Source organism: Talpa occidentalis, unplaced genomic scaffold (assembly GCF_014898055.3).
Source record: "Talpa occidentalis isolate TD23 unplaced genomic scaffold, MPIMG_talOcc4v2.1 talOcc4.7, whole genome shotgun sequence".
In the NCBI taxonomy this organism is placed as follows: domain Eukaryota; kingdom Metazoa; phylum Chordata; class Mammalia; order Eulipotyphla; family Talpidae; genus Talpa; species Talpa occidentalis.
Genome location: NW_023605083.1, coordinates 123,205,411 through 123,454,078, shown reverse-complemented (window position 1 = coordinate 123,454,078; position 248,668 = coordinate 123,205,411). Strand labels below are relative to the sequence as shown.

Below are 248,668 nucleotides of genomic sequence, written 5' to 3'. Positions count from 1 at the left end.
TAAGAGCACTTTATAAATACAGTGATTAATAGAGAGGATATCACATTATGGAAAACTGGGTTGATCCCAAGGCATGTTTCCTGTGAGACAAACTCACTGTAAAACTGTCAACTTCTAATCTACAACATGAATTGTCCTGCAGGCCAAATCAGTTCATTGCTGGTTTCATTTCATTGGAACATGGTCACATCCATTTGTTTACATATTGTCTATGGCTGACTATGCCTAAAGTATATATACTATGCCCATAGTATAGATTATACTGTGCCTATAAGCTGACATCTTTTGCACCTTGAACTAGAACTTAACAGCTGTATTGGCACAACCATCTGTGAATCACCCAAATGATATGTCTGAAGTGTTAGGTTTTTCTCAGTACTCTGTTAGTTTATATATCATTGATGAAGGTACTACACAAGAAGAAAATTCATCCGTACTTAAAGTTTCTTAGTGGAAAGATTTGATTAGGGAAAGGCACCCCTTAAACTTATTAACAGTTTATTGTACTTAAGTCAGTCAGTGCTATATATGAGCCCATAATGATTTTCATATCTTGAATAGCACCGGCATTTAGCATTTCATTCAGCATTTATGGATCACTTTGATATGTGAATAGTCAAATTTTAAGTTCCTAAGGAAACTAAGACTTAGAGAAATCAAGCCATTTGCAGAAAGAGGAAAATCTTCCACCGGAACAACCTGAGAGATATTTGCTTACATATTGTTGGCCAGGATTGAGTCATATAATCATCCCTGACAGCAAGGGATACCGATAAATTTGCTATCTGGTAAAAGGCAATAGGTTTGCTATGACTGGTTTAGATAAATCGTGATTTATGTTTTTGGGATTACACCAACAGTTTGATAGCAATAAAGAAGAGGAAATGACTTGGTTTAGCAGTCAAGAGTAACTGCCACAGTGTAGAGCTTACTGCTTTTTGTAGGTTGATCTCGCATTCCATTTAGTGAACTTTCTATGCTAAGAAATTGGAGGATTTCTACTTAAAGTTATATTATTTGCAAATAGTTATCTCCTTTTTAATCCTAGTATACAATACCTTATTTCTTTTTAATTGTTATGACCAGGATCACCAGTATTTTATTGAGCAGCTGTAATGGCAAGCACTCAGCCATTGTCCTTCGTAAGGAAAATGCTTCTTAAAGCTATTGACTGGATGGTACAATCTAAAGACACTAAATATACATCATGTTCCCTTTGCCAATCTTGTTGCCGGTCTCAACATCAACTCCCAGTTTGAGTGCCTTTTGTCATCAGATAATTTTAAGATACCTCCTTTCTATTGCTAGTTTTCAACTTCATCATGACTAGGTGCTGAAATGTATCTATTAAGCACATTGCACCTTCTAGAAGGGGCTAGAAAACAATGGCAGTAGCTTGATTACAAATCTGTCCCTTATTCTCAAACAACCATAAAGTCAAATAAAAACTACACAGGTTTCATGAATTCATTGCTAAGAAAATCAAATAACTGGGCCTCCCCGGTGGCGCAGCAGTTGAGCGCTGGGTTGCGAAGCTGCCCGCTGCCTCTGCAGCGCCAGTTCGATCCCCGGCTGCTCCCCGGCCACCGGGGGAGGGTCCCACATGGCGTGCAGACCTCTCCTGCCGCCGGCTGCTCCCCTCAGCAGTGTATTTCAGTCCTTCTGCCTGATCTGCTCCCCGCACTGGCTCTGGTGGAGGACTTAGAGGAAACACACAATCTCCAGGGGAAAAAAAGGATGCAAAATACTTAATGTAGGTTAGGGCTTGGTAGATCATCCTCCTCACTTCAGGGAAAGATGTGACAATGTGTGAGACCAGGAGTAGCAGCCTCATAGAAGCAGCATTTATGTGGGACAATCAGATATGAAGAAATTGGGGAGTGGGGCAGGAGATGTGAGACTACCAGAATAGAGAAGACAAACTAACCTTTCTTCCCATCCCCACTAATAAAAATTTTTTTAAAGATTTATTTAATTATTTATTTATTTATTTATACAAGCACTGGGTACAGTCAGAAGCGCGGGAGGGTGAGAGAATTCACCAGAGAGAGAGCTGGGAGCAGAGCAGGCAGAAGGACCAAAGTATACTGCTGAGGGGAGCAGTGGGGGGCAGTAGAGGTCTGCGCGCCATGTGGGACCCTCGCTGGTGGCTGGTGGCCAGGGATCGAACCAGTGCTGCAAAGGCTGTGGGCAGCTTCGCAGCCCAGCGCTCAACTGCTGCGCCACTGGGGAAGCCCTAAAATCATTTTTTGAAGATTTATTTATTTATGCATATAAGAACTGGGGTACAGGCCAGAGGTGCGGGGGGTGAGAGGATCCATCAGAGACAGAGTGGGGAACAGAACAGGCAGACTGACTGAAATACACTACTGAGGGGAGCAGTGGCCTTTTCTCTGTGACCTCTCAAAATTGTTGTTCTTATTGAAGGTTCGACAGGGGAAGACAAGGAGGGAAAGACAAGGACGACAGAGTAAGTTTGAAAGGGGGTTTTATTTATTTTTTTTTTAAATAAAAGTTTATTGTCTACTCAATAACAAAAACAAAGAGAAACCCCACCAACTGGGAGAACATTTTTGCACCCAACACTAATGATAAAGGACTGATCACAAAAATCTGCAAAGAGCTGATGAGACTTAACAACAACAAAGAAAATAATCCAGTCAAAAAATGGGCAGAAGAGCTAAAAAGAAACTTCTCTGAAGAGGAAATGCGAATGGCCAACAGGCATATGAAAAAATGTTCAACATCACTTGTCATCAGGGAAATGCAAATCAAAACTACCATGAGATACCATCTCACACCAGTGAGAATGGCACATATTAAAAAAACTAGCAACAACAAATGCTGGCGAGGGTGTGGAGAAAAAGGAACTCTTCTGCACTGTTGGTGGGAGTGCAAACTGGTCCAACCACTGTGGAGAGCTGTGTGGAGATTTCTGGGCCTACTAAACATAGAGCTTCCATAGGATCCAGCAATTCCACTCCTAGGTATTTACCCAAAGGACACAGAAACATCAATTCCAAAGAACACCTGCACCCCTATGTTTATTGCAGCACTGTTTACAATAGCTAAGCTTTGGAAACAGCCCAAATGCCCAAAAATAGATGACTGGATCAAGAAGATGTGGTACATATATACCATGAAGCTTGATTTTGCCCATTCTGGATTAAGTGGCTGCTTTGAAAAGGGGCAGATAAGGGAGAGGAGGGGAAAAGGGAAAGGGAGCGTGAGAATGTGGATACTATGAGTTAAAAAAGTATAAAAATTATATCTAAAATATACATTAGATATAAATGTTCCAGAACTCATTAAATAAGCTCAAAAATACTGGAAAGTGGCGATTTGAACTACGTTTATTTTTAAATAAGTAGGGGGAATATTGAGTGTTTTGAATGTTGTGTGCAAAACTGATCCATGTCACCTTCTCACCATCATGACTGAACACGGCAAGGCTGGCGCATTGGTTTCCAGCATCACAGGTAACACTACAGGTACATTTTTTAAACGAATAATGTAAACTTTAGTTTTATTGCGTTCCCGGGCGGGCGAACTTCACGGACCCAAGGTGGGGGTCGGTGAAGCCGCGCCTATTGTCAGGGGAGGGCAGGTTTTTATAGGTTGGGAAGAGGGAAACTGGACTTGCAGGTAAGGAGGAACAGGGTGTCAGCAGGTCCTCATTCTCGCCCTTAGGTGGGCTTCCTCCCAGATGCCTTTTCCCTCTAGTAACTCTGGTTCCCGCCAGACCTTTCACTTACATGCCAAATAGGTTCCACTAGACAATCCAAAAAAGTTTTTTTTAAATACACCAATAAGGGAATTCAGTAACCTGGAATAACATAAGAACATGATTTCTTTTTCAGTTTTTTTCTCCCCAGTCCTTCTGAATGCATAAAGGCAGTATTTTGGAGTGAGTGCGTAATACTTCTCAGTATCTGACAAACTCCCTCTTTCATAGGGAAAGAAAGCTTTGGACTTGGAACCTTTCACAGCCAGTAAGACCTAGCTGGAATTTAATAACATTGTATTTATTTCTATATTGCCTTCTGTTTAGTGGCAAATGACATTGCTTTTCTATTTTTAATGGATTCCTTTTTAAAAATATTTGCCAAAGGGCCTCCCAGGTGGCGCAGCGGTTGAGCGCTGGGTTGCGAAGCTGCCCGCGGCCTCTGTAGCACCGGTTCGATCCCCGGCTGCTCCCCGGCCACCAGAGGAGGGTCCCGCATGGCGCGCAGACCTCTCCTGCCGCCCGCTGCTCCCCTCAGCAGTGTACTTCGGTCCTTCTGCCTGCTCTGCTCCCCGCTCTGGCTCTGGTGAATTCTCTCACCCTCCCGTGCTTCTGACTGTACCCAGTGCTTGTATAAACAAACAAGCAAACAAACAAATAAATAAATAAAAACATGCCTCTATTAAAAAAAAATATTTGCCAAAGTTATATCTTTGACTTAAATATAATTTTCTGTAATAAAAAAAGATAAACCTAGTCTAATCAGAAAATCAGAACTTGCCCTGAAGAGCACTGTGCCCAGATCTTTGTTGGTTGAGCTAGACCTTTCCAGCTGCCCAGAATATGTCCAGCTTAAGTTTGGTCCTCACTTATTGGCCTCACTGGGACCTTGGGATCTTAGAGTCCTCATATATTTGCCAAATTAATGTCGATTTCTAAAAGTGAAATCAGCTTCATGGAACTTGTAATCGTAGATGGCAACGGGAAGAAATAGACCTGTTCCTGCTTTGAGCTGCTTGGGACTTTCTTTTAAAAAAAAAAAGTTCAAATTTTTTTCAATCCCAAAGTCTTATCTTCTTCCAGTATCAACTCTAAAAGAATCCAAAGTCTCTTCTAAATCAGGTATGGGTGGACTTTGAGGAATTCCTCTCCAGGAACCTGTTACAGGAACCTGTGAAACCGAACGCAAACAAGTTATATGCTTCAAAGACAACGATAAGACTGACAAAGAGTAGGCATGCTTGTTGCAGAAGGGGAAAACAGGAAAAAAGAAAAGAATGATAGGAGCTAAGTCTAAAACTGAAGGAGAAAAATTCCATTTGATTTTAAAGCCTGAGAATAATCCTCTTAGGCTTCTTTCTGGCCTCACTGGGATGGCAATGTCACTCCCGCAGCTGAAGGCTGACTGGTAAATGTGGAGAGAGTGCTGACTCAACTCATTCCTCAACCATTAGTAAAAAATCGAATCCCGCAAGAATCATCAGAGAGTGCTAAGTCTACAGGGAGATTTTGACAAGAAACACTATATATATTTGCATGGCTTTTTCTTTAAAGATTTATTTTTATTTATACAAGAGCTGGGGTACAGGCCAGAGGTGCGGGAGGGTGAGAGGATTCACCAGAGACATAGCGGGGAGCAGAACAGGCAGACGACCAAAAACACTGCTGAGGGGAGCAGAGGGCACTTAATGGTCTCCTAACATACTCCATTGGGAAGCAAGCAGTGTTATTTAATTGCATATCCTTCCAGAAACTTGTCCTATGTCAATATAAGTACATATGTGAAGTTATTTTTTTCCCCTTTCCACAAATAGAAACATATAAACATTGTTTGATACCTTTTTTTAGTTTTTTGCATAACAATATGTTTTGGAGATTTCTCTTGAGCAGTATATGTAGGTAGGGTTTTCTCTTTCTTATTTTACGACTGGACACTATTTTGTTGTATGTTTAATAATGGTAACACAACAATAATGATTAATACTGTCACAGCTAACCGCTATTCAAAATCTAATTTTTTTCAAAGATTAGAGATGAGGGGCATAAGAGGATTCACCAGAGACAGAGTGGGGAACAGAACAGGCAGACTGACTGAAACACACTGCTGAGAGGAGCAGCGGACGAGACAGGAGAGGTCTGCTGCGCCATGTGGGTAGCTCCCTGGCCTGCCGGGGTTCGAGCTTATGGTGCAGAGGCTGCAGATTGCTTCATTGTGCGGTGCTTACCCCTTGCACCACCAGGGAGACCGCCAAAATGCTAATATTAGCTTAGTTCATCCTTTCAACAATACGATGACATTGGTATGATTATATTTTTTTAAGGATTTATATTTATGCATAGAAGAACTGGGGTGTAAGCCAAAGGTGCAGGAGGTAAGAGGATTCACCAGAGATAGGGTGGGGAGCAGAGCAGGCAGATTTGCTGAAATACATTGCTGAGGGGAGCAGCGGGTGAGGCAGGAGAGGTCTGCTGCGCCATATGTGGGTTAACTTCCTGGCCAGGGATGGAACTCAGGCTGTAGGGTGATAATGCTTAGACTTAATCTCTAGGCCACAAGGGAGGCCCCTTAAGAGCCATTCTTATCTCCCTTTCTGTGAAATGTGGTATAACTCTTGTGCATTTTTGTACAGAGATGCTGCTTTTAAAACTATTTTCATTGTGAACTATAACATGAATGAAGGGAAAAAAATACAACTTTTGGGGTAACTTTGAATAAGTAACTATAGAGCAAAGATTAACACCTGATTGAAAAATACAAGACTTGCTAGTCCTTAAGAAACCCCCTCATTGGGCCTTCCTGGTGGTACAGGAGTTAAAGACACAGCGCTATCAGGCCTTCCTGGTGGCGCAAGGGGTTGAGATGCAACTTACGAAGCTATCAGCAGCCACTGCAGCATGAGTTCAAGCCCTTACCAGGGAGCTACCCTCATGGTGCAGCAGACCTCTCCTGTCTTGCCTGCTACTCCCCTCAGCAGTGTATTTCACAATCTGCCTGTTCTGTTCCCCACTCTGTATCTGGTGACTCCTCTCACCCCCCATACTTCTGGCCTGTACCCCAGTTCTTGTATGCATAAATAAATAAATCTTTAAAAAAAAAAAAAAACAGCACTATCAAGCTATCACCAGCCACTGCAAGATGAATTCCATCCCTGGCAAAGGAGCTTACCGAATGGTGCTTGATCTCTCTTGTCTCACCAACTGCTCCCCTCAGCAGATCTGCCTGCTCTGCTCCCCACTTTGTCTCTAGTGAATCCTCTCACCCCCCCACACCTCTGGCCTATACCCCAATTCTTGTATGCATAAATAAATAAATCTTAAAAAAAAGAAACCCCCTCATTCCAAAGCACACAAAATTACAAAATGCCATGTTCGTCCTATTGGTTTTCTTTCTTTTCTTTTTTTTTAATAATAAATTTTATTTTTATATTCCCCCATACAATTGCAAACCCCCCATTCTGACCCCAATCCCTCCCCTCCCGCCCCCCACCCCCAAAAAGTTTCTCTGGTTCATAGTTTTTTGTTGATTTTGATTTTCACTTTCTTATAGTTATTCATTTTCCTGGTCCCTTATTTAAGTTTTCTAGATTCCTGCTATGAGTGAGACCATCCGGTATTTTTCTTTTTCTTTTTGGCTTATTTCACTGAGCATGATCCCTTCCAGCGCCATCCATGTTGCTGCAAATTGCATGTGTTTATCTTTTTTGAATGCTGAGTAATATTCCATGGTGTGTATGGACCACATCTTCTTGATCCAGTCATCTATTTTTGGGCATTTGGGCTGTTTCCAAAGCTTAGCTATTGTAAATAGTGTTGCTATAAACATAGGGGTGCAGGTGCTCTTTGGAATGGATGTTTCTGTGTCCTTTGGGTAAATACCTAGGAGTGGAATTGCTGGATCCTATGGAAGCTCTATGTTTAGTAGGTCCAGAAATCTCCACACAGCTCTCCATAGTGGTTGGACCAGTTTGCACTCCCACCAACAGTGTAGAAGAGTTCCTTTTTCTCCACAACCTCGCCAACATTTGCTGTTGCTAGTTTTTTTTGGTTTTCTTGACTTTCATTGTGTTCACTTTCCTTTTCCTTATATTTTTACCACCCGTCACTGCATCCTGAAAAAATGTAGCATAGTCTTGCCTGCTTTTGAACTTAATCATAAGTGGAATCATATTGTATATATATTTATATCTTGCTTCTGTGGTTGTGTTCAATATTACCTTTAGAAAATTGTATTTGTATTGTTGACTATAGTAATAGTTTATTAATTTTCATTATACAAACATATCACAATATAACCATTTAACACTTGGTAGACATTTGGGATGTCTCCAGTTTGGGGCAATGAGAAACAATGCTGCTATGCTTGCCTCTGTCCTGTAATTTTGATGCTTAAAATTCTGCATTTCCTGGGCCTCCCCTGGTGGCGCAGCGGTTGAGCGCTGGGCTGCGAAGCTTCCTGCGGCCTCTGCAGCGCCTGTTCGATCCCCGGCTGCTCCCCGGCCACCGGAGGAGGGTCCCACATGGCGCGCAGACCTCTCCTGCCGCCCGCTGCTTCCCTCAGCAGTGTACTTCGGTCCTTCTGCCTGCTCTGCTCCCCGCTCTGGCTCTGGTGAATTCTCTCACCCTCCCGCGCTTCTGACTGTACCCAGTGCTTGTATAAATAAATAAATAAATAAATCTTTAAAAAAAAAAAAAATTCTGCATTTCCTTATAATACGTATCTAGAAGTAGGAGTGCTTGGATAGAACATGCACATTTAAAATTTTATTAGATTATATCAAAGTATTTTCCAAAGTGGCTGTACCAGTTTACACCCCCACCAACAGTGTACAAAGACTGCTGGCCTTTATTGTTTTGTAGGAGGTCTTTATATACAGCATTAAGGAAATTAGCCCTTTGTAAAATGAGTAACAAATTTTTTTTTCTGAGTTTACAATCCTTTTAAAGAGGCATTGATGCCCGCCCCCCACCCCACCCCACCCCGGCCCCCGGCCCTGAGGAATGAAAATGTACCTGGAAGAATTGTAGTATTCTAGTTTTTTTTTTTTTTTTAAGAGTTCAAATTTTTATTGAATGTGTTATAAAAAGACCTTTAGTCAAAAAGACCAAACCCGGGCCTCCCCGGTGGCGCAGCGGTTGAGCGCCGGGTTGCGAAGCTGCCTGCAGCCTCTGCGGCGCCGGTTCGATCCCCGGCTGCTCCCCGGCCACTGGAGGAGGGTCCCACATGGCGCGCAGACCTCTCCTGCCACGCGCTGCTTCCCTCAGCAGTGTACTTTGTCAGTCTGCCTGCTCTGCTCCCCGCTCTGGCTCTTGTGAATTCTCTCACCCTCCCGTGCTTCTGACTGTACTCAGTGCTTGTGTAATAAATAAATAAAAATAAATCTTTAAAAAAAAAAAAAGACCAAACCCATGTCATCATTAGACTCCTCAGATTCTTCTTTCTTTGCCTGTACTTTCTTCTCCTCAGCTGGAGCAGCAGCAGTGGAAGGAGCAGGACCACCTGCAGGGGCAGCCCCTGCAGCTGGGGCAGGCCCGCCAGTCCCTACATTGCAGATGTGACTTCCAATATTGACATTGGCCAGGGCCTTTGCAAATAAGCCAGGCCAGAAAGGTTCAACATTTACACCCGCTGCTTTAATGAGAGCATTGATCTTATTCTCCGTGACCGTCCACCTCGTCGTCGTGCAAGATGAGAGCCGTGAAGATGCAGGCGAGCTCCGCGACCGAAGCCTTGGTGCCGGCGAGGGCTAGACAGACGCTGCCGGGCGTAGTGCTAGTCTCTGGATGAAGTGAGGGGCTCACCCCAACGCGGCCTTAGCTTCCTCGGAAGGACCGAGCACCTTAGCGACAGCTGATGTCAGAATACTAAGAGTATTCTAGTTTTGAAGCATTTGAATGAAAAACAAATGCTCTGGGTTAACCTTATCGTTCTTAATTCGCTATTATACATGTCATTAATACAAATAATCATGCCAGAAATGTTCATGGATCTGGAATACAACATGCCGAATACAATAATAATAATAGTTAAAAATTATATGTTCATAGCAAAAAAAACAAAAAAAATTAATTATGTGTTCAGCTTATGTTGAGCACTGCTTTAAATCCATTATATACAGTAACTGATTTATTTTTTTAAAGATTTATTTATTTATGCATACAGGAACTGGGGTTCAGGCCAGAAGTGTGGGGGGTGGAGGGTGAGAGAATTCACCAGAGACAGAGTGGGGAACAGAACAGGCAGACTGATAATATATGGAATTGATAAATATATACAAATAAATATATATAAATGTATAATTTGCTTTCCTTTTGGGGAATGAATGATACCCTATCCTGGGCTTCTTTCCCCATTTTCTCACATTGGTGATATACTTCATAATTTTCTCTTTTTTCTTTGAAGAAAGACATGGTGTATATATCTTCCTTCCAATCCTGATTCGTTCCCTGTTATTTGTGTCATGGGGACAGTTTACATCTGAGACAGGCCTGCAACCAGAGTGCTGGGAGGAGGTGGGAAGGGGAAGAGAAAGACAGAGATAAGGGGGGAAGGGCAGGGCCACAAAATAACCCTGGAGAATGGAGGGTGTAAAGGATCATTTCTTTGGGGTAAGATTTCTTTCTTTCTTTTTTTTAGAGATTTATTTTTATTTATTTATGCATACAAGAACTGGGGTGTAGGCCAGAGATATGGGTGAGAGGATTCACCAGAGACAGTGAGGAGCAGAACAGGCTGAGGGGAGCAGTGGGGAGACAGGAGAGGTCTGCCGTGCCATGTGGGTAGCTCCCTGGCTGGGGATCGAACTTGTGCTGCAGAGGCTGTGGATAGCTTCATAGTGCTGATGCTTAACCCCTTGTGCCACCAGGGAGGCCCCTATTAATGTCTTAAATAATAAGATCTAAGGGTAGGCCTAATGATCACCATAATTCTGAGGTAGTAAATGAGTGAAAATATTTCAAGGTATTTACACGTTAGGGCCTCCCTGGTGGCCCAGGTGTTAAAGACAAAGTGCTATCAAGCTTTGTCAACCCCCCTTCCCCCCAGCCAGGGAGCTACCCACATGGCACAGCAGATCTCTCCTGTCTTGCCTGCTGCTCTCCTCAGCAGTGTATCTCAGTCAGTCTACCTGTTCTGCTCTCCACTCTGTCTCTGGTGAATCCTCTTGCCCCCTGCACCTCTGGTCTACACCCCAGTTCTTGTATGCATACGTAAATTTAAAAATTAAAAAAAAAAACAAAACGATATTTACTTTAACAGTCACATATAGGAAAATACCTGGGATTTCTATTGGCCACAAGATAGCAAGCACTAATACTACTTGGTTTGTTGGCTCCACTCAAAATTGAAGGGAATGCTAATTTTCTGTTCAATTTTAGCCAAATTTAACATTTTACACTTACTAACCTAGTTCACGGATTTCCTAGTCTGTGGACTATAGGTTAAGAAATCCTACCATAGGGCCTCCCTGGTGGTGCAAGGGGTTAAGTCTCAGCTCTATGAAGCTATCCGCAGCCACTTCAGCAGCATGAGTTCAATGCCTGGCCGTGGGGCTGACCCACATGGGGCAGCAGACCTCCCCTGTCTCACACCATCGCTCCCCTCAGCAGTGTATTTCAGTCAGTCTGCCTGTTCTGCCCCCCACTCTGCCTCTGGTGAATCCTCTCACCTGTCCCTGCACGCACCTCTAGCTTATACCCCAGGTCTTGTATGCATAATTTTTTAAAAAGTTGTATCTTAATATAGTTGGTTTCCTTTGAATTCCTACATGTTTGTCATGCATTTAGAAACATTTAGAGAGGGGATCCACTGCAGAGAGGGTCCGGGGTGTGAAAAATTTTCGAATTCCGTTTTATGGTGTTTTCCTGGCTTTTATTTTTATTAAGTGAATTTAAAGGGGGTCTCTGAAAAGAGCCTCAAGACCTGGGGGTCATAGAAAGCCTTCTTATTCTCTTTGTGCCACAGACCCTTTATTTCTTAACTTTCATTCATGCCTCGTAAGTATTGTTTTTCCTTACCTCACTAACCCTCTTTGTTTCCTTTCATCCTCCTGACTTTAACTGTCTTTTTACATTTTATGCTGAATTTATCCTTTAGTATATCATCCATAACCACATATTTAGGTGGAGAACCCTAAATCTCCCCTCATCCAGACCATCCATCCTCTACCAAGTTCCAAAACCCCAGTTACCTCTGGGACACCTCCAGGTCGTGTCATCACTGGTATTTAGACATGAACATAATTAAAACCAAGCTTCCTCTTCAAATCTGCAGGTTGTCCAACTTTGCCTGAACAACGGCCTTGTCTGTCTCCCCCGGGTTTTGCCACCTTAGAATTCTTTTAAAATCTAAAACAAGGAAGTTTTAAGCTTTGGAATCTCTCTAAATGGCTCAAAAATCAAACGACACACACGATTAGGCAATGAAATGTGAATCTTCTCCCACCTGGTCTCTAGACACTCAGTCCTCAGGCCGGGAGGAACCTGGGGAGCAGCTCTCAGCGTGATTTGGGATCCCTCCTTATACTGCCTCTATTTCAGGTCCTTCCCTGCTAGCGGGGTGTGTGTCCTTTCCTCTCCAGGCCCTCTCCTCTTTTATCTGGCTGACTTTAAGTATTTACATGCGTATATTTTACACACATATAAAAAATATCCCCCCTGTGGCCTTCCGGCCTTGAGTTTCATCACGTTGCTTCCTGGATGCGAACCTCCAAGGGTGAGGGGCCCGGGGTGGGGGTGATGCGAGGAGGCTCTACAAGGGACTTAGGTAAATGGCTCGGAGTGGCAGATTGGTGGGGAGCTCTGCCAGGAATCCTATTTCTATTCCTCCCACTCCGGGCCCCCTTCCAGTCCTCGCTTCCAAAAGTCTCCTTTCCAGGAGCCCAGACAGAGACAGAGACAGCGAGACACTCAGAGACAGAGACTCTGAGGCACCAGCATCCCTGGCCCCCTCGGTCCCGCCCCGCCGCCCTGACGGACACCCGCTGCCAGCCAATGGCGCCCACGACGAGCCCCGGAAGGGCCAATGAGAGACAGAGGAGGCCGGCCGATTCCCCGCCCCCCACTTCTAGGCTTGGTTGAGCCGTGCAGGTAGGTCCGGGCCGGGGGAGCCGCCGTTGGCACGGGTGCCCGGGGGGTGGGGGCACGAGCCGCTCGGGGTGATGGTGGGGAGCGGGGGCGGCCCCGGCCGCGGGAGTCCGAGGGGGCGGCCGGCGGGGGGCGGCGGGCGGGAGGGCCCGGGAGCGGGCGCCGCCGCGGGCCCTGGCAGCGGCCGGGCTGGGGGAGCGGGGCCGCGCGTGTGGGGCGCGGAGACCCCCGCCCCGTGCCCGCCGCAGGCCTGGGCCGCGGGCTGCCGGCCGGGCGGCCCGGGGGCGGCCGCCCGGGGGCGGGCCGGGGCCGGGCCCGGGCCGGGGGCGCTGAGCAGAGCCCGGGGCGCCAGGCCGAGTCGAGGTGGGACGGACCGACGCGGAGAGGAAGGGAAGCTGCATCCCGGGCCGCCCCTCCTGACGGGAGCGGGGCCGCGGGCGCCCCGGCCCGGCCCCCGCCCCCCCGGGCCCCCCCAACAATGGGAGTGGGGCAGAAGGAGTCGCCCCTCTGCGGGAAGGTGGGGGGACTGGGCTAGGGACTAGGGTCCAGGGTGGGGGAGGGGTGGGAACTGGGGCTCCTCGCTGCCCCCCCCCCCGCCCCCCGGCCTCTGCGGTGGGGGTGGCGCGGGGGCTCCTCGGCGCTCCCGAGACTTGGGTCAAGAGTCAAACTCCGCCCCCACCCCCAGACCCCACCCCAAATCCGACGAGCGGTAAGGAAAGTGATGCCAGGTCTTCGAAGCCGAAGTGACCAACGCAGAGCGAGAACAAATCCACTCTCAAGGTTTTTATTTTTATTTTTTCTTAGACATGAAGGTCCTGTAGTCTGTGATTTTTTCGAAATTGATTGCAAGGAGGTGGGTGCTATTATTTTTGCCCCTACTCGGGCAAGCCTCCATTTTAAGGGAAGCAATAACTGGTTAAGCTGGAATTTCATTCAGGCCTAGGTCTTGAACAAGGATCCTGCGGGAAGTCAGTTAATCCATCCCTCCCCCGGCACCGGGCACGCTTGCCACACTCCCAGCCTCAACCTGAAGTTGTTTGATGTACTTTTAAAGATCTTTAGGGGAAGGAGGGTCTTTAATTTGCTTGTAGCACTTCAGTCAAGAATAGATTTTAGTTTTCATTCCGAATGGACTCTGAAACTTAATTTATGCTTAATAAAATTTAGGACAATGAGGATAAATAGGTTTTGATTTATTAAAAAAAGGAAATGTGGTAAGGTTCTTTTTTAGATGGTCAGGTAACAAATCACTTTGATGTAGTTTATGAGGTACCCTGGATAATCATTTTTCTGCCTGGAATTTTGGTTTTCTAATCATTTGAGAAACAATTTTATATTATCTAAAATATGTATTCTATTTTTGATGTAAAATGTGTTTCTGCTTGTGTATGGCGATACACATCCGTTTGCCTTTTGTCAAAGTGGACTGTGTTTTCTACTTCTTTTTAGGATGATGAGGCAAATAATACTTTAAATCTCTGCCCAGATAACTTAAACTGTTAGCTTATTCTTGATTATTTTTATGTCTAACTGAAAGTCTTTTTTTTTTTTTTTTTTCTTTTCCAGATACTTTCTTGACTTACCTGCTCATACTTGGTGACTAGGGGAGTTAGTAAGACTCTCTTCTTGCTCATTTCTGAGTTTTGTCTGAACTATTCCTGACACTATGAATGCTATTTGGATGCCTCTTAAGGTAAGAGGTGTTATTTTTTTTTATTAAAGACTTCATTGTATTTATTTATTTTTTCGGAATTGAGAATATTCTAATTCCTGTATTTACAATTCTCAACCCTTTTACCTGGCACTAATCTCTCCCCTTAGAGATAACTATTGAACTTCCTTCCTAGGACTGATTGGTTATTCCTTATTTTGTGTTGCTACTGTTCTTGATTACTGGTGTTAAAATATTAATGAAGTTCTCAAATTAACTTCCATTCTAATAACGTGTTTATCTTTCTGACTTTAAATTATGACAACCCACATACTTGTAAAATTCTGTTCCAGTCTCAGTAGGATGGATTGGCAAGTCACACATCCAGGTTCACTTTCGAACAGGTACTTAAGAGTCATAGGTACTTGGGTGTGTCCCACTCTTGCAAATCTGTAGCTGATTCATATGTTACAAAAGATGTGTCATTAACCATTTGTTTACTCTAAAACTTCATAGAGTATATTAGAACAGTCTAAGACCTGCTGGTGTATGTGCCTGACTTCTGCCAATTCCTAGTCTTTTGCATGTGATATTTTCACACAGTTTTTTTCAACAGGTAGCACTTTAAGTTTCACCTCACAGTTTAAATCTCTTTTGGTCAGTGTGGAGAGATGATCTTTTTTTTTTTTTTTTTTATAGAGGCATGCTTTATTTATTTGTTTGCTGGTTTGTTTGTTTCTTTTGTTTATACATGCACTGGGTTCAGTCAGAAGCGCAGGAGGGTGAGAGAATTCACCAGAGCCAGAGCGGGGAGCAGAGCAGGCAGAAGGACCGAAGTACACTGCTGAGGGGAGCAGCGGGCGGCAGGAGAGGTCTGCGCGCCATGCGGGACCCTCCTCCGGTGGCTGGGGAGCAGCCGGGGATCGAACCGGCGCCGCAGAGGCCGCGGGCAGCTTCACAACCTAGCGCTCAACCGCTGCACCACCGGGGAGGCCCTGGAGAGATGATCTTTATAGAAGAAAAGTTCTTCTTGATATGGTGGTTTTCCAGTTTCTTGTCTCCTTTCACTCTCTTGTGCATAGTTGGCCAAAGAACTCTCCACTAGGACTAAGCAGAGGGCAAAGCTACAGCCTTCTGTAGGGAAGAAAATGGGAAGGAGGATGAAGAAAGATAAGGAATGATGGAAGCCGCCCACCATCTTAACCAGGTGGCCCAAGTTGACTTCTTTTGGAGCTAGATACTAGTGTGGGTAAGATTTTTGCATGGTAATCTGCTCTGTGGAATTCCAAATTAACGTAGTGGATAAGTCAGGGAGTAATGCAGTCTGTGTAACCTAAATATTTGGACTGTGGGAAACCTCTAGGTAAATGTAGACCGAATTTTCATCTTCATTTATACTCCAACTGCTATTGTTGGGTAATGAATGCTTGTATTAATGTAAAGGAAACCATAACAACACTGTTTTCCCAGCCATTCTCCCTGTAAAGTTGGAGGGGTGCACTGGATCCCAGCCAGAAGTCCTAAACCTGTAGTTAGGTATTAGCAGACCTTAGACGAGAGTATTTCTCTTCAGTACTGAATGTTTGGTGTTGGTGGCCTCTGTTATGTTTCAGGCAGCAGGTAAAGGGACATCAGTAGGTACTAGTTCCCTAGAAACCCAAGGAAATTGGGATCAATATATTGGATTTTATTTTATTTTTTTAAAGATTTATTTATTTATACAAGAACTGGGGTACAGGCCAGATGTGTGGGAGGGTGAGAGGATTCACCAGAGACAGAGCGGGGTACAGAACAGGCAGACCAACTGAAATACACTGCTGAGGGGAGCAGCAGGCAAGACAGCAGAGGTCTGCCGCGCCATGTGGGTTGCTCCGCGGCTGGCGGGGATCGAACCAGCACTGCAGAGGCTGTGGACAGCTTCACAGTGCTGCTCTTAACCGCTTGCACCACCAGGGAGGCCCAATATATTGGATTTTACTTCATATATTGGATGTACTTTATAGTCACCTTGGTTGTAACAACTATTAAACTATTAGTACTAGGTACACAAATAACCTTAAAAAACATGACTTTTTTTTTTAAAGATTATTTATGCATACAAGAGCTGGGGTGTAGGTCATAGGTGTGTGGGGCGGGGGAGGTGAGAGGATTTACCAGAGACAGAATGGGGAACAGAACAGATGGATCTACTGAAATACGCTGCTGAGGGGAGCAGCAGGCATGACTGGAGAGGTCTGCTGTGCCATGTGGGTCTGCTCCCTGGCCATGGATCGAACTCATGTTGCTTTGGCTGGCAATAGCTTGATGGTGCTGTGTCTTTAACCCCTGCGCCATCAGGGAGGCCCCTAACTTTATTTTCTTTTTAAGTTGTGATTATCCTTAAAATGTTTCTGAGATGTGTTTTCACAGTACAACTGCTTATTTTAAGTAAAAAGCTAATTAAATATATACCTTGGAGCAAAAATTCATTTTTTTTTCCTTCTCTTTGTTCTGCCTATATTATTTCAGAATAAACTCCAGTACTATCAGTCATCACTTAAATGATAAACCTGAGCTTGTACGTATATCTTTCCTTACAGAAAATAGTGCCAGTACTCAGTCTTTTCACAAAGTACCAGAGGAAACATAAGTAACAGGAAAAAGAACTCCAAACAAAAACTCAATTTAAAATGCTCTTGTTAATTGGAACTTCCATGAAAATTATTAGTTATCCCTTTTTCTCTTTGTCAGGGGTCTATAGCTTTTTTCATTATTAGCCATGAGTAAACAGTATCAATGATGTTTGTTCTAGGGGTCTGTTGTCAGGGGTAGGGCACTGGTGAGGTGGGAGAGGGGCAGGGAGAAAGCAAGGGTGAGTTAAAGAAAATAGCAAAGTGGGCCTCCCCGGTGGCGCAGCGGTTGAGCGCTGGGTTGCGAAGCTGCCCACAGCCTCCGTGGCGCCGGTTCGATCCCCGGCTGCTCCCCGGCCCCGGAGGAGGATCCCACATGGTGCGCAGACCTCTCCTGCCGCCCGCTGCTCCCCTCAGCAGTGTACTTCGGTCCTTCTGCCTGCTCTGCTCCCCGCTCTGGCTCTGGTGAATTCTCTCACCCTCCCGCGCTTCTGACTGTGCCCAGTGCATGTATAAACAAAACAAACAAACAAATATAATAAATAAATAAATAAAAACATGCCTCTATAAAAAAAAAAAAAAAGAAAATAGCAAAGTGAAGATGAGGAACCTGGGAGAAGAGATGGGTAGTCTTTGGGGTGTGACATGGTTCTGTCATTTGCCTCAGATAGCTCTTAGGGCTGCTGATTTCCTTGTATTAGACTGAACTATGATAAAAGCAAGTAAATATTGAAAACTAAAAATTAAGATATAATTCAATGTGATATGGAGAGATCGCCAAGATACAAAGCAAGATCCAGAACAGAGTGTATATGGTAGGTTACCCTTTGTGTTTTTTGAAGAAGAAATAAAAGGGGGGGCCTCCCTAGTGTTGCAGGGGTTAAAGACACAGTGCTATCAAGCTGTCACCAGCCACTGCAGCACGAATTCAATCCCGGCCAGGGAGCTGACATACACCGCGCAGCACACCTCCCCATCTCGCCTGCTGCTCCCCTCAGCAGTGTATTTCAGTAGATTCACCTGTTCTGCTTCCCGCTACGCCTCTGGTGAATCCTCTTACTACTCACACTTCTGGCCTGTACCGCAGTTCTTATATGCATAAATAAATAAATCTTTAAAAAAAAAAGAACTGGGGTGTAGGCCAGAGGTATGAGTGGTGATTCACCAGAGACATAGTGGGGAGCAGAGCATGTGGGTTGACTGAAATACATTGCTGAGGGGAGCAGCAGGTGAGACAGGAGAGGTCTGCCATGCCATGTGAGTTTTTCCCTGGCAGGCCAGGGATTGACCTTGTGCTGCATAGGCTGTGGATAGCTTCATAGTGCTGTGCTTAACTCCTTGTGCCACCAGGGAGGCCCCCACCCCAGTTATCGTACGCATGAATAAATCTTTAAGAAAAAGTGGGAGGAGAATTTGTATTGACCTCTTACCTATGCATAAAAAAACCTTCAGAAGATCAAACAAGAAAATGGTGACATGGTTACCTATTAAGTCTAAAAACAGGCTGGGAAGATGTCTCAATGTATTATATTTATTATATTTTTTTATACTTTCTTTCATTTGTATTAAATTTATTTTTTAAAGATTTATTTATGCATACAAGAACTGGGGTACAGGCCAGAGATGGCGGCGGGTGAGAAGATTCACTGGAGACAGAGTGGGGAACAGAACAGGCAGACTGAAATACGCTGCTGAGGGGAGCAGCCGGCAAGACAGCGAGAGGTCTGCTGCGCCATGTGGGTAGCTCCCTGGCCAGGGAGCAAACTCGTCCTGAAGTGGCTGCGGATAGCTTCATAGGTTGCGTCTTAACCCCTTGCACCACAGGGAGGCCCTGCATCAAACTTAAAAAACTAAATACAAAAAACTTAAAAAAAAAAAAACTATCTTAATCTCTACATCTTGTCTCCTCCTGTGTATGGTAGTCTGAGCATGGCACGGTGCTGCAGCCATGAGAGCAGGGAGCCCTGGGGTGGAAGGAGTACACACACCTGACATTATTTATCTAGGACACATGTTCTTCTGGGATCATGGAGAATTTTGAATTTATAGATACAGAATTCTGTAGATATATGTAATGCAAGGTCAGCATTAAAATTTTTTACTTGCTGTTAAAGTTTTAGTAAAAAGGAATTTTCAGTGTTTATTCTCTAAAATTGGTGATTAGACGTACTGACCCGTTCCTGATTGTGTGGTCTTGGGTAATTTTCTTATTCTTTCTGAGGTTTAGGAGCCTCCTTTATACTGGAAATATGAACAGTTACTTCAGAAGATTGTTCTGTGTATTATATTTGTAAAGTACGCAGTTGACTTTGTGAACTATAACTGTTATTATAATAATCACTATTAAGCCTAGTGGTAAAAATGGGACCCTAGCGAATGTTGAACAAGTTCCTTTACATCTTAGAGCCTTGGTGTCCTCATCCGTGAAAAGGGTATAATTATGTAGCTAGATCCTAGGGTGGACTTGGTAAGGACTAAATGAGTTTGTTGATGCAAAGAGCTTAAAATAACACCTGCTGAGTACTCTGTAAAGGTGAGCTGCTAATTTTCTTGGTGACAATTATTTGCTAGGGCTGCCAGAACAAGTGCCACAAACTGAGTGGCTTAAAGACAGAAATTGATTATCTCTTCATTTTGGAGACCAGCAGGCTAAGGGCAGGAGCATGCTCCCTCTGAGTGCCAGTGGAATCTGTCCTAAGCTGCTCTTTCAGCTTTTTGTATTTTGGTTCGAGGCTGCCTCTTTTGTGTCACGTTCTCCTGTGGGCATGTCCTTGTGTTTAAAATTTCCCACCTTCCCCGGCTGCTCCCCGGCCACCGGGGGAGGGTCCCACATGGCGCGCAGACCTCTCCTGCCGCCCGCTGCTCCCCTCAGCAGTGTACTTCGGTCCTTCTGCCTGCTCTGCTCCCTGCTCTGGCTCTGGTGAATTCTCTCACCCTCCCGTGTTTCCGACTGTACCCAGTGCTTGTATAAATAAATAAATCTTTTTTAAAAAAATAAATAAATAAAATTTCCCCCCTTTAAAGGAACAGTTATACTGGATTAAGCTACAATCTATTTTTTTAAAAGAGTTATTTATTTATTTGTTTGTTTGTTTGTTTGTTTGTTTATTTATTTATACAAGCACTGGGTACAGTCAGAAGCGCGGGAGGGTGAGAGAATTCACCAGAGCCATAGTGGGGAGCAGAGCAGGCAGAAGGACCGAAGTACACTGCTGAGGGGAGCAGCGGGCGCTGCAAGAGAGGTCTGCGCGCCATGCGGGACCCTCCTCTGGTGGCCGGGGAGCAGCCGGGGATCGAACCGGTGCCGCAGAGGCTGCGGGCAGCTTTGCAACCCAGCGCTCAACCGCTGCGCCACAGGGGAGGCCCTTAAGCTACAATCTAATGACCTCATTTTAACTTATTACCTCTGTAAAGCTCCTGCCTCCAACTGAGGTCCTGGTGTTAGGAGTTCAGAGTATCTTTTGGGGGACATTCTGTCCCTAACAGCTGACTTCTCAGCCCCACAGACTTACATCATTCATCAAGGCTGGTGACCCTGCAATGCCTGTACATAAAAATTTTGTTGCAAATTTGTAATATGACTTGAAGTAGATTATATTTTCAGGTTTCTCATGAATTTATTGTTAATATGTATAGACTGTCATATCATTGAAACTTTCTACATATATATATATAAAATTGAAACTGTAGAGGGTAAGGTTTATTTCTTAAGCTACCAATGAAATATGATTTGAAAAATTAAGGTCAGGATTACTATATTGTTCTTCATGTTTCATCCTTTGTGGAAATTGGTGGAATTTGGGATGTCTGTCCCTAGGGGTTTGAGTGCTAAGGATACCTAGTAAAGTGGAATCAAAACCCTCTTCCTTCTTATATTTATGAATGTAAAATATAAAGCGATGTTTTATATTCAGATGCCATATTTGAAGAAGCCAGCATAGTTGTCCTCTAACATTTTCCTTCAGACTGTCATTTTCCGGGTAGACAGTATGGGCCACCCCAGAAATAGCAAGATCTTGGGGAAGTCCCTCTGGCCTGGCTGAAATGGCTAGCTTCTGTTTCCTCCTGTTTGCCTTTAGGGTAAAGTTCAGACTTTTCAACAGAACATATATTCTGAAACTTCTAGTGTTAACACTTAAAAAAGTTATTTAGGTGAAAATCTTTCTGAAAGATATGGCAGGCTTCTCATCCGCCTTAAATAAACACCTTGCAAAAAATTTTATTTTATTTTATTTTTTCATTTTTTAAAAAAGATTTATTTATTTATGCATACAAGAACTGGGGTACGGCCAGAGATGTGGGGGGGTGAGAGGATTCACCAGAGACAGAGTGGGGAACAGAACAGGCAGACTGACTGAAACACACTGTTGAGGGGAGCGGCGGGCAAGTCAGGAGAGGTCTGGTGCGCCATGTGATTGCTTCCTGGCAAGGGATCGATCTCGTGCTGTGGTGGGTGCAGTTCGCTTCATAGGTTGTGTCTTAACCCCTTGCGCCACCAGGGAGGCCCGCAAAATTTTATTTATTAGTAATGATTCAAAATTATTGACACTCCTCATACCCATTGGTTACTGTGCTGTGCTGACATTAATGTGCCTTTGAAGACAGTGAAGCACAGTGGAGTAGTATGTGTGTGCCACACACTCTAGGACTGTCCTCTGTGTTCTTTTGTTATCACCGCTCGTGACTTCCTACCTTCGTGTGTCAGGCTGTTTTTGTCATTGTGCTGGCTCCAGCCGCTCTCCCCACTACTTTAATGCTTTCTTTCTGTAGTAAGCTGGGGATCCCAGCAAGCTAAGCATCTATAAATTACTTGCCAAGAAAGAGTAAGTAGGTCTTTAGTGATGTCTGGGGGAATTTTTCTATGGAAAACATATGCGAAGAATAACATGTTTTGGCAGTTCAGTGAAAAACAATGTGGTTCTGTTTGCTTTAACGATTTGCTTTAAAGGTCTGGGACTGCACTAGATAAATAGGTATTATGAAATTGTTTTTTCAGTTGTTACCAGAGGCTGGTTTCCAATTTTCTTTTCCTATCTACCTATCCTGAAGTGAAGAAGATCTTAGTAGTAGGTAATTATTTGGACTGTGGGAGGAAGAGGGGCTGCTGAGGAGTTTGAGGCAGAGCACCAATGGGAGGGGTTGGAGTGGGGAAAGTTGGAGGTGGCATTGGGCGCAATACAGCATGGCTGGTTGGTTTGCTCTAGAGGACAGATGATCTGGAGGCCTGGAGAATATATTTATGCACTTGTTTTGAAGACATTGAAAACATTGCCTTTAAAATTCTTTAAAAAAAAATCTTTTTATTCTGAACAGTCTAGTCATTTTAGATTTTGCTAGAACTTTTTTTTTCTGATTAGAAATCATCTTGTGAAATGTTTGCAACTTAGATCATAGTTTTGTAAGTGAGATACCCAGTGAGAGTGACAATAATAACATTTAAAAATATAAAGTCTTTAAAATTCTAAAAGTATCATACTATAGGGCTTCCTCAGAAGTTAAACAGCTTCTTTGCTTTTAGAGGGAATTCCCCCGCTCCCACCCATGATTTTGCCTCTTAGGTCGCAGAGCACACAGAGCTTGTCAGGGAAGACTTTCTTCTTGGGCCTATCCTTGTCTTCGTCTTTTCACAAACGAGGCCTACTCCTCTGGTTTTTTGAGCTATTTTCTTCCTCCTTGTAGGGACCTCTGGCTGCCAGTTGTCTCCTTTCCTAACAGTTTTCACCCCTCTCTCCCCTCCCCCCACATATAAGCTTATCCCCTGGCTTATAAACACTTTTTTAGGAACACAGAACCTTCAAACTACAATCATTGGTCCCTGCCTTGCTTCTTCCTTTGTGTTCCACTAAATTCCCCTTATAGAGTCATCCCTATATATTTTTTAAAGATTTATTTATTTAAAGATTTTTATTTATTTATGCATACAAGAACTGGGGTGTAGGCCAGAGGTGCCGGGGGTGAGAGGATTCACCAGAGAGAGTGGGGAGTAGAACAGGCAATCTACTGAAATACACAGTGCTGAGGGGAGCAGCAGGTGAGGCTGGAGAAGTCTGTTGCGCCATGTGGGTCAGCTTCCTGGCTAGGAATTGAACTCAGGCCATCGTGGTAGACTGTCTCAGTGGTAGCATTGAGACTCAACCCCTAGGCCATGAGGGAGGCCCCTGAATAGTCTCCCAATCTCCATCCCCGTACACACAAGCTGCCTCCTGGACATCTCTGCTTAGATGTCCCATGTTCGTTTCAAAATTACCTCGTCATTGACTTCCCCAAGCCCAACTTCTTCCTGTCTTTGTATCCCAGCGAACAGTACTATCACTTACCCAGCTCAAGTCACATTTCCTTTTTATGGGACATTAAGCAGCACATTCTTGAGATTCTAGCTCATAATGTTTCTTAGTCAACCTTTCCTCTCCTTTCTGAGTTCAGACCTTCATCACTCTTTGCCTTCATGACCTATAATTACCTAATTGTTTTCCTTTGACTGCCTCAGTCTTCCAGGCTGCTGTCAAAGTCATCCTTGTAAAATGCAAATCTCGTCATATGATCTTATGCTTCCTCTTCATAGTTCACTTTTCAAGGTAAAGTTCAAACAATGTCCTCAGTGATCTGGCTTGTGCCACGTCATCTCCTTCTCTCCGGTCTTAGCGTTCTGTACTTGGCAGTGCTGAACTACTTGCCTTTCCTCTGTGTACCCTATTGCTCCTTTGCCTTTGGGCCTCACACAGTCAGTTGCCCTCTGTTTAAAATGACCTCCACCCTGTTCTTGAAACTTACTCCTCCTAGTTATTTAATAACAGTAGCAATAATAGATGACACAGAGCTTCCTGTAGATGCAGGCATTGATGTGTGTGCACACATGTGCGTACCTAGCACTTACATTGTCCAGTGATTACAGGTTTGCTTCTCTCACCCAGCTAGTCTCTAAGTAGCTGAGTGAGAGAAGGGGCTGTGTCTTGACTTTTGCCATCACTGTAATAGTGGCACTTAGTAAATGTGTGTTGATAAGTGGTCTAAGGGCTGCATGGCCCACCTTGTGAAGTGCATCTACTAGTGGAAAAGCTGAATCATTGCCTCCATTTACCAATGTTAGCCTTACCCGTTTGGACCCATTCTGTTACGTGTGAGCAGATTCATAGTTTTGAAATCAAGATTATAAATAGGTTTTTTATTAAATTACCATAGAATGATGAAGGGCCTAGGCATTTTTTGTTTTATTTTTGCTTTTGAAAAAGAGCTGGTCACATTTGCTTGTTACATTTTTAGAAGGATTGGACAACCCAATGTCAGCTGGTAACTAGAATGTTTTCCCATTATTAATGTATAGGGAGATGCATATTATTTAGGTTTGTGATGTTCCAGCTAGGCAGTATATTTGGCTATGAACTGACTTATAATTTTAGAATTCTTTGTGACATTGTTAGTTCTTACATGTTAGTGAGCAGGTGTGCCATCTCTCCCCCATCACAACTCTGTTAAGTGTGAATTTATTTATTTATTTTAAAAGATTTATTTATTTATACAAGAACCGGGGTACAGGCCAGATGCGCGGGAGGGTGAGAGGATTCACCAGAGACAGAGTGGGGAACAGAACAGGCAGACTGACTGAAATACACTGCTGAGGGGAGCAGCAGGTGAGACAGGAGAGGTCTGCTGCGCCATGTGGGTAGCTCCCTGACCAGGGATTGAACTCGTGCTGCAGTGGCTGTGGATAGCTTTGTGGGTTGTGTCTTAACCCCTTGTGCCACCAGGGATGCCTTAAGTGAGAATTTAAGTACATATCTTTTTGTCATGTATAAATTGTAGCAGTAGCCCAGAAAATGAGCAAACTTATAATTGTAGCCGTTTTATTTGTAAAACGGTCTTGATCGCAGTAGCAATTTTTGGCCAGCAGGGGGAGCTGACGTCACTGATTTGTGACTATCTTAACTGGTTTTCTAAGTTTGTCAAAGAAAAGACCTTATTGACAAAGAATATGATCAGAGTTCACAAAGAAGAAATACAAATGACAAAAAGGCAAAGAGGTATATGAAAAATACATTTATTCTTATAAATAATAAATTAATTGATATACTTTTTTTTAACCTATCAAATTGTCTATTGAACTATGCTATCAAAGAGAGTAAGGGTGCAGGGCAGACTTCAAAATTGCAGAGGAGGACCTCCCCAGTGGCGCAGCAGTTGAACGCTGGGCTGTAAAGCTGCCTGCAGCTTCTGCAGTGCCAGTTCGATCCCCGGCCACTGGCGAGGGTCCCACATGGCGCGCAGACCTCTCCTGCCGCACCCGCTGCTCCCCTCAGCGGTGTATTTCATCATTCTGCCTGCTCTGCTCCCCGCTCTGGCTCTGGTGAATTCTCTTACTCTCCTGTGCTTCTGACTGTACCCGGTGCTTGTATAAATAAATAAACAAACAAACAAACAAAAAAATTGCAGTGGAGGGGGCTCCCTGGTGGCACAGGGGGTTAAGACGCAACCTGTAAAGCTGTCCTCAGCCATTGCAGCATGAATTTGAACCCTGGCCAGGGAGCTACCCACATGGTGTAGCAGACCTCTCCTGACCTGCCTGCTGCTCCCCTCAGCATTGTTTTTCAGTCAATCTGCCTGTTCTGTCCCCCACTCTGTCTCTGGTGAATCCTCTTACCCCCACACCTCTGGCCTGTACCCCAGTTCTTATATACACAAATAAATAAATCTTTCAAAAAAATTGCAGTGGAAGTGTGCAGTGGGTCCACTTTTTCTGGAAGATATTTTGACAACTAAAATATATCAGAAAACCTAAAGAAGTTCCTCAGAAAACCTTCTAGGAATTTATCTTGAGATTTGTGAATCTCAAGTTATCTGTTGTAGCATTATATCCTAGTGAGAATTGAGCAAAAACCTAAATGAGCAGTGGGATTAATAGGTAAACTATGGCATTTTTAAGCACAAATGATTATACAGCTATGAAACTGTATATTGTAAAGAATGCTGAATGTCTAAAAAGTTGGGTATGTGATAAATGAAAAATTCAGGATACAGATCTATATAAGGAGATACTAAATGGATAAAAGATAATACACAATATAAGCACTTGACACACATACATGCCTATATTAAGGAACTAAGGTGACCCTACCAACTATAGTCACTGAGTCTACTGGACAGGGAGCCATAAGTCAGTTGTCCTTCCTAGTTGGTACCAAGGGATGTTTTGAGGCAAGGCATTCCTATCTTTTTTTTTTTTTTTAACAGTTTCTTTTTTTTTTAAAGATTTATTTATTTATTTATACAAGCACTGGGTATAGTCAGAAGCGCAGGAGGGTGAGAGAATTCACCAGAGCCAGAGCAGGGAGCAGAACAGGCAGAGGGATCGAAGTACACTGCTGAGGGGAGCAGCGGGCGGCAGGAGAGGTCTGTCGCGCCATGTGGGACCCTTGCCAGTGGCCGGGGATCGAGCTGGTGCTGCAGAGGCTGCGAGCAGCTTCGCAGCCCAGCGCTCAACCACTGCGCCACTGGGGAGGCCCAGCATTCCTATCTTAAGTTAACCGTGGAAACTGAAGGCCTTGCCTCATATATCAGACTTCTATCCTATAGGACGGACCCCAGGATGGAGTTAATATACTTAACTTCATGTACTTCTTAAATATTCTTCACTTTAAATACCTCTTGGTGATAATCCACAAATTTCTTATTTGATATGGACAAGAAGGCTATGTTTTCAAGTTTAAAAACTTAACACTGGGGGGCCTCCCCGGTGGCGCAGCGGTTGAGCGCTGGGTTGCGAAGCTGCCCGCAGCCTCTGCAGCGCCGGTTCGATCCCCGGCTGCTCCCCGGCCACCAGAGGAGGGTCTCACATGGCGCGCAGACCTCTCCTGCCGCCCGCTGCTCCCCTCAGCAGTGTACTTCGGTCCTTCTGCCTGCTCTGCTCCCCGCTCTGGCTCTGGTGAATTCCCTCACCCTCCCGTGCTTCTGACTGTACCCAGTGCATGTACAAACAAACAAACAAATAAATAAATAAATATACATGCCTCTTTAAAAAAAAAAAAACAAAACAAAACACTGGGCCTCCCTGTTGGCACAGACGGTTGTGCAGTGGCGCAGGCGTTTTAGCGCAGCACTGGGAAACTGTCCACAGCCTCTGCAGTACGGGTGGGTTCAATCTTGGCGGGCTCGGGAGATACCCACATGGCGTAGCAGCCCTCTCCTGTCTCTCCGGCTGCTCCCTTCAGCAGTGTATTTCAGTCGATCTGCTTGTTCTGTTCCCGGCTGTTTCTGGTGAATCCTCTCACCCTCCCACACATCTGGCCTGTACCCCTGTTCTTGTATGTGTGAATAAATAAATCTTAAAAAAAAATACTGAGATTTGGTGACCAACTATTTTACCATGTTGATACATTTTCTGATTGTAGTTATAGTGCCCCTTTTACATTTCTCAATTGAAGATGCTTAGTTAAAATTTAATCTTTAGCCTGAGTCGTTCATTTACACTTCTCTGGGTCTTTGTCAGCATTGCTTTGCTCTTGTGGACTTTTGGTAACTCTTCAGAACTGCATTTCAGATAGAACTTAAATATGACTTGAAGGATAGAAAAATATGTTCTATTTACAGTATTTGTTGCCAATAGAATTGGCTTTTTTTTTCTTTATTGCGTAGAACTTCACATTGTCTTTAAAGGAACATTATAATTATTTAAAAGGTCCTTTTTGGACTAGAGGCTGTGGATTCTTTAAGTATGACTTTTTTCCCTCCCTGTAATTCCTTACTTTTCATTTGTCTATATAGGACTTGCCTAGAGCAACTGTAGTTCCTCTTCTGCTGGACAGCCCTTCAGATATTTAGACAACTTGCATGCTTGCCAAAGTATTCTCTGAGCTAAAAATAAATCCTCATTTTTGCAAATGTTTCTCATTTGATACACTTAAAAATCCCCATCTCTCAATTCTCTTATTTTTCCAACTCAGTGTACTGTCTCACTGTTGGGATGCTTATCATTTCATCTGCAAAATGGGGGATACTCTGTATATCTTTAATTTATTAAAATGCTAAATAGAGCATTTCCAAAAGACTAGTCTTCTATTTATACTTCTTCATTTGGGGAAGTGTTTCAGTATCCACCCATGATTTTCTGTCTAAACTCCTCATCTATGATAAATATTCTCAGTTTTGTAGTCACTCAGGTTTTTCATAAAAACAGCTTTTTATTTAGAATCACATTAAGACTTTTATAAAAGCCCACATTATATTCACATACTTGCTTTCTCCTCAGAGAATCTGGATAGACTGGTATGATTTCCTCTTTTAGGAACCATGTTGTCTTTTCCTTAGAAAGTTATTCATGTTGAAGTGTCTTCTGATCTCATCCTCTATCAGGTGTTTGCCAGTTTGGCTAATATGACCCTAGCAGCTGTCAGAGGGACTGGGCAAATGTTGTTGATAAAGGAAACAGTTTTGGACTCTGTCTTCCTGGGACTTACAGGGCACTCTTTTCATATGACTGTAAGCCATTAGGTTCTTTCCTGAAATTTTATAACTTTTGAAATGCAGAGAATACTTTGGGACTCCATGATTGCTTAACATACATATATTAGTTTGGAAGCATTCTGTTTGTTTAGTGATAAATTTGACTCATAATCAGTTATTTGTATGCTTTAATTAGTAGTTTAGATTTTTCCTTCCTCAGTAAATTGGGAGCAAATTAAAGAGGTCTGTTGGCAGTCTTGCATTTACCACGTTTATACCCTATTAATCAAGTGGTCCATCCAGTTTTTATTTGGCATCTGACTTTCTGTATATTTAAACCACCTCTTTGTGGTTTGCATTTTCTTGCACGGTTTTACTGTTTTGTCTGCATAGGTCTTAGAGCTCCCAATCAGTTGCAATTTATGGTCTTTTATTGCTAGTCCCCATTTTTGTTAATCTGTTTTGAGAAATTTTCTTTCTCCTTACCCAATTCCCCCCACTCCCTCTTCCACCCATATACTACTTGGCAGTTAAAAATTTTTGGGTTTTACCTGGCTTTTTAAAATCTCTTGTATTTAAAGTATTTTAAAGCCTATATTTCATATTTACATATTTGATTTTTCAAAAGATTTATTTTTTTTTAATTTATTTTTTAATTTTTATTTTCCCCATATAAAGATTTATTCATACAAGCACTGGGTACAGTCAGAAGCGCGGGAGGGTGAGAGAATTCACCAGAGCCAGAGCGGGGAACAGAACAGGCAGACTGATGGAACACACTGCTGAGGGGAGCAGCAGGTGTGGCGGGAGAGGTCTGTGGTGCCATGTGGGACCCTCGCTGGCAGCTGGGGATCAGGCCGGGGATCAAACCGGCGCTGCAGAGGCTGCGGGCAGCTTCGCAGCCCAGTGCTCAACTGCTGCGCCACCAGGGGAGGCCCTACATATTTGATTTTTTAAATATAATTTTATCTAACTAAAATCTAGATTTTAAGAAATTGGGTAATTATACACTTCTTGCTTATTCTGACAATGTGAGATGTTGGTTGACTATGATTTATCTCTTTACTAGTAGGTCATACGTCATTTTTTAATTATAACTTAAAACCAAGCTCTGTTACATATGTCTGGTTTAGTAGGTTCTAGTTTTTTTTTGAGAAAAATTTTACTGTATTTAATTTTTTTAATCAATTTCCTTCCAAAGGAGTTTTGTGTCTCTAATCATATAGGTTATTATTATTATAGTTTTCAAGTTTCTGAATCATTGACTTTTAGAGTTGAATAGAAGTCTTGATTTAAGGTAGTCAAGCTCTCTTATCTTCTATGTGAAGAGACTGAGAGCCCAAAGTCACACAGCTATTTAGTGGTAGAACTAGAGTAAGAGTTCCAATCTAACATTAATCACTTCAGCCTAATGATTACTGGGGGATGAACTTGTGCCAGTCACATTTATGTTGGACCATATATAAACAAAAAAGAATCGTTGATTTATGAGGGAAATGATAAAATGATCAATCTGTCTTGGAATTGAGTTTACTGATCTGCATATTCTTTCCTATTCTCACATCGTATCCCTCTCAGATCCTGGATTTGTGGATCAGGGCGTCTTTGTACTCCAGATAGTGCCGGGCATGACAATGCCAAATTTTTTCTCCTTGAATTAATAGACTTGCCAGCCATCTGTAATACTATTTTTCAGGCCAAGTATATTGTTGCTTTTGTTTAAACTTTTTAAATAATAATATATTACAGCTCTCTCTCATTGAAGATAACCCTTCCAATAATAGGATTTTGTGTTCCTTAAACACTTTTCTTACTTTACTATGTCCTCGTTTGTATATTTCCTGTACATGACTGTATCAATAACATGATGGGTCATCTTCATTTCATTCTCACATGGAGTAATTTAGAGTAACCTGAGTTTGATGGGAATTTAAGTTTTGCTTTACTGCTGGCAGTGAATGTGCAAGTGTAGCACAAAGGCAAATTAGTAATCCGAGGTAATCTCTCAAGGGGGAATTAATGGCAGAATATGGCTTGCCTTCTGACATTTTTTCAAATTTTTTTTGTAAAGTGAAATCATTTAGAAATTAAACATTATTTTGGCTTCATCTTTTATTTCCCCATTTTTTTTTAAAGATTTATTTATTTATTTATACAAGCACTGGGTACAGTCAGAAGCGTGAGAGGGTGAGAGGATTCACCAGAGCCAGAACTAGGAACGGAACAGGCAGACTGACAAAGTACACTGCTGAGGGGAGCAGGGAGCACGGCAGGAGAGGTCTGCGCGTCATGTGGGACCCTTGCCGGCAGCTGGGGATCAGCCGGGGATCGAACTGGTGCTGCAGAGGCTGCGGGCAGCTTTGCAGCCCAGCGCTCAACCGCTGTGCCACCAGGGGAGGCCCAATTTCCCCATTTTTTGAGATACATTTCACATCATAAAATTTATTCATTTAGAATGTGGAAAAATTGTTTTTTTCAGTCTATTCAGAGTTGTGCATTCATCACCACAGTCTAATTTTAGAATATTTTCAATACTTCAAGAAACCCTGCATCTATTAGCAGTCATTTCCCTTTTGTCCCCCAGATCCTGGCAAACCCTATTGTCTTCTACTTTCTGTTTCCATGTTTTGCCTTCAGTGGATACTTCATCCACATGGAGTCATACAGTACACACTCTTTTGTGATGGAATAGCTTCTTTCGCTTAGCATGTTTTCAGGTTTCATCATATATCAGTACTTCATTTTTAGGGCTGAATAATATCCATTGTATGGATATGTTCCATTTGTTTGTTCATTAATCAGTTCATGGACATTTAGATCGTTTCCATCTTTTGGCTTTTATGAATTATGCTGCTATAAACATTTTTGTACAAATTTTTATTTGAACATATTTTTTTTCAATTTTCACATACTAGGAGTAGAACTGCCAGGTTATATGTAACTGTAACTTTTTGAGGACCTACCGAACTGTTCAAGCAGCAATACTATTACGTGTTTCCACCATCAGTGTGTGAATATTTCAGTTTCTCTATGTCCTTGACAACATTTATAATTGTTCATCAGTTTGATTATAGCCTTGTTGGTGGGTGAGAAGTGATATCTCATCATGGTTCTGAATTCATTTTCTGATGAGAACTTTTCATGTGCTTAACCATTTGTATCTCTTCTTTGGAGAAATATGTATTCAAAATTTGTGTCCATTTTTAAAGTGGATTCTTTTTTTATTGTGGAGTTCTTTATATACATTGGATACAAGTCCCATGTCAGATATGACTTACAAGTATTTTTCCCATTCTTACGGGTTATAGTTTTATGTTCTCTATGGGAGACCGTACTGTACAGAAATTTATAAGTTTGATGAAATCCAATTTACTTATATTTTTGTCACTTGTGCTTTTTGTGCTATATCTAAAAAACATTGCCAAACCCAAGATAATTAAGATATACTTGAGGAATTTTCTTCTTAGGAATTTCTTCTTGGAATTTTGTGGCTTTAGTTCTTATATTTAGGTCTATGATACATTTTGAATTAATTCTTGTGTATGGTATGAGATAAGGGCCTAAGCTTCTTCTTCTGCATGTATTCAGTTATTTTCACACGGTTCAACAAAGTATTCCCCAGCTTCCCTCCTGAAATATTTTGGCACCTTTGTACCACACTGTTTTGATGTCTATAGTTTTGGTGTAGTTTTTAAAACATGGACGTGTGAGTCTTGCAACTTTGCTGTTTCTTTTCAAGTTTGTTTTGGGTATTCTGGAATTGCATTGAATCTGCCTGTCAACTTAGGGAGTATTGCCATTTTAATGTTGTTACATCTTCTGATCCTTGGACATGGGATGTCTTTCTCCTTAATAAGAGCAATTTTCATAGTTTTCAGAGTATATGTTTATACTTTTGTTAAATTTATTTCTAAGTATTTTATTCTTCTTGATGCTATTGTAAATGTAATTTTTTTACCTTCATTTTCAGATTGTTCATTGCTCAGTATCAAAGTACAAATGATATTTGTATATTGATCTTGTGCCCTGTAACATTGATGGACTTTTTTATAAGCTCTAATAGTTGGTGTGCTTCTTAGGATTTTCTGTGTAGAAGATTATGTCATCTACAAGAAAAGGTAGGCTTAGTCTTTCTTTGTAACCTGAATGTTTTTGTCTTTTTCTTGCCTAATTGCCCTGGCAGAAGCTCCAGTAGTACAGTGTCGAATAGAAGTGGTGAGAGTGGACCATCGTACTTTTTGTTCCTGATTTTTGTCTTTCTCCATTAAGTCTGATGTTAGATGTGGGTTTTTCATGGATACATTTTTGTCAGGTTGAGGAAGTTTCCTTCAGTTTCTGATTTGTTGTATGTTTTTATCATGTAAGGGCAGCTATTGAGATGATCATGTGTTTTTTATCCTTTATTAATATGACATATTACATTAATTGATTTTTAGATGCTAAACCAGTCTTGAATTCCTAGAATTTAATCATACTTATCAAAGGTATACACTCTTTTTTTTTTATATGTTGCTGGAATTTTTAGTGTTTTGTTGACAGTTTTTCACTCTATATCCATAAAGGCATTTGGTCTCTAAATGTCTTTGGTTTAGGTATCAGGGTAATCAATAACCACCTTATTAAATGAGTTGAGGGCCTCCCCGGTGGCGCAGCGGTTGAGCGCTGGGTTGCGAAGCTGCCCGCGGCCTCTGCAGCACCGGTTCGATCCCCGGCTGCTCCCCGGCCACCGGAGGAGGGTCCCACATGGTGCGCAGACCTCTCCTGCCGCCCGCTGCTCCCCTCAGCAGTGTACTTCGGTCCTTCTGCCTGCTCTGCTCCCCGCTCTGGCTCTGGTGGATTCTCTCGCCCTCCCGCGCTTCTGACTGTACCCAGTGCTTGTATAAACAAACAAACAAATAAATGGATAAAACATGCCTCTATTAAAAAAAAAAAAAAAACTATATTAAATGAGTTGAGATATGTTCTTGATTTCATCTGAAATAATTTTTTGGCTTAATGTTGAATATTCACTAGCCAATAGTAAAAATTAATCGCTTAACTACTGACTAGAGATTACTAATTTTTTTAAGAAAAGAAGATTTATTTATTTATTTATACAAGCGCTGGGTACAGTCAGAAGTGCGGGAGGGTGAGAGAATTCACCAGAGCCAGAGCCGGGAACTGAACAGATGGACTGATGAAATACATTGCTGAGGGGAGCAGCGGGCGTGGCAGGAGAGGTCTGTCACGCCATGTGGGACCCTCGCCATCAGCTGGGGATCGAACAAGCACTGCAGACAGAGGCTGCGGGCAGCTTCGCAGCCCAGCGCTCAACTGCTGCACCACCAGGGGAGGCCCTACTGTAACTAATGTTTAGAACTGATGTATTATTACATTTTTGATAGTTGGAAGAGACCTAGAAGTTTCCCCCTAGCAAATACTTGAAAGTGAAAGCAGGAGCCAGAATTGAATACAATTGTATTAAGTCACATATTTTTTGTTTCTAGACCTTTTGCCTATCTTGAGACTTCAGGGTAGAAATACCAAGTCTAGCACTTTGGGTCTTTACTTCCTACTTGATTCTCTTAATCTTGTCTGTTATTTTTATTTAGAGGTGCTTGCTTTCTTACCTCATTCTGGTTTGCCGTAAATAATACCTAATTTTAACATCACTGGGATTCTTTACTTCAGAATAGGGGACGGAAGAGAGTAGAATTAGAAACATAAAGCATTAAAACTTTGCTAATTCTGTTCTTACACTTGTTTGCTTTGAATTTTTAGCCATTTAAAATATCAATGAATAGGGCCTCCCTGGTGGCCAAGGGGTTAAGCACAGCACTTTGAAGCTATCCAGGGCCTCTGCAGCACCAGTTCCATCCCTGGCTGGCCAGGGAGATACCCACATGGCTCAGTAGACCTCTCCTGTCTCACTTGCTGCTCCCCTCATTTCAGTACATCTGCCTGTTCTGCTCCTCACTCTGTCTCTGTTGAATCCTCTAACCCCCCACACCTCTGGCCTGTACCCCAGTTCTTGTATGCATATGTAAATAAATCTTTAAAAAAAAATCAATACAAGGGATTTTTCTTGACTGCCACATAAGTTATGATAGTGACCTTTTTTTTCCCACTAGACTCTCAATAAATAGTAATAAATAAATGAATCAGAATTAATAATAGATCTTAAAGGGAATAGCCAGTTTTGTTGAAAATCATTCAGTATAGGAATTAAAGTATTACTATTGTTATGTTATTAAAATTTAATGCCCTATCCTAAATATTACCAGCAAGATTTGATATTGCCACTTCAAATACTATTCAGATACTGAATTTTCCTTACACAGAAGAAACTTTTCATTTTGTTATTTTTTTTTCTTATTGTTCTACTAGTTGAAGATAGTTCATGTGGACAGAGTCTGCTAGATAAATTTGTATTTAAATTTGATTGTGGAAATTAACTTGGAATATGAAAATACTGAATATCCTTTATTTGTTGGTCTAATTTGGAAATGAGAAAAGATTGTTATAAGAAAATTATATATGATTTCCTAGTAAATGAGTGGGAGAGAAGATAGGGACAAGCAATTCCTGAATTGGGCATGTTCTCAGTAGCTTTCAGTCTGATTTACAATATAGTCCTGATGACAGTTTATACACTAAAGGACTCTGTTCAGGGTTTATGTGGCATGCACATTTATTCATAAATGATCTAAAGCAGTGCTTCTCCAACTTTTCCTTTATAGTATTCTTAGGGTCTGGAGTTGTTCAGAGTAGCTTGCCACAAAAAGGGTATTTTTCTGACAACTCCGTTCTCTTGAAAAGATGAGTATTTTGCAGTTTGCTTATTATATTGAAAGTATATCTGATTTTACCGTAATCTTGATTAAACTGACACTCCAGCAACAAATCTACTTCAGTTACTCCCTAGACCATAGCTATATGATCTAAAATGTATATGAGAATCCAGTTCAAAAATCCAGGAATTAGTGGATTAAAAAGTCCTGTTTCTTTGCAAGAATGGTGTGCTTCTGCATTGGAGATAACAGATATGCTATCTCCAAAATCCCTAGGTGTGCTGTGCTATCAGGGTAAGGTTTTAAAAGTTGCATCTTAGCTGAATTTCAGTTACTGACTTAGAAAAAGGTTTTTTTAATTGCCTTTTGCATTTGTGCCTTTTCTCTTTGAATAATTTTCAGCCCTCTAGCTCTTTACCAGGTCACCCACACTTGGCTGTTCCTAGCTGTCTTGAAGTTGTCCTGCACATTTACATTTCATTTGGGGAAGAAGCCAAGTAGTTTCTTGGTAAATTTTGGGCAAATTCTGATAGACAAGTTTACTAGATGATAGTGTTTAGGTGCTGGGCAGATTGCTTCTTTAGACATTGTCTGATCTGCAAAATCAGTATAATCTTGGAACATCCTTCTCTTGTTATATTTGGTCAATAAAATTTTTTTGTTTATTATTACTTGAGAATTTTAAAATGTTCTATAATAAATTCAAAGTATTAGAATTCACTGGAATCTCACCTAAAAAATCCTTGAGAAACTTTATTAAAATTTCATTTAAAGTATGCATTTGAAGTCAATACTACTAATACTGTAAGTACTGTAGCTACTTTGGAATCTAGAACTGCAAAAGAAAATACCATTAACCTTAGATGTTAGATCTTAATGTAAGTCATGATTTGTTTCTTTAAGAGATACAGTTGTATTTAGTTGGGTTTTAATGCTATTTTCTGAATTTTTCCCCAAATTATTTATAGATCTAGGAGTGCTTTTAGGATTAAACTGTAACATTAGTTATTGTCATTACAAACAGATCATGAGGCTGTAAGATTCGTTTTTCTTCTCAATGAGTTACTGGATCACTTCTGAGTTGAGAAAGTGGTAAGATAGTATCTTTATGTAAATCCTGAAGTCTGTGTCTATAGTATGAGGAAGGAAATTATCTTGTTTTTAGGTGGGATTGAAACTAAGAAATGCCATGCATTCTTATAATACTTTGCCATTTACAAGTTTTTCAAATGCCTTAAGCTGTTTAACTTTACGGATAGTTTGGTACTGTGAGATTTAGTACATAAGAATATATACTTTGAATCAGTTGTGACTTTCATTTAATGAGAAGATATCTTGATTTCTGAGCTTTATAGTCATTGTAACAAGTGGGAACATTTTCTTTTACTTTCATTTGTCCAAATCTGAAATAGTGTTGGTTTAGTATCTTTATCTTGTTTACAATTCTTCCAGGCCAGGTGAGTAAGTATGCCTCTGTCGGAAGGCAGGTGATGTAGTGGAAAAAGTGAGAACCAGAGGCTGGCACCCTGATCCCAGCATGTCCTTCCACTTTGTAGGTCCCATGCAGTCCAACTGTTTTCTCTTTGTCTGATTTTGCCACTAAATAAAATGTGGTGTTTGAACTTGATGGCCTTCCATATTCCTTCTACATTCAAAATCCATTGATTTAAATTCCTTAACTTTGGTTCAGCTTATTCTACCTTCTGTTTACTATTTAGCTGGTTAAATATTAACATTAGAACATAAATCAATTTCAGTTTAAGATGTTCCATGATATACTTATAATATTGTCTTAAGTAAATTGATGTGTTCATTTCTGTGATAATCTAGATCAGGGTTTTTTTTTTTTTTTTAAAGATTTTATTATTTTTTATTTATTTATTTATTTATTTATACAAGGACTGGGTACAGTCAGAAGCGCGGAGGGTGAGAGAATTCACCAGAGCCAGAGCGGGGAGCAGAGCAGGCAGAAGGACTGAAGTACACTGCTGAGGGGAGCAGCGGGCGGCAGGAGAGGTCTGCGCACCATGTGGGACCCTCCTCCGGTGGCCGGGGAGCAGCCGGGGATCGAACCGGCGCCGCAGAGGTGCGGGCAGCTTCGCAACCCAGCGCTCAACCGCTGCGCCACCGGGGAGGCCCTAGATCAGGGTTTTGATCTAAATAGGCACTCACTAAATTTTTGTTAGTTTTTTTTTTTTTTTTTTAAAGATTTATTTATTTATTTATACAAGCACTGGGTACAGTCAGAAGCGCGGGAGAAGGATAGAATTCACCAGAGCCAGAGCGGAGAGCCGAACAGGCAGACTGATGAAATACACTGCTGAGGGCAGCAGCGGGCACAGCAGATGGGACCCTCGAGGCGGATGGCGCTGCAGAGGCTGAGGGCAGCTTCGCAGCCCAGTGCTCAACCACTGTGCCACGGGGGAGGCCCTGTTAGGTGTTTTTTTAATGCAACTTTGGATTTATGATATCTTTTCAGAATTAGAATATGTTTCAGGGAGCTCAAAGGATTTTTACCTATAGCCTTATCTGGGCTTATAAATGAAAACATGATTGGAGTCTGTAGATAGGGATTTGAGGTTTGAGTTTAGGGGAGAGGTGTTTATTGACTTCTACTTATCTTGCATTTTAACCTTTCAGTTATTGAACTTTTTGAAAAACAGCTTAATTAATAGTAATAATAGCCAAACTCAAGAGGTAGGCATATTATCTCCCTTTACAGAACAGAAACTGAGACATAGGTTATATATTTTGCCCAAAATAACACAGCTTTAAGTGATGGGGGCAGGATAAAATCTAGGGCTACCCTGGATCCCATGGTGTTAATTACCATACAGTTCTTGTTTGTCTAGCAAATTCTTATGAAAGACCTCCTTTTGCAAGGCTCTGAACTAGGTCCCTGGGATGAATGAAATAACAAAAACTGGATCCCTGTCCTTTTAACACTAAATGGTTTAGGTTTTAGGACTTTGTCCTGAGTTAATATAATTAAGTGCAAAACAAAGATTATCCTTTGTTCTTTTGAGATTAGTTTGAATATATGAGGTATCGAATTTGTGATTGGTGGCGCAGGGATTAAAGTCTCAGCGCTATCAAGCTATTGTCAGGTACCGCTGCATGAGTTCGATTCCTGCGCAGCAGACCTCCTGCTCCCCTCAGCAGTGTATTTCAGTAGATGCACCTGTTCTGCTTCCCACTCTGTCTCTGGTGAATCCTCTCATGCCCCCACACCTCTGGCCTATATCCCAGTTACTTGTATGCATAAATGAAAAAATAAAAAATAAATTTAAAATATTTTGCTTAGGTATTTCTGTTACATATTGTTAGAAGAGATATGGTGGGGAAGTTAGAGAATATTGTTCTGGAATGTTTGTTGTATAGGTGAGAGTAATAACTTTGAAGCTGGGATAAACATGGTTCCCACCTTTAAGGGTTTTTGGGCTGGCTTCAGGAGTAAAGAATGGTATGTGAAAATGACCTCAGAGGAATTACAGGAGTACTTAACTAAAGACCAGGGCAATATAGTGCCAATTACCTTCCTTTTGTTGAAATAAGTCATTGAATAGTGTGGTGGAATATACCTTGAAGGAACAATAAGTTGGTAGTGAGCTGGGGGAGAAGAATGAACAAGGACAGATATTGAGAAATTGTCCTTTTTCTAGGCAGAAAGAACACATGTAGACATGGATGGGAACAGAACTGTGTATAGGAGGGAAGGGCTCTTCTGAGAATAATGTTATATGAAATAGAACAATATAAATAATCATATAATAAGTACTCTAAAATATGAGAAATTAATCAGTATTTTTTCTACTTTAGGTGTAGGAAACCTGATTCAGATTGGCTCAAACAATAATGAGATATATGTTGTGAAATTGTTCTCATGTACCTGAAAGTCCATAAGTCTTGTACATGTCAGGATTGTTTGATATAATGACTTATTGCTGTCACCAAGGACCAAGGTTCTACCCTGTTTGATGTTGGCGGCATATTTAGGTGGACTGTAAGGTAACTGTAGCAGTTTGAGTCAAGCACAACTATTCCAAAAGTGACTTGAAAAGTGAGTGTGTGTGTGTGTGTGTGTTTTTAGTCAGTCTTGACATTCACTGTGTTCTGAGGGAAACTTTAAGAAAATGTGTTTCCCTAAGTGGTTTACCTTTGAATGTCCTTATTTGTAAAAATTGTGCTGAGGCAAAAAAGACATCTGAGATAACAATGTAAAACAAGTTCACTGACTTAAGTACCATAAACCCTGCAAATTCCTGACTCTTGGGCTACCAGTGAGAGAAAGGGAAAGTTGGAATTTATTTTTCCTCAGAATCTTTTAAAATGAGCATTTATACCTTTCTCTTAACACAATAAAAAATGTATTTCATAATTTTGGCTACTTGGGGGCCTAATTAAAGCTGGCAGTTGAGTTTTAAGAGTTGAAGCAGTAATAAGATTAATTATTTTGTGGTGGGTGTCTTTGAACATAATATTTAAGTATACACTGCAGAGGGCTTTGCCTTATTTGGTGTTTTCATTCTCCTCATTTAGATTTCAGAATCCTCAGAATAGGGCTCTAGGTCGCCATCTATTGGTCCTGAACTGTGCCGTATTTTGTGGAATTACTGTTTATATGTGTGTACATTTTAAAATCAGTTGAATTTTCTTCTCCGACTTATAGATTAAAAAGGGAAGAGCAGGCTCTCTTTTGGATGTGTATACAAAAATGCATACATTTAGTGATTTATTCTTTGTGTTATTTGAACCTATGATTTTCTTAGCTGCCTCCTTTTGATATTTGAGAACCATGACTATGAGACTGTGATTTTAAGAGTACAAATGGAAACTCACAGATATATAGGTACAAGATGCTGTCGGAGATGAGTTAGTGTAGCTCTATGGGAAGACTAAAAACTGCGAGGTTGTGTTTTTGACTAGCAGAAGTGATGTCTACTACCGGATATTGGTTCTGGTGAGCCACAAAACAGTATTTCTCATCTTTTTTTCGTTAGTAGAGCACACCCTTTTCATCTATTGATTTTGATTGTTTAATCGTCGGAAGAAGTTCTCCTTATAGCCATATAAAGTAACATTTTGATGAATCCCAAATTTCCTCTTTTAAATTCTGATGCACTGAATCCATCTCTTGGCAACTTTTATTTTAGTTTTAAAGGATGCTGGGACTCTAACTTGTGTAAATGGGACACTGCTGAATTTTCTTAATCTGAGAAAGTTTCCGTTATTTTAACGCCCTGTTTTGGGGAAAGGTATAAAATACTGTACTGACAAACTGGTCATGAGAAATTATAAGTCAGCTCTGGTAGGAAAGAGAGAGGTTTGCTTTTGGTTGTGGGATTTGGTTTTCTGTGGAATTCTTTGTTAAACTTGTCGCGTAGCGGTGAACTTCCTTCTGGCGGCGACAGGAAGCATAAATACTCGTTGTGTAATGCCATTCGCCTGTTTCGGCGGATCTGCCAAACCATGACACCCAAAACAAGCCGCGCGCTTCCTGTGCGAACTACAGTTCCCAGCGGGCCAGGCGCGGGCGGCCGTCCCTTCCCCTTTCGCTCTGGGCTGCCCCTTCCCGGGCGGGCGCCGCGCGGGCCGCGCCTGCGCAGTGGCGGCGAGCGCCTCCCCTCCCCGCCCGCGGCTGCGGAGCGCGGCGCCGGGGCCAGTGCCCGGGCGTGCTGCAGTGTGCGGTGCGCGCTGCCAGGACAAAGGGCGCCGGGCGGCGCCTCGCGGGCCGGGGGTTTCCCGCCCGGGGCGCGCGCCCAGCGCCGGGGTAGTGTGGCGCCGGCGGCGTTGGCGCGCGTACGACACATGCACACAGCCCTCGCCCCGTCCTCTCGCCGCGCCCGCCGCCCGCCGCCCCTCACGGCCGGCGCGGCCGCAGCCCGCGCGGAGGGAGCGTGACGGCGCCAGCGCCTCAGGTCAGCCTCGCCTCGGCCGGAGCAGGCCCGCGCCCGCCTCGGCAGCGCCGGCGCCGCGGTCCGGGGGCGGCTGGGCTCGGGCCGCGGCCTCCGCGACGGAGGCGGAGGCGCCGCGGCCGCCGCGAGGAGCCATGACTGAGGCGGCGGCGGCCGCGCCTCCCGGCGGCTCGCGGGGGCGGCGCGGCGGGCGCCCCCTGGCGGCGCGCCGGGGCGGAGCGGCCCTCGCCGCCGCAGCCGCAGCCGGCGGAGGCGCTGCTGTCCCTCCTCCCCGTGTCCCCGGCGCTCGCCCGCTCGCTCGCTCGCTCCATTCTCCCTCCGCTTCAGATTAAAGGGGGGGAGGGAAAAGGAGCTCGGCCGCCATTTTCCCAGTGCCGCCGCCACCGCCGCCACCGCTCGCCGAGCCGGCGGGAGGACCGAGCGCCGTCGCGAAGCCGACTCGTCTCGCCGCGGCGGGGCGGGGGGCGGCCGGGGTGCGCTCCCCGGCCGGGAAGGGGCGCCGGGGCGGCGGCCGGGGCGCGGGCGCGGGTGCAGACGGCGGCGCTTGTTTGTGCGGGGCGGGGGGGCGGCTGCACCCTCGGCCCCCGCCCGCCGTCCTCGGGGCCGGGCTGCGCTCCCGGCCGTGCCCGGGCCCCGCCGGAGCCGAGGGGCCGCGGAAGGGCCCGCGCGAGCGGAGAAGCGGCCGCTCCCCGCCTCCCCTCCCCCTCCGCCTCGCCCCCCCGCCCGGAAAGTCGGGGCGGCTCCGGGCGCCGGGGGAGGAGAGCGGCGGGCCCGGCCCGAGCCGCCGCCGCGCGCCCCGCCGTCCCCGCCGCCCGCCGCCCGCGGCGCCCAGGCCGGGGGCTGTTTGCAAACTGCGCCCATTTTGTGGGGCCGAAGCCGCCCGGGCTGCGCTCCTCCATCACGTGGTAGGTGCCGTGCTCTTCCTCCTCGCTGCCCTTTCTCCGCGCCCGCGCCCGGCCCCGGCCTCCTCTCTTTGTTAGTCGGGACTGCGAGGGCCGGGCGCGGGCGCGGGCGCTGCCTCCGCAACTTTAAATGGCCTCTCCGGGCGGCCCCGCCGCGGCCGGGCTGGCGGCGCCGAGGGCGGGGGCCCGGCCCCGGCCCCGTCCGCACCCGCCCGCCCGCCCGCCCGCCGCCCGCCGCCCGCGGCCGGCCTCCGCGGCGCCGCTCCCGGCCTCGGACTGCGTCCGCCTCGCGCGGGGCCGGAGCAAACTCTCCCCGGGAAGTTCTCGGCGAGAGGCCGCTCCCCGCGCCCGGGCCGCGCGGTCCCGCGAGCAGCCCGCCCGCGGCCGCCACGGCCCCGCGCCGCCTTTATTTATCATTTCTCCTGCCTGTAAATCGGGGTCACTTACGTTTCAGATCTAGTCTCCTTCGGGCGGACGTGTTTTTTTGTAATTTTTTTTCAAAACTAAAGAGGAAGAGGCATTTATTTGCTTTTAAGTGAGTTTGGGGGCCTGTTTTCCGGCTGACGGTCTTTTGATTTTCAGCAAATAGTTTGATTGTTTTACGTGCGATAAGCAACGCTGCGCTCCTGTTTTACTTAAAAAATCCTTTTGTTTTCTATTGTCGAGATTACTGAGTTGTTTGTTTGTTTTTTTTTTTTTTTAGGAAACACGTTACTTAACTATTGCTTATTGATTGCCTTAGGGCAGAAGGGGTGACATGATGGCGCCACTTTAAATTGCTCTCTTTCCTCCACCTCCGTTTTTTCCCCCGTTTATTCTGGAGGTCACTGGGGCATTTTTAGTGACCTATTAATAAAATTGTACTTTTGAGCGTTAAAAATACAACTCGTAGGGCCGGAGTTTGGTACCTCAAGGGTGTATGGACCCGAATCCCGTGGTCCCCAAAGTTCGGAGAAATCTCCCGAGTCCTCCAGTCCGGCTTCCCTCTCTCCATTCACAATCCTGGTGTTGCCAGCGCCTTTGTCACGTGGCTAGCAATCATTGTTTTTTTTTTTGTTTGTTTTGGGGTGTGTGTTTATATTTTTAAATTGTAGCCCAGAGGAAATTCCCCCTCCCCATTGGAGATATCAAAACGTTTTAGTTTTATAGTCGGAGAACATTCATTATAAACGATAAAATTACATAATCTTAGCCTTGCATAATCGTGATATAGATTGTTACTGAACTTCGTCGCAAAAGCACTTTCAAGTATGGAAAGCAGTACCTTGGAATACGTTTTCCGTTTCACGGAATTGTATGTAATTTCTGTTACCTGCTTTTTGGGGTCATTTGAAGTACAGCTGTTTACGAAGACTTAAGTGGGTGTGTTCCCCCCTCCACCTGCCTTCCCCCAGTAGAGTAGCCTTGGTTCCTTTTCTAACATACTCTCTGTCCAATTTGCAGACGCCGTCAGTCAAAACTATTTTTTGAGTAATAACTGTTTTCTACCTCAAGGAATTTCATTAGTGTTTCTGATCCAGATTTTTGGTTTTAACCTTGTAGCTTAGGAAGACTGTTGCGCTAGTATCTTTCTTCATATCAATTTTCCCCATAATGGGTAAACTATTTTATAAAACACCAAGTACATTTTTTGGTTGTTTCTACAGAGGCTACTAGCTATTCCAATTAGAAAAAAATCTGTTGTGAGTTAGACCTTTTTTTTTTTTTTTTAAATAATGTGAAATGTAGTAATGCTTAAGTATACATTGATTTGTTTCTTCTTACCATGTATATTTTCAGTGGTTTGGGCCATTTTCTTTGCTAACAGTTACATCATGTCATGTGATGTGCAGTGTGATGTGTAGTTCTAAAAATAAGGAAAGGTAAAAATGCTCATCACTTGGGAATTTAAGAACTGTATTATAAATGTGAGATAACTACCCTCAGTCGTGGAATTCTGATTTGGATTTCCACTAGGTTTATCCAAAGTTCGGACTTCCTTTGACCTTTAACATATTTGATGTATTTTTCTTGATCTCATGATTCGGGGTGGTTAACTTTTTACTTCTCAAGTGTGTACTATTTGGAGGAGGAAACATTAGATGTCACAAAGATTTTCAACGTCTGTATTATGGTGAAGATGGCAGTCTTGCCTCTTTTAGTATGAACAAAATGAGTATTTGAGTGAGTAAATAGTTAAGAGTGATAAATTAAGTATGGATAGACGACTTGAGGTAGGTGGGATTTTTGGTCCTTTGATCTATATGAATCTATTGACGTATCTAGAAGTGTTTCTGCATCTTTTCTGAAGGACTTTTCAGAACATTATGTATTTGACTTTGTGCTTTACTAAAGTGAAATGTTAAATTTTTGTCTGATTTCTCTTTCTTCCTGCCTACACTTTTGTTGTTTTCTATGCTTAAACCTGCAGAGCACTGTTTGATTGTTAGGTGACTTGTCATTTTGTTCAGGAAAATTCTGGAAGCTAGAAAATGAGTAAGCCTTAGTTCACTTGTGCACTTTTATCAAGGTGAGAAGGAAAATAACTTTACTCCTTTTTTTTTTTTTTCCTTCAAACACTGCCAATACTCATTCATCTCCAGTAATGTTACACTGTAACCAGTGTCTCAATCTCTGGATTTTATTGGGTTGACCACAGATTTTAATTGTATTTTAAAGTGAATGACAAGTTTTAGATTTGTTATGTTTGATATAACCTGACTCATGTAATCTGTAAATCCCAAGCCATTATGGTTGGTGGTGCTGGTTTGAGAAGTATTTTACTGTTGAGTGGTTCTAGTTAGGAATTTTTGTGAGCAGAGCTTGTTATACTAAAAAAAGTAAACTTTAAATGTTACGAAAATATAGTAATCTATACTGGATTTTCTGAACAATAGTCATTGAAAATTTTGCATTTTAAAGAGCAATGATTACTTTTATATTTGGCTTGGGGGGGGGGCTTGGTGTAAGGGCTTCCTTCCTGGAGAGATTTTTTTAAAAATTAATTCCCCCCCCCAAGGGCTCTCTCCATTTCCTTGAAGTTGATAAGGAAGAGCAGTATAGACTAAGTATGTGGTCTTTGGTTGATTGCCCCAGAGCAAATCTCATTGAGTGGTTTATTTAGCTTTTCCTTGCCCTTTTTCTCTGTTTTAAGTAAGTTTCTCCCATGATGGGTTAGATTATTTTAGGCCTCAGGAAATATTTTATGTTAGAACTCTTACATGGTCACTTTTTAAAGAACTGTAGTGCAGGTGTCACAAATAAAATGGCCCCAAACACCTGGTCTGCTGGTCTGCCTTCTGTATCAAGAGCAGAGTACTTGGACCATGCCCTTGCCCTGAAATAGGACTTTTAACTCTTTCTTGTAAATCTCTGTTAAGACTGGTTTTTGAGTCTTTTTTTTTATATATACTTACTTATTACTAGTTTTTTTTTTTTAATAGCCTATTTCTCACATGATTTTAGTTTTGTTTAGTTTTGTTTTTTTTTAAAGATTTTTTTTATGTATATGAGAACTGGGGTGTTGGCCAGAAGGGTGGGGGTAAGAAGATTCACCAGAGACAGTGGGGAGCAGAACAGGCAGATCTACTGAAATACACTGCTGAGGGGTGCAGCAGGGTGAGACAGGAAAGGTATGCTGGCCAGGGATGGAACTCATGCTTGATGGTGCTGAGGCTTTAACCCCTGCACCACCAGGGAGGCCTCTTGGTTTTGAGTCTTCATGTTGCTTCAAAGGTGTACATTTAAATTATAGTTTCTCTTCTAAAAAATTGTAAATTAGCCTCTGGGCATACTAAAAGTTATGCAAAAAAATTCCTGCCGGAGTGTAAAAATTCTAAACACAAAATAAGGCACTTTCCTCAGTACTTATACTTCCCAATCCTTGAAATATGAGCTCAAAACTCAGTAAATTACGATAACGTTTAGAAAAGACAAATAGCCCACTGTACTGGAAGTCGCCAACATTTGAAGGCCACAAGAAGTAGGAGGTAAGTGGTCTCCTTGGGTTTCACTGCAGGTTGAGGGGAGAATAGGAAACCAGTCTCTTAGGTTGGAGAGGTTACTATTAGTTACAATTTTGCTATTATTTGTTCTTACCTGATGCTATGTGCCTGTTGTAGAATGTAGGGTAAAATGTGTATGAGAAAAGAAGCCAGTAGGTTTGAGTTACCAAAAAAGACTGAAATAAGATTTTTCATTTTTTTTTTTAAGATTTATTTATGCATACAAGAAATGGGGTACAGGCCAGAGGTGTAGAGTGAGAGGATTCACAAGAGACAAAGTGGGGAGCAGAACGGGAGGCTGAAATACATTGCTAAGGGAAGTGGTAGGTGAGTCAGGAGAGGTCTGCTGTGCCATGTGGATAGCTCCCTGGCCACGATCGATCGAACTCGTGCTGCAGTGGCTGTGGATAGCTTCATAGGTTGTGTCTTAACCCCTTGTGCCACCAGGGAGGCCCCAGGTTTTTCATGTTTTTGATAGGATAAAGGTAAAGTTAAAACTCAGCAGCGTATGGGGAAACCAACTTCAAAATAGAGTGCTCAACTCGTTAGTGAATATAAAATAAGTCTGAAAGGAAATATTAACGATTATGTATGAAGATTTTAATAAACCTTTATGTCAGGAAGTCTTTTATAGTGGAAACCTTTTAAATTCTTGTTTCTCCTTTGGGTAGTGGTATCTACCTAATGGAGAAATGCAGCATAAACTTTATCTTTGGCAAGCCTTCCTTTTCTGAGATTTTAGGCCAGCTCCATATAATTTTAACATTTGAATGCCCTAGTCTACCAGGGAATTATTTAGCTAGAAACTTTGTTGTTGTTGAATGCAAACGTGCCCCTTTTCCCACTTTAGTTCTGAGTTATTTTAGAATTACAATTTCTCCCCAAACTTTCTGAGAGTCAGAAAATGTAAGATGGAGGTAAATTCAGTGCAGTTTTTATCTAAATGTTATCAAAAACTCTGGTTCTTGTTACTTGAACCGGGACTCTCAAATGAGATCTCATACTGAATTTTAAGCACAGCAGATTCTGCCTTTGTTTGGAAAAAGTTGCTTGAGTGGCATCAAACTCAATGGCGTTCCTTACCTTTCATTTCTTTTTAAGAAGGGAGCAGCTTAAGGCCAAACCTGGTTAAATTCAGTGGGAGTGGGGGTGGGGTGTAGGGGGGATTAAAAAAAATGAATGTTAAACCAATTTGCTAAAAAACTGATAAAAGCTTTCTCTTGCTACTTACTATTTGGCCTTTGTGACTGCAGATTAACACTTCCACCAGAGAATACAGGCAAAAACCAAATTCATTTAGTTTCTTTAGATGCTGGTATAGAGGCTTTATAGAAATACTAGTTTGATAAGTTGAACTGTCAAGGAGTTTCATTAACTGTCCGCATAGTGCCATGGAGAGCTGAAAGTATTTGAAGACCTTAAGCATGTATCCAAAAAATTGGACTTTTTTTTCAAGTTACTGATTTACTGCTTATCTTTCACTTTTTGCTTTGGCCTCCCCAAGGGAATGAAAGAAAGGTGTTAGTATTAACTTTTTTTTTTTTTTTTTTAAGAGGCATGTATTTTTTTTTTTATTTATGATTTTTATTTGTTTGTTTGTTTTGTTTACACATGCACTGGGTACAGTCAGAAGCGCTGGAGGGTGAGAGAATTCACCAGAGCCAGAGCGGGGAGCAGAGCAGGCAGAAGGACCGAAGTACACTGCTGAGGGGAGCAGCGGGCGGCAGGAGAGGTCTGCGCGCCATGTGGGACCCTCCTCTGGTGGCCGGGGAGCAGCCGGGGATTGAACCGGCGCCGCAGAGGCCGCGGGCAGCTTCGCAGCCCAGTGCTCAACCGCTGCGCCACCAGGGAGGCCCTTCTCTGGCATTGGAAAAGTTAAATTTTTTAATCGCTAATTCAGTAAAGGAATAAGATAGATTTCAGTGAGATCCCTGGAATTTAACCAAGGCAATCCTACTCCGTACCCCCAAATAACCTACCTGCTTTTAGAATTGCTTGGACCCTTCAAGAAATTTCCAATTTAGGATTGTCCTGATATATTTTATTAATGGAGCTTCTTAGAAAAAGATAAAGATATATTTTTCCTTTCTTTGCCTTTTGTAGGCTAGGCTGGTAGGAAATTTGAATTCAGTGATAGTGTAGAAATACGATAAATACACATCAATTATTTGATACGTAGTCATCTTTCAGAATAACTTTCTGTTTGTGTATTTTTGAACAGAAATGGAGTTGTGTTTGTTATGTGGCTTCCCCCCCCCCCAACTTGGTTATATATCAGATGTTTTTCACATCAACGTACAATACAGTTCTCTCTCTCTCTTTAAGCTGCACAGTACCCTAGCATGTCTAAGTTTAGAGGTTTCTTTTTTCTTTTCTTCTTTTTTTTTTTTTTTTTTTTTTGGTCTTAAACAGTTCTTCAATGTAAGTAAGAATTGTGTGTCTGAGAATATTTCTGTTGGCTAGGTTCCTAGAAGTGAAGTTACTGGGTGTAAGTTTGGGTAATTGCATTTAACGTTTTGTTAGCTATTGCCTTCAAAAGACTTCTGTAACCAAATTTAGTAGTTTAAAAGTACAATTAAAAAGTACTGTCCTTGAGGCCAGGTGCTTGGAAATGTAAATAATTGGAACGTGAGGTAGGTGAACTCCGTCATAGACCCAGCTGATGTCTCCTTGTCAGGTTGTTGTCACTTTATGAACAGCCATTCCCATGAACATCATGCTTGATCTCCTTCAGATGCATTCAACTTAGAAGGCTCATGTTATGAGCCAAGCACATGGAAGGCAGGCGTGGAAAGAATAGAGACAAAACAAACCACCATCTATACTTCTATTTTAAAAAAAAAAAAAAAAGATTTATTTATGCATACAAGAGCTGGGGTATGGGCCAGCAGTGGGGGGGGGGGTAAGAGGATTCACTAGAGACAGAGAGGGGAACAGAACAGGCAGACTGAAGAGAAATACACTGTTGAGGGGAGAGCGGGCGTGCCATGTGGGATTCTAGCTGGCTGGCTGGGATCGAACCCGCGCTGCAGAGGCTGCAGACAGCTTCACAGCGTGGTGCTCAATCCACTGTGCCACCAGGGAGGCCCTCCACCACCCCTCTTAAGAGGTGTAGTTCAGGAGGGCCTCCCTGGTGGTGCGAGGGGTTAAGCACCACACTGTGAAGCAATCCGCAGCCTCTGCAGCACGAGTTTGATTCCCGGCCGGCCAGGGAACAACCCACATGGCACAGCACACCTCTCCTGTCTCACCCACTGCTCCACTCAGCAGTGTTTTTCGTCAGTCTGCCTGTTCTGTTCCCCACTCTGTCTCTGGTGAATCCTCTCACCCGCCCGCCCACCCCCGCCCCCGCCCTGCCCCTGCACCTCTGGCTTGTACCCCAGCTCTTGTATGCATAAATAAATAATTTTTTTTTTTTAAGTATAGTTCAGGAAAGGAAGGGACAAATAAAGCTGAAAGTTTATATTAAATCATGAACTGTTGTCTGGGGTGTCATGGGAGTGAGGATAAAACCCTAGTCCTTAACTCAACCTGAAATCAATGGAGACTACTCGAAAAAGCATGTAATCTTGATGATGAACATTTAAAAGGAAAGACCAGCATAAGAAATGGTGCAAGGGCATGGAAGAGCCTGGACCTGTAAATAAGATCCAGTGTCTGAAGTGTGGACAGATTAGAGAAGAGACTGCATTGGGGGGGGGAGGTGTAGATAAAGAGATTAAAAAACAGACAAAAGGGCAGGTGGCGTATACAAGCTGTGTGGAAAGTTGGATTCATTCTTACCCTGGAGACACAGGATTTTAAGCAAGAGCACAACATGGTCACTCACATGCGTGCTCCCTCTTCTCTTCCTTCCTCCTCCCTTTCTCATCATTTTGGTAGTGGAATCTAGATTGAAGGCTTGCTGAGACAGGAAGAAAGAACAGTTGGAAGATTATTACTGCTTGAATTACTGTGTGGTTCTGAACTGAGGATGGAATGAAAGTGCCTATCATTCTGCCTACTGACACCCCACCCTCAGCCTACAAAATTCAGCAGATGTCATCTCTTTCTGGAAGTCTTCCTTGATCCCTTCAAGCCAAAACTCAGTTCTCTATCAACTAGGCTTACCTTTCCACCTAGTTCTATCTTCTTATCTTTGGCATTAATGAAACGGCTATAATTCTTGGTGTCTCCAACATTAGACCACAAACTCCTGTTGTATGTTATTCGTGTCTTGCATCAGGTCATGTTTAAATGAGTGCTCTACCATAATTGAAATCAGTGTTCATGATTGGGATTAAGATTTGCTCACATGCGGAATATTCAAGGACAGGAATTGCTTTTGTAGTTGGTATTGAGGAGTAGGGAATGGGTTTTGGATATGGGATGCTTGAAGTAGCTGTGCGGGCTATATTGGATCCTACCCTTTCTTACTGTTCAACCTGGATGTTTGTTAATGGTTGCAAGCCTTTCCTGACTCCACCTATTTCTCAGCCTGTGTGAAGGTTCCCTGGAGTCCCCACGGATACTCAGATTATACAGTGATGTCTGTCTTTGCCCTTGTCATCCTTGTAGGCACTTAGTGCCTTTCTTAAATCCTCTTGGCATTTTATTTACTTTTTTAAAGATTTATTTATTTATGCATGCAAGAGCTGGAGTGTAGGCCAGAGATGTGGGGGAGGGGGTGAGAGGATTCACTTGAGACAGAGGGGGAGCAGAACAGGCAGACTGACTGAAATACACTGCTGAGGGGAGCAGCGGGCAGGACAGGAGAGGTCTGCTGCGCCATGTGGGTAGCTCCCTGACCGGGGATCCAACTCGTGCTGCAGTGGCTGCCTGTAGCTTCGTAGTGCTGAGACTTCACCCCCCTGTACCACTTGAGAGGCCCCTCTTGGCATTTTAATAAAACATTCATAGGAGATATCCAGGGAGCTGGTATCTCTTGTTGACTTTTTCTCTAAAGACACTAAAATTTGAATCTAGTGTCTAGCATTTAGGGTTCTTTCAATTAAGGGTAGCCATAAACTACCCGGTATAGTAGTTCAAAGTACGGACTTCAGAGTTAGATACTTGAATTGAAATCCTACCCCCTCAGCTTAGTAGTTGTGTAATCTTGGGCATATTAACTTCTGGGCATCAACTTTCCTCATCTATAAAATGAGAATAACAGTACTTGCCTTAATGTAACTGTGAATATTACGTGAGCATATGTGTAAAACAGCGCAGTGACTTAACATACAATTAATGTTAGTGAGCGGCAGTCATACCTATACTCATCTGAGTTATGATTCCCTTAGTAATTATAAAAAATTTTTTCAGTTGAGAAGCTCTGTGGGCATGGGAAAGTGTTAAGGACTTGGGGTGGTGAGGGCCACATTATTTTTGTGTTTTATAATCAAAATTTTATTTCCCATTCCCTAATGTATATTCCATAACAAATCTATATTTGTCTACATGTAAAAGAAACACTTTTCCAGTATAGCCCATAATGTAGCATCTAATACTTTATTACAAACCAGTACACAGTTGCTTTCTCCTTGAGAAGCTGTACTTGTACCTCTTGTTTTATCCAAGTTGTGTGGATCATCTCCTGAATCGTTCCTCAATATTTTCGTTGTGTCAATTTCTTATTTAGAATTTCCTCATCTTTTTCGTTGTTTAGCAAAATCTTACTTGGACTTGGAGGCCCACCTCACCCAGTCTTTTTTGACGACTGTAGCCCAGTCAGTCAGTGCTTATAGTGCTTACTATTAACCAAGCTCTTGATAAACCTAGTGAGCAAAAAGAATGATGCTAGGGAATTTTACTTGTGTTGGTAATAGAAATAATAATTTGACAATTAGGGAGTACTCGGATCATTTGAATTGAGTGATGGTGACTTTAAGTGCATTGTACAGTTTAAGAAGGAAGAAAATAATGTGAATAGTCTGGAAGAGTTTGGGGCCTAAAGATTATTAGTATGGCCTTGCAGGTAGAAGCAGCCTCTGTTTGCAAAGATTATAGAGTTAGGAATTGGGGGGGGAGTTATAGATCCATGCCCCTGATGTACTTGCTTTAATATTTTGCTTCATCTTGGGGAATTTGGGCTCGTTAAAAAAGCAAGAAGCTATTCTAGAGTAGGGAAGTAAGAGGATAAAAAGTATGTAGTGTGCTGAGGATTGAGCCATCCCACTGGTAACATTACGAAGAAGGATATACCAAACCTGATTATTGCGCTTATAAGAAAGAAATGGAAGGATTTCATCATAAAGATGGTGTTAGAAAGAAAAAGAGCGTTCTCTGTTTACATTTTCTGTCTGTTTTTCTTATTTGGCTCTTCTGCGGACTTCAGTGCTTTCCCATTTTTGGATTTAAGCTTAGAGGAAACTGTGACAGTTCTACTGTGATGACCACCTTGGTTCTTGTTACATCCTGCCTGGATGAATGCATTCGCTTCTTCATTGGCCTTTGCCTTTTTACTTTCTTATAATCCATCCTACCTAACTGGTCTCTCTAAAAAGTACAGTTCTGACGTGTCACTCCCCATTTGAAAAGCCTTTAATGACTTTCTGTTGCCTGTAAGGCTGACTGTTCACGATTGTCCATTAATGATCTGACTTCAAACTACCTTTCCACTGTTTTCTATACTTCCTTTATTAAAATAGCTTTGTATTTCGAGCAAATTGATAATTTCTTTCAACCTCCAGGATGTCCTATGTTTTCCCAGTCTTGTCTTTTCCCGTTCCATTTCCTCTTACATGAATACCACTTTGCCATTCTCTTAGCCTGGCTTTTCCCATAATGATATTTTCATGGTTCAGCTGAATTTTCAATAACTTCATGGGCACTTTCCTAACCACCCTTCCTCTTACTTCTTTTTGTAGAGTAATGAGGTTAGTGGTGGTGAAAAGGTTAGTAGGTGGCCGCATTATGGGCAAACTTTTCTTCCCTGTCTCATTTTTGCTTCTGTTTACAGTGAAAATGTGGTTCTTGACTGGCCAAATGGCCATATTCTTAATCTTGAGTTTCTGCAGCTTTTCAGTATTTTGCAAGGTGGATGCCAGATGATTCTTGTGTGCCGGAGTACTTACGGCAAGGTTTTCATTTGTAGGTACGGAGTTCTGATTGCAGTATTCGAAGCAACTAGATAGGTTTTGCTTTCTGGAAAGACTCTCATCTCTCACACTCAATAGTGGTTCTCAATTGGAAGGTGTGATTTTTGCCCCCTAGGGGACATTTGACACATTTGGAGGCAGTTTTAGTTGCCATAATTTGTAGTAGAATGCTACTGGCATCTAGTGGGTGGAAGCCAGGGATGCTGCTGTAAACATCCTATCATGCACGAAGGTAGATGCTCTTCCCTTTTAAGTATTCAGTTCAAGATGTCAGTAGTTCTGAGGTTGAGGGGAAAAAACTGCCCTGGTGTTAGATTTTTTTCTTCCCAAGTGCTACTTGTGTAGGTGTAAGTTTGTGAGCCTGTTTTGCAATTTAGAATAATGAAATCTAAACAGGTAGAGGAAGAGACCCTGGAAGTTATGTATTTATACAACTTGTATCCCTCAGTACAGTATTCTGCATGACATTACTAGATCTAATGGGTGGGAAGTTTCTTAAATAAATTTGATAAAGGCTAGCAGTTCAATATTCAGTGTGATGAAGTGCATTGTGAATCTCCCAGTCCCCAAAATGTTTTCCCTGGAATTGGAAGGGAATCTTTTTAATTACCTAGCCCAACCTTTTATAGTCTTTTAAAGGACCTTGATTAGATGGCCCTTTTCTCTTGTCTCTGCAAGTTTACTGCAAAATCTTTTTTCACTTAAAATCTTAATTTATGTCAGTGTCAGCAGGTATATTAACTTCATCTGTATTTGTCAGATTGTGATTTATTAGATCAACTAAAAATTGGGCTATTTTAGATTTCTTTATTCTGAACGTTAATAATGCTATTATCTGTCCCACCAGTAAATTGAAAGTTATGATCCCATCCTGAAATCTGCCCAATTTGTGATGGAGGATTAAGTTAATTATAGTTTTGAATGCTTTATATTTTTTGGAGAAAGGTGATTTATCATAAGCTCTTATGATGTTTTTGTAAAACTGCTCAACAGTCTTTAAATTGTCGAAGCATGAAGGTTTCGGGATTTAAGTGGGATGGGAATCATTGGTCTCATCAACCTTTTGCTCAGTATTTTAAATTTTAAGGAAGTTTCCGTGACACTTGACCTTACTCAGATTTCTTGGCTCTTTAGATTTGCAGTGTGTTTTTTTTTTTTTTTTTCTTTCTCCGCTTCCTTCCATTTTATTATACAAGCAATACCTGTTTACTCTGGTGACATTACATAAGCCAGAAAACAAAAGAATCTTACCACCTACCTTTTAGAACAAAAATGAGGTCACAGTATATTGTAATATACTTTTTGTATTACGATTTTTGTAATACGATTTTTCTTAGTTTACAGTGAAGCAAGCACTTTTTACAACTCTGCATCTTACTTTTTAAGGTTACATGCTACATTAATGAAATGACATAATTTAACTGATTTTCTTGGACATTTGATTTTCTTTTTGTTATGATCAATTAATGAAATAATAAATTAATAAAATAAAAACAAATTTGGACACATAGGCAGATTTTTAAAAGAGTGTTAAGCCTTACCTGGTTGTTTATGGCAATTAGAGCTAATATTGAGTGCTAATGAGACTTGGAGAGCCCAGTGATTTTGGTGTGTGCTTTTTTTCTGTCTACACAAGTCCTCAAGTACAGTGATGTTTTGGAGAATTTGCTTTCTGTTTTTTCTAGGCATTAAGAAGTTTTTCAGAAATTTATTTCTTTTATATTTGCCCATTTGTGTGTCGATTATTATAATGTCAGTGAGGGTGTGTATGTCACATACTTGGCTAAGAAGTTGCAAGTAATTTATTTAATCATCACAGCAGTTTTGTGAGGGATAGGTTCTTATTTGCCAATGAGGAAGTAAAAGGAACATGAATAGTTAAATAATTTAAATGACAGTGAATGCAAACCTGGACTTGTACCCCTTACCAGGAGTAATATTGAATCTCAGCATAACATTTCAAGTCAATTAAGGGAGAAGGGGTGTAGATTTCAGTCTTTTTTTTCCCTTATCAGTAGTATTGCTTCACATAGAAAGTCAAAAATACAGGCCTTCCGAAGGGGCATTCCTTCTGAAGACGTCTCTTTTTCCTCATCTCTCATTCCCCCCCCCTCCCTTCTTACTTAAATGATTGTTTTAGTAACTACTCTTTGCAGTGCAGTGTATACTATGGGGATATTGAAATTTAGGAGTGTATGTAAACAAAATAAACTCTTGCCTTTGGAGATGTATGTGATTAATGTTGAGTTCACAGATACACTTTCAGAGGGTCAGAGAAATCTTGAAAGAGACTGGGCTTGATACAGAGATTGTGAACTTTAAAGAATTAAGTAATTCCAAAATGACTTCAGAATGTTTACTGCTTAACTGCTTAACACGGTGGTGTGATGTTAGTTATGACCCTCCTTATGAGCCTCCTCAGTTTTGTGTAAGCTGTGCTACATCTGTGTCCTTGCCTTGGTCTTCAGAGGGAGGCTGTTTCCTGCCACTGCTAAGACTTGGGTAGTGGACTGCAACTACTCTGCTCATATGTTGTATTAATCATCTTGCACTGATAGCATGTCTCTTTGCACTGCTGGTATCAACTTTTTGTTGCTAGTAACTGTTTATACTAGGAATTACTATTAAATTTAAAATCAGAAATAGGAAAAGTGGATATAGAATAATTTGTGTTGCACAGAATGCCATGTACCAGAAAGTCCATAAAGATATAATTCTCAGCTCCAGATGGTCTAGTTTTTTCATGGGAAGTTCATTAAAATACAACCTTAGAATGAACTTTTAGCAGTTGTATAGAGCAATAGACTGATTTGATTTGTCTGTTAGTATTGGTGTTTATGTATGTAGATGATGTCTCAACCATTTAAATATTTTGATGTTAATGATTTGAATTGTACTATTATATATTGTCTAAAGATAAAAATATTTGGCCAAATTGAAAATTGCCTCATCCTTTTTTTTTTTTAAAGATTTATTTATTATTTATGCATATGAGAGCTGGGGTACAGGCCAGAGATGCAGTGGGTGAGAGGAGTCACCAGAGACAGAGCAGGGAACAGAACAGGCAGACTGACTGAACTACATTGCTGAGGGGAGCAGTGGGCAAGGCAGGAGAGGTCTGCCGCAGCATGTGGGTTTCTCCCTGGCGCTCTGGGACCGAACTTGTGTTGCAGAGGCTGTGGATTGCTTCATATTGCAGTGCTTAAGCCCTTGCGCAACCAGGGAGGCCCCCCCATCCTTTTTTTTTTTTTTTTTTTTTTTTTTTTTTGAGGGTGAGGAGGCGTATTGCTTTTGTTCAGTGATTCATGAGCTTTCTGGTTTCAAAACCCCTTTTCCTTTTAGAAATTGTTGAAAACCACAAAACACCATTATCAATGGGTTATCGATAGCAAATGTGTTAGAAACTGAGAAATTTTAAAAATATTTACTATACTATAAAATAACAAAACCTTTGCATATTATGAGAAACAATCTTTTGCCAAAACAGAAAAATTTAATGAATGACATTGTTTTACAGTTTCCACATTTTTCTAATGTGTAGCTTAGTAGAAAATGGCTGGGTTCTCATAGTTGCTTTTGCTTCCATTCTATTGTGATACGTTGTTTTGGATGAAGAATATTAAAGAAGATTTGGCCTCACACAGTAACGTACTTGGAAAGGAGAGTGTTTTAATATTTAATAGCCTTTTCAGATAAGTATGGATATTCTTTGATACCACACCCAAACTTGACAAGTAGTTTCATAAAAGTTAGTTTTAATGTGGAATCTAAAGCCATGTTAGTGTCCTTTTCATACTCTGTTACATTAAAATTCATTTACTCTCACTTGGACTGGCTTTGACCCATGCATGAGATCCTAACATTCATTGGTCATTAGGTCGTTCACTGAGTTCTGCAGCTTTTCCAAATGTTGACACATTTCACCAATTACATGGCATCAAAAATGCACATTCATTTATATAATCACTAATTACTTAATCAGAAATGACTTTTTAAAGTATGTGGAAATGTTGGGATTCCTGGTCATAGGTAACGAGTTTTCAAAATACTTTTGTTTGAAAACTCGGATTCTATCATTGGTAATAAAAGTGGTTTTTTCTTGAGTCACAGATTCACATTGTTCATTTTCAAGGAAATTTCTATTAACTACTCAAGTCTGAATAACCAGAGCTTTTTAGTCATTTCTGGCAAGTGAAAATAGTGTTTCATGGTGGGGGGGTGGGGGGGAGGATCTTCTAGTACAGTTTGCAACTTGGTTTATTTTTTTTTTTATTTAAACATTTATTTATTTATGCATATAAGAGCTGGGGCACAGGCCAGAGATGTGGGGGGTGAGAGGATTCACCAGAGACAGAATGGGGAACAGAACAGGCAGACTGACTGAAATACACCGCTGAGGGGAGCAGCGGGCAAGACAGGAGAGGTCTGCTGCACCATGTGGGTTGCTCCCTGGCCAGCCGGGGATTGAACTCGTGCTGCAGAGGCTGTGGATTGCTTCATAGTGCGGTGCTTAACCCTTTGTGCCACCAGGGAGGCCCTGCAACTCAGTTTATACCAGTGCTTTTCCCCCACAGAAATGCTGTGGGTCCTTTCCCTTTCATCACAGAATATTTTCCAAAATGTACATCCTCAACAGTTGGGATTTAATAAAGTTAATAATTTTTACTATTTTATCAAGGAAGTTGTAAATGGAATTGACCTTTATTTTATTTTATTTTTTAAAGATTTATTTATTTATACAAGCACTGGGTACAGTCAGAAGCACGGGAGGGTGAGAGAATTCACCAGAGCCAGAGCAGGGAACAGAACAGGCAGACAGACGAAATACATTGCTGAGGGGAGCAGCAGGCGCGGCAGGAGAGGTCTGCTCACCATGTGGGACTCTTGCTGGTGGCCGGGGATCAAACTGGTGCTGCAGAGGCTGCAGGACAGCTTTGCAGCCCAGCGCTTGACCGCTGCACCACCAGGGGAGGCCCTGACCTTTATTTTAAACTGTAAATGAATTGAGAATGCACAATGACTGTTAAGTATTTTTTTTTTTTTTTAAGATTTATTTGTTTATACACTGGGGCACAGTCAGAGGTGCGGGAGGGTGAGAGGATTCAGCAGAGATAGAGCAGGGAGCAGAACAGGCAGACAGACTGAAGACACTGCAGAGAGGAGCAGCAGGTGGGGCTGGAGAGGTCTGCCGCACCATGTGGGTTTCTCCCTGGCAGGCCGGGAATCAAACCCACGTTGCAGAGGCTGCGGGACAGCTTCACAGCGTGGCGCTTAACCTGCTGCGCCACCCGGGAGGCCCTGTGAAATATTTTGGTGCCTCTGCCTTGATTTGTGCTTTGAGGTACCAGCACTTTTGCTCATATTTTGTTTTGCACCCTCAATTGCATATGTCATCACTACAAAGAAAGGGGGCAGATAATATTGTAATATAACCATGAAAACAGCTTTGATCTTGTGGACCCTCAAAATATCTTCGAGATCCCCAGGAGTCCACAAATCACGTTTTAAGAACTGCTAGCTTAGTTCTTTACATAGATTTCATTTTGCTCATAGACCAAATAGATCAGAGTGGATGATGAAGAGGCAGATGATTGAGGTTGAGGTTTTTAGGTTGAGTTAGTAAATGAAGACAATTGCCATTACCTGAAAGAATGGATGTAGGTGAGGAGTAAGTGTGTTGGAAGGTGAAAGCGAATTTTGCATTTCAGGGCATTTGGGAAACACAAAGATGGGAATGTTGATTATTGTAGCTCAGCAAACGTTTTTCTGAGCTTTAAGAGACCTCCCTGTGCTAGTGGTTGTTGCCAAGAAAGTGAGTTGAGAGCAGGAGGGGACCTTGATATCAAGAATAGCAGCACTTCAAGAAGAATGGGTGGTGAGCATTACCTCAGTGTTTCAGAGAAATCAGGTAGACTGGAAACTGAGACATGACCATTGGATTTGATAATGAGATTGCTGGTGACCTTGGCCTCAGAGTACTGTGAGTACAAGCCCCACTATCGAAGAGCCAGGAGTGCAAGGGCGGCTATTTATCCTGTTCTTTGAAGAAGTTTTGGGGTAAAGAGAAAGACCCGACTCACTGGACAATGATTTGAGAGGTAGGCTGCACTTGGGGACAGGAGAAGAAAAGAGGGGAAAAAAGGCTGAAGCAAACTGTTGCTAACAGCTGTGATTCAATTAAGTTTGAAGTACAGTCTGTACTTAAGGAGAAGTGAGAAGTTGATCAAGACTGTGCTTCCTTGGCCAGAAAAATGCACAAATTGATGACATTTATTTAGCATGTAAACTTTTTGGTGAGGATGGGAAGTTCCTTCCTAACTGTTTTCTGTTTGATTGCTAGGTGTTTTCAAGTTTGCTTTATATTCAAATTTCAAGAAGTTTTTACAGAGGTTTTTTTTTTGTTGTTTGTTTTTTTTTTTAAATGCAGATGGTTGAACTTTAACAATCTGGGATTCTCTCAGAATGGGAACTTCTGTTTGGGCTACTTTTAGTCTGGTAACAAGTGACAAAAAGAAGGGTGCAATTCTTTCTCTTGTGCAGGGATTGTGCGCCCCTCCCATTCACCCTACTTGAAAGATAGACCCCGGATGGTTTGACGTTTTGACTGTTTTCTTTCTGAAGGCAGTTTGGAGTGCAGCCTCCAGTAGTGTTTGTATTAAAAACATGTGTGTTGTTTCTAATGTGCTTGTAGTTCTAACTTCCTTTTCTTCTTTCTCTTCTAGTCTGTTCTCTGGGGAGGCAGCAAGGGGCCGTGGAGCTGGCCTCGGCACTGGGAGAGGCTGGACTTCCTGTCTCTCTGTGCTGAATGGCTGCGATGGCGCCCGCTCTCACTGACGCAGCAGCTGAAGCACACCATATCCGGTTCAAACTGGCTCCCCCATCCTCCACTTTGTCCCCTGGCAGTGCCGAAAATAACGGCAACGCCAACATCCTTATTGCTGCCAACGGAACCAAAAGGAAAGCCATTGCTGCAGAGGATCCCAGTCTAGACTTCCGAAATAATCCTACCAAGGAAGACTTGGGAAAGCTGCAACCACTGGTGGCATCTTATCTCTGCTCTGATGTAACATCTGTTTCCTCAAAGGAGTCATTGAAATTGCAAGGTGTCTTCAGCAAACAGACAGTCCTTAAATCTCACCCTCTCTTATCTCAGTCCTATGAACTCCGAGCTGAGCTGTTGGGGAGACAGCCAGTTTTGGAGTTTTCCTTAGAAAATCTTAGAACCATGAATACGAGTGGTCAGACAGCTCTGCCACAAGCACCTGTAAATGGGTTGGCTAAGAAATTGACTAAAAGTTCAGCACATTCTGATCATGACAATTCCAGTTCCCTCAATGGGGGAAAACGAGCTCTCACTTCATCTTCTCTTCAGGGGGGTGAAGTGGTGGCATCAGAATCTGGGGACTTAAAGGGGGGTATGACCAATTGCACTCTTCCACATAGAAGCCTTGATGTAGAACACACAACTATATTTAGCAATAATAGCACTGCAAACAAATCTGTAAATTCCATGGAACAGCCAGCACTTCAAGGAAGCAGTAGGTTATCACCTGGCACAGACTCCAGTTCTAACTCGGGAGGCCTCAAGATAGAGGGTAAAAAGTCTCCCTTGTCTTCCATTCTTTTCAGTGCTTTAGATTCTGACACAAGGATAACAGCTTTACTGAGGCGGCAGGCTGATATTGAGAGCCGCGCCCGAAGGTTACAGAAGCGATTACAGGTTGTGCAAGCCAAGCAGGTGGAGAGGCATATACAGCATCAGCTGGGTGGATTTTTAGAGAAGACTTTGAGCAAACTGCCAAACTTGGAATCCTTGAGGCCCCGGAGCCAGTTGATGCTGACTCGAAAGGCTGAAGCTGCATTGAGAAAAGCTGCCAGTGAGACTGCCGCTTCCGAGGGACTTAGCAACTTCTTGAAAAGCGATTCAATTTCAGAAGAATTGGAGAGATTTACCGCTAGTGGTATAGCCAACTTGAGGTGCAGTGAACATGCGTTTGATTCAGATATCACTGACAGTAGCTCTGGAGGAGAGTCTGATATTGAAGAGGAAGAACTGACCAGAGCTGACCCTGAGCAGCGCCATGTACCCCTGTGAGTAGAACCCACGCATAATGTCATTCATGAAATGTTGGGATAAAGGAGAAAGACATGGTGAATCTCCATAATGGCAAGAAATGAAATTCTTTGTAAAAAGGTGTCTAAGTTCCATTTACCTTTTTCCTAATTTTAAGTGGGAGGGTGCATATACCTGCTAATCAAGAAATGGAAGATATTTCTCGGATAGTGTTGTGTTGCTATAGGCTAATAACTCCTAGTTTCCCATTGAAATTTTATTTATTAAGAAAAGTCTAGAAGGCATCCTAGTTTTGAAACATTTCAGACTGCATAGATACCTTTTGAAATTGTACATAGGATATTCTTTATATGACTTTAGATTTTGTTGTTTCTAGTAAGTGGGACACAGTTAACTTTGCTGGAATTGGTAGTTGCTTTTAATTGAGCTTTTTTATAGCAGAGAATGTACCCAGTCTGCAATTTTAGCACTTGAGATATTCTTAGATTTTTTAAGACTTAATAACCAGAAAATGCTTCAGAGTATTTTATAGGTTGCCTCCAAGCACAGCCTGCATCTACAACTTGATTCTCTTCCTGAAAGAGCTCCCCCCCCTTTTTTTTTTTAAAAAAAAGTCATAGTTCTCTTGGATAAAGTAAATGTATTGACATACTTGGGATACTTACTTGTTTTTCCAAATTTTATGGTTTGATGAACATTCCACAGTAAACTTTTCATGGGTGGCACTCCTGCAGCCAGAGGTGCTTCACCATGATGTTTGTTTGTTTGTTTAAATATTTATTTATTTATACAAGCACTGGGTACAGTCAGAAGCTCGGGAGCGTGAGAAGATTCACCAGAGCCAGAGCGGGGAACAGAACAGGCAGAGTGACCGAAATACACTGCTGAGGGGAGCACGGGTGTGGCAGGAGAGGTCTGTCGTGCCATGTGGGATCCTCGCCATAGGCCGGGGATTGAACCGGTGCTGCAGAGGCTGTGGGCAGCTTTGCATCCCAGCGCTCAACCGCTGTGCCACCAGGGGAGGCCCACCACCATGATGTTTTAAAAAAAATTTTTTTTTCATCATGGTCTTACCTCCTAATCCTGCTTCAGTGTCCTCAGGGATAAACAAGGAAGTAAAATATGTCTCCTTTAACATAAATCAGTCATTTATCTACTTACAATTGTTAGATTTATGAGAAAGGGAACCATGACAACTTGGAAAAAAGGACAGGAGAACTGACTAATAGATCCTTTTTCATTTTCTCTTTGGGTAAGGATGTTGTAAAGGTTGGATTACTAGAGAAGACTGAAAAAAATGGATGTCTTAGAAAAGTTGGCTTTTCCTTATCTGTAGTAAAAAGGTCACTAAGATTTTCACTGGACACTTTATTAAGATGGCCATGCTTCTGAGCCATTAGTAAATTTCCTTTTTTTTTTTTTTTTTTTTTTTTAATTTTGTCTATACTGTCCCCATAGATAACACTATATCTGAACATGAAATTTAGGTTTATGTTTCTATTTTGAGGGGGGAAATCTGGAAAATTTTGCTGAATTTCTTCCTGCTAGACCTAGTTCCATTGCTGTTTGTTAGTAACTGTTCTTAAGATCTAAAGCAGATGTATTTCAGGGGCTTGCTATTGCAGTAACAGTTACCTTTTCCTTAAATTGCATTAGTAGCTTAAATCAACTTGCCAGTATTTGTAACATTCCCTGTGACTTTGCTTTAAATAGTACTTTTAAAAGTTTTGGGTAATGTTAAATATTTTCTGCTTAAGCGTAATTTCATAAAATAATGTAGTTGAAACATTTTAAATTTATCTACTTATTTTGTGAAATTGAGGGAAAAAATCTAGTAACCATAAGCTTTTTGTTTTCAGAATACATTATATTAAAAACATTTCTAAGTTTTGGTAATATTGTGGGTAAGTGAAATCAAAATACCTTTAGGGAGAACTTCTCTTATTCATCTAATAATCTAGTGATTTGAAAAAACCTGTTAGTTCATTGATTCACTCTATTCATTCTGGGCTTTCTTGTCCCACATGATTTGTTGATTGGAAAGGTGTGAAGTATAAGGATAACTAAGGGATCATATTAGGAAACTTTCAAATCAGTTGAATCATCTTAGAATTAAGTTAACTAAGTAATGCTTTAAACAGTTGAATTTCCAGGCATCAGATCATATTAAATTCAGGAAGATTTGGACACCCAAGTGTACTGCCAAGTAAATATACCTTTTGCACATTATATATAATTAAATTTAAAACCACCAATAAAGCATACTTACTTAAAAGTTCTTGTTGAGCAAGGTTACCAAATTGACTCTGAAGGCTGGTATGTCATCCTGTGTTTGTTGACCTTCAGAGTATTTTAAAGATTTTCAGAGTTGGCCAGATGATTTGAGTGTGGAGGCGCAGGTTTAATTAAAAAAAAGAAAAGGGAAATTTTTTGGATGCTGAGAAGACTTTTCTTTGTGATTTAATACTCCCTCTCAGATCTCATAACCACATTTCTTGAGTTCTAATAAGAAATTAACTTTTTCAGGATTGACCCAATTTGGTGAATTTCAGCTCTTGTGGCCTGGCCTTCTAGTAGCATGCCTAATATTTCATGTCTTTGCTGAAGTATTTCTGCTAGACTTAAAGTCACTAGATTTAGTCTAGGTATCCATGATTAAAATATTTAGTGAGGAGACTGTTGAATTGTTTTTTAAATGATGCTGCTTAAATTTCAAGTGAATGGCTCTGTGAAAATTCCAAGCTCTTCACCAAGAATTCATTGTGTGATTCCCCCCTGCCCCCTCACCTTGTTCTAGGCATATGCTAGAAGTAGCAGAATGACTGATCTTTATATGTAGTTGAAATTTTTGGCAAATTGTATGTTACAGTTTATAATTTGTGAATTCTACATAAGACATGTTAGAGTTCTTTCCCTTGATTAATTTTTTAGTTTGATCTTATGTTTAGGTTAAAACTGTCATACCTTTTTGTTTTAAACTTTTTGGAAAATCTTCCTAAACTTTATATAGTTTCCTGTCTTGGCACATGGAACTGCTTTGAAAATTTTGTTTTATATTGGGTTTGACCTATATCATTGTTTAGTAACATTACTGTGGGTGGAGTAGGGATTTAAGTGTCATCTCCTTGAACTGGAACTGGTAGGAAACTGTTTCATTATATCTTAATGCTTATTTTTTTATTTAGAAGTAAAAGTGAAAGTGCTTAGTTACCGTAAAATGTGTAATAGTTGAGTGTGTGCTTGTGTGTTCTTTTTTCTTTCTTTTTATTTTTCTTTATAGTCCTTCCCTTTCCCCACCTAAAGAGTTTTCCCAGACCCATAATTCATTTTGTTAAATTTTTGGTTTACATTTACTTGGTTGTTGTGGTTATAAACTTAACATAGAAGGTATACTTTCCAGATATTTTCTTCACTGTATTCTTAGATCAGCAGCATTCTGAATACCTGGACCGTGTTATGTAGATCTCTCTCCCTCCCACCCCCAATATTTTTCCTCCCTCATCTGTTAGTATATTCTTATCTTGAGGGTTAGTAGACAAATAACCCAATGAAATGTTTCATTGCGCCTACTGAAATAGTGAGGATGTCAATCCTTATATGACCTGGGGAAGAAAAAGACACCACCAAGAAGGAATGTACATAGCTCTCCCAGGTGTTTAGTCTGTTTTTATTCCCCAGACACTGTCGTTTGTGTTGTTCACTGGGTTCCTCTTTTCCTGTTGACTGGAATTTTGACAACTCAGCTTTTAGGTCTTACTGTTGTACCTTTTTAAAAACCTTGTACCTGTCTTGCTCTCCCTGTTCTTGTTTTATTTTTATGCCATTATTTTTGGTTTAACTTATGCTAGCCTCTCTCGGGTGGTAGATACCTGAAGTCTATTCCACTTCAGGTGAAAATACAGTAGATGCTCAGTTGAGTGACACTGAGAAAGTTATTTGGATTTTGGATTGTCTTAATTGTAGTGACTTTACTTTGGGGGAATTTCACTTTTTTTTTTGCGTTATTAATGAAGACTTCAGTGCATAATGAATTACTGCTGTGCTTGTACATTTTACTTTTTAGGTACCGCAGAATGTTTTGTGATATAATTCTTACTTGGATTTATTATGTGTACATGGATGAAAATGTCTAAGGTGACTGTCACCTAGACTGGTTCTTATTTTCCTATTTACTAGAAGGCCAAAGGTCTAACTAACCCTTCTCTGCTGCAGACTAGCTGTAGGACTTACTTAACTGTTTTTCTAATAAAATTAGGAAATTGAACTTTATGATCACTAGGGCTCAAGCACTCTGACCTGTGATTGGTGACGCCGTTATCAGCACTATTTTTTGCATTGGGGGATACTGAAGCAAAATTCCCTGTAGGTCACTGTTAGAACTTGAAACAAAACAGCTTTCTTGGCTTAAGACTAAGAACTTTGATTCTTTTCTAATGGCTTAATTTTTTTCTTCATAATTAAGGTAATTTTTGCATTTCCTATTGTCTGTGCTGGATATGTGGGTATAGTCCCATTATGTTTTTTTTTTTTTTAATAGAGGCATGTTTTATTTGTTTGTTCGTTGTTTTTTTTTTTGTTTATACATGCACTGGGTACAGTCAGAAGCGTGGGAGGGTGAGAGAATTCACCAGAGCCAGTGGGGGGAGCAGAGCAGGCAAAAGGACCAAAGTACACTGCTGAGGGGAGCAGCGGGCGGCAGGAGAGGTCTGCGCGCCATGTGGGACCCTCCTCCGGTGGCCGGGGAGCAGCCGGGGATCGAACCGGCGTCGCAGAGGCCGCGGGCAGCTTCACAACCCAGCGCTCAACCGCTGCGCCACCGGGGAGGCCCTAGTCCCATTATGTTTTTAATGGAAGTTACTTCAGAGCTGGGTAAATTTTGTTGAACACCTTTTGACTTAATGGCCCTTGTTGTTGTTGTTTTTTGCTAGCATGCATATGACATCCAGTGGCAGAAATAGGAACTTCTGCATTTTTTCTTTCTATTCCCTATCTTTTTTTTTTTTTTTTTCCCCTGAGAAGATAGATAGATATTGAGAATTATTCTTGGTGTGATCCTGAGGGAAGAAGTTAGGCAACAGCAATGTGGCAGATGCAGTTGCTACAAGTGTTTTATGTTGCTTTGTGGATGTTGTTTTCATTTTCTGTAATGATAGTGAAAGTACTTTTCTGATAGTATTGAATCAAGCATATAAGTCCTTATTGAATGAACACATGTTTAAGACACAAGTGATGCCATAGGTGAGTGAATATGCTCAAGAGTTTATGGTTTTGATGAGGAATGGAGACACTGTAAGGCAAAGATGAGCAGTGTCTGAGGGCACAAAGTAGTAGAAGTAAATACTAGGTGATGGAAGTGAAATAAGGTGAGCTCACAGCTGAGTGATGTTAGAAAGAAAAAAATATTAGAAGTGAACCTTGAAGAATGGTTGGGATTTTGATCGTTTTCTTTTTGGGTCTACTGAGGTAGATCAGTATAGGTAGACTGCACAGCATACAAGAAGGTTGGCATGTGGCTTCGAAGAGGTAGAAGTAATGGCATGTGACTATGGTGGACTAGAGTGGGGATATTTTAGAGACTTAGTAATACAGGTAAGCATGATAAATACAGTATAAAAAGGAAAAGAGAAAATCGCAGAGAAGATGCAGAAATAGATTTAATGGGGGAACAGTAGATGTATGGGAGTAGTGAAAGAGGGATTGTTACTTATATTGAAGTTTCAAGCATGGGTGACTATAAGAATATAGTTTGCAAAATAGCCCTAGTAGCTCATTGAGGTCCCAATTCTTTGCTAGTGTATTAAAAATGGTTTCTGTATTATATCTTTCACAAATTCCGGTAGATGTTCAAAAGTCAGAAAATAAACTTCCAAGTAATCCTCTATAAACAGAGAATGCAGAGTTGACCCGAACAGATCTCAGAGCCTTAAATTGGAGTATTTGGAATTGTTTAATACATTTATCAGATACATTGAATTAACTACCTTGTGATGAGGTTACTAGGCGTTTAGAATATAGTGGTAAAAAAAGATGCAATCTAATCTCTGCCCTGCCCTCAAGGAAAATACAGATCAGAAAGAGATTAATCAAGGGGTTAAAGGCACAGCACTACCAAGCTGTTGCCAGCCACTGCAACATGAGTTCAATCCCCAGCCAGGTTGCTAACCCACATGGCAGCAGACCTGTGCTCCCATCAGCAGTGTATTTCAGTAGATCTGCTTCTTCTGCTCTGCTCTGTCTCTGGTGAATCCTCTCACCCCCTGAGTATCTGGCCTACACCCCAGTTCTTGTAGGCATAAAAATAAATATTTAAAGAAGAAAGAGATTAATCATTTGAGCAAGTAAGTCACACAGTGGTTACAGTGTCACAAATAAAACTCCGGTGCTTTGAGTTTTCATATGGGAATATCTAATTGAAGATGGGCAGGGATGTCAAAGCAAATATCTTGAAGAGGGTAACGTAAGCTGAGAATTTAATGATGAGAAGGGATTGGTGGTGAAGAAGGAAACCGTGTATGTTAAGGCATTAGGAAGGGGGGCTATGGGGTGCTTGAGACCTTAAAGAACTGAGCAAAGTATAAGGAGAGAGTGATGAGTAATGAGACCAGAGAAAGTGACTGCAGGCAAGGTCACATCAGCAGTGTTTACACATCATTGGACTTTTATTTTACTTTTTATTTATTTATTTTTTTTAATAGAGGTATGTTTTAATTTACTTATTTGTTTGTTTGTTTTGTTTATACATGCACTGGGTACAGTCAGAAGCGCGGGAGGGTGAGAGAATTCACCAGAGCGGGGAGCAGAGCAGGCAGAAGGACCGAAGTACACTGCTGAGGGGAGCAGCGGGCGGCAGGAGAGGTCTGCGCGCCATGTGGGACCCTCCTCCGGTGGCCAGGGAGCAGCCGGGGATCGAACCGGCGCCGCAGAGGCCGCGGGCAGCTTCTCAACCCAGCGCTCAACCGCTGCGCCACCGGGGAGGCCCCTCATTGGACTTTTAAACTATCTTTTTTTTATTGTGTAGAGAGTAGGGTTGTTGGGGACTTCCCGAGACCAGTTAGATTGTTATGGTAATCCAGGTAAGAGAGAATTGTGGACTCAACTTTTGCCAGGAAGGAAGAAAAGAATTGGTGGTAGGGTGAATAGGACTTGTGACTTACTGGATATAGTTTGTAGGTGTCCAGAGGGAGGGATGCTGGTTATTCCTAGATTTTTGGCTAGAGTAACTAGATTGGATGGATATGTCAACACGGTTAAGGAGCCGATGGGGGAAAGGTTATTGAACATGAAGGACATTCACTAATTTTTCATTTAAATAATTTGGCTGTTTGTGTATACTCAGGTTTGCAGAGCATAATATTAGATTTCATCACCCTGATAAAACAGTTGTTTTGGTAGAAAAGGAAAAGCTTAGGGGAATGTATTCTGTTTCAAATGATGGTATTTAGTTTCTCCACCCTCTCTATAAACAAAGACCAAAATGGACTAGATTATTTTTCAACTTAGAAATTCTTGCCTAAGGTCATCTCCTTTCATATCTAACAGTTCATTATCCTTTCCTGTTTTCATCATGTATCTAGGAAAATTGTGCTCATATATTCAATTTAAAGAGAGCTTTAAATTTCTATAAATTTGAGTAAATTGACTCCATTCTTTACACTAGGCCGGGTCTTTTAAAAAAATCCAATTAGGTCCTCCCTGGTGGCACAGGGGTTAAGCACTTCACTATGAAGCAGTCTGCAGACTTGGCAGCACAAGTTCCACATGGCGCAGCAGATCTCTCCTTGTCTTGCCCGCTGCTCCCCTCAGCAGCATGTTTCAGTCAGTCTGCCTGTTCTGTTCCCCACTCTGTCTCTGGTGAATCCTCTCACCCCCGCATCTCTGGTCTGTACCCCAGCTCTTGTATGCATAAATAAATAAATCTTTTTTTTAAAAAAAATCCAATTAAACCCATTAATTAAGACTTTGTGGTAATTTTAACCTGTTTGATTTTCATTTGTATATTTTAGCTTTTTGCACCAAAGTGGTAAACAAAATTACTTTGAAATATATCTCAGTCTGATAGACTCTATTCCTCAAACAGAATAGACTGTAAAGCTGTTAACTTTATAAATAATGTTATGGGTTGCTCTGGCAACCTATTTAGAAGCATTGTAGTGTCTACATATAGATTATTTTTAGAACTCAGGTAAGAGAATTTGTTGAGAAAATTATTTTGGACTAATGGGAAAGTAGAGATTGAGGAATGGCAACCAGAAAGAAAAAGGAGTAACAGTCCATTTTTTTTTTAAGATTTATTTTTTCATGCATACAAGAACTGGGGTATAAGCCAAAGGTGTGGGGGTTTGAGAGGATTCAACAGAGAGAGTGGGGAGCAGATCTATAGAAATACACTGCTGAGGGGCACAGTGAGGGAGACAGGAGAGATCTGCTGCGCCATGTGGGTTGCTCCTTGACTGGCCAGGGATTTAACTCAGCATTGAACTCATGGCGAAGTATCTGGTGATAGCTTGATAGCGCTGTCTTTAACCCCTGCACCACCAGGGAGGCTCCCTATTGAGGCTCCAGGGAGGCTCCATTTTGAGTCATTTTCTTATAAATTGTTTTACTTTCGCCTAATAGAATAATGGGCATCAGCAAGGGAATGGATTGATACTGAATATATGTAGTGAACATTTTCTTGCTCACCCTTTCATTCCTGTTCCTACTTGTTCCGGTAACTTAAGATATGCATCCAGGGAACATAAAAACTGAAGGAGACAGTGTAGGACAGTTGGGACTAAATTAGTCTGAAACCTGGGAGATCAAAGAACCCCCAGGGAATTTTGACTGAACTAATTTGGTTGAGCTAGGAAACAACATTTAAAACCAACTTTACTTAATCAGAAAAGAGTTGAGATGTATTGATGGGGGCGAATAATTTACATTTGATTTTTTGAGCTAGGCAGTGTTACAGGTGCTTTACACATATTAACACATTCAGCCCTTATGGCAGTATAGTGAGATTTAGATATTATCTTAGTTTTATAGACAGACTGAAGAGCAAAAATTTAAGTAATTTGCCAGCTAATAAGAAATGAGTAATCTAGCCTGTTGACCCACAGCCTGGACATAAACTCTCTATTAGTGGAAATAATCAATTTGTCCTTGAGATTTGATAAAAAGAGATCTATCACACATCATGTAAAATGTGGCATTTAATTAAAGAGACTTCATAGTAGTATTAAATAATTTGATGATAGAGGAAAATGGTATGTCTTTCAACCAAGTATACCCTTCAGCCTGTTACCATTTCTTCTGGAGAAGGTGGGTGGGGCATTTTCCTGTGGCAGACATAGCTTCTAGGAAGTAGCTGGAGTGATATTTTTTTAAAAGGAATTAATGTGTATTAAAGTATAAGAATTTCCATGTTAGGTAGTTTACTTGTGGTATATTATTTAATCTTTAAAATATTCATATAGATGAACCTGATAGCCCCATTTTACAATTGATACCCAAGACTTACAGCTGTTTCAAATCTGTTGAAAACATGATAAAGACAAGTTAGTTTTTTTTAATGCTCTTTCTACTATTTTTCTCTTGGAATTGGTTGGGAGGGAGCAAAAAGAAGAATCTTTTTCAAGGAATGAAGCAACCTGAGGCTCATAGCTTTGCTGTTTGCAAAACCCCTTTAGATTCACTGATGTGCATCCTTGAGGCAAGATGGGAAGGTTAAATAGTTTTTCTCTACCATAATAAATGATTCAGGGAGATAACTTATTTCATTTTTTTTTCCATCAAATGGGTAAAATAAGCATTTTTGACATTCTGAGGGATTGATATATATTTTAACTTCGGTGGAAAAGTCCTCTTTCTTTCCCTTGTTGCTAGAAAAAAAATCTCAGATGTGAAAATGTGTTTTTATGTTCTTTCTCCTTAATTTTCCCCTTGTGTTTACATCTGGTGAATGTATTTCTTGTAAGTATATACCTAAATGTTTTTTGAAGTATTTTCCTTAAGAAAATTCTTTTTGGTAGAGCTAGTTACTGTATGAACTTGGAAGGTAATAGCAACTAATCAGAAAGGTAATAGCAACTAAACCGTGCTCTGATTGGTTTTTAGCCAGTCATGAATTTGTGTCTTCAGTGTGTTGAGTATAAGTTTTATGATTATTTGATAGTTTGTATCTTTTAAATGTTTGATATATTTATTGATTTGAAAACCTGAGGATAAATTGGAGGTAATTTCTTTCTAGCATTTATGAGATTAGTACTGAAGAGGGAGCAATATGGTTGAAGAAATTATGGACATATTGAGAATTTTTAATTTTACTTTTCTCTTTTGATCTTTCTGGGCTTAAGTTCCTCACTTACAAATCTGGATTGTATCTTTTTGAAAAATGTTGCTCGTTTTTTAATGATGGCACCCAGGCTGAAATGGAAAGAAGGGCTTCTGTTACTCTTAGGCATAGTGTGTTTTGCTGAGGTGTGCTTACGGACCATGTGACCCTCCGTGTAGCTCACACTACCTACATTTCTGTAGGGAATCCGCTGTCTGGATCCCATTGGGAGTTAGTGGCAGTGTAGCAGTCTGCTCACTTTCACCAGGCAACCTGGTGTGCCTGTGGTAACTGGGTTTTTAGGGGTTGTGTGGTTGGTTTTTTTGTTTTGTTTTGTTTTTTTGTTTTTTGTTTTGGTGTGGTAGTGTTCCACTTAATGAAGAAATCTGAAAGTAAGGTTACAAAACATGGACACTGAGGGTGAGTGTAGTGAGAGAGGAAAAGGCCTTTCTTTACCCACTGGGTATTTGGTTCACTTATTAAAGTTGTTATTGGAATGTTAATACTTTGGAAGTAAATATCCCTAATGAAAAACAAGCCTCTATCGCTCCCCTCCTGTAAATAAGCATAACAATAAACATTTTTATTCTTGGCTTTTTTTTAAAAAAAAACAATCAAAAGTCTTCATTTCTATTTTTTTCCCATACAAATTTGACTAAAAACTGTTACGGATTGTTTAGTTCATTTTTTTTTAGGATAATTAAGGAACTGCTTGCTTTTTGATATTTCCAAATATGAAAGGCAGAATTTCAGCTGCTGCTTTTTAGATGCGTAAAGTTAATGTGATTGTATCCTTCATTGATTCATTTATTTGCTTTTCATAGACCTTTCTTCACCACTGAAAGATCCAGAGCTTTTCTTTTTAAAATTCCTCAGATCTTGAGAGTTTTCAGCTGAGTTGTTGCAACCAATTCTCTAGATATCCAGCTGTTGGAAAATATTTTTCTTATTAAATTGGCACTTCTCCAGTAGATTTTTCCAGTAAGTATTCTTTGGGCACACCCTATGCCTAGTAAATTTTGCAAGATTTTTATTCACAAGACTGGACGAGAGACCAGTCTTTTCTTTGTAAGATGAAAACGGAGTGAGTCTTCGTTAAGGCTCATTTTGCTTTTTGCCCTGCTGTGTAGAAACTCAATATCTTATGCAAATACATTCAGATGGTCACAGAAGTAATTTGACTTGTAATTTAAGTTGGAAAGGCTAATACTGTATTTGCAGGAAGTTTGCTTGGTGCAATGATTGTCCTCCCAATTGAGAATTCCCATCATTTGCTCTAAATATTAACTTGTTATTAAGTAGCTCTTAGACCAAAGTATTGAGAAATGTGGTATCTTTGATATTTGCAAGTGTACATTCAAGATGTTGAGGTGATGAGTATGAACCTGGCTTTATATTAAGTCTAGGAGTATATTTGTGTTAAAGTCTAAAGCAATGTTAGGTTATTTATGCTTCCAAGGTTTACTCTAAATAGTGTAATGGTGTTAAAAGAATGAGATGAGTTTTCTTAATTTCGCCCATGAACATTAAGATTGGCTGACAAATTTATGGGAGTGTTAAGGTAGAGAATTCCTTGGGTGTTTCCTACAACCTTCAAAGAGCTTTGGTATATATTCTTTTACTAGATTGTTCTTAAACGGTGATCAGAAGAGTTAACCATTGTTGAGAAACTGAGTTAGAAACTAAGATGTCATCATTGAGAACAGTCAAACGGGTTCCTGTGCCAGTTCTAGAAAAGGCAATCCAGAATTCTCTGAGCAAAGATTAATAAATGTCAAAGTCTTCAGCTTAATTATTTGGTGACTGGCCTTTTAAGATCATTTATCATTAAGATTAACCTTGATAGAGAAAGAAGCACTTCTGTAAGAATTGGTGAAAACATTTAGGAAGAATTGAGAACTTGGTTCTTGCCTTCAAGCAATGTTTTATGTAACTCATTCCACAGACAAAGCACTACCAGGGAGTAAAAGTAGGCATTAAAATTAGTGTGTCTCTTTGGTATTACATACATGGTACAGGTATCAAATGGTGACATTTAAGGGGTTGAAGGAGTGGTTTCTCTGGGTTAAGGTGATCAGAGGCCTGTGAAAAGATGGGACTTTAATTTGGATCAAGGCTGACAGTTTGGTTTCCAAGAATTGAACTAGGGTCTTTCAGATCTAAGGTTGAAGGACCTCAAGTTGAGAATGTTGTGTTGGATAACGGGAGAGAGCTATCTTCCAGAAATAAAAGATTCAAAAAGGGTTTAAGAAAGTGGAACTCTCCTGCATTGCTGGTGGGAGTGCAAACTGATCCAACCACTATGGAAAGCTGTGTGGAGATTCCTCAACCTACTAAAGATAGTGCTTCCATATGATCCAGCAATTCCACTCCTAGACATTTACCCAAAGGACACAGAAACATGAATTCCAAAGAGCATCTGCACCCCTATGTTTATAGCAGTACTATTTACAATAGCTAAGCTTTGGAAACAACCCAAATGCCCAAAAATAGATGACTGGATCAAGAAGATGTGGTATAGGTCCTCCACGGTGGCGCAGTGGTTGAGCGCTGGGTTGCGAAGCTGCCCGCAGCCTCTGCAGCGCTGGTTCAATCCCCAACCACCGGGCGAGGGCCCCACATGGTGCACAGACCTCTCCTGCTGCCCACTGCTCCCCTCAGCAGTGTATTGTCAGTCTGCCTGTTCTTTTCCCCATTCTGGCTCTAGTGAATTCTCTCACCCTCCCGCGCTTCTGACTTTACCCAGTGCTTGTATAAATAAATAAATAAATCTTAAAAAAAAAAAAAAAAAGCTGTGTTACATATACACAATGGAATATTACTCAGCATTCAAAAAAGATAAACATGTGCAATTTGCAGCAACATGAATGGCGCTGGAAGGGATCGTGCTCAGCGAAATAAGCCAGAAAGAAAAAGAAAAATACCAGATGGTCTCACTCATAGCAGGAATCTAGAAAACCTAAATAAGGGACCAGGAAAAAGAATAGCTATAAGAAGGAAAAAATCAAAATCAACAAACAACTATGAACCAGAGACACACTATTGGGGGGGGGGTGGGGAAATGAGGGATTGGGGTCAAAATAAGGAGGTTGCAATTGTATGGGGAATAAAAAATAAAATTAAAAAAAAAAAAGAAAGTGGAAGAAGGTATTGGAAGATTATGCTGTTACGTTGTTTTTAAATGCCAGGCTAGTGCATTTGAATTTTATCCTAAGAACAGTGGAGAAGCACTAACGTGAAATGGCATGGTTACAAGTGTTTATTAAAGGTTTCTCTAATAGTGATGTGGGCTGAATTGGAGATGTGGGATGGTTTAGAGCAGGGCAAGACTTAAAAGCAAGTAGCCTAGCTGTAAATAAAATGTTTTTTGAACCAGGGTGATGGATATGGAATGGAAAGGCCCAGATTGAAGAATTAGAGAATTTTAAAGCTCACTTTGGAAATAAGAGCAAAGATTTTATTTATGTGAGAAATCTTAGGGACATGCTAAAGATTATTAGCATAAGAGTCAAGGTTGTACTAGAAGTCCTGACTCCAAAGCCAAAATCTTTCAGTGATTTCACATTTCACAAAATTTGAAACTTAGTGACATGACTGAGTTTTGATGGTAGAAAATTGGCAGAATATTGGAAGTAGGATGGGTAGGAAGAGATGTCAGTGTTTGGGGAGGTAAGGAATCGAAATAAAAGGCCTTTTTGTTAAAGAGTTTATGAGGAGTGACTGTGTTACCTTTTTATGTTTAGCTCTTAAATATTGTGTGCATTTTGAAGTAAGATTTTAACTTTATTTTCCTTCCTCCCCATTGATAGCCAGTTGTTCCAAAACAATATATTGAGCACACCATTTTTTTTCAGTGATTTGAAATTGTAAACTAAATTTATATACATGTTGTTTTTAATGTATTGTCTTCTGTTCATTGATCCAGTGTCAGTTCCTGGATCTATCACACTGGATTACCAAAAGCTTTAAATGATACAATAGGTTCTACATACTATACATAATATACACTTTTGCTCTAAGTATCTAGTAACTGTACTTAAAACTTATTGAGGTGTTATTTTTGTTTATTATCATCTTCTGTATGAGTTTTAGAATCAATTTATCTGCTTCCTTTCAATCATTCTGGGGTTGGAATAGCTTTGAGATTGTGCATTATTTTGTAGATAGGATGTTTTGACAATTTTAGGTCTTCCAAGGTTGTGATCCACGCCCCCCCCCCCACCTGCCCTTGCATTGAGGTCCCTTTATCTCTAGAGTAAAATCTGTACTTTCTATGTAGCTCTTACACCTTTTCTCTTAATTTATTTCTCTGCATTTTACAGAATTTTTTTTAAAGATTTATTTATTTATTTATTTATTTATTTATTTATTTATGCAAGAACTGGGGCACAGGCCAGATGTGCAGGAGGGTATGAGGATTTACCAGAGACAGAATGGGGAACAGAACAGGCAGACTGACTGAAATGCACTGCTGAGGGCAGCAGCGGGCAACACAGGAGAAGTCTGCTGTGCCATGTGGGACCTTCGCCAGCCGGCAGGGATCAAACCAGCGCTACAGAGACTGGATAGCTTCACAATACGGCGCTCAACCGCCTGCGTCACCAGGGGAGGCCCCATTATACAGAATTTTACTGCTATTAAGAATGAGATACCTTGGTGTGTGGGAAAACTTTATTATAAGTTGCTTGCTATAAGATAATTTGCGAATATCTTGCTGTCTTTAGTAATTTGGTCAGTGGATCAATACTTCTGACAAGGAAAGCAATAAGCTAAAAGCAAAGTCATTTGGCTGAATTTTTCTGCATTTTCTTCTGTCTGAGTATGAAATTTGATTTTCATTAATCCAAAACTGCAGCACTGGAGGTGATCTCAGTCAACATTTTTGTGATAACAGTTTGGCAGGTGCAATTGAAAGTAAAATTGCCAGTCATCTTTGAAGTATTTTTTTTTTTTTAAAAAAGATTTATTTATTTATGCATACAAGGCCTGGGGTACAGGCCAGAGATGCAGGGGTTGAGAGAATTCACCAGGAACAGAATGGGGAACAGAACAGGCAGACTGACTGAAATACACTGCCGAGGGGAGCAGTGGGCAAGACAGGAAAGGCCTTCCTCGCCATGTGGGCTGCTCACTGGCCGGCCGGGGATCGAAATCGTGCTGCGGAGGCTGTGGATTGCTTGATAGTGCGGTGTTTAACCCCTTGTGCCACCAGGGAGACCCTTAGAAGTATTCTTGTTGTTATTGTCCACCGATATTATCCTGGCACTTAGCGCACTGGTGGTGGTTTCCTGTAGAGAATAGTAGATGATGTTGGCCAGATTATGTTCTTGATAATTCTGTAGCATGTCGGCATCAGTATTATTGTAGATGCTTGTACTCTCAACATTTGCAGTGGTATCAAGAAAAAGATGGGCTGCTGTTTCATAGGAGATGACAAACCTGAATTGATTAAAAATGGTAACTGCTTCATCAAATTCATGTCCAGACTTTAATAATTCAAGGGCATTGTCTGACACATCTCCAAAATTATAGGGGACTTTTCCTTCCACTTCTTGGAATGTCACCAGGAACTGCTCAGGATGTCATATAAAGTATACACCTGATTTTATCACCAAGTTCAACAGGCATAACTTCTTTCCCGCCTGCTGAGAGTGTGGGCACCTCACTTTTTATCTGTTCAGCAACTAAGGAGTGAATAGCACCACAAAGGTGCAGTCTCAGGACACACCAATAAGGAGTTGTTTTCTCCAGTTTGCAGGTGCTATAATACAGAACTAGAGATCCTATTCCATATACTCTAGCTGCGCCCCTCTGCCTTCCCCCACCCCACCCCACCCCCAACACATACACTCTAACTCCCAGCTTAGGTGTATTTTGCTGCTTTGTCATCCATTTTCATAGACTTGATAATGGCTTTGGTCAGTTTCAGTCACCTGGTAGTATGTTTCAGAGTTGCTGTATTTTAAACTTTGGCCCCTGTGCTACCCAGGCCTAATGCCAGTATGTCTGCCTGAAAGAACCTGATGTTACCAGCCCTGACAAGGGGGTGAAAACACTTTTTTATCTTTTTAAATATGTTGATTTGCGGGGAGAGGTATGTCTTACAGAATTTTCCTACTCAGCAATTCTTTTGATTATTTCTATTTGATTTTACTGGCTGGGTAGTTACCAAGTGACAGATTTTGACATTATTATTTTCTTCCTTTCAGTTGTTAGACTTTTGTTTGTTTGTTTATTTGTTTTTCCCTTGTCTGAATGATTACATAGAACTACCTGTAGTACTTGGTTGAGTAGTACCAAAATTAGGTGATTTTCTTATTAAAGTTTTGACTTTAACAAGAAAAAATAGGTATTGTCATTGAGAGTGATTTGTAGTATGGGTTTGTAATAATTGCCCTTTGTTAGGTCAGGCACAGTTCTTTTAATTTTTTTTTTTTAAGATTTATTTTTATTTATTTATGTATACAAGAACTGGAGTCTAGGCCAGAGGGTGAGAGGACTCACCAGAGAGAGTGGGGGAGCAGAACAGGCAGATTACTGAAATACACTGCTGAGGGGAGCAGCGGTCAAGACAGCAGAGGTCTACTGTGCCATGTGGGTCAGCTCCCTGGCCAGGGAACGAACTCTTGTTGCGGTGGCTGGCAATAGCTTGATAGCACTGAGACTTTAACCCCTGTGCCACCAGGGAGGCTCTGTTCTTTCAATTTCTAACTCAGTATTTTTGTTGCAACTGAATACTGAGTATCAATGCTTCTTCAGTGTCTGTGGAGGTAGTTCTCTATATGTATATTTCCTCTAGTGTCTTTAAATGATTTCCTGATGTTGATTGACACTTGAATTCATTCAGTTAAGTGTTTATTGAGTGCTTATAGCATGCCAGGAGCTCTTCAAGGTATGGGAGATAGACCAGCGATGGAAATGGAAATTTCTGCTGTTTGGAGTTTACATTCCAGTGGGGGTTCTTAGGCTAAATATTATTAGATACTGATTATCTTTTAACATGTGTCAAATATGATTTGTTTTTCTTTATGGTAGATGGCATGTTCATAATTTTTTTTTAAGGAATTTATTAATTAATTTATTTATACAAGCACTGGGTACAGTCAGAAGCGCAGGAGGGTGAGAGAATTCACCAGAGCCATAGTGGGGAACAGAACAGGTAGACAGACGAAGTACACTGCTGAGGGGAGCAGCAAGCGCGGCAGGAGAGGTCTGCACGCCATGTGGGACCCTCACCAGTGGCCGGGGATCGAACCGGCGCTCAGAGGCTGTGGGCAGCTTCGCAACCCAGCACTCAACCACTGCACCACCAGGGGAGGCCGCATGTTGATAATTTTGAATGGTCGGTGAGTTACTGTTTGGCTGGCTATCGTATGGTGGACTCACAGATTGAATTGATAAATCGTCCCATCTTTTTCTGTGGTTGGAAGGGTTAACGATTTTTCTGTTCATTGATGTTTTGTTACAATTCCATGGTTAAAAATGTCTTGAACTAATTGTCCTTTTAATTTCATGATTGTGTCTTTCCTTTTAAGCTTCTTTGGTTATTGGGTAAGGCTTTCAGTTTCTTCATGATCCAATTTTGGCAATACATTTTCTTAGAGAATCACTCATTTTGCCTTGATTTTCTTTTTTTTGGGCACAAAATTCTGACTTTTGTAATTTTTTTCTTGTAATTTTTCTGTAGACCTACATTATTTGTGTTGCTTTGTTTTTCTGTATCTGCTTTTTCATTTCTAATGGTTCTTCCTCCTCTACTGGACATACAGTTTTCTGCTTTATCAATTAGATTTTTAATAAAAAATAATTTTTGACTATATTGATCTTTTACAATTTTTATTTCATTGGTTTTGTTTTTATCTTTATTCATTTCTTCTACTTTTGATTTTATTTCAGTTATAGATTACAAATTTTTAATTTGTGTTATTTTTTAAAATAGTGAAGTCTTCTACCAAATTCTAAGTGTTGCATTTTCTTTATTTCCTTTTTTGCTAATAACCTTTTTAAAAAAATTGTTGATTTCTAGTTGAATTGTGCTTAAAGAATGTGACCTATATGCTTTTCTGATTGATTTTGTGAATTTTTTTTAATATTAAAGACTACGCTTAATGTTTTATAATTAAAGCATACACGGCTTTAATAATAATTAGGATTTTTAAAAGGGTGGATTTATTAGGAAAAAGAAAGGAAAGATAGGCACCTGCATAGAGACAGGCAGTTAGAGAACTGCATTTAAAGGAACAGGTTTATTAAAAGCGACGCCTGCATAGACACAGTTGGGCAGTCTTGGGACAAGATCTGTATGAGTTTTGGAATTTGAGCTGTGCTTGTGACCCCATGCATGTTCAGTTGTTAAACCTTATATGTGTACTTGAAAGTGTATGTTCTCAGTTCATATATAAAATTCTATAGCTGTCAAACATTAATGATCCTTTTTACCAGATTTATAATACCCTATTGAATTTTTACCTCAAATACTCTTTGCATTTGGTGAATCACAGTGGGTGAAGCTTTGGAGTTTGGTCCACCTGGATTTAAATCTCTGCTCTCTGACTTCTGGGATCTTGGTGCTTTAGTGTCATCTGCTACTTGGATCTTAATAACACTTATTTTAGGAGGTGTTAGGATAGAGGACATAATGTATGTAAAACGCTGCCTGTCTCTTACAGTGTCTGCCACATAAATAATAGGAATGATACTTAGATTTCAAGGCTATATCTGTTGTTGGACATCCATTGTCAGTTTTCATAATTGTAACAAACAGTGAATACTTTTGGATATTGTGTTCTTCACTTTACACTGGGTTCTGAAGTCAAAGGATATCATCAGTCTTTTTACCCCCAAAGTGCTTTCTGAAAGCGTTGTGTCCTTTTATTCTGTTCTAAGTGACATTTAAGTATACCATTTTGTTTAAGCTTGAATGTTTACTATTGTTATTTCAAAAAAAGAATTAATAGGGTCTCAAGTGATACTTTATCAGCATTTTAAAATTACTTGAGAAGTAAACCTGTCCCCCAGTAGTTGCAAACCTGTCTCCCAGTAGTTGCATGACACTGTCATTAGAGTAATAACTCAGTAAGAAAGAATTGTTTTTAGAATTAATAAATAGGTTCCTTATAGAACGTAAGAATGTTATAGACCCTTTCTCTCCTTTTCACTGTTTCTGTGGTTTCCCAGATAGTTACTTGGGTAGGATTTTCCAACAAAGACACTTGACATTTTGAGCCAGTTAACTCATTGTTGTGGATCACTCTGATCTCTACCCATTAAATACTAGTAATGCTCTCCCCTCCACCCCTTGTAAAAGCAAAATGTTTCTAGCAAATTCCCTGTGTGCCCTGGGGAACAAAAATAATATGTCTGGAGGATTAAAACTAAACATGGTTGAGAACCACTGTATTAGTTTCTATCATGGAAAGGGAAAAGGCACTAATGCCAGCTTTCTCATATGGAATGTTTCCATGCCAAAATGCCCTCTACATAGCTGTTCTACGTTTTCTAATGATTGCTAGTTGTGTAGTAAGCTTTGTGTATTTTATATATAAATGAAAATTGAGATTAAATCTTGAGAAAGCCTCTAATAAATATTTTTATTTTTTTAAGTTTTTTTTTTTTTTTATAGAAGCTTGTTTTATTTATTTATTTGTTTGTTTGTTTTGTTTATACAAGCACTGAGTACAGTCAGAAGCGCGGGAGGGTGAGAGAATTCACCAGAACCAGAGCGGGGAGCAGAGCAGGCAGAAGGACCCAAGTACACTGCTGAGGGGAGCAGCGGGCGGCGGGAGAGGTCTGTGCGCCATGTGGGACCCTCCTCCAGTGACCCGGGAGCAGCCGGGGACCGAACCGGCGCTGCAGAGGCTGCGGGCAGCTTCGCAATCCAGCGCTCAACCGCTGCGCCACCAGGGAGGCCCTCTAATAAATATTTTTAAAGATTTATTTATGCATATAAGATCTGGGGTACAGGTCAGAGGAGTGAGGGCTGAGAGGATTCACCAGAGACAGAGCGGGGAGCAGAACAGGCAGATTGACTTAAATACACTGTGGAGAGGAGCAGCGGGTGAGCCAGGAGAGGTCTGCTGCGCCATGTGGGTAGCTCCCTGGCTGGGGCTTGAACTCATGCTGTGGTGACTGCGGAGAGCTTCATAGGTTGTGTCTTAACCCCTTGTGCCACCAGCGAGGCCCCTAATAAATTATTTAAGGTGGGTTCTTTTGCTCTGCTTACTTATTTCTCCACCCCACATTTCTGTCACCAGCCCTAAGAATCAGAGATACATATATGGAAAAAATACATCATTTATTAGTGTACTCTTGTTTTTATAAGTATTTTGCTTTCTTGAATCACCTGCTATATAAATGTCCAGTATTTGGCTTTGTCATTTTGACTTTGAACTCAATTCCCTTGAACTCCTCCCATTTTGCTGTAAATGGCAACATCTTGTTTTTCCTTATGAGTGAATAGTATTCCATTGTGAGCATTATACCACATTTTCATTGTGAGCATTATACCAGCATTATACCACTCTTTCAGTGGGCACTTAGGTTGTTTCCATGTCCTAGCTATTGTAAATTATGCTGCAAAAATAAACATTGTAGAACATAGCATTTTGGGGGTTCATGGTTTCAAGTTCTTTGGATAGATGCCTAATTGTGAGATTCCTATGTCATATATTCCATTTTTAGTTGTGTGTGTGTGTTTTGTTTTTTTTTTTTTTTTTAAGGTAAATACAGATCACATCCTAAAATGATTAAATGATTGCACCAGTTTACGTTCCCTGCCAGCAGTGTGATGGTTATTTCTCCCTACCACATCCTTCCCAGCACTGGTTGGGGTCTTTTTAATATGTGACATTCTCACAGGTGAGATGATATCTCATTATGGTTTTGAGTTGCATCTCCTTTACTAAAAGTCACGGTGTCATCCTTGGTGAACAGTCTCATCCTGTTTGCCATCCCGCACTTTTAAAGTAGAACCTATTAAAGGACAATCATGAGGAGGAGCATTCATCCTCCTGAGGAACAAATCACAACCAGTCAGCCTCTCTCCCTTCTCTTCCCCCATTTCCAGCTATATATGATTCAAACACATGGATCCATGCCAGTCAGCCTTCCTCAGGAGAGGAGCAGAATGTGTGAGCCACTGCTTTATTCTTTCTATTCTTTTTCTCATTTCCTTTTCTAGTGTCTGTTCCTCATCACTGTAATACCTTTTTTCTTAGATGTTTTTATTTAGGTGGGTTTGTTAGCCTCTACCTCAAAAGTCAAGAATTAAGGGAATTTAGACTATTTTCAAAATGTTGCATCTGATTTAGAGGGAATAGAGTTGAGTGCACTATTACCTGACCACAAGGAGAAAAGGGCATTGAATCAGTGGCTACAGAGAGGGGAGTTCTTTGTAAAGACCTTGCATATTGGGGCATTTGAAGTTATTCATGAAAGTCTTTGGTACTGTTCAGCTTTCTGTGCTCACTTACCTTCCTTCTTTAGGAATATAAACTCCTACATTTGGGTTTTCCCCTACCTTGCAGTTCATTTTGGATCTGGTTTTCTTATCTCTCTTTCCACTGGTATTTTCTTTATTTATGTTTGTCTCACCAACGTCACCAAATTGAAAGGAGTGAGGGGATTGCCTGAGTTGGTCACCTACCACCGAGTGAATGACCTGGTCTCTTAATGTTTCTGTTTCTTTTTTTAAATTGTAGTAATGTTGGTTTATCACAGTACACATCATTTGGAGGTAAAGGATCATTGCCCTCAGGTGTGTTACCACATAACACTGACCACCAAGGCACTGAAAGCCTTCTGCTGTGCCCCTCCCTTCTTTACTCTCCTCCCCTTCTCCACTCTGGTAGCCTCAATTCTACAGTCATTTTTCTAGGGTCTGTTGTTAGTTTGGTTTTAATCCGACTAATGTTTTAACTATATTCTACATGTAAGTGACGCCATCAGATATCTGTCTTTCTCCTGATTTATTTCATTTAGCATAATCCCCCTCCAGTTCATCCATGTTGTCACAAAAGTCAAGCTTATCTTTTTTTCTCTTTTTAAATAGCTGAGTGGTATTCCATTGTGTATATATACCACATCTTCCTAAACCAGTCATTTGTCTTTGGGGACTTCAGTTGTTTCCATAGCTTGACTGTTGTAAATAGTGCTGCAGTGAACATAAGAGTGTATATATCCCTTCCTGTTATTGTTTTTGCATTCTTCAGATAGATACCTAGGAGTGGAATCGCTGGATCATGTGGTGGTAGATCTTTTGTTTTTTAATATTTTGAGAAATCTCCCTACTGTTCTCCGTAGGGGCTGGACAAGTCTACATTCCCCCCAACAGTGTGGGTGATATTTGTCTTACATGCTTTGATGCACCTTCATTTGGTTAATATATTTTGAATATAATGTCATCTTGATACATTGTTCCCATAATCACCATATAGTGTTCATCCTTGGCTCTTGTTAGCTTTTTCAGCTGGAAATCTATATCTGTTACAAGTATGGCTGTTGCTGTTTGGGTTCTTTTTTGCTTGTAGGATTGCTTTCTAACTCTACACTGAGCCTGTATTTATCTTTGGAGCTCAGGTGCATTTCCTGGAGACAGCAGAAAGTTGGGTTTTGTTTTCTGATCTAACCAACCACTCCTCCTCTTGATTGGTGAGTTCAGTCCATTTCTATTGAGAGTGGTTATTGATATGTGGGTCTGTTCTTGGCATTTTGTCTTTGGTTTTCTGGTTCTTATTTTTTTTCCTTGTTGAGTTTTTTGTGGAAGGTCTTCTCTTTGATTTTAGACATCACTCACATGAGTGCTACTTTCAACATTTCTTGTAGGGGAGGTCTAGTGTTCCCAAATATCTCCAGCGTCATTTTGTATGGGAATACTTTTATTAACTACTCATATCTAAAGAGAAATCTTGCAGGATAATGTGTTCTTGGCTGTTAGTTTTTATATGTCATTCTTTTCTCTTCCTGCTGTAGTGTTTCCTCAGATAAATCAAGTGTCAACCTTATGAAGTATCTTTGTAGGTTATCTGCTTCTTACCCCATCAGCTTCACTAGTCTTACTTTGTCTTGAGCTCTTGGAAATTTGGCTACTCTGTGTCTTGGGAATAGGTCTCATTACATTTAGAGAAGGAGGCATTCTTTTAGTTTCATGGACTGTATCCCAAACCTCCTGTAGGTTTGGGAATTTTCTTCTATTATTTCTTGAATAAGTCCTCTATTCCCTTCTCTCTTCTCTTCTGGAATCCCCACTATTCATGCATTGTCTTTCCTCATGGAGTTGGAGCATTCTCAGAGTTTCTTCATTTTTTTTTTCCTTCCTATTTCTCATTTTCTTCCACTTGGATACTTTCTACATTACCGTCATCTACATCACCAATTTGATCTCTCATTTGCTATTCCATTAGTCTATTCTACTTCCATGGCTTTTACCTAATTTTTAAAAAAATCTCCTGTGTTGATCTTTTTACATCCTGCACCTCCATTAATTTATTTAAAGCTTTAATTTCTATCTTCTGTTCATCAATTTTATTTCTCGCAGCATTTGCTTTTCTGAGTTTTCATGTATATCTTTGGTCTGTTTTTCTGTGTTTTCTTACCTGTTTCTTTGAATTTCTGAACTGCTGACAGTCTTGAAGTCCATAGGAAGAAAAACTTTATCATGTCTTGGTGCTTGGGTTCTGGAGATGTGTTCTCTCTCCAGTGAAATATCCCCTTAAGGACTTAAGGTGCTTTGAGGTGATTTTTTTTTTTTCTCCTCTCCACTTCCCCATTTCATAGCTTTCTTGGTTGCTTTTTATTCAAGTGTCCTGTGGGTGTCAACTTCCACTTTTGGAGTGGATAATGCTGTCTGTTGGGGAGAACTGATCTGCAGCTGCTGAGTTGGGGTGGGAAAGGGACTTGGGGAGAGGTCCAGTCACTGGTGAACTTGGTGTGGGTGGTTCACATTTGTCATACCCCTGATAATTTTTGTCTCTGGGATCTCCATGGTATGTGGACCTCACTTTTGGCTTGAGTCCTGACGGGTGGGGAAGGAGCACTGCCACTCTGTGACCTTTTCCAGTGGAGACCCTGCCTGTCTGGCTCACCTTAGTACTCCATACACATCTCCCCACAGGTCAGGGGTGCACCTTCATATCAATCAGTTCTACCCTCCCCAGGGACACTACAAACGTGGGGGAGTATAAGCTGCTGGTTCCTGCCTGGCCACAGTCTCTAAGCACCTCTCTCCACTCAACCTTCTGTCCCTTCTGTCCCAGTCAGTGGCCAACTTTGGTCTCATGTCCAAAACAACACTGGATTCCCACAGGGTCCTTGGAGACCAGTACCCCTCTGTACCACCTTCGAATATACTTCCGGAAGCAAAGCGGTGAACCTCCTCTGATGCCATCTTCCTCTAACTCCGCTTTCTTGGTTCTTCTTGAAATAACTCCTGTATACAGATATCTGCAGCCTTGTGCTTTCTACTCTAATCCACTACAGGGGACTCATGTACATGAAAACTTATAGTATACAGCCAGTGGAGTTCATACCCTATGGTGCTTGTTTTCATTGCCATCAACATTTTAGGACTCTGTATCTATGGCTTAATTTGTCTGCTTAGCGAATCCCAGAACATTTGTTTCCATATGCACTTGGACAAAAAACAGAAAGTTAATAGGAGGCGCTGTTTTATACAGAGTCAAATTACAATTCAGGCCCTTGTGCCCATCTTTCTAGAAGGGAACTTTTAAAGAGGAATTTTCCAATCTGGTAATTTCACATCTGTTCTTGCTTCTTGTGTATTTAAAGTCCCACCTTTCCCCTAGTCTCTTCAGCTAAAATGGGTTGATGAAATTTGTGCTACTGTGATTCTTTGTTTTTGTACCTTCTCACTAAATTTACTTCACTAGACAAGGGAACTGACACAATGCTTTTGACAAAATATCATTGCAATATGACCAAGAAGTCAAGCCAGGAAGGACTAGGTTTCATAGTTAAGAATCAGGGTTTCTTCTCTAGAGTTCTTTCATATTTAAAAACTGGTGGTTTAAGTTTCTGATGTTCTGTATCAGTGGAGCTCTGATCTGGTGTTTCTGTTTCATCAGCTGTCTCCGAACAGTCAAGAGTCAATACAGAGGGTAGTTGGAATGAGTTCTTCAGTGAATTTAAGTATCCTGTGATTTCAAACTAGTTCCCAGTATGGACTTTAGCATCTCCAGATTTATTTATTCTTCAAATACTTAACATCTCGCTGTTGTGGTCTCTTATCCTCCCATTCTTTCTTTCTTTTTTTTTTTAAGGGGCTAACTGGGCAAGAGTGTAAAAACACCAGTGGCCTGTGATATGTTTGGTAGTAGTGAATGGGCTCATTAATTAATGTTTGCTTATTGGACTTAAACAAAAACTGCCGTCTGTGTCAGTCTCACCCCTCCTTTTTCAATTTTTTTGGCATGATCTAAAGAAATCTCTGTCCTGTTCTTTCCTTTTGTGTTTGTTGTTGGCATTGCTTTCACCTAAATCCACAACCTGTCATCCTGTATAATAGTAGGGGCTAAATGAGGACATTAATTGGTTAAATTAAAAATATATGTTGTTTCAAAGCTTTTAGCAATAAAATTATGGGGGGCTTCATAGTTTTAAGTTGTCTTTGATTAGTCTTCAAAATTATTTTGTCAGTCTCTTGATATGTTTGTGTACTCTAGCTAAACATTAACAAGTGAACCTTTTTTTTTTTTTTTTAAGATTTATTTATTTATACAAGCACTGGGTACAGTCAGAAACGTGGGAGGGTGAGAGAATTCACCAGAGCCAGAGCGGGAACAGAACAGGCAGATATATTGAAGTACACTGCTGAGGGGAGCAGCGGGCGGCAGGAGAGGTCTGCGTGCCATGTGGGACCCTCACCGGTGGCCGGGGATCAAACCCGCGCTGCAGAGGCTGCGGGCAGCTTTGCAGCCCAGCGCTCAACCGCTGCGCCACCAGGGGAAGCCCAGCAAGTGAACCTTTTAATGAAATCTGTTTTTTTTTTATATAGAGGCATGTTTTTTATTTATTTGTTTGTTTGTTTTGTTTTGTTTATACATGCACTGGGTACAGTCAGAAGCGCGGGAGGGTGAGAGAATTCACCAGAGCCAGAGCGGGGAGCAGAGCAGGTAGAAAGACCGAAGCACACTGCTGAGGGGAGCAGCGGGCGGCAGGAGAGGTCTGCGCGCCATGTGGGACCCTCCTCCGGTGGCCGGGGAGCAGCCAGGGATCGAACCGGCGCCGCAGAAGTCGCCGGCAGCTTCGCAACCCAGCGCTCAACCACTGCGCCACCGGGGAGGCCCTAATGAAATCTGTTTTAAGTGAAAAAGGTAGTTCTGTGAGTAAGCTCTGAAATATTGATGCCAGATTAGTATTTAAGTAGAGCTAGAGATTAATCTTTGTTTAAAATGTTTCTAGGGTATAGAATTATTCAAGGATTTATATATTAATCTGTTAGGGATGCTGATTCTTTCAGAATTCTTAGTTTTCAGCTTTTCTTTCATTTAGCCATTTGAGAAATCTGATCTATTTTACATTTGTTGGTTCCAAGTTCATATTTTACAAGTTTACAAGTTTTGTAATACACTAGAATCACCTGGGTAACTTGAACAAACAAACAAAAGAATTAATATACCCCAGATCAGGTGAAACATAATCTACAGGGTTGATCCAGGCATTTCTATTTTTACCATTCTTCTAGCAATTCCGTGGTGTAACCAAAGTTGTGAACCATTGCTATTAGGGTGTTTTTGTGATTAGGGACCCTTCAAAAGGAAAGCTGTATACTTACATAAAAACGATGGAATAACTCCCAAAGCCTCAAATTAACAACCCCTGCCATACGAATATCCTTCACATGCTAGATTTTATTGGAAGCAGTTTAGTATGAGAAGCTATGTCATTGATTGATGATGAAGGACTATTCTTTACCACTCATAAGCTTGCCATTTATTAAATAACAAATGTGTTATGAAGTACTCAGTATGTTCTAGGTGCTTTTTTTAGCTGCTAGGGATATAACTGCCAGTAAGAAATTACTACTGAAATCCTGAGGGTTTATCCTAGTATGGGAGACAGATGATGAGTAATGACTGTAGAGATTTTAACAATTGCTATCATGAAAAATACAACCTCAGGAGGTGATTGAAAGTGATGGTTACCTGAGGGAGGGAAGTTATTTTAAATATGGTCATCTAGGAGGGCCTTTTGGTGGAGGTGACATTTGTGTTGAGATCTAATTGAAAAGAGAGAAGTTCTGTGAAAATCTTGGGAAGAGCATCCTCAGTGAAGAGAACTGGTTTAAAGATCCTAATGTGGAACTGGGCTTGACTTGTTTGGATTTTCAACAGGAAGGCCCATGTGCCAGGAGCAGATGTGGTGACCCAGGTATAAAGTGAGCAATATGAGATGAAATCTGGAAGCTACCTACAGGCCACTGTAAGAAGCTTGACATTTTAATTTCAGTTTGACAGGAATGTAATTGATCATAACTCACTGTTAAATGTTTAGCTTTATGCCTAAAATTATTTTGTAATAGGGTTAGCTTTTATCTTTTCATTGAGAATTAGGTGGAAGGTTAGCGTTCAATATGTGGTGTTATTTGTGAAAGAATCTTCATCAGGGCCCTCCCCGCTGGCGCAGCGGGTTGAGTGCAGCACTGTGAAGCTGTCCGCGGCCTCTGCAGCACAGGTTCGATTCCCGGCCTGCCAGGGAGATTCCCACATGGCGAGGCAGACCTCTCCTATCTTGCCCCCTGCTTCCCTCAGCAGTGTATTTCAGTCAGTCTGCCTGTTCTGTTCCCCGCTCTGTCTCTGGTGAATTCTGTCACCCTCCACACCTCTGGCCTATATCCCGGTTCTTGTGTAAATAAATAAATCTTTAAAGAAAAAGAATTTTCATCAGGCTGAATTTATCTATGACATGTGGTCATAGGTGGTCGTCCATGTCTTTATTTATATTCATAGTGTTGAGCACAGGAGATGGTCAACAACTTTAGCTGACAGAATAGGGAGCTAGCAGTCAACTTAGATGTTCTTAAATTTATATGAAAGTCATACTGCATGATTTGCTAGAGGCGTGCTGTGTGCTTATAGTTACTCCTAGTCCTTTCAGGCATGGTAGTGTTAATACATATTTTTTACAATGGAGGAAACAGATTCAAGAACAGTAATAGATGGGGAATTGTATTCCAGGCCTTTATCACTCTTCCTGCTTTTAGCATTCTGCCTTCTAAGTAATGAGATTGAGACTGATAATTGAAGGTATAATTTGTTGAGCTAGTGGCATTAATTTTCATACAGTATACTTCTTAAATAACAGGCAAGAGGACTTCAGTCTTATTTCCTCAAAAGTTACACAACGGACTTTAGTTGTAGGGATATTTTTAGGAAACATTCGTTTTTTCTTATTTCAAATGTTTTCGTATAAATTACTATAAAAAATACAGAGATACTTTATAAATAGATCCTTCCACAAGCTAAAGAGAACTAAGATATTTACAAAATTCACTGGTGTAAAATACATAGTAATCATTGTCAGAAAAAATACAAATAAAAATGCCATAGAATTTCTGCTAAGGAATTTCCTTCTTAATGGGACAAGGGACTGTTTGCAGGATAGACAGAACTTAGACCTAATTGGAGTAGGGTAAGCAAATGAGGTGTAGGTGTTCTACACAAGGGAGTGAAAGGAGGAAGGTTATTGTGTAAATAGGTGGGGCAAGAACTTGGAATTGGGAAAGTATAAGGCCCACACCAGGAAATTAATTTGTCTGTACCGTAGGTTGAGGGAAGGGAAATAACCATAGATAATGACGATTCCACGCTTGTGGAAGAACCCATTTAATATTAGGCTAAGGAGTATGGTGGTTTTTGATAAAAAATCACGATTCGTTATTGAATTTAGGAAAGGTGTTAATTGATTGGGTTAGTACGAATAAAAGAATTTGCCTGTGACCAAAAACTACCCACAGTTAGTTTTTAAAATAAATTTTTTGGGAACACAGCCATTCTCACTCAACTTGCATATTGCTTTAGTTATACAGTGACAAAGTTGAGTAGTTAAGACAGACTTTATGACCTGCAAAGTCTAAAGTATAGTAAAGTATTTACTATACTGATCCTATACAGAAAATATTTGCCAATCCCTAGGTTAGAGATGTGGAGGCATAAATTACAGTTAGCATTATTCTAGCTAGGGTCTCAACCTATGCCTTTATGTCAAATGAAATGATGTTCAGAATGCAATACCTCCTACAGAAAAAGCAAGAAGAGAATGGATGACCCAGAAAATTTTATTGAATTTTTTAGTTGATTAGATTCTGGAGTCTTGGTGAGAAGAATCAAAAATTATTTTTTCAGTGTAAGCGTTTGAAGTTGGTGTTTTGGGATAGAATTTAATTGTAAGCCGTTCCATGTGTTATATGGTCTTTACAAAGACCTTATGTTAATTACGGGTTTAGAGCTCTGATTTTGGAAGTAAGACTTTTTACCCACTGCTTCTGAACAATAAATGCTTCCTCTCTGTTTATGAATTGGGTTTTCTCATTGTCTGGCTAGATGATGGTTATATAGGTAAACATGAAACAAATTGTGTGTAATGTTTACATTTGAGTCCTTAAAATGTGATAAAATTCTCCAGTTTCATTTAAAACTTCAGGGAAAGAATGTTGATTTATGCTCCTCTCCCTCTTCAAATCAGGTGACTCATTTTTAATATGCTGCTTTCTTTTGGGAAGTGTAGGGGAAGGAGCAGAATGGCCTATCGTTGTATAAAAAGCTTGGTGATACTCTTCTTTGCTAATGTCAGAAGTATTGAATGAATATTTATAAATATAGAAAATTTTCCACCACAGTAGCTATTACTACTTACTATACGTCAAAACTATATGTTAAGTGATTTCTGTGAACCATCTCCTTCAATAATTTGGAATTTTCTATTATGTAGGAAGATTGTATCCCTACCCACTTATATTGTAGCCAGGACTCAGGGTAAATAATTGCTCATGTTATAAAGCTATTAAGGCCAAGGTTATTTTTGCCCTAAACTTAACCTGTTTGTTCTTTGGTGGTTCTTAACATATTATGTTCATTTGGAATCACCATAGCACTTAAAAAAAAAAAAAAAAAAGATACCTGAGTCTTTTCTGCCAAGAATTTTGCCTTATAGGTAATTGTAATATTTGTGATCCTTAGACCAAACTTGAAAAGAAACCCTGCCAGACAGTTTTCTATTACCAGATACTGCCTTGAGGGGAAAACAACTAAATTTTACTTTAAAACTGTTTGCATCCTGGTCAGAATTTTTGCCTTTTTTTTTTCTTTTAAACATTTGGAAGCATTTGTTAAGTTAGTTAAGCAAGAAATAATGTCATTACATAGTAACTTACCAGTTGAGGTTTTTTTGCCCTCTTTAAAAATGTTAGAATTTTAAATTTTTACAAAGGTATGATTTATAATGCTATATAGATTTTAGGTATATAGCATTATAGTTTACATCTATGCACTAGATATGAAAATATTAGGCCTATCAAGTTTCAAATATTTTTCTGCTTTACACTAGGATTGATATATAAGGACAGTCTCAGCAGTTACTTTATGACCTTGATTATGCCACCTCACATTTCTTAATCAGGTTCTCTCTCTTCCTGTTGTTTTTAGGGAGGATCAAATGAGTATGTGAAAATTCCTGTGTAAGCTAATAAAGCTTTTCAAGTATTAGGTGGTGGTATTTCAAAAAGTTTTTGGTTGAATGATATTTCAGTGCTTTTCATAACTTTGTCTCAAAATAATGAGAACTTGCTGGGGGTTATCTGGAGGTGCACTAATTGCTTCTTAGAAGATATTATTAGGTATCTAGAATGGAGAACAAAAAGGCCTTGGAGAAGTTATTATGCTCCATGCTCATCATTTTGCTTAGAGCTTATGTTATTTTTAGACACACATTAGTTTTTTGTAGTTTGATTTCCTAGAAGGGGTTTTGCAAGTTATCCTAGCTTGACAGTTTGTGCTTTTCTCGATGGCAAAAAAAAAATCTTACAGAACTATTTATTGAAAATTCAGAACTAAGTAGTTGCTTAGCCCTGAAAATATAACTGGCTTTCAGCATACACAGCTCATTCTTCAGGAAGATAGCTTTTTTAGATAGCACCCATCTCTTTGAAATTCTTGATGAAGATGGTTTGGGTAATTTGCCAGTATTTCCAGATATTGGTTGTTGCATGAAATTGGTTGTTGCATAAATCAGTAGATACCTGTAATTTATGGCTTGTATATACAGGTTCAATAGAACCTGTTCCTATGTGTGTTTATTTTCATAAATGATTACAAAGAATCCTGAATTTAGAGTATGTCTCTTACGTAACATGAGTTCCCTTAGAAAGCCACAAGAAATTGGCATAGCTGATTCAGTGTGTCTGGCTTAAATTTAAATATGCAATTAGTAGTCTATTGATAATTCAGAAGTTTGTTGTTGTAGACCTCTTTTACTGAGATGGAAATCTGGAGTTCCTTGTTCTGTTTTAAATCAGGATTCATTCATTCATTCATTAAACACTGAATGAAATTTTGTTAGGTGTTTCAGGAAGCCCTGGAATGTTATCTGGACTACCCTCAAATTTTGTAGATGGTGAAAGTAAGTTCTAGATAAACTTTTTCATATCTTGTTAGTGGCAGAGTAGGAGCTAAAATCAGTGTAGTACACATTCACTCATCTGTCAATTTACAGTAACTCGAAGGGTTGTCCATACTTGGGTTGAGTGAAGAATTCACTACTTTTCTGAGACAACAGAGAACACATATACAGGGAAAGAAATTTCTCCCTGCAACTTGATGAGGCTGATTCGGTACCTTCTCATAAAATGTCTTCCCATGATAAAGCTGCTCAAGTGTTTGGAAAACACATAGCATTATCTTTCTGAAAGAGAGTAGAATATAAGGCCGTTTTGCTTGTTGATCTGATGAGCTTGCATTTCTTTCTTCAAATTTCAATTCAGTTGGGATAATAGTCAGTTGTATAGGGGCCGAGGAGTGTTTGGAGAATACTATTTGACTTTTAAAACTTGGCCTTGTTGTCACTTTCATGTACTTTTAAACCACAATTTAAAGGGGGGGGTGGAATCTAACATCAGAGAGCCACAATTGTAATAAGATTCCATTTTGTTTGTAATCTAAACTGAAAATTGCCTTTTTCATTTTGCACCAGTGCAGCCTAGTAGAATGTTTTTTGAGCATATAGTGCAAGAGAGACCTTTTCTAAACTCAAGATACTGCACAGAAGTTTTTATTTCCCTTAGACCTATAAGCAGTTCCTTACTACTTCTACTGAACTTGATTGTGTTGACAACCTTGAAGGAAGAGAAGGGCACTTTTGACTATTTTCTTTTAGCTAACATCTGCTACATCTAAGATTATGTGAAATGATGCTTAGTGGCAAACTTCATTTCGAATTTTGTTCCGTAAGATAATGTCTGAGTTTAAGTGTGGATACTCTCTGTCTAAAGACCTATTATTTAATGCACTTGGTTGTTGTTTTTTTTTTTTTAAGGTTTATTTATTTATGCATACCAAAGTGGGGTATAGGCCAGAGGTGTGGGGGGTGAGAGGATTCACCAGAGGCAGAGTAGGGAACAGAACAGGCAGGCAGACTGAAATACACTGCCGAGGGGAGCAGTGGATGAGACAGGAGAGGTCTGTTGTGCCATGTGGGTTGCTCCCTGGCCAGCCAGGGATCGAATTTGTGCTGTGGTGGTTGCAGACAGCTTTATAGGTTGTGTCTTAATCCCTTGCGCCACCAGGAAGGCCCTGCACTTGGTTTTAAACAATCACAGTGTAAATATAAAAAGATGATTTTAAGACAGAGAACCAAAGAAACCAGTTTTCAGTTTTCAGATGTCTATAGTGCTTATAATGGAAAATACATGTACTTTAATCTTTCATCCACTGTCTGTTTTTACAAACATGAAGAACCAGTCACTGTCCTTGGAATGCTGTATCTGAATTTCTGGCCTATAAAAGTCCCCAATATTTTAACACATAAGAACTTAATCGAGAATTATAACTATTGTGATATTCATCAGATTTTAACACCTTTTCAAAGATAAGTCTCTTTTAGGATTCTCACAGCTGATTTATCCTTTTCACTCAATACTTAGATTTGGAAGTAGGAAAATAGTGATTTGAATGCCCTGGTTGGATATTAATAGTTCATGAATGGTAGATATATAATTTGAAAAATGAGCAGGCCTCTAGAGTGTGTGTAAGTATGTATGTATATATGTATGTATGTATGTATTTTGGAGTGTAGATTTTTGTCTTATCCTTTCAGTATTAGCATATACCAGTGATTCCAAATTTATGTCGCCAGCCACATTATATCCTTTTTGGAGTTCAGACTCAAATAGAGTTGTGTATATATTTAAAATGTTCTTGTTTCCTCTTACTAAAATCCAGCCTTTTCCACTGTGATAAACACCTTTCTCACATACCACATTACAGTATGTAGTAAAGTCTAGGAAGTCCACCTATGTTTTATTTCAGGCCACTATACCCATGCCGTCGACTGAGTGACTTATAAACCGTAGACTGACTTTCCACAGTTTTGGAAGCTGGAGATTTGAGATCAGGATGTCACCAGCAGGGTGGGGTCTGGCTAGGGCTCTCCACTGAGTGGTAGACTTTACATTTCTTGTAACAGGAAAGGTGACTACAGAGTTCTTTGGGGTTCTCTTCTTATTTAGGGCACTAATCCCTTTCATAAGGATTCTACCCCATGACCTAGTCGCCTCCAAAAGGACACACCTCCTGATACTGCCTCACCGGGTTTGGGGACTTCAACGTGGAAATTTGAGAGGAGACCAAAATGTTCAACCCTTGAAAACCTTGATTCTTTTTTGGTCACTCCTACTGTGTGTTTTCAAAAATATGTCCTAGATCTGCTGATTTCCGTATTATTTTCATAGCTCCCATTACCTCTGAGCCACTGCAGTAATCTCCCAGCTGGTATTCTCCTGTTTGTTTTTTCCTCCTGTATCTGTTCTTGACTTTGCAACTGAAACAGTCATTTAAAAATGAATTGTTACTTCTGATTTAAAAACTTCATGAATTTTCTATTGCTTGTTTTTAAAATAAAATCTAAACTACCCTTTCCAGGATGGCTTTCCCTGATTACTTTATCCTATCACTCACCTTCTGTCATAGCACTAATCAATTATGTTGCTTATATTTTTGTCTCTTATCCACTACAATGTAAACATTGTTGTGGTACTTAGTCTGTACTAGGTAGCTCCCAACACAAGGCTGGCAGACTTTACATATAGCATGAATGAAGATTAATAGAGAAGGTAGAAATGATGAGTTCTGATTTTTCTCTTCTGGTTCAGTGATACTGAAGATGAAGTAGAAGGCATGCTCTTCAACTTTGTTTAATTAATGTGAATTAAAGGGTGAAAAAGGCATACCACTGTTTTTTTTTTTTTTGTTTGTTTTTTTAAGATTTATTTATTTATACAAGCACTGGGTACAGTCAGAAGCACAGTAGGGTGAGAGAATTCACCAGAGCCAGAGCGGGGAGCATAACAGGCAGAAGGACCAAAGTACACTGCTGAGGGGAGCAGCGGGCAGCAGGAGAGGCCTGCGCACCATGTGGGACCCTCGCCGGTGGCTGGGGAATCGAACCGGCACTGCACAGATTTGGGCAGCTTCGCAGCTCAGCGATCAACCACTGCACCACCAGGGGAGGCCCGTGTTTGTTGTTTTTTAAATGAGATTAACATTGACTATATTATTGTTGGTATTTTGGAAGTATATTATGCTCCTTGCCCCCCAGGTGTGGTCACCATAGCACACCCACCACCAGTAGACATGTTACATTTTTTAGAAGTGAAATTTCTGACAATTATTTAGAAGAAAAACACTATTATCATTGAGCTTTTGTAATTATGTAGCCACCTTATTAGTGAGCTGATAACTATGTAAAAGTACTAGGCTCCTGGAAACAGGGAGATTGATTAACAGGTTGTTTTCTCTTACTTAGGTGACTGCAACATTTCTATCTGCCCAAAGTCCTGCATACCTGTTTCTCCATGCTCTGATCTCTGCTTTTTCCTGTTTCATATGTTTTGTAGTATGTCATTTTCCTCTTTCTGTTAAGAGTGAAGAACATTTTACTACCTCTGTTCTAAGAGTTGCTTAAAATAGTAGTAATTTCTTGCTATGTATCGTAGTAAAAGTATAGGAACTGATGTGTGGTGGAGTGAAAAGACCAAATGTCCTTGAGTGAAAAAGTCTTAGGGTTTTTTCAGTACTGCTCCTTCATAGCAGTCAGTAGTCATAGTTCTAGTAAGGATTTTGGAATCACTTAGTTTTAAATGTTGGCCTTGACATTTAATAATTAGAAAATATTCAACAATTACTTTAGCTCTCTGAACCTGTTTTCGTTATGTTAAGTAGGGGCTTGCTGGGTTGTTTCGGACCTGACGTAACAATTGTAAAATGGCCAACTTAATGCCTGGTATACACTGATCCGTTAAAATACGGTCTCTGTTACTGGTTTTGCGGGCAAGTTTTAAAATCTCTTCAGGGTTCTGTTTCTTTATGTATAAAATAAGGAGATATGATTTGACAAGAGCAGTGATACTCCAGCTTGACTACTCATTGGAATCACGTAGAGGGATATTAAAACACAGATTGCTGGGCCCAAACTTCAGAGTTGATGCAGTGTGTCCTGGGTGGAACCCAGTAATGTGGGTTCTAAAAATCTCCAAGTGGTGCTGGTGTCGCAACTCTGGGAGCCACACTTGAGAGCCTCTGGACTGGATGATCAGATAATTTGAAGGTCCTTGCCAGCCCTTGGATTTTACTGTTGTCTAACAATATGGTAATTGCCAAGCATTGTGCAAAGTACTTTATGTGTATGATCCTGTTTGGTTCTCAGGGTAATTGATAGGTAATCATCCCCTTTTAAAGGCTTAGGTAAATTGTTAACCCTTTGCACTCTGCTGTCCCCTCTCAGGGGACATTGGTAGCCAATGTCCAGAATGGTTTGGAGTGCAAAGGGCTAAAGTTCACAGCTAGTAATGGCAAAGTAAGACTGCCCTGGTTTGCTTGTATAGACATAAACAACCTTTCTCTGCACCAGGTAGATGGGTGGCTTCCAGTTGTGGTTTCCCTAAGTTTTAGGATTCCAATAACTTACCACCTGATTTAAGCCTATATTCCTCATATTCTGTGTTTTATTGCTACCTTGCTTATCAGTTTTATCTCCTCATAAGCTTCTTTTTTTTTTTTTTTTTTTTTTTTCCTTTTCTCCTCATAAGCTTCTTGAGGATACGGGCCCTGTCTTTAAATTACTGTATAGTGCTCAGCAGAATGCTTCAAATGTAATTTGAAGTATTGAATTGGTGTTTGAGTATTGTAATGCTTCAAATGATGAAGATGAAATATCGTTCGTAATAATTTTGGCCAGGTAACTATTAGACGCTCAGGTTTGGTGCATTTTGTGTACCAGTTAATTTTGAATAGTCATGTCATGACATTCAAGTTCCTTACCACTTTGCTGCTTTTATCATATTACAGTAGGGCATTAACTTGTAATTTTATTGTGGAACGACAGTCCTTAATTGAACACTGACCTAATATAAATCTGACATGAAAATATCTTGTGTGTTGACTTTAGAAGCCACATATGGGACGGAATTTGTGTAGATCCTTTCAGCCTAATATATCTTAAAATGTCTATTATATTTTATATGTATCCCTTTCCACCTCTCAGTTTGAACTGTCAGTTCATTGTAGAAGTCTGTGTCAGTGTAAAAACTGGACCAAATTTCCCCTTTTTGGCATAAAAGAACTGGGGTGTAGGCCAGAGGTGCTGCGGGCGAGCGGATTCACCAGAGACAGAGTGGGAAGGAGAGCAGATGGATTTATTGAAATACACTGCTGACAGGAGCAGCGGGTGAGTCAGGAGAGGTCTGCTGCACCATGTGGGTAGCTCCCTGGCTGGGGATCAAAGTCATGCTGCAGGGGCTGGTTGCGTCTTAACCCCTTGCGCCACCAGGGAGGCCGGACACTTCTTAAAGAAAGGTGTTCATTTGCAGTTGAGAACTAGGAATTTCACTCTTGTACTTCTGAAGCCAGACTCTGTTTAAAGTTAGCTGTGATGAGTAGTGGAGGGAGGGATAGGACAAACTCCCATGTTACTTTGTATTTTCTAGGTAATGGTATCTTTGGCTGTCTAGCTGTGTAGTCCTAACTGCTGTTCTATGGAGATTTAAGGCAGCGTTACAGAAAGAGTTGACTTTAGTTTTTTTGCCGTGGTAATACCACAATTAAAAATTTGCAAGCTCTGGAATAGAATGTGAATGGGGTTGACCAGCTGCTGCTTTTTTTTTTTTTTTTTTTTTTTTAATCTTGTTCTTTCCTTACTTGAGCTGTTTGAATACGTAGGAAACAGAAACCTTTAGCAATCTAAGTTTTTTTTTTTTTTTTTTTTTTAATTACAAAATGCCCACTAGAGCCCACATGCTAGAGACAGCAATAAATTTTTCGAGTTCTCCTCTCCCCCCCCCCCCCCCCCCCACAGAGGCATAAGTATACACAAATGAACTGTAGCTCCTTCAGAGGGAAGAATGTCAAATTAGAATCTTATTTAAAATCATACAATTTTAATCCTTCAATTTTGTTAATACAGTCAGTCTGCCCTGTAACAGACTTTACTTGCTAAACTTCTGTTTCTATTTAAAAAAAAAAAAAAGTTCTATACACTATGATTCAGGACTTATTTGCCAGATTCCTGATATCACAGGATTCCAAGAACTTTTAACTGTAGCTGTTGAGGCAAGTCTGTCAATTTAAGTAATCCTGTTAGATGATATAGCCTATCTTGTAACTAAAAAGCACTGTTGCTCAGATACTGTGATTTATTTACCTAAAGGAGATGTTTTCAGATATTGTTTCCAAACAGGTGGTGATTTGAGGTGAGTTTACAAGTTAGTGGAACATGGGTCTCTGGTTTCTTTCATCTCCCCTTTCTTTACCTAAGCTGCTTGGTTTCCATGCCCAAATCCCTACCAGTGTTAATCAGCAAAAATAAAATGCTTGTGTTTTGATTCTGTTGAGAAATGCAGTAGACCATTCAGTAATTAATTCAACTAGAACATACCACTTCATTGTTGGACCTGAGTAAGTCAGACATGGCCTCTACTTTCAGAGAGGTTAGATATGGTCTCATGGGCAGTACATATTAATAACAGATTTTTCACTTTCATCTCCATGTTTTATTCCATTGATTAATCCATTCTAAATTTTCTTGGTGCCACCTTGGAATTACTTTCTGGATATACATGCCCTCTCCCATTTCAAATATCACCTAGTCCAGATCATTATGTTTTGCCTTGGACAAACCTCACCAGCCTCCTAATTTTTTCTTGCTTTTGTTATTGGCACCCACGGGGTTTACACACAACAGAGTGTGCTTTAAAATGTGTAGAAAATGGGCATCCCTGGTGGCACAGGGGTTTAAGTCTCAGAGCTATCAAGCTATCGCCAGCCACTGTGGCATGAGTTCTATCCCTGGCCAGGAAGCTGACCCACCTGACACAGCAGACTTCTCCTGTCTCGCCTGCTGCTCCCCTCAGCAGTGTATTTCAGTCTATCCACCTGTTCTGCTCCCCCACTCTGTCTCTGGTGAAGCCTCTCACACACACACACACACACACACACACACACACACACACACACACACACACACACACACCCCCGCACCTCTGGCTTACACCCCGGTTCTTGTATGCACAGATAAATAAAAATAAATAGGTTTTAAAAAGTGACAGAGACCTTAACAGGGTAAAGGATCAAACCCAGCTGACAGGAGTTCTGGAGAAAGCTTCCCAGACAAAGGGAACAGCAACTGTAAAATGAGGAATGTGCTTGGCCTGCAGAGTAAGCAGACGATTATGTTTGGAGCACAGTATGATGAGGGTAAAGTATTAAGATACTAAAGAGGTAGTAAACAGAAATGTACAAAACCTGGATCCTGTAGGACTTTGTGTACATGGTGAGAGTCTGCATTTTAATCTAAGTGTGACAGAAAGCCCCTGGAGAAATTCACTATCATTTACTATACTTTTTTTTTTTTTTAAGATTTTATTTATTTATGCATATAAGAAATGGTTTGTAGGCCAGAGGTATGGGGGAGGGGGTGAGAGGATTCACCAGAGACATAGTGGGGAGCAGAAGATCTACTGCACTACTGAGGGGAGTAGCAGGCTAGATAGGAGAGGTCTGCTGTGCCATGTGGCCAGGGATTGAACTCATTGCGCAGTGGCTGACTGTAGCTTGATAGTGCTGAGACTTTAATCCCTGCGCCACCAGGGATGTCCCCAGAATATATGTTATGTTAAATAGCAGTAAATGCTGTGGAGAAATAATAAAGATTAATGGAGTCCAGGGAAGAAATGGGGTGGCGATCCAGTATTAGTGTAATCAGGCATAAGGACATGTTGTGAACACATTTTGGCAAGGGGAACAACAGACTCAATCTTCATGGCTCAAAACCTACTTGGAGTGTTAATTGCAAGGAAGCCTTTGTAGCTTCAGTCCAGTGAGCAGGAAATTGTAGGAGTTGAGGTTCCAGTGGGAACTGGGGGTAGGTGGAAATAAGTTGTAGATCAATACCAGTTTCTAACTTTTACTTTGAGCCAGAGGAGTGGCATGATCTTACCTTGTTTGACCTGTGGGAATAAGTTAAACTGGGGGCCATGGTGATAACCTAGTTGAGCAAGGGTGCTGACTTGGGTCAGGGTGGTGGTGGTGGTGGTGATAGAGTTTGTGAAAAGCAATTCTGAATGTATTTTGAAAGCAGAGCAGGTAAGATTTGCTAATGGCCTTGGATTTGGGGTTGTGAGAGGTTTTTTTGTGTTAGCAAATATAAAGATGTTGCTCTTTACTAAAATAAAGAAGATGGAAAAGTAGGCGAGGAGAGGGCAGATCAGAAGTTCAGTTTATATTACTGGGATAAAGGTACTGAGGTGCTGGAACATTATTCTTTGAATTTGGTATCACATATTATATACATAATTGTGGATACATGTCATTATACATTTGTCAAAATTTAAAATAATGAACCCTAACATAAACTGGACTTTAATAATAGTATATTGATTGACTCATTAATTGTAATAAATGTTATATTAATAGTAGGTGTTAACTACTAACATAATTGAGGGAATTAACATAATTTCATAGCAGTTAGATGTTGAGTAGACCTCTTTCAGTTACTAGGTCACTTAGGAATTCTCCGATTTCTTGTCTTCAACATCCCTAACACATTGCCGTTAAAGAAGTGGTTTGTAACAGTAAATTATATGTATAAGAAGAGCAGAACCATGTGTGGCAACAGGCTGAAAAAACATGATTTCACAAATTCTTTATTTGTTCTGTTCATTTGATTATCTGCTGCTTCCTTTTGCTTTGCAGTCTTACGTATTCCTAGGATCTCTGGGCTGGGCTTTGTAGACCAGTTCTTGATTGGGTTTTAGCTAGCAGGTTCTTAAATTTACATCTTTATGCCTTTATATTTGGAGGCTGTATTTAGAGTAAAGTGGTCATCATTTTGTTTTGAGTGATATATCCTCAGGGTCTAATGTGTTTTTATTTCATGAATCTCACACAAAGTCACACAACATTAATGTTACAGTGGAGAGGTCTGTGCTTCTGTCTATAATTGAGAAATAGCATTACTCCAGGAATAGGATTCTTGTAAACTGTTAATGGTTTATGAAAAGGGTTTGATGTTTGAATATTCTGGTTTCAAAACTGTAGCATTACACGTAAAGACTTTTAAAGATAGAACACTATTTCTCCTTGAAGTTCTTCCTCTTTTCCCCCAGAAATGAGGAAAATTCTGCTTGTGGATTGGTGTATTTTTAAATATAGGCCTTAATCTGTTTGTAGAAAGTGAGAGAAATGGGTTCAAGGGGTAATTAAAAGACCTTGAATTGAATTTTTGTAAACTAAGCTGCCCTGTGACCCAAAGGCAGTAAAAAGTGGGGGGGGGGGGGAGGCGGGGACTGGGGTCAGGAAGATTGGTTATTTTTGAGATCAAGTGAACAATGAAACTTTTAGGTCATCTAAAAGAAAAAGAAAAAGGACAAATGGGAAATGTTTAAAGGATATTTGATAAGTTTAGAGGAAGAATTGGTTGGAATTTGGATTTTTAGATTATGAAGTAAGTATAGTGCAGTGGTAAAATTTTAAGGCTCTGATGCCAGCTTATCCGGGCTCAGACACAGATCTTTCCTGTTCTTTGAACTAGTGACCTAGAAACCCTTGTTGCATTGTATTCTTTATCTGCAATATGTTGTCTATTTGGGTTGGTACAGTGATTAAATGATGAAAACTCATGTAAAATATATGGTAATGCCCAGAGCAAAGGAAACTGTCAACAAATGTTAGCTGCTATATGTGGTTCCTAGCTGGAGAAAGAAATCAAATTCAGTAGGAAATAAAGTAGGACTAAGATTTAAATCTGGGGTTATTCCTTAATTTATTATAGGGCAGTAGTTTTTCACCTCTGATAATTAGGGGGAGGCTATGCTGTGATAGCTGCAATGACTTCTGGTTGTTTATCCATCAGCTTTTACCCTCTCCTCCTCCCCCCTTCAATATAATACCTAGTGTTCAAGAATCCTGTAATTGAGGAATTCATAGGAGGCTCCAGTGATGAAGTTTCACAGTGTAAGTTTCTCACCATTGGACCACTGGCACTAGCATAACTTGGAACTTTCAAATTTGGAGGCCCAACAACCTATACTTAGAAAGCCCCACAGGCTTAAAGTTTGATTTGTAGTGTAGGGTTTCCAATTCAGATAATTTCAGAAGGTCCAATATATAATAAAAATAAATCACACTTTCAGGATGACAGTGATTGTGAACTGTGTATCATGTACCACGTTTGGTGGCTCAGCAGTAGTCATTGAGAGACTTGCAGGACCTAGCACTGACGGATCTTTGCACGTAATTGATTTTGAATTGCTGGCAACCAGTTGAAAAAAAAAATTTGATATCTTTATGGAGGCCAAAGTAAAATCAAAACAAGGCATCTCTCCTGCCCACCAGTGACTAGGCACATGTCTGCTCCGCCCCCCCCCCCGCCCGCTTTTCCTAATAAACAAGGCCTTTTAAAATGTTTTTAAAAATTTAAAAAAAAATGAAAAATCAAAACAAGATAATAAAACCAATTTCAAGAATATGCCTAAGGTTGTGATGTCTTATATAGGAGTTTAAAAACAATTGTTAGTAAAGCTTGCCTCCTACCACAGGTTATCATCTTAGACTAGGTTTCTAGATAAGGGCTTGATTTTGGTCATGGAATAAGGACAACTTTAAAGTTGATAAATGTTCTCTACAATGAAACTGCTGTCTGGTCAGCACTGTTTCCCTGAAAGATAGCAGGTGTTAGAATTAGATGCAGTTTTTAAAAGACTTTTTCAATTTGATAGGGCAAAAGACATCCTTTAAATTTTTTATTGCTTTGATTTACTAATATAGTTTAATCCTTGCTTGGTGTGTATTGGCTATTTATATGTTTTATAAATCTGTCAGTTTGCTTACATCTTTTTGAATTGATTTTAAGTGCAAATTGTTTTCTTAAGCTTTTTGCTTTTAATTTGTTGGCTTTTTTTTTATTATTATTACAGACTACACATTTGTATGTGCAGTCAAATCTACTAGTCTTTGTCATATTGCCTTAAAAAAATCTCTTTGGGATTTTAATTGAAATTGGATCAAACCTATAAACCAATAATCCTCAGTAAATATTTTTGGTCGTGGTGGGTAGGGTATTCCCTCCCCACAGTCCCTATCAGTATTCTTTCATTTTGCATACATTTAGTGAGTGCTTACGGCATATGGAGACCTTTTAAGGTGGTACTTTAGTGAATAAAACAACAAAGAATTCCTGCCCTCTGGCAACTTACATTATTGAAAGAACAGAGGTCATAAGCAAATAAATGTATGTCAAGTGCTAAGTGTTGTGGAAAACAGTTCAAAAGGGTGGCAACAGTGCCTACATTTTGTGTTAGTCAAAGAAGGTTTCTCTGAAGAGATGACTTTTAGGAAATAAGGAAACATTGCCTAAGGATATTTGGGAGAAGATAGTGATCCAGGTCATATCAATTTAAGACAGAATGAAATGAGAGGAGAAAAAGTCAGGAATTGTACAGGAATTTTGAGTTTTTTCTCAGCGTTGAAGAGTAGATGCAGAGACATGCAGGTAATGCTGAGGGAGGAGAACCAATTAAAAGGCTGATGCCGGCTTGAGAGATGAAAAGAGTTGTGAATCTTGAGTTACTGTAAAAAGAATGTTTTGTTGTGTTTTATTTCTTTTAGAGGAAAAGTAGACTACCAAAACCAGATTTTGAGAAGAATGTAAGAATCTTAGTTTTGAGATAATTGTTTTGTATCTGGCCACTTCAGTAACTTCTGCTTCCTTGAACTCTGCTTCTCATAATGTTGGTTTTTAGTTTGTTACTTTGTTTTTCTCTTGAGATTTTAAGATAGATAGGAGAATTTTTCTAGATAGAATTTTTCTAGAATTAGTGTTTAGTTTTTGTGTTGGGGGGTATTGATATAAAACCGTTTCCTGATTTCTATAACCTTACACTGTTTTCATTTCTGTAGGTAGGGGAAAGAAAAACTGTTGTAGCTTCTTATTGTTCTTTTAAAACAACAATTCTTGCCTTAATTACAAAAACATATCTATTATAAAAGAAAAATTCAAGCAAGTTTGTTTTCTTTAGCACAAAATTCCACTGGACCCTTTCCTGGACAAATCTTTAGAGAAGTCTGAGTCTAAAGGAGATAATTCAAAGGAAAAGTTTCACAACTCATAGAAATGATTTGCTGTTCCCTTTTCCTTTAAGACACTTCTACAGGAATTATTAGCATATTGGAAACTTTGTTTATAAGTTTGTGATAAAATGTTGGCATGTAGTCATAACTAAACTGTCTGGTAATAATTATTACAAACTATCACAGTGTAGCGCTCTTGGTGTCAAATTGATAGTCTGCTTAAGAGCATTGGGATAAAGTTTTCTAGGCCTAGGTAAGCAAATTTGGAAACATGTATCCTCCTTCCTTCAGAATAGTTGAAAATAAGATTGTTTTGCGACTTAACTAGTCCGATTCAGGTAGATGTCCTACTTTTAAAATGTGTTGCTTAGGATCTATTTCCAAGCTGATTCTGTACTCTTTTGACAGTAAACAAATTGATCGTTTGTAACTTAGAAACTCCCTGGCTACAAGACAAATAATTTCATGAAAGCTTTTAACTAAAAAGATAGTGTATGTTGATATAGGATGTTTGTGTGTGTTATTAATTAGTAGGCTCTGTGTTTGGAGGAACATACTTTAAATGGTGAAATGAGCAAAATGTTTGGTCTCTTGTTTATAAAGTGACACTAAGGACAAAAGATGAGTAGAATTTTAGAGCTAGAAGAACCCTACAGATGAATTTTCCAAGTGAGGAAATTTGAAGGTCATGCAAATATAGACTAGATTGGGGATTTGATTTCCTTTAGTAGTGGAATCCTTTACTCAGTATAGATGTTATCATTTGGATAAGTATGTGTTTTTCTGTTTTTATGCTTATTTCTTTTTTTAAGATTTATTTGTATTTATACATACATACATACATACATACATACATACATACATACATACATACAAGAACCGGGGTACAGGTCAGATTCGCGGGATGGTGAGAGGATTCACCAGAGACAGAGCAGGGAACAGAACAGGCAGACTGACACTGTTGAGGGGAGCAGCAGGCATGACAGGAGAGGTCTGCCACGCCATGTGGGACCCTCGCCAGCCAGCTGGATCGAACCAGCGCTGCAGAGGCTGTGGACAGCTCACAGCGTAGCGCCTGTGCCACCAGGGGAGGCCCTTTGTGCTTATTTCTAAGAATAGATTACTAGGCTTTATTTTTACTAGGAGAAAAAGTCAAACATGGTAGGATTGATCAAACAGTTCTAAGTCTGTAAAATAGTTAATTTTCTTTGTTTTTTTTTTTAAAAAGATTTATTTATTTATGCATATAAGAACTGGGGTACAGGCCAGAGGTGTGGTGGGTGAGATGATTCACCAGAGACAGACTGGGGAGCAGAACAGGAAGATCGATGGAAATACACTCGAGCCAGGAGAGGTCTGCTGTGCCATGTAAGTCTCTCCCTGGCTGGCCCGGGGATCAAACATGTACTGCAGAGATTGCGCATTGCTTCGTAGTGCGGTGCTTAAGTAACCCTTGTGCCAGCAGGGAGGCCCCTCCCCCTTTTTATTTTTTAAAGAAAACAGTTGGGCCTCCCCAGAGACGCAGCAGTTGAGCGCTGGGTTGCGAAGCTGCCCGCAGCCTCTGCAGCGCCGGTTTGATCCCCGGCTGCTACCCGGCCACCGGAGGAGGGTCCCACATGGCGCGCAGACCTCTTCTGCCTGTTCTGCTCCCTGCTCTGGCTCTGGTGAATTCTCTCACCCTCCCGCACTTCTGACTGTACCCAGTGCTTGTATAAATAAATAATAAATAAATAAATAAATAAATCTTTTAAAAAAAAGAAAGAAAACAGTTGATTTTCTGTTGTAAATTTTTAAAAAGACAACATTGAGTCAGTTACTTGTGTAAATTTGTTAAAAGGAACCAAAGTAATTTTAAATTCAGAATGTAGCCTTTTGCTCATGTGGCCTGCCAAGATGCCTCATATGGGCATCATTTTCCAATGTTTACTTCCAGAGTTTGTGAATTGACTTACGACTCTGAGAATGTAATTTACTCTTGGGGGCCATTTTGATCATTTAAAAATTGAGGTACTTAGAGGTCATCTCTAAAGTTTCTTTCAGGTTCAAATTTTTGGCATATTCCAGGAGAGTGACAGGATTTGGATTTGACATCATGACTTGATTAAGGTCCTAGGATCTTTATGAGTCTTATAATTGCAGAAAGAATTTTGTGAAGCATCTGGAGTGAGTTGAGCCTTACAGATCTCTGTCTAGGTATAAATAATATTCCCATTTGCAACTATAATTACAGTTCTGCATACAGGATGTATTTCATGATAATGGTCAAAGGTTCACCAACTTTTATAAAGCTACTTTGTAGCTTTTTAGTCCAGCTCACTTGATTTATACTGTAGGTAAGAAAACTGAGCAGTGGCATTAAGGTCCAGTTTAAGCATGACTTATATGGTTCTTTGTATTTACAAGGTGAATCTGGAGATCCACTGGTTTGCATACACCTAACTGAAACAAGAATTCCTTACCCTTAACACAGATGTTCTACATATTACATGTTCTTAATATTTTCTGTTGTATTCTGTTTCATTGTTTAAATGATGGGTCACAGCCTAAACTTCTCCCTTGCCATTCATCTTATTATGAAATAACGTTAAGATTTTGCTGATTAGTGTGGGGGCCTTGATGGAACCAAAAGGAAGGATTAATTTGGGAAAGATGAGTTTATCCTTAACAATGATTCATTCAGAGTGGAGTTTGCTACCTCAGCTCTGTTGATATTTTATTATTGGGAGGACTTAATCCCTGTGTAATGTAGTAAGTTTAGCAGCATTGTAACAGGGTAGTGCCCAGGAAAAGGGGAGTTTCCAGGTTTCCTGCCCCACCCAAAGGAGGGTGAAGCTGAACAGGGAGGAGAAAAAGGAGGAGAGGAGACTGAGGAAGGAAGGAAGCAGGATGGAGAGCAATGAGGAGACATGAAAGGGGGCACATGGAGCAGATAGACATGTGAAGAAGCTGCAGTTGGTTTTTGGTCCTGGACTGGTTAAAACAGACGTGGATGAGAGACCTGGGGGAGGTTAACAGTGGAAACTTTTATCTTGGTTTTGATTTTGGTCTTTTCCTCCCAGACTTGTCTGGCTGGTTCTGACCCTTTCTATGGGTCCCCGCCGGTAGGTGCTTTAGACTTGGGGCAGGCTTTCAGGCCTTGCTCTGGGCCAATCCTGTTTGGCTAGACATTTACCCATGAGGAGATCGGTAACTTTGGTGCTTTAGAAACTGTATTCTTTGTCTTTTCTGTATTGTTCACTAATTGTATTAAAGTTCCTTTCCATTAAATGTCTTACATGTTTTGTCTTGGTACAGTAGATGGCCGAACCTATTTAGAATAGGCAGATTTGGGGGTTCTAGGGTACCCCTCTCTCTGCCCTATAACAGCATCACTGGCCTCTACCCATTAAAAATGCCTTATTACCCTCTCCCCAGTGTAATCAACCAAAAATGTCTCCGTATGTGCCAGATATCCTCCGGGAACAAAAATAACCCTAAGAACAGCTGATAAAGAAAACACATGTTCTCAAAAAAGACTCTCTTGAAGGGAGGTTATCTTCCTTGTATGGCCTTCTCATCTTTATGCCACAGAAAAGTAGGAGTTAATTCTTGGCATTCAGGGGGCTTCAGTTTGTCTATCCCATGTTCTTTCCTAGGTACTCATCTTTCAAAAATTGTTTTAATTTACCTTAAATTTTTTTGTCATAATCATAAAAATAGAATGTGCTTGGAGAAACCCACATGGCACAGCAGACCTCCTCTGCCTCCCCTGCTGCTCCCTTCGGCAGTGTATTTCAGTACATCTGCCTGTTCTGCTCCCCACTCTCTCTGGTGAATCCTCTCACCCTCTACATCTGTGGCCTATATCCTACTTCTTGCATGCATAAATAAATAAGTCTTAAAAATAAAATTATATTCCATAAAATTAAAAAAAATAGAATGTGCTCAGAACATACAGCATAGGTCTTTATAAAGAAAAACTTAATTTCTAACATCTGTCAGCACTTTGTGTTTCCTTCCATATCTTTTTTTGCACTCATGTGCTTTTGCTTTTTTCATTTTTCCTTTTTTAAAGCCAAAAGAAGGAGCATGCTTGAATTTTCCTTGTTAAAAATGAACGGTGTATTTTTATATCATTTCAAGTTAATTTGTAAAAAGCTAATCCATTCTTCTTTTTTTTTAATTTTTTTTTTAAGAGGCACGTATTTTATTTATTTGTTTATTTGTTTGTTTGTTTGTTTTGTTTATACATGCACTGGGTACAGTCAGAAGTGCGGGAGGGTGAGAGAATTCACCAGAGCGGGGAGCAGAGCAGGCAGAAGGACCGAAGCACACTGCCGAGGGGAGCAGCGGGCGGCAGGAGAGGTCTGCGCGCCATGTGGGACCCTCCTCCGGTGGCCGGGGAGCAGCCGGGGATTGAACCAGCGCCGTGGAGGTCGCAGGGAGCTTCGCAACCCAGCGCTCAACCGCTGTACCACCGGGGAGGCCCGCTAATCCATTCTTGATGATTATATAGCTTTCCCCCCCCCCCAGATTTATTTATTTATTTATTTATTTATTTATTTATTTATTTATACAAGCACTGGGTACAGTCAGAAGTGCGGGAGGGTGAGAGAATTCACCAGAGCCAGAGTGGGGAGCAGAGCAGGCCAGAAGGACCAAAGTACACTGCTGAGGGGAGCAGCGGGAGAGGCAGGAGAGGTCTGCATGCCATGTGGGACCCTCCTCTGGTGCCCGAGGAGCAGCCGGGAATCAAACCGGCGCTGCAGAGGCTGCGGGCAGCTTTGCAACCCAGCGCTCAACCGCTGTGCCACCGGGGAGGCCCAGAACATTCTTTTTTTTTTTTTTTTTTTATAGAGGCATGTTTTATTTATTTGTTTGTTTGTTTCTTTGTTTTGTTTATACATGACTGGGTACAGTCAGAAGCACGGGAGGGTGAGAGAATCCACCAGAGCCAGAGCGGGGAGCAGAGCAGGCAGAAGGACCGAAGTACACTGCTGAGGGGAGCAGCGGGCTGCAGGAGAGGTCTGCGCGCCATGTGGGACCCTCCTCAGGTGGCCGGGGAGCAGCCGGGGATAGAACCGGCGCCGCAGAGGCTGCGGGCAGCTTCGCAACCCAGCGCTCAACCGCTGCGCCACCGGGGAGGCCCAAGAACATTCTTTATGATAGGTGTGCTGTGGTTTATTCACCCTTCATAATGTTACTGTCTTCAGTTTCCCCAGTTGTAAATGTCATTATATTGGTATGGAATCATGAAAATTGGTAGTACTAGATCAGAGTGTGGAATTCTTAATTAGATAATACCAGATCATTTAAAAAAATTAATTTCTGAATTTTCTTCTGGTCTTAAAGAATACCTCCCAGGGCCTCCCTTGGTGGCGCAGTGGTTGAGCACCAGGCTGCGAAGCTGCCCAGAGCCTCTGCAGCACCGGTTTGATCCCCAGCCATCCCCAGCTGCTGGAAAGGGTCCCACATGGCGCGCAGACTTCTCCTGCCGCGCCCACTTCTCCCCTCAGCAGTGTATTTCGTCAGTCTGTCTGTTCCTGTTCTGCTCCCTGCTCTGGCTCTGGTGAATTCTCTCACCCTCCTGCGCTTCTGACTGTACCCAGTGCTTGTATAAATAAATGAATAAATCTTTAAAAAAAAAAAAAAAAGAAAGAACTGAAGAACTTAATTTAAAAAAAAAAAAAAAAGACACTGTATGTAACTAGGTGAGTGTTTTGTTTTTAAGCTTAGACTCAGGGCCTCTCCAGTGGCACAACGGGTTGAGCACAGCGCTGTGAAGCTGTCCGCAGCCTCTACAGTGCTGGTTCAATTCCCAGCCGGGTAGGGAGATCCCCACATGGCGCAGCAGACCTCTCATGTCTCGCTCGCTGCTCCCCTTAGCAGTGTATTTCAGTCAGTCTGCCTGTTCTGTTCCCCACTCTGTCTCTGATGAATCCTCTCACCCCCCACACCTCTGGCCTGTACCCCGGTTCTTGTATAAATAAATAAATCTTTAAAAAAAAAAATCTCAGACTCAGATTCCCTTTTTAGTTTTATAGCCAGCCAAAGGACTGTAGGCCACTCCCACTCTTCTTTGTCATGTTGCAGTTTTACTCCATTAGGATACTTTCAGGCTTAGGCTTTAAGTCAGGTTTTGTTTGTTTGTTTTTGTGGGTTTTTTTGTTTGTTTGTTTGTTTGTTTTTTGTTTTTGTTTTGTTTTTAACAGTTTGAAAATTAAGCAGTAATTTTTTTATATTTCCCTGGAGTTCCTCGTTAGTAAACTTCATGTGTTCAGATACCATTGAAAATTGATTTACAGTTAAAACACATGGTAGAAGGAGTTATGGATAATCTAGTTGTTGGAAATATGGAACACATAAATAACAAAAATAAGAGGATCACACTAATAAGCTTTAAAAAGTAAAAAGTAATGAATTATAAGGTATAGTGTACCAGGAAAGATATTCCCAGAGGAATGTGGGAGATGGGATTTTGGAATCAAAGATGTTCCTGGATGTTTTCAGTCAGGAACTTGCATAGGGTATGACAGATTGGTCTGAGTACTACTGAGGGGGGCTGTGTTGAAGAATTACTATATATGTTTTTTGAAGATTTATTTTTAGGCATTCAAGAGCTGGGGTACAGGCCAGAGGTATGGGAGGGTAAGAGGATTCTCCAGAGACAGTGGAGAGCAGAACAGGAAGATCCACTGAAATATACTGCTGAGGGGATAATGGGCAAGACAGGAGAGGTCTGCTGTGCCATGTGGATAGCTCCCTGGCCAGCTGAGGCTCTGACTCATGCAGATAGCTTCACAGTGATGTGCTTAACCCCTTGCACCATCAAGGAGACCTCAGAATTACTGTATTTCTTGATTTTATTATGTATGGAACATTACACAGTATGTATACGAAAGATTTGTAATCAACTGATCTGCAGAATACTATATGTCAGACTAAAGGTAGTTTAGAGATGTCAGTTTAAACTTCAAAAGTATAGTCTTAGTGACAAGGGTATAAGGAAAGTCTACAATGTGGGAAATCATAAAGGAAAGATAGCTCTGTCTCTTGCACGAAAAAACTGCAAAGAAAAAAAAGAGGCTATCTATTATGAACTTGATGTATTAATCAAATACAATGTGTGGGTCTTACTTGACTGATTGGGACAGCCCAGTTCATATAATACAGGAAATTGACATAAATCTAGCTTTTAGAGATACATAAGGAAATACTTGCAATTGTCATTCAAAATTAACCCATAGGCATGTGTGGATGGATGTTACAGATGAGATTGCTTTGGCTTTTGGGTTGATTAATTTGAAGTCATTTGATGACTTGTGTTTGAAATTTTTATCCTTTAATTTGTATTTGAAATTTTCCATTTAAAAAATCTGAGATAAATGAAAGAACATGAGCCAAGATTAGGACTGCTTATATTATTCATAAAATTAACATGATGGTAGTGTTCTATCTGACCTGACCCTATCTGCCTGCCTATATTCATTGTCAGTTTCAGCACAAGAGCCCCTTGTTTATTCCCTGAGCTCCAGCTACATAACATGCCTACCAGTTCCTTTCTTCTTCCTAAGACATATAGTGCCTAATATCTTCTATATCCCCTTGCCACTATCCCTGGCAAATTTGCCTTTGTATGTCCTAATTTATTTTCAGGAGCTCAAATTAAATGTTTATACCACAAAAGAGTCTTCCAAATCCCCTAATCTAAACCTGATGTCATAATTATGACTTCTTATCTCACATTTCACATGATTGCTTATTAATATTTGTCTTCCCCATTAAAAAGCTTAATGAGCTGCAGTTTTTATGTTTGTTGTTATTGTATTCCCAGCATTTAGTTATAATCCCTGGTAAATGGTAGGTATTTAAATATTTGTTAAATGGAAGGGGGAAGGGAAGAAGTATTCATGGTGGGTTGAAAGCCTGGCTGAAATGATCTAGTAAAATACACAAATCTCATTTTGGTTTTATAGGTGATCTGGTTTAAACTGTAAGACAAAAAGATTGTGTGTTCAACCCCAAGAGTCCTTATCAGGGTGAATTGGCAATTTAGAATTGGCTCTAGTACCTTTGTTTCCTGTTAATATAAATCTCTCTGAAAAGCTGATGTAACCTAGTTAGAAAGACCTGATACAAATGTTCTCTTCACCAAGTCTCTGAATTTTTTTCTGGGCGTTATTTTACAGCTAAAATACATGAGATATTTAATGTTGGATAATTTGGTTCTATTTTTTCCCCCTGTACTAAAGTTTTTCTCTTTAGAACTTTTATTATGGGGCCTCCCCTGGTGGCACAGTGGTTGAGCTCTGGGCTGTGAAGCTGCCCGCAGCTTCTGCAGCGCCGGTTCGATCCCTGGCTGCTGGGCAAGGGTCCCACATGATGCACAGACCTCACCTGCCGTGCCCACTGCTCCCCTCAGCAGTGTATTTCGTCAGTCTGCCTGTTCTGTTCCCCGCTCTGGCTCTGGTGAATTCTCTCACCCTCCTGTGCTTTTGACTGTACCCAGTGCTTATATAAATAAATAAATCTGGAGGGGGGGAGAGAAGAACATCTATTATGAAGTCCAGTGCTCAACAAACTCAAAATTACGTTGCCTACTGAAAATACCTATTTCTTGAATTTGTGCCTTAGAAGTATGTTTCTTCTTTTTCCCTTCCTCTTTCGTATTTTTTATCATATGGAAACCAAATCTGAGGTTAGAGTTATTAAATAGTTGTTCTTTTCTAATGTACATACTGTATTTTGCAGTTAGGATTACATCATTTTCTTTTTTTTCTTTCTTTTTTTTTTTAATTTTTTTCTTTTTTACTTACTTATACAAGCACTGGGTACAGTCAGAAGCACGGGAGGGTGAGAGAATTCACCAGAGCGGGGAACAGAATAGACAGACAGATGAAGTACTCTGCTGAGGGGAGCAGCGGGCTGCAGGAGAGGTCTGCGCGCCATGTGGGACCCTCGCCCGGTGGCTGGGGATCGGACAAGCGCTGCAGAGGCTGTGGGCAGCTTTGCAGACCAGCGCTCAACCACTGCGCCACCAGGGGAGGCCCAGGATTACATCATTTTCTGAATGCTACTCTGTGAGGCAGATGATGTTATTTCCAGGCATCAGTATACCTGTTTAGGATCATGTAAATAATAGTGTGACACTTTGGCCTGAATCACTCTTCCTGCCCTTGCCCCAGTTCCTTTTCACATTGCCTGAGCTTGGTAGAAAATATTTGTATATAGTACTTTTTAAAAAATGTGACTCTCAGTAATGTCAAAATTTTCTATGCCTGTCCCATAGAAATGCTTACCCTCAATAACTGTGATTCTAGCTTATAGTAAACTGGATGTTCAAGGGTGATCTTAATTTTACCTTTTTCTTTAGGTTATATAAGTCATCTAAAGAACTGACAGTTTTTTCTGGGCCTCCCCTGGTGGCGCAGGCAGTTGAGCACAGTGCTGTGAAGCTATCCGCAGCCTCTGCAGCACAGGTTCGATCCCGGCCGGCTGGCGAGGATCCCACATGGTGCGGCAGACCTCTCCTGTCACGCCCTCTGTGCCCCTCAGCAGTGTATTTTGTCAGTCTGCCTATTCTGTTCCCCACTCTGTCTTTGGAGAATGCTCTCACCCTCCCACACATCTGCCTGTACCCTGGTTCTTGTATGCACAAATAAATAAATCTTTAAAAAAAAAAAATGAACTGGTAGTTTTCAAAATTTTGGTGTCTCAGACTTCTTGCACATCTGGAAGTCATAGAATTCTAGCAAATAATTTATATCAGATTTTGGTTAACATGGTGCTCTAGAACTTGCTGTGGACATTTTACTGAAGTGTGATCGAACCTTTGCTTGCATAAAAGGAAAGAATTGGAGATGGGACTGAAATATGACTCAAAGATGAAATTACCACCATTCAAGCCTTCATATTTGTTGCTACTTTAATCAGATTTAAATTTTTTTCTAGATCACTTAAAGTCTACCAGCACTGTTGTTTTGGACTTACAGATGTTTCAGGTTGGAATAGAACCAGGTGACTTAATTATAGACAGTGGTAGATCAGATGTTTGAACAGTTATTGTGTTACATTTAGATTTTACTGTAGTTTATCTTTGAGGAAATAAATATTGCTATCTGTTCTACTGTTTGTGGTAGTGCTGTAGGCATTGAAGGATAGGGTTTAGCGAATACAAAGAGTAGATGTATTAATTAGTACATAATAATCTCTTGTTGTACTCATTAATAAATTGACAGTAAAAAACTTTTTCATTAATGGGGGCCTCCCCGGTGGCGCAGCAGTTGAGCGCTGGGTTGTGAAGTTGCCCACAGCCTCTGCAGCGCCGGTTCGATCCCCGGCCACCAGGCGAGGGTCCCACATGGCACGCAGACCTCTCCTGCAGCCCGCTGCTCCCCTCAGCAGTGCATTTCAGTCAGTCTGCCTGTTCTGTTCCCTGCTCTGTCACTGGTGAATCCTCTCACTGTCCCGCACATCTGGCCTGTACCCCAGTTCTTGTATAAATAAATAAATTTAAAAAAAAACTTTTCATTAGTTACATTGACATTGTGATAATTCTTACAGTGCTGTAAACTGTTCTCCGTTAGCAGAAAATTAGGTTTCTTAGTGCTTTTATTTTAGAAAAATCAGTGACCACATCTGAGTTAAGTGATTCAGGTCATTACTTTATATGGTGTAATAGAAAAGTTTCTATATCAGTGACCCCTTTGAATATTCAATGCATAATCTAATTTGTAATTAAAAAAGGAGTATTTAAGAGAGGTTAAATCTCCTTATGTTAAAGCCCCTGTATTGATCCTATGAGCTATTTTAGAAGAAATGATTTTTCATGTAAATACAATAAAATATATTCTTAGATCCCTTGAACAGCCTAAGATCTGGATATGTGGTAATATTCTGCTAACCCTGTAGAAAGAACTATTAAAATATAACCACAGAAAAGAGTTGAATTCATTAAGGGAGACTGCCAGGATTCTTTTGTCATCCTCCCACCCCCCCAAGAAGGAAGTGCTGTAAAGTTGGCCAAGAAATATCTTCCCTTTGTGGGTCTCCCTGGTGCCGCAGGCGGTTGAGTGCTGCACTGTGAAGCTTGTCCACAGCCTCTGCAGCGCGGATTCAATCCCAGCTAGCTGGGGAGAATCCCACATGGCATGGCAGACCTCTCCTGTCTCGCCCGCTGCTCCCCTCAGCAGTGTTTTTCAGTACATCTGCCTGTTCTGCTCACTGCTCTGTCTCTGGTGAATCCTCTCACCCTCCCGCGCATCTGGCCTGTACCCCAGTTCCTATATAAAATAAATCTTTTTAAAAAAAAAACCTTCACTTTGCTTTTCCACATTAGGATTTTAATTTGGTTAGCCACGATCATTAATTGAATTTGTAAATAAACTGTCATTAAATAGATGTTGTGTTGATTTTATTAATCACGTTTTAACTATAATTTGTCTGTTACAATATCTGACTCCTTTGTGGTTTCTTACACATTAGAGTGATAGGAAGAAATAAGATTTGAAGGCACTTTATTTAGATAAAGTAGCATATGACTTACGTTGGGAGTAATAGCAAAGGAGGTTATTGAAGTAGCCCAATAGTGATAGATGAAGACTGTAATAATTTCAAAAATGAAACAATTCTCTATAACCAAGAGAATTGCAGGATATAGAAAGTGGTGAACCTTCAAGAGTAATGAAAGTTGGAAATGGGAAATGAGGGTTAAGTAGCTGCATATTTAGAAAGGCTGAGCATTTTTATAGTTGGGGAGTGATCCAGGTTATACTTGCTCTCTTGATGTCCTTTACTGCACTTGGGCTAGAACGAGCCAGCAGTAAAGCAGATAATGGTACTTTAAAAAGAAGTTATGTTTCTTATACTAAAATTTTTTTACAGTGTTCAAACTAGTCAAACATTATAGGTAGAGCTAAAATCCAGCTTTTCCTTTCTTTTTCCCAAAGGTAATAAGGACCCCAGTCCTGAAATTGTTGTGTATCAGTTGTATGCATATTTTTAGATATTTACTTTTTGTGTGTTGGTAACAATGTATGGTTACTTTTTAAAATTGTTTTCATAGAGTTTCTCCATTCAGCATTGGTGAGATGTATTTGTTACAGTAGTGATAATCGATTAAGTAATTCCATTAAATTCCTTAACAACTTATGTATATGTATAATGGTACTTTAGTTTATTTTTAGTTTTTATGAGTTTTTCAACATTATCTTCTGAGATTTAATCATGTTAATACAAATAGTTCCAGTTACTTTGTTTTTATTGCTGTAGAAAAATACTTTAAAGAAGTAAGTCTTAGTTTATTTATTAGTTCCCTACTTTAGCAAATCAGATTGCCACTAATTTTTAGCTATTACAGAATCTATTTGTACCTGTTTCTTCATGCAGATGTGCGAGTTATATTCCCAGAAATAGAATGTCATAAAGGTTGAGGATGCGCTTTTCCACCTAGTCGGTATCTCCAAATTACTCTTCAACAATATTGGTCCTGGCTTTTTTTTTTTTTTTTTTTTTTTTTTTTAAGATTTATTTATTTATACAAGAACTGGGGTATAGGCCAGAGGCGCAGGAGGGTGAGAGAATTCACCAGAGACAGAGCGGGGAACAGAACAGGCAGATGGACTGAAGACACCGCTGAGGGGAGCAGTGGGCGAGAGACAGGAGAGGTCTGCTGTGCCATGTGGTTTCTCCCTGGCTGGCTGGGAATCAAACGCATGCTGCAGAGGCGCTAAACCTGGTGCACCACCGGGGAGGCCCTGGTCCTGGTTTTTATTGTTACCGTCAATGTATTGTTACCACCATCAGTTGCTGTTTTCCACATTTGACCAACACATGGATTTTTACAGTCTGGTTTTGAAATGACTTAAAAAAAAAAAAAAGATTTATTTATTCATGCATACAAGAGTTGGGGCGTAGGCCAGAGGTGGGGCAGAATGGGGAGCAGAACAGACAGACATACTGAAATACACTGCTGAGGGGAACAGAGGGTGGGACAGGAGAGATCTACTGAGCCATGTGGGGGGATCTACTTAGCCCTGGTGGGGGATCGAACTCCTGCTGCGGTGGCTGTGGATTGCTTCATAGTGGTGAGACCTAACCCTTTGCACCTCCAGTGAGGGCCCTGAAATGACTTAATGTTTTACCTCGTTCTGATAACGTAGACAAATCTAATGGGGCATGGCATATTTTTACGTATTTATTGGGCTTTTATTGTCATTTTTAACCTATTTGTTGGAATCCTTTGTACTGATATTTAATCTTTAGTTAGGTGTTTTACAGCTATTTCTAACAACCAGTGCTTTCTTTACCTTTTGACTTAAAAAGATCTAGTAATCTGGCTAATTTTTTCTGTCTTATTTAAGAAATCTTTCCCTATTCTGAAGTTTTTTTAAAAAAACATTTTTATTTATGCATATAAGAACTGGGGTGCAGGCGACAGGTGCAGGAGGAGGAGATGAGAGGATTCACCAGAGACAGGGGAGCAGAACAGTCAGCTTGACTGAAATACACTGCTGAGGGGAGCAGCGGGCGAGACAGGGGAGGTCTGGCTGCACCATGTGGGTCAGTTTGCTGGCCAGGGATTGAACTCAGGCCACAATGGCTACGGGTAGCTTCATAGTGCTGAGACTTAACACCTTACACCACCAGGGAGGCCTGTTCTGAAGTTTAAAAGACATTCTTCTTTAGGTTTGGTTTTTCAAGACGTGAGAATTCCAAAATAATGAAATTAATATCATTGAAGAAGAGAACTAATTTCACCGCCTGTTGAATGGCTCAGTCTTTCCCTAATAAATCCAGTTCTAGGTTTCTGGGCTCTGTAGTATGTTTCATTGTTCTTCTGTTGTTCTGTGCTACTGTAATTATTACAGCTTTACAATAAACCTGTTAGCTAAGTAGTTTCCACCACACTTGCTTTAGTTTTGGAATTGTTGGTCCTTTTTTCCATGTGAATTTTTGAATCTGCTTGTTAGCTTCCATTAAAAACCCTATTAAGCATTTTATTAGAATTTAAATGTTCAGATGTGGAATTTATTGGACCTTTAAAATGTTAAAACCCACCCACCTGCATTTGTTATGTATGTTGCTGCTGCTCTTGGATTTCACTCAGTTTATTTCCTTTTAGGAGGCGCAGGTCAGAATGGAGATGGGCTGCAGATCGAGCAGCTATCGTCAGCCGCTGGAATTGGCTTCAGGCTCACGTTTCTGACTTGGAATATCGAATTCGGCAACAAACAGATATTTACAAGCAGATACGTGCTAATAAGGTAAGGGACAAGTGTCTGGTCTTTTTCAGCCCCACTAAAAACTACCATTATCCCTTTTCTCCCGTCCTGCAATAGCATAGCTCTTAACTGTGTCAAAGAGAATGGTTTAATATGACCTGATAGAGTGGTTTAATCTGTTTTAAGCGCCTGATGTTACTTAGTATAGTGCAGATAACACTGTTATTATATCATGTTAAATTGAACATGTGTTTAGAACAAAGCAGTTTCTGCATCTAAGTTGTGGGAGTGGGGAGGAGGGAATCATAAGAAAATGAAATATAATACAAATTATTGACTATAACTGTAATGTTGTATTAATGGAAAAATGGTGCTGAGTGAGGATTTTCATCTTGCGAAGTTTTTCCTGAAAGATTTTTGAGACAAAACTAGACATTGGTGGTTAGGATTTTGATTTCTTGTGCCCTCCTGTCTTCAGAGGACTGATTCTTACTTGAGCAGTGACACTGTGTAGTTTTTCTTCCTAAAAATCAACTTAGAAAAAAATCCTCTGCTCAATTTTGGTTTGACAGAGGAATAAGTGTGCATAGAAAAAGAAATACTCTCAACAGATATTTGAGTGCCTGCCTCCTATTATGCCTAGGCATCCTTAGTGGTGGGATCACAGTGTTGAATGAAAGTCCTACTTTTGGGGAGTTTACATTCTTGTATGGTATTTTTTGTATTAGCTTGATGCAGTTGAACTCTATGATTTGATATATAAGTCTGCACAAGGAATCTACTGCTCTTAAACATAAATACCACTATACTTTTGTTCAGTCTAAGTGCTGGTCAAATCCTTAAGAAAAATGCTGTGCTGTGAGCTGCCTGCATTAAATCAGTGAGTAGGCTAAAAGTTTTAAAGGGTGACTCTCTGATCAGATGGACAAAATGATGAGATTTGAGGTAAAAGTTTTATGATCTTCCAGAAATACCACTGATGTGTGTGTGTGTGTGTGTGTGTATAAACCCATTTATATACATACATATATACATATATATATATGTATAAAAATGGGTTTACCTCAGTCTCTGGCATGTCAGTGGAATATATTATATTTAGGGGAAAGTCCAGAGGACTTAGGCTTTTAATTTTTATTTATTTAAGTAACTTGTTCCCTGACAGTAGGGAATACATCAAATTTTAACTTAATTGCTTAAAAGTTAGCTAGAGCAAATGAGGAATTTTAACTGAAACTTCTCACCAACAGTCGTGAATATTATTCTCTCCTTAACTCTTCTTCACAATGGGAATTTTGAGATTTATAGAATATGAACTGGAATGGTAAGAATAGCTAGGAAAGATGGCGTATGCCTATCCTGAGGAGAAAAACACTGTCTTACTCTGCCAGGAACACATCTTCTGTGTCTGTTCCTAGGTTTTTATAGCTAGTAGTTAAATCGGAATGCCCATATTTGAGAAATAGTCTCAGTAACAACTGAGATTAGTACAATGGTGGTCAAATTTGTTGCTTTGCTATTTTATATAGTCACACATACAGCTGTTTGTGTTACTTTTCCCAGTATAAAAGTATCATAGTGTAGATTTGAAGATACTATTGATTATAAGCTGTACTGTTGTTTTATGTTCCACTAAGTATAACTAAGTTTCTCAGTTAAACTAAGACACACTATCAATTATTAGATGCACCCTGATTTCAAGGATACTGAAATGTGGGGGGGGGGGGGAGTCAGAATTGATGAAATACTGTTATCATTTCTTAGGAAACGAAATACAGAGAAGTACAAATATCAATTTTGCGGTGAATTGCTCTTTATAAAAAAAAAAAAAGTCTTAAAAAAAAATCCCAAACTGAAAATTAACTATAAACATTTGAGTGTATTTTTATCCACCTTTTAAGTATGCATGCATATAATTTGTTTAAGCATAATCTTGTTAAATGAGCCCTGAATGTTTTTCCTATCTTTCTTTAGGAGCTGTGGGGAAGTGGGACGTTGGGACATTTTTTAATTGACTGTATTCTGTTCCTGGTCATTGTTGGCTATTTTAATTATGCTCTTAACTGAAATTACTAAAGCACACCATAATAAATACCTTTATGTAAGTCAAAGTGTTCTTAATGCATACATCAGAGGCATATTTTGGTGCAGTATACCTCAGTTTACAGGCTTGCTACCTGTGTGAGAGAAGATACTCTGAACTCAGTTTTGGTTTCTGCTTCATTTTTTAGAAATGAATTATGCCTAGCCTTTTTTTAGATCATAACTCAGCAGTAATGTCAGAGCAGTTTTGAGAAGGTTTCCAAAGTCTTAGATGTTTCTCAGTATTTGGAAAGTAGTTAACCTGAAATTCTGTGTTTATAGATTACCAACAAGTTTTATCATTCAGGGAATAACATATAAAAGAAACAGCAGACTTTTGACTTGGTAATCTTTGATTTTGTAGTCTTTGCTTTGCTGCCATGTATCTATCTGCATGAGGGAGTCCCATTTCTGAGCATCTGTTTCATGGTCTGTAAAATAAGGTGTTTAAGATAGTCTAGTACATTTACTTTATAATACATTTGTATATACATTTACTTTACAGTCTGAATATACAATGTCTGTTAGAGAGTTCTGACAGGTAGAGTAAAAGTAGAATAATAATCCCAATAAGTAATAAGTCAAGAAAATTCACAACTGTATTAAATATTTATGTTCATACAGTGTCATTTTAAAACAAATGTATCCATTTACTGAGGTTGCTATGACAAAGTATGGCACAAATTGAACGGTCCACTTAAAACACAGAATTTTTTTTTTTTTTAAGATTTATTTATTTATGCATACAAGAGCTGGGGTACAGGCCAGAGATGTGGGAGGGTGAGAGGATCCACCAGAGACAGAGTGGGGAACAGGACAGGCAGATTGACTGAAATACACTGCTGAGGGAAGCAGCAGGAGAGGTCTGCCTGCCCATGTGGGTTTCTCCCTGGCAGAACGGAGATCGAACTCGTGCTGCAGAGGCTGCGGATTGCTTCATAGTGTGATGCTTAATCCCTTGCCCCACCAGGGAGTCCCAAACACAGAAATTTTCTCACAGTTCTGACTGAAAGTTAAAATCCTGTAGTTAAGGTCTAGGCCAGGCAATGCTCCTCTGAAGATTTTAGAGATGACTCCTTCCTTGCCTCTTTATCCTTCTTGTTGTTGCTTGCAATTCTTGGTGTCCCTAGTTTTATAACCAAGTCATTCCAGTGTCTATGTTGGTCTTCACATGGCCATGTACTTCCTGCATGTCTCTTTCCAAAATTTACCTCTTAAAAGGACACCAATCACTTTGGGATTTAGGACCCAACCTAAAGAGGCTTCATTACACATGCAATGATTGTGTTTCTAGTAAGGTCACAAATTTGGGGCAGACACTGTTCACCCCTGTATAACAAAAAAGCAGTGTAATTCCCCTAAAGGATGTATTAACATTTTGTTTGGTCTTTATGCATCACCCCATAACAATAGAAGTCTTAGCATTTACTATGGACCAGACACTGTGCTAAGCATTTTAGTGTTAACCACAGATGTAAAGATAAACAAACTAAGGACCAAATAGGTCAAGTACTTTGTTCGTGGTCATATAGCCCAGTGAGTGCAGAGCTGAGATTTGATATCTGACTCCAAAGCTGTTTCGCTTTGTCAGCAGTTGCTGTCATTGCTTACTTAACCTTTTTTTTAATTACTGAAATAGGAAGTTTTAATCCCCTGTGTGTTAGTAAGTTGGGCTGGTGTTCCCCATTTCCCAAGAGTTGCCAGAGTTGCATGGGCATGTATATCATATTGCCCTTGAGGTGAATCTAGGTTTGGTGGTCAGCTGTAGAGTTATGCATATGTCTTTGAAAGGGGAGTTGGAAGGTAAGACTTTTTGAAGATGTAAATACTGGCTTCATCTAAAAAAAATTTTTTAATTGAGGTAACATTTGTTTATAATATCGCGTAGTTTCAGGTGTGTGCAGCTTTATAGTTCATCATTTTATGTCTTATGGTCACCACCAGAAGTCTAGTTTCCATCTACCAGTACACAGTCATCCCTCTTCCCCCACACACACTTTTTTTTTTTTTTTTTAAGTTGTGTTTTCAATAAGAGAAGGGGTTTTGAGAACTACTACTAAGTGATTACCAATTTCTGGTCTCTCAGAATTTATTTCCTTTCAGATGAGTAATGACTTTCTGGAATCCTCCTTAGGACAAATGATTACTCTTGCTCTTTGGAGAAAGGATACAGTTTGTAGGATCTCTTTCCTACTCTTCTCCATGTACTGCGATGCTTTAACTTTATATCCTTGAGTGTGTACTTTATATAGTAAGTGTGTGTGTTTAATGCACAGAGTAATAAGCCTTATGTCACGAACTTGTAAGAGACAGAGCTAAGTATGAAAGCAGGACTACTTATCTGACTCCAAAGCATTTTCTAACACACTATGCTCTTTTATCCTTTTATCATTTCTCTCAAGCATATTTCTTGAAATTTCATACCTGGTAAGTAATGCTAAGGGGGGATCAATCAGGTTCTAGTACAAGATACACTGTTTTTAATCCCTCCTTTTGACATATGAGAAATTACACAGGAATGCAAACTGTGGACAGATTAGTAATGGGAAGAAGAAGAGCATTGAAACTTCTGGATAAAAGAGGAGCTAAGTAGGAATAACAGAATCCTAGAACACATCTTAGTCTTCAAAATTGATGTAAAGAAGTTGAAGCACCCATCTTAACAGAGTTATAAGACATTATGGATAGTTTTCTCTTGTCTAGATAGCCCAGAAAGATTCTTGTGAAACTGGTCTACAGTGAGGTCACCAATTTGTCTTGACTGGCAGGGAAGATTGGCCTGCTTACACAAAACAGGGGAGTGAGTATGTGAAAATGTCCCGTAATTCTGTACTGCAAATTTTAAAAGATGGTGTTTATTGACTTCATATCTTATCTGGAATTGATTAAGGGAAAGCAATTAACTCAAGCATACAATTAATTTTTTTTTCTTTCCTTTGCCTTGTTTTATCATTAGGTTTGGCATAATTCTTTCTACCCTTTCTTCCTTTTTCAGTTTTAGTTTCTATTATTTTCTCCTTCTCTTCCCCTCCCCCACCCCCTTTTTAAAATATAGGACAGCTCTGAGTTTCCATGAAGGATTAATTTGTAAAAATATAGAACTGCATACAACTGTGACCCATCCCTGTCCCTCTGGTCCTTGGTCCTTATGTAGGAGTTTTTTAGACCTGAGGAGCCCAGGCATGATCCTCAATCTGACTCTGGGTGCTGTTGTGAAGGATGGGGAGATTCAGGCCCTTTTACTGTGGTCTCTGCCAGTTGCTGTCTATTTTAGAGTGCAACAGCTGAGGTTATGGTCACTCAGCTGATGCCACAGCCACACAGCATTGACCCAGAATGCTAGGGAAGTCCAGATTGGGGTTGCCCTAACAGGTGTGCAGTGCAGCTCATGACGTTTTCTTTGCTAATAATAGCCTCTCCTTTCATGGCTATTAACTATGTATTAGGTATATTTTGAAGAATTTTTTTAAATAACCATGTGAACCCTCCCTGCAAAGCCTTACTTCCATCTGCTTTTTCAGTTAAATCCTACTGTTTTCCTGCTCTCATGCCATCTTCTCAAAACTGCTGTGACAACAGTGTCATGGTAATACTCCTCCTGTCTATCCAAGGCTAGATGAAGATAAATTCTTTGAGTGCAGTGTGTTTTATTTTTTTATTCTTAAGGTTTTGCACTGCCCAGCACATGGTAAACACTAAATAAATAGCACCTGAATGGATTTTAGGTATTTGGATACTTTTCATTTGCTTATCTCTTTATAGAGCAGAAAAACAATGTGTAGATGAATATAGCTGCACAGTGTAGTATTTGAGCACGTTTGCAAAATACAGATTTTACTTTTGATGTACAAAAGTACTGTGCATTGAAAAGAGCTCAATAAATGAATGAGGTCTCCATTCTTGTTACAGAAGCCCTTCCCTCATATCCCAAGCAGTACAATTATATAGATAACTCATCTGCTTTCAAATGTGTATATCCAGAATCTGATCACACTGGTCAAAGCACAGCTCTTCTTTCTGCCTCTCTATTTGCTACTCACTAGTCTTTTCAACACAATAACCAGTTCGAGCCTTTTAAACCGTAAGTCAGATCGTTTCCCTCATATGCTTGAAATTCTCCCAATGATTTTCCATCTCTGAATAAAAGTCTCAATACTCAAAATGAGTTAAAAGCCCTGCAAGATTCGCGCCGCACACACACACACACATACTGTCTCTACTAACTTTCACTCCTGCCACGAACTTTATTGTATTACTACTATTGGTATAGTATTGTCTCATTGGTAAATACCATATAAAATACCATACTGTGACAAAGATTCCAGATCTGCAAGATGTGAATAAAAGATGCTAAATGGGAACATGCTAAATAGGTCAACACATTCCAGTGGAATAAGAGGGACGCTTGGGTGTGAGTCTTAGGCCTTACTCATGGGACTTTCTTTTGAAATAATTCTTGGGGAGAAAAAAGCTACTAGTGGTATATATGGTTTCAGTACTGTAAACCATAAGGGAAAAGACCTCTGGTAAACCAGTCCCCCATCCTTAACCCTCTTGAGATTAGCTCCTAAATCAAAATTATAATTTATACCATTCACTTAAACTATTTTTCTTTCTGTCCTGCAGGGGTTGATTGTTCTTGGGGAGGCACCTCCCCCAGAACATATAACAACAGACTTATTTCTTCCACTTAATACTGAAGTGAAGACAGATCATGGGAGTGATAAATTGGTAAGTATGAGAGACAAAAGGAGGTGCATGAGAACTCAAGGTAGAATGACAGCATGCTAGAGCTCTGTGCACAGATTCCTGAATTGATGAAAGAAGGGGGATTGCATTGACTTACACTGCTTCTGACATTTCGAGATTTGAATTTTCCAGTAGGGCAGCACACTGCCCCTTCTGTAGGTATGGAGCAAACCTTAAATTTAAAAACAGCTTCTCACTCTCAAGACAGCACAGCCAGCGCAAAGTGTGGCATTATGGAATGCTGGAGATCAGGAAGTTGTGTGTGTCTCTGTCTCTGTCTTATTAAATTGTAAGGATCTGTACAGTTAAGACCTTCTTCGTTTATCCACAGTAGGTTCTACACGATACAGTAGAATGCTTTTTGGATTGAATAGATAATAATTATGAAAACAGCCAAGAAAAGTATACACTATCCCTCTATGTCTTCAGGGAGAGGTTAACCATGCCCTTTCTTGTGAATTATATGTGCTTTCTAAAGAATCTTCAGACAAGTCCTTACTTTCTGAAGGGAACAGAAAGGCAGACAGAAGGCAATAAATTTCTGTTGATTTTTTGTATTGTTGAATGATGCTGCAAAGCATATATTCCTTAAATTAAGCAACTTAAGGAACCGCACCATTAAAAAAAAAATGCCAAATACTTGGAGAGCTGTGCCTAGAACATCAACTGCCAACCAAAAGATTTTCAGGAAGAAACTTCCTAATTTTGCATTTTTATTAACTTTTTTTGGAATGTGATTTATACCTTGCCCTTTCAGTTTTGCTTTTGTGTAAATTCTTAGGTCACACTTGACACAGGCCAGTTACAAATTTTCATACTCACATTTGTAACCACTCTATTCTCCATTTTGTTGATTATTTCCCCCTAAAATGGAAGGATTTATTGCCCTTTTTGGTGTTGTGTTTACTTTCGTATTTTTATTTCTGAAACTCACAGGTATTAACTACAAAAACAGAATTAAAAAAACTCAAAATATGTTTTCAAGGAATTAGACATAATTCTCCAGGAAATATGTAGTCCTTTATTGATTGATTAAGGAGGGAGTCTTGATCGTGGCAAAACTGGTAACAACATCTTGATACCAGATACTGCTTTGTCCATGTGGTTATTAAAAGAAACAGTGCTGGAATATGGCTACTTAGTAGCATACAGAATTTATTAATATCTTATAGAATAATACAGCCATAATTTTAGAATTGTTTTCCTCTAGACACAAGTCAATTTTAACTTGCTAATGTTATAAATATCCAAATTAAATATGGAACATAAGGCATCTAGACTGTAATTACAAGTAATAAGTAAAACAGGTTTTACTTTGTTTGTATAGTCATATGATACTCAGGTGGTCGTGTTAGGTAGTGTTCCAGTATTATACTGTAAGAATATGTCGCCATCACTTTGCTTTATTTCCAAATTGAATAACTGTTTCCTGACAGGGTCATTGTATATCTGCTTCAGTTATGAGCACAGTACAGATATTCCTGAAGCTAAGTTGTTCTGAAGACCTAACCTTTGATCAGAAATGCTAGAATTCATGTGCATGGATAAGCAAACCTTTTTTGGGCTCTGGAGACAAGCAAGAAATATTCCCTGAGGGTTCTGTTTTTAGACCACAGAATAATGGGGTAGGGGAGAGGAAAATCTGAAGAAAAAAATCCTAGAAAAACGCACACTGGAGTCCTCTCCCCCACCCCCACCCCGTTAGCTCCAATCTCACTTCTTTTTAGAAGGTCAGTAAAGGTAGCTTCATGGGGAAGGATGTACTTAATACTGAGTCTTTTTTGGACTTGCTCAGAGATGGTGTTGGGGTTGGGTTCCTGCCAGAACTACACTGCTTATATAACAACATCGCATAATAGAGGCTTCAGAGAGCCTGGTATTATTGAAGAACTGCAAATACTTCCATGTGATGGAATGTTGGATGATTGGGCCAATTTATAATGGATTTTGTATTTATCTTAAATGAACTTGTGCTTTATCTAGGTGCCAAGAAGCAGTAGGCTGATCTCAGATTTGCAAATGATTGAAATTTACTTTATTAGTGCTGGGTAAATTTTGCTGCATTCTTTTTTAAAACTTAAAAACTATTTTAAAGTTGCAAAAGTAGTACACAGAATCCCCTGTACCCATCACTCAGCCACCCCTAGTATTAATACCTTGAGTTACCATTGTACCGTGATTGAAACCAATCTAATGTACTAATATGTAGTACTACACAGATTTTATTTGAATTTTACTCATTTTCTCACTGCTGCCTTCTTGGTCCAAAATCCCACATTTACATTTGGTTGTTACTTCTTTTTAAATCTTCTCCAATCCATGAGAGAGCCCTAGTCTTTGTCTTTAAAGACCTGACACAGCTGAACAATCATCTTGTATAATGTGGGAGTCAGAAGCCACCTGATGTTTTCCTTTTTTTTTTTTTTTTTTTTTATTTATACAAGCACTGGGTACAGTCAGAAGCGCGGGAGGGTGAGAGAATTCACCAGAGCCAGAGCGGGGAGCAGAACAGGCAGAAGGACCGAAGTACACTGCTGAGGGGAGCAGCGGGCGGCAGGAGAGGTCTGCGCGCCATGTGGGACCCTCCTCTGGTGGCCGGGGAGCAGCCGGGGATCGAACCGGCACCGCAGAGGCTGCGGGCAGCTTCGCAACCCAGCGCTCAACCGCTGCGCCACCGGGGAGGCCCCCCACCTGATGTTTTCTTACCATTGGAAGTCATGCAGTTTTTATAGGAATATCACAGAAATAATACCATGCCCTTCTCAGTGCGCCATATTAGAGGTACATGACTTTGGTAGTGATAGCTTTTTGAACTTGATTAAAGTGGTGCCTGCAAGGTTTCTCTGCTGTAAAGATTAGCGTTTTTCCCTTTGTAATGAATGGCTATGTAATGGAGAGACTATACAATATTCCTTTGCTTATTATACGTTAACCCACAATTTTTTTAAAAGAATTTTTGTTTATTTATTTATTTATACAATAACCGGGGTACAGGCCAGATGCATGGAAGGGGGAGAGGATTCACCAGAAACAGAGCAGGGAGCAGAACAGGCAGAACGATGGAAAACACTGCTGAGGGAAGTGGTGGGCGAGACAGGAGAGGTCTGCCGAATGTCTGGGATCGAACCCGCGCTGCAGAGGCTGTGGACAGCTTCACAGCACTGTGCTCAACTGCCTGTGCCACCAGGGGAGGCCCTTAACCCACAATTTTATCATCCCCTGGTGGTTTTTACCTGCAGCAATTACTGTGATGTTTGTTAATGATGTGGGTTTTTTTTTTTTTTATTTCCTACATTAGTGGATTGGAATTGTATTAGAAAGAGCTATTTTTTTAATTTAGTCAGTCATTTATATTCAGAGTAGATTCATGGCTGTTTCTTCTATGGATTGTGATATGTTGCTGTTACTCATTCAGTTACTCCAACTGTTTTCACCTTTTGACATTGGTACCTCCTTCAGATTGGCTTCTGTGTCCTTTCAGCATCCACCCCTCTTTTTTTTGAGCATTCACTTTCTAGCACCACTCTATCTTCCAGGGTCGTCTTATATTTTATCTGCTCCAGTTCTGATTCTTTTTATTTTTCATCTCTTCCCCTCCCCCGCCCAGTTCTGGTTCTTTTTATTGGAGAAACAAGATTGACTACTAGATGTGCTCATTGTTTCTAGGACTTTTTAGCAGGTGAAGCTGGAAATAGATGTGTGTGTGCTCATGTATGTGTGCTATCACATGCATATACACAGTTATATTCTTTCATCTTCTCATCTGTTGTATATATACTGAAAAACATGAGTTCATTCTAGTATCTGGTATCAGAGCTTTCCTTCTTTCTTGGTGATACGTAATTGTTCTAGTGTACTACATTAAGTCTCATAATTGCCAACTCAGCACTGTGGGAAATACATTTTATTTTTAAATTTAAAATTTTATTTAAACTTTAAACATTGTAATGGATATATTTACTAACCCAGGTATAATATTGTAGACAGTATGTTAGCCCTATAATACATAGTCAGAATGCTATTTTCCTAAAGTCACTTTTCAGTGTGGGTATATAACTGTTTTGTAATTCAGTTATAATTCATGAACAGTTCTGCTGTCCCTGCAGTATTCCACTTCTTGTTCTCCCCCACACACAGTAGTTGATCTTTATTATTTGAGCATGTAAAACGTGAAATTCTAAGAGTCAAACTATATGAAAGGGATGTACTCAGTACTGCCCTCTTTCACTTCCTGTTTATATCCTGTTCCTACCCACCCCATGTTGGTAGCCAGCTTCATTTGATTTCGATCATCCCGTCTATATTCAGATACATGAGTATTTTCTTATGTACCCTTCTTTCTTAGAAGAAAGGTCATTTACTGGATTTTTAAAAACTAGATTTGCAATAGACCTTTTTTTTGTTTTGTTTTTAGCAAAAACACTGTTTCTGTGCTTTATGACAACTGTCTTTGTTACTTCTTTTGTAAAATGAGCCTTCATTCTTTTATCTTTTTCTTTATGGGAATGATGGGGAGAAACAAGTGACCTATTAAATGAAAGACTGGTGCTTTCTCACAAGAAAGGCATGCTAAATATGTAAACTCTTGCTTTTTCTTTTTAAACATTCCAAGGTATAATCTTCCTTCCATTGCTTAAGCAGCAACAATTTTCTTTTTCTTGGTGATGGTGAGGGACACAATCTTTACCTTGAAGTTTTGTGGTCACAGGGATTACAAATGGTACATTGACTGAATAAGAGTTGAGGGATAGATACTGGCTGGGGAACATTTGATCCATGATATTAAAAAATAGTGACCAATTAGTACTTTTAAAATAGATTAGGGCTGTGGATAAGTGAGTTGAGCCATAAAAATTTATGACTCTGATTATTTTATTTCTTTAAATTCTGTAAATCTTAGGGTTAGTAGTCATAACATTTTGTTAGATTTGTAACACATTATGTTGATTGAAATTTCTAAAACATGAATAATTCAAAAGTATTTTTGCATATAATTGTGTAGATTTTCTTTTAACCTCAACATAGAGACATAGGGAAGTGAGTTGCAAACAGTCCTATTTTACATATACAGAAAGTGAATCCTGTGTAAGTAAGTTGGTGAAAGTGGAATTTTCAGAATGTACCACAATTCTGAAGTTAGCATTTTCCTGACCATGGGGCTAGTTCACACTTGATTGTTCTGGCTAGTATACTCTTTATTAGCAAACAATATTTTGGTGGTTTTAAGAAAGACTGTGCTGAGTATTGAGATGAGGAGCTTGAAACATGAAATAATTCACATAAAATCAAAAACTTAATTTTTTGACCTAGGAATAAAAGTTGAATTCCTTATATCTAGTTAGCGTTCTCTTTCTTTTTTGATGTTTGTCAGAAAGACACAATAATTAACCAAAAATGAACTGTTAAATTTTCTTAATAAACAAGGGGCTTTTTTAAAAAATCAGTATTTCTAAGTGTATGCTTTTTATTTTTATCCCTTTACTTTCACTATTATAAAAAGTCAGTTCAGTAGACATGGGTTTGTAGACCCTAGAAAATTGTACGCCATATGAACTCTTAATTTACTAGAGTTTTTGTTTTTTGTTTTTAAGTACTCTGTCACACTTGATTGGTCTGGAAAAAGGATGGATTAATCAGGCACATGCATACTTTATATGAATAACAAATTTGAGCATCATTGCTATACTAATCATTTTAGTCTGTACACCTAACCCTTTCAATCAGCAACACTCCTTGCTGCCTTAGCTGTAAAATTTGCTACCCATCTCATCTCCCACATGGTAATCCCCAGGGTGCTGCTTTATGGGGTGGAGAAGGAATTACTTAAGGTTTTCTACTCTTTCTGCCTATGGATGCCTTTAGAATATATCTGAACATTAAATGAAATTCAAGAGAAGCCTTACAATAACTCCTACTTTCTAGATAGGAGCTGCTTAAATTCTGTCATCCTTTTCATAGTTTCCCATTGGATGATATCTGAGTAATGCTTTAGTTTCCTGAAAATACTAATGTTGAAAGCCATTGCAGTAGTAATGATTGAAATTAAATTTATTTGTGGATTATAATACTTCTGAAATGTTAATGTTTCTCTACCTTCTGTCTCAGCAGGCATTTGGACTGCAGGATAGGGAGAGTTCACTTTGTCTTAAAAAGTTGAATGCATTTTAGAAGCTCTAGGTAAAAAATGTGTGTGTTTGTGAGGGTTTTGGTTTTTTTTTAAGATTTATTTTTATTTATACATACAAGAACCAGGGTGTAGGTCAGAGGTGCAGGGGGTGAGAAAATTCACCAGAGACAGAGTGGGGAGCAGAACAGGCAGATGTACTGAAGTACTCTGCTGGGGGGGAGCAAGGTCAAGACAGGAGAGGTCTGCTGCCCCTTGTGGGTCAGCTTCCTGGCCAGGGATCATGCCACAGTGTTTGGCAATTGCTTAAGGCGCTGAGACTTTAACCACTGTGCCACCAGGGAAACCCTGGGCTTTTTTTTGTTTTGGTTTTTTAATCCAAATGGAACACTTATTGGAAGGTTGAGGGGTTAATATTTTAAGTTCATTGTATTTGAGAGTAGGTGATGAACTTTGTTGTCCTAATGCCTTGTTTTGGGGTCTCAGTGGATTATAGAACATCCCAGGGTCTCTATGTTGTACCTCCCTTATGACTGGGACTGGAGTCCAGATACAGTCCCTCTTTGGAATTCATGCACTTGATCACTGTGTACTTCTATATCCTTGACAAATATTTCTGTGCTAAATAGTCTTTTGCCTAGTGACTTCAGCTTTAATTTTAGGATTGAATTACCCTCAGGAAAGTTTCAAGTTCCTCTAAGAAATAAAATTTACATTGAAGATTAACGTCATTTAAACATGTATGTATAGGCATAAAAGCAAGAGGTAGGCTTTTAGCTATGAGTACTGAGATTACTGGTGATTTGTGTTTTTTCTTTAGAATTCATGTAAGAAAAATTTGCTTTGAAATGAGATTTTTTTGGAAGTATGGCAACATTTTATACTGGACAAGTGTCTTTGCAGTTAATTGTCCCATAATCCCTGCAAAATAAACTAATAAAATGCAATCAACTTATTACTAAATGAAACCTTGTAGAATATTTAGATACATAAATCAGATTTGCCATAATTTAATGCTAAAAGCTATTATTTTAAGTGGATGTAAAATTGACAGTGTTAGGTTGATACACCAACAAAAATTTCATAGTGACAGTATTTTTGTGTTGAAAGGAAATATCTTCATCTAAACCAGAACTTTCGAAATACAAGAAAGCTGTGACAGGAGTGCCTCTAGTCACATATCTGCTGGTTAATGCCAACATGTAGCTTCAATTCTTTTGATTTCCTACTTGTATTATAATATTTGTTTGAACTTTTTGAGGTTCCCCTGAGTAGTAAATCCTCACTGACATATTTGGTAGGGTGTTTGGGGGTTTTTTCCCCCTTAAAATAGTGCTACTATATAAATGTAAAGACTTTTTTAGAACAGTTTTACTTCTATGACACTATTTTTGTTTTTCCATTTTATAGTTTAGCCACAATTGCATTAGAGTATTTTGAATTTAGGGCCTCCCTGGTGGTACAGAGGTTAAAGTCTCAGTACTATCAAGCTATTGCCAGCCACTGCAGCACGAGTTCGATCCTCTGGCCAGGGCGCTGACCCACATGTCACAGCAGACCTCTCCTGTCTCACCCATTGCCCCCCCCTCAGCAGTGTATTTCTGTAGATCTGCCTGTTCTGCTCCCCACTCTGTCTCTAGTGAATCCTCTCACCCCCTACATCTGTGGCCTATACCCTACTTCCTGTGTGCATAAATAAATAAAAATACTTAAAACAATTTTTTAATTAAACTCTTCCAAAATATTTCTACATAAAAGACAATTATTTTTTAATCCTTAAATTTCCTTCTGACATAAGGGAAGAAGAGATATCCTTTATCATTATTTTAACAGTTTGATTTGGTGTATCATAATTTATAACTATGCTTTAGATGTTGAGCATCTTTAGGTTATTGATATTGTCAGTGGCCACTTTTGTGTGTAGGCAGATGTTAACTTTATTTAAATTTCCTTTTAGTTGTCTTACTGCTCAATTTTATGTATCCTTCTTTTAGTTGAAGGCTCTTATTACTATATAATTGTTTTTGCTAAGCTTTTTTGCCATGAAATCATTGGGTCATCTCCCTGTTTGGTCTGTTAAATATTTTGGTTCCTCATCCCCATCCTCTGTAAAACAAAAGTTTATTATCCTTTTTTTTTTTTGTCCTCAGTCATAAGAATTTTGTTTTATTTTTATTCTCCTTATTCAGGTGGAGTCTGTTTCTCAGTCACTGGAAAACCATGGTGCCTCGGGTCATCCATCAGAGTTGTTTACCAAATCATCTGGAACATTGAGGCCTGTCAATGGAGTGGTTAACACGTAAGTTATATCTTACTTCTTAAGCTCAGTAGACTTGGTGGGGGCACGGGAGGGGGGAGGACAAGCTTTGCAGCATTAATTATCCCTTGCTAGGACTAACCCTTGTTTAAAGAAGAGAAGCATTATCGCTTACTAATAACTTGCTTCCCTCCTACTGTAGCAGTTATATTTTAATTAGCACACTAATGTATTTCCTTTAAGTTGGTATGGTCTAAAACCAACTCAGCATGAAGATAAGAGGTTATTCAGTTACATGAATAGTTATGATTGGTCCCAGTCTTGGGAGAATTCCTCAGATTTATATAAAATCCTCTAGTCTAGAGCTGATAAGATTTTTTTTTTTAATATTTATTTATGCATGCATACAAGAACTGGGGTACAGGCCAGAGGTGTGGGGTGGGGGTGAGAGGATTCACCAGAGAACAGAGTAAGGAACAGAACAGGCAGACTGACTGAAGTACAGTGCTGAGGGGAGCAGCAGGCGAGTCCAGGAGAGGTCTGCTGCGCCATGTGGGTTGCTCCCTGGCCGGGGATCAAACTTGGGCTGCAATGGCTGTGGAGAGCTTCATAGGTTGTGTCTCAACCCCTTGCGCTACCAGGGAGGCCCTAGAGCTGATTAGATTCTTACAGTTGGTATTTCTAAATACCAGAATTCAAGGAATCCTTCTCAAGTAAGCAGTATGTCCACATCCCTGAAAGTTCATTTTCATAGAATTGATTCTCAGGCAGCTCTTTAACATTTACAGAATTTGTTTTCTTACCTGTTGTAATTTTCTTAATTTTTAAAAATTCATTTTTCTGTTGTAGAAGAGAATTGAATTACTAGAAGCAGCATTCACTTTGACTTTGATGTGATGGGTCTAATGTTCACCAAGAGTCTTACGAATAAGCATAAACACTATACACAAAAATTAGCAGACATGGGCCTCCCCGGTGGCGCAGCAGTTGAGCGCTGGACTTCGAAGCTGCCTGTAGCCTCTGCAGCGCCAGTTTGATCCCTGGCCGCCGGGCGAGGGTCCCACATGGTGTGCAGACCTCTCCTGCTGCCCACTGCTCCCCTCAGCAGTGTACCTTGGTCCTTCTGCCTGTTCTGCTCCCCGCTCTGGCTCTGGTGAATTCTCTCACCCTCCCGCGCTTCTGACTGTACCCAGTGCTTGTATAAATAAATAAATATTTAAAAAAAAAATTAGCAGACATCAGCAACAAGAATGACCTGTTCTGCTCTAGAGTACTGTTTTTTGGGGTTTTTTTTTTTAGATTTATTTATGCATACAAGAGCTGGGGTACAGGCCAGAGATGCGGGGGCAGGGTGAGAGGAATCACCAGAGACAGAGTGGGGTGCAGAACAGGCAGATTGAAATACAATGCTAAGTGGAGCAGCGGAAGAGACAGATGCTGCGCCATGTGGGTTGTTCCCTGACCGCCAGGGATCGAACTCGTGCTGCAGAGGTTGCAGATTGCTTCATAGTGCGGTGCTTAACCCCTTGCGCCACCAGGGAGTCCCTAGAGTACTGTTTTGTATCCATGAATGTGAAGTAGAGGAGGTTAAAGCAGTGCGAGCAGCTTTGCTTCTTTGCCTCGTCTGAGAATATTATTCTTTCCCCTGTGTAGTCTTCAGCCTATTTTGGCAGACCACATTCCAGGTGATGGCTCTGATGCTGAGGAACAGTTACATAAAAAGCAACGACTGAATCTAATTTCATCATCATCTGATGGCACCTGTGTGGCAGCTCGAACTCGGCCTGTCCTGAACTGTAAAAAACGGAGGCTTGTTCGACCCAACAGCATCGTTCCTCTTTCCAAGAAGGTCAGTACCAGTGAGACTTGGTCATTGTTAAATAGTGAGCCAGTTGCTCAGATAGAGATATTATTCTCTTGGCAGCTTTGGTTCGTTTACCTAGTTTTCCAAACTTGGATTGCCACCAAAGTTTCGTGGGGAGCTTTTAAAAATACTAGGTTCCTGGGCCCTGTGTCCTAGAGATTCTGATTTGGTTGCTCTGGAGTTGGACCTGGGAATCTTATTTTCAAAAAAACAGAAACCTCCTAGTTGACTCTTCACCCAGATCTGGAAAGTACTGGCTTGAGATTTTTAATAAGAACAGGGAGTGGAAGTGCTGTCATCAACACTCTGAAGGGGAGTGATGTTCCTTCTTTCTTGTATGTTGTCACTGAAAATGGCAATGTGGAATGCTTTCTTTTGAAGCAAGAATCATCATTAAAATTTCTAAATCGATGTTACTAAACAAATGTTTGTCTTTGCAGAGAAAAGGGGGATTAAATCATGAGCACAGGAAACTCTTGCTGACCCTTCAAAAAGAATTTATCCCTAACTAATAGAAATAATCTAGCAATATTAGAATTAGTACCATGCAGTGGTTAAGACCATTAATTTAAAGGTGATAGGCTTAATTTGGAATCAGACACTGCCACTTAGTATCTTTGTGATTTGCAGCGTGTTAGCACTCCCTTCTCCCCTCAACCCACTCACCCCAAAGCTTGTGGAGATCTCATAGGTTGTAGAAGTAAATGAAATGTGTCTTTCTTACTGCCTTTCTGACCTATAAGTTACTTGTACAAGATAGTTGTTATTAACCATTTTTAATTTTGCTTCACTCATTCAGCAAGTATTTATTGTGCTTGTCAATGAGATAGAGCTGTGCACTGGGCATACAACACTAAACAAAACCATGAAAATCTTTACTCTGACATATTCTAATGGGTGGAGACCAGATAAAGTGAGCAGCATTCTTAAGTACTGGGGAGAAAAATGCAGGAGAGGAAGAGAGTAGGGAAAACAGAGGTCAGAGAAAGGGGTTGTGAATTGATCCTTAAAGCATTCCAAGGCTTAAAGATATGAAATAAAAAGATGAGACTGGGAATGAATGTTTAATGAAATAGAAGGAAATCCTGGAGAGTAGCATATATGGACAAAAGTGTTTCAGAAGGGGAGAAGTGCTTGTGTTAGATACACTAAGAATTGACCTATGGAATCAGCGAGGCCAAGGTTGTTAGAGGCCTTTGTGAGCAGTTTTGTTATAGGGAAACGAAGAGTGAAATTCTGATTAGGGTGGGTTCTGGAGAGAATGGGAGTCATGGCAATGAGGGGACCATTATAGATAATGCTGTCAAAGAACACTTCTTTGGAAAGGAAAGCAGAGAAAAATAGAACGTTTGATTAAGAACTGTTATAATTTTGCCGAGAAAACTGATGGCAAAGGAGTGGGGAAAGGAAGAAATTGCTGGACCCTTAATATTTGCACAGTGAATTTTCAGTGTTTCATTTGTTTCATAATAATATACAATCAGAGTATAACTTTGCCTTCATCTTTTTTAAAGGAAAGTATTGCAAATGAAAATTGACCATTAGTGTATCATTTCTTTTCTCTCTGTTCTTCAGATTGCTGTCTGCTATTTTTATCTGAAGCTGCAAGCCTTCCTTATTGATGTTGACAGCCCCTTATTCTGCTCTGTGCATAAAATCAAAGTTCTCTTGAAGGCACATGGAAAAAAAAAAAAATTAAAGGGCAGTGGAGGCAAAGAAAAACATGTAAACTAAAGACCCTTTGGTTCCAATGTATCTTTGGTTTCAATGCCATCCTGCTATGGAAAATAAGACAAAAGACGTTGAATTTGGGAAACAAACCATTTGCTAGTTAGAGCAGAAATAGCTGGAGTTCTGCCAAAGATGGAAACAAACGGCCATTCTGTATCTTGATTGCTTTCTGTGTCTCCCATGATACTTGCTGTTGAGCAAGCATCTTGCCTTCTATATCATCTTGAGGTGCTGGATTTGTCAGGCATATTTATTCCACAGGTTTTTGTGTGTGCCCCTTATGTTCTTAATATTCTTCAAATACTTGAATTTCATTGATGATCAAAAATCTTTGTCCTCATGGAGCTTATGTTCTAGTGACAGAAGTAGATAATGAAGATAACAGATAAGTCATTTTCTGGGTTTGGTAAATAGCGGTGCATTCATATATATGGTAATAAGGTTTGATTTTTTTCTGAAGTAAAGAAAATTTTTTTTTTTTTTAAGATTTTTTATTTTATTTATTTATTTGTTTGTTTGTTTGTACAAGCACTGGGTACAGTCAGAAGCGCGGGAGGGTGAGAGAATTCACCAGAGCCAGAGCGGGGAGCAGAGCAGGCAGAAGGACCGAAGTACACTGCTGAGGGGAGCAGCGGGCGGCAGGAGAGGTCTGCGCGCCATGTGGAACCCTCCTCTGGTGGCCGGGGAGCAGCCGGGGATCGAACCTGCGCCGCAGAGGCCGCGGGCAGCTTCGCAACCCAGCGCTCTGAACTGCTGCGCCACCGGGGAGGCCCAAAGTAAAGAAAATCTTAATAAAGAGAACTGTGTGTTTCTAGATTATTCAGATTACCTTTTTCCCTATCCCAAGAAAGGTGGGTGCTGGTATATTTGCCAGAATATAGTACATAAAAAACAAATAATTAATATCACTAGTAATGACTTACCTACATTTTAAGTTATTTTACTGTATTTCAGATTCAACTCTAAAATTTACTTTAGGGAAATTTTAAATTACTGTGTTTTAAGGGGCTGTCATCTTAGTTGAATCACGGAATTTTATTACATCTAGTCTTAACGGCATTTCTGAGATTAGGCTATATCTTACAATTGAAATGTACTTTTATAGTAGTGACACACGTCTTTTTGCCCCTAAAGACTGTTTTTATGTCATTGGTATTTTAAAATCAGTGACTATACCAAAGATTTTAGTAAGATAAACATACTGCAAATAAATGGGAGTGGGACCCAACAGTAAATACGAAGCAGTTTTTAATGCCCAGACTCTTGATTTGGGATTTCTAAATTTTAGAATTTTGATCTGTGAAGCATCATGGCTATTTTTTGAAGACAGGTGTGGTAGTTTATGTTTGGAGTGGATTGGTATTAAAGAGACGGGAGGCATAATGTAATAATATGGAGGAAGGAAGTGACAGCCTAAAGTCTCTAAAGCTCTGAAAGCTACAATAGAATTTAAAAGTAGTCCCAAGGGCATAGTGGGTGAATATCAGAGTTGGGAGGCCAGACAGCCTTGAGACTGGGGGAGAACTTGGGGTACTTTCCTATATCATGGTTTCATTGTCATATTAGAACAGATCATTACAAGTTACCTATATTGCTATTTGTCTTGTATTTTTATCACTTTCAGGGTCTAACACAGTAGATGTTAATAATTAAGCCAGTAAATAAACATGCAAAGAGAACATTTTTATAACTTTTGTTTCCCATCTTCCTGCTTCCATGTGGTGCAAATTGATAATGGCCTAAAACATTAGTTTATAGATACTGAGATTTCAGATCAATAACATTTTTTTTTTTAATTTTTTTTTTAAATTTATTTATACAAGAGCGCCGGGGTTCAGGCCAGATGCTCGGGAGGGTGAGAGGATTCACCAGAGACAGAGCGGGGAAACAGAAGAGCCAGACTGATGAAATACACTGCTGAGGGGAGCAGCGGGCGAGACAGGAGAGGTCTGCTCGCCATGTGGGTTGCTCCGAGGCCAGCGGGGATTGAACCAGCACTGCAGAGGCTGTGGACAGCTTCACAGTGCTGGGCTCAACCACCTGCGCCACCAGGGTGGCCCCCAGATCAATAAAATTTTTAAATAAATTCAGGACTAATACAGGGTTGCCTTTTATGCCATAATTTTATAAATTAAATCTTAGTATAGTTGGTGTTTTAAAAAGAAATAACATACCTTGAAATTTTTGGATTGGCCTTATTTCTATTCTAAGTTTTTAAAAAACAATGTTTCTTATCAGATATTTTAGTAGTGTTCTGACATGATTTATAGTCTGTGTTGGAGTATAATTGTTAAGAAGGATAGCCTTGGGTTAAATTTTAAGGTTAACATCTACAGAATTCCCAGTAGTCCTCCACTTCTTACCCTTGTATCACACACGAGGAGGGATGACCATTTACGTATAGGACATTCTCTTACTGTCTGGTGTTGACAACATTTGTGGTTGAGAACAAAAGAAATAAGATGATTACAAGTCAGTATTGAAAGTGAATAATTTAATATCAAATGGGTTATCTTCTTTATTGAGGGCTCTTGTGATAGAATTGAGGACCTCACTTTTCAATAAGAATGAACCTTTTGGGAAGAAGCCAGTTGTGACGTGGAAAATTGTCGTTCTTTATTGATTAAAGTTACTGGAGTACTCAGATACCACCCACTGCTCAGTACAATAACTCTAAGCTCTAATGAGTTTTCAGTGTATTATATTTATTTTATAGCATGTAAAATAAAATTTGAAAGGCTGAGGTAAAATACATTTTGAAAGGCTAAGATAAATAGAAATAGATCTAATGCTTAGATAAACTGTCCTACAGCCAAGAATTTTTTAATGCTTTGAGCTAACATTCTGTAACATTCTGACTAATAAGTTACTAGTACAAAATAGTTGCTATTAAGCATTTTTAATTTTGCTTCACTCATTGGGCAAGTATTTATTGTGCTTGTACAATGAGTTAGATCTATGCACTGGGAATACAACACTAAACAAAACCGTGAAAATCTTTGTTATAGCCTTAAAGATATGAAATAAAAAGCAGAGACTGGGAATGAATGTTTAATGAAATAGAAGGAAATCCTAGAGAGTAGCATATGTGGACAAAAGTGTTTCAGAAGGGGAGAAATGATTGTGTTAGATACACTAAGAATTGACCTATGGAATCAGCAAGGTCAAGGTGGTTGGAACAAAGAATTATAAATAGTGCCTTACTTTGATACTGAAATTCCTTCAGAGAGAATTAATACAATTGCAGTATTAAGAGACCATAGGATTTCTCCATGTATCCAAGTATTTTATCTTTTCAGTTCAGTTCTTGAAATTTCCTGCATTCTTGATATTTTTGTAAAGTGATTAAGGTTGATATTTAGATGTTTATTTTGTAATTGAAGACTTCTGAACTCTTAATAGTGCTTTGATTTTTAATTTTCTGGGTAGGTTATCCGTCATCAAACAATTTGACAATTCTTTTATACACTTAGGGTCCTTTTCCGTGCACTTTCAGAACAGAGTTGAGAAAGCATTTATCTCAAAGAGAGGGAATCTCATTCCTGGTTTTAGTGGCAATACTTTTAGAAGTTCACCATTACTTTTAATATAGGATAATTTTTTTAAATGAATACAGAACATTGTCATTCACTATTTTCTGGAAAAGTTTAAAAAGATTGCTGAGGAAGTGTGAATTTCTTTAAAATTTACTTGAACTTAAGATAAAAAATCTGAGACCAGCTTCTACGTTACAGGAATTTTTCTTGTCTCTGATATTTTCAGATTTACTCATACAGAATTTTACAGAAACATTCTTAATTTTAAAATCCCTAAATCTGTGGTTCCATTCATTTCTTAGTCTGAATTATATTTATCTTCTTTTTCTTGATTAATCTCGTCATAGTTTTGCCATTTCATTGGTCATTTCAAAAGATAAGTTTTTGCTATTAATTCTTCTTGTCATTTTGCCCCTGCAGTGCCTTTTATTCATATGCTTAATTTATTTTTATTTCTTACATATTTTTTCAAGCATTTGACTTTAAATTTTCTTGGATGGCGTTCCACAGCCTCTGGTGTGTGTCTCTCTGCACGGTGCTTTTCAGTTGTTTTCCCAACAGACAAACATTAAGTTTCCAAGTTCTAACTGTGGTTTGCTTCTCCTTTTATATTTTTATTATTAATTACTAATTTTATAGCATTTTTGTCAAAGCAGTGTTTCTGTGGTTTCCTCTTACATTTGTGGTCTATTCTGTAAATACATCATTTTAGTGATTTATGACTTCTGTCTCCATGGGTTGTTTTGCTTTGCATTGTACTTTTCTTGATATCAGTGTTACAGTATATGCATTTTCCTCATCCATTTACTTTCAGCATTTTGTTTTCTGTAAGTTTTTTTTAAACATTAAAGGTTTTTTTTTACATAAAAAAACCTAAAACATAAAAAGGTTTAGATTTTTTCCTTTAACTTCCTAAAAATCTTTGATTCTAAAATATGGTATATATTCAGTTTTGAAACTAGACTTAAAGACCTACTTAGATTTAATTTTGATTATAATGTTTTGTTTACTTATAGTCACTTTTTATACCTTTATATGCCTTTCTTAATTTGGATTTCTAATTCTTCAGTGATTTTTTTTTTTAACATTTATTTATGCATACAAGAGCTGGGGTACAGGCCAGAGGTGTGGGGACGGGTGGGTAAGAGGATTCACCAGAGACAGAGTGCGGAACAGAACAGGCAGACGGACTGAAAGCACTGCTGAGGGGGAGGAGCAGGCGACAAGAGAGGTCATGTGAGCGTCTCCCTGGTCGGCTGGAAATCGAACCAGCACTGCAGCGGCTGCGGACAGCTTCACAGTGCAGTGCGCTACCAGCTGCGCCACCGGGGAAGCCCTTTTTTATTTATTTTTTTTAAAGATTTTTATTTATTTATGCGTACAAGAACTGGGGTGTAGGCCATAGGTGTGGAGGGGTGAGAGGATTCACCAGAGACAGAGTGGGGAGCAGAACAGGCACACACTGAAATACACTGCTGAGGGGAGCAGCGGGCTAGACAGGAGAGGTCTTCTGCGCCATCTGGGTCATCTCCCTGCCTGGGAATCGAACTTTTGCTTCATTTGCTGGTGATAGCTTTGATAGTGCTGAGACTTAAACCCTGCGCCGCCAGGGAGACCCTCATTCATTTTTTAAATTATTATTAGTTGAGGTAACATTAAAATCCTTTATCAGATATCACCACTGTAGTGTACCCATCACCAACCAAATCACCCATAATCCATTGTAACTCCTTCCCTCTTTGTTCTTACCCATCTCCTACCCCCTCTTCTCCACTCTTGGTATTTGTCACCAAAAAATTTAGTGACTGCCTGTGTTAGTTTCCTGTCACAGTTCTGGAGAGTCTTAAGTATAAAATCAAAGTATCAGCCCTTGCTGTCTCTTAAGGAGAATCCTTTCTTGACATGTCATGCTTTCAGTGGTTGCTAGCAATACTGAGCATTCCTTGCCTTGTAGCAGCATACTTCCTAGCTCTGCCTTCTTTTCACCTGATCTTGATCTCTAGTAATCTTGTGCTTCTGAGTCTTCACATGGTCTTCTTACAAGGATTACTAGTCATTGGATTTAAGGCTAATTGTAATCAATGTTTCTTAATGTTAAGCTAGTTGCCATTGTAGCCTAAGCTAACACCTCTATTATGTTGCATAACTATCTTTCCCTTTTTTGTGGTGAGAATGATTAAGATCTAGGCTCTTGTATCTTTGATGTTATTTTTAATAAGGTAGTATTGTCTGCAATCACTATACTGTGCACTAGATCTCCAGGACTTAGGTACCTACTAGAAGTTTTGTTCCCTTAAACAGTATCTCTCATTTCCCCATACCCTCATTTCTATTTGGTTTTTTATTCATATATTACAGGATGACTGGTTAGATAAATTGAAGTTCATGATTATTCTTTGTCATCATCATTCCTTTCATCATGTTTCCCTCTTGATCTCTAGTAATCTTTTGCTTTCAATACCCTCAGTGAGTACTCGCTAGAGATCTTTTTCCATCTCTTATTTCCTATCAGTTTGTAAGAGATTAAATTCCCATTTACATTTACTCTGTTTGGAATTATTTCTCCTGTAACATTTTCTCAAGCCTAGCCTTTTCTGCCTCTTTTGGATTAGTTGAATATTCTTTATATTTCTTACTGCCTTGGGAACAATAAGACTTCAGAATACCTCTTTTAAAACTCTGGTCTTTACTTTCTTCTAAATCCTTCCCAAATTAGCCATTATTTTAAGTTCTTTATTTTTTTTTTTCCCCCAAAGATTTTTTTTATTTATTTATACAAGCACTGGGTACAGAAGTGCGGGAGGGTGAGAGAATTCACCAGAGCCAGAGGAGAGAGCAGAACAGGCAGACAGATGAAGTACACTGCTGAGGGGAGCAGCGGGCAGCAGGAGAAGTCTGCACGCCATGTGGGACCCTCGCCGCCGGCCGGGGATCGAACCGGTGCTGCAGAGGCTGCAGACAGCTTCACAACCCAGCGCTCAACCGCTGTGCCACCGGGGAAGCCCTATTTTAAGTTCTTACATATTGGCATTTACCAAGCCTTTGCCATTCTTGCTCACAATTGCTTCACATTCCACGTTATCCTTCTTGCTTATCACATTTTTTATAAAGATTTATTTATGCATACAAGAACTGGGATCAGTGGTATGGGGGGTGAGAGGAGCATTCACCTGAGACAGAGTGGGGAACAGAACAGGCAGATCTACTGAAATACACTGCTGAGGGGAGCAGCAGGTGAGATAGGAGAGGTCTGCTGCACCATGTGAGTAGTTCCCTGGCTGGGGATCAAACTTGTGCTGCAGTGGCTGTGGACAGCTTCATAGTGATGCGTCCTAACCCCTTGTGCCACCAGGGAAGCCCCGCTTATCACATATTTTAGAACCTTCCAACAGATCTATGAGTTATAAAGTCAATCTTTTATATATATGAAAAACATACAGAGTTAATATTGTATGTGTATATACATATGTGCATTTTAAAATACATATATATTGACTTTATTTTTGAGTATTGTAAAGCTTTATATTTAGCGCTTTGAAAATATTGCTGTCTTACATTGTTAGTGAAAATTCTGATGTCAAGTTGTCATTCTCTTACAGGTTATCTGAATCTTGTCTTTGGTAATTTAAGTCCCCCATCCCTATTTTTGGTTTTGTTTTAATGTTTTGCAATATCAAGTATTTAGATAAGTGAATTTGTTTAAAGTTTCTCCTCTTTTATATGAAATGTCCGCTATTGTGGACCTTCTCATTCTCTTCTCGCCTCTTATTTTTATACTTTCCAATTCCACCTCTTTGTCCTCTTATGCTTTATCTTCCTTGCTATTTGTACAAATAAATGTGAAGCAGAATCTGTCAAGAGAAATGAATCTTTACCCACCAACATTTTCCAATTAAAATCTCATTCTGAAATTATGAATAGATGTGGTAGATGTTTTCAAGTGTCCTAAAGTAAATATGAACTATGGAGACTATTTGCAACATAATTTTCTATTCCATTCGATTTTCAAATATAGTCTTTTTTCTTTTTTTTTTTTTTTTTTAGGGTTTTATTTAATTTTTTTAAGATTTATTTATTTATTTATTTGTACAAGCACTGGGGGGGGGGGTGAGAGAATTCACCAGAGTCAGAGCGAAGAGCAGAGCAGGCAGACTGACAAAGTACACTGCTGAGGGGAGCAGCAGGCGGCAGGAGAGGTCTGCGCGCCATGTGGGACCCTCACCCAGCGGCCAGGGATCGAACTGGCGCTGCAGAGGCTACGGGCAGCTTCGCAACCCAGTGCAATGTTTACTAGAAAATTAACTAGTAAAAGTCTAGGTTTTTATCAGATAATGAAGTGTCGGTTTTTCCTGACTTTTCATAGGTTCACCGAAACAACAACATGCGCTCTGGCTGTGATGTGAATCCCTCCTGTGCACTGTGTGGCTCAGGTAGCACCAACACCATGCCTCCAGAAATCCACTATGAAGCCCCTCTATTGGAACGTCTCTCTCAGCTGGATTCTTGTGTTCACCCGGTTCTAGCATTTCCAGATGGTAAGAAAGGCCACAGAATATGAGGTTTTAATAAACTGAGAATTAAGAGTTCAAAGGGAAAGATAGTCGAGATCCTATTACAACCTAGGTACTATGAAGGTATCACTTTGCCACAGCAAAGTCTAACCTTTGAAATTTGCCTACAGTACATAGATCCACCAGACCAGATTTCCCCCTCACCAGGTGGCTAGGTAAAGCCCAGGGATAGTTACCTCCAGCCATAAACAACCTGGGCCATTACATTCTCGGTATGTCTTTTAAAATGTGGTAAGGGTGGGCATTACTGCTCTGGGAAAATGTCTTCTTATTAGGGGGAACATATTACTGTGGTTTGGTGACTGCTTTCCATGGTAGAGAGCTATAGCTAAGCAAAATAGCATTTACTTATTTCTAAAGTTCATCTACCTGGTAAGTCTCTGTGCCTGCCAGTTTTTCTGTTTCACCTTCCTTTTGATAATTACTCTTCCATTCACAATATGAAGTCATTTTTTCCCACATTGAATACTACTGTGGATCCTCCTAAACACACTACAGATTAATTTAGGCAGTGGGAGGCTAAACAAAGGGACCCATTTCCAACAGTTTATGACTCCTAAAGGTGAGTCCTGTGAAAGCTCAGTAAGAAAGATTTTTGGAAGGAAAAAAAACAAACAAACATGGAGATATCTTATTTTGTTTCGAATATAACTTTATAGCAAGATTCTGAGTTTTGTCATTTTAAAATATGTATTTAAGATAATTAAAAACAAGTTAAATTTTACTGTAAAGTTTGATTGATTAAAATACTTCACTTAAGCTAAACATCCTTACATGCAGGATATTGGCATGTCAAATATTTTTAAAAGTATATTTACTATTCTAGAAAATGCAACATCCACAACTATAGGAGTTTGTAATTTTTTTTTACACAATTCAATTTCAAATGTGGGGTGCAAAAAATGTTGAAACCACTGCTCTGGATATACACTAAAAGGAAGCCAGTGCTTTCATAATCTGGCCCCAACTTGCAAACTGAGCATTTCCTCTCAAATCACTGTGGCATTTTATCTGCACGTTATGGCTATTGATGGATGTATTTTCTTTCCATTACTTAAATTTTATGCTTCCTGAGAAGGGACTGTGTTTTTCTTTCTGCTCTGTCCTTCCTAACACTTTGATAGTCTTTTCCAAGTTTTTGAAGGGATTACTGAAATAGAAGTATGAGGAATGAGAATTATGTGTGGGATACAAGATTTACTTGGTGGTATGGGGGGAAAAAAAGTTTTTTAGCCTGGTAGGTGTATAAACTTTAAAGGGCCTAGCCTAAGTAATTTAGAGTCTGCTGACCAAACTATGTTTAGTCTATTTTGCAACTGCTCAACTCTATTATAGTACATAAGCAGCCACAAATGATATGTCCAGTAAAATTTTATTGCTGATATCTATCCTAGAGAATCTTCTCTTGTAATTGTCAGTTGATCAAATGCTGGATGGCAGTAATCCCCTCTTCATCTGTTCTTCACATCACTGAATTCTTTCTTAGTCACCTAAACCCTATTCATGCCTTATTACCAGAACTTCCTTCACTGCAAGAAAAGACATTATTTTATAATCTGGCCACATTACTTCTAGTAAAAGTAGAAAAACTGAGAAAATTTGGAGTATATGGGTAGCAAGCTGGTAAGGAGCAAGGGTTAGATCAGGAGTGGTGGAACAGTATATAAGCTTTAGGATATAAGTGGAAAACAGTCCTTTCTTTGTACCTTCTCTTGCCATTTGGATTCTAACTCCTATCACTGAAGATACTTATATAACCATAATTTTATGATTACATATGATTACATTTTCTCCTACTTGTCTCATTTGCTTAGTAATCTTGTAAATTGTTACTTCCATTTTACAGATCAAGAAATAGGCCTAGATAAATTGTGGTTTATCTCAGGCTAATGAGTTTGGATGGCTCTAGAATTCAAATCCAGGTCATTTGTTGCCTTTTGTTTCACTATGTTTACCATTTTCCTTTTAACCAAATTATTACAAGAAGTCCGGTTTCTACCCATCTCCAGACCCAACCTACATGTGGAGCCATTCGGAAGTCTTGGAAATATTTCTTAGTTTACTCTTATGATTACAGTTTTGCATTATATGGTCTTATTTGAAGAAGGACCAAAATAGAAACCTGAAGCCTATAGTTGTATTCTGATTAGGCCTCTCCCATACTCACTATCATCTAGTAAATATCGTGATCATTCCTTTGTCAAAAGTATTACCATGCACATTTGTAATTTCCAGCCATATGTGCCCAACCTCTCTGTCTGACGTCTTTGCTAGGCAGTACCATTCCATAGTAACACTTCCTGTTCTTTTGACTGCATCATATCTGCCGATGTGACACTGTCCTTGCATTTCCCCACTCCATCCCATTCCAAGTAACTATAGGTAACAGTGATGGGGAAAGAAGAATCCCTTTCTCTGATCTATCTTAATTTTTGTGTCTTGCTCTAAATATTGTTCTTCTCTTCCACTTCCCTGTCCTTCCTCCTCCTCTGCCCCTCCTCATACCTTCTAATCATGACAGTGGAGTTTGGATGAAAGATTTGGTTGTTAAATTTTCCTTGTGAGGCTGTGAGGGGAACCTGTCTATATTTCACTCTACCAAGTAGGGTCTCTGAACTTAACTTGCTCATGGATAAATTATAATTCTGTGGGTTAACCTGGAAATCTAATCACTGTTCCTGGGGTAATATTGCTTTGATTCACCTAACTGCCACATTCACTCTGCAGTCTGTTTGTAAACTGAAAGAATGCCAGGGTCACACATACTCAACTCCAAAGGGCACCACTCTCTGTGAATAGTGCCTGTCTCCTAAAGTATTGAGATTCTCCTGTATGTTGTTGTGTAGGGTAGTAATCAACAGTGAAGTCTAGCAGCCAGCATAAAAAACAACATATGGACCAGACATTCATGCACTGGACCTGACCTATGGAGTTACCCTTTTGTAACCTCTTCTCTAGAGGAGAAAGATGCAGAATTTCCATCTTTCCAGTCTATATGTATATGACTCATTCTTTAATTTTTTGGGGTGGTTGCATTTATAACAATCCCCGATATAAAAATGATTCCTTTGAATTACTAATCTCTATTCAGTATCAGGTTCCGTCCACATTTAGAATTGTTTAAATGTGATAGTTGTTGTCTGGTGTCATGACACAGTTTTTAAGTAGTTTAATGTTTTTTCACCATTTTATGTAGATTGTTAGGATGGAAACCAGCTGTAACTCTTAGTCCTAGAATTCTTTCTTCTATTTTGAACACACTTTAGCTGCTCCAATTAAGAGTGGCTAGTGATGGTAGAATTTGAGGGACTGTATGCCTGACTGGAATGTTTAGGCATTAGGATGTGATAACCATTTAGTGCTCTAGAAGGAGGGACTTGTTTACTTATAACTTCACTTAATCAAGCCAGTTAATTCTTAGCTGGAAATGTAGAGGATATAAACCTTAGGGGAAGAACTGTGAATTCAGGTTTCACCTGCATAAGAGCACCACCTACTGGCCATGAAGATCTATGCTGTTTTGAGAGAACATGTTAAGACAATTGTCTGTGTATATGAAACTATCACAGCTTACCAGCAGGAGGAAGAATTGAGCATTACAAAACACCCAAGAAGTGTGCTTGAGGAGAAAATGGTGGAAAGTAATGGGCAGAACAGTTGAGTGAATCATGAAATGTCATGGGCCTGAAGTCCAGGTCTCTTCTTTTTGTTTGAAGAAATAGTAACTTGAGGAAGTAGTGATCACTTCCATTTTCCTCTTATTTACTTGATCAAGATTTTGCATCCTTTTCTGATAATAACATTTGAACTTCATTGCTTGGGCCACATAGACAGTGTGTGAAGTCTTCTGGCCAAATAGGTGTCTGTAAGCTTAGTGCAAATTCTAGTACCCTCTATCCCTGGAATGATTTGTATTCAGCGAGTTTATAGGGGAAATTGCTCTTGATCCTGCCTTACCTCCAGGATATAAGGTGGTGTTTTACAGTTGTTCCAGTTTCCATTTCAGAGCATTTAAATGAGAGGAAGGGGGATTGGAAGTGGGATTCTAGTTGAAGAGTCATTGATTCACATTTTATAGTTGAGGAACTCACCAGTCATCTAGTCTAGCAAAAAACAAATAGATATCCTTTCTTGGGCTTACTCGAATTAATAGTCGTTGATTGATTTCAATTAAATTTTGAGAAGAACCAGAGGTCTGGTGTACAATAGGAAAGAGTATTGTGTTCGCTTGGCCTATGTCTTCCACAGGCAGAGGAGTGCCGCGCTAAAGCCTGTGTGCCAGGCTGCTACCAGCCATGACCTAGTTCTGCTGCCTCTTTTTACACATGAAGAAAATAAAACCAGGCAGAGTGATTTGTTCTGGGTTTTTCCTCCAATTCAGTGAGGGAGCCAGGGCCCAAATGCAAACCTATTTATTTCTAGTTTGTTGCTGTTTTCACTATAACCAGGTCTTCTGATGTCCCTATCTCCGTTCTCCTTGGCTTAATTTTCAGGTTTGGGAGAGGAGTGACTGGCAAAATTAAGTCACTTGCTTTTGTAGTCTCATTACATATATATTCAGCCTTTGCCAAGTAGGAGTAACTCTTCTGCTGAGAAAAGGGTGGCCTTGCTGTAGTGCAGTGTTCTCACTTTCCTTCAACCTTTTACACAGCTCAGGCTGGGTTTCAGAATGCCCCTAGACAGCACTTTATTTCCTATACACCATTTTCTCCTATCACTCTGAATTGGAGCTAAGAATTTTTATCAGTACATTAAATGCAGTTCTTTATTATTGATTAATCAGAAAATAAGTATAGAATTTTATTACTGTTTTTTCAAATTTGTTTTGCTGCCCTAAAGGCAACAAACTTGATCTTTAAAATATTGAGAAGTTTTCCTTTATAGAAAAGTGTAAGTTATTTGGACCTCCCTGGTGGCACAGGCAGTTGCAGCCTCTGCAGCGTGGGTTCTATCCCGGCCAGCCGGCGATAATCCTAAATGGCGCGGCAGACCTCTCTTGTCTTGCCCACTGCTCCCCTCAGCAATGTGTTTTTTTGCCAGTCTGCCTGTTCTGTTCCCCGTTCTGTCTCTGGTGAATCCTCTCACCCTCCCACACATCTGGCCTGTACCCCAGTTCTTGTATAAATAAATAAATCTTTAAAAAAAAAATGGGGGAAAAATAAAGGTAGATCGTGGTAAGGTTTTTTTTTTTTTTTTTTAAAGAAAAGAGTAAATTGTTTCACATTACAGAATTCACTTGAAATATATCCTTGAATTTCCAGTTCCAGGAAGTAACTTGAGAATATTAGTCAGAGTCCACCTCAGAGTTAAACTTCTCCATTCTCTGAGCCAAAGAATAATTTCATGGCTAGGAGTAAGGACTGTTGGACCTCAGGGTTATAGAAATCTGTGTGTGTGAATGTTGGTTGTTAACTCAGTTAACCTCGGACAGTTAATTCCTCTCTCTGAACCTGTTTTCTATCTTTAAAAGCATACTGATGCTTACTTACAGCATGGGATTATTAAAATAATTAAGTGATACGCACATGGTTATGAATACACACAATGTCTGCCACGTATTGAAGGGGTCAGTAAATGTTCAGTAGTCCTGTCTTCTCTGCCCTCCGCCTGCCTATTTCTAACGGGTGGTGCTTCTCTACTTTCCTGGGACACCAAGTCCCATAAATGTTTAAAAAATATATTAATTAGAATAAATCTCAAAGTTCTAATAAAAGAAGGCATGCTGTCATTGACAACAATTTGGAGTGATTTTTAAAAGATGGAAAACAGGATAGGAGTAAACTGGGGCAGAAGCTATATTGGGAGGTTCTTCACCTACGATTAGAACGGACACAAAGAAGTAAGGATGTGACCTGGGCATTTATTTGGGTGATAAATTTGGGCTCTTTTGGAATAGCTAGGTTGGGTTTTTTTCCCCTCATGCCTATCCCACCGGTACCTGCTTCTATCAAGTAGTGTTTTTTATCGAGGATGGATATATGGATTCTGGGGCTAGAACTTTTGAGTGTGTCCCAGAATGGCTGATGATGTGCTGGTCTTAAGATTAAAAGGACCCTGGAAAACTTTTTATACCCTGCAAAAGACCGCCTCTAGAACTTTTAGCTGGAGTGAGAGGAAACACACAGTGATCTATTTTCAGATGACATAGTTGTGTGTGTAGAAGATTGTAAAGAGTTTATAGCAACCAGAAATAGAAAGCTTATTAGTAATGAGTTTTAGCAAGATCATAGGAATACAAGGTCAGTATATTAAAAATTAGTTGTATTTATATATACTAGCACTGAATAATTAAAAGTTGAATTTTTTAAGTTCTGTCATTTATAATAGCATAATAGCATCAGAAACCATGTAATACCTAAGAATAACCCTGAAGTATGTATAACTGTGCAATGAAACTGCCAGATACTGCTGAGAGAAAATTAAAACCTGAATAAATAGAACACACACACAAATTGAAATACTGTGTCTTGATTATACTTCTCCCCAAATTGACTAATAGTCATCTTTTTTTTAACACAAGAAGCATGGGGGGGCAGGGGCAAAGCTTAAAAAAAGGAAACATATTATCTACCTACAAGTGAGTAAGAACCAGATTCTTTCTTATCTGCAACACTGGATGTTAAAATACAATGGAATAATGGCCTCAAGGGTCTGAGAAAAATGGTTTTACACTATAAAAATGGTTTTATACTTTTTTCTAAAGAAGTACTCAAAATCATAGTCTTCGGAAAATAAAAAATGAATCTAAGAAAATAGACAAGGAATAATAGGAGGGAACCAGAAGTAAAAATTTTAAGTAAGCCTAAAAGATTAATTTGTGCTATTCAACATTTACTTACCAGCAAAGAAAATCTAGATAATGTCAAGATGGGCGGTGATGGAGCTATTGTGAAATGAGGGCATATGAAATCATTTTTATTTGGGGGAAGATGGTGGTGTACTCACTACAATGCGGGTACATAGATACAATCAGATACATGTAAATATTTGCTGAATGAAGATGTCCTGTTAACTATTGATAGAATTGTAGGTCTAACTATTTTAAAGTCTGTAGAAAAATGGAGACAAAGTTTTTGTTCTTAGTATTTTTAAGCCTTTTTTTTTTTTTTTAAGTTGCAGATGTACATTATGTACAGCTTAAAGCTGAAAGATCATTAAGCTTAAAGCTAAAAGATCATTTCTATCCTTACCCGTACTGTTATGACCTTTGAACCTATTTATTCATCCCCTTTGCCCCTTCTGATAACTACCAGTTGGTCTACCATCCAAAAGTTTTGTTTTTGGTTTATTTAGTTCCTCTATTGGCTTTCTTTATATGTCACATTTGAGTGAAATCATGTAGCATCTGTCTTTGTCTTACTTTACCAAACATAATTCCCTCTTGATCCATCCATGTTACTGCAAATGGCAGGATTTCAGTCTTTTTGTAGCTGAAGAGTACTCCATTGTTTATATGTACTGTATCATCTTTATCTAGTCATCTGTCATAGGTTGTTTTCCATTCCTGGCTATTGAGAATTGTGCTACAATAAACATGAGGTTGCATGTATCTCTTCAAATTGGTGCTTACGTATTTTTTTGGTATATGCCCACATGTGGGACAACTGGATTATAAGGCATCTCCACACTGCTTTCAATATTTACATTCCCACCAACAGTGTACAGGAGTTCCCTTCTCTCTGCATTCTCTTAGACACTTATTTGAGAAACAAGATGTTTCTCAATCATCCAATTCAATAAAGTTAACAAACTTACTGGAACATGCAAAGAATACTTGATCTAGCAAAAAAGTGTGTTGGATGTACTTTTTATTTAACGTCTGAAATAAAAAGGAAAAATGACTTGTGAATAGCCTTCAATAAGTTTTAGACAAGCTGATCTTCCATGTGACAGTACTTGCCCTTCTGGATTATCATGCCACTATGCAAAGCAAAGAAGCGTGTCATGCAGTACTTACCCACTGGAGAGTTAGAGATACTGGTGAGCCCACCTCGCTTTGTGAGAGCGGAGCCCAGAGGCCAGGTGTCTGGACTAACCTGCAGTTTTTTGTGTTTTTTCACAGATGTTCCCACAAGCCTGCACTTCCAGAGCATGCTGAAATCTCAGTGGCAGAACAAGCCTTTTGACAAAATCAAACCTCCCAAAAAGTTTTCACTTAAGCACAGAGCACCCATGCCAGGCAGTCTGCCAGATCCAACTCGTAGTAAAGACAGGCACAAGCTGGTCAGCTCCTTCCTCACAACAGCCAGTAAGTTCCAAGGGACTAGAGAATTCAGCAGTTATTTTTCTATTCCTTTTGTGTTCCTGTTAAGATTTTACTGTGGCATTACATCAGGGTTGGGAGAAAAAAATGAAGTAAATTCAACTTGCAGTCCACGTCTTCTGCTTGTCTTGGGTGCTCTCAGATGCACTCTGAAAACCATCACAGACAGCATGGTCTTGGGGCACGACTCAGTGAATGGTTAACAGCTGACTGTGGCATGGCATGGTCCATCTCTGGGGCAAACTGTGTAGGCCAGTGTCACATTTCTCTGTTGAGGGCTCTGTGGGCTCCCTATGCCTATCGTGGCCATTGTGCTATTTGCTAGAAGGTTTAGTCCCAGAGGACTGTCTTGCTGCCATGGGTGTCTATCATTGGCCTAGAGATCACTCAAGATCTTGGAACTCATACATAAGGAAAGATTGAGAAAAGGTATTTCACAGCTCTTTTTCTGTTCCCCTCTTCAGAGCTGTCCCATCACCAAACGCGGCCTGACAGGACCCACAGGCAGCACTTAGACGATGTGGGGGCCGTGCCTATGGTGGAGCGAGTGACAGCGCCAAAAGCAGAGCGCTTGCTCAACCCACCGCCACCTGTGCATGACCCAAACCACAGCAAAATGAGATTGCGAGACCATTCATCTGAGAGAAGTGAAGGTAGGGCCAGGCCCGGCACCTCTACCTGCATTTGCAACTGCTCAGAGCTCTCTGGGGCAGCCTAGGCTTTTCTTAATTGCCCCAGCTTTATCCTTCACTTTCTAGGGAGGCCGAGTAGAGGGACCTATGGCTTCTAAATGCAGGCCACTTCTTACTGCTGCAGCAACCTCTGCCCAGCCCCCTACCTGCCGTCAACCAGTTTGCTTTACCTTTTTATCCTCTAGGCTTAAAAAGCATTTTTGCCTTTACTGTGAATTGTTGGCGTTCCTCGCTCGTGCTAGAAGTAGAGCTAGTTGATGTAGCCACATATTCTTTTCTGTTGATTTCTGCAGTGTTGAAGCATCATACAGATATGAGCAGTTCGAGCTACTTGGCAGCTGCCCACCATCCACCACACAGTCCCTTGGTGCGACAGCTCTCCACCTCATCAGACACCTCGGCACCCACCAGCTCTAGCTCACAGGTTACCGCCAGCACGTCTGTAAGTACCTGCATGGAGTTGGCCAGATAACCCCTCTGCAGTTAAGGCTTTCTCAGGTAGCTCTGGAGGGCAGTGTAGAATGGACGGTAAGGCCCAGGACAGTCAATAGGGACTCAGTTCACCATGTCATATGTGTCATTTTTAAGTCCAAGTTTTTCTTGAGTTGTTTTTCACAGTAGACATGGATCTGTACTGAACTATCCATAGAAAGTTTGCAGAGGCAAACACTTAATCCTGTTGCTCTAACATGAGAGGAGGGATAGAGGACAGAGAATTGTGCGCAAAAGAGAGACTTGATTTCTTGTGGTGAGTGGTGCTGGAATACTGAAATTAAACACTGGGTGTTAAGGAGCCTGGAAGGGAAGGAAGAAGGCTAGAGCACAAGCTTTTAGGTATGCAGAGCAGAATTACAGATGCAGCAGTCCACCCCGCCATTACTTACATATGCGTGCACTCATAGTGGCGGGCTCTCTGACCCCTATCAGCTTTTACAGTACCACACTGCCTGCAGAAAACTGTGTGCACGGCCATTTCAGACACCCCCGTTAATTTCATTCTAATATTTTAACTCCTCAATGAAACAAACTTTCTTGACCATATACCTTTAGCTGCTGTATGCCCACCAGAAGGTCCTTTGTGTATTAGTTATAATAGTAATAATAAAATACTGCAACTGTTAAGTTTATTGTCAGTATTTTCTCATTCATCACCATAGTGCCTTTTGAGGTAGAGGCAGTATTTAGGATTCCCATTTTGTAAGCAGGGAAACTGAGTTTTCAAGATTTTTGTATCAGGCAAGTAAACTTGTGAGCGCTGTGATTATGATTCAAACCTCGGGAGTATGGCTGCAGAGCCTGCTCTCCTAGCCATTACACTGCCCGGTGAGCCTTTGGTGGGGCATTGCAGAGGAGATTTGTGCAAATGCTTGGAAGCCCCTTCACAACTTCCGCAAGAAAACTCTAAACCCACAAAATGTGCTCACTTGGCATCTGTAATCAGAGAGGAATTCACATTGCTCTCTGTTAATAAAAATCAGTCTTTTCCAAATTACTTCCTTGTTCCTCCCCCTTCTTCACCTCCCACACCCACCAGTTTTGTCTAAATTGGTATATAGTATCTATCACAAAATCAGTTATCCAACAGCAAAGGATCTTAGATAACCAGTGGATTTCAGAGAGAGTCTGATTCTGGTATAAAAAATGGAGGCTGAGATCCAGGGCATGATGAGCCCAGTGTTTTCTCGCTTGCCAGCCCGCGCCCCCTCTCCCCCCCCCCCATTCTAATGTTAAAACAGACTTAGTTGTTTTAAATTTTTGTTATTTATTGAGTATAAATTTTGTGTATAGATTTATGCTAACTCTTAAGGTTCTCACTGCCATTTTTCTCAAGAATCAGTTTATTTAATAGGAATGGTGGGAGCTTGGGAGACTTAGGACATTTATGGTAGTGCTTCACAGAAGCAGCTTAAGTGTATCAGAATCACCTCAGTCATTTAAAGAAAAACAAACTTGAGGGCCTCCCTGGTGGCTCAAGGGTTGAAGACAGCGCTGTCAAGCTGTCACCAGCCACTGCTGCATGCTTTCAGTCCCCGGCCAGCTAGGGCGCTAACCCACATGGCATAGCTGACCTCTCCTGTCTCACCCTCTACTCCCTTCAGCAGTGTATTTCAGTGGATCTGCCTGTTCTGTTCCCCTCTCTCTCTGGTGAATCCTTTCACATACACCCCCACCAACACACACACACACCACCACCACCACCACCCCCCGCACCTCTGGCGTACCCTATTATATGCATAAATAAATAAATCTTTTTTAAAAAAAGAAAAGAAACTTGAAGATTCTCTTGTCTGATCTGATAGAAGACAGGGGAGGGCTGTGCAAATTTGATTTTTTAAATTTTTTTTTAGCACTCCTTATCATCTAATGTGCAACCAAAGTGTGAGAACCACTTTGTATTCTTCACTACCTGCTCTCCCTCTCTAACTCTAAACAGGAGAGTGTAGTTAAGTTAGACCGAGAGAGTACCTGGTAGTGTGGGGGGATCTAGGTAGAGGGTGGGGTTCCAGCAACAAACCTACAGCCCACTCCACTATCTTTCTCTTGAAGGTATACTAACAGCAGGCAGAAGAAAATTCAGGGGAAATAAGTACCTGTTTCTGCTGGCAGTTTCACATCCATTCTTTTTTTTTGTTTTTTTGGGTTTTTTTTTTTTTTTTTGTTTGTTTGTTTTGTTTTTTGTGTTTTTTTTAAATAAAGAACAGTTTATTGGTGCCCATCATTCAGCAGCACACAAACCTTCTGACCTTGTGGATCTTTCAGCAGTGAACAAACCTTACAACTTGGTGGGGGAAAGATATTAAATTACATGATGATTATTTTGTATATTTTTATAATTATAGGCTGAATTATTTAGTTATCACTACTATGAGAACCACTGAAGAAAAGCATAGAATATGTAGAAAATATTTAGTAGAGGCATCTAACATCTAGAATATATGTAATGGCCAGGAAAACCCACGATTTCACCCACTGCCCAGGTAGTGTCTGGAAGTGAGGACAGGTTCCCTTATGAAGTGGAATTTAATAAGTAGACCTGAAGAATGAAAGATGAAATTTCAGTGTGGAATACATGTGTCTCTCTAGATACTGTGATGTGTTTGTAACTCTTGCATTTAGCTAGTACCTTACGCCTAGTAGCTACTCAATAAATGAGAACAAGTAAAATGAAATGTAAATATTGCATATGAAAATTTTCATTTATAATGAAAATGAAAAGTGAATTTAAGTGCCCATCATGAGCCAGGCACTAAGTTTCACATCCATTCTTGACCAAGCTAGCTCTTTGAGAGAGCTTCATTTTTTGTAGTGGGGTGTATAATTTCCTCAGATGTGACAAAAGCAGGGGCCTTTGGGTGTGAAATCACTAATCCTCAGCTGTGTGCTCATCCAAGCAAGATTAGCAAAAGTCTCTTCAACCGTTTTGGTTAACCAGCTACCCCAAATCTATGAGGTCAGTTGTTGTCTGTGCTCATTTGATGGAGAAGGAAGTTGAGGTGAAAAAGACACCTGGATGACCTAACATCATGGGTGACAGCAACTAAAATCCTGGCCCAGAGGGGCACTGCCTTTCAGCATTCTCATCTGAGAGATTATCCTGAAATGAGGAGGTGACTCCATTGTCTATCACCCTGCAAGAACGGAGTAGAATGTTTAGCTGTAGGCAGCTGTTCTTCCTTTACCAACTTGGTCCCTCTGTGTCAGCCACACTTGGTAGTGTGGGTTTGAGCACATCCTCTTAGGTGTGTCCAGCTGTGTTGTCACCATGGCAACATGTTTGTCATATCACTGTTTCCCTCACCCCCTCACAGCTCAGTTGTCAGTCTGTTTCAGGGTAGGGCACCTGCTAACTGGGCACCAGCAGCTAGTGGACTTTTTTCATCCATCTAAGAAACCAAGCTCCTTTGGTCTCCTAAATGCTGTAGATGCCCACCCCTCCTCTGATACTGGGTCTTAGTCTTATTTCCTAAAAGTTTAATCTCAGCTTCCTGTGGGAGCATATCTCCAGTATTGTGAGCTATATAATAGCCAGGTCTTCTTCTTTAGTTTCCCTTCATTCATCTTTGTCAGTAGAGCTGGAAAACTCTGAGCTCTTTCCTCAAGAATAATAACCAGAAAGGGGAAATCACATAAGGCCTGAGCAGGTGGTGGGTGTAGATTTAGCTGAAGAGTGCAGATCTACAAGAAGGAGGTGCTTTCATGTCAACTAAGGTTAGATGATCTGTTGATATGTGTCTATCCTTTGGGCATCTTTCAGGATGAGGGAATTCATTTTTTTTAACCCAAAGAGTCACTACTAGCGTTAAGCATTGCTTTTAGGAGCTACTATGGGTCTAAGTCATAGATAAAGATTAAGAGGGGAAACAGAACTCAAGGGGGGGGCCCTCCCTGGTGGCACAAGGGGTTAAGCACTGCACTATGAAGCAATCCACAGCTACTGCAGCACAAGTTCGATCCCCAGCCAGGGAGCTGACCCACATGGCACAGCAGACCTCTCCTGTCTTGCCCGCTGCTCCCCTCAGCAGTGTATTTTGGTTAGTCTCCCTGTTCTACACCCCACTCTGTCTCTGGTGAATCCTCTGACACACACACACTTCTGGCCTCTATCCCAGTTCTTGTATGCATAAATAAATAAATCTTTAAAAAAAATTCATAAGGGGGCTAGGGGTAATAAAGGTCTGTATAGAGGAGTAGGAACCACAACAATTGACTCACGGCCCCAGCATCCCCACCCCTGTGAAATTCAACAGATGTCTTTTCATGTGAGCCTATGAAGGAAGAGGGTAGCCAGTGGGACTTCTGAAGTGGGGAGACTTCTCAGGGCTACCTAGTGTTTCTCTTGGGGACTTTGTTGTGGGAGACCATCTCTAAGGTACAGCCTAGATGCAAGCCAAGGACCCAGATGCCTGCTTATTGGAGATCCTATTTGAAGTCTCCGATATTGTAATTGATGTTTGTAGACTTGTGCCTCCCATTTAAGCATACTCTTATCTTACAGCAACCCGTAAGGAGGAGGAGGGGAGAGAGCTCATTCGATATTAACAACATTGTCATCCCGATGTCTGTTGCTGCAACAACCCGTGTAGAAAAACTACAATACAAGGAAATCCTTACTCCCAGGTAGAGGCTCTTAGACACTTGGCTCTTTCCCCCTTTATATTTCAGCTATTACCCTTTCTCCCTCTTCTCACTGAGGTTTGGCCCCTGGGCTTGAATTTTGTCTTCTCTTTAAGATAAAATCTTTACCTGTAGAATTCGTTCTGTGTATCATTTATATAGTTCTCTCTCATTCTATGAACTCACCAGCCTGCCCAAAGGCTACAAACTGGCAAGCCCACTGGCCATCTCTAATCTGTAGACCTTTTTTTTTTTTTTTTTTTTTTTGACACGTACAGTGTGTTTTAAAATAATTGAATTTGTTGTCAACATCAAAGCAGGATTTCATGTGAATCTGTGTTCAGCTTTTGTTGACAAATCTGAAGGTCAGGCACCTCTGCACGTGCATTTCCATGTGTGGCCATTGGGTAATGCTGAGTGGTGAAGGTCTCCTTTAAGGTCTCCTTTTGCTTGAGTCTGCCACAGACTGCCAGCATGCTTCCTCTTTCTGCCCTTGTGGGTGTGTGAGTGTGGGGTGTCTTTTTAAAGGCCCTCGGGGCTAAGCCTGCTATGACAGAGCCTGCCCAGCAGAGTGTCACTGGTGGAGGACCCTTGGTCTTGCTTGGACAGGTCGGTCCTGCCCCAGACTGCTGGCCTGCTGCCATCTCACCGTTACCTTTCTTGGTTTACAGCTGGCGGGAGGTCGACCTTCAGTCTCTGAAAGGGAGTCCTGATGAGGAGAACGAAGAGGTAATGTCATAGGCCTGCTCTCAGAAGGACACACGTTATGCATGCATTCCATGCGCTTTCGTAGGTGTCAAGCACAAGTGTATTCCTGTGCTGACAGGGAAAGAGCCCAGGGAGGGAGTGCGAGGGTCTCAAGTGACCTACCCATACTTAAACTTGCTTCCTGGAGGAAAAAAGGATCAGTGAAGCCCCTCTGTTGCAGATCGAAGACCTATCTGATGCAGCCTTCGCCGCCCTGCATGCCAAATGTGAGGAGATGGAGCGGGCTCGGTGGCTGTGGACCACAAGTGTGCCACCCCAGCGGCGCGGCAGCAGGTGATGAGGGCGGGTGGGGAGGGAGTTGGGGCCCCAACTGTGTGTCCATGAATTGCCACTCATCTCAGATTTTATATTCATCCAGTGGCAGTGGCTGAGAATGCAGAGGCTTCTGGGTGTTTGGAAACAAAGGCTATAAGCAGTCAAATACCAGCTCCTTGCTGAGTGGCCACTTTCCAATTCTGACAAACTCATAATCTCCTGGACTCCAGAAACAGGCTGTCTAGTGAGGCATTTGGTGGCCTCCCTACAAGCTAACCTTCCTTTGGACAGTAGAGTGTGGTTTTGTGGTCCTGCTTAAAAGGATGTCCACTTAGACATCACCGCCCTGTCTCTGCTTGTCGTTAACAGTGGCAGTGCCCACAGGATCCTCAAGTAGAAGCTTTGGGGTTCTTATTTTTACTTTCCCAACTACACTTTTCAGAATCTACGCTAATTTCTCTCCCCCTGTAAAATTCCAGGCACTGTGCCAGAGATTATCTAACCCCTGACATTGTTTGGCCACTGCTTGCTCGGGGTGATAGGTGTGCACAGTTCTTAGATGTCACATTGTGGACCTACCCCCTGCAGGGGTGGGAGGAAGCAGGGAAAGAAGCATTGATGTTAGTCTACCTCAGCTCCTCCCATTGGGATGATTTTTCATGCTTCTTCCTCAACCCCCCACATTAAGCATGCAGTCCAGCCTCTGTCCAGACACTCAGATTTGCACTTCTTGGTGTACAGGTCTTACAGATCATCGGACGGCCGGACAACCCCCCAGCTGGGTAGTGCCAACCCCTCCACCCCCCAGCCCGCCTCCCCCGATGTCAGTAGTAGCCACTCTTTGTCAGAGTTCTCCCACAGTCAGTCCCCAAGGAGCCCCATAAGCCCAGAACTGCACTCGGCCCCCCTCACTCCTGTGGCTCGGGACACTCTGCGACACCTAGCCAGTGAAGACACCCGTTGTTCCACGCCGGAGCTGGGGCTGGATGAACAGGTGAGCACGCTGCCTTTGTGTGGCCGGGGTAACAGGTGGGGGTGGGAGGAACTATCTGCTGAAGGGGAATCTTCATCTTCTGACGCCCCCTCCTCATTTTGAAGGGGGTCTGCACTTGAAATTCACCTTCTGAAAGTACCCTGGAACTGGCCATTATTAAAAGGCAGCCCACTCCGTGAGGAGGCTTCCCCGAGTGTCCCAGGGGCCCTAGAGGGGTTGTTCACCAACTCAGTCCACACATTTTGGGTTGGGCCTTGGGGTCAAGGCAGGTGGGTGCTAGGTCCTCACCAAGGCATCTTGTCTGCCCACAGTCTGTGCAGCCGTGGGAGCGGCGAACCTTCCCTCTGGCATACAGTCCTCAGGCAGAGTGTGAGGACCAGCTGGATGCGCAGGAACGGGCAGCCCGCTGCACTCGGCGCACCTCAGGCAGCAAGACTGGCCGGGAAACAGAGGTGGCACCCACCTCGCCTCCTGTTGTCCCCCTCAAGAGTCGGCATCTGGCGGCAGCAGTCACAGCTCAGCGCCCAGCTCACAGATGAGCGGGATACAAGAATCTAAACAGACTCACTAACTATTGGCATTAAAGCTTCAGAAATCTCTGCGTTTGATATTCAAACATCATATGCTAGAAATTTTCACAGTTTTTAGTGAATTTAAGAAATTTAGATTCTACTTTGGTAATTTTTTTTGTTTTGTTTGTTTCCATGTTTTGTCGTCACACACCTGAGCACTTCCTCTTGTTGGCAAACAAAGTTTGGGCTCAAACCCGCTGACCTGGTCCTGGCACCTCCTCTGCACTGTTGAATCACTGGACTTAGCCATGTTAGATGATCGCCCCTCCCCCTCGCACCTGTGGGCAGGTGGAAACACCAAGTGGGCAGAGAGAGTGGAAAGTTCCAGCTCAGCGTGACCTCATCAGGGTGGGAAAGAACGGCTCTGGACTGGAGGCCCTCCCATCTGTGGCTTGACTTAGCCCGGCCCCCTAGCTGGGTCCCACTTAGCACCCCACCAGAGCCTCTTGGTCATAAATGCCAGCTGTTCCCATTGAGCTCTCAGCCAACAGAATGGCTCTCCCTTCTCACGCGGAATGTGGAGACCCATTTTGGATGTCCTCTAATTTGGTCATCTGTGTTACTCCTTAACTGCAGTGACCTGGCTGCGGCTGCTCAGGTCCCCATCCTGCCCTCTTGTGCCTCCTCGTCTGTCCCCCATGCTAGTCCCCTCTCACCCCCGAACTTTTTTAGCACCTTTCCTATTTAGGAAAGTAGGATAGGACTACTTAAGCTCTGTTGCCATTCCCCTGCAAACTAGGGGTTCTGGGAAATGAGCAGCATCTCCCCTGTATAATTCTGTTTCACTGACTGACTGATTTAGTTGGGTATCCTCCACATCCTGCTCCCTGCCAGTGTCAGTTAGGCCCGCCCTTTATCAAGCTCCCCCTTGCCTGTGGAACATTGTCTGATCCTAGCTGTGGTTCCCATCACTACCCTGCACCCCCTTTGGTTAACCGTGTGCCTGTCTGATCTATGATCTCATCACCAAAAAGGGGCACAATGAGGGATGTTTTTGTGTTTTTTTTCTGGTGGTCATTTTGTAATCATATAAAAAATAGTAGACAAACTGCTTAAATGGTTGGGTTTTTTCACAATTTTCAACATTAGTGATTATTTTTGATTGTTTGCAAGCTAAAGGGGTTGCCATTGTTTCTTCAAAAAACAATAATGCACCATATCCCTATGCATAAAGTGCTTCTTCTATTTATAAGGTTGAAAATTCTGAATAACCCTTTTAGCATTGTAAAAAAAAAAAAAAAAAAACAAAAAGAAAAAAAAACTTGTATTTTGTAAATATTTTCTTTCCTGCTTTGAGCTGTGTATTGGCAGCGAAACATGTAGCTGTCTTTGTTCTATAGAAATGCTTTTCTTCAGAGAAGCTGATCTTTGTTAATGTCTTGATTCTGTTTGCAAAGCACAGACTAGTGCTTACAAAAAAATGAGCAAAGAAAAATTTAAAAAAATAATAAAAAAAAAAGTTACAGAATGTTGTGTGCTGGGCCTTTCTTGACCTTGGATGTGGCCGTGGCAGTAGCTGCGGGACATGCCCTGCTGGAGCAGCTTGCTGGTATCTTCTGACTGGCTCTGGACCTTGAGATATCTCCAGTCAGTCTTCTGAAGACCTGGCAGAGTCATCTGCTGGTCGCCAGGGAGAGGATGAGGCGGTTCTCGCAGCAGGGGGAAGTCTGCGTAGATCAATTCTGACCCTGAACTGCTTTTCAGAAGAAATCGCACATTTCACCATCTGTTTCTGGGCTTGGGGTCAATGAGAGTGTAGTCTGCATGGCGCCTGAGCTGATTCTGGCTTGCTACTTGATCCGAGCATCTTTCTTCTGAGGAGGCTGAGTGCTTGATATTCTTAGTACGAGATGAATAAGTTAGTGGGCAGCCCTGGTCTCCGCACTCTTCCATTCGTGATGTTAGGTTGAAACAACCAGTGGGGCTGCCTGTCTCTCTCTTGCATGGTTCTGAGCTAGCATTTGTTTTTGGATGCCCTGTTGCTGCCTCTACAGTTGCATTTGAGACCTGCTGTGCTTAAGCTCTTGTCTACAGTGGCTAACTCAGATGAGAAAAAACTATTATTTTGAAACAGTGTTGAAAATCTAAAGAGTTCAGTGTTATCACCTGCACTTAATTACTAAGGAACAATATGAAGGGTTACTGGTTTTTGTTTTGCTTTCTGGTATCCCTACACCTTGATTTAATAGACATTCTCGGGGTCCTCCCTGGTGACGCAAGGGGTTAAGTTGCAGCAGTATGAAGCTATCTGCAGCCACGACAGCATTGGCATGCGTTCAATCCCTGGCGGGCCAAGGAGCTGATCCACACGGCGCAGTAGACCTTTTCTGTCTCACCCGCTGCTCTCCTCAGCAGTGTATTTCTGTCGATCCATCTGTTCCCATTCTGTCTCTGGTGAATCCTCTTACCCCCCCTGCACCTCTGGCCTGTGCCCCAGTTCTTGTATGCATAAATAAATCTTTAATTAAAAAAAAAAAGCATAATAGGGCCCCCCTGGTGGCGCAGGGGTTAAGACGCAACCTATGAAGCTAACTGCAGCCACTGCAGCACGAGTTCGATTCCTGGCCAGCTGGGGAGCTACCCACATGGTGCAGCAGACCTCTCCTGTCTCCGCTGTTCCCCTCAGCAGTGTGCTTTGGTCAATCTGCCTGTTCTGTTCCCCACTCTCTCTGGTGAATCCTCTCACCCCCCACACCTCTGGCCTGTACCCCAGCTCTTGCGTGCATAAATAAATCAATCTTTTAAAAAAAAAAAGAAAAAAGTATAGTAGACATTCACCAGTCTGAATTGAGGCACCAAAGGAGAGAGGAAGGCAGGCCTGGAAGAATCTGAGCCATTCATTCAGCATATTGGCCTACTATTCTGCTTCAGCCCCAGGCCTCTGGCTTGGTTTCCTGGGACAAAAAGATGTCAGGCTCCCATCCCCTGAGTGCAGCCTGGTGAGCTCAGCCACAAGGGTATTCCCTTTGAGTTGAAGCAGGATGGTTTGCCAGGACCAGAATGAATCAACCAGAAATGGACTGGTCTCAAAATGGCTTTCATCTTCAGGGCCCCAGAGAGAGCTGGTAAGTCCTGAACATCCAGGTGCTGGGCTGGGCTCTCGAAGGCTGGGAAAGGACTTGGAAATCGTACATCTTGATACTGTTTTCTTGTCATTTGAATCCATGCACAGAGACCTTCTTGAATCAGTAATAACTTTATTTCCAAATTCACTTTTACAGCAACAGTCAGTGTAAATCATTTGTTAAAACACAATACACCATTATGGACAGTCACAGACAGGAAGCTAAGCTAAGATGGTTTTGTGTCCCTCCCCCCACCCTCAAATTTACCTAAGAAATAATGGGACTTGCAAGTGCCAGACACTGTCCTGCCCAACATTGCAGGTTCACAGGGCGAAGTCCAGTAGGTGAGACTTAAGACTGAGGCGGTGCCCGGGGCAACCCTTCTCCAAGCTGAAAAGAAATCTGGCCTCTAAAGCCATAGATCTGCAGGTGGGTGAACTCATGATTCTCCACTTCCACCTTCATCCCCTTCTCTTGGCTTTACATGGGGGACAAAGATAAAGGGGAGTCCAGGGAGCGATCTTGGCGAGTGTTACAAGTCTGGGCTGCGCGTCTGGAGCCACAGGTGCAAACAGCTGAGGAGAGGCCAGCATGTCGGGACAGCACGATGGGCTTGGGGCCTCGCAAACTGCAGCGGGCCAGAGCAACCGATCTCCAGATAACTCCACCCGCCTCGCTGCCTCTAGCAAATGTGGTTGAAATTGTGAAGAAAAGGGTTACAAAGCGGTTTATCTGCTGCACCCCAAGACTTCCCTTTTTTGCCCATGGTACTATCTTACAGGTCCTCCCCCCTCCCCCCCAGCACAACAAGCATTCGCTAACAGGACACAGTCTCACCACCGAAGTCAATTTAAATGGAACTATTGATAAAGTGAGTGGAGAGCTTGAAGGAACCAGGTGGGCAGCGTAACTTCTCCAGCCCACCCGGGGGCCATGGCTCTGGAGGTGGGGACCCACGGCTGGACAAGTACCCAGCCCGGGGATTGTCCTCGTTTAAGGTCACAGCCAGCATCCCTCTGCCACCTGTCTGCCAGCACTGATCTGATCACCCTAAACCATGATCTTTGGGCTCACCCCATAGCCACTCCACGAGAGGGATACCAGGGCCCTTTGAAGAAGGCCCTTGGAATACGGTGCTGAAGAGGAGGAAGAAGCCAGAGAGACGCACACAGAAATGCTGCCAAAATCGGTGGCCATGACGAGGGGCTGAGTCTCTGACAGCCATCACATCTTTAAACTGCATCTTTTTCTTCCTTAGGACCTTCTAAGAACAGCTGGGACTCAGGACAGTGCCTTGCGATGGAAAGTTCTGGGTCCAGATGAATCCTTGTCCAGAAAGCTCTGGCTACAAGTGGAGCCTCCAACAGCAGAGGGGAGACCCTGACTCCTGCCACCCATTGTCCAGGGTTGCCTTTGAACTTACCCAGACCAGAAGCTGAACTGGGCCCGAGGCTACGGAATTTCTTTAAACCCATTTTCTACAAAGGCTGCACCCCTTTTCCCTGGGGGCAGCTGGGCCTCCTCTCTGAAAGGTCAGCTGGAGTTCTGGCCAAGGCTCGGGGAATGGTGTCTCAAGGCTTGTTGCTCTTCCTTAGGCCGGCAGAGGCGAGTCCAGGGCAGGCAATCCATGCCAACCCCTGCTGTGGCTGCAGCCAAGTCCTTCCTGAGGGAGAGCTTGGAGAGGGACCCCAGGCTGAGGGGTGGGCTGCCTGGAGGCCCAGGGAGCTGGGGGGAGTGGAGGGGATGGGCTGGGATAAGGGCTGCAGACTTTTCTCCAGCTGGCTGGCTTCACCTTTCTCACGATGCAGGGAGTTGTCAGACCCTCTCTCAGGGCTGCTGTGGGGATTCTCCAGCTGTAACCAGAGAGGGTCATCTTCATGCTGCCAACCAGGCCAGCCACAAAGCAGCACGCTCTGCCCTGCAGAGAGGAAGCCCTGGGGCAGGGAGGAGGCACCACGGGGGCTTCTGTTTCAGGACTTCTTTGAAGCTGAGGGTTCTCAGATGTCACAATCTGGTCTGCGTGGGGCCCCAGATGCTGATGAAAGCCTTTCAAAAATCAGGAGGCCCCACCGGGGTAGGCCACACTGGCCGCCTGGAGCCAAGTCCCAGCGTGGGGTGCGAGACACCTAGGATCCCCTCGAGGGCGGGTTAGATACCTCTTTACAAACATTTCAAGATACATGCGTCCTTTTTTTTGTCTTTTCACTATCATAGTCACTCTGGTGAGTCCAAGCATCAACAGACAAATCCGACGAGCACACGACAGGGTGCAGATGGGGAGGGAGGGCGACGACATCTATGTATACGTTCAGCTGCTCCAGCGGGACAGACAGAGCTGCTTCCAGCTGGGACGGGGGAGAACCATTTCCGACGGGGCACGTCCCTCTGTTGGGGGGTGGAGGGCTGACTATGCACTTGGAGTGGAGCTGCACTGGGCTAGAGAGGCTGGCGGTCACAAGCTGGGGTGGGACTGGGGGAGAGAGGACTGTGGTCCAGCCCCGGGGGCCTTGCCTGCCGTGCCCCAGCAAGCAGGACACCCACCTGCTGCCAGCTCAACGCAGGAAGGGGACTGGGCCCTGGGGTGGAGGGGAAAGAGGCGCACCGAGTCAGCAAGGCCAAGACACCCCGGTGTTTGCTGGGCCCCGCTCTGGGAGGTGGGGCAGGGAACGGAGTGATGTCATCAGCTTCCTTATGAGGGACATGCCAGTTGGATGAGGGAAACTTAGACTGAGTGCCCACCTCGTACCCGGCTTTGCCCTTCCTTCCTGTCACCCCTTAGATTAACAGTGTCCATTGCTGAGAGCAGGGGTGGTGAGCCGGGTGCTGGGACGGCGTGACGTGATGAGGGTACAGGCAGTGACTGAGCTCCGCACGGCAGACACACAGGCGTGGCGGGGGGCAGACAGGTGGCTGCAGTGGCCGTGGGAGGGGTGGAGGCTCAGGACCCACCTCCCGGACCCCCGCGCTCCAGAGATGCCGGGGCCCAGGCTTGGGAACAGGCGGATGTCCCCCAAGAGGCACAAGTCCTTACAGAGAGAACTGGTTAGCCCTAAAGTCCCAGATCCGAGAGGTGGCCAAGGTCGTGGCTGCGGTTCCAGCCTCCAGAACGCAACAAAACGGGGTTTCTGGTTTCCAGGGGGCAGAGGGAGGCCCCACCGCCCATGACCCCCTCCCTGCAGGGAGGGAGGACGAGGCCAGCGCTCAGGACATCAAGGTCGGTCTTCTCGGGGGCGGGATCCACGGGGGCCACCCTCCCGCGGCGTCCCGTCCGCGTCCTGCGCTGCCCCTGCGCGCTGCGGGGACCGAGCCTCTCCCGGGGCGCCCTGCAGAGGCCGGTGCGCGCCCCGCGGCCGGCAGAAGGGGGCGCCCGTGCAGGAGCGCGGACTCCCCCACGCTCCCCCGCCGCACCCCTGCCCCGCCCGTGCACCCCTGCGCAGCCTCCCGCGCGCCCCGCCCCGGCCCCCCCCCCCCGCCCCGCCGACCCCGCCCGCGGCTCCAGATGCGCCGAGTTTCAAATCCTTTGTTGCTGCCTCTGTGACACCCCAGGGCGGGGCCGGAGGAGGGGCCCCCCGTCCCGTGAAATTCCCCAGAAGCAGCTTTCGAGCCTCTCCTCCCTCTTCTTCTCAGAGGGGGGAAAAAAAAAGAATCCAAACTAATTGCCCAAGGAAACGTGGGGTGCGGCCGTCTCTGCAGGCGCGTTTAAAAATATTTTATTCCGCGGAGCCCACCCGTCAATTTGGAGAGATGGCGCTTTTGCTCTATTCCCATCCCTGATTTTGGAGTCCCGAGCGGGGCGAGCGCGCAGGTCGGGGCACCCGGCGCGCAGCCCCGCGGGGAGCAGCTGGGGGCGGGGGCGGAGGGCGGGGGACACTTTCTTTCCCACGCTCGCTCGCTCCTCTCCACGTGCGCGACCGCCCCGGGGGCCGGATCACAAACCCTGCTTGGCCAGGGACGCGGACACCTCGTCGGCCAGCGTGGCGAGCTGCGGCGAGTCCACCATGTCGATGCTGCCCGTGGAGGACACGTTGCTGAGGTGCCGCGGGGACGTGTCCCCCGACACCACGGGCGACTTGTACACGATCTCGGCGCCGTGGTCCGTCTTGGCCTTGGCGTTCTCGCGGAAGGTCAGCTTGTGGGTCTCGATCTGCAGCCGGGCGGGGTGGGGGGCGAAGAGGAGAGACGAGGGGTGAGCCCGACTGCCTCCCAACCTCTGCCCCCGGGGAGGGGGGTTGGGGCCCCCGTCTTTGTCCAGCCCCCACTGCTCTTAGGGGGGCCCTTACCTCACCCGCGCGCAGCCGGCCTGTCCCCCAGAAGGCACTGACCCGCTGTAAGGTCCTGGTGTGCTTCCTTCCAGAGGGAGCCCAGAGGGAGTCCACCCTATGCAGCGTGTGCACGCGCGTGTGTAAATGCATGGAGTCACAATAGTCACCTGCTTTGGGCACCTGGTTTTCTGCGTTTTTGTGGCTGCTCCTTGGTGCTAAAACCTGGGGACTCAGCACCTCTGGCTTCAGGCCTACCCCCCCCCCACGCTTGCAGGTAGCTGCAGGGGCGCCACTGCTGTTCCTCCCCACTCAGGGCGCTGAGGTCGCCCCAATCTTGCTAGCACAGATAAGGCTTATGTGAGTGACCCCGCATGCTCTCCCCCCCTGAGTATATCTAGAAGCAGGCAAAAGGCTCGCACATTTTATTTGGATAGAAGTTGCCAAAATGCGGATGAAAGAGAGGCCAGAGAGGCTGGAGACAGGCAGGGGGTTGCTGCCCACACCGCCCGCCCCGCCCTGTGCCCCTGACCAGCGCGGAGCCTGGAGGCGCGGCGCCTATGCAGGGCGCAGTGAGCTGTGCAGGGTCCGTAAAATCCTTTTAAAGGCAGAGACGATGCCACAGCTGGGGCTCCAGAGGTGAGTAGGAGGGAGTCAGTCTCTCCTGCGGAGCCCTGAGCTGACGGTCAGTCACGCTCACCCCGGCTGGGCCCTGAGGCCTCTGAGCCTTTGGTGATACCGGAAGACACTGCATGCGGGGAAGACACTTCGCCTTGTTCCCTGCCTTGTTCCCTTGTCCCGGGGATTTCAGGAGCCTCGACCCCAGGTGCAGCCCCAGGGCAGAGGGCATGGATAAGGGCAGAGAGAAGCCGGCCCCTGCCCCCCAGATGTTTATTTTGTTCACTTTGAGTCACTGCTTTCAAAAAGGTCACGTCCATGTGACCGTGAGGGAAATGCCATTTTGACTTGCACTTTGATAAGAGTGTGTTTTTCGAAAGCTTTGTTCTTAAGCCACATGGTCCTAGGAATGTCCCCAAGTCCTCCAAACCCAAGATGACAGGGCCTGTGCTCCACTGTGGGTGAGCAAATTTGCTCCTCACAGGAAGAAATGCAGGAGTGAGTCTACCCCCCCTCCCCCCCCCCCCCCCCCGCCCCGGGGCCTGCTGGGCGGGGGCAGGGCAGGGGGTCCAGATGTGCCATCACAGAGGTGAGCTAAGGCAGAAGCCCAGATTGGGGGGTGGCTCTAACTCTGTTCTTGGGTGACTACAACCTCCCAGGCACCTTCCAGAACATTCTCGTTTTGGGTCTCACAGTGTCCTGGGACATGGATATTTAGGTCTTTCTGAAGGAGAAACTGAGGCTGAGCGTGCCGGCAGAGCTTGCTCAGGTCACACCTCCAGAGGCAAGCCCAGCACTTTCCCCAGGACACAGAAACTTCCAGAAACAGTGTGGACACCCCGGGAATCACCAGCACCCCCCACTTCCCTGAGTCAGAAGGCCTCCTGCGCCCTCTCTGCTTTCTGGGAAAATCTTCCCTCACCTGGGGAAGCCAAGTATAAGGGTCCACATGGAGTCACCAGAGGGGGCGCTGTGGGCTCCCTGGCCTCCCTGGTCTTAGAGGGCCTGGGTGAGGTCTGGTCAGGGTCTCTGTGTGCAACCTCTGTTGTTAGAGATCACCCCGGCAGGTGCTTCTACACACTACCCTGTGGTGTCCACTGCCGGGCGGCCTGTTCAGTATGAGGGGCCAGGGGTGAGTGGAGCTGCTGGAGGCACTTGCGGGGAATACTGGTTGCTGCCCAGTGTGATGTGTTGGGAAAGTGCCCAGCTGAGCCACCCCACGGTGGGGGTTCTCACACTGGTGGGGCCCCAGATTCTAGTCTCATTCTGGAACATCCCTTTCCCTCCCCTCCTCCTCACTTGGCATCTGGGAGGTACTGAAGGTGAAGGGTGGGCCACTTCATCACCCCAGGGCCCCTGGGGGCACGCAGGTGCTTCAAGCAGAAAAGTGCAGCAACAAGATGGTGTCTCTGATGGACCGGAGGGAGCTGGCTCTGGGCCACACAACCCCTTGTGCCCCACAGACAGACGCCCACAGCAAGACTCGAGACTAGATCGTGCAGGGCACACGGGAGGGCTCCGTCCCGCAGCCACCTCCTGGGTCACACTCAGGGCAGCCAGAGGTTCTGCCGGAACTGGAGTCAGTACCCCATGCGCCCCCCTGCTGAGCGACCCTCTGAGCAAGTCAGCTGCCTGGTGACTCCCTCTGGGTGCACCGGGCCTGGCTTTCCAACAGCTCTTCCTTTTGTGGATGCCGCCAGCCGCAGTTCTCACCTTTATACCTGAGAACCACCTGGAGGCTTCACAAATTCCAGGTGCCCACACTGCACCTGAGACCAATCAGTCAGGCGCTCCAGGGCGGGGCCCAACGTCAAATTTGTTCAAGCTCCCAGGTGATTTCAGTGAGCAGCCAAGGTCAGGAATCCGCCTCCAGTCAGTCCTCGCGGGATGCTCAGCTCCCCTCTCCCGCCCCGCAGGTCCCCCCACTAGAGGAACAGCCGTACTCAAGGTGGCCTCCCCCGACCCTGCCCCTTTACCTTCTTGTTCCCTCCGCCAGGGACATGGGTGATGTTATCCAGGGACCCGATCTTGGACTGGACTCTGTCCTTGAAGTCCAGCTTCTCAGATTTCACCTCCACCTGGCCGCCTCCTGGAACACAACACGCACAGACACCACGTCTGAACGGGGCCAACAAGGACTCCACACGCGCACCAACCTCTAGGGGCAGTGACGACGGCTGCGTCACCTTGAGAAAGTGGTTTGGGCACAAGTAAGTCCTTCCACGGGGCTTGAAAACTGTTTGCTTCATCTCCCTAGCAAAGGTGTTTCATCAAATATTTACTCAGCAAACGCCTTCTCCTTAGATAATGCAAAAGTAAATGACAGCTCGGTCCAGGGAAAATTATTCTAAACAGTTTAGCTTCCAAAGAGTGACGTCTATCAATGCCAACATCCTGTGAGCTACGGCCCCACAAGACGGCGGGATCACGTGAACACCCAAGCTCGCCCTAAGGAGAAGGGCCTGGCCTGTTCCCTCCTCCGTGCTGGATGCCACCCACACCGAGCCCGGGAGACAGGCGCGTGGCCTGAAGAAACACGACCCGCATCCCTCTCTTGGGAAGGAGAGAGCTGTGTGTGGTGTGGGCTGCTGGTATACCAGACTCCCACAGGATGTCCAGGCCAAGACAAACACCAAGGCAGGCTCTGGACTGCGCCTCTGGTGGCCTTGCCTGCCATGGTAGCGGCTCAACTGGAGGGCCTGAGGGCAGAGGCCCCTGGTCTGGCCTGGCAGGGGGAGGCAGGCCCTGCGCCTGCACTAATACAGCAGCCGTGGCCACGCGGCTGCCTACGTTTTAATTAGCTCAGTCCCTCAACTGCCTGTTCACATGTCAAGTGCTCAAGAGCCACATGCGGGGAGCGGCTAGTATAGGGGCCACGCCAGACCACCATCCGAGAAAGACGTAGAGAAAGCATTAATTTCTGTAGTGTGGGTGGGAGGGAAATGGAGGCTTTTGGAGCTCCCAGAGGTTCATCTTCTGTTAAAGGAGACACAGCAGGGCCTCCCTGGTGGCGCAAGGGGTTAAGACACAACCTATGAAATGATCTGCAGCCACTGCAGCACGAGTTTGATCCTCTGCCAGGGAGCTACCCACATGGCACGGCTGACCTCTCCTGACTCACCCGCTGCTCCCCTCGGCAGTGTACTTTGGTCAATCTGCCTGTTCTGTTCCCCACTCTGTCTCTGGTGAATCCTCTCACCACCACCCCCACACCGCTGGCATGTACCCCCGTTCTTGTATACATAAATAAATAAATCTTTAAAAAAAATAAAGGAGACACAGCAATGCCCAAGGGCCCCGATGGTGGAGCTAAAGTGACCCCTATGTTAGCTGGGGGCTAAACTGACCCCTATGTTAGCTGGGGGCCATCCACATACCCCATGCCCTGCCGCCCAGGGAAGCAAGGGTCAGGCTTCAGGGCCTCGCCTTGCTCTGGCCCACTGAGCCGGCCCAGGAGCAGGCCAGGCAGCCACTCCCTGCAGGGCCAGTAGCCCCACTCCCACCCTGGCAGCCCGGCCCGCCCGGCCTTCCGCAAGGGCTACCTGGTTTATGGTGGATGTTGCCCAAGGAGCCACACTTGGAGGTCACCTTGCTCAGGTCCACTGGTTTGTAGACTATTTGCACCTGGAGGTGAGAGAGAATGAGCGAGAGAATAAAACAGGGTCATTTTCATGGGCCACACAACGCGGAGCAGCTGCACACACCCAGGCGCTGCTGGCAGCTGCCCCAGCACGGAGGACAGATGCCCTTGGCGTGGCAGGGAATGCGCCGCTGGAACCCTGCCAGCCTGCCCCGGAGCTGGGCCTTCCCTGAGGAACTGCAGCCCCACTGGACAGGGGCCTACCAGGGCAGGCCGCCGGCAGGGCCGCACGCTCTTCCTGCCCGAGATGGCGGGTCACAGGGAGGGGGTGCGGAGGCAGCTCTGTGTGACCAGAAGCACCTCGTGGGGAAGGCAGCGGCACCGTAGCTGGGCCCCGGGAGGAGAGAAGTTGGGGTTGACAGGTGGGCTTTCTCCCCTGCAGAAGCCCCCCTCCCCAAGACAGCAAGGGCCCAGCGAGCAGGACCCCGAGGCCGCGGCTGGCACCTGGGCACAGGGTCCGGGGCATTTCAGCTTTTCGTGGAAGGAGCAAAGCAACACCAGCAGGACGCAGGCACACAGCAGACACCTGTGGGCTCAGTGTCCACGGGCTGAACACACACTGGAGGGACAGGGCCCTGGGCTCGGATCCAGCCTCAGGAACCACACCACCCACCCTCCAGGGGGAACGGTGGCCCCGGAGCTGCCAGCATTGGCTGACAGGTTCTGGGGGCTGCTCTTATGGGGACTCCACATGGGTCCCCTGGAGGTGTCTCTGCAAAGTCATGGCTGCCAGTGGGTCCCCAAGATGGTCACTGACCCCTCCCGGAGCCCCTAGGGCCTTCAGCAGTGACCTCGTGTGAGGCCACAAAACAGGGGGACAGAAGGCCACAAGGACACCAGGAGAAAAGGGGATTTCTACTCGGGTGTGACTCATCTGGGGTAAACAGTCCCAAATTACGCCCGTTAAATCGAAGGCATGTTGGCCTTGGCTGCTGCTGGCGGAGAGTTGATTGAGGCAGACAGGTGCGTGCAGCCCGTGATGTGTGGGAGCAGTGACATGTGGGAGCACGGCTGGCAGCCTGCACCCGAGAAACATTCTGAAAACGGGGTCTGGGGTTGGGGCCTGAAGGAAGCAAGGCAAGGCCTGGGAGCTCCTAGCAAGAGAGAGCTCGAGTGAGCAGGGTCCTGCGAGGCTCCTCCTCTTTCCCTCAGCCTGGGCAGGTAACCAGCGGGCAAGAAGGGCGGGGTAGCAGGACAGCTGTGGGGGCGGGGAGGCACTGGCCTCGAGAGAGGGGAGGGAGGGAGGGAGGAGACGAGCCCTGGTGAGTCAGAGTTTCAGATCCTCCCTGGAGGGAGGACCCGGCGGTGCGGGGGGAGCAGGGCCTGCCTGCAGGGAGCCACCTCGGGGCGGCAGCAGTCGGGGAAACTGGCCAGAGAGACCCGAGGCCGACACTGTGCAGGGGCGTGTGGCCCCGACCCCACCTCTAGCAGCAGAGCTCTGGGGGCAGGGCGAGGGTCAGCCTGGGACAGCAGGGGCTGCAGGCCAGGCCGCAGGCGAGCCCACGCAGGGTGCAGGGCACATGAGAGGTGCCCCAAGAAAGTCCCCTGCGGTCCTGGGCACTGCAGTTCCGTGAGGCGGTCCACGGCCGTCACCAGTGGGAAGGTCCTCTCCCCCTCCGCTCCCAACTCCCGCCCAGGAGCCGTGGAACCGAGGAACTGTTCTGTTGCCAGCAGCCCACGGGACCCAGGTCCCGGCCTCAGCGAGCACAACCTCCCACGAGTCGCCCAGACACGCGTTACACCAGAAAGCGCACGGCTGCTGCCTCCTCGGGCAGCCCCACGCCTGCAGGGAGGCCGGGGCCGAGCCAGCAGGGGAAGCCCAGGAGCCGGGCGGTGGGGCTGGGGCCTCCCCACGCCTTCGCTTCCCTCCTGGCAGAAGACAAGGCGGCAGCGGGACGGGGGCAGGGGCGGGCGGAGACACGGAGCAGACACTGGTGAGGAAGCGTTAACGAAGCGCCATGCAGCAGCGGGTGCGCCCACGACCCGGGGGGCACGGAGGACTTGGTGGCAAAGCCAGATCCAGGTGCTGGGGCGGGAGGCGGCCGCGCATTGCAAGAATAAACCCTCGGGGCTGGACGAGGTGATGTGGGGTCTAGGCTGGTCATCTGGGGAAAGAAACCCACCCAGCAGGGGCTGCGGTGCTGCCAGCCAGGAATGAGGGGTCTGAGAGCCGGGGTGGCCACCCTCCTAGGGTCTCAGACTGTCCTTCCTCCATGCGGCTGGCCTTTGCTTACAGCTGACGAGAGGGGGGAGTGAGGAGCGGGCTGCGGAGAAGGGGGGCTGAGCCCCGGGTGCTGAGTGGGCACCCCTGTTGACGAGCATGGGTCCCCCTGGAGCAGCTCGGGGAGCTGTGAGAAGGGAGGATGCCAGCCCAGATCTCAGGGGACACAGCACCGGCAGGAAGGGAGGCCCCGGGATATCTGGACGAGTCCACTCTGAAAGGGCCTAAAGCCGCCGTCCTCTGCCGGCCCTCGCGGCAGGCCCCGCGCCCTCCGCTGCCTGCACTCCGGCATCTGGAGTCTCTGCCGGGGGCTCGGCTGTCTGGACCCTGGGAGCTCACGCCTCACCGATGCAGGAGAGAAGCGAGGAGAGCGGAGTCACAAGGTGTGACCTCTTGTTCACTCTCAGGACAAACAGCCCTCAAAGTGTCCCTGCCCCGGGAACAGGGAAGGATGTCAGGGCCAGGCTCAGGCGCCCCATTCAGCCCACCTGCAAACGGGCCGTGGGGCTCCAGGGAGCTGGCAGAGTGGGTCGTGCTGGGCATTCTGCCCAGGGGCCAGTCATCTTCCCCTCCTGCCCGGCAGCCAGCCAGGAGCGGGCCCTCTGAGCACAGCGGACACGGGTGAGGGGGCCGGGCCTATGTCTACTGGGACACGGGGGACCCTGAGCCTGCGAATGGTTTATTCTGTGCAATGCCTCGCAGCGTGGACACCCATGCCACTCCCGGACACCCAACCGCAGCGGGGCCGGGGAAAGTGTGAAGGTACTCACACTGCCGCCTCCAGGCACGTGTTTGATATTATCCTTTGAGCCACACTTGGACTGGACGTTGCTAAGATCCAGCTTCTTATTAATTATCTGCACCTTTGACAGCCAGAAAAGAGGATGAGTGACACACCCAGAGGATCCACCGTCTGCAGACCGCTCTGCTCGCTGACCTCAGATGGGGAGAGGGCCTGGGGCAGAAGGTCCCTCCTGGAGCCGCCCCAGAATCCTGAGCGGTTTGAGCTGGGCCTGCTTTACAGCAATGGGTTCACAAAATGGATCCATCAGGAGGGTTTAAAAAAGCAAAACCAAAACTGTTTTCTTGCCACTCTACACCACCACTTTGCACTCTGTTGGGCCCCTTGGAGCCTCACATATAAAAGTAACAGCACGTGTGTATATGGTAGTGATGACCGTGGACACGATCACACGTGGCTTCATGCCCTGCTTCCTGAGGTGACACCACGTCCAAGCACCAGCGGGTCGCAGAGTAACACAAGCATCATCTCTGCTCTCACATATTTGTGTCCATCCCATTTTAAACAATACAAACAGCTCCAGCATGAACATCTTTGTGCAAGCTTTATCCACAAAATAGATAATTTTCACAGTATAGAAAGTAGAGCGTCTCAGAAGTAGAATTTCTGGGTGAAAGTTATATTCTAAAAGTGCTCAATTCAATCCTCAAAACGGCTTTCAGCTGAAGTAAACGGGGCTGCATTGTTGGCTTAGTCTATTTGTTTTTTTAAAAATTTTTATTCTTTTTATTTTCTGTTAGGTATTTTTGTTCTGATGTCACCACGTATTGTATCTGTAACAGATACAATACGTGGTGACATCAGAACAAAACCTACTTATAACCTACTTCAGTCAAAAGTAAGTTAATCTTGAGCTTGAAGGAGCTGCATTTAAACAGCTTTTTGTCTTGAGCTGTTCCAAAGAATAGAAAACAAACTCTAACTCTAACTCCTGAGTAAGACACGACTACCAACTACACTCTCATGTTTGCCTTTAGAAGAGCTAACTCATGCAAATACAAATTATGCAAGCACATTTCAAAATATAGCAAGTCATTAATTTAAATGTATTCCTGTTTGCCCTCTTTTTGCTGGCTGGTGTTTTTTTTTTTTTTTTTTCTTTCCTAACATTCAAATGTTTACAGTGTCATATACTCAAATTCTTCCTTTATGATTTCTTCTCTGCTTTTTAAATGTAAATACAAGAGCCTTGAGAGGTTGGATAAATATCTGCAGGAGGAAGGAACCAATTCCCAGCAGCTGATCAGGGAAGGAACCAATTCCCAGCAGCTGATCAGGGATGCCTGAATTCCACCCCTTGAAGATTTTTACAGAAGTCACCCCCACGTGCAGGGAAGGGCTCTGCATGTGGGAACTACAACTCCCAGCATGCCGTGCTCCTGACTTTCCCAAGGGCCCCGGGACTGGGAGCAGGTAAGCAGCCTTGCTGGGGTTATAACTCAGTGCACGTGGAGTCGACTCGCTCTCCTTATTTTCAGCTTGCACCCTGGGGTCTCGACAGGTTCCTGGTAGGACATGTGCATCAGTTCATCTCTCTCTCTTCTCATTCCCCATTTAAAAATTGTTATTTCTCTCTGTGCACCTGCTTTCGGTTCTTGTCCTGCCTGAGTTGTTAAGCACTCCGGTGGGGACTCCCCCAGGTGCCCTGCTTCCCCCTGGGGCTCCTGCCGGGAACCCACATCACTGCTCACAGCAGGGCGGCCACCCCCACAAAAGCCTAGATCTGGGCGTTTCTGTGGCCACAGCTACCTGTGTGACAACAGTTTCACCTGAGCTGTTCTCAAGTCAAACAAAAACAACTCTCTTGGCAAACACTGCTGTCCTCTCCTGCCAGTGGGGAGTCACCTCAGCCCAGGCTCCCTGGGAGGAGGGGGACCCCCGCTTTCTCCCAAGTAGCTGCTGTCACCCTTAGCAGATTCTCTTTCTTTTTGGATTGCATTACTGTGTATGGAGGAAAGGAACATTGGTTTACAAAACAGTATGTGATTTGGGGTTTGGAGTCTCTGCCTCTTCAGGTGTGTTGTTGCACCAGCTTTTCACATCATGTCATGGAATCAATTCATATCCCCTGTGGACTTTAGGGAGTCCCCCTGTAACAGGGTGGTCCCCAGGAAAGGGGGAGGTTCCAGGTTCCCTGCCCCACCCAAGGGAGGGTGGAGCTGAGCAGGAAGAGAAGAGGATGCAGAGGAGACTGAGGAAGGAAGGAAGCAGGATGGAGCCAGGAGGAGCCCTGGAGGAGGCGCATGGAGCCAAGAAACATGTGAAGAAACTGTGCTTGTCTTTTGGTCGTGGACTGGGTGACACAGACGTGGGTGAGGCCCGTGGGGAGGTGACAATGGCAGCTTTTATCTTGATGTTGATTTTGCTCTTTTCCTTCGGGCTTGTCTGGTGGTTTCTGACCCTTTTCTGTGGGTCCCCACTGGAAGATGCTTTAGACTTGGGGCAGGCTTTGGGGCCTTGTTCTGGGCTGATCCCATATGGATGGACTTTTACCCATGAGGGGATGGGTCACTTTGGGTGCTTCATTTAAAAACTAGACTCTTTGCCTTTCCTGTACTGTTTACTAATTGTACTGATGTTCCTTTTCATTAAAATCTCATATGTTTTGTGCTGATGCGGCAGATGGCAAAACCTATTTAGAATAGGCAGGTTTGCGGGGTTTGGGCTGCCCCTCTCCCTGTCCTATAACACCATCTGAACCCTCCTTTGGGGATCTTTGTGTATTCATAACTTCTCCCTGGATAAGTCTCAGAGGCAAGATTGCCTGTGTTCTCAAAGAACTAGAAAATACATGATAATAAAACAAACTTTACAAAATAATGGTAAAAAGGAGGGGAGGTCATCAGGAGTCCCAATTACAAAACTGCTTCCTGGAAGCCAAGGCAAGAAAGGGAAATGGTAAGTCTCAACTGTCCTTATCTGACAAGAAAACATTTGGGTTTTTCAAGGGAGATAACCCTGTTTTTCTCTAATGATGACTTGCGAGGCATTAAATAATGAACAAGATCTACAACACACATAAATACAGTAACAGCAATGACTTTTCCATGTGGCTTTTTCTTGTTCCAATCCCACAAAAAAGGCAGGGCGCTCTACATGGTTTTTTCAGAAACACAGGTGCCTCATATCTGGCAGTAGCCCTGAAGATGCTCACACAGCACACCTGAGTCACTGCTGGTCGACAGACTGCATCAACACCCTTCACAGAATGTTTAGATTTGCAGAAAAGAGAAAAAGAGGTAATGGTGTAATGGCTGGTGTTACAAAATTGGAATCCTGGAACAGTTTCTCAGAGTAACGTGTTTCAGCTTTGAAAAGACATTGAAAATACTCATCAGAGGAGAGAACAGTGTTTTTAAGCTCCAGGGAACATTGAGTCAAGGGACAGATTCCTGTGGTCAGGGCTTGACCCTGGAAGAGGGGCTGGGCTGGGCTGGGCTGAGGCTGGCTCCACGTGGCTTTAATCCGTTTTCCAGAGAACCAAAGCCACCCCACCCCCTCACTGCGCCTTGACCTGGCTTCCGGTTTCTGTTGGGTTCCGGTCTGCAGGTGCTACTGATAGTGTCGCCCTCCCCCATCTCCCAGGCTGGCAGAGAGGCCCAGGCTGCCCCTGGGGAGGCCTGCATTCACGGCCGGCCTGCAGAGGCCACTTTCTCATTTGCAACCTTGGGCTGAGGACGGGAAGCTGGGATGCCCTGGCAGGGCTCACCTGAGCCCTGGACACCCACAGCGAGCCTCCAAGCCTAAGAGCCTGAAAACGGACACAGGAAACTTATCTAATCCTGCCACATCAAGCAGACAAGGAAGAGATCGAATAACTAGGGACTCACCTTTGAATGATTAACTTCCTTTTTAAACAGTGACAACGCCAATTTCCTTTAAAATGATCCACTTTACATGTGGGTTTTTTTTTTTTTTTTTTTTCCCAGAAACACAGATGCCATTTACGAGGAGAGATGCACAGAGGGTCTCAGATACTGACCCAGAGGTGGCCAGAGGAGCCCAGGCTGGCTCCTCCCCAGACCCCCACTGTAGGGCATGACCTCTCAGCGCTGGGCCCCCTGAATCCCGGCCTTCACCCAGGACGCCGGGCGAACTACCTCAGGTACAGATTCATTGTATTTACTCCACGTATATGCTCTACATACATGTGTGCTTTTAATAATGACAACTGGGACTTTGCTAATCAAGGCAATATAATTGTAGGGGTAACTTTCTCCAGGATGGAGACAGAGGTTTATGGGGTTCTGTCGCCATCTCATGGCCATCTGGGGCATTGCAGCCCAAGGTTTTGGAAGCCTGCAGTTGCTGGTAGGTTCTATCCTGCTGGTCCTGGCATCCTGGCTACTGGCCTGGACATCCTCAGAGGTAGTGACTGTAACCCCATCTGGTCAGAGCCAGCCTCACCATCCCTTTGCCCCTTTCTGGCAATGACCCTTGGCAGCCACAGAGAACCCGCCCCCCCAGTCCTCTTGACCAGGCAGCCTTGCGCCCAGGTGTGCTCATTCACCCAGGATGGTGTCCTGCCTACGTGCCTCCCTAAGTGCTCTCCACAGGCCACACAGAGGGGCTGCTGCGCCGGTTCTGCCTCCCCCCGCCCTCATTCAAATCTGATGGGGACGCCCAAGCTCTAGCTTGAGGACAGCTGAGCCTGAGGCTCTCTGCAGGCGACCCCCTTCCTTCCCTACCCGCTTTCTTCTCCATGCTCCTGGGGGATGAGAAGCCATGCCCCGGGTGCAGCCGTCCCCGCCGCTCCATCAGTGCGCAGCGCCCCTTACGTCTCGTGGGACCCGGCGTGCTCCAGCGGGCCGCGCCCAGCCAGCCCTGGCTCTGTTTTGCTCTGAAAGTCAGCTGAGCTCTGGCCCCCCCACCCTGGTGGACCCCATTAGTCCTCTGACTATGGTCAAGGACGACCTGCATGCGCCTCTGAAAGTGACGTCACTCTGCCTCTTCAAGCAGCACGTGTTCTGTGCAGAAAATCGTGGAACAGAAAAGCGCGAGGCAGAAAAGAGACGCAGAGCCAATAAGGGGTATTATCTGGGGAGGCTCCCAGTCTCTGAGGTTGACAAGCCTGTGTCTCCCGCTTGCCCTTCCCTGGTGTGGTTCTGGGGTGCGGCCCCTTAGGCAGCCCCACCGGCGGGGCGCTGGCTGGCGGGCGGCACCAGGGTGGCTCGGGGCCTGCAGATCTGGAGGAGGGGGGGAGGCCCCGTCCAGGCGCAGGAGGCTGGGATGCTTCACAAATCTTCTTCCTTTCCCTTCCTCTTTTCATCTTCCCTTGGCCTGTCCTTGCTGCCCCAGAGGCTTCCTTTGTCTCGACTTTCCAGGTTTTCCCTGGACCTTAAGGGACAGCGTTTCTCCTCCGCAGCCACCCTCCTCCTCAGAAGTACCGGGAAAGTCACCCTTTCTCCTCTGACCCTTCTGGAGAGGGCCCCTGGGCTCCTCCCTCGCCCTCCACTCTGCGCTCAAGCCTGGAGTGTGGTCCCGCCGCCAAAGGGGACTTTGTGGACGCCTCTGTCCCCTTCCCTGGGGGTCGGGCTGTGGCGGGAGCTGCTGCCAGAGCCGGCTCCCCTGCCCTGCGGGTGCCCGGGCTCAGGGCTGTCTTCTCAGTGGTGCAGGCCTGGCTGCAGGGGGTTGGTTTTCACTTTTCAGACGGGGACTCCCGGTTCCCTGGTGGGGAACACCCGAGGCCCTCTCCCTGGGGGCGCCTTGGTGCCCCAGGCTTCACCGAGGGGTCGGCTCAAGCCTCCTCAGTGCCCAGTGCAGCTGCCCGGGGTCCCTTGGGAAGGAGATCTGCACACCAGGGAAGCAGACGCGGCCCCTGTCCAGCCCCCAGGGTCCAGCCCCAGTGACCCCGGGACCTGGTGCTCTAGCCCCCAGGTGCTCCCTCCACGGTGTCGGGTCCTAGAGCGGCGGCCCCCTGCGGCGCCCAGCCCGGCAGATGGAAGGGAAAAGGTGCTCAGGACTCCGTGAAGCCCCAGCTCTCCAGGAGGCTCCTTGCCCTGGCGATGGCCAGCCTGGACGCCCACAGGCTGTGGAGAGTGGAGTCTCACTCCTCGGCATCCTGCCTCCATCCAGGGCGCCTCTTCTTTCTCCCTCCCCCACCCTAGCACTGGTCAGGAAGGCTGTCTGGGGGTCAATGGGGTCCCCCTAAATTCGTGTGCTGTATTCCCAGCCCCCTGGAGCTCAGCGTGGAAGTATATTTGGAGACAGGGTCTTGAAATAGGACATTTAGTGGAGATGAGGCCCCTGGGGTGGGCCTGATCCAACAGGATTATCAGAAAGGCCGCTGGGACAGACACACTGGAGGGAAGGCGGCCAGCTGCGGGCCTCGGGGAGGCCTTGGGAGAAACCAGCCCCTTGAACTTGGACTTCTGTCTCCACAACTGTGAGGAAACACATTTCTGTTGCCTCAGACGCAGCCTGTGGTACTTTGCAAGTCAGCCCGGGAACATGAATACGGGGAACCAGGGACAAGAGGGGGGAAGGGCCTGGGGCTGCCCGGTCTCCACCTCAAGCCCTCGGAAGCTCATGTCTCTCCACTTTTAGGAGACCCGAAGATTTCCCAAGCACACACTCACCCCGGCAAGAATCAGCTGTTCAAAGTGGAAGCCCTGAGTGTTCCCAGAATTGAGGAACAGAGAGAAACTTCACCCAAACAAATGTCGGGTCAATACCAGAGACGCCCACCGACTGCTCGACTGGCGTGTTCTGAACACCGGGGACCAGAACCTCTGGCCCCAGGTCGTGCAGCCCCGCCCTGGAATCTGGGATCCTGTCCCTTCAGCAAGGGCAGAAACGGGGGAGAAAAGAACAAGGCTGTCTCCCCTGGGCAGGCACCCACAGCCTCGTGGCCGCGCGAACCGTCACCCCAGGCCGTCTGTCCTCGGAAGACGCCCCGAGTCTGCTGTGTGAGTGGTGGGAGCCAGGCCCACCCGCCGCCGCCGCCCAGCCGCAGCCCCCACGCCTCCTGCCGTCCTGTGGCCGCCCGCGCCAGCCTGCAGGCCCGCCTCGCCCGCCTTACCTTGCCGCCGCCGGGCTGGTGCTTCAGGTTTTCAGTGGAGCCGATCTTGGACCTGACGTTCTTCAGGTCTGGCATGGGCACGGGGGCGGTCTGCAGGCGGCTCTTGGCTGAAGACGGCGACTTGGGGGGCGTGCGGACCACTGCCACCTTCTTGGGCTCCCGGGTGGGCGGGGTGGGCAGGGAGGGCGTGCGGGAGCGGCTGCCAGGAGTGCCTGGAGACCCGGGGCTGCTGTAGCCGCTGCGATCCCCCGACTTCCCAGATTCGCCTGGAGAGGAAGGAGGGAGTGAGGCCAGGATGGGGGGTGTGGGGGCTGCCTGTCCTGAGGGCCCACGCCCAGACTCGGAGGCCGTTAGGCAGGTGGGCGCCGGTTGGAAGTTCAGCTACAGCAGCAGGCCGCGGCCCTTGAGGTGGTGCCTAGTGACACACCCCGCTTCCCAGCCCTCCAGGAGCCGAGACGCCCAGCAACAGCGTGATCATCGAGGACCGCCCAGAACCCCCTTCCAGAGGGGGCCCAACTCTGCCCTCGGCCTGGGGTTCAAGAGACGGGCTCCAAGTAGCTGTGCGGTCTCAGACAAGTCACTCACCCTCTCTGAGCTCAGGGCCTCAACTCAGAAACAAACAATTACAAAGCCTGTAGTGAGGCCAAGTGGGAGACTCTGCAAACTTGTTTTGTGAAACTCCAGGGCGAGTCTACGTGGCCTTTTCCCTAAAAGGGACGATGCAGTGTCAGGACACAGCCGGCACCTGGCTGGACGGGCGAGGCCCTTCAGAGTTTGGGCAAGTTCAAGGCCTTTTCTAGGGGATCCCTGGCCCCTCTGGACTCCTCTGCAGCACCTGCATCACCCGCCCCTCTCAACAAGCCTCATGCCGCCAAGCCCTCCCTAAGAACACCCTTTGCCCAGCCCAAACAGTGCCCCCTCCCCCACCCCGGTCCAGGGCAGGTCACCCTGACTCAGCCCCTCCCTTCTCAGGGCCTCCTCCCGTTCCTGCTCTCATCACGCTGTGGTCGCACGCTGTTCTGTCTACCTGCTGGGTCAGTGTTTCCAGGGTGTGGCCCTGAGATCCTGCATCAGGATGTCCAGAGTATGGGGGTGCAGGGGAGGAAGATGCAGGGGCCTGGGGCCCAGCCAGAAGTGATCACTCAAAATCTGTGCAGTGGGGGCAGCCAGGCTGGCTTGTCCCAAGCTCCCTGGGGATTCTTGAGCAGACTCAGCTCTGAGAGCCGCTGGGCGGGATGCCAGGCCGGGTGACCCGGGCCCGGCTGCAGCTCTGAGGGCGGCTGAGCTCTGTGGTGGGCTTCCGAGCCTCTGGCCACCAGGCCCCGCCAGGATCCGTCTGTAACCAGCAGGACCCCAGCCTGTGCTCAAAGGGCCGAGCAGCAAAGGAGCCACTTCTCTGGCCACGGGGAGAACAAGCCAGTGATAAGCAGATGCTTTCAGGGGCTGAATTTCGGTGCCTGTCGGGTATTCCTAAAATGACTCAGCTCTGTGGTGTAGGGGAGCAAAAACCTGCCACTCGAAAATAGGTCTTTGGCAAACGGTTAGTTTCCTGGGAGGGGCTCTGAAGGCCGGCTGGGGCAGCTTCTCTGTAAGGGCGTCGCTGTCGCTGTGCTGGGAAGACCTAATCTCGTCTTTCCTGGAGAAGGCAGAGCTTCAAGCTGCGTACCTGCTTACCGCGCCTTCCCTGCGGAGGCCTCACTGTCTTAGCTAAGCTGTTTAAGGCAGCGGCTGAGGCCACTTAGCAAGTGACTGGGTCACAGGAGGTCGACGCTTCGTTACTAAACTCGCTTTTGACTTATCCCTCTTATCATCTCTCTGAAGCTTGGTGCACTGTTTGCCTGCGGGGCCCAGAGGGGCACAGCACCATGCCTGGGCACCCGACAGTGGCAACAGGAGAGCTGTGGCCTTTTCCCTTTTCCACATAAGGAAACCGGAGCTGGGTCTCTGCCTCCAGGCTCAGCAGCTGTGCTGGGTGGGGGCCTGACACTTTCTGCACCATTTCTTGCCGAGCGGCCGCAGGCAGGTCACTTAACCGACCTGAGCTTGTGCCCTCAGCTGGAGAAGGCGGGGAGCAGACAGCCCACAGGTGTGCGGATGCATGTAGTAAGGGCTGGCGGGGATTTCACACACACACTTGGTCCAGAACAGTCCAAACCTCCAGCACCCAAGGAGAGCTCAGGCACATGCTCCCCATGCCAAGGGCCGCCCGAAGTTAATGAGAACACGCGGGGTTAGCAAGGTCCAGCAGATGGACACGTCCGCACAAACCACGCTCAAGACAGGCGGGCAGCTGCCCCCGCCTGCTGCGGGCCCGGCGCGGGGTGTGAGTGTCACAGCAGGGCCTGCTCTGCACACGTAAGCCGCATACACAGAGGGCCCCGGGCCGAGCAGGCTCAGAATTACCTCTCTCCGACTTGGCCCCCGAGGGGGGCGGCTTCCTCTGCACTTGCTTGGTGGCTTAAAAAGAAAAACCCACACAAGTCTCATTAGGACCAAGCTCACGTGAGCCCTTCACGAGCTCCTCAGCCCAGCTGTGCTGGCCGTCAGCCGAGGCCATGGGTGCAGGGACCAGGGCTCCGTTAGCAGCCCACCTGGGGGGAGGTGGGGGTGTCTGTCCACTGCCTCTCCAGGGCAGGTGCGCGCGAGGAGCATGCAGGCTGTTTCCAGCCCCGCCTCCGGGCGTGTGAGGGGGCCAGTCACTTGGCGTGATGTCAAGGGTCATATATCGAATCCAGTCATGATTCTGCTCACATCATGTGTGTTGTCGCGCGGGAGGAGAAACACTTCTAGCCCACCTGGCTTTAGAGAGTTGTCCTTACCGGCGCTGCCCTAAGGTGGACCGGCTAACGGCCAACGCCTGTCTGAGCCGACACCTCAGGCCACAAGCAGCAGAGACACCAGCCCCCCAGCACCACAGAGCCAGCCCAGGCCACAGGCCCAGGAGTGCGGGATAAACCCGGTGGCCGGGCAGGTGGCCGGGGCAGTGAGATGAGGGAAGGGCTGGGGACAGTGGGATGGGGAGCTGGGCCTGGCTGTGCCTGCCTCCCACAGAGGAGGACGGCTCTTCATCAGCACTGTGGAAGCAAAGTCACTCGGCTGAGGCCTTGTGTCCAGGGCTCATAACCGACTGATTCTGCTCACAGGAGCCCATGAGACAGGCACTGCAGGCACCTGTTCCACTAAGACCCTGGGGTTTTATCCGTGTGTCCTTGAGCTCAGCACACGCGTCTCATTTGGGGACTGAGAACTCCCCCAGGGGCCCTGGACTTCGGGTGAGAGAAGCTCCGAGAAGCTTCTTTCCTGCTCCTTATTCAACATGCATTTTTCTCATGCTTTGAACGAGCTGGCTACACCCAGTGTTGCAAACTCCGTCTCCTTTCCTCCGCTGAGAAAAAGTGGGGAGTCTGTATCTACCTCAGAGAATTGCCCAGAGGGCTACAGAGAAAACAGACACAGGATTCTCGTGAGCCACAGGCGTCCATCAGCTGCCGGTGCCTTCAGAGGCCTTCAGGGGCCTTCAGAGCCAGGGGCTGTGCCAGCCTGGATGCCAGAGCCGCTCACCTGTGCCCGGTGGGGTCTTGGGGCTGGGTGTGGTTTTCGCTGGAATCCTGGTGGCGTTGGCTGGGCCTTTCTGGCCTGGAGGGGCCGCTCCCCGGGGTGTGGCGATCTTCGATCCGGTTTTATTATCCGACCCCTGCAAATGGAAGCGCCGAGAGTGGTTTTTATTTTTATGAGTGGGAGAAGTTCCTGGCCCAGCGTCACCGCCAGCTCACAGTGCGGCTGAGCCCGGCGAGTCTCAGACATGACAGCGTCTTCCACAAGCACCAGGGTCTGCTGGGCACAAACCCACAGCCCCACCCAGACACTGGCACCCTGCCTGCCGCCGCCTCCTGGAGGACTGTGTGCCATTCACTGCTATGGTGCCCAGGTCCTTTCTAAAAAGGCAACGGCGCTTCTCAGACAGTGGGGCTTGTGACCCACTGTGTCCGCCAGTAGCAGACACTCACTCCTGGCTCTCCCGAGAGGCTCTCTGACCTGTGACTCTAATAGACCTTCTGTTTGGTTTTGTTTTTTTTTAAGATTTATTTTATTTATTTATGCATACAATACAAGAACTGGGGTGCAGGCTAGAGTGTGGGGGGCAAGAGGATTCACCAGAGACAGAGAGGAGCACAACAGGCAGGCTGCCTGAAATACACTGCTGAGGGGAGCATCAAGCGAGACAGGAGAGGTCTGCTGCGCCATGTGGGTTGCTCCCTGACTGGGGATCGAACTTGTACTGCAGTAGCTGCTGATAGCTTCATAGTCTGTGACTTTAACCCCTGTGCCACCAGGGAGGCCCCCTTAGGGTCTCTGTGACCAGTGGCCCCAGGGCACTGCTTGTTGAGCCTCACTGAGGGTGTCAGTGAAGCCAGAGGTGGTCTTTTTGTTTTCTCCCAAACAATCTTAGGTTTCAGTAATTCCTGATGTGCACGAAGAGCCTGGGAGGGGTCAATACCAGCATCGGTCAACAGACCAGTCAAAGGTCATGAGCACGAGCTCAGCAAGGCTGCCATGGGGTGGTTGCAGGTTCTGGTTCCCCAGCAGGTGACCTTGGCACATAACACAGGCTCCAGTGACACCGGCATTCTCCAAGGCCTACGAGGTGGCTCGGGAGGGAGTGAACGGGAGGGTGGGCACTGCCGGAGAGTGATGCCATCCAGCCAAAGTGAGGGCACCAGGAGGCGCTCCCTGTCACCAGAGGGTCCCAACTAGAGTGGTGGTTTTCAAACCAGGGTCCCACTGGGCGCCTCAGGAGCTGCTCTAGCTGGACCCGGGGAGGCGGAGGCAGAGAAGGATGGCAGTGCGCCCCCGTCTCCCCACTTCCTTTGGGATTTTAACCGCTTCCAGCTAAGAGCTGATCTGAAGGTCTCCGAGGCGAAAAGCACACATTTGAAAACCACGCCAGCACAGCCTGATTCCTTGTCAAAGGTGGTTCCTTACCTTGAGCTTCATCTGCTCTGCTCCAGTACTGCCGGTTCGGGGTGTGACAGAAGACCCGTGTTTAGGAGTGGAGGATGGCTCTGGGCACACGGCAGGGCTGGAGGGTTTGATCAAAGGGTCTGAGCTACCAGGAGTGGGGCGTTTGGGGCTAAGGCAGGGCCTATTTCTCAGGGTTTTAGCAGAGGAAGGTGTGGATGTCTTAAACATAAACATAAATAAAATCAAAATAAAAGTCAGCACATGGGGAGCAGAACAAACCGAAAAGGACAGTAACCAAAAATAACTACGCAGGTAATGGCTTAAAACAGTGATCTTCAAATAGGATCCAGGACCCTCACCAGCATCGTGTCCACAAGAACAGAAAGTGACCACGCACCCCGATGTCCCTGTGGTTGCCGATCGGTAACACCGACGCCGCGATCACAACACACAAGGCACATCACCAAATTTACACAGGACACAGCTTTTGAAAGAACGTATGACAGAGGGTTGGAAGTTCTAGAATGGTCTTTGTCCGGCCCACAGGCTGGCTCTCCCTGTGTCTACTTTGGAGACCACTGGTTTAAAGGTGTTTTGTGCCCGTAAAGTCAGTGGAGACCACTGAAGTATTCAATTCTTGGAATGTTCCCCCAAAACATCCCCAACTTGACATGGGTCAGAAGTACCCCCACTTTCTGCTCAATTCTAAGTGGGGCGCTCGGGCCTGCTCACCCTGGGTCTTCTTCTAACCACCCCACAGAATCATACTTGCTGGAACCAGGCTCGCGCCTGCCCTGCATCTTACAGAGATTCTGACACCACTTAGGCACGCACACGTGCTTTCTGGTGACATGAATCCTAATCTGGCCAAGGCATCCCACCTAAGGAAACAGGCTGGGTAGGATGGGGGGCCTGGGGAGCTGGATGATCCCCCCAAAGGGAGCTGCCCCTTGAGTCCTCCAGTGGGTGCTGAGTGGTTTGTCCTGACTGCCTCTGGGGGTCTCTGACCAGAAAGCTAGGCCCCAGGGGACAGGTGGGCTGGGGGGGGGGGGCAGGCCACGCCCCCAGGGGTGAAACTGAGAGCCAGGCCAGGGGCGTTGCAGGGTGGGGCTCCAGAAGAGGGGCCCAGCTGGAGGCCTCCTCATACTTCTTGGGGTGTTTGCCCCCGGCCTTTGGATTTCCCACTGAAAAGGCCAAAGCCCTTTCTTTGGCCAGTGGTGGTCAGGATGGTCCAAGGAAGGGGCAGGGTGCAAGGGGAAGGGGTGCAGGCTGAGATGCCTGGGGTGTGGCAAGGAAGTAAAGCCCCTTCCACAGCAGCACCCGCTGCCTGGCTGAGGTTCCTGAGAGATCTGACCCTTTACTGTGAGACTGAGAGCATCTGCAGGCCAGGGATGTTGTTCCCTGTGTGTGAATGAGTGAGTTCATGCTTGGGTGAGTCTGGGGCGGGGGGCCCTAAGTGGGCATCGTGACTGGTAAACAATTCCTGCTTGCTACGAGGGCAGAGCACCCCCAGGCTCCAGCAGTCCCCTCGGCTCCCTCCCCAACATCTTGGGACAGTGATACCGGCTTCTTACAGGGCAGGCAATTTGGGGAGCGGCCGGCAGTGCAGGCTGCCCCCTCCTAGGGCTCTGTTCTGCATCTGGTAACCCTTCAGGGCTCCGTTACTGTCGAGACCTGATGCTTCAGGCAGGGTTTATATTGGGCATCTTAGATTCCTTTAAGAAAAGCAGGTCTTGTCTAGGGGCCACAATAGGGTTTTCGAAAAGCATTGCTGTGCGGTCACAGAGGCACGTTCCAGGATGCAAAGTCGTGAAAGGGCGTGACTATGTGGGGCCGTGGCGGGGAGAAACACCTGGAGGGCTGGGCATGGCATCCTAGGCAGCACTGGGCCCACAGCTGCTTCCTCTGCTGCTCCTTGGGTTGGTTTCTGAAGACTGACAGCAGCACTGGTCAAATGCTGCTTTGGTAAGGCTGGAAGAGGGTGCAGCTCCAGAGAGGGGAGGAGCACTGCACAGGTGGGAGCACAGAATGGGCCCCATCTCCCCACCACCATTTACATGCAGCCGCCTGGGATTGGAGTCCTGCGTGCTGTGATGTGGGCTTCCTGAGCGGGGCCCCTGGGAACTAGGAGCAGAGCTGAGTGGACTGCACAGTGCGGAAGGCAGGAGGGCCCACGCCCTTGCTCCTGTGGCCCGACTAGCACCCTGGCACCGCCGGGAGGGAGGCTTGGAGGAGAGATGCACAGAGGCACTTGTGAGAGACCGTGAGGAGGCTGCTCCTTGGCCAAGACCATGCGGCGTTGTCTTGACTTCATGGGGGTTACCTGGTCCTTTTGAATCTGGGGTCTCTCCTTTGCTCCCCGCTCTCTGTGACTGCCTAAACCCCTGTTGTGCGGTTCCCCACCAAGGACTCCTTGGACTTGTGGGAAGCTTTCAGGACCCAGGGCCCCTGCTTCAGCTCCACCCTGTTTGGCTGGGCTTTTGCCCACAAGGGGATGGGTAATTTGGGGGATTTATTGGGAAGCTATTATTAGGAATCGTAGCCTTTCTTCTCTATGGGCACTAATTCTACTGAAGATCTTTCACATGAAGAGTATGCTTCCTTAGCCTCAGCGTGGCAGATGGCTGACCCCCATTGAGAGGGTGCACCCCTCAACAGTTTGGGGCCCCTGGGTCCTCTCAGTCACTTGCTAACAGTGTGTGTCTCCTGTACCACAGCCATATTCATCCACTTAGCAGATGGGGGTGCAGCGAGTTCCCCCACTTCTCCTCCCGTCAGCCTCCACCACCCGGAGCTCTGCAGCAGCCATGCCAACCCGCCCGAGTGCTCAGGACGCACTCACCCCTTCTGCTGGTCTTGGCTTGTGCTATTCCTACTCCTGGAAATGCCTTTCCCACCCCTGTCTTGCCAACCCTCATTTGGGGTTCCTTTACCATCTGCCTCTAGCACCTTTCCAGAACCCCTCACCCTATATTGGAGATCATTTCAAAGGTCAACGCTTCCTCTGCCCACTAAGTAAATGGTGTTTTCTATATATCTTAAGTGCGTGTGTGTGTATGTGTGTGTGTTTGCTGAGCGCAGGTGTGTAGTGGGAAGTATAAGATGGGCAACATTCAAGCTTTATTGCAAAAAATTCAAACATACCTTTAATTACCGTGGCCGGCTCATTTAAGCCCTAATCACGATACTGCAATTAGGAACATTAATTCACTAACCTGCTTGCTCCCCCTCCCTGGCATAAGCCTCAAGGCAGAGAAACGCTGGACTTTTTAGAGTTTGCATAAAAATACGCAGCACTCTCCGCGACAGCTGTTCTGTGACAACTGCCCCCGACTTTACACATGAACACTCATTGCTGGCTGCTGCATAGACGTGACCTGTGGCAGGAAGTTGGTGGTTTCGACAGCTTACCTTATGCTTTTTGTCATCGTTTCCAGTCCCATCCTTGCTTTTACTGACCATGCGAGCTGGCAAGACACAAAATGAGAACGTGCGTTACCCCCACATCACAGCTCCCAGAGCCCAGTGCCGTGACGCTCGTTTCTCCTGGGTCAGCACGTTAGTTCAGCTGGCCTTGGTGGAGACCCAGGCTGTTTTCTTTCCCCTTGAATCTATTTGGGGTCACGTTGTTAGTATCAACACAGCACGCTGGGTCATTGCTGGGAGGACCCCGGAGAGAGAGGCAAGGGCTGGCTGGGGTTGGGGGCATGCGGAGGGGGCACAGCAGAAACTGTTCTGGGCACCGACTGGTCCAGGGCGGTCAGGAGAGGTGATGCAGGTCCCACCACCTCAGGTTCCCTCCCTTCCCAGGGTGGCCTCCCCCAGCTGGGGCCAACCCCACTTCAAGGAGGGGGTGGCATTGGCAAGCCCCAGGGTGACAGAGAGGTGGTGCAGCCAGCCACCCTTGCGGAGCCCCTGCTCGCATGCTGTTGCCCAGGAGCAGGGGGTCGAGCTGTCCATCCAGAGCCGTCCCTCACTAACGGGGCTGTGGCCACAGCCCAGCTACTCTCTGATGAGCCCATCCCTCCTCCGCGACCATCCCCTTCTGACCCAGCCTGGGGGTCTTCTCATATCACCCAAATAATCCCCAGGGGATTATATGCCATTCCCCCAAATTAGCCACAAACTAGTTACCATCAAACATCCCTCTGCTAACATCTGGATCTGAGGAGCAAGCCTTTGACAGGTTTTGTCTGGAGGACCAGACTCCTTTGGGGAAATGGATCTGGGCAGCTGGTCTACCTGCCAGCGGCTCCTCTAACTCTTCCTGTCCTCCTGTTGACACTAACGGCTGAAAGCAGGTTGTACACCTTCATCTTTGGTTTCAGTATCGTATTCCCCTGTCCCTGGGCGATGGAGCTCCTCATGGCTGCTGGACACACGACATCTTGGGTGACTGCCTCTGACCATCTAACCCAGAGGTTCCAGACTTTACCGTGCAATGGAATCATCTGCAGATGTTGCTAAAATACAGGTGCCCGGGGCCAGACTGTAAGCCTAGGGAGGGGTCCAAGAACCTGCATTTTTAACTGGGAGCCCAAGCAAACCTGACTGTCTTGGCCCAAATCAATCCCCATTATCCATGTCACCACAAAAGCATTGGCTAGATCAGCATTTCCCAAGTCAGGGTACAACTGAACAAGCCTTCTTCCAGGAGACATTGAGGGGGGAGCAAATAAATTTGGGAAATACACACTGACCCCAGAGGGTCACGTTAGATGATTAAAGGCCCTGATAAGTCCTGCAGCAGCAAACCCTGTTTAACTTTCTTTGGGCTGTTTTATTTTTAACCCTCACTTACTGGACCATGGAACTCCCTGGACATGCAGTGGGGCAAGATTCGATAAAGTATTCAAACTCGGTATTTGAATAAATCTGTATTCAAATTCAATAAATACTGATTCAATACATCAGTCTTCAAAGTTCAAGAAACACTGCGATGTACACCAAGTCATAGTTACCTGGCCCCTCACATGGAATTTAGGATATTTAAAAATAGGACAGAGGGATTTATTTTTGCCAGTTAAATTTTAAATGCAGGTTCCTTTATTTATAATATTTCAAAGTTTTCTTGACGAATAACATCTAATAAAAAATGAACTCATGTTTGCATCTCACAGTTTAAATAGCATCAATCTCTGCACCTCGTAAATAATTCAAAAACGCTGAGGGCCCTAAATACAAGAATGTGCCCATGTGTGGCCCCGTGGGCTCCTCTGGGATGTAAACTGCCCTCTCCCTGGCAGGACGCAGAAACCTCAGAACTTGGGGACTCGCTGACAGACTGCTGTGGTCCTGTCCCCAAGGGCTCCAGAGGGGCCCAGACCGAGACCCCTGCAGTACCAGCTCAGGGCCACCCGGGCTCTGCGGAGGCGGAGAAGGTGCCTAGGAGAGAAAGATGTTGCTTCTGCCCACTCTCTTCTGCCACAGGCAGGCGGTGGCTTGGCCTGTGTGGCCAGAGACCCTGCGTGGGTTCTTGACCACCTCCAACCAGACGGCAGGCATGTGCCCTGTGTGTCTTGGCCAGGAGGGCACACTGCAGACTCTTCTGGAAGTACTGTGGTGTACAGGGAGGAGCAGGGCTACCTGGACCCTGAACCTGGCTCATCACGACTGTGTGACCCTGGGCAGCTTACTCTGCCTCTCTGAGTCTCAGTTTCCTCCTGGGCCAAGTGGGACCAGTTGTGCCCAGGTGGGAGGTGAGGTGGCTCTACACAATGCATTTAGGTGCACAACAAGCCCTCAAAATGGGAGCAGCTGTCATCCTCTCTGCAGTGCGGCACGCCAACCCCCCGTGGCGGATGGGCTGTGGTGGATAAATAAGAGGTGGGAGGAATGTCAGGAAAGAAAGCACTGGGTGGGGTGTTGTGACATGCGGGGCGGCCGGCCGGCAAGCATGGGGGGCAGGTGCTGCCAGCGCCTGGGCGGGAGGGGAGGCGTGAGCGGCAGAGTCCAGGGGTCGGTGTAGAGGCTGTCCCGGGACCCCCGAAGCAGCAGGAGTCAAGGAGGGGCCGAGCTCGGCGGCAGTGCCCGCAGCCTGGGTGGCACACGAGGTTGCCAGGAAGGAGCCAGGGAGCTCGTCACAGACCTTTGAGTTGAGGGACCCGGCTGACGGGCTTCCCTGGCAGACCAGCTGCAGGCTGCTTGTCAGGCCATTTCGGAAGGTCAGTCTTTTTTGAGTCCTCTCCCACAGAGAGGCCCTGGGGCTCCTGCTCTTCTCTGGGTGTCCCCGGAAGTGCATCCCCTTCCAAATCCTCCTCCAAAGGTCCTGACTCCTTCGGATCCCTTTGTATGTTAGCTTTGATTTCCACGTGGAACTCGAACTCGGGGGGCGCTTCCTGCTCTTCGGCGGTGGGCTCTGCCCCTGGTCCTTCCGGCTCTGGGACTAGGGTAGCCTCTGTGGCCTCCCTGGGAACTGTCTGGGAGGGCATCCCACCTTGGGCTGGGGGGCTCTGAAGACTTGGGGAGACTTGGGAGGGAGGGGAGTCCTGGGGTGAGGACTCATCGATGTCTCGGTCTTCGTCAACTTCCTCGTCCCCCAACCTCTCCTTGTCCTGGTCCCCCTTCAGGGTCAGCCCCTCCTGGTGCAGGTCTTGCAGAATCTGGTGTTCCGGCAGCTCAGCCCTGCGGTGGCTTCCCTCTGCGTCCTGGGGTTCTGTGCCCCAAGGTCGGTGGGAGGCCTCTCTGGGGCCTTCAGGCAGGACGGGAGCCCCAGGGAGGTCGGACACATGCTGGTGGGCCAGACCCAGGGTCCTCAGATCTGCGGCCTCCCCTCTATGGAGCCCCGGGCCCTGGAGGAGGCTCCCCCGGGCAGTCTTGCTGCTCTCAGTGTCCATTTGGAGATATTCAGGGGAGGTCAGACCCTCCTTGGCCTCACCCCCTCTTTCTGGTGCCCATTCCTGGGGGGACTCCTGAGGCTCTCCTATTGGAGGCGGTCGTTGGCAGCTGGCTAGCTGCTGAGAAAGGTGAGAGGTCAGCAGAAAGGGGGCTTCCAGCCCTTTCTCCCCCAGAGGAAGCGGGGAAACCCCAGAAACTTCACCACGTCCAGGCTGGACCTGAGGGCTGGAGTCACTGGCCAGGGTCCTCCCAGGTGCCTCCCTCTGCGGACCCGGAACGCACAGCTCCGCTGGTTTGAAGAGGCAGTGGTGGCAAAGGGTTAGCAAGGGGGCACTGATCTCAAGGCGGGGAACACACTCTTGAAACAGGAAAAGGACAGAAACGGGCCTCGCAAGCCCCCCCAGCCCAGAATAAGGAGCACAAGGCGTTGTTGTTCTCGCTGCAACTGAGTCTAGCTGTCACCCTCTCGCTGGGTGGCCCTGCGTGAGCAGCTCCCCTATCAGGGCCTCAGCTTCCCCTTCTGTGAAAGGGGGCCTTGGACCGGTGCCCTCCAAGGCCCACCTGGCACCAGGGAGGCTCCTCCGTGTGCTCAGAGTGAGCCGGTGTGTCCACTCGGACACAGAAGCTTCTCCCCCGGCACTTGTGGCCTTCTGGCTTCCAGAGTGGACCTGGCTTGAGTGCAGCAGGGATCCCCACTCCTCTCCCACACTCCCTGCCCCCCTTTTTGTCAAATGAAACCAGCAGGTGCTCAGAAGCCAACCCTGCCTTCAGCCTGTGCCGAGACATGTGGACAATCCACATTCACCATCACTGGGGCCTGAGCCTTGAGGAGCCTGCCGAGACCTGCACAGAAGCTGACTCACACGGATCCGGGTCACGGAGCATGCCAGGCCTTCTGCTGAGGTGGCCTGGGCTGCAAAGACGTTGTGGCCCTGGGGACCCCACCTTCACCTGGACACGCAAGCACCACACCAACCGGGGGACAGAGGGCGCCTCGTTTTCCTGGCTCATTGGTGTGAATTCCGCCTAGACTGTCTGACTTCCCATTACAGGACAGGAAAGTTATGCCCTTGGGCCCAACAGGTCTCCTCTAAACAAAACCAAAGACCACGAAGGATGAAAGGATCGAGGGGCTTGGAAGAGAGGGAGGTGGGACCATGTGAGGGGAGAAGGCGGGAGAGAGCGTGTTCTACACACGCGTGGGGCTGACACGGGCAGCCAGGCCCGGCTGGCTCCCCGACCCAAGCAAGCCCATATGGCAGGCCAGGGGCTCAGTCCCGGGAGGCCCAGCAGGGCTGGCCTCTGCCTCCCACCCTCCTGCCGCCTGGACTCGTGACCTCGCCCATCTTGTGCTTTTGCACCGACCACACCTCGGGTGAGCAGAAGTGAATCCCACGTGGGTGACGGATTCAGGGACACGTGCTCTCTTCTGCCGTCTACAGGGTCTCCCAGTGCCTCTGGGAGGCAGGGGCGGCCTGTCTCCCAAACACCAGAGACTCAGGAAACAGCCACCTGCAGGAGACGCCTGGGGAAGGTGCCCTCATGCCAGGATTTCTTGTCAAGCAACCAGCTCGGCAGAGCAGGGGCAGGGCGGCTGCTGGTCCCCACCACCTTCCAGATAAAGCTTTCCTTCCAGAGCTTCCCAGAAATTGTTCTTGACGGGGATGTTACCACACTCTAATAAACTACAAGATATTGAAAGGCCCCCATTACAAAAGAAGCAAGGGTCCCCAGCCTGAAAGGTAAAACCATCAATATATGATTGAATGGTTGACCAGAGAGAGAGAGAGAGAGTGTGTGAGTGTGTGTGTGTGTGTGTGTGTGTGTGTGTGTGTGTGTGTGTGTGTGTAGAACCTTACATAATGCAATTCTTTTTCTGGAGCATTCAGTAAATATTTAAATGAAGCAATGGTTGGCGGGGGCAGAGGGGGCTGTGTTGGGAGGCCCAAGGAAACCAGTATCTCAGCAAACGCAGTGTGATAGTCTCAGGGGTCCCTCCGCCCTTGGGAGGCCTGGATACCCACGGGAGACAGTCTGCCTCTGGGCTGTGGACCCCACACCCCACTCCCAGCATGGCCCCTTCTGTGTTTCACGAGCACAGGCTGCCACAGGGAAGGGCGAGGAAGAGAGAGAATAACTATGCTTGTGTTTTCATGGCTCTTCTGAAATCTGGTGGTTGTCATATAAGACAGACTGCAGGGCTTGGGCGAATGTAAGTGTGTTGGGATCACCTGGTGTCTGGATTTCAGGGTCTCACTGGGGCTTGGACCAGCCATCCCAGCCAAGGCAGGAAGCTCTCTGGAGCCACAGGCTTGGTGCCGAGTTCCCACTGCAGCTGTTACCTGGTGAGCACCTTTAGATCTACAGGGTTCTAGGGTGTGGCTGGAAAGGTTAGACAGTTAACGTAATGGAAAGGTTGCCAGAGAAGCTTTGTCCCGGTCATTTCATTGCATGGGAGATGTTTTAGGCCTGCAGTGAACGTTTGTAGAAAAAACCCTCAACTTCACTTCACTTCTTTTTATGGAAAGAATCATTCTCAGAGATTATAAAAGTTCTAATTAAAAAATAAATAATTGGGGCCTCCCTGGTGGTGCAAGGGGTTAACACCGCACTATGAAGCAATCCTTAGCCTCTGCAGCACAAGTTTGATCCCCGGCCGGCCAGGGAGCAACCCACATGGTGCGGCAGACCTCGCCTGTCTTGCCCCCTGCTCCCCTCAGCAGTGTATTTCAATAGATCTGCCTGTTCTGCTCCCCGCTCTGTCTCTGGTGAATCCTCTTACCCCCCACATCTCTGGCCTGTACCCCAGCTCTTGTATGCATAAATAAATAAATCTTTAAAAATAAAAAATAAAAAATTAAGAGCTCTCATTTTACCTAAGATGAGAATCATGACCTCAAAGAAACAAGAGCTGGGGTTCCAGTTATTTAACACTCAGAGACTGAGGCCCCACTCAGATCGAGCATCCTTTCTAATATATCTCACAGCTCTTTATAGGTTTAAGAATGAAAATACGCCCCTCTGTGCATGTGAGATGGGAAGCAGTAGCCTGTTAGGTGGCAGCAAATCCCCCAGTAGCAGAAATGTAGAGTTGGGCCGCAAAATACCCTCAAGGGGACACTGTCTTGGGGCTAAAGGCCTCAAGAGTCAGCCAGATGGCCGCAGGGTGGAGCTAAACATTGGACAAGTCCCCTACTACCTTCTGGAGAAAACTGCATGTTTCCCCAACTCTCTGGCAAGCTAGAAGCTTCCACATCATACAGTGGACCCTCAAGTTCAATTATGCAGCAAATGACAGAAAACCACCCGGCTCATATTGTCCCAGAGGGCCCCGCTTCCTAAGAGAAGGAATCTCTGGGATTTTAAAAGCTTAGGTTCTTGGGCCTCCCTGGTGGCGCAAGGGGTTTAGTCTCAGCACTATGAAGCTATCAGCAGCCCCTGCAGCACGAGTTCAATCCCAGGCCAGGGAGCTACCCACATAGCACAGCTGACCTCTCCTGCCTTGCCTGCTACTCCCCTCAGCAGTGTGAGTCCTCTCACCCCACCCTCTGTACCGCTGGCCTAAACCCCAGCTCTTGTATGCATAAATAAATGTCTTAAAAAAAAACTTAGGTTCTGGACCTCCCTGGTGGCACAAGGGGTTAAGACACAATCTATGAAGCTGTCTGCAGCCACTGCAGCACAAGTTCGATCCCAAGCCAGGGAGCTACCCACATGGCACAGCAGACCTCTCCTGATTCGCCCGCTGCTCCCCTCAGTAATGTATTTCTGTCAATCTGCCTGTTCTGTTCCCCACTCTGTCTCTGGTGAATCCTCTCATCCCCCATACCTCTGGCCTTCTTGTATGCATAAATAAATAAATCTTTAAAAAGAACCTTAGGTTCTTAAAACATTCATAATAAAGGAGTACAGAAAGCCCCTTCTCTTGGACACAAGTTATGACTTGAGGAAAAAAATCATAGTTTGAAGGTTGCACAGAAGAAAGTTGAAAGGAAAGAGCCTGATGGTGCCATGGGCTCTGGGATGGGCTGGAGCGCAGCCCGCAGGGGGTCGCCCTGCAAGAAGTTTGCGCATTTGCTCTTGTCTCCCTAGGCTGGACACTGCCAGCTCCTTTCAGATTGCTGACACCTTAGGAAATTCAGAAATAGTGTTAGGAAAAAAAAAATGCTAACGCTCGTGCCCTATCTGAATAGCGCATCTTTGATAAGAACCAACTCCTGAAAATCTTCTGGACCCATGAATTAGGGCTCAGAGCCAAGTTCTCTTTTCAGCATCGAGACCACCTAGTACAGCCACCTTCCCCCCTCCCTCCCCGTCTGGTAGCCACTCCAGCCCACTGACCTTGGGTCACATGTCCAGCGGCTTGGTCTTCCAGGTTGGGGGTGTCTCCAATGCCCGCTTCTTCAGCTGGGGTACGTATACGGAAGTGAAGATAAAAGCAAAGACAGTTATTGTTTGCTGGCAACAGAGCTCCCGGCTTCGGCTGGCAACTCTCTGGCCAAGAGCGCAGAGGGCGCGCTCCTCTGCTCTCTGCAAACGTCACTGCGGGGACGCCGAGGGACGCAGGTCATAAGCAAGCCCCACAACGCCACACACTGCACAGGCGACACGATGCAGCAGGAACGGCCTTGTCCACAGAGGCTGGGGCCCCTCTCAACAAAGACACATGGCATGGTGAGGCCAGAGAAGCGGTTTGCTGCTCAGCCACTGCCCCGAGCCAAGCCTGTACCCCCAGCCCCAGGCAGCACCCTGGGGGCTCCTGAGGTGCAGGGGAGTGTGGGTTGTGGGTTGTGGAGTCAGGCTGGGGAGGGTCACACCAGGTGCCACCATCTAGTGAACCTCTCTGAACCTCGGTTTCCTCAGGGCAAAACCCTGAGGGATGATAAGGGTTTGCCATATGGGAGGGTAGTGTGGATTAGTATGAGAATCTGTGTTCAGCTAAGCCGCTGGCATGTGGCAGGTGCCCCCAACACTGTTCAGTTTCTTTTCCCTAAACTACTGGGCAAACCTCTTTGCCCACCTGCTCAGAATAGGAGCAGCCTCAGCGGTGGGGCCCAGCACTGCCAGGGAATAGCTTTTAGGGTGACTTGCTTGGGAGCTGCAGCTCACCTCAAACACAGAAAACTGAGGGCCTCCCCTGATGGCGCAGGTGGTTGAGCGCTGCGCTGTGAAGCTGCCTGCAGCCTCTGCAGTGCCTGTTCAATCCCTGCCGGCTGGCGAGGGTCCCACATGGTGCGCAGACCTCTCCTGTTGCCCCTGCTGCTCCCCTCAGCAGTGTATTTCAGTCACTCTGCCTGTTCTGTTCCCCACTCTGTCTCTGGTGAATCCTCTCATCCTCCCATGCATCTGGCCTGTACCCCGGTTCTTGTATAAATAAATAAATAAATCTTAAAAAAACAACAACGACACAGAAAACTGAGATTTCCGACACACCAATAGTATGAAATCAGTGCTCGTGAACACAACACCAATTTTGCACCTTGAAAACTCAGGGCTTGTTACAGGACAATGGATGCCAGAGCTCAGAGACGGCAGCCCCCGGGCAAGGCAGCCCTGCATTGACCTGTGGGGCCTCCCGGCTAGAGGGCTGGCGTGCCCTGAGGGACAGTGACGGAGAGGCCACCACCCCACAGAAGCCCACACACAGGGGGTCACTGGGCCATCTTTTTCTCCTAGACCTGAGATGACTCAGTCGCGTCACTGAAAACAGGAATCCCAAGTGACCACCACCCGCCGCCCAGCCTGCTGCCGAGCCACAGGAGGGAAAGGAAGACCCCCCAGGGCGCTGGACACTGCATGTGGCCTTGTGAGTACCCAGCCTGGTGGCTGCCCCGGGAACAGCTGTGGCCTTAGCGGGCGGGGACGGGAAGTGGCCCACGTGTCCTGGGCCCGGACATCCTCTGGGTCCCCGAAGCCGACACTGTGCTCCCGTGAGGTCTTGGGGACAGACCCAAGTCCTCTGACAGCGGCCTTCTAGTCCCGAGGGCCAGCTCTGAGATGTGATGTGAGCTCCTGACGAGATCACGGAAGAAAGGCTCAGAGGGACGCAGTGTGGTCCTGGAGACAGGACACTGGAGGCACCAGGGCCCCTGCTCCCCCAAGAGCGAGACGGGGGTCTGACTATGGGTGGCCACTGCACTCCAGCAGGGCCTCACTTGGGACGTTTCGCTGGAGCGTCAAGACACAGCAAACCAGCCAAGCCAGAGGGTCTGAACTGGGGAGGGGAGAGAAGCTCTGAGCAGGTATCTTCGGAGAGAGTGGCCTGCAGGCCAGGGGTGGCAACACCTCCCGTCTCAGCCCCAATGAAAGGGTTCAAGGTGCTGCTGGAGACACCTGGCACCAAGGTCAGGGGTCTGGGGGGGCTGCCGTCAGAACACCCCAGGGAAAGGCAGGGGAGGGGGGATGGGGTGGGCCCACTGGGGCCCCGAGAGCAGAGGCACGGGGCAGTGGTCAGGCTGCGTACCCCCGGCTGGTGTGGGCAAGATCGCCTGCGTGTTTCCCACGGACGCGACAGGGGCTCAGGACAGCGGCAGCGTGGGGGGCCTCGACTGTTTCCAGATGGGAACATGCCGCCCTCAGCAGAGGTAAGGCTGGAGGCAGGTTTTCAGGCTCCAAGGGGCTAAGGAAAGGGAACTTCAGGGGCCATTTAGGATGGGGGGTGTCTGGAAGAATTCAAAAAGGCCCCCAGACAGAGTCACTTTAAACACCTACAGAGCGTGAAGCCAGTCCCAGCAGAGCCAATTCAGCAAGAACTTCCCCGCCCCTCCCTCCCCAGCTCCAGCCCCAGAGGCCAGGGCTGCGACCCAAGTGAGCTTTGAGGTACCTGGGACCTGAGTCTCATTAGCATCTGCAGACTGTGTTTTGTGACTGCGGCTGCTTGTGATTACCAAGGAGCGATCAAAGACCAACTGTCCTAGAGCTTCCTTCCCCCACTGAACAAAGTGTAGAGGGACAGCGGCAGGCAAAGTCAGAGCCCGTGATCTCCCCGAGTCACTCCATGGCCATCAGTGGACCTTGCTCAAGGGCCAGGCCTGCCAGGCTTGGAGAGTTGCCCCCCGCCTGCGCCCCTTCAGAAGATCAGCTTCCAAAGCAGAGACTGCACGGAAGGAGCCAGGGTGCCTCTTGGCCTCTGCCTCGCATTGTTAACACAAGGAGCCCGAGAAAAGCTGCAGCCTTGCTGAAATGCCATCTTTAGGAAGGAAAGACGCCCCCGACCTCCCCTGGGGCATCGCCCCAGTCTGGACTGTCCAGATCCTCTGCTGTCCTTGCATGCCCCAAATCACCATGACAAGGCCTGGAGTCTCTGCCTCAGCCGTGTCAGGACATGGACGTGACAGCAAGGACTTGGGGCAGCACTGGCTATTTCCTAAGGGCCCGGGGCTGGGCAGCTCGCAAGTGGCTCTGGCAGCCCCAGGCCAGTGGCCAGTCCAAGCCAACCCCCATCATCCGAGAAGGACCATCTCGTCATGCCGTTCCTATGCAGGATGTTTGGAAAGAGGTCTAGAGATAGACGCTAGGTCGCGCTGCCGAACTCAGGGACTGTCCAGTTAAGGTCCTCCAAAGCTCTGGGTCAGTGATCTGGACCCTGCTGCCCACTCCAGTGCTCCCCGGGGTACCAGGCCCCTCCCAGGGAGGGGACCCTGTTGCTGGGCAGAGTCTGAGCAGGAGGAGGACTGATTTCAGGAGTGAAAGGGGCAGGGGTAGGCCGCCAGCCTGCTCACGGCACCCTGCGGAGAGCTCTGGGTGCGCTGACCAGGACGGGAGAGAAACCAGGAGGACTCCGGAAGGTCTTCTCCCTCCGGGAGGTGGCAGACGGCCCAGAAGCAGCAGGGCATCAAGGCATCGAGCTGGGAGCAACCTGAGACTCCCAGGAGCCCATCCGCCAGCTCCCTGCCTCACCGGGAGACAAGCACACCCTCGCGCACCCGCTCCCCGGCAGCTCAGCCGCACTGCGGGGCCGATCGCTCCCGGCCCTGGGCCACCCTCACCTGTGGTTCCTTCTGGGATCTCCGTGTGGGGCTGAGTGGCCGCCTGCTCACCGGGGGCTCCCTCATCCACTAAGGGTGCTGTCACGTCTGGAAACCACCGAGAATCACCTAAGGGGGGTGGATGAGCCGTGCCGAGCCCCTCACCTTTGCTTCTGGTGGGGAGCAATGCGGGGAGGGGAGGCAAGAGGGGACTCAGCCACATGCAAAAAAAAAAAAAAAGAAAAAAAAAGCAACACCACAAAGCAGAGCCCAGGGCTGGGCTCCCGCCGGACAGCTCCCTGGGAAGCCATTAGGCTTCTGCTTGAGTGGCCCCGGCTCGGGAGACACCCAGGCTGTCTGCCAGGAAAGCCAGGGACAGCCCCCACGGGGACGGTGCACGCAGGGAGTGCTGGGGATGGCCCCGGTGTTTTAAAGAAGATACGTGGAATATCAGATGACAGTTCACAGACGCTTCGCTGCAAGGCAGTGCGGGAGAGGAGACTGGGACTGGGATCGTGGCCACTCAGGGCTCTGGTGACCGCTATGGTTCCCTCCAGCTCTAACCCCTGTCCCCTGAGTCCATGACCTGTGGTTAAGAAGCAAGGTGTCCCATGGGTGGCAATGGACAGGTCAGTCCCCGTCCAGAATCAGGTGCTGGACAAAGGCCTGCAGGTGGCTCCACCTTCAGAGCAGAGGCCAAGGCAGAGAAGCAGCACCAGGAGCTGCTGTCGGTCTCATCAAGACGAACACTTCCAGATCGACATTCCTCCCTGGGCAGTGCCCTGGCAAGCTCCCAGCTGCTCCGACAGAACATAGGGACTTGTCAGCTTTGACAGCTTTCCAAGAGCCTGAGTCAGTTAAGTCAAATGGAGACCATTTTAATTATGGTGTCTCCTGCGTAGGCAGAGCGGCCTGGAGGAGCCCAGCCCCAGCAGGGTCCCCTTCTCAGTGGGTTGAGGGCTGAAGCTCCTGGGCCCACACATCTACAGGGCCCAGAGTGCAGCAATACTTGGTTGGGAGATCAATCCAGAACGATGATGATGGAGCCTGAGAACCACGATTCGGGAGGCTGGCATGCAATGTGGCCTTAGGGTTCCAAGACATTTTGGGGGTGGCAGGCAACTTGCAAAACTGTCCTAACAAGATCCGTGGGAAACGTCTGGCAAAGCCAGCTCTAAGGAAGATGGCAAAGAGTCTGGAGGAAGGGCCACGCCCACCACCTCCTCCATGGCTGCGCCATCACACTGAGCCTTGGCAGGCACGCCACAGCCGCTTCATGGATTCATCCCAAGGCGGGTGCCTGGGGGATGCGGGGCCAGGTTCTCACCCTGTGACGCAGCAGCCAAAGTAACGAGCGAGGCTGGGGGAGTGAGGAGACAGGAGTCTGGAGCCTCCTCCGGAGGATGGACAGATGGGGAGGACAGGGCACTCTGGCCGCTCAAAGCCATTCTCAATGCCCTTCGCCCTTGATTTCTCCTACTAAAGAGACGAAACAGCAAAGTGCTTGATGTCTTAGCTTCTCTTATGGCCGGTTCTGGCCAATGAGATCTAAGATGGGATGTGCAGAAACACTTGTTTTCCTAATAAAAGAACACATTTGGTTTCAGGGGCCTTTTGGCCACTTTGCATTGCTACCCTGAAGGCAGATGTGATGCCTGGAAGTGCAGCAGTCATTTTGTAACCATGAAGCCACAATAGAACCATTAAGGATGGCTGAAGATAAAGACAGAAGAACACTGATGACACCAGGGAGCTGTTGCCTGAGTTCAAACATCTTATTATGCAAGACAAATAAACCTCTTCCTGTGTTGCCACAGTTAGCTGGGATTTCTGTTACTGTCCCTCAACTCAGTCTTGATTGACTCAGATGGGAAGGAAGAGAGAGAGTGGTCCAAATCAGGACCAAGGAAGACTTCAGAAAGTACATGAAGTTTATAATAATTTAGAGAGAACAGGTTAGAAGTTGGGCTGGGACAATGCCATGGTCAGAGTCCGGAGGCCCAGGCTAAGCCCAGAACGCAAGACAAAGGACACTTAGCCAAGACCAGCCTCTCTGTGTGATCACGGAAATGTGCATGGACCTGCTTCTTCCCTCAGTCTGCTCAGGATCTGGGGGCCAAGAAAGAAGCGTCTGGGGAGGACAATCGACACGGAGCAGGGGCTGGTGGAGCTGTCTGGGCCCTGCTTTGCACAGATCCCAGCCTCTCAAATGATGGTCGCCTCAAAGCACGCACACAATGAAGGTGCTCACACCTGGATGAAGGTGCTCACACCTGGATGAAGGTGCTCACACCTGGCATGAGTGAGCAGGCATGGAGGCAGGGCTGGGCTCCCCAGTGGCCCAGGGCCCAGCCCTGTCCTGCAAAGTGCTCAGCCAGAGGGCGAGGTGGCAGCCAGCGCAGCTGGTAAGGGTGGCGCATGTGGGCTCCAAGCAGGGCTAAGCACAGGCTGGAAGCATGGAGGGAGCTGTTTGGATGAAGCAATGAGTGGAGGGGGGGCCCCACCTTCGGCTGTCGGAGTGCTCTTAGCATCAGAGGTTTCAGAGCCCGGCTCCTCAGATCCATCATCGGCGGGGGTCTGCAGGGGAGATTCTGGAACATACACAATGAGCCCCTCAGAATGGCTGCCTCTCCCCACGCCCCTTTCGACCTCAGGAGGAACCTTGTGCAGTGCCTGTCGGAGCGGAAGTCACCCACTGTGAATCCAAACCCAGAGGGCAGAACAGAGCTGCACAATAAAACCACAAGGGGACAATCCCAGCCCGGCCCCACTCCACTGCCGCCGCACTGGTCATCAGGCCAAGAGCAGGGCAGGCGGCTCTTGAGGGGTGAGAGGAGCGAAGCCCTTTTAGCCAGCTAGTGGGTCTCACTGGACAGAGGCTCTTCTCCAGACAAGCGAACAGCAGATCCAGAAGCTAAGCTACAACAAGGAGTCAGCTCGGGGCAGACACGGCGCCCTCCAGCCGGATATTGGGTTGTTGACTTGACTCAGTTCATAGACAGGTCTCCAAGCGCCGACCAACAAGCCCAAGTCACTACCTGAAGCATCAGCCGTTACCTACGTGAAACCTGTCCTTTCCTGGCCTGAAGCCGGGGATGCTCTGGGGGGCACTCCAACTGGGTGGTGGCAGCCTTGGCACCGGCTTTCAGATGGGATCTGGGTTCTGTGCACCCACCAGAACGCCAAGATGAAAAAAGGCAAGTGGTGGTGTCCCACGCACTACCAGATCAGACACCCCGCTCCCTTGGCTGAGATCCCAGCCCTGGACACCCAGCTAGGCCTCGTCCGTCCTGACAAGGAGGGGATCCTAAACCAGCTTCCAGCTGCTGGGCCTGGAGTTTGCAGAACTGGCAAACACACGGTGAGAAAGGTTGTGAGGCTGGTGAGGTCAAGCAGCCCACAGCCGGAGCCCAGGGGCACAAGGGCATGAAGGTATCTACATGCCTTCTGCCCCCCCACCCCTACCCTCCCAGCCTGTCCCCTGCCAGCCCCGCTCAGCACTGACACTGCCCTTGTTCAGGTTCTTGAGGGAAGGAAGGAGGTCGAAGCCTCTTCTGAAAGTCTCATCTGGAATATACAAGTTAAGCCTCTAACACCTTTTAATTCACGAAGGTGAATTACTTGATGAGTTATCGACTTTCACCCACTTTGCGGCTCTCTTTGGCTGCACCTCCTTCACCTTTCAGCATCTGCTTAGACTCTCTTTGTTCTGGTATCCCTCATGTGGTTTTTGTCATTCTTCAGAATAGTCTTTGTCACTTATCTCAGATGCTGCTAGTAAAGTGACACCTTCTGCACGCGACATCCCTCACTCCCCACCTAGAAACAGCTCATCCTGAAGCCTTAGTAACAAGAAGGAATTTGATGAGAATGATGAAAACCTTTTAGGTATCACTTGCTTTCTAGGGAAGTGTATTCGTTGGGGAAGCAAATGACTCAAATGCTTTCCTTTCCCAGCACTTACAAAAAGGTCAGCAATTTAAAATCTCCATATACAGGTATGATCTATATGGTTTAGCATAGAACTTCTGAGCACATTTCATATTAAAGAATGGAGCAGTCTTAGCAAATATACTATACGCCACCCTGAGCCATAGATACCTTGGAAAACTTCTTAACTTTACAAATTGAATTTAGTTTCCCCTTCAAAAAGTAAGAGAGGTAAAAATAGTTTCCCTCGGGCCTCCCTGGTGGTGCATGTGGTTGAGCGCAGCACTGTGAAGCTGTCTACAGCCTCTGTAGCGCAGTTTGATTCCCAGCCAGCCAGGGAGCTACCCACATGGCGCAGCAGACCTCTCCTGACTCGCCCGCTGCTCCCCTCAGCAGTGTATTTCGTCAGTCTGCCTGTTCTGCTCCCCGCTCTGTCTCTGGTGAATCCTCTCACCCTCCCGCACATCTGACACTTACCCGGTTCTTATATAAATAAATAAATCTTAAAAAAAAAAAAGTTTCCCTCTCCCCTGGCATTAAAAAAAAGTGAACTTTTTATTCTAGAAATTTTTTTTATTCACAGAAAAATTACAAAAATAGTACAGGGGATAGACCCCACACCCAGTTTCCCCAGTTCTTGACATCTTACCTTATATGTGACATTTGTTACAACATACAATCTATATTTTTAGCTTACGTTTTACACCAGGCTACCTAAACACAGAGTCATCTGCACTGGCACGATTCATAAGGGTAGGATTTAGTGTGCTGGGTTCTAAGTTGGCGCCACCCATGAGAGAGAAATAACCGAAGTTCCAAGGGCTGAAGGAGCGAGAGGCCAAGCAGTGGCCCTGGGACTGGAACCTGGCTCTGATCTGGCAGTACTGACATGGCCTGGGGTCTTGGAGAGGAAACTTCTGTCACCTGCAAACTGGGCAAAGTAGCACCTGCCTCCCCAGGTTGCCGTGAGCATCATTCACGACGCCGGCGGGGAAGCCCGTGCGGTGGAGGCCTCCATAGACACGCCCGCGTGACTTGAAGGCAGCAACCTTGAAGCAAGGGGCCCTGTGTCTAATCACCCATATCCAGACACTTGGATAGAGGAGACGCAGCGATGTGTGGGCCTAAGTCCTGGAGGATGGAGCTCTTAGGGCCTTGGTCAGGGAAACAGGCAAAATCTGGCCCTGACTCCAGTCCCTCAGTGGTACAAGCTGCCAGGGAGGGCACCAGGAGAAAGTCTGGGGTAGGGGGTGGCTAACTGCTGGCAGAGAGGCCATGGGGGCCACTACCCCTCACTTCCCCGGCCTGGTGGCTGGTGGGAGAGAAAGCGGAAGAGCCCGAGAGGACCACAGGGAGAAGCGGTTTCCCAGGCACTGCCTCTGTGCTGAGCTGACACAGGAGCTCGGGCTGCAGCCAGACTGTGGCCTGGGCAAGGTCAGAGGCGCTTTTCTCTCTGGTGTCTGGCGGGGAGGTTGGGCTCGAGTGGGAAGACTTGGCCGGAGCGGGCATTATGCCCCCCACACTTGCCCAGAGCTTCGGCTGGGCAGCCTGAGGTCCCAGGGACTCAAGCCCCCCTTCCTTCCCCTCCTCCCAACCTGGGCACCACCATCTAATTCTGAAGCTCCTTGGACTCTGACCTGTCCCCCTGCTTAGTGAGCAGATGGATCTGAGCCTGTAAAGCCAGGCCCCAACAGTCCTGAAACCCCTGCAAGGGAGGGAGGGCGGCTCCTCACCCTTCCCAGACCAGGGTGTTCCTGGTACCCGCCTCCTCCAGGGAGCCTTCCTGGATCCTTGGACCCCAGAGAGGCCACTTCCCATGGGGAGCTCCACCTTCCAGCCACTGCCCCACCCCACTCCGCAAAGGGTTTTGTTATTTTTAGGATGAAAAGAGAAAAGTAGATCATGTGTCATGTTAGAAGCTGGTCTGGAGGGCAGGGAGGGTGCTCTGGGCCCTGAAGGACTGGGAGAGGGGCTCTACGGGGTCCCCAGGGGCCCCCGAAATCGGGAGTCAGAAAACACATTCATTTGGAAGGGGACAGGAGGCGGCTAAGTCATTTTGACCAAAGACTGTACCATAGAATGTGTAGACGCTGATGAGCTCGTCAGTGCAGGAATCTCAGCGCTAACCAACGCTTGCCAAATAGGGGCCAGACGCGAGGAAGAGAGGAAAACAGTGTTCAAAACCAGCCGGCCTGTGTGCTAATGATGACTGCTGGTTCCTAGGTCACAGGTGTGGCTAAAGACTCTCAAAGACCCTGTGTTAACTGGACTGGCCGGCCCCCGGCCTTGGCCACACGACTCCATTCGGCAGCAAGTTCCTCTTTGGTGCATCTTCCAAGAACCTGATTCTGAGTTTTCTTGGCCCGTTCAAATGAGCGAGGCCTCACTCTACTGACGATCTAACATAACGAAGGATTTAAAACCCTCTGAAAGTCTGGAGGTGAATCTCCCTGCCAGCCTTTCCAAAGCAAGCAGGCCTTGCCCCCGAGGCTCACCTTTGAGGCCGTGGTCAGCGTCACCCGCGTGGTCCTGCAGCAGGGTGTAGCCACCCTGGGTGGGGAGATCTTTCCTCTCCCCCATCCCGTACATCCCAGCGTCATCTTCCACGGCGTTGAAGTCCTGGCGGGGCTCAGCCATCCTGGTTCAAGGCCCACCTGGGGAAGGAAGATGGGAGGATGAGGTTGGGGTGAAGAACTGAGGGAACTGATGGTGTGGGGGCGGGTACAGGGGGGCAGGGAGAGACAGAGACCACCTCCCCAGGTGATGGCAGGTATCTTCACCTTTGCCACCCTCCCCAACACCTGGGCGCACAAGATCTTCGGGCTGAGAGCGCCTGCCCAGTGCACTGACATGTACCTGCACTTTGAATTTGCCCATGTCACCGCTGCCTGTTCCAAGCCACCTGTGGGCAGGCAGGTTCAGCAGGCCCAACTGGTTCTTAAGCCCGGTGCTCTAAACGCTGTGGCCTAGTATCTGATCTTTTTTTCTTTTAAAGATTTATTTATTTATGCATACAAGAACTGGGGTACAGGCCAGAGGTGTGAGGGGGTGAGAGGATTCACCAGAGACAGAGTGGGGAACAGAACAGGCAGACTGACTGAAATACACTGCTGAGGGGAGCAGCTGGTGAGACAGGAGAGGTCTGCTGCGCCATCTGGGTCAGTTCCCTGGCCAGGGATCGAACTTGTGCCGCAGAGGCTGTGGATTGCTTCATAGAGCTGCGCTTAACCCCTTGTGCCACCAGGGATGATCTTATTTTATGGAGGGGATAGGACCCAGCAGGGGAGGGGAGGCAGCAGAGGGTTCTCCTGGTAAGGAAAAGAAGACCCAGGGAACTCATGTCACTATCTAATCACAGGCAACTGAGGAGCAGAACCAGCACCTGGGTGTCCTGACACCCTTTCCCCCAGTTCTGCGGTGGGTGGGTCCCCAGGGGTAGGGTCATTGGAGGCCTGGACTATGGCCTCCATTCCCCTAGGATCTCAGGTGTGCTGTTCAGAGGGCTGGGCTGAGAAATCCCTACGGTTGCTCTGGGGCCAAAGAGCAACCTGCACCTTCACCCCCCAAAGGCGAGAACGCGCTCTGGCTCAATGGCACCCATTAAACAATCACACTTGGTCCTCATCTTTATTAAAAACATTTTGTTTTGGGCCTCCCTGGTGGCGCAAGGGGTTAAGCACTGCACTATGTAGCAATCCACAGCCTCTGCAGCATGAGTTCTATCCCTGGCCTGCCAGGGAGCAACCCACATGGAGAGGCAGACCTCTCCTGTCTAGCCGCTGCTCCCCTCAGCAGTGTATTTCAGTCTGCCTGTTCTGCTCCCCACTCTGTCTCTGGTGAGTCCTCTCACCCTCCCGCATCTCTGGCCTGTATCCAGCTCTTACATGCATAAATAAATAAATCTTTAAAAAAAATACAAGACTGACAAAATTGGGTTGGGGTCACGGAAAGATCCCAGAATTACACTAAAGATGGGGGCCTGGATGGCTGGGGCAACGAGAGGGGGGTACATCACCAAAGGCAACACCGTGGTGGGGGGTGAAGGTGGTCGATCCCCAAAGCTGGGCTCTATTTGATGAGGTCCTTGCTCAAAAGGAGAATCCCAGCACCCCCCACTGCATCTTATTAAGTGGTGATTCACTTAATCTCAGAAAATGTGCTTGACTGTCTTCTTTGACCTCCATGAAAATTTTAAAGTTTTACTTTTTTATTGATTTTTAAAAATGAATCTTCAGGGAAAGAGAATTCCAACTCAGCTTCGGGCCTAGGTCAACAATTATTTTCTGTAAAGGGCCAGAGAGTAAATCTTTTGGGCTCGGTGGCTACGGTCTCGGCTGAGACATCAGCTCTGCGCTGGCGGGAAAACAGTCACGCTCCAGTTAAACTTACAACCAAAATCTGAATTTCCTGTCACTCTCATGGATGATGAAATATCACTCTTCTTTTGTTTTTGTTTTTATCCAAAGCCATTCTTAGCGCATGGCCAGCTTTGGCCACGGGCCATAGTTAGCAGACTCCTGCTTTTGGCTATTGCAATGTTGCTTCTTGCTCTCAAAAAACAAAATCTGTAAATAAAGTTTCACCATTTTGCTCACCCTATGGCCTTACTGTGCATTTTTTCATTTAATGCTGATTTTCTTCGGCTTGCTTTTAGAGGCTTCCTGGGTTCCAAGTCGGAGCAGGAGAACTAAGGGTCACCCTTGGGGCTTGGGCAGTACCCCTTGCTCTGAGGCCTGGGAACATGCACCCATCACATGGGGCTGCTCACTCAGCTCCAGGGAGCAGGGAACAGGGTGGTGGGGCTCATGGGCCTAGTGATTCCTCGCCCTCCTCCCCACCACTCCCAGTGCCTCTGCAGGGACAAAGGTGGTGAGACACGCAGATCGCAAGCTGAACTGAACTACGGGGTGCGCTGGGGAAATTAAGTCATTTTAAAAACACACAAATTACTACTATGAAAAATAAACTGTACTTGCTTAGGGGCCAAGAAAGGGATGCATGGGGGTACCCACAGGGAGGATCAATACCAACCCCAGGGGAGCAGATACTGTTGGGTTCAGGGACTTTGTGGGTCAAAATGCCCACAGGCACCGTCTCTTCAACATGGTTGGTACCTGTCCCTGTGCTAATGTTTTGGTAGCTGCAGGCCAAGTGAAGAAAGTTCCCCAGCTTTTGTCCTCTTGACAAAAGCAAGAAAAAGAACCAGAAGGAGGATGTCCTTGGAGAATAAAATGAAGTAACTCTTCTTAGTCCTAGGATAACCACTGACTGACTACAGGACACAAGTCCTGCTGTAGCCCTAGGGCAGGGTCCATACTTGGCGCTCACCAGCCCCTGTCAAAGAAGGAGCGTTTGTTTACTGCTATGTCACCAAACCCTCACGAGGTAGGTGTCATCACCATCACCATCACCACCACCACCATCACCGTCACCACAGATATCATGATTCCCATTTGACAGAAGAGCAATCTGACCTGCTGAGGTCACATAGCTAGTAAGAGGCAATGCCAAGATACAACGCCTGTGTCCTGATGGGCATTCAATGTCCATCCTGGACCACAAAATGTTCCTTGTCCCTCTCTTAAGGCACAATTTGAGGGTATGGAAGGGGCACTTGCCAGAACTCACACCCTGAGGCTCTGTGACCAAGTCACTTCTGTCAACTTTCATCCACAATGTCCCTTGGAGATCCTGCACTTCCTTCCTGCCTTGACATTTTATTCTAAGTGGGTCCAGAGGCCTGTGTTCTCTGACCTGGGGCTGGGGGGCAGTCACAGGAGGGTGGGAGGCTCTAGCAGGCCTGAGAAAGAGCCAGGGACCCTGGGATCCTGGCCAAGGGCCTACCCTCTCAGCTCTGCACCCCTGAGCCCCTTGTCTTCTTCCTGAGAGTCAAGAAAGATGATTTCTCTGGAAAAACTGGACAAAGACTGTAAAAACCAACAAGAAATGGCAGTGCTGCTCTTCTGGCCCTTTCACACATAGACAGCAGATGGAGAAGCACAAAAATAAACATGGCTCTGAGGGGGATGCACAGCCCAGACTAGACGAGGGCACCACCCCACGGACCCCTATAATCTAAGCGAGACGGGGACAAGAAAATAAACACACCGAGAGCGGTTTTCCTATGGCTGCGCTGTGCTCTTACTCTTCTAAACCAAACAACCCCTCTCCCTGTCTCTGTCCCTGTCTTTGATTTCCCGCCTCCTGTTTTCCCGGGCAGCGACTTATAGACAGCGAGGGAGGAGGCAAGCGAGACATTTTAGGAGAGGCACAAAATTTGACTTCAACCTGGAAACTAAGATGGGCCATTTTTTAGGGACAAGTACTACCCGTGGGCAAGAGAAAACGAGAACCAGCTGATTCCAGTCCTTCCCGTCATTGCGTACCCCAGCCCCTGAGGCCGGGAGGGGAAGGGGCTTGCGGAGCTGCTCACAGTGTCTGCCCTGCGCAGTCAGCCCCCGCCCCAGTGCCACCTGCTGATGGGCAGAGCCCCGGAGAAAAGTGCCTGCAGGTTGAGAGGGGGAGATGGAACAGAAAAGACAGGCGACGGAGAGCAAGGCAGAGGCACAGGTGGGTTAGGGGGTACACCTGTAGGGGGGAGGAACCCCTGAATCAAATCAAAGCTGCTGCCACCTAGTCTTGAAAAAAAAAAAAACAATTCAAACTCACACAACAGAAAATGAACCATTTTAAAGAGAACAATTCACCATGGGGTACAACCATCATCTCTACCTTGTCCCGAGCATCTTCATCGCCCCAAAAAGAAACCCTGTTCTTAAGCAGCTTGACCCCTCACCCTCCCCTTCCTGCCAACCGTGCAGGTTCTGTCTCGCTGGAGTTACCTATTTTGCTTCTTTCAAGTAAGCGGGACCACGTGACCTGTGGCCTTCGGCTACTTTCGTGCACTTAATGGTGTTTCCTGGTTCACCGCATGGCGGCTTGTGGCTCAGCGGTCATTCCTTGAACGAGATTCCACTGTCTGGACACATCACATTTTGCTTCCTCCACTGATGGACACCCAGGGTCTTTGGAAAACAATATGGACTTTTTTAATGGTAAAATTAGGGAGGAAGAAGAAAAAGGAGGCAGTTGGGGAGGGGTAGTGGGAGGGGACCCATGGGATCCCCAGCAATCTTGGACTTTTTCCTCATTTTGCCAAGGCGGGTCCCCCTGCAAACTCTCAGGGGTCCAGGGATATAGAGGCAAGACCCTTGGTTCCTTTCGCCCCCAAAGAAGAGCACCTTCCCAGGTGCAAGGCGAGTGACCTTTCTGCCGAGCAGAACTCATGAACCCTCTGCAGCTGGCCTGAAGGGGCACCTTTGTCTTCTGGTCATCCCAGGCTGCCCTCAGAGGTGTCCAGAAGGAGGGCAGGGAACCGAGGCACCCAGCCAGCCCAGAGGGGAGCTCGGGAGCATCAGCAGGGGACCCCGCTCTCTGCTGGGAGCATGTCTGCCATCTTCCCAGCACTACACATCAGCTTGCAGGCTCGCTACAAACCTGTGAGGCTGCCAGGTGATGCGAAACCCAGGCAGGTAAAGGGCCCCAAGAGGCTAAAGGACTTGTCTACCACCTCCTAGGAGGCCTGGGACACCCCCTTTCCCTCCAAAAGCCTTCGACTGTTCTCCCCACCCCCAGAAGTTTCTGCTTACAAAGGTCAATTAGTTGCTCCCTGGAGTTGCTAAGGTAAGGCCCCAGGCTTTGCTTCTGCACCATTCCCCAGGGGTCTGTACCTTTCAGCTGACCTGGGGTGGCCTCTACCTGGAGGAGGTGAGGACCAACCCTCCCACAGGTACCCTCCTAGTCCTTTTAAAAAAAAAAATTATTTTTACATAGTAGAACTGGGGCACAGGCCAGAGGTGTGGAGTAAGAGGAGTCACCAGAGACAGCGGGGAGCAGAAGAGGCAGACACACTCAAGTACACTGCTGCCGTGCCATGTGGGTGGCTCCTTGGCCAGGTGTAGGGTAAGGTAAAAAGTATCAGGCTTTTCTGCCCTCCCACCATTAGGACAGATGACAGAACCCTGTGGTCCCGAATGCATGCCTGATGGCAGGCACCTGGCGTAGGGTGTGGGCCTAGGTAGATGGGATTCACCTGGGCTGAGACTGGGCTTTTAAGGGCGGCGTCACGGGGACACCAGCAAAAGCTGAGAAGCAGAGAAGTAGGAGCAGCAGAAGCCAAGAATGAAGCAGAGAAGCTGAGAGCAGACAAGCAGAGAGAACACCAGAGAGCCCAGAAAGAGTGAAGACTTGCTGGGGGCTGGGAGACCTGCCAGCCTCCCCGCCCCCCAGCACCCCTGCCTGCCGTGTACCTGGTAAATCCCAACAAAAGCCACTGAGGGCTCCAGGACCAGGATTCCTCCTTTACCCCGTCTGCTGGATCAGAAAACCTGCTCAGTGTCCTTCCTGCCCCTGCACCAGGGATTGAACTCCCCACTGCTGACAGCTTCACGGTGCTGAGTCTCAACCCCTTGCGCCACCAGGGACACCCAGTTCTTGCTCATGGCAATGAGTCGGGTAAAGAGTAAGGAGGCTGTGGAAGGAGGGGGGGCACAGCGGGCGCCCTTTTGGAATATGAACAGCACCTGCTTCTCTGGGGCAGCTGGAGGGGGGCGCGGAGGGGAGCAGAGGGAGCGACCGAGAGTGAGACGCTCTGTAAGGCCACAGCCCCTGCGAGGAGTCACCGGCCACTTTCCCGGGCGGGGCGCAGGTCCAGGGGGGTCAGCCAGCCGTGAGGGTCGCTCAGCTCGGGGCAGGTGCCCCCCCGCCGCGGTGCCCAGCGCCGCCTCCCGCCGCAGCCCCGCCGGCTCCGTGGGGGTCCCCGCGCCCCACAGGGCGCACAGCCCGCGCGCTCCACGCTGCGAAACCCGTTTCTGGGGCCTGAACCCCACCTCTCCTCCGGGGAGCGGCCCTGGGGAGGGGCGGGGGCCGCGGGCGGGGTTCCCCAGAGCCGCGGCCCTCGCTAGGGGGCAGCAGACGCCGGGTCCAGGGTCCGCGCCGCGGCCAAGGCTTCTCCCCCGGAGGCCTCAGGCCGGGGCCGCCGTGACTCAGCGGATTCGCCGCCGCGCCCGAGGGAGGCGCGCGCCCCCAGCCCTCGTCGGGCGCCCCCAGCCCTCGTCGGGCGCCCCTAGCCCCCCGTCGGGCACACCGGGGCTGGGCGTAGCGGGGGCCGTGCGCCGCTGTGACCGTGCCAGGGCGGTGAACTGGGTGGAAGCGCTTGAGATAAAGGGAGGAATTTAGGGCCTCCCTGGTGGCGCAAGGGGTTAAGACGCAATCTATGAAGCTGTCCGCAGCCTCTGGAGCACGAGTTCGAGCCCCGGCCAGGGAGATACCCACATGGTGCGGCAGACCTCTCCTGTCTCGCCCGCTGCTCCCCTCAGCAGTGTGTTTCAGTCAGTCTGCCTGTTCTGCTCCCCACTCTGTCTCTGGTGGATCCCCTTAAACCTCTGGCCTGTACCTCAGCTCTTGTATGCATAAAAATAAAATAAATCTTAAAAAAGAGGGCGAAATTTATGGCATGTGACATAGCTCAATATAGCTGTTACTAAATAAACAAAAACCCTAAAAGGATCTCTCAGATAGCTGACGTAGAATCCAAAATAACCTTAAAATGGACTTCGGGCTCCAGGGTTATTTTTGGCTCCTGCACCCCTCTTTCCTCTGCTCTTGTCCCTTTGTGAGGGATCCCAGGATTCCTGGCAATGACAGGAACCAGATCTCAAGCCTGAAGTCCGCTCATTGAATTCCTATAGCTAACTGCCCGTTATTGTGCCTGCTTTTACAGATGGGGAAACTAAGGCACAGAGAAGTTGAGTGAGTCGCCAAGGTCACATAGTAATGGACTGGGGCTCAAAGCCCAGGCAACCTGGCACCAGAATTTGACCTCGTGAACCCCATGGTGACAATTAAGTCACCTGATGGCGGATACCAGCTTAGGAAGACAGCACTGGGCTCCATTGTGTGAAAGCTTTTGTTTCCTTGAAAATTTTCTCTTTGTATTTATACTTATTTAATTGCTTATGGGCCAATTGTTTTAATCAAGGTAAAAAGTGGAAGGGCAGGGGTGAAGTCTCCTGGCCCTGGGTCATTAGGAAATCCCTCTACTCAGGAAGTAGGGAGCCAACTGCACCTAGAGGGGGTGGGAGGAGGAAGAGCCTCTAGGGTTTAGATAAACATGCCCTGGGGCTGGCTGTCTGCCACTCTGATGCTGCCCAAGCTTCACCCACAGCTGATCCCAGCTGCCAGCTGTGAAGAGCCCCACCTCCTCTGTGCTGGGAGGAGCCCTTCCCTCTGGCGCCCACAGGTGGCACCCTGCAAGGAGGTAAGCCTACAGGTGGCACCCTGCAAGGAGGTAAGCCTCGCTGGAGGGGTGATGTCCTGGCCAACCTCAGAAGAGCTCTGGGGCGTGAGCTCGCAGTCCCATCACAGTGTACCACAGAATGTTCTAGAGCCGAATCTGAATAATCACAAAAAGGCCCAAATTTCAAGAAGAACTGCCAAATTAAGTAGAGAGAAGATAAAGAAACCCAAGGAAAGGAAAGACTTATGTTGTGAGAATAGTTCTGGGACCCCATCCAATGAGAACAATCAACAATTGTACGAAAGCATGAATGGCAGTCGCTCTGGGGAGGGAGACAGGGCCGCTGAGGGCACACGCTGTGTCACAGCTGACGGCAGCAGGCAAACGTCCCGCCTAAAACACCCAGATCACGTCTGAGGGGACCATCCTGGTTTGAAGCTCAAGGTTTCTATTTTGCTTTTCCTTCTCCTTTGTCAACAGCTGGTATAGCCAGATAGTGCTCGTGACACATGTCTGTTCAGATGAGTTTCCCTTTAGCCCCCTTTGGATTAGTCACTGATCAGTCAGTTTCCAACAAGGACAGTGCTGTCCTGTGACCCAAACGGGCTGGGGAGGTGGCGACTGAGCCCCGTCCTGCCCAGGGGCCAACAGTGTCCCTGGTCCCCTTTATTTCTCCTTGAGACGAATCCCCTGAGCTCAGAGCACCAAATGGGTATGAAGTCTCTTTCGATGTCAAAGTCAAGAAAACCAGTGCAGGGGAGGGTGTGGGGGGCAACTGCCGATGACACCACCCTTTATCCTGAAAGGGGGGGGACAGAGATTTATAGTTTAATGACAGTGAGCCACAGTCATTATTACAAAGTCAGACGCAAAGCTAAGGAGGCAAGCAAGATGCCCCGGCTCTGGTGATGCCACACAGGTGACGTCCCTTCCGCGAGTCCACATAGTGTCCATTATCCCAGGCTCGTGCACGGAGTCCTCTGCCGGGTCGGCGTGCTCCCTCTTCTGGCCGGTCGTCCACGGATATGGGTTCTTGCGCTGCGGCTGTGGGGAGGCCGTTGCCCGTCAGCTAGAATAGGCAGTAAATGGGCCACAAGCCAACACCAGATCACACCTAACGTGTGCTGGGTTTGTAAAGTCCCTCTTCTATTTTTTAGCCATTGTGGTCTTCCCCTAATAAGAATAAATATTTTGCTAGCTGGGCACAATGTATGCATTTTTATCCCATTTAGTGTTCGCACAACCGATGTGAATTGGGAATGTTATTATCTTGTTATCTCCACTCGGTGCATGGATGAGGCCCAGGGCTTTGCTGCTGCTGTCCGAGCCCCCAGCCTGACACTGGGTGGGTCATTGGAGACCTCGCCAAAGTCCTAATGTAGGGGTAGCCACCCCAACCACACCTTTGTGCCAGTATGGGGAGACTGAGGCACAGAGGGACCAAGGGATCGTGGCTCAGCTGGGACAGTCTGGCGTGCAGGGGTTTGCTGGACAGCTCAGCTTTGAATGGGAAGTCAGCCGGAGAGAGAATCAGGAGGGATGATGTCACTGACGTAAGGACAAGCCATTTCTGATGATGAAATGGCCTTGGTGTAGTCAGATTCTTGCCTCAGGAGTGCCTGGGTTGCTGGGGGGCCTCTTAGAGGCACCCTCAGGCCACTTGCCAAGTGCACTATGGATTCTCAGAAGCACCTGCTCCTCTGTTAGCCATTCCCGGGACTGATGGATTGCACTTAGGCTGCCCCTTTGCACAGCCTGGTCCTCACAGCAGGGGCTGGGGAGGTACCCCCCATCTGCCCCTCCATCCTGCCCATGGTGAGCCTGGAGGGTCTCCCATGAAGCAGGGTCTCATGACCTGGAGGTGCCGTATTTGTGTCTTCCCCATGGGGGCACTGAGAGGCCGCTGAAGCCCCACTCCTTTCATGGAATGCATCCAGCCCAGGCTTGTTTGTTGAAAGAATAGCTGGGCTCCCAGAGCCCTTGGTTTCTGAGGTGCAGGCACTGGCTCCAGATCTCCCTGAGCACCCCCACTCCCCTCCCCCACTCAGATCTCTCCATGGATTTGGGTGGAAAGACGTGGCTCCAAGCTTGGACTTGAGGCTAAGGGGGCACCATTCCATGATTGGCTGATGCTCAGCCAGTCACTTGCCCTCTCTGAGCCAGGATGGCCCCTGTCCCACAGGTGGTGTGAGGACCATGCAGAAATGCACGTGAGAAATAGCACTTCCCAAAGACTAGACAGACATATGTAAAGTTACTGTTGCCAGGACACATGAGTTATGAGCAAGGAGAAGATGCCCGAGCTTGAGGCAGAGGAGATGTAACCTACAGGGACAGAGTTGGGATGGCCTTGGGCTCTGTCTCTATCCTGGAGGAGGGGGTGACAGCAGGAAGAGCTGTGAGACAGTCGGCCACCCCTTGGGGACAGGAGATCCCGATGCAGTGGTCCTACTGGGAAGTGGGGGAGCCAGGGCAGACGTGAAGAGAGGAGCTGGAGAGTCCTTATTCCCCTTCCCTCCCTGCACTGGTGCCAAAGCAACAGGCCAGAAAGGGGATGTGCAGGTGACTCAGGGAGGGTCAGGGGGTCGCCCGGGGCAGCGAGGGAGGGGAGGTTGAAAGGCCCCAGGAATGACTAGAAACTGGCTTTTGCCGTGACATTTCATTAGATAGAAACATGGAGGGCAGAGGAGAACCAGCACGGAGCGGTGGTAGCTTTGAAGATGTTTTCATTTCTATTTTTTGCGTCTGAGGACATACTCGGGAAGGCGCGCAGGAGAGGGCCCGGCCGGCGGGCGCACGGCTAATCAGCAGTTGTCCCCAGTAATGAAGGGCCTCACTCAGCATAGTCTCCGAGGGACAGAAAATAAATAGTGTCTGTGAGCACACGTGAGACATGCCACCGCAGGTCAAGGTCACTGGATCCTCCCACAGAGGTGCCCAGGCATTTCCATGTGAGGCATCAGGGCCAGATGAGCCCCAGCACAGTCTGGGGGTGTCAAGCACCGGCCAGAATGCCCGGTGCTGCTCAGATCTGCCACTTACTAGCCGGGTGACCTTGAACGAGGCTCTCAACCTCTCAGAGCAGCCGTGGGCTTGTCTATAAAATGTGGGGGTTAAATGAGTTGATATATGTCAGGCGCTTGGGCCCACTGCTGGCCCCCAATAAATGCTATGTTCGCACAGCTGTGGTTGTTACCAGGAAAACCTCATCACCCCTTACTTTAGGAAGACCTTTCTGGCTCCTGTTTGTACTTTCAGACTAAACAGCTCCTCAGGGCACAGAGCCCCACCTGCTTTGGATCCAGGGACACGTGGTACCCCCTGGGTCCTCGCCATGCAGCCTCAGCCAGGCCGGGCAGATGGTGCCCCCAGTGAGGTCATCCCTGGTCCCGTGATGCCTGGAGACAGGGCCAAAAGCGTGTCCCGGAGCACCCTGTGTGAGGCTGAGCTTTGTAAGAGGGATGGGGGGGGGGGTGGACAAACACACCAAGTGGATAGAAGGATTTTAGACAAGCACAGAATTTTTATAAACAAGAAAATGACAGTTTATGTAGGCGCGCAGACAAAAGCCCTCACGGCTACATGGAGGACAGGGGTGTTCTTTGCAGAAGGGGGATCAAGGTTCTTCGGTGAGTGGCTCCATTTCTGTTTATGATTCTGTTTTATAAGCATGAATTACTTATATTCTGATAAAAAGCAAAAAAAACCACACCACATTCACCTTTTGGCAAAACACCCCGGTAAGCATGTCCTTTTCAAGCAAGGCTGGCCCCACTGTGTGCTGCTGCTCTGTTCACAGACCCCGAGGGGCCTGCCGTCCCGGGAGTGGCTGGCGGGACAGGTGGCCACGACATGCGAAGGTGTGATCAGCCACAGAGACAGGTGGTTTAGGGTGAGGTGTGTGCAGGGGATTCTTACTGGCAGGAGCACCAGGGCTGTCACTGAAGCCATGGCCAGTGGGGCCCCCTGGATGAGAAAGGAGAGCACACAGGAAGGAAATGAATGAGACCATGGGCCGGGGCTTGCTGATGGCTGATGAGCAGCCTACAGGTACACACTGGAGCGGAGCGCCACAGGGGGCCCCCCCAGGTCCTGGCCCACTGCCTGCCACACATGCGTCTCTAAGATGCAATGAGTAAGGGGTGACGTGTTGAAACCCTGCAGAGAGCTGTGATTGCTTGTGGATTTTATGTCCACCCTGTTCCAAAAGGGATTTGGGGCAGCAGAGATGTGAGGAACACTACAGTGCGTGACAGCCTCATGCGCCCCAGAAAGCCTAACTTCCAAAAAGCATTGTACTCAGGAAGGCCTGGAGCCATGTCAGAAGATAAAAATGAAGGCTCTTTAGATAAAGGGGCAGCCAGACAGTTCTGCATCTATTGAGGTTAGCAAAATAGCTTCAGTATCTCTCTATTGTCATTAGAAGAAGCGAATGCAAATACCCAACGTGGAGCCCCCAAGCCATGCCCCCTTACTTAGATAAAATGATTATGCTTGACAAGGTAGTCTCCAGCTGGAGCCTGGCAGACCCTGTCACAAAATCCCCATTTTCTAGCAGAAAGATCTGAACAACACCGATGTCCAGAAACAGCCAGGGCAGGCAGAATGAGCTGGTGAAAGAGAGTTCGAAACAACAGGCAGGGAGATTCTGCTTGGTCCATGACAGAACACTGCACGCTGGAGGGGCAGGCAAGGGGAAACCCTGAATGTCAGTCTTTACACAGGAGAGAGGAACGGGATGGAAAAGCAGGACTCGGTGGCCAGGCGGTATCTACCATCCCCCCGGCCTCCCAAAGCTCAGAGAGTGTGGGGGGCCAGGGAGGTGCGGCTCACGGGAAGGCTCACACACATCAGGTCCATCTGGGAGCAGGAAAGGGCACTCATCCCCAAGAGTTCCCGGCGCAGCTCCCCCGTCCCGCTGCTGCAGGGTTAGGCTGGAAGCCACACCAAGCTCGTGGTGCTGCAGGCACAAACGCAGTTCCCTGCAAACTTAGAACATCCGCCTTTGTCGTAAGAACAGAGAGGGTGTGGTACACAGGCGATTGTCATGTCTTTTCAAGGACATTAGGACCCTCTGCTCTCTGGAGTCTCCAACTAACTCTAGGACAGAGGCACGAGAGAGGGAGCGCATGAGAGAGGGCGCGCGCCAGGGCCGCGGATACATCACTGACGACACCATTCTCTGCAGAGGAAAAATGAGAGACCAGGGCTGTTCCGGTGGTGAGAGAGGCCACCTGGGCATGCGAACCCAGGGAGTCCTCAGGTGTGGCCTCACCTGTTCTGGGAGCAGGTCCCCAGGGCGCAGGGGGAAGCCACATCCTGACTGTGAGTTCAGGACCCGCCACCCACACTTGAATCCCTCAGTCCAAGAGAAAGAGCAGAGTCACGTCTATAATGGCAGAGAGCATTTGTAATTAAAGAGCCCTGTGATTTTCTTTTTCTCCATCGGCTTACTGTTTGGAGCACATTTTCTAGGAAGTCATGAAGTGTCGATTTATCAGCAATATCAAAGGGACAAAGAAATCCAAACCCCTCAGGCCAGTGATTTGAAGATTTGTTCAAGGTGAAAAAAAAAAAAACAATACAAAATGAGATAAGATGTTGCAACAGGGGTGCAGATTTGCTGTGTTTATTTAGAAGAATCTGGTTTAAAAAGTGCAAGGGGACTAAGGACTAAATATGACTCAGATTATTTGTATCTTAATTTAGATACTTATCCCACCTTTTCCAGATCTTGCTTTTAAAAATTATTTATAAAATCTTTCTCTGTTAAGTGAAAACATGCATTTGCATTTAATGTGGTAGAGAGAATAACGGTCTCACAAAAATGCCCAGGCCCTGATCCCAGGAAGCTTCAACATTACCTCACACAAGGCAAAGGGGAATTGAGGTTGAAGGTTGCTAATGAGCAACTTTGAGGCAGGAGAGCTGATCCTGGATTAGCCAGGTGGGCCCAAAGAAATCACAACAGTCCTGGGCCTCCCTGGTGGCACAAGGGGTTAAGCACCGCACTATGAAGCAATCCACAGCCTCTACAGCACGAGTTTGATCCCCAGCTGGCCAGAGAGAAACCCACATGGCGTAGCAGACCTCTCCTGTCTCGCCCACTGCTCCCCTCAGCAGTGTATTTCAGTAGATCTGCCTGTTCTGTTCCCCACTCTGTCTCTGTGAGTCCTCTCATGCCCTGTACCTCTGGCCTGTACCCCAGTTCTTGTATGCATAAAGAAAGAAATCACAACGGTCTTGACAGGTGGCAGACGGAGGAGGTGGGAGAGTCCACCTCAGAGCAGAGCATTGTGAGAAAGACAGAGCTGACTGAAGACGGGCGGGGCCCTGAGCCGGGAAATGCACTCAGGTCTTGGGGCTCGAACAGGCAGGAAAAGATATTCCCCCCTAGACCCTCTAGAAAGGAACGCAACCTGCCCACACCTTGATTCTAGCTCAGTGACACCTGTTGGCCTTCCAACACTTCCAGAATGGTAAGATAAAACCTTGGTGTTGGTTTAAGCCACCAAGGTGGTAGTCCATTGTAGGAACAAGCAGGAAAGAGCACTGTAGGGTAAATAATTGTCAGGCTTTTCTGCCCTCCCACCATTAGGATTGATGATGGATCCCTGCGGTCCTGAATGCATGCCTGATGGCGGGCACCTGGAGTGGGGTGTGGACATGGGTGGGTGGATACACCTGGGCTAAGATTGGGCTTATAAGGGCAGCGTCACGGGGACGCCAGCAGAGCAAAAGAGAGAGCAGAAGGAAGAGAACAGAACCAGCAGAGAAGCAGAGACCATGCGAGAACGCCAGAGAGCCCAGAAAGAGTAAAGACTTGCTGGGGGCTGGGAGGCCTGCCAGCCTCCTGGTCCCCCAGGCACCCCTGCCTGCCATGTACCTGGTAAATCCCCAAAAATGCCTGAAAAAGCCACCAAGAGCTCCAGGACTCCTCCTTTACCCGTCTGCTGGGATCATAGAGAACCTGCTCTGTGCCTTCCTCCCGCTACAAGCACTTAATTTCTATACGTCTGCTCAGTCATGAGACTAGCACCTAAAAGACAACTCAGTTTGCAGAAAGGAAGGTAAGAAATGGACTCGGACGGCGCCCCTGTTGGCAGCAGGCGTCATGCACCCCTGGCAGGATGTGCACCGAGTCCATCCTGAGGCGTGGGTGGTGCTGACGGTGCTTAGGGTGCTGCTGCAGGCCTTGGCCGGTACAGTGGGTAGCCTGGTGTGAGCCAGCTTTGTCTCCAGTGCTTTCTGTTCTAGGGAGGAGCCTTCCTTTCTGCTCATGCCCACAGTGCTGCCCTGTCCACGGTGCTACGTGTGGCCACATCCCCTCCAGCTTCTCTCCCAGGTCAGCAACCACCAGCTTCCGAGGTGGTGGGGTAAGAGATGTGGGTGGAGGTGGGAGGGGGTTTCTCCCCAAAGCTCTGGCCCTTCTATGGCCCCAGTCTCTGCACCATCCAACAACGGGGCATCAAGAAAGAGGTTCAGCGTACTTTGTCCGTGCCGGAGGGCGGAGGTGAATGAGGGGGACCTGCCCCCCTCACCTGGTGGCCAAGCGGGCTCCCTACTCTGCACGAACTTGTGGGGAAGGAGTGGGCATGGCTCAGGGGAGGGAGGGCCGCTTTTCCACTGAACAGTGAGATGAAGAAGCCTCTTCTCCCAGGCGGAGGGAGGTGGGCTGGCGGCTGTGTGTGCTCAGGCGGCGCCCAGGGCTGGGCCAGCCTCCTGGCTCTCAGGAACACACCTGGGATTAGCCTGAATCTGGAGCCAGCTTTGGGGGTGGTCCAGATGTGGGTCGTTAATGATGCAACTGGGCGAAGGCCTTTCCCACCATAAGGATAGGATCCGGTTAATTAAGAGCAGTGCTTCGTGCTTAAAAGGCACAGATTCAGTCCCATCCATTAGTCTCTTCAGTTAAGATTGCTTTTAAATCAAAGCTGCCAAGCTAGGGCTGCAGGAAGCATCTATTATTAACAGACAGCGAGAGAAGAGGGTGCCTAAATGGCGGGCTCGCCAATCACCGCGCTGGGAGGCGGGTCTGGGAGCTCATTCAGACATGTCTGCTGAGCAATAAATAAAGTTTATAGCCGCTTTCTGTGCATAAAAGGCATTATTGATGCCGTGCTGAGGGCTGTGTGTGTGCCATGCCCAGGCATGTGCACATGTGCCCCCAGGCCCGAGGTGGCCCCTGGAGATCTGTGGGCAGGACAGTGGGCCAGGCAGGCACAAGAGGACAGAAGCAGGCCAGCCCCGGCTGAGCAGCTGGGGAGAACTCGGGGGCCAGGGCAGTGGGCAGATCAGGAGGAGGGCGAGCCAGCCCCCACCAGGGACTCAGAAGGAGGGGACGTGGTCACTGCCCTGGGACATGGTCAGTCTGGCCAGGGAGGTACAGATGAGAATCCTGCGCAACATGGACATGTCGGAGCAGAGAGGCCTGGTCACCTCCTTGTGTGGGCTGCGCCTGGCCTGAGCGGGCTCCAGGCGGGTGAAGGCAGGGAGACATGCCCCTTGCTGTCTCAGGGCCTGGCTGGCGAGGGGAGGCAGAGATGAGTACAGCCCCAGGCTGCACGTCAGGAGAGAGACTGGCTGCCCTCGAGTCTGTGACTCTGGGCGCTGGTGTGGGGCAGACAAAGGGGCAATGAAAGGAGATGGGGGTCAAGAGGTTGGTTTCAGGGAAAAGGTGAACTTGAGTGAAGACGTGAGGGTTGGTAGGCGTGGAGGGGTGAAAGTCCTTCCTCCGGGCCGGAGGGGGTGACACAGGGGTCATCCCTGGCCGAGGGCCTCACTGGTCAGAGGCGGAACGTGGTCAAGAGAGGTGACATTTTGGAAGAGCCTCGATCAGTGAGACTGAGGGCTGGGAGCCGGTCAAAGCCCCGAGCCACCGCCGGGGGAGGGAGGAGCCAGTAGGCTCTGTGACCGTCTTGCTTGCTGGGAACTGACAGGCTGAAGAGCCGCATCCTGAAGGTTTGGCTCTGGGCTGTTTATTCTTGCAGTCCAAACTCCTGCACCGCCTCTGTGTTCTGGGGAGAGGGGCGGGCGAGCAAACCAACCCTGGCCGTGTGTCCACCTCGCCTGCCTCTCCAGGGCGATCCTTGGACCAGCTGCAGCGGCAGGTTACGTAACGATGCTGCCAAGAGGCCTGGCCAGTACTTCCTCGTGAGAAAAGGCTGCTGCAGCACAAAGTCTATATGAGAGGAATGAGGGGTCTGGAGGGGGGTGGAGGGGGGAGGTAGCGTGACAGCATCTGGGAGGGGCTGCCCAGTCTCTGGGGGATAGAAGGGCCTCTTTGGAGGGGAAGTTCTCAGCACATGCAGTTTCCACACCACCTGGGTGCTCCTGCCCCCCGACGGTCAGCCCTGGCAGGCTGTGACTGCAGGCGGTCACCTCCCCGGTCCTGCTGACTCCCATCCAGCCTAATTAGCTAAGCAGACGTGTTCCCTTTGCTTTCCCAATTATTAACCCGTGGTTAACAGTCTGTAGCTCAATGGTTGTCATTTGTAGTTGCAAAATTACAGGCAACTTTTACAGGCCTCGCTTTTATTAACATTCACTTTGCAATCACTAGGCAAGGATTGAAATAGAGCATCACACTGAACTGCAACCAAAGATTCACAACTCGGGTAGATGTCACAACGATGTAATAGAGTGGCATGTTTTTCCTGTTTTTTGCACTATAATATTTACTTTCATTTTTTAAAAAGTCATGGCATAATATATTCAGAGTTTGAGAAAAGAAACATTTTATTATCTATATTTTCTGGCTATTACTAGGATCATTCCATGATTATTTCTGAAAATAACTGTCATAGAAAGGAGGGCGAGGGTCTGGTGTCACTCTTCTAAGTGGCCCTCGCGACTGAACAAACCCCTTCAACAGGCAGTGAGTTTCAATCAGCCACAGATCTGCAAGAAAGTCGGGATTTCCTCCCTGTTAATGTTCTCCTTTCTTAAACACTCCTTCAGGCAGCAGCTGCTGTGACAGTGAGTTCTAGAATGTAAAGCTCACGGATGTAAAGGTTTGTGATGATGTCTCAGAGGCAGGATGAGAAATCCAAGCAGGCGCTAGAGAGGGTCATGCTCCTGGCAAACCAGAGGCCACCCCTGGCAGTGGCGCCCCTGTGCCTTCTCCACAGCCATGTCCTACCTCCTGGTCTTCCAGTGGGGGAGCCCCACAGCCATGACAAAACAAAATTAAGGGAGTTTGGAGTGAGTCCATGCTAGAAAAACTTCTGAACAGTGTTCACATTTTTAGCAGGGATTTGAGGCAGGTGTCAAGAGCCTAACGCTGAAAATTAAAACATCCAGGGGGTAGTGGAAAGAACGCAGGCTCTGAACCTAAAGATCTGGGCTCAAATTCTGGTTCTTCAATTCACTGGCTGTGTGATCTTGGGCAACTGACTCAACCATTCTGAGTCCCGGTTTCCTTATTTGTGACATGGGACTATAATGCCACCTCCAAGGCTATCCTGAATCAAAACTGTGTTTGAGCCTTGATTGCCTGGTACCATCTCAGTTCCCCCTTCTTTAGCTTTTAAACAACAACATAAAACCCCCAGGCCCAAAGCATCCTGGGGTTTATGCAGCCTATCTCACAATTGCCTTGGAGGTGAGACACAGAAACTCCTCTGTGGATGCAAATGTGTCAAACTTTATCCAGGAAGGAATTTGGCTTGTCAGAGTGGATACTGCGGGGGCTGAACAGCCAGGCCTGGCTACCTTGGGAGCCTGTGCTCAAAGCAGCAAACAACAGCCAGATAATCCTGGCATTTTAAACAAATATGTGCCAAATGTGGGTAACGAAGAATAAATCATTAGAACACTATATGATGGTGAAAATGGCCATCACTTGGGGAAAGACTACTCCAAGAAAGTAGAGGCAAGAAAAGGGTGCACCCTAGATTCTTAGTGACATCATTCAAGTGACTGGATCTAGCTGTACTTGAAGTCAGATCCATTTCTGACTTTTTTTCAAATCCAGAAACTAATGAACTATCTTTTGTGTATAGCCCAGTCTCTTTGTGCTTCTATTGTTTGGAGCAGAAAGACAAATACACACTGGCCTAACTATGAAATCTTTTACTGTCTATTTGTGCCCACCTCACCGGAAGTAACTTTTCCTTGTCTTTACAGTGGGCATAATCACAAACTCCCCAGGCATTGAGCCTGCCCCACGTAAGGTGCATAAATAAAGCTGGGTTGAAAATAAATATGAAATTTCATGAAATAGAAAATGACCAGGTTGTTACCTAGGAAAATACCCTTACCAGGGATTTATCCATTCCAAAAAATGTTGTTGAGTGTTAAGCATAATGCAGGCCAGTGACTCTTAAGTTTGTGCATTAGAATTCTCTTGGTGCTTTAAAAATATACTACTGATGTCTGGGTCCACCGAGGGATTAGGATTCAATGGACCTGTGGGTTTTTAAAGCTCCTCAGGTGATTCTAATGTGTAGTCAGTTGGACAACCAGGGTGCAGATGCTGGGGCCATAGTGTGAATGACACAGACATGGTCCTTCCCTGAAGAAGCAGGTCAATAATCAAGACAGACAAGTGTCAGAGCAAAGGTCAGTGGTCTCAGGAAGGTAACACGGGCACTTGTGTTATCTGGGGGGCTGGAGAAAACATCCTGGGGAAAGTGATATTTAAGCTGACATCTGAAGTGCGAGTATAAGGAAGCAAGGCAGAAAGGAGGGGCAGGGCAGGAAAGAACATTGCAAGCAGAGGGGAGAGCAGAAGAAAAGTTTCCAAGACAAGAAACTACAGAGAGCTTTCAAGGAACTAAAAGATGTCCCTTAAGTCTCCCTTGAAAGGAGGGAAGCAGCAGTGCCAGATTTATGAAGCCACTGGAATTGGGGATTTATTTGTTACTACAGCTTTACGCTAACCTTACTGACCAATGAAAGTGATTATAGTAGAAAGATAGAGGGCAGAGCCCAGCCTGGATTCAGCTGAGGGGGGTGGCTGATTGCGAGGTCTTGGAGGTTGTAAAAGTGTCAGTGATGCTGTCTGGGAAAAGAAGGGCTGGGGGGTTGGCTGAAGGGGGCGATAGTTTTAAGGAGGGGACTCATTTAAACCTAAATGCTGACAGAAAGGAGTCAGGAGAGAAGGAGAGGACAGAAACAGGAAAAGTGGAAAAAAAAATAAAGCTAAGCAAGCCTCCTGAATGGAGGGGAGAGGTGGAAGCTTGGAATTCAAGGCATGGGGTAGAGGAGGGCCTGGCCTTAACAGAGCAAGAGCTTCAGGGAGCTGCACACGGTGTACTCTGGCCCGGCACAGAATATGCTGAATTAGCACTGAGGCTCCAGGGGCCACACGCACACAGATCTGGGTCTGCTGAGCAAAGCACCTTGACCCCTGGGGGTCTGGACTCTTACCTCCTTCATAAAGGGCGTAATACAAACTGAGTCCCCAAATCCCAATTACGCCAGCTCCCAGCACACAACATTTAAGGACCATTTGTCCAAAACAGAAAAAAATTAAAATTGTCCAATCATACTGGCTCTATTTCCAGCATCCCAAGGGAGAGCTCAGGGGTGGCCTGGCACCCCTCCCCCAGGTTTTCACATAGCAAGTTTTCAAATCTATGAGAAAAGTTGCAGCAGTAATATAATCAAACCTACATATCCTCCTCCTAGATTTACCGATTGTTAATATTTGTTCTCCTCGTCACTCTCTGTACATTTATAATTATGTAATGTATACAATTTAATTTAAAATGAGATTTCATAAAAAATCCAGGAAGGCATAAAGAAGCAGGACTTTCCTATAATCCTACCCCTGGAGACGTCACCACTGTATTTCCTTTTTGGTATTTTTTTCTGTGCATTTTTAAACATAGTCCAGACTATATTGAATCTACAATATAGTCTGTTCCGTGCTCTTTACTTGGAAATGTTTTCTCAAATCACCGAAAATTCCACAGAATCATTTTCTAATCACTACAACCATTCCAATAACCATTTCCCAGAGATTGGGCTGCAGAGACTTCCTATTATAAACAACACTTGGATGGACATCCTTTTGATGTTTCTGATTATTTCCTCAGGGCAGAATTCTACAAGTGAAATCCTAGGTCAAAGGGCAGCAACATTTTCAAGCATCAACATACATTCTGCCAAACTACTTCCTGGGAATTTGCCCAAATGGGGGAGGGAGCCTGAGGTCAGGACCTGGGGACTCTGGAGGGGAGATCCCTTCACAAACCTGGCTTACAGTGGAAACCCAGGAGAGGGAGCAAGGAGACCCCACCCTGCAGGGCCCCCGTCTGCACCCCTCTCCCCTCCCTGCCCCCCCCACTGCATGAGTCAACAAGTGCACACACATGTAGTCACGTCCAACACAGGAGACAAGGGGAAGGGAGAGGAAGAGGCAGGGAACGGGGCTGAAGCCAAAACTAAATCTGATCACTGCTCATTGATGGTCTATGGCCTCCTGCTCCCAGATTCAGGCTAAGGAGATGCAGGAGGGAAGGAAGAGCATCGCCCCAGAGCTGCCCACCCATTACCTAAGAAAGCAGCGGATCATCTGCCGGGGCTGCTCTGCCGGGACCGGTGGACAAAGCCTGGCCTCAGCTTTGGAGATGAAAGGCCCGTTCCCTGCCCTGCAGGCGGTGCTGTCACTTCATGGAGGTGGTTTTCATAAGCAACTCCTGGTTGATACCCTGATTCCCAGCAGGTGGGCTGAGTGGGGCCTGCAGGGGGTGATGGGTGCACCCAGGTGTACTTGGGTGATAGAATGGACACTAGGGGCCCCCGGGCCCCCAGGGGCAGCACGGTGGGGAGCAGCCATGACATCACAGTCACCTCAGGAGAAAAGCTGGGTTTGTGAAGTCATGGAGTTCCGGGGTCTTGCTCCCCTGGCTCTGCTGGATTTTGGTCTCTTTTTACCTTCAAAGAGGAGGTGATGGGTGAGCAGAAATGGAGTGGCAGCGTGGAGGAGGCTGGGACGCATGCCCATCGCTCTCCAATCCTGGCCCCCGACTCTGTGGCCTCTGCAGACTACCAGGAGCTGAGCAGGGAGGCCCTGGAGCCACAAGTGACTTACACCCCCAGGGGCGCTGCCTGCATGAGACTCTGTAGGCGGGGCGGTGTCCTGGCCTGGGGAGCTGCTTTGTCGCTTTCCCCAGGGATCTGCCAGGGCCTGTCTCCCCCAGGTGAAGCAAAACTACGGTTGGATTCCAAGGGAGACGGGCTTGGTGAAGGGCTTGTGACATCCAGAGAATGTACTCAAGGATCTTTTATTTTTAAATCCAAACACTCAGCTAGCACTTGCTACATTGTAAGGCTTTGTCCTAAGCATTATACAAAATTAGTTTCATTCTCCCCACCACCCTGTTAAGCAGGTATTAGTGTTATTCCAATTTCACAGATAACTTGTCCCACAGAGACACCACGGTATTTCCACCCAGGTCAGGACAAACCTGGGATTTGAACACAGTTCCCTGGCTCCAGGGTGTTGTCCTGAAACCTCATGGCCACATCAGTGAAGCTCTAGGTCAAACTGTCTCAAGGCAGATAACCCTCCTGGAGGTAAGAGATGAGTTCTTCTCCCCACACTGGTTTGTATTCTTCAAGAAGGGAGCCATTACTAAAACATTACAGTGGGCTGGTCAAGGTGGGTCAAGGTCCCTTGCAAGGGTGAAACTGGCTGAGCCAATGCACAACTGTAGTCTTACCGTCTGCTTCAGGGGTGAGAAAAGACTTCAATGAGAAAGACTGGTCACCTCTTTCAGGAGGAACCCAGAACCACAAGGAGCCCCAAGGGCTGGCTGGCCTACAGGTAAACCCAGGATGGCCACGGAAGGGTCACTGTTTCCTAGTTGTTCTGGGGAGCCATCCTAGCCTGGCCTGAGTTCCCGGTGGGATCCAGTCCCAACAGCCTCACCTTTGAACTGGGTTCTTATTCCATTTTCAGCAAAAACCCCTAAGTCAGCATAGAAGACAACTAATGGTGGAGGAAGGCTTCAGGTAAAGTCTGCTCTAGGCATCCTTTCTTTTAAGAGAAACTTTATGTCAAGATCCCTCAACGTAGTAACATAAACCTTCACTATATGTGTACAAACACTGTGTGTGTGTGTGTGTGTTTCCCTAGCTAGACTCTTGAGTTTATCAAGGACAGGACTGAGTGGTTCCCAAGTAGCTGGGTGCCCAGCACAGAGCAGGCATTCAATTGGACATGCTCAACGTTTTTGGACTTTAAGGCATTATTTGTTTGGACACTTTGGGAATTGTGATAAAAATGTCCCTAGCTAGAACATGGCAACCTTCTTAAGAGCAAAACATATGGCCTTGGGAATGCGTCACAGAGTTGGCCACTAGACAGAGTCAGAGAGGGGACTTGATCAGTCTGAAATATATATTGAGGGTCACGGGCTCAACTGAAATACCCCAAAGACACACCATACCCCCTCCCCCAGGGCCTCAAAACCCCCACTTCAGGAAGTTCTTCCTGCTGTCTAGCTTCAATTGCTCCAGATGGGGCTTAAACTGGACAAACATCCCAGAAACATATTACAGAGCTTTGAAGCTTCTAAATTAGTCACCTACACTTGAAAACAGGGATATTTAACTGAAATACAGTATCTGATTTCTCTTGAAAGGCTGGGATCATCTAGTCACACTGGGCCTGCACTCCCACTGGGTCTCCTGGGTGGGCATCTGGTGCTCTTTTGGGCTCTTTGTGCATAGTCCCTGGGGCTAGGCAGTGAGGTGTTGTCACCCATTTACTAAGCAATCCCCCAGTTTTCCCTCCAGACGGGGTGACCCCTCCTCCAGGGCATGCTGGCCTGACAGGCTGAGGCCAGGAAGGGCCCGTTCCACGCCCCCAGCCACAGGCGCAAGGAGAATGCTAAGCAGCCACCACGCTCCTGCTGGTTGTCTAGGACACGTCCCAAAATGGCTGCCAGGACTTCGGATCTCGGTTTGGAGATTTTTTTCTGCAAGGGATGTTGTCGGCTGCCCATTCCAGAAGAGAAAATTTCCCACGGCCTGCTTTGCGCTGCCTCTCAGCGAGTGAGAAGTGACCCTAATTTATGTGCAGAACCAAACAGAGAAGCACATAAACGTCCTTCCCAGGTCTTTCATTATAAATCCTACTACAAAGACCACTGAAGGGGCAGCACGCTAAACTTTCATTTACCAGCCTGGAAGGGGAGGAAGGGGTGAAAGTCTCTGCCATCAGATTTCTCTGTCATTCCTTATAGACCGTAATGGCTGTGTAACAGTTGTACAGAGATGCATACATTTACCACCTGCTGGCCTCTTCGCTGTTCATTAGGAAGCTGGTTGTTATTAAGTACCCAGGCGTGCCAGGTGCTAAACAGCTGACGCTGGGCAGCTCAGGAGAGTCAGCTGTTAATAGGACGGCTGCAGCTGGATTCTGCAGTGTCGCCCCAATGCCTCAGGATCTGTGGGCTAGGGGGTGACTGGGGAGTTGTGTCTGTGGGATTCCAGGCACTGGAAGCATTTGGAGGTGACGGGGTCAGTGTGGGCACTCCATCCTTGCCAAGGCGCCCCTGGAGGGTGGGAGGACCAGGAGGCAGAGCTGAACCACCAAGTGGACATGGCATTGGAGTGGCCACAGCTTGGGGACAGGAGGCCCTTTGAGGGAATACTGCCCAGACTAGAACATGCTCGAGGCCGGGGGGCTGCCGTGCTGCCAAGTGTGACCCCTAGGAGCTGAAGGATTAAGTGAAGGTCATCCTGCCGCTCTGGGCCTCAGTTTCTCCAGGTAGAATAAAAGGGAGGGGCGAGCATGCTCTCCAGTCTCCATGGGACCAGGAACACAAGTTGGCCCTTACCATTACCATCATCACCGCCAACTCCAGCCAGGCAGCTGGCCCACAGGTTCAAGTGCCAGGCAGGTGACAGGTCTGCAGAGGGCTTGGGGAAAAGCTAACTTCATCCCCCAAATAAAACCCCAAAAGGAACCTGAGGCCCCTGTGCTGTACCACCCAGTGTATTGCAGGCGCAGGCAGAGTCCAGGAAGAACTTTCCCCAAACCTGTGTTCTCTGCCTGCAGCTCTTTTGGAAGGTTCCCTTGTATAAGGAAGCCAGATGCCCAGGCAAGCCCACAAAGATCTTGTCAAGAGCGTGTGTCTGAGTCAGACCTTTGCCCAGGTCCACACTTAGCCCCTTAAACCTGTCTGAGCCATGGCCCCATCTGCAACAGGCTTTGATGACAAGGCCCCTGTACCCAGGGCACAGAAGTGACCAGTGTGTCCTGGGTTGTCCCAAGGGGGACTGAGGAGCTACCTGCCATGGGGTGTCCCTGAGCTGCTAATTCAGCTCTCTGCTTTGCTCATGCCAGCGCCCTGCTTTATCACAGTCCTGAGAGGTGCTGTTATTCCATTTTTCAGCTGAGGAGCCAAACTCAGAGAGCTCAAGCTACTTACCCGAGCTGACACGGCGAGGAAGGGGCAGCTGTGAGTCAACTCAGCCGGCCCTCCTCCAGAGGCTGGGCTCTTCCCCCCACATTTCACCCACTCCCAGGAAGGCGGGAAGGTGTGGGCAAAGTGCATCTCAAGTCTGTTTCTTTGGTAAGTCACGATAATGATAAAATGATCCTTGCGGGAGACCCAGTGGCTAAGAATAGGCCCGGCAGGTACAGGGGAAGGGCCATTGCGGAGCCCCTTAGCAGCCTTTGTGCTAATAGTGGGATGGGCTGACTTCAGAAAGCAAAGGAAGGGGCCTCAGGAGACAGTAGGGAGGAAATGGTTGAAGTGGGCAGAACAACGATGGACGCCAGGCCAGGCCACTCCAGGCTCTCCTGGGCCCCACGGGAGGGCTGGGCGGGCTGGGCAGGCTCAGTTTCTGCCATTCTTTCCCGCACGCGCTTCTGTGACTGGCAACTGCTTCATCTCCGTGGGCAAGGAGAACCTCATTATCCTAATTGACGCTTCCCAGGAATAAATGTCGCTTCTATTATTCAGGCAGACTGAGGGAAGAGCGAATGGTGGCTGGTTGCTCAGCGAGGGGAAGGCTGTTCCTCTAGGGACACCCCGGCCCCCCATCACAGACACTCTCTAGGAAAATTAGTGCTGGTTTTAGGGCAGGACGTAAGCCCCTCCCTTCAGAAACAGCCAAGAAGGTCCAGCCTGGGTGCTTTAGTGAAAGGGAACTTACCTTGACTCGAGGTCATTCTTTGAGGGATTTTAGTTTTGCTTTTTGTTTTATTTTTCTCTGGGAGGACAAGTCCTAGCATTAGCCAACTTGCCCGGGGGAACTGCCTGTCTCTCAATGGGTCTGGATCCTCCGAGGCCAGCACACGTTTGCAAAGCAAAAACCATTTATCGAAACCAGTGAAGAAAGCGGTCCCTGGGAGACCTCAGCAGAGGTTTCCATGCTACGGAAGAAAGTGGGAATGTTCTGGAAAACTCTTGCAAATGGATGCACCCATAAACCAGGCCATGTGTTCCAGTGACTGGCCTCCATCACCTGATAGGTTTTACTTTCCATTTTTGGGGGGTCTCAGATATTGTTGCCTCCTGGCCAGGCCTCCACCACGGGTTGGTCCCACTGACCAGGTGGTTCTGGGGCCCCCTCCTGGTGCCCCAGCCATTGGAGGGAGGGGATGTGTGGCCCATGAGGGTTCTACAAGGGGTCTCTGTGTGTGACTCTGGGGAGGTCACTTTACCTCTCTGGGCTGTCACCCCATTTTTTCAAGTGGCTCTGGTATCCATTAAAATGTCCCTACCTCTTGTGCTGGCACCTCTGGTTTTTCTCAGCATAACCTCAGCAAGTAGGGAGGTGTCGGGAGAGGGGGAGAGGCAGAAGGTGGTGATTCATCCCAAGGATGTCACACATTTGGGGGCTGCTCCCAACACTTCCATCTTTCTCTTCTGGCCACTCTCTTCCCTCCCAACCCTATCAGATGGTTAATGAGGCCACCACTGGCCGCCACAGGGAAGTCTGGTGACTGTCAGCGAGACAGAGGAGGAGCTTGGGCAGGCAGCTGCTGGGGGTTCTCCCACCTCTAGGTCCTGTGATTTCAGGGTCCTAGAGGACAAGCAGAGCTACCCTGTGCTGAAGGGCAGTAGAGATGCTTGGGCCTGGGGTCATGCTACATTCTGACTCTGGCTGTGTCCCTCAGTCCTCTGGAGAGTCCTTGGGGCACGGGCAACCGAAATGTAAGCGCTGCCCTCGGAGGACCGGTGAGGACATCTCACCTGTCTGTGTGGAAAGAGAAGACTAGAAATGTCCTGCTGCTTCTCTGGGCATGGGGAGCACCCCCAATGAGCAGGGTCCAGGGTGCTGCAGCCTTCAAGGAATGTGGGGAGGGGCTGAACAGGAGGGTGGGGATTCTGAAAGAATTCTGTGGACCCTGCCCCACAGAAGTTACTCCACACAGGCCCTGGCCTCAAGGCAGGCTCAGGCAGACAGGCTCTCGCCCTCACTCCACCTCTGAGGTTCTGGAATGGCAGCTTCCATCCAAACAGGAAGTGCCCCCAAGCCTGCCGAGGCAGGGAGGATGAAATGAGGTCATTTGTATGAAAGCACTAAGAGAAAAAATAGCAGCAGTTGGTTTCGATAGAAGAGGACTGGGCAGTCAGATCCTGCAGTGACGCATCACCCAGCTTGGCCCTGGGAACTTGTCCATGGGATCTCACTGGGAATGCAGGTTACCCTGGGGACCAGGTGGCCCTGGGGTTGGTCTGTCATAAGCCATGGTAAGGATTAGCCACTTAAATAGCACCTGCTCCCCCTTGTTTCTCTCTCTGTCTCCTCTACTTCCAAGGGAGTGTTCTCTGTTCTCAGTTACACACACACACACACACACACACACACACACACACACACACACAAATGTTCCTGCTAAGTTCTTTTCCTAGAGCTCATCTGGAAGGTTCCTGTCTAGGGCAGGGAAGTGCCCATCTGTAAAATGAGAGGGTGAGGCCAGAGCCTCCCCATCAGGGTGTCACCCATGCCAGCACCACCGGGGGCCTTTTAAAGAACACTTTTTCCAGGTATTTTATTCCTTTTGAAGTGATTGGGGATCTGAGAATATATATAAATGAACTTTAAAAAAAAGGTAATATATACACATGGGAAATTAAATAATTAAAAATAGTAACGAGAGTGAAATGGGGTCTCCATTGTGAACCCACATCCTCTGCCCCTTCTGCCGCAAGGCTACTTACTGTCTTTCCTCCCAGAGAGAGGCTTGTGTGGACTCATACAGTGCACCCTTCCTCCTGCACCTGAGGGACCCAAAGCCCCTCAGCACTCAACATGGGGTGCCAGCCTGGTATGGACCCACGACATCTCCAGGGACCACCCCTGAACCAGCCCCTGCGATTATTTCCTAACAGATGACCCCCCAGGGGCTCCCCACCCCCATGTCTTGTGCACATAGAAAGGGTAGATTCCCAGAAGCACATGCATGTGATGGGTGGTGGGGTGTGGGAGGCACCTGTGGGGGCGCACCCCGCCCCTCACAGCACACCTGGCCACTTCCCGTTACCGCCCTCTGGATCTTTGCCATGGGGGGCCCAGCGTCCTCTCACTGTGCCTTTATCCACAGCCCTTTGATTGTGGGCCAGGTCGAACATCTTTGTATGTTCAGTCTGCCCCCCGCCCCCGCCCTTTTCCTTTGTTCCTGAAAACTACACGTTTTTTTTCTTATCCCAGGTGGGTATTCTGAGAACACACTGACTGTTCTGGCCCCTCAAAGCTGGAGCACTGGGGATTCTGTGAGCATCAGTAAACATCTGAGGGAGGGTCCCGGGACCGTCTGGCAGTGCAAGCCCACCGGCCGCCTGTGCCTGGCCACGCCTTGCTCCCTCTGGGTGGGACAACGGGCCCTGTTTGTCCTTAACACTTGCACCTTGTCCCACTCCCTGCAGCGTGATGTGACAGGAAGTGTTGGGGACATCTTGCAGCCACTGCCACCAAAGACTCCTCCTGGGGATCCAGAGCTGGGAAGCTGCTACACCCCCTCCCCGCCTCCATCTGTCTCATTCAGCACAAAGAAAGGGTGCACGGTTCCCAGGGGCGGCTCAGCTATCGGCAGTGCACCCAAGGATCATCGGGTAATGGCGAGATTTCACGTGAGTTCTCTGAAACGGTCTGTAACTCTGCCTAGATGTACTGGATTAATGGCTAACTCCTCTACCCTTGCCCAGAGCTTCTGTTTTATAGGAAGTGCTCAAATGACTGTTGAAAGAATAAATCATTAACACCTGTCCAATGGCCCCCCTCCTTTATCCAGAGAATAGTTAGGTCAAGTTCAAGTTGGTTCAGTTGAACTGTGCTTTTAAAGACTGGAAGCATGAGGAAGTCCACTTCCTCACAACCTGAACCAGTTTTCTTGCAAATTTCAAAAGCCTCTTTCTTTGGCCCTGGGAAGTAGATTTGCCAGACGAAAAATACAGGCTGTGCAGTAAAATCAGAATTTTGGATAAATAACAGATAATGTTGTGAGTAAAAGTATATGTCAAAGATGGCGTGAGACATACTTACTGTATCAGTTTCCTGTGGCTGCTGGCTCAAGTTCAAACTCAGTGTGATGGATGGAGCCCCCTTTCAGGGTTGGCTGGGCCAGGCTGCCTCTGGAAGCTCTGGGGGAAAATCCTTTGCTTGTCTCTTCCAGCAGCTGTGGTATCTGCTTTCCTCCAGCCTCTGCCACCTCTGACATGGCCTTCTCACCCACTGAATGAATTCTCCTTACATTTAGTAATGTTTTACCTTTTGTTATGGACAATAATAATTTAAATGGCCACAGATTTTGCTGATAAGGCCCCTGCACCCAGGGGCACAGCATGTCCTGGGTTGACCCAAGAGGGACTGAGGAGCTGCCTGCCACGGGGTGTTCCTGAGCTGCTAACTCAGCCTCCAGGGCTGTGGGCATAGGCACCTAATCTATGGGAGCTAAGCAAGTCTGTGGTGCTGAGACCCTTAAGGGGGTCCCCTGTTTCAGTTGGGGATGTTTTAAAGAATTTTCTTGAATAACTCCTCACCCAGAATATAACTGATAGGCTGATTGATCCTGTTCTCTCCTCTGCTCCAAGAAAACCCAACAAAACAGAAACTAGGGTGGCATCTCACATATGGTATGTTGGCTTTGTAGCTGAAAATTAAAAAAAAAAAGAGTTGGGGAGAAGGTGGGAGGCGAGAACAGAACTGAGAAGAGCCTCTTGTCTTAGTGAGATGGAAGGGTGGCTGCGGAAAATGTGTTCCACACCATAAAAGTGTCCAGCGAGGTCCCGTAGTCCTGAGTCATGTGGTAGCACAACCCCAGCCACATCTGGGGGAGCCCCTCCCACTCTGTGGCTGTCACTCATCTTTTTTCTGGTCCCAGAGGGTGAGCCACTTTGGGGCAGGCTGGGGGAAATAAAGTGACCTGTCAGGGAAGGAGGACCTAGCTGTCCCCTCAGAGGGCTGGGTGACCCAGGCTCAGCTCTGTCCCCTCCCCTCCCACTGTGACGCTTGCCCCCAAGGCAGGCGCTTGCTTTGACCTGCCTGGCCCAGGAACACTGCCCACTTTGAGTTAAATTTCCCCCTGTCCACACTGCCTGGGATTCTGAAGGTCCTCGCCCCGGAGGCTACTCCCAGGCTCCCCTCGGCACATTCTCGCGCCTTCGGTCACAAGTATCCTCGTGGAAGTGTGGCGGGTGTGAACATTTTTTTGTGCTTTGCATGAGCTAGAAGAAAAATGAGCTTCTCTACTTGATAAGTGGGGACCTGCCCACGACACTAAATTTGGTTCTGCTGTCACCAGCAGCGTGCAGCGGCAGCCCAGTTTAGAGACTGGCTTTTGGTTTAAAATACTTTCTCCAGGAAGGCTCATGTTACCTCTGACCCATTCACAGAGGCTGGAGGACACAGCTCCTCCGGTCACTAGCACTACAGAGCGTCCCTGGGTGTGGGAAGTGGAGCTGAAGGCGAGGCACTGAGGGTGGGAGGCAGAGGCACAAAAATGGGGAGAAGCAAGATCTGGCTCCCTCCCCAGCTGGGGAATCTCAGCCTCAGTGAATCCCTGCCCGCTCAGGGAGGAAGGGTTAACTTAGGCAATGCTTTTTAATAAAACAAAGGCAAACTGCTACTTCTATTATTACTAACATCTTCATAAAGGAAAACTAATTAGGACCAGTAGGGAGGATGCTGGATTCAAGTAGGGCAAAGTAACAATTATAAAATGTTTGAAAGGACCTGTCATCTCTGAATTTGTCAAGTCTCCAGAGCGACAGAACTGCGTACTAGTAGGTGGAGAACTTTTTATTTAAACAGGTAAAGTTCCTCTGACATCAGCCTGTTTGATTTATGAGCATCCAGCTGCATAAATCAAGAGTGATTATTTTGAGCTGCGTATGTGCCCATTTCTGGGAACCTGGCGAGACACCCAGGGGAGCGGGCGAGCCACATAAGACATGAGCCTTGCCCTCCGGGGCCGCCCAGCCTGTGGGAGATGGAACCTGCTCGCACAGCAAGGCAAGAGGGAAAACAATTAAGCATTAACCACTGGGACACTGATGTCTGGTGAGAGATGAACTGTGCAGAGGCCTGTTGACTGCAGAACCTGGGGCCGCTTTAGAGAGGAGAGACCTGGGGGAAGTTCAGGGTGACAAACGGGCAGGGGGAGGGTTCGAGGGGCGAGCCAGAGGCAGAACATGAAGTCTTTCTGAGCAGAGAGAGGCTGGTCAGCAGTAGGACTGGACCAGTTGGACTGGACAGGGAGCCCCAGCTGGGGCCTGGGGACCTGGGCAGGCAGTGAGAGGTGGGCTTGGACTCCATCTGGACTCCTGCTTGGGCAGGGACAAGCAGATGACAGGCTGCCCCTGGAAGAATCTGGCAAAGATCTGCAAAATTGGATGTGAAATTAGGGACTGAGATTGGGGATGGTTCACTCTTGTTTCCCTAACGATTTGAGGACGCGGTGCTAAGGTCTAGTGTCCTTGGCACTGGAGAGGATGAGACTGGCAAGGAGGGGGCAGATCTGGGAGACGTCTGGGAGGAAGAAACTGATGGCTAAGTCTGTTCTAATCTGGGGGTAAAGAGAAGAGTTTAAAGCCCTAAGGTTACAACGTGGGGACTGGACAATGGCAGGTTTCAGTGGCCAAGGTGGAGGGACTGGGGTGTAATGAGGATGGCTCTGGGGGGAGCAGGGTAACCAATCGATGATGTGGGGTCACTACACTGCAGAGCAGTCTGGCTGCCACCATGCCCACACAGGAGAAATCCTCCACTCACCGGGCAATGACCAGAGATCGCAGGCCCAATTCCAGCGCAATTCAAATTCCAAGTGTAAGCGGTTCAATTACTGAGTCTTCCTCATGCCTCCCGCCACCAAACAGCCATCAGAATATTATAGCAGCAAAGTTACCTCCAGCTTTTAATCACACTTGCCTCCATCAATTCCATCACTGATTGGCAGAGAGAGCTACCCTGGGCAGAGTTAGAATATGAGATTCTGTTTCAAGTCCCTCTCTGAGTAGGAGGAAACTGAACCCCCCCTTCACCCCCCCCCAGCAGAACAGCTCCCGGAAATTCCATCCAAAGGTCAAGATGGGAGCCCAGGAAGTTCCAGCCCCACTGCGAAGCCAGCACTGGAAGGGGCAGGATGGCACTTGGGGTTATTCTAGGGGTACCCCACCCACTGTCCCGCACTTGGCTTTGGGCTCCCTTCTCTGCAAAGAAGGGGACCATAGGAACAGCATAGGCCAGACTGTGGCTGCCTGCCCTTCCATTCCAGGCCCAGTCTGGCCATCCCCGTGTGGCTGGTTCAGGGGATACAGTGTGTGTGTGTGTGTGTGGGGGGGGTGGGAACGCATTGTAGCCGTGGGGCACACAGTGTGTCAGCTGTACTGCTTCAGGCATCAGGCTTTGCTCAGCCCACGAGAGACTTCCATCAGACTCCCAACTGAGGTTCCTGGGAGGATCCCCCCTCCCTGCAGCCCATGTCTACTGAGCAGCTCAAAGGAACTCACATAGATTGTTTTTATTTCAGTTCTATGATGACCCTGTGAGAAGAGAGACCACATGATGTTCCCTTCCAAGGTGAGGGAGTGCATAATCCCCACTTACAGATGGAAAAATGGAAGGATAGGAAATCTTCACCTTTGCTACACATCACGTAATCAGGAAATAGAAGGTTGCATTTCAATTTAGGCCTTGGCAAGCCCTAGCAGGGGGTGATAACAGACCCACAAAATGAGGGGATAGCTAACTTCCGGGATGCAGTCTTGCTGGAAAATACATAAGATCTTTTCATAGATTTGTTTTAGTTGGCCCTGATGGTTAACTTGTTACATGAACCCTCCCACTTAAATACATTTTTTTCCCTGCATTTCCCATCAGACATCAAATATTGGTTGTAAATTATTTTTAGTGACATTAAAAGGGATTTATTTCAATTTTTTCAATCGGTATTAACACTCCACAGGGAGCAGAGCACAGCCATCAGTCACTGCTAAGAAGGAAGGGACTTCTGACTAGAGCAGGAAGGCCTGGACCCAGTGGGGAGAAGCCAGGGCGTGTTATCCTGGGATTAGCCCTGGGGAGAAGAGCAAACCGGTTTATAAAAGGCTCAGGTGAGTTTGAATGATCGCTCCATTATTCAAGCAGATTTAGGGATGTTCTGGGAAATCCTTGGTCTCTAAGCTGCTTGCAGAGACAGCAGAGGCAGAAGCGGAACTGCCCGCCATGGGGTGGGGTCTGAGGAACATTTCCACTCTCAGGGCAAAGACAAGATTAATGTGGGTGGCACCGGGCTGGCGAGTCTTCCAAACAGCTCTCCCGGTGGTTCTTGGCAATGGGCAGCTTTGAAAGGCACAGGTCGTATGAATCTACACCATGGTTCTTACCAGTGCAGGGGAGCTGGCTGCAGACAGCTGTTGTATTAGTGTATATGATCTTTGTCGTATACACCTATATGTTGATTAAGTTCTGGTACATTATCAATACCAGAGCTGAAATAGCTATTGAGGTTTCAACAAACCCAATATAAAAAATCCAGACATAAATAAGGTTGTGAATATTCACATTTAATATGCACATGTATATACACACACACACACACACACACAGCCAGACACACACAGCCAGACAACCAGATTCTTTGAATTGTAAACTTCCCTTGGGCATTTAAGCATTTGGCTTTAGATTATTAATCATCAATAAGTCTTGGGGGGGGGTAGGCCATAGGAGGAGGGGGTGAGGTAAGACAATCGTTTAGTGTCACTGACCAATTAAGGTTAGAAATAAGCACCTTTGAAATGACCTATAAATCAATGGCAGCCCTGGACTTGATCCAGGACAACTCTGTCCACAGATAATTTAGGACACTGGCTCGACACGGGAGAAGGGCTGTCCTTTACCCGGGGGACGGCACAGCTCCAGGGTTCCACGGACTGGCCTCCCCAGCACTTCCTTCCTGGCATTCTGTGTGGGCTGTAGAGCACTTGACCGACAATTATGGACCCGGGGGTCTTCTAATGCCCCTGTGTCTGGGGAGGGAGACACAAGGATGAAAGTGCATCCCTGGACTTGGGTAGGACAACTGCAGACCAGGCCCCAAGACCTCATCCAGCCTTTCTGGGAAAATACAAAACTGGGCCGCAGGCTGGAAGGAGAACAAGAGATAATTTATGTTCCTGTTCTCTTTGATGCCTGGTTTAGCAGTGGGGTGGACAGGACCAGAGGGAGGGTCTTATGTGCAACATCACTATCAATGGCTTCAGATTTTATTCTAATCTGCTGATTTAACATGGTCTTTTTATTTTTTTTAAGATTTATTTATTTATTTATACAAGCACTGGGTACAGTGAGAAGCGCGGGAGGGTGAGAGAATTCACCAGAGCCAGAGCGGGGAGCAGAGCAGGCAGAAGGACCGAAGTACACTGCTGAGGGGAGCAGCGGGCGGCGAGAGAGGTCTGCGCACCATGTGGGACCCTCCGCCAGTGGCCGGGGAGCAGCCGGGGATCGCACCAGCGCTGCAGAGGCTGTGGGCAGCTTCACAACCCAGCGCTCAACCGCTGTGCCACCGGGGAGGCCCTAACATGGTCTTTTAATTGTTGGACCTTGATCTAGAACTCCTTCACTAAGGAAGTTAATCTAGTAAAGGGAATTTTAATTTCTTTTAAGTCTTATAGGGAGAATTTCACAAAGCCCCCTACAGATGGGATTCTATGTGAGTGAATTCAAAGTGTTGTATTAGTCCTGGAAGGCAGGCAGAGGCGGGGCGGGGCGGCCATGCCCCCCATTTATTTAGTTATTTATTCAAATTTTATTTATTCATTTTTTAATATATTTTTTACATCATTCTTCTTTTTTTTTACAATGTATAGTCATCTCAGCTACAGTGCCCGTGAACGTCCCAGCACCAAGTCGCCCATGTACCATCACCATAGTCTGTTGTGCTCTCCCCACCCATTTTGATCCTACTCCCCTCTCCGCTCCTGCAGAATGTCTCTGGTTTATAGTTGCTTGTTGATTTTGATTTTCACTTTATTATAATAACTTTTTTTCCCTGATCCTTATTTGGATCCTCTACATTCCATGCCTCCCATTTAATTCAAACACAAGTCTCCAGGGTAGGTCTCTTCTGACACTAGGGAAGAAGCAGAAATGAAAGACTGTCAACATTCAAGGCTGGGGTTCACGGGACCTGATGGCCATACCCAGGGCCCTTCCAATACAGCCGACCTTCTAGATCTATCTACACGATCATCATGTAATTCAGATAAGGTGCAAGCTGATGAAAGACCCGTGCTCAAAACAAGCTCAACTCTTAAAATCAAGAATTGATTTTAAGAAAATCAAGTTGTGGGCCTCCCCGGTGGCGCAGCGGTTGAGCGCTGGGTTGCGAAGCTGCCTGCAACCTCTGCAGCCGGTTCAATCCCCGGCTGCTCCCCGGCCACCGGAGGAGGGTCCCACATGGCGCGCAGACCTCTCCTGCCGCCCGCTGCTCCCCTCAGCAGTGTCCTTCGGTCCTTCTGCCTGCTCTGCTCCCCGCTCTGGCTCTGGTGAATTCTCTCACCCTCCCGCGCTTCTGACTGTACCCAGTGCATGTATAAACCAAACAAACAAATAATAAATAAATAAATAAGACATGCCTCTAGAAAATTAAAAAAAAAAAAAGAAAATCAAGTTGAACGCTTGGTAAAGACTTCATAAAGGTGAGTAATACCTTATTGTCCAATGGAATATTAAAGACCATGGAAAAAATAATAACTCTCTAGGGATTCTGCATTCAGATACGCCACAGTGTAAGCCCTTGTTCCCAGGAACTAAAACCGGAAGTCCTAAGACAATGCATTTTGAGTGTGGCTTAGACAAAAAAGAAAAGGGATTCTAAACGGCTCATCCAAACATGAAGAAAAGGCCTGGACCCTACAGCAAAATGGAGGAATAAGTGTACACCTTTCTGGCTTAAGGTAAAGTAAAGTGTTTAAAATATATTATCACTTATGATGATTTTCTGATTTCATGACCCTTTAAAAATGGATGCACTATAACTCAGTCTTCAATTCATGGATAAGATTTCTTACACTGAACTTCTGCATTTAGATATGACTGTACTTATCAGATCCTTGAAGTCCCCTTGACTTGGAACGCAATGAGTTTGAACATTTTTCTACTTAACTCTCAAAAATGTCCACACACAGCCTGCTTGCCAGCTCCCAACACCAACACTCTGCTAAGCGACTTCATTTGTAAAATCTCTCCTCTGCTGTCTTCTGATACTTCCATTATTTCTCAATCTCACCAGCTCTGGCTTTTCATTCAAAGGATAAACTAATAAGATCTCGGAACCGGAAATGGACATGCTAAGCCAGATGCTAGGAGGGAGGGGGTTCAGCTGAGGCTGGGGTGGAGAGTACATGGGCTATTCCTGGCAGGAGTGGATTTCAGGAAGGAAGAGGACAGAAGCAGGGACAACAGATGACAAGTCGCTCAGCTTGCCTGTGGCAAGAGTTCTGTATGTACAATAAAACATGGGTGTGTGTGATTTTCGGGGGGGGGGGGTCCACTTCCACCCAAACAACAATGACTCATTCCAGAGGAGCTGGGCATCTGTCCACTTCTTGGTCCCAACTCAGTGTCACATGATCTGTTACGATAGATTCTGTCACCAGGGTCAGCAGGCCTTTTGCACATCCATCCAATAACAAGTGTGCATCAGAGACTGGACAGTCACTGTGCACAGGGCCCTGTACTAAGCACTGCATCACCCCTTTTAAAGCCCATTTGCAGCCCTGAGATAAGTACCGCTGCAAATTACAGACAACACAACTTAGATCCCACAGTGAGTGGGGGATCTGGAATTTGCACCCAAGTGGGCTGATCTGCGCCCACACCCTTAAATCATGAGACCAAATCTAAAACTTCTGTCTGCAGGACACTGGTCCGCTCTGGTGACCCGTCAAAGAAAAAGCAGCAGCCGCTCTCAATGCACTCAACAAGCTTCCTTGAACAGCTAAGGCACTAATGACACTCCCTGGGGATCAATGCTATAGTGTCCCTGAGAGGGGCGTGCACAGAGCCTGCCAAAATAGTGACAGCAAAAAAAAAAAAAAAAAAAAAAGAGGATTTACCCAGGAGTCATTCGAGCTTGTATTTTGTGGCAGCCCAGTCTAGCTGCACACCTACAGGAGGTTTCCTCATCAACGAACCAAAGCTCAAAACCACCCTGAGTCACCTAAAATTGCCTGCCATGCTCAAATGGAGACCAATTTGTGCAGGAAAGGAACCTGGCAGAGGTGGCAGGAGCATGGTGCCTGAGACAGGAAAAGAGTTCTGGGCAGCCACCCCTTTGGCATGGTAATAGAGGCGAGACAGGTGTGGCTGGGGTATGTCCCTGGGGAAGGTAGCGTCTCAGCATCTCAGCCTGGGGGAGTGCCAGTGAGTCTGGTGGACGAGGGGCCCTCTGCACCCCAGCATAATGGAATATTTACTGCACAGCCTGG

At 45.3% G+C, this 248,668-nt stretch overlaps 2 protein-coding genes, 2 long non-coding RNA genes and 1 pseudogene across 15 annotated transcripts; 3 read left to right on the top strand and 2 right to left on the bottom strand.

The window, feature by feature from the left end:
• Positions 1-12,750: 12,750 nt before the first annotated feature.
• On the top strand, positions 12,751-164,633 carry KANSL1 (KAT8 regulatory NSL complex subunit 1). Of its 6 annotated transcripts, none has more exons than XM_054689139.1 (16): positions 12,751-12,808; positions 14,372-14,498; positions 59,867-61,235; positions 119,477-119,618; positions 126,285-126,389; positions 134,721-134,830; positions 136,442-136,637; positions 146,283-146,454; positions 154,553-154,738; positions 155,218-155,406; positions 155,739-155,887; positions 160,442-160,563; positions 161,232-161,289; positions 161,489-161,601; positions 162,325-162,577; positions 162,889-164,633. In XM_054689139.1, exons 3-16 carry the CDS (start codon positions 59,950-59,952, stop codon positions 163,114-163,116), a joined length of 3,309 nt encoding a protein of 1,102 aa, XP_054545114.1. In that variant the 5' UTR covers positions 12,751-12,808; positions 14,372-14,498; positions 59,867-59,949; the 3' UTR covers positions 163,117-164,633. The 6 variants fall into 6 exon arrangements, with proteins under 6 accessions (XP_054545114.1, XP_054545117.1, XP_054545115.1 ...); XM_054689140.1 differs by lacking the exon at positions 12,751-12,808 and adding an exon at positions 13,498-13,585; XM_054689141.1 differs by lacking the exon at positions 12,751-12,808 and adding an exon at positions 13,635-13,658.
• On the bottom strand, positions 70,714-77,419 carry LOC119232972 (ATP synthase subunit gamma, mitochondrial-like; annotated as a pseudogene).
• Positions 164,634-170,062: 5,429 nt separating the features above from the next.
• Positions 170,063-232,541, bottom strand: MAPT (microtubule associated protein tau). 7 transcript variants are annotated; one of them, XM_037493979.2, is made up of 17 exons: positions 232,271-232,541; positions 215,314-215,496; positions 210,967-211,125; positions 207,046-207,132; positions 204,563-204,649; positions 200,916-200,981; positions 200,450-200,457; positions 195,826-196,561; positions 193,149-193,204; positions 189,759-189,956; positions 188,337-188,469; positions 187,179-187,232; positions 184,776-185,041; positions 177,723-177,815; positions 174,634-174,715; positions 173,068-173,180; positions 170,063-170,358 (listed from the first exon to the last, which is right to left on the bottom strand). In XM_037493979.2, the coding sequence occupies exons 3-17, from the start codon at positions 211,106-211,108 to the stop codon at positions 170,143-170,145; spliced, it is 2,337 nt and encodes a 778-aa protein (XP_037349876.1). In that variant the 5' UTR covers positions 211,109-211,125; positions 215,314-215,496; positions 232,271-232,541; the 3' UTR covers positions 170,063-170,142. The 7 variants fall into 7 exon arrangements, with proteins under 7 accessions (XP_037349876.1, XP_037349877.1, XP_037349878.1 ...); XM_037493980.2 differs by lacking the exons at positions 187,179-187,232; positions 189,759-189,956; positions 195,826-196,561; positions 200,450-200,457; positions 215,314-215,496 and having other exon boundaries at positions 204,563-204,670; XM_037493981.2 differs by lacking the exons at positions 187,179-187,232; positions 189,759-189,956; positions 195,826-196,561; positions 200,450-200,457; positions 215,314-215,496.
• A 548-nt stretch (positions 232,542-233,089) lies between these two features.
• LOC119232136 (uncharacterized) lies at positions 233,090-233,738 on the top strand. The gene is made up of 3 exons (XR_005122009.2): positions 233,090-233,294; positions 233,453-233,544; positions 233,680-233,738. It is a non-coding gene; the product is annotated as an uncharacterized LOC119232136 (long non-coding RNA).
• Positions 233,739-239,613: 5,875 nt separating this feature from the next.
• LOC129144832 (uncharacterized) lies at positions 239,614-244,286 on the top strand. The gene is made up of 3 exons (XR_008549545.1): positions 239,614-239,812; positions 243,709-243,758; positions 244,144-244,286. It is a non-coding gene; the product is annotated as an uncharacterized LOC129144832 (long non-coding RNA).
• Positions 244,287-248,668: the final 4,382 nt, after the last annotated feature.

What these genes read in the sequence shown, in the direction of transcription:
- KANSL1 (XM_054689139.1), top strand. Translation starts at nt 59,950, where the DNA reads ATGGCTGCGATGGCGCCCGCTCTCACTGACGCAGCAGCTGAAGCACAC. An exon ending in ATCATGGGAGTGATAAATTG is followed by an intron (nt 126,390 to 134,720) that starts GTAAGTATGAGA and finishes CTCCTTATTCAG; the next exon opens with GTGGAGTCTGTTTCTCAGTC. An exon ending in CTCCTTCCTCACAACAGCCA is followed by an intron (nt 154,739 to 155,217) that starts GTAAGTTCCAAG and finishes TCCCCTCTTCAG; the next exon opens with AGCTGTCCCATCACCAAACG.
- MAPT (XM_037493979.2), bottom strand. Translation starts at nt 211,108, where the DNA reads ATGGCTGAGCCCCGCCAGGACTTCAACGCCGTGGAAGATGACGCTGGG. An exon ending in CAGAGCAGATGAAGCTCAAG is followed by an intron (nt 188,470 to 189,758) that starts GTAAGGAACCAC and finishes TTCCATTTGCAG; the next exon opens with GGGTCGGATAATAAAACCGG. An exon ending in CTGGCGGAGGGAACAAGAAG is followed by an intron (nt 170,359 to 173,067) that starts GTAAAGGGGCAG and finishes GCCCGGCTGCAG; the next exon opens with ATCGAGACCCACAAGCTGAC.